Genomic DNA, 288,358 nt, shown 5'->3' with positions numbered 1-288,358 from the left:
TCCTGTTACCCTTGTGAAAATAAAAACTTGGGGGCTAAAAATCTTTTTTGTTGGAAAAAAATATTTTTTTTTATTTTCACTACTCTGCATTATAAATTTCTGTGAAGCACTTGAGCTTTCAAAGTTCTCACCACATATCTAGGTAAGTTCCTTAGGGGGTCTAGTTTCCAAAATTTGGTCACTTGTGGGGGTTTCTACTGTTTAGGTACATTAGGGGTCTGCAAACGCAACATAACGCCCGCAGACAATTCTATCAAAGTCTGCATTCCAAAATGGCGCTCATTCCCTTCCGAGCTCTGCCGTGCGCCCAAACAGTGGTTTACCCCCACATATGGGGTACCAGCATACTCAGGACAAATTGGACAACAACTTTTGGGGTCCAATTTCTCTTGTTACCCTTGTGAAAATAAAAACTTGGGGGCTAAAAAATCTTTATTGTTAAAAAATATATATTTTTTATTTTCACGACTCTGCATTATAAACTTCTGTGATGCACTTGGGCATTCAAAGTTCTCACTACACATCTAGATAAGTTCCATGGGGGGTCTAGTTTCCAAAATGGGGTCACTTTTGGGGGGTTTCTGCTGTTTAGGCACATCAGGGGCTCGCCAAACGTCCGATCTCAATTCCAGTCAATTTTGCATTGAAAAGTCAAATGGCGCTCCTTTGCTTCCGAGCTCAGCCATGCGCCCAAACAGTGGTTTACCCCCACATATGGGGTGTCGGCGTACTCAAGACAAATTGTACAACAGCTTCTGGGGTCCATTTTCTCCTGTTACCCTTGGTAAAATAAAAATTTGGAGGCAAAAAGATCATTTTTGTAGAAAAAATGCGATTTTTTTATTTTCACGGCTCTACGTTATAAACTTCTGTGAAGCACCTTGGGGTTTAAAGTGCTCACCACACATCTAGATAAGTTCCTTAAGGGGTCTAGTTTCCAAAATGGTGTCATATGTGGGGGGTCTCTACTGTTTAGGCACATCAGCGGCTCTCCAAACGTGACATGGCGTCCGATCTCAATTCCAGCCAATTCTACATTGAAAAAGTAAAACGACACTCCTTCCCTTCCAAGCTCTGCGGTGCGCCCAAACAGTGGTTTACCCCCATATATGGGGTATCGACGTACTCAGGAGAAATTGTACAACAACTTTTGTGGTCTAATTTCTCCTGTTACCCTTGTGAAAATAAAAATTTGGGGGCAAAAAGATCATTTTTGTAGAAAAAATGAGATTTTTTATTTTCACGGCTCTACGTTATAAACTTCTGTGAAGCACTTGGGGGTTCAAAGTGCTCACCACACATCTAGATCAGTTCCTTGGGGGGTCTAGTTTCCAAAATGGTGTCACTTGTGGGGGGTTTCCACTGTTTAGGCACATTAGGGGCTCTCCAAACGCGACATGGCGTCCGATCTCAATTCCAGCCAATTCTGCATTGAAACAGTCAAACGGTGCTCCTTCACTTCCAAGCTCTGCGGTGCGCCCAAACAGTGGTTTACCTCCACATATGGGGTATCGGCGTACTCAGGAAAAATTGCACAACAAAATTTGTGGTTAAATTTCTGTTTTTACACTTGTGAAAATTTAAAAAAATGGTTCTGAAGTAAAATGTTTGCAAAAAAAAGTAAAATGTTCATTTTTTTCTTCCACATTGTTTTAGTTCCTGTGAAGTACGTAAAGGGTTAATAAACTTCTTGAATGTGGTTTTGAGCAGCTTGAGGGGTGCAGTTTTTAGAATGGTGTCACACTTGGTTATTTTCTATCATATAGACCCCTCAAAATCACTTCAAAGGTGATGTGGTCCCTAAAAAAAACATGGTGTTGTAAAAATGAGAAATTGCTGGTCAACTTTTAACCCTTATAACTCCCTAACAAAAAAAAAAATTGTTTCCAAAATTGTGCTGATGTAAAGTAGACATGTGAGAAATGTTATTTATTAACTATTTTTTGTGACATATCTCTCTGATTTAAGGGCATAAAAATACAAAGTTTGAAAATTGCAAAATTTTAAAAATTTTCGCCATATTTCCATTTTTTTCATAAATAATCGCAAGTAATATCGAAGAAATGTTACCACTAACTTGAAGTACAACATGTCACGAAAAAACAATCTCAGAATCAGCGGGATCCGATAAAGCGTTCCAGAGTTATAACCTCATAAAGTGACACTGGTCAGAATTGTAAAAATTGGCTCGGTCATTAAGTACCAAATTGGCTCTGTCACTAAGGGGTTAATATCTAAAATAAAAATGTTGTTTTAGTTATTTTGTTGATGGTTTGTGGAGACTCCATTTGTTCTTTTCTGGGTTTCATTCATTTATAGGAGTACTCCACCCATTATCCAAATATGATTTTTTTAAATTATATACGTGGGACTATGTACCTTTGTTCCCAACTTGGATATGTAACAGATGTGTGATGATGAATATTTTGTAGTGATAAGTCCTCTGTGTTATTTACATGTAAGATTAATATGAATAGCTGACAACCAGCTATAACTGACAACCAGCATGGGTCCATGAAGAATAAGTCGTGTCTAACCAACATGTTGGGTTTCTTCGAGGAGGTAAGTGCAAATCTGGATGTTGGTAATGCAAAAGATGGGATATATCTGGATTTTGCAAAGGCATTTGATGCTGTACCACATAACAGCCTTAGGGCTCATTTCCACTTGCGAGGAAAACGGACGAGTGCAATCCGATAAAAAATCGGATTGCACTCGGACCATTGTTATTCAATAGGTGTCTTTTCATTTGCGATTTTTTTTTTTCAGCCGAAATCGGACTGAGAAAAAAATCGCAGTATGTTGCGTATTGCTGCAATTCTCGGAAGAGACTCGCCAATGCAAGTCAATGGGTGCGAGAAAAAAAACGCATAGAATATGGACCATCCGTATTCCCTCCGTTATTTACATAGTTACATAGTTACATAGTTATTAAGGTTGAAGGAAGACTTTAAGTCCATCTAGTTCAACCCATAGCCTAACCTAACATGCCCTAACATGTTGATCCAGGGGAAGGCAAAAAAACCCCATGTGGTAAGAGTAAGCTCCACCATGGGGAAAAAAATTCCTTCCCGACTCCACATACGGCAATCAGACTAGTTCCCTGGATCAACACCCTATCAAGGAATCTAATATATATACCCTGTAATATTATACTTTTCCAGAAAGGCATCCAGTCCCCTCTTAAATTTAAGTAATGACTCACTCATTACAACATCATATGGCAGAGAGTTCCATAGTCTCACTGCTCTTACAGTAAAGAATCCGCGTCTGTTATTATGCTTAAACCTTCTTTCCTCCAGACGTAGAGGATGCCCCCTTGTCCCTGTCTCAGGTCTATGATTAAAAAGATCAGCAGAAAGGTCTTTGTACTGTCCCCTCATATATTTATACATTAAAATAAGATCACCCCTTAGTCTTCGTTTTTCCAAACTAAATAGCCCCAAGTGTAATAACCTATCTTGGTATGGCAGACCCCCCAGTCCTCTAATAACCTTGGTCGCTCTTCTCTGCACCCGCTCTAGTTCAGCTATGTCTTTCTTATACACCGGAGACCAGAACTGTGCACAGTATTCTAAGTGTGGTCGAACTAGTGACTTGTATAGAGGTAAAATTATGTTCTCCTCATGAGCATCTATGCCTCTTTTAATGCATCCCATTATTTTATTTGCCTTTGTAGCAGCTGCCTGACACTGGCCACTGAATATTAGTTTGTCATCCACCCATACACCCAGGTCTTTTTCATTGACGGTTTTGCCCAAAGTTTTAGAATTAAGCACATAGTTATACATCGTATTACGTCTACCCAAGTGCATGACCTCACATTTATCCCCATTAAAGCTCATTTGCCATTTATCAGCCCAAGCTTCTAGTTTGCATAAATCATCCTGTAATATAAAATTGTCCTCCTCTGTATTGATTACCCTGCAGAGTTTAGTGTCATCTGCAAATATTGAAATTCTACTCTGAATGCCCACTACAAGGTCATTAATAAATATGTTAAAAAGAAGAGGGCCCAATACTGACCCCTGTGGTACCCCACTGCTAACCGCGACCCAGTCCGAGTGTGCTCCATTAATAGCCACCCTTTGTTTCCTATCCCTGAGCCAGCTCTCAACCCACTTGCACATATTTTCCCCTATCCCCATTATTCTCATTTTATGTATCAACCTGTTGTGTAGCACCGTATCAAAAGCTTTTGAAAAGTCCATATACACTACATCTACTGGGCTCCCTTGGTCCAGTCCGGAACTTACCTCTTCATAGAAGCTGATCAGATAAGTCTGACATGAACGGTCCCTAGTAAACCCGTGCTGATACTGGGTCATGAGGTTATTCCTCTTCAGATACTCCAGTATAGTATCCCTTAGAATGCCCTCCAGGATTTTACCCACAGTAGAGGTTAAGCTTACTGGCCTATAATTTCCGAGTTCAGTTTTTGTCCCCTTTTTGAATATTGGCACCACATTTGCTATACGCCAGTCCTGTGGTACAGACCCTGTTATTATGGACTCTTTAAAGATTAAAAATAATGGTCTATCAATGACTGTACTTAGTTCCTGCAGTACCCGGGGGTGTATCCCATCCGGGCCCGGAGATTTGTCAATTTTAGTTATTTTTAGACGCCGCTGTACTTCCTGCTGGGATAAGCAGGTGACATTTAATGGGGAATTTTTATCACTAGTCATTTTGTCTGCCATGGGATTTTCTTTTGTAAATACTGATGAAAAAAAGTCATTTAGCATATTGGCTTTTTCCTCATCCCCATCCACCATTTCACCCAGACTATTTTTAAGGGGGCCAACACTATCATTTTTAGTTTCTTACTATTTATGTAGTTAAAGAATATTTTGGGGTTATTTTTGCTCTCTCTGGCAATGAGTCTCTCTGTAAAAAGCAAATCAAGGCAGCAAAGATTGAGACAGACTTTATTTAATTTTCTGTATTTATTTAATGCCTCCTCACTACCTACTTCCTTTAATTCTCTAAATGCTTTCTTTTTTGTCACTTATTGCGCCCCTTACAGCTCTATTTAGCCATATTGGTTTCCTCCTATTTACGGATACCTTACCATTCTGTGGCATAGAACACTGTAAATGGTCCTGTAAATGACTGTATAAAAATAGTTGCAGAGAAAAAAAAACGGATTGCATACGGATGTAAAACGGATGGTGCGATTAAAAAATTGCATTGCACTCACATAACACTCGCATGACAATCGCATACGTTACATCCGTTTTTTCGGTCCAGATTACAGACCGTTTTTTCTCTCGCAAGTGGAAATGAGCCCTTATACTGAAGCTACAGAAGCCGAGACTGGGGAAAACTATATGCAGGTGGGTAAGGAATTGGCTAAATGACAGGAAATAGTCGTAATAGTACATTCTCTAAATGGGCTATAGTCAGCAGTGGGGACCGCAGGGATCTGTACTGGGAGCAGCAGGGAACAGCAGGGATCTGTGCTAGGACCGATTCCTTTTAACCTCTTTATTAATGACCTTGTGGATGGGATTGAGAGTAAAGTGTCAGTCTTTGCTGACAACACCAAACTATGTAGGATATTAAAATCTGTGCTTCACATGATAATATTGCAAAACGATCTGGATAAGATGTCTGAATGGGCAGACACTTGATAAATGTAATCTCATTTATCAACATTAAGAGTAATGCACCTAGGACAGAGTAATCCTATTGCTGCATATACATTAAATGGGAGTATACTTGGGACTACAGAACAGGAGAAGGACTTGGGTATTCTGGTTACACATAAGTTGAGCAGCAGCACTCAATGTCAGGCAGCAGCCGCAAAAGCAAAGAAGATTTTAGGGTGTTTAAAAATAGAGCAAATCCCGTGATCCCAATGTATTATTACCCCTTTATAAATCACTGGTGAGGCCACATCTAGAATATGGGATCCAGTTTTGGGCTCCACATTTAAAAAAGGATATTGGGAAGTTAGAGTCAGTTCAAAGATGGTCAACTAGATTATTAAATGGGATGGGAGGCCTCTCATATGATGAAAAGTTGGGTTTGTTTAGCTTAGGAAAAAGACGTCTCAGAAGAGATCTCATTTACATATATAAATATATGTGTGGCCAGTACAAAACACTGGCACATGATTTATTCCTTTCAAGGACCATACAGAGGACCAGGGGGCACTCATTACAGGTGGAAGAAAGGCGATTCCAGCAGCTATATAGGAAAGGGTTCTTTACAATTAGAGCAGTCAGATTGTGGAATGTCGACCACAAGAGGTGGTAATGGCAGATACTATAAGGGTAAGTGCACACGTACAGGAATTTTTTTTGCGATAAAAACACTATAAAAACACATAAAAATTGCATACATATGCATCCTATCATTTAGAATGCATTCCGCAATTTTTGTGCACATGATGCGTTTTTTTTTCGCGAAAAAAAAACGCATCGCGGTAAAAAAAAAGCAGGCTGTTCATTAATTTTGCGGATTTTTCGCGTTTTTCCCGCTATTTAATGCATCGGGAAAAATCGTGAAAAAAAACGCGCAAAAAACGAGTAAAAACCGAGCAAAAAAACGCATGCGGATTTCTGGTAGAAATGTCAGGTTTTTGTCAGGAAATTTCTGCAAGAAATCCTGACGTGTGCACATACCCTAACAGCTTTTAAAAAAGTGCTGGATGATTTCCTCAGTACACATAACATTGTAGGTTATAGTTGAATTACCGTAGTGACAAAATGAACAATTGGTGGAGAATGGTTGAACTTGATGGACCTAGGTCTTTTTTCAAGCTATACTGCCATTATACTGCAGGGCTTTTGTTCACTTTGTTTTTATCTTAGGTTATGTCCATTGTGGAAACTTGTCCAGATGATTGCAGGGTTAAATCTATGGTGACATCTGCAGCGTGCAGTGACATGCTGGAGATTTTAAATGCTGAGTGCTGCTCAAATTAGGCTGCTGTTTCCCCTGCGGCAAGCGCATTCGATTTTGTGGAATTTCAACCACAGCATTTCTTCTTACTACCATGATATGACTAACTGGTTAGAAAAGATGCCTGGTAAAGAGGAAGCTTTCAGGGTAAAATACACGATGACATCCGCAGCATAGATTGATATGTTGGGGATTTCAATTCTAAGTATGCTGAACAATTTACACTGTTGAAGTCGTAGCAAGAACAAAACAGAGTTGGTCACGTTGCAAATTTAAGACACCAATGTATATTTGCATAACACACAGGCTTAAACTTAGCGCATAGGGTTCACTTATTTTGTGAGCACTTTTTCCGTTGTTTCAAAACTCAGACCAGGTTAATCATTAATTCGTCAAACTTCACACGTAGGAATACAGTCATCCTCTCCTTTTCATCATCCTGTAGAAAATTAACAATGTGCCCAACAGCCCATAATAGTGAAGTACCACAAGATCAAAGGTTCTTTACAAAAAAATTCATTAAAAAAATAGCATTAAAAAATATTAATGGCATCAAGACTGACTCGAGTTTCACCAACATTGGCTTCTTCAGGGGTGTTGCTAACATCTCTTACCACTTCTTATTTATATCAGTAGTATGTAAATCATAAATACATATAAAAAGTGAAAATTTAATACAAAATGAAGTTATTATATTTGTTACAAGTTATTTTTATATCCAAATCACTAAATAGGATAAAAAATTCAATATACATGAAATAAAAAAAGACTGTCGTATTTACCAACACCAGGACATAAAACTAATGCATTACAAGATGGATCAGACCACCCATGAGAAAGGCAGAGGCAGCGCATGTGCAAAATACCGATAAAACAACCACTTACATACAGTGGCATCCAAAAGTATTCACTTCCATTGGCATTTTTCGTGTTTTGCTACCTCACAACTGGAAAGTTCATTGGTTTTTTTTAGGATTGCCTACAACTGGGAACATTTTTTTGTGTGAATCAAACAACAAGTAGGACAAAATAACTGAAAACTTCAGTGTGCATAACTATTCACCTTCCTAAAGTCAGTACTTTGTAGAGCCTCCTTTTGCTTTGAATAAGTCTCTGTCCAGCACTATGCAAGTTCATCCCACATGGGCATGCAGCCAACAATGAAGGACTCAGCTGCACCCTGCAAAAGATGAAGAAATGTGCAACAAAAAATATGAAAAAGATGTAAAACAAAAAACTACATTAGGTATTGACCAATATTTTGACCAAAATACGCAAGCTCGCAAACGCATGTCAATAAACATTACAGGTAGTGTGTGACAGCACAGCAGTGAGAAATAGCTACTATTTGTTAACCAGTAGCTATATATGTTGACGTCATTTTGACTTTAGTAAGGCTGTGTTTGCGTTAAAGAGCATATTATGGGACGGATACAGTCCTAGGAGACCTCAGAGTGTTACACGCATCTTTTCAGGCCATTGGATTACTTGCAATTCGTGGCAAACCAATTTGTCTTAAATAGAATTTTGGAGAAAAATTCTGCAAACCTGGTGAGCATGAATTTCTTTAATAGTGTTAGCACCTCGCCAATATTTATGAACTTTGTCTACTGCTTGGAATATATAAACTTTTTGATGTTTATATTTTGTTTGTTTTTTAATGTGAGCAGATGCTGTGCACTACCAAACCAGTTTTAATATTATAAATATTTTCTAATTCAGATCTTAATTTTTCACATTGTTCTTAAATACTGGAGTTCCATAAGAGAACTCCAGGAAAGGTGGGTTTACACTCTCCGACTTGTAGTTCTGCTACATGCTTGCCAATTGGCAGTCATTTAATAGCCTGTTTAGACTGACAGAACAGCCCTAACCATGCAAACAGAATAATCAGTAATGGTTCTGTGCGCATAAACTGTCATCGTTTACACAAGACTATGTGCTGCCGAGAACAATGGTTTTTACTCCAGTTTAAAAATCAGGTAGCCCAAAGATCGGGCGTTTTGTTCAGTTGTCAGCTGAGTGGAAGCCTGCGATTATCAGGAAATAAATGTTCCTAGGAATTCTCGTTCACGATTATTATAATCAGCCAGTGTGAATGCGCTCTTAGTATATAATATTTGTGGTCTCTCTGAATGTTGAGATCGAAACCTTATAAGTCGCATTGGCTGTATTGGATTTAAATGAATGCATTTTTTTTTTCTAATTTGTGCTCTCCAGAAGGTGCAAGGAGGCATAGTGAGGCCATGAGGGGGTATTGCAGTCACAGGTGTAGCTGTGATTACAATGGTGAAGCAGTGATTGATTAAAAGCCCTGTAGTATAGGGAAGAGGTGTGTCAGTGTTGGTTTTGGAAGCAGACAGAGCAGGAGACTCGTGTAGAGCTCTGTCTGTGTGGAGCAACACAGGGCCAGGCAGAGTCTAAAGCCTGACACCCCACAGTACACGGTGGTATAGTTAGTCTACGGCAACCAGTCCCGGACTGTCGTTTGTTTTCCCGGCTGCGATCTAGAGGATACAGCATGCTGTGCACTGTGTGAGTTTTTGGACATTAAACACGTTTTGTTTTGAACTTGCTTGGGTCACTGCCTCATCACTGCGTAGCGTGGACGCCCCTGCACTACACAACCAACACAATAAACAAGTCTCATAAACCCTTGCCACTGTCCCTTTTTTGCTTTCAAACACACAGCTGCTTACTATAGTGCTACGTCGTAGATTATTACCAGTTTATTCAGGATTAAATGGCCAGTCTTGGGGTCATATTTTAATACATCACAATTGTTTTCAAGTAGCTAGGAAGAATTTCTGCTATAATTCAAGAGAAACGCATACTGGTATTTTCCTTCTTTGCTTTAAGATTTCATCATACTTTTAATATTTTGACTTTGCCCTTCCACTTCCCTAAAATATTTTACTACTTCCTCTTTATTATATTGTTTCTCCAAGAATTGACTTTTTAAAAATTGGGTCTTGGTACTGTCAGTCAGTCATAGAAAAGTATGGACCCAGAGATGTGATGTATTAAAACCTGGCCGAGGTAGGTAGAGAAAGAATACGGTGGCACTCTGTACATGCTAAGATGTATGCAAGCATTAAATATATAGCAGATTGCACCTGCTCACACATGCGTAATTCTGTTCAGAGGTGCTGGTCAGTTTTTGTTTATTTTTGGGGGGATGGGGGTGGAGGGGACTTGCAGGAAGAGAAGGCTTGCAATATATTACATAACCAAAATTAAATATATTGTACCAGAGGTTTGAGTCTACAGTATGTTCTGGCAACTATTACAGAATAAACTAAAAAAGGAAAAACAAGAACGAAGGATATTTCCAAAACAGGAAACACTGTAAGAACTGTGTCAAAGATCAGATCCACTGGAGGGTAGCAGGGTCTTCCTCTCTGCCATTCAAAAGGCCACAGACTGTGCACAAGAGCCAAATCAATATATGTGACCCCTAACTCGGTACCCCACCATCAGCAAGGTCTAACTGGATCAGACAATTACTCAGCGTGAGGCAACTAGTTTTGTGGTTACAGTCTCTCGGTGAGGGCACAATCTTGGGAGTTACACATTACAGGCACAGAGCTTGGCAGTTGCACGTAGGAGTTTAGACACAAAGCTTGGTGATTGACAGAAGCTACAGACTTGATCATCATTTCATAGCACTCTCTCAAACTAGGGCCTCTTGTCTTACCTAATGAAGATTTAGACTGTAGGCTAGAAGTGGAGCGTCTAATATTACCTTTATTAACAGAGCTCTCACTCCAGGTGGTCATACAGTGAGAGCAGGTCTATGGCATAGGCGGCGGTCTCACAACGCTTTTTCAGACTCTGCTTACACATTTCTTTCCCCTTGTTGGCAGTGTGTTGCTGCCTCACCTCTGGTTCTCCAGGAGGTACGAAAAACCTCTCAATGGCCTTTTAGAGAACCAGGTCCAAGGTGGTGCTTTTTGGTTTTTAGTTGTGCAGCTAGGGCCTTTCTAGTCTGTACAGGGACCAGTTGGGTGTAGGTGCAGCATTTGCCTGTTGTGAGTGTGAACACGTTCATAACAGAAGCGCTACAGGGCCAAATTTAGCTGCTAGCAGGAGTGGCTTTGCCTCTGCGACGTGGGAGAAGAGCGCGATAGCATTGAGACTTGTTGGATCAAGCGATCTGACCAGTTTCAAAGCGGCGTCATCAGGCTTTAAAGCATAGAACTAGCGCTCCTTACATAGGTCGCTGACCACCCAGACTTCAGGGAGGCCATTAACCTAGTGAATGAGCTGTAAAGTCTAAAATTAAAAATCCCTCCGTTCTTGAAAATGGAGAGGATTTTTAAGAAGAAGGAAGTTGCAAAGTTTCTTAATTTTCCAAGCACTTTGCAATTTTAACCTATTGAACGTTGATTACTGTGTCCCATGCAAGAGACCCACTGCTAGACATCTCTGGCTGTGACTTAGCTCTTAGAAAGCAAGAGGATAGGCTGTCCAAAATCGTACATGTCAGATCCTTCTGAGTTTTTCTCACGGTGCTAGCGGGGATCTCACTGAGGTCACGGCAGTTCAGCCCGGCTGGGAATGCAGCCTCAGTGACCGGAGGTAACCTCGATGACATCACCGCCGGTCACCGAGTCTGCGCTCACAGCATCTCATTCATCAGTGGTTCTCAGCCTGGACGGTCGCATTTTGGCACCGCCCAGGTTGAAAACTGTTTTTCTCCCAGACATGGATTACAGCTTGGGACAGAACGACGGATAGGTGAGGGATATTGTTGTTTTTTATTTTTGTATTATTAATGGAGAACAATGGCTTCGGTGGAATAGGTGTTTCATGAGTATAACTGTGTTTGTTTTTTTTAAATTAAAATAGTAAAAGAGTGTTTTGTTTTATTTCTGATAAAGGACTATATTCTGGCTGTGTCTTTATTTACCATGTAACTGTAGGGTTAGTAATGGATAGGTGTCTTATAGATGTCTCTCCATTACTAAGCCGTGGGCCTGATGTCAGCTGACAATACAAAGGGGACATCAACTCAACAAATATGAATCCAACTTGCTGCCGCTACAGGGCAAGTGGGAAGAGCTGGGCAAAGTTCCAGAAATGAAGCATCTAATAGATGTGCCTTTTTTGGGCAGCTGCCGGCTGCTATTTTTAGGCTGGGGGGCAATATCCATGGCCCCTTACCAGCCTGATAATACCAGCCCCCCAGCTGTCTGCTTTAGCAAGGCTGGTTGCCAAAAATGGGGGGACTCACGCCGTTTTTCAAATTATTTATTTAATAATTAAAAAACACAGCGTGGGGACCCCTCTATTCATAATAATCAGACTTGCTGAAGCTGACAGCTGAGGGTTGCAGTTCCCAGCTGTGAGTTTTGCCTGGCTGGTTATCAAAAGTACAGGGGGACCCAAATCGGGATTTTTTTTAATTATTTAATTACACACAGGAGCCGGCTAATGAATGTATCCATCAGCCGCTCATTCTCTCGTTGTTATTATCAGCAGCACATGTTGGATGATGGGAGCTGTAGTCCCATCCTCTGACACCAGTGACCGGAGGTAAACTTTATACCTCTGATCACAGCTGAGTGCTCACGCTGTCTTTTGACAGCATGGGAACCGTGGCTCTTTGACCGGCGGGGATGATTTCACTGCTGATCAGAAACAGTGTTTGCCGCGCTGTCATGCAAATGACAGCATGGCAAACACTGGATGTTCGGGCCCCCATTAAAGAAAATGGAGTTCGGGTTCAGGTACTGTTCTTGTACCTGAACCCGAACTTTTTGTAAATGTTCAGCCGAACCCGAACATCCAGGTGTCCGCCCATCTCTAGCCAGGGTCGCAGTTACAGCCGGCGCTCACTATATACTGAGCGGAGAACTTAAACCACAACAGAGCCACCTATGATTGGAAGATGAATGCTTCTGGGAGGAATAACATTAATCTCCTCCCGACAGTGGGGCTCTAAGTGCAGGCACCGGACAGGTTCAGAATGCACAAGGGAAATCATTACCCCACTAGAATTAAGCCTCAAAGGAATCTTACAGGCAGTAATTTATAGCTAAATATTAAAAGGTACAATAAAATGGCATTAAACGCCGACCACATACTTATATGTTTTGCATAGCATGGCTTCACTAGGGGTAACTTATCATAAGGTAGGACCACCAGCTACTTACAAGGCAGTCAACAGTTCAAGGATACATTACGTAAGAAGGGTGTGGACCAGACCCTACGGACACTTCCTTCTTACAGACACTTTGTGATTGACATTAGTGTTCAGGAAGCAGCTGTCAGATAAAAGTCACTTCTTTCCCATCGGAAACCAGAGATACTGTTACCGATCCCTGTTATAGAGGTTAGAGCAGGAAAAGGAATCTTCATGAGATTAGCGTATCAATGCCCACCAAGTATATCCCGTCACACTTTACATGTACGTTGATCATTCTTAGCAACAGTTTCAGAACAAGACAAGTAATTATTATAATACAATAATGCCCAGACCCTACTGAAAACCTGAGCTCAATCACTTTTATCCTGGGCTCCGCAGATAATTCTGCTCATGGACCAAAACTTTCCTCCTTTCTAATGTAATGATTACTCAAAGTTATTTTTGCACTGCTGCTAAATGGGGACGCTACATAGGCGACTGCTGCTTTACTGGGGAAGGAAAGCAGGTAGGATAGCAAGGCAGAATGAATGGAATATTAAAAGGGTTGTCCCATAGAGAACATTTATTACCTGTCCACAGGATTGATGATAAATGAATGACTGCAGGGATTTTGACTGCTGAGATTCCTACTGATCTCGACAGCATCAAATCCCCTGTATGAATTGAGTGGTGATGCACATTGCCGGACTGGAGTGCCAAGGACCCACCAGTAACACTGACTCTTTGGGGGGCCACTGCTCAGCTATATGCAACTAAGTATCACATTACCCTCTTTCACAAGTTTACTTATGTTTCTATATAAAAATAAACAGGATCGTTTATTAAATGAATGATGAGATGCTGCCCTAGTGTGTACATTGTGAAACAAATGTATTGTGCCATTTCTTATATAGGTGGAGTGGGGCCCACCGGAGGATTCCCTTGTTCTCCCGTGGGCCAGTCCGAGCCTGATGATGCACATATGTGACCACCAATCGTATACACACTGAATGAAGCTGATGTCACACACACTCACATCTGCCTCATTCACACAGGGTACTTTGGGACCCCCTTTTTTTTAGATCTGTGGGGGTTCTTGGTGGTCGGACACCAGTTCTTAAATTTATCATGTGGAAATATTGTTTATAAGATAACCGCTATAGCGTATGATAGCATTTCATTTTTTTTCACATGGATTCTTTTGGCTGAAAAATCCACATCAATAAAACTCAATTTATGGTGCATCGTTAATGCACTTTTTGTGTATGGGGTCTTTTATTCTGCTTTAATAATTTTGAATGTCAAATTTGGAATATTCTTTAAGCAGAAATTTCTCAAGAAATTGCTTCTTTTTCCATATGAAAAAAAAGCATGTGCACTATGGGCATGTTTTCCCATAGAAATGCATGGGAAGCTTATACATTGAGGTAATTCATCAAAGCTTTTCGCCCTATTTCTGCTGAAAAAAGCTTTGAAAAGTCGGAATTTTTTTGCAACGTAAGGTTCAGGCCATTTTTGCCCCATCTCCTACAAAGTCAGTGAAGTTAGAGCGGGATAGGAGGCGTGGTGACACCCGCTTGTCAAATTCATGAGGCTGATGCATTAAGAGGCATGTCACTTCCCTCCTCTTAAGGAATCAGGAGCGTCTAGACCAAAACGCCCCCTCAATAAGAATGGTGAGAAAATCACCTGTCTTGATGAATGGAGAACATTGAATATGTGAGGAGTTTCTTTATCTCTATTTTGAAAGAAATTCGTCTCCAAAATCCACATAAAAAGCTCATTGTGAACAGAATGTTAAAGGGATTTAGGGGTTTCAGAAAACCCCGTCTTAAGAAAATCACCTGTCTTGATGAGTCAACCCCATTAAATATTTGAGGCTTTTCTTTATGTGTATTTTGATACAGAATCGGCTTCAAAATCCACATAAAAGGTTCCTTGTGAACAGACCGTTAACGGGGATTGGGGGTTTCAGAAAAACCGACTTTACTCGTGCTCATAATGCTCTGCCAATAGTTCTGTAGCCTATTATTGTCTGCAGCGCTAATGTCACTGAAACGGCGCTGCAGCCATTCAGTGAGCTCACCAGCTTGGATTGGCTCGTGCGATCTGCTCGGGCAGAGCTGCTGAGCGCAGTGATTGGCTGCAGCACTGTCAATGTGACTCCACCTCTGCAAATAATAATAAACATTAGAAACTCAGCGTTGGACCAGGGAAGGATGAGCAAAGCACAGTTTGTATGTTTTGGTTTTTTTTAACAAAGTGCAGCCTAGTGACAAGATTTTGTTTTCTAAAACTGGAAAATCTCTTAAGAATTATGTGGAATATGATTAAGATTTATTACATTTAATTAGAATATTATTCCAAGATCTTTTGATTAAAATAAACATTTCTTCATGGGAAAACCCCTTTAAGCTGCCATCTCCAGCTTTTCCCGACGTCACTCTGGTCCTTCACCGTCATCTTGTGACCTCAACTTCTGACTGATCTGAAGTCAGATGTAACGGACACAAGCTCTCACTGTAAGTCTATGAGTCTCATACATGTACGACACATTGAGTTGTGATTTGCAGATCATACAGCAAACCCTGGAGAGATCCAGCAGGTCACAAAGTGCTGCAGACCAACAGAATTACAATGTAAATTGTTCATTTATTCTATAAACTTCTGACAACATGTCTACGAATTTCCAAACAATACATTTTGTATTTTTTTTCTGAAAAGGAGAAATGGTCAAAATGTAAAAAAAACAAAACCCAGTGCTTTCAGACCTCAAATAATGCAAAAAAAACAAGTTCATAATCATTTAGAAAACACATTACTAATGCTTTAACTCAGGGAGAGTTCAGAAATCAATATTTTGTTGCATAACCATGATTTTTAATCACAGCTTTCATGCATCTTGGCATGCTTTCCACCAGGCTTTCACACTGCTCCTGGCACAAAAATGTAAGCAGTTCTTCTGTGTTTGATGGCTTGTGACTATCCATCATCCTCTTGACTACATTCCAGGGGTTTTCAATGGAGTTCAGGTCTGGAGATTGAGCTGCCCAGGACAGGGTTTTGATTTGGTGGTCTCTCAATTTATATATATATATATATATATATATATATATATATATATATATATATATATATATATATATATACACAGTATATATATATATATATATATATATATACACAGTATATATATATACATACACACACATACACAATAAAGAAATTAAATGTGAAAAAAAATATTACCGCAGAGTGGTGAGCACCCTTTCCTCAGCAGAGATCGCCTTTCTCATCACAGTATCGGAATAGCTCAGCTCTGGGGATGGTATATTCAAAAGACAATCAAGTCCATTTATTGGAGTGCCCCTTCTCACTGTGGTCCATTATAATTGGGTGAATCCACATCTTTTTCTGTCTTCTGGACTGCTCCTATAAGATAAATAATTGGTTGCTGCACACCACAGCAATAAAAAAGAAAAATAGACATGTAAACTATACATATACTTTGCATTACCTTGTTTTGTTTCTGTGATGACACAGTACATCAATTACTTCCACTCTTTTCTAGGTTACAGATGGTAAGGAAGTTTCCAGATAGTAAGGTAGTTGCCAGATGGTAAGGAAGTTGCCAGATGGTGTTGCCAGATGGTAAGGAAGTTGTCACATGGTGTTGGCAGATGGTAAGGAAGTTGTCACATGGTGTTGGCAGATGGTAAGGAAGTTGTCACATGGTGTTGGCAGATGGTAAGGAAGTTGTCACATGGTGTTGGCAGATGGTAAGGAAGTTGTCACATGGTGTTGGCAGATGGTAAGGAAGTTGTCACATGGTGTTGGCAGATGGTAAGGAAGTTGACAGATATTATTGCCTGATGGTAAAGAATTTGCCAGATGGTGTTGCCAGATGGTAATGACGCTAGGAGATGTTGTCTGTCAGAGGTTGATCCGAGTGTCAGTACACTGTGCTCAGATCCTCTCGCATAAGAGACTCACAACACGGGTGCGGAGATGACAGAGAAAGTAGAAAAGTAATTTCTCCATTTCCTCACAGCATGACGAATCAACATGAGAAAATAATTGCAGATCTGAGCTGCCCCATAGAATAACACTGGGCCAAGTGCAGTGTTCTATCTCATAGCACTCGGCAGTATTATACTCTCATATGCGCGAGCCCTAAAGCTAAACCTTGGTTACATCATGAAGAGTATCTGCACATAGAATTTTGGATGATTTTTTAAGCAAACCCTCTCCAAAATCCACTTAAAAATTGCTTCAATTACAGTTCATTCTTATGGGAAATCCACTTTGCTGGTTATATAAGGAGGGGTTTTTTTTTTAAACTTTTTTCTTCCCTAAAGGTTTAGAAAGAACCTGGTGGAAAAAAATAAATAAATTGCATGTCACTTATTTGAAGGGAATCCAAAAGGAAACCGGTGCAAACGTGGTTCTGTCCAATCAGAAGGCAGCAAAGAAATCATCTAGAAAAAAAAAACTGTTCCAAAACCTCTTAAAAATCAGGTATATAAGATGCATGAGCGATAACAATAAATGGCCGCTATCTGTGCAGTGAGATATATACAGTGGTCAGGAATCAGCTCTATTATTAACGTCATCTAGGTATTCTCAGTAATCTCTGCTCTTACCTGGTCTTGGGGGTGTTCTTCTCCTCTTCATTTTCGGTGGTCTCCTCACTACAGTACATGAAACATATATCATATCAGGTAAATGTGCAAGTAACAGTGGGGATTAGGATTTGTAACAGTTTTCAGGAGCAGGACAGACAGTAAATTGCTCAGGATTCGTATAATTGGACCAAAACGGAGAAAATGGTGTAAAAATAATAAAAGAGCCATGGCTCACATGATAAATCCTGTACTGCAGCAATGAAGTTAGTGATGATGACCCATGTGACCGCTGCAGCTAATCACTGCCTTTGTGCCATTTCCCAAATTTGGCCTTTTTTTTATTGGACGACCACATAAATATGACTGCTATGGGTTATGGAAGGGATGAGAAGGAATGATGTTGGCAACTACGTTCCATTTCTCTTATGTGAACACATCTATATCTTCTTATATTAAAGAGGTTGCCCACTACAATGTGTATTGGATAGATCGATATAAACCTTGGAAATAAGGATTTCTTCAAATACCTTGCAATATAATACCTTGCATTTCCAAATCACCAGACATCAGAAGCAGCTGCGGCCGGGGGTCATGTGATGGGGATGAGCGGACGGCAATAGCGCCGCTCACAGGCACATTTGGAAATGCAAGTTATTTGAAGAAAGCCTTATTTCCAAGGTTTATATCCATCTGCCCACTGCATGCTGTAGTAGACAACCTCTTTAACAGTAAATTTCTGCACTTACATAACTAGGATGGTCTCATTTATTCTGTCTTCCTTCTGTATCAGTTCTGCATTTTCCTTCCTATAGTACATGAAACAGATATCATCCTATATGTTAGGCGAGGGTTACACTGAGACTGAATGTAACACTAATGATTGATTTTACCTATATACTGTGCAATACAAACACTATATACTGTATATATGCACACACTATATACTGTATATATATATACATAATATATACATATACACATTATATACTGTATATAGACACACTTTATACTGTATATATATACATAATGTATACATATATGCACACTATATACTCTATACATAAGTACTCTACATATACTGTATACATGTACACACAGTATACTGTTTACATACACACACACGGTATATACTGTATATATACACACTATATATACTGTATACACACACTATATACTATAAACATATCTCTCTCTCTCTCTCTCTCTCTCTATATATATATATATATATACACACACACTCTATATACTGTATACATAAGTACTCTACATATGCTGTATACATATATACACTATATACTTAAAAAAAAAGCCACAGAGAACTAACCGATTAAAAAGTTGGTAAAACTAGTCAGAATGGATGTAATAAACCTTTATTGAACGTACATGGGTGTGGGAGACCTGCAAAATAAAAAGGGGAGCATGTCACAAATATGAAACGGTAAAGTGGTATAAAGTTGATTCAGTTCTTTCATTCACCCCCTACATCCGCTCACTCACTCATGTCTCCTACACCTCAAAAACATCTCTAGTATTTGACCTTTCCTTTCCTTTGACTCTGCAAAAACTCTTAACTGTAGCTCTTATTCATTCTTGTCTGGACTATTAGAATTCTACTAACTGGTCTCCATCTTACCAAATTCTCCCATCTCCAATCCATCCTTAATGCAGCAGCAAGGATCATATTCCTTTCCGACCGCAGCAATTTGAAGAGCACTAGTGAACAAATTCCACCAATTGGCCTCTATCCAAAATACTTTGCCAACATTTTCCATCTACATCAAACAAATTCAGATTTGACATATATATATATATAGTATGTGTAAACAGATTTCATATTCTCTCTACCTGAAAAAAGCACTTACAAAGTTTCCTATATTACGTTCAGCTCTTCCTCCTTTTCTATTCTCTGTTGTATCATTTCTTCGATTACATGGAACATATATCATCATCTCATATGTAAATATCAGCAATTTGGAGTTCATTAATGAATAAATCCCACCCCTTGGCCTCCATTCAAAATACATTGCCAACATTTTCCATCTACATCATACAAATGATACAATTTTGTCTTTGTGGAGCTACCACTAGAGGGCGCTCACTGTATATGGACAGAGGAAAACTAGAAGGCTGTCAGCATAAATAGACCTCATTGTCCATCTGCACGTATAATTTACTTTTGATATATGTCTATACCAGACTTATTTAATGATATAATGACTGTGAAATTTTCAATTTTTGAGCCTCCATGCTTTACTCCCTTTCTTCCAAGAGCCACATCCTTTAACCCATTCCCGACCTGTGATGCAGCGCATGCGTCATGAAAACATGTGCCAATCCGACCTGTGACGCAGCATATGCATCATGGTCGGATCGCGTTAATGCAGGTCGGATGAAAGGTTTAACTGAAATTTCACCTGACGTGCAGGTACAGGAGGAGTTGTACTACACCCGAGGGGGGTGGTTTTGCCCCCTCGTGGCTACGATTGCTCTGATTGGCTGTTGAAAGTGAAACAGTCAATCAGATCAATCATAATATTTCACCAATGAAACTTGTTGAAATATTACAATCCAGCCATGACTGATGCTGCAATAACATCGGCCACAGCTGGAGACTGCGTTCTGTCCCCGCCACGACTGACGGCGGCGGTCTGCCGCCGCCGTCAGTCTTTCCTCCCCTCCATCATGTCCTCCGCTATCCTCCTCTCCCCTCTGTCCTGTCCTCCGCTCCCCCGCAGTCCGATCTCACTTCCCGTACCTCCCGAGTCCCGGTGTCCATCCGTCTTCTCCCATGGGTGTCGCCATCTTCCAAAATGGCGGGCACATGTGCAGTGCACCCGCCGAGTCTGCCGGCTGGCAAATTCATTAATTCGAGGTGCATTTTGATCACTGTGATAGACCCTGATTCCGCAGCGTTTTACACCTGTTCCTCAATAGGAATCCACAGGTGATATCCGCAAAAAAAACCACTGGAAATCCATGGTAAATCCGTAGGTAAAACGCAGTGCGTTTTACCTGTGGATTTTTAAAAAATGGTGCCAAAAAATCGGCACACAAATCTGCAACGTGAGTGCAGCGCCCCAGAGTCCTTGTCGTTGCAGCAATGTCGCTCTGCCGCTAAGGGGAGTGATGTTGCGTCTGATGCCACTGAAGGAGTTCATCTGACCAGGTATCACATACACCAATACATTTCAAAGTCGGGCCTCTAGGGGGAGCTAAGGGTACTATTCATTAGGCCACTCCTCACATACTGGTAAAACTGGGGGTCAGGCAGGAAGTTAGATCAGAAAGCTGACTGGGTTGGAACCAGGCAACACCTTGTGGCAGAGGGTGTTGCGGGGGAAAGATTCAGTAGGGTCTCTGTCAGGTTTGGGACCCTGACGGAGGCCTGGCAACAAGGAAGAATGTCACGGGACCGTGCCTGCTCAGCATAGCGGCGGTGCCCTAAGAAAGGATCAGAAGCGAGATAGATTGTGCTGAGTGAGAAACGAGATCAAAGCAACAAGGAGAATACCAGTAGGAGTCGTGCTGTAAGACCGAGGCAACATCCTACTGAGGCGCATAACCGGTGGCCGGAACGCCGAGGAAGTATCTATACATCTAGCTTCAAGCAATACTTCAAACCAACGGCAGGACAGTCAGTCATAGGCGGGCTGTCTCACACCAATCACCTAAGAAGACATAGCGGGCAACTTGTGGAGAGGGGCGACTCTAGGGTCCAGGAAGAGCTCCGAGCCTACCCGTCATACGGGTGCGTCCCAACCATAACACCGGGAGGGATGGAGGATTAGCAGAACATCATCTAATCGAGTTGTGAGGGAACATCAGAAACAGACACAACAGTTGTGGGGACTTTCCGTAAGCACAGCAGGGAAGGACCACAACACATAGCGCTAGTGGGAAGGCATAGATTTCCACCTGCAAAGAGAACTCTGGAGGTGCCATTGGACCGGCCGGACTTGCGCAGCCTGGTTAACCGGATTCCGGACTGAGGACCCAGAGATCTTCAGTAAAGAGGTAAAGAGACTGCAACCTGGTGTCCTCGTTATTTACTGCGACCGGCACTTCACAACTACACCATCATTCACCACTCTTTCACCGGACGTCCCCCTGACAGGCAGGGCCACAGACCGGGCCTAGCCACCATGACAACCCCCCAGAACAGAGACTCTGAGGCCCGGTACCGGGTACCCCTCGGCCCTGCGGCAGTGGGGGCGCTCCATGGGCACATAGCCTTAGGGTTAGGACTGGAATTAGAGTTAGGGTTGAGATTAGGGTTGGGGTTGGAATTAGGGTTAGGGTTGGAATTAGGGTTAAGATTAGGGTTAGGGGTGTGTTGGGGTTAGGGTTAGACTTGTGGTTAGGGCTATGGTTAGGGTTTGGATTAGGGGTGTGTTGGGGTTAGAGTTGTGGTTAGGGTTGGGATTAGGGTTAGGAATGTGTTGGGGTTATGATTAGGGTTATGGTTAGGGATGTGTTGGGGTTAGAATTGAGGGGTTTCCACTATTTAGGCACATCAGGGGGTCTCCAAACGCGACATGGTGCCACCATTGATTCCAGCCAATCTTGAGTTCAAAAAGTCAAATGGTGCTCCCTCCCTTCTGAACCCCGACATACGCCCAAACAGTGGTTTACCTAAACATATGGGGCATAAGCGTATTCAGGAAAAATTTCACAACAACTTTGGGGGTCTAATTTCTCCTGTTACCCTTGGGAAAACAAAAAATTGGGGGCTAAAAAATTATTTTCGTGGGAAAAAAATTATTTTTTATTTTCACGGCTCTACATTATAAAATTCTGTGAAGCACTTGGGGGTTCAAAGTGCTCATCACACATCTAGATAAGTTCCTTGGGGGTCTAGTTTCCAAAATGGGGTCACTTGTGGGGGGTTTCTAATGATTAGGCACATCAGGGGCTCTCCAAACGTAACATGACGCCCACAGACAATCCATCAAAGTCTGCATTCCAATACGTCACTACTTCCCTTCCGAGCCCCGACGTGTGCCAAAACAGTGGTTTTCCCCCATATATGGGGTATCAGCGTACTCAGGACAAACTGGACACCAACTTTTGGGGTCCAATTTCTTCTGGTACCCTTGTGAAAATAAAAAAAATTGCGGGCTAAAATGTCATTTTTTGAGGAAACAAAATGATTTTTTCTTTTCATGGCTCTGCGTTATAAACTTCTGTGAAGCACTTGCGGGTTCAAAGTGCTCACAACACATCTAGATTAGTTCCTTGGGAGGTCTAGTTTCCAAAAGGGGCTCACTTGTGGGGGGGCTCCAATGTTTAGGCACACAGGGGCTCTCCAAACGCGACATGGTGTCCGCTAACGATCGGAGCTAATTTTTCACTCAAAAAGTCAAATGGGACTCCTTCCCTTCCGAGCCTTACCATGTGCCCAAACAGTGGTTTACCACCACATGTAAGGTATTGGTGTACTCAGGAGAAATTGCCCAACAAATTTTAGGATTCATGTTTTCCTGTTGCCCATGTAAAAATGAAAAAATTGAGGCTAAAAGATTTTTTTTGCGAAAAAAAAAGTACTTTTTCATTTTTATGGATCAATTTATGAAGCACCTGGGGGTTCAAAGTGCTCACTATGCTTCTAGATAAGTTCTTTGGGGAGGTCTAGTTTCCATAATGGGGTCATTTGTGGGGGAGCTCCAATGTTTAGGCACACAGGGGCTCTCCAAACGCGACATGGTGTCCGCTAAAGATTGGAGCAAATTTTTCATTCAAAAAGTCAAATGGCGCTCCTTCCTTTCCGAGCCCTGTCGTGCACCCAAACAGTGGTTCCCCCCACATATGGGGTTTCAGTGTACTCAGAACAAATTGGACAACAACTTTTTACTCTTGGGAAAATAAAAAAATTGTTGCAAAAAGATCATTTTTGTGACTAAAACGTAAAATGTTAATTTCTCCCTTCCATGTTGCTTCTGTGAAACACCTGAAGGGTTAATACACTTCTTGAATGTGGTTTTGAGCACCTTGAGGGGTGCAGTTTTTAGAATGGTGTCACTTTTGGATATTTTCAGCCATATAGACCCCTCAAACTGACTTCAAATGTAAGGTGGTCCCTAAAAAAAATATGGTTTTGTAAATTTTGCTTTAAAAATGAGAAATCACTAGTCAACTTTTAACCCTTATAACTTCCTAGCAAAAAAAAATGTTGTTTCCAAAATTGTGCTGATGTAAAGTAGACATGTAGTAAATGTTATTTATTAACTATTTTGTTTCACACAACTCTCTGGTTTAACAGAATAAAAATTAAAATTGTGAAAATTGCGAAATTTTCAAAATTTTCGCCAAATTTCCGTTTTTTTCACAAAAAACACAAAAATTATCGACCTAAATTTACCACTAACATGAAGCCCAATATGTCACGAAAAAAACATTCTCAGAATCGCTAAGATCTGTTAAAGCGTTCCTGAGTTATTACCTCATAAATGGACACTGGTCAGAATTGCAAAAAACGGCCAGATCATTAAGGTCAAAATAGGCTGGGTCATGAAGGGGTTAATTTCTTGGTCTCTATGGTCATCTGAGGACTTGATTTTTTGCAGATCAAGTTGTGGTTTTGAATTACACCTTTCACTTTACCATATACTGAAAAATGGGGAAAAAAATTCCAAAAGCGGTAAAATGTTGAAAAAAAAAAAACGCAATTCATTATAGCATTCATTATTTCGCAAAAATGGCCTGGCATTATTATTTTGTGGGTCAGTTAAAAGGAAGTATATTCACTATATTACTGGATTAGTATAAACCAAGACTTACAACAAAACTAATATCATAAAAATATAGATTTTATTCCAGATAATTGTGGGTCAGTTATTTTTTTTAGAATTTTTAAATAAAATATTTAGTTTTTGACAACATTTTCTGAGACCTGTAACTGCAGACCTGAGCTTTCATTTTTATGGATACCATTTCGGCGTACATGCGACGTTTCAATTTATTTTTACTACATTTTTTTAAGGGTGGAACAGCAACTGAAAAAATTATATGGCTATAGTTTTCTTATTTCACTTCACCATCAACTATTTAGTGAGATGCATCACACACAAATCAGGCAACAAAAATGTTTAACCCCTTCACGCCCGGAGCTTTTTTTTGGATTTGCGTTTTCGTTTTTCACTCCCCTCCTTCCTAGAGCCATAACGTTTTTATTTTTCCGTCAATATGGCCATGTGAGGGCTTGTTTTTTGCGGGACGAGTTGTACTTTTGAAAGACATCATTGGTTTTACCATGTCGTGTGCTAGAAAAAGGGAATAAAGTTCCAAGTGCGGTGAAATTGCAAAAAAAGAAAATTTTAAAAATGCGCAATTTTCCAATACCCATAGCGTCTCCATATTTAGTGATCTAGGGTTGGTGAGGGTTTATTTTTTGTGTGCTGAGCTGGCGTTTTTAATGATACCATTTTGGTTGAGATATGATTTTTTGATCGCCCGTTATTGTATTTTAATGCAATGTCACGGCAACCAAAAAAATAAAATTTTGGCGTTTTTACTTTTTTCTCGCTACACCGTTTAGCGATCAGATTAATCCTTTTTTTTTTATAGATCGGGCAATTCTGAACAGATTGATACCAAATATGTGTAGGTTTGACTTTAATTTTATTGTTTTATTTTGAATGGGGCGAAAGGGGGTGCTTTGACCTTTTATTATTTTTTTTTTTATATTTTTAAGCACTTTTTTTTTAAACTTTTGCCATGCTTCAATTGTCTTCATTTAAATTCCTCACATATGCGCATGTCATGGTTCCCAATGGCAAGGAAACGTCAGAGAACTTAAACTACAGACTAGCTCCTGGGTGATGGAATCTCGAGCTGACCGTGAGCTAAACCTACCACACAACTAACAGTGGCCGGGTGGCGTACCTACGTTTTATCCCTAGACGCCCAGCGCCAGCCGGAGGACTAACTAACCCTAATAGAGGAAAAGACAGACCTGGCTTACCTCTAGGGAAATTCCCCCAAAAAGGAGACAGAAGCCCCCCACATATATTGACGGTGAGTTCAGAGGAAAAGACATACGCAGTATGAAGGTAGGTTCAGCAAAGCGAGGTCCGCTTACTAGATAGCAAGAAGATACAATAGGGAACTTCACGGTCAGCTGAAAACCCTATTAAAATACCATCCCGAAATTACTTTAAGACTCATGTGTCAACTCATGACACCGGAGTGGCAATTTCGGCCCACAAGAGCTTCCAGCTACAGAAAAATAACATAACTGTGAACTGGAACAAAAATGCAAAACAAACTTAGGACTAAGAGTCCAACTTAGCTGATAGTAGTCTAGAAGCAGGAACATGCAACAGAAAGGCTCTGGTTACATTGATGGCCGGCACTAGAATAACTGAGCAGCAAGGCTAAATAGGATACTCCCATATCCTGATGGAAACAGGTGAACAGGGAAAGTGAAGCACACAAGTCCAGTACCACCAGTGACCACCGGGGGAGCCCAAAAACCAAATTCACAACAGTACCCCCCCCTCAAGGAGGGGGCACCGAACCCTCACAAGAACCACCAGGGCGATCAGGATGAGCCCTATGAAAGGCACGGACCAAATCAGAGGCATGAACATCAGAGGCTGTCACCCAAGAATTATCCTCTTGACCGTAGCCCTTCCACTTGACCAGATACTGAAGTTTCCGTCTGGAAACACGGGAGTCCAAGATCTTCTCCACAACGTACTCCAATTCACCCTCAACCAACACCGGAGCGGGAGGCTCAACGGAAGGCACAACCGGTACCTCATACCTGCGCAATAATGACCGATGGAAGACATTATGGATAGAAAAAGATGCTGGGAGGTCCAATCGAAAGGACACGGGGTTAAGAATCTCCAAAATCTTATACGGGCCGATGAACCGAGGCTTAAACTTAGGAGAAGAAACCCTCATAGGGACAAAACGAGAAGACAACCACACCAAGTCCCCAACACGAAGACGAGGACCAACACAACGACGGCGGTTAGCAAAAAGCCGAGTCTTCTCCTGGGACAACTCCAAATTGTCCACCACCTGTCCCCAAATCCGATGCAACTTATCCACCACAGTATCCACTCCAGGACAATCCGAAGACTCCACCTGACCGGAAGAAAAACAAGGATGAAACCCCGCATTGCAAAAGAAAGGAGAAACCAAAGTGGCAGAACTAGCCCGATTATTGAGGGCAAACTCCGCCAACGGCAAAAAGGCAACCCAGTCATCCTGATCCGCAGACACAAAACACCTCAAATAAGTCTCCAAGGTCTGATTAGTTCGCTCAGTCTGGCCATTAGTCTGAGGATGGAACGCAGACGAAAAAGACAAATCAATGCCCATCCTAGCACAGAACGCCCGCCAAAATCTAGACACGAACTGGGTCCCCCTGTCAGAAACGATATTCTCCGGAATACCATGCAAGCGAACCACATTTTGAAAAAACAGAGGAACCAACTCGGATGAGGAAGGTAACTTAGGCAAGGGCACCAAATGGACCATCTTTGAAAAACGGTCACACACCACCCAGATGACAGACATTTTCTGAGAAACAGGGAGATCAGAAATAAAATCCATAGAGATGTGAGTCCAAGGCCTCCTCGGGAATCCGCTGGCCCGAAAACAACAAGGTTTGGCCCGAGCACAAACATCACAAGACTGCACAAAAACTCGTACATCTCGAGACAGGGAAGGCCACCAGAAGGACCTAGCCACCAAATCCCTGGTACCAAAGATCCCGGGATGACCTGCCAACACAGAAGAATGAACCTCCGAGATGACTCTACTGGTCCAATCATCAGGAACAAACAGTCTACCAGGCGGGCAACGATCAGGTCTATCCGCCTGAAACTCCTGCAAAGCCCGTCGCAGGTCTGGGGAAACAGCAGATAATATCACCCCATCCTTAAGGATACCTGTAGGTTCAGAATCACCAGGGGAATCAGGCTCAAAACTCCTAGAAAGGGCATCCGCCTTCACATTTTTAGAACCTGGTAAGTATGAGACCACAAAATTAAACCGAGAGAAAAACAACGACCAGCGCGCCTGTCTAGGATTCAGGCGCCTGGCAGACTCAAGATAAATCAAATTCTTGTGATCGGTCAATACCACCACTTGATGTCTAGCCCCCTCAAGCCAATGACGCCACTCCTCAAAAGCCCACTTCATAGCCAAAAGCTCCCGATTACTAATATCATAATTTCGCTCGGCGGGCGAAAATTTTCGAGAAAAGAACGCACAAGGTCTCATCACGGAGCAGTCGGAACTTTTCTGCGACAAGACCGCCCCAGCTCCGATCTCGGAAGCATCGACCTCAACCTGAAAAGGAAGAGTAACATCAGGCTGACGCAACACAGGGGCGGAAGAAAAGCGGCGCTTAAGCTCCCGAAAGGCCTCCACAGCAGCAGGGGACCAATCAGCAACATCAGCACCCTTTTTGGTCAAATCAGTCAAAGGTTTAGCAACATCAGAAAAACCAGTTATAAATCGACGATAAAAATTAGCAAAGCCCAAAAATTTCTGAAGGCTCTTAAGAGAAGAAGGTTGCGTCCAATCACAAATAGCCCGAACCTTGACAGGATCCATCTCAATGGAAGAGGGGGAAAAAATGTACCCCAAAAAAGAAATCTTTTGAACCCCAAAAATACACTTAGAACCCTTCACACACAAGGAATTAGCCTGCAAAACCTGAAAAACCCTCCTGACCTGTTGGACATGAGAATCCCAGTCATCCGAAAAAATCAAAATATCATCCAGATACACGATCATAAATTTATCCAAATATTCACGGAAAATGTCATGCATAAAGGACTGAAAGACTGAAGGGGCATTTGAAAGACCAAAAGGCATTACTAAATACTCAAAATGGCCCTCGGGCGTATTAAATGCGGTTTTCCACTCATCCCCCTGCTTAATTCGCACCAAATTATACGCCCCACGGAGATCAATCTTAGAGAACCACTTAGCCCCCTTTATTTCGAGCAAACAAATCAGTCAGCAGTGGCAGAGGATACTGATATTTGACTGTAATTTTATTCAAGAGTCGATAATCAATACACGGCCTCAAAGAGCCATCTTTTTTAGATACAAAGAAAAAACCGGCTCCTAAGGGAGATGAAGAAGGACGAATATGTCCCTTTTCCAGGGACTCCTTAATATATTCTCGCATAGCAGCATGTTCAGGTACAGATAGATTAAATAAACGACCCTTTGGAAATTTACTGCCCGGAATCAGATCTATGGTACAATCGCAATCTCTGTGAGGAGGTAGTGAACCAAGTTTAGGCTCCTCAAAAACATCACGATAATCAGACAAAAATTCCGGAATCTCAGAGGGAATAGATGACGAAATGGAAACCAAAGGTACGTCCCCATGAGCCCCCTGACATCCCCAGCTTAACACAGACATAGCTTTCCAGTCAAGGACTGGGTTATGAGATTGTAACCATGGTAATCCGAGCACCAAAACGTCATGTAGATTGTACAACACAAGGAAGCGAATCATCTCCTGATGGTCTGGATTCATACGCATAGTCACTTGTGTCCAGTATTGTGGTTTATTACTAGCCAATGGTGTAGAGTCAATACCCTTCAGAGGTATAGGAACTTCCAGAGGCTCTAGATCAAACCCAAAGCGCCTGGCAAAGGACCAATCCTAATTAGACTCAAAGCGGCGCCAGAGTCGACATAGGCATCCGCGGTAATTGACGATAATGAACAAATCAAGGTCACAGACAGAATAAACTTAGACTGTAAAGTGCAAATTGAAATAGACTTATCAACCTTTTTTGTACGTTTAGAGCATGCTGATATAACATGAGTTGAATCACCACAATAGAAGCACAACCCATTCTTTCGCCTAAAATTCTGCCGTTCGCTTCTGGACAGAATTCTATCACATTGCATATTTTCTGGAGCCTTCTCAGAAGACACCGCCAAATGGTGCACAGGTTTGCGCTCCCGCAAACGCCGATCAATCCGAATAGCCATTGTCATGGACTCATTCAGACCTGTAGGTGCAGGGAACCCCACCATAACATCTTTAACCCCTTAAGCCCCGAGGGTGGTTTGCACGTTAATGACCAGGCCAATTTTTACAATTCTGACCACTGTCCCTTTATGAGGCTATAACTCTGGAACGCTTCAACGGATCTTGGCGATTCTGACATTGTTTTCTCGTGACATATTGTACTTCATGTTAGTGGTAAAATTTCTTCGATATAACTTGCGTTTATTTGTGAAAAAAATGAATATTTGGCGAAAATTTTGAAATTTCGCAATTTTCCAACTTTGAATTTTTATGCCCTTAAATCACAGACATATGTCACACAAAATACTTAATAAATAACATTTCCCACATGTCTACTTTACATCAGCACAATTTTGGAACCAAAATTTTTTTTTGTGACGGAGTTATAAGGGTTAAAAGTTGACCAGCAATTTCTCATTTTTACAACACCATTTTTTTTTAGGGACCACATCTCATTTGAAGTCATTTTGACGGGTCTATATGATAGAAAATACCCAAGTGTGACACCATTCTAAAAACTGCACCCCTCAAGGTACTCAAAACCACTTTCAAGAAGTTTATTAACCCTTCAGGTGTTTCACAGGAATTTTTGGAATGTTTAAATAAAAATGAACATTTAACTTTTTTTCACACAAAATTTATTTCAGCTCCAATTTGTTTTATTTTACCAAGGGTAACAGGAGAAAATAGACCCCAAAAGTTGTTGTACAATTTGTCCTGAGTACGCTGATACCCCATATGTGGGGGTAAACCACAGTTTGGGCGCATGGCAGAGCTTGGAAGCAAAGGAGCGCCATTTGACTTTTCAATGCAAAATTGACTGGAATTGAGATGGGACGCCATGTTGCATTTGGAGAGCCCCTGATGTGCCTAAACATTGAAACCCCTAACAAGTGACACCATTTTGGAAAGTAGACCCCCTAAGGAACTTATCTAGATGTGTGGTGAGCACTTTGACCCAACAAGTGCTTTACAGAAGTTTATAATGCAGAGCCATAAAAATAAAAAATCATATTTTTTCACAAAAATGATCTTTTCACCCCCAATTTTTTATTTTCCCAAGGGTAAGAGAAGAAATTGGACCCCAAAAATTGTTGTGCAATTTGTCCTGAGTACACTGATACCCCATATGTGGGTGTAAACCATTGTTTGGGCGCAGGGCAGAGCTCAGAAGGGAAGGAGCGCCATTTGACTTTTCAATGCAAAATTGACTGGAATTGAGATGGGACGCCATGTTGCGTTTGGAGAGCCCCTAATGTGCCTAAACATTGAAACCCCCCACGAGTGACACCATTTTGGAAAGTAGACCCCTTAAGGAACTTATCTAGATGTGTGTTGAGCACTTTGACCCAACAAGTGCTTCACAGAAGTTTATAATGCAGAGCCGTAAAAATAAAAAATCATATTTTTTCACAAAAATGATCTTTTCACCCCCATTTTTTTATTTCCCCAAGGGTAAGAGAAGAAATAAGACCACAAAAGTTGTTGTGCAATTTGTCCTGAGTACGACGATACCCCATATGTGGGTGTAAACCATTGTTTGGGCGCAAAGCAGAGCTCAGAAGGGAAGAAGCGCTATTTTACTTTTCAATGCAAAATTGACTGGAATTAAGATGGGATGCCATGTTGCGTTTGGAGAGCCCCTGATGTGCCTAAACATTAAACCCCCCCACAAGTGACACCATTTTGGAAAGTAGACCCCCTAAGGAACTTATCTAGATGTGTTTTGAGAGCTTTGAACCCCCAAGTGTTTCACTACAGTTTATAACGCAGAGCCGTGAAAATAAAAATTATTTTTTTTTCACAAAAATGATTTTTTAGCCCCCAGTTTTGTATTTTCACAAGGGTATCAGGATAAATTGGACCCCAAAAGTTGTTGTCCAATTTGTCTGGAGTACGCTGATACCCCATTTGTGGGGGGGACCACTGTTTGGGCGCATGACAGAGCTCGGAAGGGAAGGAGCGCCATTTGGAATGCAGACTTAAATGGATTGGTCTGCAGGCGTCACGTTGCATTTGCAGAGCCCCTGATGTACCCAAACAGTACAAACCCCCCACAAGTGACCCCATATTGGAAACTAGACCCCCCAAGGAACTTATCTAGATGTGTTGTGAGAACTTTGAACCCCCAAGTGTTTCACTACAGTTTATAACGCAGAGCCGTGAAAATAATTTTTTTTTTTTTTTCACAAAAATGAAATTTAGCCCCCAGTTTTGTATTTTCACAAGGGTATCAGGATAAATTGGACCCTAAAAGTTGTTGTCCAATTTGTTCTGAGTACGCTGATACCCCCTATGTGGGGGGGAACCACTGTTTGGGCGCATGACAGAGCTCGGAAGGGAAGGAGCGCCATTTGGAATGCAGACTTAAATGGATTGGTCTGCAGGCGTCACGTTGCATTTGCAGAGCCCCTGATGTACCCAAACAGTACAAACCCACCACAAGTGACCCCATATTGGAAACTAGACCCCCCAAGGAACTTATCTAGATGTGTTGTGAGAACTTTGAACCCCCAAGTGTTTCACTACAGTTTATAACGCAGAGCCGTGAAAATATATTTTTTTTTTTTCACAAAAATGAAATTTAGCCCCCAGTTTTGTATTTTCACAAGGGTATCAGGATAAATTGGACCCTAAAAGTTGTTGTCCAATTTGTCCTGAGTACGCTGATACCCCCTATGTGGGGGGGAACCACTGTTTGGGCGCATGACAGAGCTCGGAAGGGAAGGAGCGCCATTTGGAATGCAGACTTAAATGGATTGGTCTGCAGGCGTCACGTTGCATTTGCAGAGCCCCTGATGTACCCAAACAGTACAAACCCCCCACAAGTGACCCCATATTGGAAACTAGACCTCCCAAGGAACTTATCTAGATGTGTTGTGAGAACTTTGAACCCCCAAGTGTTTCACTACAGTTTACAACGCAGAGCCGTGAAAATAAAACATATTTTTTTCCCCACAAAAATGATTTTTAGCCCCCCAAATTTTTATTTTCCCAAGGATAACAAGAGAACTTGGACCCCAGAAGTTGTTGTTCAATTTGTCCCTAGTACGCTGATACCCCATATGTTGGGGTAAACCCCTTTTTGGACGCACGGGAGAGCTCGGAAGGGAAGGAGCACTGTTTTACTTTTTCAACGCAGAATTGGCTGGAATTGAGATTGGACGCCATGTCGCGTTTGGAGAGCCCCTGATGTGCCTGAACAGTGGAAACTCCCCAATTCTACCTGAAACCCTACCCCTAACCTCACCCCTAACCGTTTACTGAACATTTTCTGACAGTCATAAGTGCCACGTATATAAGTGCCACGTATATAAGTGCCATGTATTTAAGAGCCACGTATTTAAGTGCCACGTATTTAAGTGCCACGTATTTAAGTGCCACGTATTTAAGTGCCACGATATTTCAGTGCCACGTATTTCAGTGCCACGTATTTCAGTGCCACGTATTTCAGGCACTGAAAAATACGTGGCACGTAAATACTTCAGTGCCACGATATTTCAGTGCCACGATATTTCAGTGCCACGATATTTCAGTGCCACGTATTTCAGGCACTGAAAAATACGTGGCACGTAAATACGTGGCACGTAAATACGTGGCACGTAAATACGTGGCACTGAAATACGTGGCACTTAAATACGTGGCACTTAAATACGTGGCACTTAAATACGTGGCACTTAAATACGTGGCACTTAAATACGTGGCACTTAAATACGTGGCACTTATATACGTGGCACTTATATACGTGGCACTTATATACGTGGCACTTATATACGTGGCCACTGAAATATCGTGGCACTTATATACGTATATACGTATATAAACGTATATTTCAGTGCCACGTATTTCAGTGCCACGTATTTCAGGTTAGGGGTAGGGTTAGGGGTAGGGTTAGGGTTTTTTGTTTTTTTCTTGTGTTTTTCTATAAAAACGCATGCGTTTTACCGCGTTTACATGCATTTTTTCACACATGCGGTTTTTTAAAAAAACGCATGCAGATAAAAACGCAAGTGTGAAACCAGACTAAAAGACGCTTTTTATAGCAAAAAAGTTTTTGCGTCTCCACATTTTGAGACCTATAATTTTTCCACATTTTGGTCCACAGAGTCATGTGAGGTCTTGTTTTTTGCGGGACGAGTTGACGTTTTTATTGGTAACATTTTCGGACACGTGACCATTTTTTATCACTTTTTATTCCGATTTTTTTGTGAGGCAGAATAACCAAAAACCAGCTATTCATGAATTTCTTTTGGGAGAGGCGTTTATACCGTTCTGCGCTTGGTAAAATTGATAAAGCAGTTTTATTCGTCGGGTCAGTACGATTACAGCGATACCTCATTTATATCATTTTTTTATGTTTTGACGCTTTTATACGATAAAAACTATTTTATAGAAAAAATAATTATTTTGGCATCGCTTTATTCTGAGGACTATAACTTTTTTATTTTTTTGCTGATGATGCTGTATGGCGGCTCGTTTTTTGCGGGACAAGATGACGTTTTCAGCGGTAACATGGTTATTTATATCCGTCTTTTTGATCGCGTGTTATTCCACTTTTTGTTCGGCGGTATGGTAATAAAGCATTGTTTTTTGCCTCGTTTTTTTTTTTTTTTTCTTACGGTGTTTACTGAAGGGGTTAACTAGTGGGCCAGTTTTATAGGTTGGGTCGTTACGGACGCGGCGATACTAAATATGTGTACTTTTATTGTTTTTGTTTGGTTTTTTTAGATAAAGAAATGTATTTATGGGAATAATATTTTTTTTTTTATTATTATTTATTTAGGAATTTTTTTTTTTTTTTTTTTTTTTACACATGTGGAAATTTTTTTTTTTACTTTTTTACTTTGTCCCAGGGGGGGACATCACAGATCGCAGATCTGATAGTGTGCACAGCACTCTATCAGATCCGCGATCATACTTTCATCGGAGCAGGCTGCAGCTTTCATCTGCAGCCTGCTCCGACCCGGAAGTGCTCCCTGCAGGACCCGGATACAGCCCCTCGGCCATTTTGGATCCGGGGCCTGCAGGGAGAAGACGTTCGGTACGAGGTGAGTACATCACCTTGTACCGATCGTCTCAGGGAAGCACGCAGGGAGCCCCCTCCCTGCGCGATGCTTCTCTGTACCGCCGGTACACCGCGATCATGTTTGATCGCGGTGTGCCGGGGGTTAATGTGCCGGGGGCGGTCCGTGACCGCTCCTGGCACATAGTGCCGGATGTCAGCTGCGATATGCAGCCGACACCCGGCCGCGATCGGCCGCGCTCCCCCCGTGAGCGCGGCCGATCGCGTATGACGTACTATCCCGTCACCGGGAATTAAGGCCCACCCCACCTCGACGGTATAGTACGTCATACGGGCTTAAGGGGTTAATGGCATCAGAGAGACCCTCTCTGAAATTCGCCGCCAGGGCGCACTCATTCCACTGAGTAAGCACAGACCATTTACGAAATTTTTGGCAGTATACCTCAGCTTCATCTTGCCCTTGAGATAGGGCCATCAAGGCTTTTTCAGCCTGAATCTCTAAGTTAGGTTCCTCATAAAGCAATCCCAAAGCCAGAAAAAACGCATCCACATTGAGCAACGCAGGATTCCCGGGTGCCAATGCAAATGCCCAGTTTTGAGGGTCACCCCGCAGCAAGGAAATTACTATCTTAACCTGCTGTGCGGGATCTCCAGCGGAGCGAGATCTCAGGGAAAGAAATAATTTACAATTATTTTTGAAATTCAGGAAACGAGATCTATCCCCGGAGAAAAATTCTGGTATAGGAATTCTAGGTTCAGATATAGGAGCATGAATAACAAAATCCTGTAAATTTAAAACCTTCATAGCAAGATTATTCAAACCTGTAGCCAAACTCTGAGGATCCATTTTAATCAGGTGAGATCAGAGCCATTCAAGGATTAGGAGAGAGAGAGACAAAGGCTGCAATTAGAGCAGAAATGCAACTGAGTCAACTAAAAAGCAAGCTCAGAAGAAAAAAAAAAAAAAATCTGCAGACTTCTTTTTCTCTCCTTTCTTCTGCCAACGGTTTTAACCCTTGGCCGGCCATACTGTCATGGTTCCCAATGGCAAGGAAACGTCAGAGAACTTAAACTACAGACTAGCTCCTGGGTGATGGAATCTCGAGCTGACCGTGAGCTAAACCTACCACACAACTAACAGTGGCCGGGTGGCGTACCTACGTTTTATCCCTAGACGCCCAGCGCCAGCCGGAGGACTAACTAACCCTAATAGAGAAAAAGACAGACCTGGCTTACCTCTAGGGAAATTCCCCCAAAAAGGAGACAGAAGCCCCCCACATATATTGACGGTGAGTTCAGAGGAAAAGACATACGCAGTATGAAGGTAGGTTCAGCAAAGCGAGGTCCGCTTACTAGATAGCAAGAAGATACAATAGGGAACTTCACGGTCAGCTGAAAACCCTATTAAAATACCATCCCGAAATTACTTTAAGACTCATGTGTCAACTCATGACACCGGAGTGGCAATTTCGGCCCACAAGAGCATCCAGCTACAGAAAAATAACATAACTGTGAACTGGAACAAAAATGCAAAACAAACTTAGGACTAAGAGTCCAACTTAGCTGATAGTAGTCTAGAAGCAGGAACATGCAACAGAAAGGCTCTGGTTACATTGATGGCCGGCACTAGAATAACTGAGCAGCAAGGCTAAATAGGATACTCCCATATCCTGATGGAAACAGGTGAACAGAGAAAGTGAAGCACACAAGTCCAGTACCACCAGTGACCACCGGGGGAGCCCAAAAACCAAATTCACAACATGCGCACTTGCTGCATAATATATATTTTCTTTAAACTATACTTAATAAAAATGTATTTTACTATTTGCGTGAGTGGGGCAGTGAATACCTTGGTATTCCTATGTAGGTTGTTATATGGAGTAATCTACTCCTGATTTTCTTAAAAAAAAATATTGGAGAGACGGATAGCGACATGTCTCCATCCTTATATAAACATATATGTTCTTTGAATATTTACATGATCACGTAGTTGCTAAGGTGGGGCAATCTGATAAGTCACTCTAAAGTCTGTAAGGCTACGTTCACATTTGCGGTGTGCGCCGCAGCGTCGCCGCCGCAACAAAACGCATGTGTTGTGCGGCCCTATCTTTAACATTGGCGCCGCATAGGGCCGCATGTACATGCGTTGTCATGCGTTGTGGTGCGTTGTACGCCGCATGCGGCGTTAGGGCGCACCTGTCAGGGCACGGCAAACGCAACATGTTGCATTTTTCGGGCGGCGCCGACCTTTTAAAAAACGCATGCGTCGTGTTTGCGTCGTGTTTGCGTCGTCGATGCGCCTTTTTCCCCATTGAATTGTATTGACAACGCAGACGACGCAAGTACTTGCGTTGTGGTGCGTTGTACGACGCATGCGTTTTCCAATAAAAAATGCAAAACATTGTCTAGACACTAAAAAAACCCTATATATACAGTGGGGCAAAAGTATTTAGTCAGTCAGCAATAGTGCAAGTTCCACCACTTAAAAAGATGAGAGGCGTCTGTAATTTACATCATAGGTAGACCTCAACTATGGGAGACAAACTGAGAAAAAAAAATCCAGAAAATCACATTGTCTGTTTTTTTATCATTTTATTTGCATTTTATGGTGGAAAATAAGTATTTGGTCAAAAACAAACAATGAAGATTTCTGGCTCTCACAGACCTGTAACTTCTTCTTTAAGAGTCTCCTCTTTCCTCCACTCATTACCTGTAGTAATGGCACCTGTTTAAACTTGTTATCAGTATAAAAAGACACCTGTGCACACCCTCAAACAGTCTGACTCCAAACTCCACTATGGTGAAGACCAAAGAGCTGTCAAAGGACACCAGAAACAAAATTGTAGCCCTGCACCAGGCTGGGAAGACTGAATCTGCAATAGCCAACCAGCTTGGAGTGAAGAAATCAACAGTGGGAGCAATAATTAGAAAATGGAAGACATACAAGACCACTGATAATCTCCCTCGATCTGGGGCTCCACGGAAAATCCCACCCCGTGGGGTCAGAATGATCACAAGAACGGTGAGCAAAAATCCCAGAACCACGCGGGGGGACCTAGTGAATGAACTGCAGAGAGCTGGGACCAATGTAACAAGGCCTACCATAAGTAACACACTACGCCACCATGGACTCAGATCCTGCAGTGCCAGACGTGTCCCACTGCTTAAGCCAGTACATGTCCGGGCCCGTCTGAAGCTTGCTAGAGAGCATTTGGATGATCCAGAGGAGTTTTGGGAGAATGTCCTATGGTCTGATGAAACCAAACTGGAACTGTTTGGTAGAAACACAACTTGTCGTGTTTGGAGGAAAAAGAATACTGAGTTGCATCCATCAAACACCATACCTACTGTAAAGCATGGTGGTGGAAACATCATGCTTTGGGGCTGTTTCTCTGCAAAGGGGCCAGGACGACTGATCCGGGTACATGAAAGAATGAATGGGGCCATGTTTCGTGAGATTTTGAGTGCAAACCTCCTTCCATCAGCAAGGGCATTGAAGATGAAACGTGGCTGGGTCTTTCAACATGACAATGATCCAAAGCACACCGCCAGGGCAACGAAGGAGTGGCTTCGTAAGAAGCATTTCAAGGTCATGGAGTGGCCTAGCCAGTCTCCAGATCTCAACCCTATAGAAAACCTTTGGAGGGAGTTGAAAGTCCGTGTTGCCAAGCGAAAAGCCAAAAACATCACTGCTCTAGAGGAGATCTGCATGGAGGAATGGGCCAACATACCAACAACAGTGTGTGGCAACCTTGTGAAGACTTACAGAAAACGTTTGACCTCTGTCATTGCCAACAAAGGATAGATTACATAGTATTGAGATGAAATTTTGTTTCTGACCAAATACTTATTTTCCACCATAAAATACAAATAAAATGATAAAAAAACAGACAATGTGATTTTCTGGATTTTTTTTTCTCAGTTTGTCTCCCATAGTTGAGGTCTACCTATGATGTAAATTACAGACGCCTCTCATCTTTTTAAGTGGTGGAACTTGCACTATTGCTGACTGACTAAATACTTTTTTGCCCCACTGTATATCTAAAAAAAAGGGGGGTTGCCATTGTCTTTCACAAGGCTACAGAGAGAGGATCAGAGAAGACAGAGAGAGAATCAATCTGCTTTCAAAAACTGTAAGTATATTAATTTCTCTTTCTTTTTTTTTTTATTCTGTGTTTTATTTCTTGATTTTGATTAATTTGTGCAATGTTTGGTCTGTGCTATTGTACGGTTATGGCACTGTGGGTTGTTATTGAAAAATTGTGTTTTTATCTGGTTCTGATGTACTTGTGGCGTTATATGCTGGTGTTTCTTGTCTTCGGCCTTGCTTGGTTTTGGATTGCTTTTGGGTTGTTCTGGTGTCATGCGGTTGTTCAATGTCTTTTTTTTGGCTGATTTTTTCTTGTTAAATTTCTGGTGCATGTCTTTTTCTGGTTTCTATTGTTGGGGGTAACCGTATGGCGTTTTCTTGGCTCATGTCTTGCTGTGTTTTATTATGCTGTTGGCATTTTTTTTTCTTTCCTTGAGTGTCTTTTCTTGCTGGTGGGGGGGCTACATTTATGATGTTTCATTTGTATTGTATTGTTCCGTGCGGCTATATGCCATTCTATTTTCAATTGTATTTTCGATTTTTTTTATTTTTTTTATCTCTGATGGTTTTTTACGTCGTTTTCCGTATGGCATATATCTCCTTCCTTGACTGTTTGCATTGCCAAGTAATGGTTTTTGTTTTTTTTTTTTGGTGGGGCCCTTTTTTTTCTTTGAAGTTCATGTGTTTTATTTTCTATTTTATGGTTTATCTTTTGGGTTGCTGTATTTTGTAACAGCGGTTGTCCCGTAATGTTTATTGCTTATTATCTAGAATGGTATTTATCGCCTTTTTCAGATGTATTTCTGTGGTAGATGTCACCAGATGGTGTTGTTTTGGATCATGTCTTGTTGCAATTGTAAAGTATGGTGTGCATTAGTTTGCTATTTCATTGTGCCTTTTTTTTTACCTGTAAGGTTTTTTTTTTTGTAAGTTTTTATATTTAAAATTTGGACATAGGTGTCTATTTTTGCTTAATTTTTTTTGGGTCTATTCTTGTATTGTTTCTTCTATTGTATTCTCTTGCAATGTATGGCGTTGTGGTGTCGCTTTTTGAGTTTGCATAATCCTATCACTCAGTCAATTGTGGTTGTTTTAATTTTTTGTGCCTATTTTATTGTATGTGGCATTGTTAGCTTTGGATGTGATTTTTTGCTCATTTTTTCATTACAGAGCAAACTTGCAAGAATGCCAAGTTCATCAGCATATGGCCAATCGGCGCGGGGGAGTGCAGTGAGTAATTATGTCCAGTTGCTTACTATTCGCTGCCATTTGTAGCATTGACAATAATTTTTGTATACAATTTTTACAGGCTTCTTCAAGTGAGGGGGAAGGCACACAGCGGGAGCAGAGAGATCGGTGCCAAGGTGTGGCGTCAGGACGGCCAGTGAGTATTTTTTTTTTTTTTTAATCTTTTTTTTTGAGTAGCATCCTGCTGTGAGGAACATTACATTTGAGTAGCATCCTGGTTTCACTAGGGATGTTTACTAAGCTTAATTACATTATAGCTTTTCAGGGCAGCAAGTATTGGGGGAAGGTAACATAAAGTTGAACTCCCTGCACACAAACATTCCAAAATACAGGTGTAGAAAACATCAATATACATACATCAAATGGCAAAGGATAGGGCAAAGGTACCTATCATGCCAGGTGCTGGTGGTTGTTAATATTTGCATATTTGTAACCGTTTTGTTTTCTAATTTTTCTAGGTTTCACAACGGGACCAAGGAGACACTGGAATCGATGTGGACCTCCTGATCTCCAGCATCCAGGAGCGTGGCCCGTTGTGGGACAGCCATGACCCCCGGCACATGGACCAGGTGGTGTTGAGGCATTTGTGGGCAGAGGTGGCAAAGTCGCTGTGGGATGGCTTTGACAGTGCCTCAGCGAAGGACAAAGGCAACTTTCGTGAGTATTGCTGATACGCTGCTATGACCCATCTTGCCAGGATAAACACAACCGTGTGTGATGCGATCAACGCCTAAACTTTGCATCGCACACGGTTGTTTTATCCTTTTAAAATGCTAAATATGTAACCTTTTTTTTTTCTTTACATTCACAGTTAAAAAGTTGAGGACCAGAAGGACCGTTTCAATAAGGGGCTCAGGAATGAGGAGCAATCTCGTAGCGGTGCTGCTGCGGCCAAGTCGGTGCCCTACAAGTACCACAGGGCATTACAGTTCTTAAGACCGGTCCTTGGCCGCCGACAGTAAGTATTTTGTCCACATACCATATTGCACAGCCACATTGTACATTGCCCAGACAAATAGCATATTGCACAGCCACATAGTACATTGCCCAGACACATAGCATATTGCACAGCCACATAGTACATTGCCCAGCCACGTACATTGCGCATACACATAGTATATTGCCAGGCCACTATATCGCAGCCACATAGTACACGTTCTAGCCACGTATCCACATAGTATATTTCCCAGGAACATAGTGTATTGGCCATCCATGCAGTCAGCGTAGCATAATGGCCATCCTTTTTCCCTAGTGGAATGGTATATAGCCCATTAGTAATTTTTTTGGTTAAGAGTGAGTCCTTGTAGTCCATGACAGGTTACGTTCTGAGTCAGGGTAGTTCTGATCGCAGGAATAATGATGACGTCTCGATCACATGATCCTAACGTCATGGCAGTTCCTGCGATCAGATCAGCAAAGTCACTGTGTTTATTTATTTATTTTTTTTAAATGTTTTCTTGACTTTAAATTTTATACTATTTTTGCGGCATAGGCAGCATCAAGAAAGATTTTTTGACAAAAAATTTTTTTTAAAACGATGACAGAGGTATGCATTGGCTTTGGCAGCGGGAAGGAACAGTCATTTTCTGCCGTAGGTATGTCCATGATTGTTATCGTCAGATGTAATGGTCAGCTGGCGATAACAATCAGCAATTTATTATAGGCCACACAGACTGAGAGACAGGGGATTGTAATGTATTGATGTGTCATGTAATGTTAATTTTATTACAGGAGTTGGCGTATGTGATAGGTTATTAATTGAAGACTAATTTTTTCCTTATCTTTTCACAGGACACACAGCAGCACCCTTGAGCGAGCTCGCCCCTCTGAAGCGGACCTTCATGAATCGCCATCTGACCCGTCACAGCCCTCCCACAGCGACAGCAGGCTTGCACCACCATCTGGAGAACCGGCAGCCGGTCCATCAGGTGTTCCCCTGCCCGAGGCCTCTGGCGCACCTTCGTTCGGGAATTCCCGACAGCGCCAGCGGGCCTCGGACAGGCCAGCCATGCCTGAATTTATGCATTTGAGCACGGTTTTCCAGAACTGTTTCAAGGCGTTCAACGATAAAATGGACACTCGTCTGTCCAATATCGACCGGCGCCTTGAAAATCTGGAAGCCGAGCTCTCGAATCCGGCCAAACATTTTTTAAGTACTATTACTAATTATAGCAACGGTTTTTGTAGAAGTAACTGGGACCTCATTCATGATGAACCCGAACATCCACAGGTTCGCTGATCACTAAGTTCTGACAGATTTTTTAAATATGGTAGCCTGGTTAAGGACCCATACTTGACACCTGACGCCGATCCGCATAGAAGTCAGTCAGCAACTTCATTGCTGTAAAATGACTGTAAAATGGTCGCAGTAAGGGCTAGGGGGGGCTGCAAAAGGAAGAAAAATGGGGGTAAGAACAGGACAATTTGCCTGCAAACAAATGTGGATAGGAAAATGACTCAAAAGGGTAATTTAATCATAGCAATCATGGTAAAATAGGAAGTATATGAATAACACACAAATGTTAACAATGCCCCCATAGAGACTGAGGCTTGCTACTGCTAGACCAGTTAAGAATTTCGCCCACACAGAATGGAGGAGAGTATTCCCACAGAAGCAGCTTACAAACTTCACCCCAGATCATGGACTTGGGGTCCTGGGTTGAAATCAAACCAAGGACAACATCTGCAAGGAGTTTTTATCTTCTCCCCGTGTTTGCGTGGGATTCCTCCATGTAATCTGATTTCCTCCCACACTCCAAATAAATATTGATAGGGAATTTAGATTGAGCGCCAATGGGGACAGTGAAGATTATGTCTGTAAAGCGCTGGGGAATTAAGGGCGCTATATAACTGAAGACACTAAATAAAAATTCAAGGGAGGAGTAATCCAACATTGTTTTTTGGTATTTATTTACGTTTTTCAGACTTTTTAAATTTTTTTTTTTGCTTTTTATTTTTGTTGTGGAACTGACTTAAAACAACCTACAATTTACAAAACTAAACTAGTTGTTATCTAAAAGCCCAAGGCGTAGGTCAAGTGGAGGAGATAAATGTGTCGGTATGGGTGAAAAACTGGATGAAGTAAAAATGGACCAGTCATATGGAGCGCAAGCGACACAGTTCAGCTGGTATTAAAAAGTCTCCATTTAATATTTCCACAACGCGTTTCAACGGAATAGTTCCGTCTTCTTCAGGTGGCAGTATGGGTGAAAAAGGCATGAGAGGAGTAATCCAACATTTTTTACTTTGTTTTTTCATGATTTATTTATTTATTATGTAATTCACTGAAAACAACCTAGAATTTACAAAACTAAAACTAGCTATCTAGAACCACAGGGCGTAGGTCCAAGTGAAAGAAGACATGCATGTGGGTGTGTGGGTGGAAGAGGCAAAAGGGAAGTAATCCAATACGGTTTGGTTTATTTTTATTTTTAGGGAACAGACTTCAAAGTACATGGAATGAACCCAAAACAAACTAACAAGCTACAACCAGTGGGTGGAGGTCCAACTGGAGGAGGTGGACGTGCTGTGTAGGTATAAGAGGAGGAAATAGCCAACACAGTGTTTTGGGTTTTTTATTTGGGGAAGAGGCACCCACATTAAACCTAATGCAAATAGAGTTAAACACTAGCTGGGTGCCGCTGTTATAGTTGTCTAGTCATCCAAAGGTACGGCCAAGTCCTGTGGGAGCCACGCCTGGTTCATTTTATAGAATGTTAGGTTCCCATGTTGCATTTGGACAGGTGGATGTGCCTGTCTGTGATCACACACGTTCCGATATGACACCTGCTGCAGGGCAAGTCAGCACCTCTAAGGCATAAAGAGCAAGCTCAGGCCATGTGTCCAATTTGGAGACCCAGAAGTTAAATGGGGCAGATCCATCTGTTAGTATGTGGAGACATGTGGACGCGTACTCTTCCACTATGTTGTTGTAATGATGGCTCCTAGTAATACTGTGAAGGGACAAATTAAGAAAGATTCTCCATTTTGTGCTTTTCGACTCCATTTTGTTGTTTTGATATAAATTTTGTTAGTAGGCTAAAGTTTACAGCTGTTATGAGACCTTGATGAGACCTTGATTGTTGCAACCTGGGCAGAACATGAGACTGAGGGTGCATTGTTCTACGAGACTTTGACGTCCAGACCGTTCCTGTATTCTTATAGGTTAAGAACTGTGAATGTGTTCTTATGCTGATTGGTTGAAGTATAATTTCTATGACTATGAAAAGTCATACAGAATAAACGGGGGCCAGAGAGATCAGCTTGATCCCCCCCAAACAGAGACATACGTCTCCGTCTGGTCATTTTCAGTTGCCGGCAACGAGGACAACAAGACAAAGGACCCTCGAACCGGACACAGGCACTGGAAAATTGGGACTGATCATCCCCCACAACAACCACGGTAAGTTGGCAGTTATACTGTTCAGACTGACCGTTTGGTGTGGTTTTCCTGTGTTTGTGCTGCAAAGAGGATCTGAGGTTTGTCCCCGATGGTGGGGTGATTCTTGGGTGGAATCATATAGAGGTGTAGTTCCGTTGGGAGCCCAGTGCTCAAACCGTACCTCATAAGGGACGGACACCCCGGATTGACCAGTGATGTAATTCTCTTTATAGTCAAAATATCCTGAATTCCTGATCACTGTTAGAATCAGGCGCGGTGAGGTGATCGAAGATTGGGTAGGATGCGTAACTCAGGAATATATAAATATACAGTATATATTTCCAGAGGTGTCCGGAGGGAAAGTCTCAGACGTCCTCCTCCTTTCGCTGAGTACCGCAATTTTGGGTTGTCCCAGCGGGGGACAGGTAAACCTAGTGGAATAGACTATACGGCCGCTCTAGTACTATGCACGACAAAGTAAGGATATTTAGCTCTAAAGGAGAATCAGTTTCCGTGGAAGAAGAAGAAGACTTTGAATTTGTGTGATGAATCTGATATTGTTAGCCCAAAGACGGGGAAAATATTCTCAATTATTGGTTTTTCTAAGGTGTTCTGGCACATGAATTGTGTGATGTAGTTTTTGTAGAAATTAATTAAGTCTGAGAACTGCTGTATTCCGTTTCTGTGTGAAATCTTTAAGATACCAGATGGGAGGGGTCAAACAGCTGCGCTATTGCTTTCTTCTTTCTGTGCTGAGGAATGCTGCAATTTTCTTATTTCTGTGTCCCTGGAATGGAGGGCGCACATAGCTGCGTTCTCTCTGTATTTTCTTAGTGTAATATGTGCTGGAAGATTTGTGTTTTGTTTAAAGCACCTGCTTCAAGTTGAGTGGTTGATATATAGCAAATTGAGGATCAACAGAGGATGTGAATTCTGATTGTTTTTGGGACGTTGAAAAAGGAAAGTTGTCTATCACTATGACAAAAAAAACTGGATGTTTTGTGGTACTAGAAGGAACCGAGAAAGTGACTGAGATTAATGTGTCAGGAAAGCAAACAATTAAAAATTTGGGACAGGGGTGTCTCCCTGCTAGATAATGTGGTCCCTCCCCAGGAAATTAAGCCTCTACTCTCGACTGTAAGCCCTATGCCCCTTAACCCCAAAGCACCAATATATCCTGGGCTGCCGAGAAGTTCTATGGGCGTCTTATGGTAGTCTTTAAAGATCTGGGATTCTCATTGTAACAAAAAGCCCATTCACAACTTTTTGTAGTAGCTTTAATGTCCGGCCTTAAATCTGAATTGAAAGAGGCAATAATGTCAGCCAGACCCGATATTGAGACTTCTACTCCGGATGATGCATTAAAAGTAGTAAAAAAATTAAAAAAAAGGTTTTGAGAACTTAGCCCATTCTGCATCAGCAGGGAAATTAAAGGTTAAACCAGTAGCCACAGCAATTCCCGCTCCAAACACAGCCCCCCCCCTCACAGCTGTAAGGACACAGCTCCGTTCCTTATCAGTGGCCCACTAACAGACTTCAGCTCCTGCCCTCCTCCCATACACGAATTCAGTTCTCCAATATCCTTTTTAACCCTGTCAATTCTCAGATCAAGAGCTTGTTTTAATTAGAGTAGATGACAGACCCAATAAATATACTCTTACAAAACCCATTGGGACCCTTCCCTGAAGTTACTGCTCAGTTCGTAATCTCTCCTATATGTCCGGTAAATTTACTGGGGGGAGATTTATTATCACAGTTCCGCTCCAGCATACAATTCCAAGATGATGGTCAGATGTTCCTTACGTTATATAACCCCTATGCAGATGAATATAATGAGATGTGTATCTTACATGCCCTTCCTACGGTTATGATGGTCCTGATAGACCCAGATCCATTTCCAATAATGCCTGTAGAACCAGTAAAAGTGTTTCTCAAACCTGGTGCCCCTTTTTTCCAAAGTCTATCAATACCCTTTGAAACATGATCAGGAGTAGTGCCTCAAGGGGCAAATACAAATGTTACTCGATAATGATACCGTGTTTCCCCATGTAACTCGCCCTTGTTTCCCGTTAAGAAAAGCCCCCACTCGGCCAACCCCCTGTGTACCGGCTGGTACAAGATCTATGGGCAGTTGATGCAGCTACTGTTCTGGAAACTCCGGTGCCTAATCCACATACTCTTTTGTCCCAGATATCTCAGGATGCTGCTTGGTTCACAGTCATTGACCTTGTCAATGCCTTCTTCAGCATTCCATTACACCCAGATTGCCAGTTTCTGTTTGCATTCACTTATCAGGGACGACAATTGACATGGACAGTTATGCCACAAGGGGCCCAAAATAGTCCCAATCAGTTAGCAAAAAATATGGGCGAGTGTCTTTTACCCTGGCAGTTAGAACACCCCTATGTCACGCTGCTTCAGTATGCGGATGATCTTTTGTTGTGTGCACGAACAGAGCAGGAAGCCATTGTTGCCACTCTTAGCCTCCTCAAGTATCTGGCAGATCTGAATTGTCGGGTTTCGGCCTCGAAACTTCGGTTCTGCCTTGGTCAAGTGATATTTTTGGGTCACTGTCTCCTTCAGGGTGTCAGACACCTCTCAAAAGAAAGAAAAATAGCCGTCAGCTCCCTTCCTTTTCCAAAAGATGAGACTGAACTCCGGCTTTTCTTGGATTATGTACTTATTGTCGTCAGTGGATATCGGACGCATTCCGCATAATGCAACCTTTCTACAATGCCCTGAAAGACGGTTCAAGATATGCTGATGATTTGGGCAGGTTCCACACTGGATACGGTGTAGTGCACGCAGCTGCCCTCCCTCCCTCACTGTCAGCACAAGAAGTAGAACTTCAGGCTCTGTCTACTGCATATGTTCTGGTCAAAGACAGGCGGGCTAATATATACACGGACTCACAGTATGCATTTGGTATTGCTCATGATTTCGGAGCCCTATGGGCCAATCGAGTTTATTACTACTGCCGGGACTCCAGTGAAGAATGCTGAAGCTGTTAAAACCCTCATGGACTCAATCAAATTACCTACCCAGGTGGCCATTATCAAAGTTAAGGCGCACGGTCCTAGGAACAGTCCACAGACTGTTGGTAACATCTTTGCGGATATGCAAGCAAAAGCTGCTGCTCTCCTACCCATTGACCTGACCATACCAGCTATGGTGACCACACGCTCTCAGCGTAAACAGTTACAAGAAACACTGACTCTACAGGAAGCTGATGATCCACGCCAGACTGAGGTTTTCTGTCGGACCCCGCGAGACCGCTTAATGACGATGCAGAGAATGTCCCCAAAGGAAAAGGTGAAGCAGTGGAAGGCTGATGGAGCATGTATGGACAATGGTCTCTGGAAAAAGAACCAGCTTGTGTGTCTCCCTAAGCGGATGTACCCTGCTATTGCCACGTGGACACATGGGCCCACACATCGAGGAAAAAAACAGGCCCTAGCCCTGGTACAAAAATTCTACTGGGCTCCAGGCTCCAGGTGGACCATATCACGTTGCCTAAGTCTGGAAGGTATGAATATTGTCTGGTGGTTGTCGACATGTTCTCCAGTTGGCCAGAAGCATTCCCTGTGACCAACATGACTGCAAAGACTACAGCAAAGAAACTGGTGATGGAAGTTATATGCAGATATAGTGTTTCAGAAGTCGTTGAAAGTAACCAAGTTCCGGCCTTTTCTTCTCATGTGTATCAGGAGGTTTTGATAATGCTTGGATCCACTGTAGCCCTCTATACTCTGTACTATCCACAATCCAGTGGGAAAGTTGAGAGGCTGAACGGCACACTGAAGGGACAATTGACCAAAATGATGCAGGAGACTACGGCTCCATGGCCAGAGCTCCTACCCATTGTACTGTACCACATTCGTACTACCCCTAAGGCAAAACATGGCCTGTCCCCATATGAGATATTGTTTGGTGCTAGGCCACCAGTTGCAAATTTCCAGTCTCAGTAGTTGTCAGAGGAAACTGACCGTGCTGTTCAATATGTAATTCAGCTTAGTAAAAATCTTGCTAACACCTATGTTTTAGTTTCTTCTTCCCTTCCAGATTCAGCAGAAACCGACATTTGTTACAACTTAAAGTCTGGTGGTTTTGTGGTCGTGAAAAGCCATGTCAGAAAACACGGACTAGAACCCTTGTATGACGGTCCCTACCAAGTCCTCATTACTCCTATGTCAGTAAAGCTGGAAGGAAGGCCAACATGGATCCACGTATCGCACTGCAAGCTGGTCAAACAGACTAGTAGCAAATAAGGGAACATAATGTTTTGGTTTTTCGTATTTCCATATAATAATATTGGTAACCGCATGGGACAGCCTAAATTCCCCAACTTTTTTGAATAATAAGTTTGTACAATATCATGAAAGATTAGTACAGATGGGTATAGCCAATAAAATTGTCAGTTCTATTTTTATTTACCCTATGATTACACAAATGTGGGATAAATTGCTTAGGGCCACAGATTATCTAGATGATCACATTTGGGATACATTGGATATACTTAATACTACTGTCATTGTCCAAAGCCAACTTATCATAGTCACTAATTAATACACTGTAGTACTGAATTACTTAACGGCAGCACAGGGTGGTATGTGTCAGGTTATTGGACCCACATGCTGTCATTATACAGATCCCAATAGCACTATGAAGTTTAAGTTAAAGTAGGAGGACATTCAAAGACTCAGAGATTAATATAATAAAGACAATGCCCGTAATAAGGACAGTTGGTGGGCAGACACCTTCTCCTTTTTTAATCCAGCCAATTGGTTTGAGGGGCTTGAGGGCTGGATAGCTGGAATCTTGCAAAGTTTGTTACACATTGCTGCCTTTATCCTTGTTATGTATGTAATACTAAAACTTGTTCTTTGGTGTATTTCTGTATGCATTAGGAAATTCTGCACTAAGACAACTAATGATGAAACCAAGAGCGTTGCCACTCCTGCTCTTCTCTACACCGATTTCACAAAGTTACCTGATGAAGATGTTGAAGCCAAGCGCATGGCTATCTTCAAAAGATCCCCACTACTGTTATTAATAATTGTTATTCGTAAATTCTAGTATACAGGGGGGAAGGGTACGCTGCAACAGCCATGGCTGGTAATGAGGCACCAGCCATGTGAAGACCAGTACCCCTCAAGCTTATAGCTTGGGATAGTACCTCTGATGCTGGACATTAATTAACAAAATTTATCTAGGGGGGAATGTGAAGGGACAAATTAAGAAAGATTCTCCATTTTGTGCTTTTCGACTCCATTTTGTTGTTTTGATATAAATTTTGTTAGTAGGCTAAAGTTTACAGCTGTAATGAGACCTTGATGAGAGCTTGATTGCTGCAACCTGGGCAGAACATGAGACTGAGGGTGCATTGTTCTACGAGACTTTGACGTCCAGACCGTTTCTGTATTCTTATAGGTTAAGAACTGTGAATGTGTTCTTATGCTGATTGGTTGAAGTATAATTTCTATGACTATGAAAAGTCATACAGAATAAATGGGGGCCAGAGAGATCAGCTTGATCCCCCCCAAACAGAGACACACGTCTCCGTCTGGTCATTTTCAGTTGCCGACAACGCCTTGTAGATTAATTTGGAAATCACTGAGTTAACCGTGAAGGATCACTTTAGATCCTCCCTCAACAATACGGACCCTATTACATGGTGGTGTTGTAAGCTGTTGTGTGCTCATAAAGTTTTGCCACAATTTGGCCATGCTAACCCTGTCTTCTGAGGTACTTGCGGTGCCTCTTCTGCGTTGATGACTTCCTCCTCTGCCTTGTTGTTCCACTGAGCTCCACTGTCAGGTGGGAAAGTCATTAATAGTTTTTCTACCAGTGAGTGCTTGTATTCATGCATTTTGTAATCCCTTTCCAGTGACGAGTAATGATGGTATGTTACCCTTGTAGTGGGGATCCAGCAGGGTGGTCACCCAGTAATCTGCACTAGTAACACGGGCAACTCGGTGGTTGTTGTGCAGACACTGCAGCATGTATTGGCTCATGTGTGCCAGGCTGTCCAGAGGCAACAACAAGCTGTCCTTGGTGGGAGGTATATCATCTATGTCCTCACTATCCCTCCAGCCATGCTCCAGTGATGCCCGTAAGCTGATCTGAGTGCCGATATGATGTGAACACGATTGATCCTCCTCACCCATCTCTTCCTCCTCATTATCATCCTTTCAAACTGTCCCCTAGCTGTACAGTTGGGTACCTGGTCAAAGTTGGGACAGTAACCCAACCTCTGAGACCTGCATGTATGACAGGCCTGATAACAGTTTAAATTGGGATTGTTCTTCCTCCTGCTCCTCTCCTTCCTGTGCCACCACCTCATTCATCATGGCCTGAAGTGTTTTTTTCCATCAAGCATATGTGGTATAATAATGCTGATGATGGCATCATCAGCGCTGGCCATATTGGTGGAATACTCAAACCAACTCAACACGGCACACACATACCGCCTGGAGACCCACTCAACGGTGATGAAGTGGTGTTATACTGCAGAGCGACTCGTGCGTGCGTGCTTCAGCTGAAACTCCACTATTGCCTGCTTCTGCTAGCAGTCTCTCCAGTTTATGCAAGGTGGAGTTCCACCTTGTTGGTACCTTGTATATCTGCTGGTGAACATGAAGGCAGAAGTGATGCTACATGCTGACAGGCGAGCAGCAGCAGGCATGAGAATGATGAAAATGTGTACACACTACCTACATATTCAGTAGCAGCTCCGACATGGGGCAGGGATGGTCCGCCAGGAAAAGTAGAGGCGGTTGGGAACAACATACTGCAGGACAGCCACCGCCATCAGTTATTTATTTTTTTAAACATTCCGTTTCCACCAGTCGGAATAGCAGCATTTCAAAGGCCAGTAATTTGGAAATGCTGTCATTCAGGATCATGGCTCATGGGTGGCTAAGGGAGTGGAGCGCCCCCCACCCGCCGCAGGGCCGAGGGGTACCCGGTACCGGGCCTCTGAGTCTTGGTTCTGGGGTTGTCACGGTGGCTAGACCCGGTCCGTGGCCCTGCCTGCGCGGGGCGTCCAGGGAAAGGGTGTTGTATAGTGGTGATGTTGCGGTGCAGTGTAGGCCGCAGTAAATAACGAGGACACCAGGTTGCAGTCTCTTTACCTCTTTACTGATGAATTCAGGGTCCTCAGTCCGGAATACGGTTAACCAGGCTGCGCAAGTCCGGCCGGTCCGATGGCACCTCCAGAGTTCCCTTTGCAGGTGGAAATCTGTGCCTTCCTGCTAGCGCTATGTGTTGTGGTCCTTCCCTGCTGTGCTTACGGGATAGTCCCCACAACTGTTGTGTCTGTTTCTCGTGTTCCCTCACAACTCGATCGGATGATGTTCTTCTCCTCCGTCCCTCCCTGATGTTCTGGTTAGGACGCACCCGTATGACGGGTAGGCTCGGAGCTCTTCCGGGACCCTAGAGTCGCCTCTCTCCTAGTGTGCCCCCTATGTCTTCATAGGTGGTTTAGGTGAGACAGCCTGCCTGTAACTGACTGTCCTGCCGTTGGTTGGAAGTATTGCCTGGAGCTCTATACTTCCTCAGCGTTCCGGCCGCCGGCTGTGCGCCTCAGTAGGATGTTGCCTCGGTCTAACAGCACGACTCCCACTGGTATTCTCCTTCTTGCTTTGATCTCGTTTCTCACTCAGCACAATAAATCTCGCTTCTGATCCTTTCTTTGGGCACCGCCGCTATACTGAGCAGGCACGGTCCCGTAACGTTCTCTCTCGTTGCCAGGCCTCTGTCAGGATCCCACCCCTGACAGGGACCCTACCGAATCTTACCCCACAACACCCTCTGCCACAAGGTGTTGCCTGGTTCCAACCCAGTCAGCTTTCTCTGATCTAACTTCCTGCCTGACCCCCAGTTTTACCAGACTGTGAGGAGTGGCCTAATGAATAGAACCCTTAGCTCCCCCTGGAGGCCCGACTGTGAAATGTATTGGTGTATGTGATACCTGGTCAGATGAACTCCTTCAGTGCCATCAGACGTACCATAGCCCCCCTTAGCGGCAGAGCATCAGTACTGCAACGACCAGGACTCTGGGGCGCTGCAGGAGTATCTCCACTTTTTATTGAGGATTTGGGAATGGAAAGCTGAATGGGATGATGTGGAGATGCTCGGTGATACTCGTAGTGGTGATGGCGATGCTGTCCCACCCTCTCTTTGTGGTGATGCAGGTAGCCCTGTTGATCATCAGAGTAAGGAAGAGGCCAAGACCGCAACAGAAGTGAGAGCAGGAGGAGACTCGGATCTGCCATGCTTTTTAAGAGACATACTCCACTGCACGTCGTGCTTGGAATTTAGATGCCTCATCTTGCAGGTGGTGCTCAGATTCAGAACATTTATGCCTCGCTTCATGATCTGATGGCACAGAGTGTAAACCGCTTATTGCTTTTCGGCAGTACAGTCCCTGAAGAAGTGCCATGCAAGGGAGCTCTTTTGAGCTGTCTATGGTGTGCTGATTTTAGCGGCATGGTGGGCAGAAGGAGCTGATGTACTAGCTAGGGGCTGCCTGCTGTGCCTTTGCACCCTGCTCGCTCTTTTGCTGTGCTGCTGTGGCAGTGTACCCACTTCCTCTTTATGCAGTGGTCGGGTGGAAGGCACTCTCAGCTATCCAATCTAACACCTTTTTAACATCTTGTGGCCTTACCATTCATGCAGCGGTATTCGAGCCTACAAAAGGATGCATAACGTCCTGTCATCTGCATACCCAAGAGAAAGGTGTTGTGTTTGAGCACGTAGCTTGTACAGAACGACCACGTTGGTTTCCCTGCATCAGCTACATTACCACGACCATAAGCACCTACACCAGCACCACCACTGCCACGTCCCCTATTGGATGCTCCCCTCATTTTGGGAAGTGGTTTTTCTAAACACTACTCGCAAAGACATTGCGAGAGTAGATTGATTTATTTGCTACAGTATTAGAAAACACACAGTGTTAAGCCCCCGTCTCACTAAGCGAGATCGCTAGCGAGATCGCTGCTGAGTCACAAGTTTTGTGACGCAACAGCGACCTCAGTTGCGATCTCGCTATGTGTGACACGTAGCAGCGACCAGGCCCCTGCTGTGAGATCGCTGGTCGTGTCGGAATGGCCTGGACCTTTTTTTGATCGTTGAGGTCCCGCTGGGTAGCACACATCGCTGTGTTTGACACCTTACCAACGACCTCGTTGACGACTCAGACACTGAATCGTCATAATAGCTCCCATGTGACATCGTTGTACAGATCGCTACTGGTCGCTGGTGAGATGTCAAACAGTGAGATCGCAACAGCGATCGTTGGGAAGATCTCACTGTTTGACATCTCACCAGCGACCCATAGCGACGCAGCAACGATCCCTGAAGGTCGTATCGTTGTCGGGATCGCTTTAGCGTCGCTAAGTGAGACGGGGCCTTTACTGAAAAATACTTTTTTGTTTCTAGAGATGGCAATAAGATAATTAATGCCAATTATTTATTTCCAGACTACAAAAAAAAACACACTAGTCCTAAAAAAAATATTTTTTGGGCCTAGAAATGGCAACGAGACTGTTGATGCCAATTATTTATTTACCAGACTACTAAAAAACACACGCTAGTCCAGAAAAAATATTTTTTGTGCCTAGAAAAGGCAACGGGATAGTTGATGATGTCAATTATTCATTTCTCAGACTACTAAAAACAGACACTAATCCAGAAAAAAATATTTTTGGAGCCTAGAAATGCCAACTAGACAGCTGATGCAATTATTTATTTAACTGCCTACTAAAAAACACACTCTAGTCCAGAAAAATATTTTTTGGGGTGACAAAATCTTGAAATGACAAGATGGTTGATGCCAATTATGCATTTCCCAGATTACTATAAAACACACACTAGTCCAAAAAAATTAATTTGGGATCCTAGAAATGGCAACAAGACGGTTCATGGCAATTATTTATTTCTCGGACTACTAAAAAACATGCACTAGTCCAGAAAAAAAATGTTGGAGCCTAGAAATTCAAACTAGACAGCTGATGCCAATTATTTATTTACCAGCCTACTAAAAAACACACACTAGTCCAGAAAAAAAAATTTGGGTGCAGAAATGGCAAGAAGACGGTTGATGCCAATTATGTAATTCCCAAACTACTACAAAACACACACTAGTCCCGAAAAATTAATTTTGGACCCTAGAAATGGCAACGAGACGGTTTATGTAAATTATTTATTTACCAGACTACTAAAAAGCGCACACTAGTCCAGAAAACTATTTTTGAGGCCTAGAGATAGCAACAAGATAGTTGATGCCAATTTGTTATTTCCCGAACTACTAAAAAATACACACTACTCCAGAAAAATTATTTTTGGGTCCTAGAAAAGGCAACCAGACAGTTGAAGCCAATTATTTATTTTCCAGACTACTAAAAAACACACACTAGTCCAGAAAAATTGCCATTTCTTGGCCCCAAAAACAATGAGATGGTTGATATTAATTATTTATTTCCCAGATTTAAAAAAAAAAAAAACACAATAGTTCAGAAAAATTATTTTTTGGGCCTACAAATGGCATGGCAACTACATGACTGATGCCAATTATTTATTTCCCATACTACTAAAAACACACTAGTCCAGAAAAAATATTTTTGAGGCCTAGAAATGGCAACAAGATGGTGGATGCCAATTATTATTTTCCAAGACTACTAAAAACACACACTAGTCCAGCAAAAAAATATTTTGGGGGCCTAGAAATGGCACTGAGATGGATTATGCCAATTATTTATTTCTTAGACTAATAAAAACACACATTAGTCCAGAAAGAAATATTATTTTGTGCCTAGAAAAGGCAACCAGACTAATAGGCTTTGGCATTTTTTTTTAATCAAAAAACATGTTAACTAAGTACCTTGTATTACCTTATATTATTTTCATGCACTATTGCTGTTTATTTATTTACTGCAGGGTACTCGATCAATATGTTTCTGTCTTTGTTTTTTTTTTTTGTTCATTGGCCAGCTTGGTTTTCACATGCGAGACACGGACGTGTTTCTCGCAAATGGAAACGAGCCCTTAGAGTTAAGAATGTCCCAATTAGGGTCACTGTGAAGTGGTGGTATGGCTTTTGCATATTTTTTTTAATAAAAAACATGTTAACTAAGTACCCTATATTATTTTTAGGCACTATTCCTGTATATTTATTTACTGTAGGGTATCTTTATGTCTTTGTTTGTTTTAATAAAAAACACAAGCTAGTCCAGAAAAATTATTTTTGGGGGGCTTATAAATGGCAACAAGATGGTTGATGCCAATTATTTATTTCCCAGACTACTAAAAAACACACACTAGTCCATACAATTTATTTTTTGGGTCTAGAAATGGCAAGGAGATGGTTGATGCCAATTATGTAGTTCCCAGACTACTATAAAACACACACTAGTCCAAAATTTATTTTGTTTATTTTTATTTTTTTTTATTTTTTTTTGGGGAGGGGCTAGAAATGGCAACTAGATGGCTGGGGCCAATTACTTATTTACCAGGCTACTAAAAATCACACACTAGTCCAGAAAAATAATTTTGGGGGCCTGGAAATGGCAGCCAGATTGTTGATGCCAATTATTTATTTCCCAGCTGCTAAACATCACACACTAGTCCAGAACATTTTTGGGGGGGTCTTAAAATGGCAACGAGATGGTTGATGTCAATTATGCAATTCCCAGACTACTATAAAACACACACTAGTTCATAGAAATGTATTTTGGATCCTAGAAATTACAGTGAGACGGTTGATGACAATTATTTATTTCCTAGACTACTAAACAACATACACTAGTTCAGAAAAATATATTTTGAGGCCTAAAAATGGCAACTAGACAGCTGATGCCAATAATTTATGTCCCAGACTACTAAAAAACACACTAGTCAAAATTTATTTTTTTTAGCCTAGAAATGGCAACGAGATGGTTAATGCCAATTATTTACTTCCCACACTACTAAAACAAACACTTGTCCAGTAACAATATTTTTTTGTGCCTAGAAATGGCAACTAGATGAAAACAGATTAGTCCAGAATATTTTTGGGGGCCTAGAAATGGCCACGAGAGAGTTGAACTAAATTGTTTACTTCTCAGACTACTAAAAAACACACAATAGTCCAGAAAAAAATATTTTTTTCAGCCTAGAAATGGCAACTAGACAGCTGGTGCTAATTATGTATTTCCCACACTATGAAAAAAACACTACATTAGTCCAGAAAAATTATTTTTGGAGTCTAGAAATGGCAACAAGACATTTGGTGCCAATTACTTATTTACCAGACTAAAAAACACATACTAGTCTAGAAAAAATATTTTTGAGGCCTAGAAATGGCAGCGAGATAATTAATGACAATTATTTATTTCCCAGACTAATTAAAAACACAAGCTAGTCCGGAAAAAAAAAAATTTTGGGCCTAGAATTGGCAATGAGATGGTGGATACCAATTATTTATTTCCCAGACTAATATAAAACATACACTTGTCCAGTAACAATATTTTTGTGCCAAGAAATGGCAACTAGATGGTAATGCCAATAATTTATTTCCCAGACTACTAAAAAACATACACTATTCAAGAAAATTATTTTTTTTTAGCCTAGAAATGGCAACGAGACAGTTGATGCCAATTATTTAATTCCCAGACTGCTAAAACATACAAACTGGTACAGAAAAATTATTTTTGGGGCCTAGAAATGGCAACGAGATGGTTAATGCCAATTATTTATTTTCCAGACTACTAAAAAACACACACTAGTCCAGAAAATAATATTTTTTGGTCCCTTAATTGGCAACTAGATGGCTGATGGCAATTATTTATTTTCCAGACTACTAAAAAACAAAGACTAGTCAAGAAAAAATATTTTTTTTGTGCCTAGAAATGGCAATGAGATGACTGATGGCAATTATTTATTTACCAGACTGCTAAAAAAACACACACTAGTCCAGAAAAATTACTTTTTGTGCCTAGAAATGGCCACAAGATGGTTGATTACAATTATTTATTTCTCAGAGTACTAGAAAACACACAGCAGCTTTTAACAACAGTACTCCCACAGGCGGGGGGGGGGGGGTGCAGAGTACACATAGCAGGTAAAGGGACAGTACTCCTACAGGCGGGGGGTGCAGAGTGCACAAAGCAGGTTAGGGGACAGTACTCTCACAGGCGGAAGGGTGCAGAGTACATATAGCAGGTTAAGGGACAGTACTCCCACAGGCGGAGGGGTGTATAGTAGACATAGCAGGTTAGCGGACAGTACTCCCACTGGTGGAGGGGTGCAGAGTACACATAGGAGGTTAAGGGACAGTACTCCCACAGGTGGAGGGGTGCAGAGTACACATAGCAGGTTAAGGGACAGTACTCCCACAGGCAGAGAGGTGTATAGTAGACATAGCAGGTTAGCGGACAGTACTCCCACTGGTGGAGGGGTGCAGAGTACACATAGGAGGTTAAGGGACAGTACTCCCACAGGTGGAGGGGTGCAGAGTACACATAGCAGGTTAAGGGACAGTACTCCCACAGGTGGAGGGGTGTATAGTACACATAGCAGGTTAAAGGGCAGTACTCCCACAGGTGGGGTGTGCAGAGTACAGACAGAAGGTTAAGGGACAGTACTCCCACAAGCGGGGGGAAGTGCAGAGTACACATGGCAGGCTAAGAGACAGCACTCCCATAGGCAGAGGATGCAGAGTACACACAGCGGGGTTTTTTTGTAGAGTGCATAATAACAATCTGTCCCTCACTCCAGCTGCACCCTATCCCTACACTAATGAAAGCACAATGGTGGCAGCACTCCTTATCCGGCCTTTATAGTATTATACATGCCAGGTCACAGCCATGCCAATACTTGTCACGGCTGTGATGGCTCCGGAAGAGTCCGCAGTCTCAAAGCATATTGATTGATTGTGTTGCAGTCTTTCAACAAGCTTTATATGACTGCCGAAAACCGAACAGAAAACCGGACACACAGTGAAATGTCCGTGTTCGGAGTGCGGTAACAGACACTAGGTGTCAGGTACGGACCTCGAACGTTCCCGTTTGGGTTTACTCATCCCTACTCATTTATGATAATTGCCTCACAGTAAGCCTATAGCAACCAGAGTGCAGCTTTCAGCATTGAAGCTGCTGAGGTAAAGTGAAAGCTGAGCTCTGATTGGTTGCTATGGACAACTAGAACAGTCTGACTGCAAGGAGTCAGACATTTTCTGCTGCTTTACAGATATACATTCACCTATTAGATCTCTGATCAGTGTGAGGAGATTACTAGGGGTCATAATACTAAGGACTGTTAAAAAAATAAAAAATAAAGGATTAAAACCATATCATATAGTGGATCAGAGGACATACTTAGCCCAATGCAGACCTCTCATACAAGTGCCCTAATGCACGCTTCTCCCATCTTCTAAATAAAGTAAAAAAAATAAGTTTGTTGAATTTTTGCTATGAAAAGAAGGAATCTAACCGGTCTAATGGCAAACCTTCTAATATTCAGCATTTATCGAAACTAGAGCAAAGGAAGTGTGAAATAGCCTATAGTAACCGACTCATTCATGTCACTTATCAAAGGGCATTAGAGAAAAGAAAACTGTGATTACACAAGTTTCAATTAGCATTTTTTTTTCTTTATAAAATATTCACTGACATTCAATTTTGGCCCCTGAGAGTCAACGTCAGGGGCCAGGACGGCCTCTAGCTCAGAAAGAACCATTTGAACTCATGTCACTATATGTACTGAAGTTACACCTGCTGTACAATACACTACCTCCGGCCTGTACAGACTTGTTTCAGGTCCATCTGAAAGGGGTTATCTGGAAATATAAGAAAGTTGCCTAAGAGCTGGAAATGGTGCAATAAAAAACCCCAATGAATAATCTCCATATTTACTAATTTAATTTAATTCAAGGCTGCATTCACACGTTGCGCCCATGGTGCTGTTTTTCTCTGCAATCGCTGCTGTGAATTTCCAAAAATCGCAGCAAAAATATTGCAATTCTATCTAGATCGTGGTAAAAAAGGCACTGTGTGAACGTAGCTTAGGACCCATTCAGAAATCTGTTTTTTTTTGTGCACGAATGCTGTCCATGTTTTTCATGGGTAGCACTCGTACCTAGAATAGTAAATGGGGTCATTCACAAGTCCGTGATTTTTCACAGACCGAGCAGTCCGCACAAAATCACAGAGGCATGTCCGATTTAGGCTACGTTCACATTTGCGTTGTGCGGCGCAGCGTCGGCGACGCAACGCACAACGCATGTAAAACGCATGCAAAACGCAGCTTTTTGTGACGCATGCGTCCAATTTTGGCATGATTTTCGGCGCAAAAGAAATGCATCATGCAGCGTCCTGTGCGCCCTGACGCTTGCGCCAAAAATGACGCATGCGTCACAAAACGCAAGACAACGCATGTCCATGTGCCCACATGTTAAATATAGGGGCGCATGATGCATGCGCCGCTATGCGTCGCCGAACCTGCGCCCGACGCAACGCAAATGTGAACGTAGCCTTAGAGCTGAATGTTGGATCAAAATCAGCAATGCAAATCTATGGGTCAATTAAAAAATCGGATAGCACCCTGATGCCTTCTGAGTGCGATCTGATTTTCACAAACTATTAGATAGGAGAAACTGAAGAAACTTTTTTTCTCCACGTAAGGAAAACACTGATGACGCTCGGACCAAACTCTGATTAAACTGACCAAAATGACTGTTGAAGCTCGGTCGGTTTTTCTCGTATGTGAAAAAAACCTGATGTGTGAATGAGGTGTATAATTACTATACTTAAAGAAAATACGGCTGAAAAGTATGCAGTATGCAAAGGCTACACGTCCACTATGAGTGAGTCATCATTAGAACTACAATTCTACATCACTGCACAATCACTGGCAGGGGGGAAAGAATGGAGCAGCTGGGTCAAAATTTGAAGAGGGGGATGACTCATGCAAGGAAAAGAGATTTCCTGTTTCTACATAGAGCTTAGAAAGACTCAGCTAGTCAGTTTTTAATCACATAATGTCAGGGTGCACCAAAATCCCTTCATTTGAAGTAAAAGTTATTTTCTCAGGCACTGAACCACTATAATGTACTGTGCTAGTAGAATTTTATAGGGGATCAGTCCCCAGTATAACTAGTGTAATATGCATTTTGGGAGTGATTGACTTCCTTGAAATTATATAAACCACACAATTACCAGAAGTAGAACAGTACATGTGGGATACAGGGTTTGTCCCATTTTGGGACATTTATGGCAAAGAATTTGTCACATAAAATATGTCTGATAAATACAGCTTCCAGAAAAAGAGAGATGGCTGCTTATGTGCAGCTCGCTCCATTCATTTCTAATAGGAACCTGGCAGGACCTGTATGTATGAAACAACACCGATGATATATCCCATCAATAAGCCATAAATGTCCCACATAGGACAAATCCTTTAATAAGGACACACATATACTTGTACTTTTAATCAGGGATAAGTGTACACCATCATAACCCATTCTCAACATTCACAAACTCACAAACTCCATATCTTGCTGATACCCCAATGCTGACCGTTGCTGCCATATGTGCCCCTATTACTGCACCTGCTGTATGGTACTGTGTGTCTTCTAGATGGTAAAACAAACCTCTAGAATATATTAATGACCAGTGCAAGTGCCATAGAAAACAGTGCCCACATTTTCCCCCCTAGGAAGTAATAATGCCCTCTGTGTGCCCCTTTGACAGTCACAATAATCTGAGTTCCCCTATAGCAATAAGTGCCCACTTATTATTTAATAATGTCCCGAATCTCCCCGTGTACAGCTCCCCTTTAAACACAATGTTGATGCTCTCCTATATACAGTATAATGATCCCCGAACTATATACCGTAGTACCCCCTCCACAGTATACTGACCGCTTAGTAGCCCCAAACTGTTTGATGGCCCCAACACTGTATGGTGGCCCCCCACTGTAATCCCCACACTATATAAAGGCCCCCTAAATAGCCTACAGATAGTATAATGCACTCCCCATAGACCTCCATACGTTATTATACACTCACTATAGGCCTTCATACAGTATAATGTACTCACCCTTTGGACATTCATGTAGTATAATTCACTACCCATAGTCCTCCATATAGTATAATGCACTCCTCATAGGCCTCCATACAGTTTAATGCACACCCATAGGTCTCCATACAGTATAATGCACTCCCCATAGGCCTCCACACAGTATAATGCACTCAGCATAGTCCATTATACTGTATAATACACTCACCATAGGCCTCCATAGAGTATAATGCACTCCCCATAGTCCTCTATATAGTACAATGCACCCCCATAGTCCTCCATACAGTATAATGCACTCCCCTAAGGCCTCTATATAGTATAATGCTCTCCTATAGGCCTCCATATAGTATAATGCACCCCTCATAGGCCTCTATATAGTATAATGCACTTCCCATATGCCTCTATATAGTACAATGCACCCCCATAGTCCTCCATATTGTATAATGAACTCCCCATAGGTCTAAATATAGTAAAATGGACTCACCATAGGCCTCCATATGGTATAATGCACTCCCATATGCATCTATATAGGATAATGCACCCCATATAGTATAATCCACTCCTCATAGGTCTAAATATAGTATAAAGCACTCCATATAGGCCTCTATATAGTATGATGCACTCCTCATAGTCCTCTATATAGTATAAGGAACTCCATATATCCCTCTATATAGTATTATGCACTTCCCATAGGCCTCTATTGTTCTTATTTATTATTATTATTATAGCAACATTTACTCCATGGCACTTTACATGTGGGGAGGGGTATACATAATAATAAATAAGCACAATAATCATGAACAATACAAGTCACCGACTGGTACAAGAGGAGAGAGGAATCTGCCCGTGACGGCTCACAGTCTGCAAGGGATGGGTGAGGATACAGTAGATGAGGGTAGAGCTGCTTGTGCAACGGATTGGTGGAACGAGGAGTACTGCAGGGTGTAAGCTTGTCGGAAGAGGTGGGTCTTTAGGTTCCTTTTGAAGGTTTCCACGATAGGCGAGAGTCTGATGTGTTGGGGTAGAGAGTTCCAGAGTATGGAGGAAGCACGGGAGAAATCTTGTATGCGATTGTGAGAAGAGGAACTAAATGGGGAGTAGAGAAGGAGATCTTGTGAGGATCGGAGGTTATGTGCAGGAAAGTACCGGGAGACGAGGTCACAGATGTATGGAGGAGACAGGGTGTGGATGGCTTTGTCCTCCTCCACCAAACTTTACAGCTGCCACAATGGAGTCAGGCAGGTAATGTTCTCCTGCCATTCGCCAAACCTAGAGTTATCCATCAGATGCCAGCTAGAGGAGCGCGATCCGTGACTGCACAGGACACGTTTCTACTGCTCTGCAGTATGACAGACTTAAAAGTGATAATACGCAAAAGACATTTTAAGACAGATGGAGAGCGGAAAATCTGGGTATTCAAGCTGATAAGGACATTCATGTCTTTGACAAAGGACTCAATCTATCCCCTGAATTTATTACTCACTACATGGACCATGTCACACCTCCACCAGACTGACTCCAGATCTCTAAACTCCTAAGTCATCATTATTTTATGTTAAATTAATGGTGTATTCCCCTCTCCAAGATCCTACCGAAAGCTGTAGAAGGAGTAATAATAATAATAATATTAGCAAATACCTCCAATTAGAAATGGAGTATAGTTCTTCTGATTATTATTGCAATAGTTTAGGTATCCATGGTTAGAATCACGCATGTAGTGACAGTTAGTTAGCTGTTGGTGGTTGTAACCATGGTTAAATATGCTATGGCAATGCCCTGCACATGGGGTAGGATATAGCGAATCAGAAGAACTCTATTACATTTCTAATTGGAGGTATTTGCTAATATTATTATTATTACACCTACTACATATTGGGATAGGATTTGGGGGATGGGAATAACACGTTAAGGCTTGTAATATTTTGTATAAGCCAATGTGATGCCTGGTTGGTGGCCATCATCTGAGTCAAAGCTGGTGTTGAGCTTGGTCATCAAAGGGTGTTGTGCAGGAATCAGTAATCAAACCCCTATTGATTGAGCGGTCATATGCTAGTCATAGGAATAAGTTGATAAAGGAGGGAAAAACTGGAATAAAACTTTATTACATTATTATGCATTGCCAAAAAAGAGAAATACCTATATATATAGTTTGGGAGTAGTTGAGATATTTTGAGAGTGTGTTATGAGCTGTTAATAAGCACCAAAGATAACTGCATTGCAGCAGGATCTGAATCACTGCAGATTTATTTTCTACCAGCAGATGGCGCTCAGTGACCTCAGCTTTTGGAAAAACTGCAGCTCTGGCTCACTGGTCCTTATGGGGATGAGTCATGAACAAGTCATTCTATTGACTACATGTGAATTGTTAATCAGGACAGACCTAATATATTGCAGAGCATCGGGGAGAGTATATACATGAAGAGCTGCAGCGCGGGATTTGTTATTGGTGTTGCAACTAGTTAGGGCAGATTTGTTGTAGAACGTTAAAACTCTCATACAGCTGAATGGAGCAGTTTTGTATGGATTTCTGCAAACCCCATACAGATAAGGCTATGTGCACACGTAGAATGGTCCACGGCGGATGTTTCCGCTGTGGATTTGATAAATCCGCAGGGCAAAAACGCAGCGTTTTTCCTGCTGATTTATCTCGGATTTACCGCGGTTTTTGTGCGGATTCCACCTGACTTTTTTATTATGGAGCAGGAGTGAAACCGTTGCAAATTCCGCAGAAAGAATTGACATGCTGCGGAATGTAAACCCCCCACTGCCCTTCCCCAAAATACCCCCCACACACTGACCTTCTCCCAATTACCCCCACACACACACTGCCCTTCTCCAAAATACCCATCGCACACTGCCCCTTTCCAAGTCCCCCCCACTTCCCCTCGCTATACTATGCCCTCTTTCACAATCCCCCTAATTGTCCCAAATTGCCACATTATGTGCCCTTGAAATCATACAACCCTCCCCTCCCCCGTCCGCCCTTATCTAAAATAACAAGACATATAATCTAAAGCTCCTCCTGGAGCACTTACCTGTGCCCGACATCTCTCTGCCTGTGCGGCCCAGTGTGTTGACGTTAGCAGCATGCTAGAACAGCAAAAGTTTATATGGGGTCAATCAGAATCACTGTAAATGATGGCGGCCGTGTACTGAATACTATGTAGCATGAGCTTAAATGTGAGTGTGGATGTTCTCAGAATAAGGCTGGTTTCACACTTGCGTTTTTAAAAAAAACGCATGTGTGAAAAAACGCATGTAAACGCGGTAAAACGCATGCGTTTTTTAGACGCATGCGTTTTTATAGAAAAACACAAGAAAACAAGAAAAAAAACAAAAAACCCTAACCCTAACCCTACCCCTACCCCTAACCCTACCCCTAACCCTACCCCTATCCCTAACCTGAAATACGTGGCACTATGACTGTCAGAAAATGTTCATTAAACGGTTAGGGGTGAGGTTAGAGTTAGGGTTAGGGTTTGGATCCCTTTATCACCTTGATGGTGGTGGGTGACTTTTCAGTGTGTTTTCTGTTTTTTTCTATAAAAACGCATGTGTTTTTAACGCAAACAAACGCATGTGTTTAAAAACGCATGCGTTTACATAGACAGCAATGCATTTTTTTGCCGCAAAAAAACGCAGCTAGAAATTACTACAGGTTGCATTTCTGCAAATGAACGCACGCGTCCAAAAACGCATGCGTTGCTGAAAACACGTCAAAACGCATGCGAAAAAACGCATGCGTTTTTTAATGTTAAGTATAGGGGAAAAACGCATGCGTTTTTTAGCGCTAAAACGCATGCGTTTTTTAGCGCTAAAACGCAGCGTCCAAAAGCGCAAGTGTGAAACCACCCTTAGCCACTTACAAGGGGATGTTTACACTTATGCAACTGCATTATTTTAGTTTTGCTGCTTTTATCCCCCCTCCTCACCCTCAACATGATTTCATTTTGTTTCTCAATGGGTTTGTACAGATTATGGGTGACATTAAAAGTGGAAAAAGTTTTGACATTCTTTTTAGTATGATTCTTTACATGACAAAAAAAAAAACTTGCCTTTTATCAGGAGTGTGTAGACGTTTCTATCCACTGTATCTGTCATTCTGTCCTACATGGGCATCACTAGAATTCAGAGGGACTTAGCAATAGAGAATGGGCATGCACCTCCTGATGGCAGAAAACTAAAACACAGAGCCATAATGAAAAGTTTTGCAATAAGTTAAAGTTTAAAAACACGGCATTCTTGGGGTATTCAAGCAAAGCGTGCGGAAGTGACATTAAGGAAGTATTGCTTGTATTTAATAGATTAAAAAATATCATTTTCTGTAATTATGTTCTTCAGATGACTTTCTGACAATATATACATTACCATATATATTAACCAAAGATATTCTTATGCCTGAAAACAAAGCCACGTGCATCATTTCATGGTCTGCCATTATTTATTATATGGAAAATTGAATGCTTAAGAAAGCCCCGGTAGCCTTGTGAGTCTACACCACCTTGTAAAAAAAAAAAAACAACAACAACATATAATATATACATTTCTCATTTAATGCTGCAACAAGTCCATTTTATAAGTAATACAATATTACAAAATATCATATATCACTCTAATGTTACTGAACAAGATCTACTATAACTAGACCAGTATTACCGATAATATCACATACAATAGCAAATTAATGCTGCCATAGCGCGACCATATATTGCAAGCATACACAGTGGTGACCACTATAATACCACTATACTGATCACTAACAAGAACCACCTGTAACTAATACAAATATTATCCCCATATAATGACCATATAGTGGTAGATAGCAGTTATACACAAGAGCTCTGCAGACCATGATATACGGTATGTGTATACTATATATTAAGGTAATTCATCTTCGGCTATTCTTCCTGCCATAATTCGCATCTGCAGAATGCAAAACAGAGACAACTATGTCTGATCACTTCTATAGCTCCCTCCCCACTTTCCACCTCACTTCTACCTAAGCTCCACAGTGCTCTACAGAATACCAGTATTTCATTTTTCACCCAAAATAAAAGTATCATCAAAAGTAAATCCGCATAAATTAAATAACATTCCCCATACAAACATTTCAGAAACTAAGCTGAAACTCTCCAAAACCTGGAATTTCTGCCCAATTTCTGCTCCGAAAACTGAATAAGACAACACCATGTTCGCATAGCCAGGAAGCAGAAACTCCAAGTTTTTGAGTTTTGAGGAGGATCTACAGAGTTTCCACTCCAAAAATGTTGTGCTCTTAGCCTTAGAGCCCCTCTTAAAGTCTGTGGCATTTCTGCAAGGTAATAAACAAGCTAACATTTTGCAAATCCACGGTGTATCCTTTTTACAAGTTCATTTTTTTTTTTTTTGCTAATGGTGGACAATGTTAGGAAAAACATATCCACGTATATTGTACTGTTATTTACTCCCAATTTACAGTGTGGAGTTCTTCCTACCCATCCATAGAAATTAAAGGGGTATTCTTGTGATGCTAGTCACTACTCATGGACCAGCTGTGAGGCTGGATAGTCAAGAAGTCCAAGGTCAAAAGCCAGGAGGGTACATCATAGACAGAGGAAGGAGACAAAGGCGTAGTCAGGTAACAGTCCAAGGTCAGAATTCCATGAAGGTAGTGGATCAAGACAAAAGGGCTAGGCAAGAGGACGGTCAAGGAAAATCCAAGGTCTAGCAGCAAAGATCAGAATACAAGACTAGGAACACAGAGCAAACACACACCTCTTGAGAAAAGCTACAATTGGCAATCTAACGGAGCGGAGTAGCACATGATTCATTCACATGCGGCTCTTCAAAGCCACAGTTCTCAAGATCAATGGGATCAAGGGATTAATTTTATACTTGAAAATACCCCTTTTAGAGGTATATGAATAGGCATTTTGGCATTTTACTGACACCTAGGAATGGCCAGGTGAAATAAGGCACAAGTGTCCATGACAAATACACAAATATATTAATACAATCTCCACTTAGTAAGTATAACTGTGGTAGGAGAGATCATTAGTAGCGATGAGCAAACTTGCTTAGATAAGGTGTTATCCGGGCATGCTTGAGTGCTAACCGAGTGTCTTCGGCGTGCTCGAAAAATATGTTTGAATCCCCGCGGCTGTATGTCTCGCCACTGTTTGAGAGCCGCAACACATGCAGCCGCGAGGACTCGAACATATTATTCAAGCACGCCAAAGTCACTCGGTTAGGACCAGAGCATGCTCATATAACACCTTATCCCAGCCCGTTTGCTCATCACTAGTTATTAGTACCAGCAGGTAGGTTGGGGCAATCTTAAAATCTAGGGTATACACAATAAATACAGTACTTCATCTTCCTGACAACTCCTGGATAAATTGTACGACATATATGACCAATGGTTCATCATCAGCTACTTGTCAAAGGCCATTTAGAAAACGTACAAATGAGGCGCGGAGCACAGAATAGTATAGTTACTGTATGATTCAACCTAATGAGAGGAAAGTGCCTATAGGTAACTGTTTCCCGCTTTGTTCCCTTTCCCGTTGTGGATAATGGATTTCGTCTTTAGGGTGTTCATTAAATGTAAATGTAATAAATGACTAAATGTCAGCCCATTGTAACATATTCAATGGAGAGCAAACTGCGTCGCGTTCTCTTGAAAGTGTAGAGCGTGACACGTCTGCCTGCCATCAGGTATAAATGCCTCTGATTGACACCTTACAGCTCACATCCTACATCACTGGTATTTAATACGGATGAGGCATTTCTCTCCCCGCAGCTCTCGAGTCCTCAGGATCAACCTTTTACATTTAACAGTAAAAACAATGATAGTGTGCCATGGTGACATGTCCAGACGTAATTGTTCTGCACAGCAGATTTTGACTTGTACCTCTATGGAACAGATATGCGTGTCTGATCTCTACGTTTACCACTGATAGTTTTATGTAAGACAAAAAGACCATGATTTGGGGCGTTATGGTGGCTCAAGATGCGCAAAGGAGAGAAAAGTTGCAGACAGGGTCCCTCGAAACAATAGCCACATCATCCTATACTGATAACGCGTTTCCAGAGTCTACCAATATATTTGTGTGTTATTGTGTCAGCCAGTTAAAGGGGTTGTTGAATGTAGATAATCCATGTCAAAGGCCCAATTAGGGTGTATGGCCATCATGCAGGGTGATTTCCCTGAGCGTCTCAATTCACATGTTTCACAGATAAAAGAAAGGCATTTGGAGAACAGGGGAGGTGAGTATTTTTTTTTTTTTATTAGTCCGTACTTGAATAGGGCAGTGGGGCCTCTATATTGGTCATCATACTGAATGGTCAGGCTTTGGGGGCTATCATACTTTGTGAGATGTAATCATAATGTCTATGGGGGCAGTCATACTATATAAGTCTGTCTGTCACTGTGGGCCCTCATGCTGTGTGCGGGGACTGTGGGGCCATGTTTTTGTGTGTCTGAACGGTGGGGCCATGTTTTTGTGTGTGGGGACTGTGGGGCCATCATACTGTGCGTGGGGACTGTGGGGCCATCATACTGTGTGTGGGGACTGTGGGGCCATCATACTGTGTGTGGGAACTGTGGGGCCATCATACTGTGCGTGGGGACTGTGGGGCCATCATACTGTGTGTGGGGACTGTGGGGCCATCATACTGTGCGTGGGGACTGTGGGACCATCATACTGTATGCGGAGACATCATACTGTGTGTAGGGACTGTGGTGCCATCATACTTTGCTGGGGGCATTATGTGGTCATCACACTGTGCATTTGTGTGGTGGAGATACAGTGGCAGTTATTCACTGTGTGGGTATCATACTGTGTGTATGGGGGGCATCATAACAGGTATTGCAGTGGGTGAGAACACTAAGGGCACACGTTGCGGATTGGGGTGCAGAATTTTCTGTACAAAATCCGCATCTCCTGGCAGAAAAAGCAGGTGCGGATTTGACGCGTTTTTTATGCGGATTTTCTGCTTTTTTGTTGCAGATTTGATGCAAATTTTGTGCGGATTTTCTGAGTTTTTTACCCCTGTGGATTTCTATAATGGAAGGGGTCAGAAAGCTGCAATTCCACACAAAAGTAGCATGCTACTTCTTTTGATCCGCAGCGGTTTCCATGCGGATTTTTCCGCACCATTAGCACAGCCTTTTTTTCTATTGATTTACATTGCACTGTAAATCACTCTGCGGAACTGCAGCTTTTCTATGCGGAAAAATCAGCTGTGGATCCGCACTAAATCCGCATTGTGTGCACACAGCCTAAGGGGCTTTGCAGCGCTCCAGAGTCCTGGTCGTTGCAGTACTGATGCTCCGCCGCTAAGGGGAGTGATGGTACGTCTGATGGCACTGAAGGAGTTCACCTGACCAGGTATCACAGACACCAATACACTTCATAGTCTGGCCTCCAGGGGGAGCTAAGGGCGCTATGTATTAGGCCACTCCTCACAATCTGGTAAAACTGGGGGTTAGATAGAAAGTTAGAGAGAAAGCTGACTGGGTTGGAACCAAGCAACATCCTGTGGCAGAGGGTGTTGCAGAGGAAGATTCAGGGGGGTCCCTGTCAGGGGTGGGATCCTGACAGAGGCCTAGCTAACAGGAAAGAACGTTAAGGAACCGCGCCTGCACTACATCGTGGCGGTATCTCAAGAAAGGAGAAGAAGCGAGGTTTATTGTGGAGAGTGAGAAACGAGATCAAAGCAAAAAGGAGATAACACCAGTAGGAGTCGTGCTGTAAGATCGAGGCAACATTCTATTGAGGCGCGTAGCCGGTGGCCGGAACGCCGAGGAAGTATCAGGCTCCAAGCCTTACTTCAAACAGAGGCAGGACAGTTAATTTTAGGTTGGCTGTCTCACCAAAATCACCTAAGAAGACATAGGGGGCAACTGTGGGAGAGGGGCATCACTAGGGTCCCGGAAGAACTCCAGGCCTACCGTCATACGGGTGCGTCCTATCCATATCATCTGGGGGACGGAGAAGAACATCAGAATAGACTTAAGTTGTGAGAAAGAACATCAGGAACAGACACAACAGTTGTGAGGACTATCCCGTGGTGCTCAGCAGGGAAGTACTACAACACACAGGCGCTAGAAGGAAGGCACAGATTTCCACCTGCAAAGGGAACTCTGGATGTGCCATTGGACTGGCCGGTCTCAGACAGCCCTGTTAACCGTACTCTGGATTGAGGACCTTGAAGCCTTCAGTAAAGAGGTAAAGAGACTGCAACCCTGTGTCCTCGTCATTTATTGCTACCTGCACCGCACACCACCATCTACACCTTTCATTGGACGCCCCTTAGCAGGGTCACGGACCGGGTCTAGCCACCGTGACAACCCCAGAACTGAGATAGAGAAGCCCGGTACCGGGTACCCCGTGGCCCTGCGTCTGGGGGCGCTCCAGCTTCATTAGGGGGAAAATTACTGTGTAAGTATCTAATGGGTAACGTTTCTCCATGTGGAGAATGACAATCCAGGGTTGGGCCTTTATCCTAAGTCAAATGGCAATATTGACTTTTAGGTTACATTCCTATGATGAACGATGAGCTTTTGTTAAGTTTTTTGATGCAGCGTATTTTTACTGCATCAAAAACGCAGCATCTTACAGTTACGGCAAAGTGGATGGGATTTATAGAAATCTCCTTCCCACTGTGCCTCTTTTTAAAGTTGCGTAAACTCATTTGTGGTGCGTGTTTTAAATCTGCAATATGTCAATTTCTCTTGCGGTTATGCTGAATTTTCTGTGTGGTTTTTCCCCATAGACTTGCATTAGGTGCGGAAAATCCACAGAAAAAAAACTTCACGTGTTTTTCGTGCGTTTCTGTGTTGGAAACGCATCAAAAACGCATGTAATCTGCACCTAAGTGTGTCAATAAAGTTTTACCAAAGCAAAAAAAACAAAGCAAAGTGTTTTGGTTTTTTTTACACTTTGTTTTTTAGGTTGTGCTAGAGTTCATATCCCCTTCCATCAAAAAAGAAAAAAAGTGAGCAAATGTTTGAAAATCAGAAGGGAGAGAAATAAGCAAAATAAGACTGGATTGTACATACTGTGTAATATTCAGCGAGACAGCGCCATCGGCTGTGCGTGATATATTGCAGCTCACCAACAAATCCCGGCACAATCTGTATCAGTTACAAACGATTTTGTCATGGATTTTGCCTCATGCAATGCATAGGGTTAAATCCACAGGGAAAATCTACAGGGCAAGTCTGACTTAAGTTCATAGTTTGAGCATTTGGTGTAAAGTGGATAAGACCGTAACATGTCTCAGCTATACGTTGCTGAATATTTCGGTGCACCACTTGACACAAGATATGGAGTTTTGATTTTTGATTTGGAATTCGGTGCAGATTTCACCCTATGTGACGGAAATGGTAAAGTCAGCAGCAAAATGTGCATCGAACATATACGCAACGTATGAACTTGGTCAGTTTCCAAATGGATTTTTTTTTTTACTTATCAAGCTCAGGAAATTTTGGTAAATTTTTTACCTACAGTGCTATCACTGTAACAAGCTGGGGATTTTCCCCATGGCAAATTCGAGTGGAAAATCTGCACCAGAGAAAATATTCACACTTACGTCTGCCATTTTAGTGGTACATGAACAGGCTGTGTCTGACAGAGCAAGAGGCACTGTTCAGGAACTACTCTCTATTTTCCGGGACTATTTTATTAATTCTTTTTTTTTTTACAATGGGTTTAAGATGTGACTGGTAGATAGGCGGTTTTTTTTTTCCGCAGCAAAACCTGATCTCTGGGCAGGTAGAAAGCAGCATAAAAAAAGCAGGTTTTCCTTGTTTTTTCTTGCTGCAGTTTGGGCATGCTAGATTTGTCTCTTGTGCATGCTGATATAGTTTAGTGTTGAAAAGAAAAGTCCTATTCCATAGAATCAGGTTTTGGCACAAAAACAAAAAAAAAGCAGCAAAACATGATATCTGCGTTTTTTCACTACCCATTCAAGTCAATGGGTGAAAAATGCTAAAAGAAGGGACATGCTCTATGTCCAAAACCATGCAAAGCACAAAATCTTGATGACAAAAAAAAAAAAATGTGTGCATGAGATTTCTGAAATCTTATAGACATAGCTGGTATTGTAAAACGCCGCAGAAAATTAGCATTAAAAATCTTTTGGATCTTTTGCATCTTTTGGACAGTCCTAGTTTTGGGTCGATGACTATCTGATTCATCATGAGCTTTTCTTTTCCACCTGGCATTTTTCAAAAACTCTTCAGGATGAGATAACAAAACTCTCAATAAAAAAAACTCCTTATATGAACAGCAAAGTGAATTTTCCATAGAACTAGGTACGTTTTGAAGTTTTCAAAGAGGATTTCGGAGCGGAATTTTTCCAGAAAAATACATGTGAACATAGCCTAATGCTTAACTACCATGGAAAAGTTTTATCTCCAAATTAGCCCCAAACATCACATGATTCCTTCCTGACCAGAGGCTCAGCTCACCTGCGTATAATAAGGTGTGTAACCTGCTGGAAAGTTGTGTCATTCATTCATTATTTTACCAGAGCAAGAGAGGTGTAAACTGTAAATCTCCGAGCTAGAACAGTAAGTTTCCTTCAATATCCGGCAGTGTTGTGTAATCCTATAACTCATATAGCAAGTACAAAAACTATAGAAGGCGAATTGCCACAATGTATCACCTGTGGATAGGACGGAGCGCTGATGATACACAAGGGGTGCACTGCGGTGGGGCAATAGGACAGCTTTGGATCACAGGACAGGCTCACATGGATCCCTGTGTAAATTCTGTGCAGAAACGATACTGCCCAGTATATGACTATTTTATAACGGGACCCCCCCCCCATTTTGACTCTTCCCCCCCCCCCCCCATTGATCACAAGAATTTGTGTTCTGTCTGTTTTTTAATGCTCCATTTAGGGTATGTTCACACGCTGCGGTTTTTGCTGCGGATCCGCAGCGGATTTGGCACTGCGGATCCGCAGCTTTTTTCCATGTAGGTTACAGTACAATGTAACCCAATGGAAAACAAAACCCGCTGTGCCGACGATCCTTTTTTCCCCAGGCAAATCCGCAGCGGTTTTGCCTGCAGAAAAAAGAAGTACCTGTCAATTCTTTCTGCGGATTCTGCTGCGGGTTTCCAGCAGCCCCAATAGGAAACTGCAGTTGGAAACCCGCAGTGGAATCCGCAGAAGAAAAAGGATCAAAAACCGCAGCTAAAAATCAGTGCGGATTTTAGCTGCGGTTTTTCAAAACAGGACCTGAAAAAAAAAGGACGGAAAAAAGGATCGTGTGAACGTAGCCTTGAAAGCCTAGAAATTAGTAACGGCCCATGGAACTGAACATATCCTGAGTCTAAACTCACATGAGCTTCTACGAAAAAGTACGTCCAGAAAACTCGATTGTCCTCTGAGTGACCTCCATTTTTATACATCACTATTTACGTATGTTCAACATATGTTACGTATGTTCATGATCAAATACAGTTTCGTAAGTTAATATTGACAATGTATCCATAAAAATCGGGTGCTGTATAGTGATCCTTATGCGACCCAATTTTTGTTTTTTGTGCACCCATAGACTTGAATAGATGAGACTTATCTGACAGAAGAAACGAACGCCTGCTGCAATTTTTCATTTTTTTTTTTTTCCAATATTCGCAGATTTGGTTCGTGAATTAAAAAAAAGAAAAAAAAAAAAACTTTTCTGAAAAGACCACCTGAATAACGTAAGCGCCGTTCGAGTGAGGTCAGTTGTTTTAGAGACAGAAATCGGACTGAAAATACAATCATGAGAAATTAGCCAAACCTGAGTTTTTGATGTTGCAGATTTTCTGCACCCATTAAGTAAACAGGTTACTTGTAGTTTTTTTTTTTTTTTTCCTCGAAAATACGCAGCATAAAAAAACTCATTGTGGGCACCTAGTCTTAGCTATCTCAATCGGTTGTACTATAAGGTTTAGTTCACATGTTGCGTTTTTGCTGCTTTTTTTATGCAAATTTTAAGCTGTGTTTTACAGTACAAGCAAAATCTGAGATTTCAGAATCCGGATTGTTGCAAAGTGGATGGATCTGATGTCCACTGTGCTTCTTAAGGGTATGTGCACACGTTGTGAATTCAGTAGAATCCGCAGGTAAAATGACCTGCGTTTTACCTGTGGATTCCCTGCGGATTTTCTACAGATTTTATACGGATTTCACCTGCGTTTTTATACCTGCGGATTCCTATTAAGGAACAGGTGTAAAACGCTGCGGAATCCGCACAAAGAATTGACACACTGCGGAAAATAATCCGCAATGTTTCCGTGTGGCATTTTCCGCAGCATGTGCACTGCGGATTTTGTTTTCCATAGGTTAACATGCTACTGTACAACGCATGGAAAATTCGCAACGTGTGCACATACCCTTATAATGATGCGTAATCTGACCTGCGGTGTGTCAAATCCTCAGCACGTCAATTTCTGTTGCGGTTACTCTTGAGTTTTCTGTGCGAATTTTCCCCATACACTTGCATTAGGTGCAATAAAAAGAGACAAAAACCAAAGTGTCAAAAACGCATGTTAAAGAAACGCACACAATGAGGCTTAGTTCCCACGATGAGCTTTTGGTGATTTTTTTTTTTGTTGCAAATTTTTTGCACTTATTGTCTAAATTAGGTTACTTGCGTTTTTTCATTTTGTCTGTTTGGTGTGTCATGGTTTAAATAAAGCTGCTTTGTTTTTGATACTACTTTGTTCTTTGCTTTGACAAAGCTTTATTGCTATACTTAAATGTGGATTGCATGTGTTTTTTATGTTTTCGTGGCAGAAACGCACTAAAAATGCATGTGAGTTTATTTGCTACAGATTTTCCGCATCTAATGTAAGGCTAGTTTCACACTAGCGTTTGGCAGGGCTGCAGACTTCCTCCGTGAAGCCCCGCTCACTGCTGCGCCTCTTCATTCAGCTCCGCCTATGGCTGCATGCGTCCTATGTACCCTATCTTTAACATTGGGTTCGCAGGCCATGCGGGTGTATGCGGATGCCTCCGCATCCGTCCTTTTCACGCTGCGCCAAACGCAATATGTTGCAATTTGTTGCTGTCGGCGCAGCGTGAAAACGACGCATGCAGTTGTGGCAGAGCACAGAGTTGCTGGCTCTGTCACCTACCCCAGCAGGCTGTGGGCATCCCTACTGTCTGCGGCCTGCTGGAGGCCAGCACCAAGCAAGGGACATCGTCAGTGCAGTGACATCACTGCATCGTGCCGCCAGCATCCACTGCAAGAATGGATAGAAGAGAAGACAGATGCTGCGGAGAATGAGGAATCTCAATTAGGCAAGTATAGGGACTTGTTTATTTTTGGGGAGCTCTGGGATACCATCACAATATATATAGGGTGCTGTGAGTTGAAGTGTCCTTTTATATAAGGGGATATGGGGTGGATCACCATAATATATAGTGTACTGTTGGGGGGCCATCATACTACATAGGGGGCTGTTGGGGGGGACTTCGTACTACATACCTCCCAACTTTTGAAGAAGGGAAAGAGGGACAAAGTTTGCGGAGCGCGCAGAGCACCACGGCAAACTTTAGGCAACACCTCTGACCACACCCATTTTACAACTAGTCACACCCGTATCCACGCCCCAACCACACCCACTTAGCACTGGTGATCACACTGTTTCATAAACAATAATTATAAACAAAAATAATAATGGCCACAGAGTGCTCCATACTGTATAATGGCCACAGAGTGCTCCATACTGTATAATGGCCACAGAGTGCTCCATACTGTATAATGACTACACATAGTGTTCCATACTGTATAATGACCACACATAGTGCTCCATACTGTGTAATGGCCACACATGATGCTCCATACTGTGTAATGGCCACACATGATACTCCATACTGTGTAATGGCCACACATGATACTCCATACTGTGTAATGGCCACACATGATACTCCATACTGTGTAATGGCCACACATGATACTCCATATTGTGTAATGGCCACACATGATGCTCCATACTGTGTAATGGCCACACATGATGCTCCATACTGTGTAATGGCCACACATGATGCTCCATACTGTGTAATGGCCCCACACATGATGCTCCATACTGTGTAATGGCCACACACATGATGCTCCATACTGTGTAATGGCCTCACACATATGATGCTCCATACTGTATAATGGCCTCACACATGATGCTCCATACTGTATAATGGCCTCACATGATGCTGGGTACAGTATAATGGCCACACATGATTACCCCACCCCCATCATTGCCTTCTACCATCACTACACCTCGTACACACGCGGCTCCACTACATCCACACTGTAAACACCTCCTGATTAGTGATGAGCGAGTATACTCCTTGCTCGGGTTGTCTCCGAGTATTTGACTGCTCAGAGATTTAGTTTTCCTTGCCGCAGCTGGATGATTTACGGCTGCTAGCCAGCCTGAGTACATGTGGGGCTTGCCTGGTTGCTAGGGAATCCCCACATGTAATCAAGCTGTCTAACCGTTGCAAATCATCCAGCTGAGGCAAGGAAAACTAAATCTCTGAGCAGTCACAAATACTCGGAGATCACCCAATCGTGCTCGGGAAAACCCGAGCAACATAGTAACATAGTTATTAAGGTTGAAGGAAGACATTAAGTCCATCTAGTTCAACCCATAGTCTAACCTAACATGCCCCAACATGTTGATCCAGAGGAAGGCAAAAAAAAAAACCCATGTGGCAAACAGTAAGCCCCACATTGGGGGAAAAAAATTCCTTCCCGTCTCTACATACGGCAATCAGACTAGTTCCCTGGATCAATGCCCTATCAAGGAATCTAGTGTGTGTGTGTGTGTGTGTGTGTGTGTGTGTGTGTATATATATATATATATATATATATATATATATATATATATATATATATATATATATATACACCCTGTAACATTATACTTTTCAAGAAAGGCATCCAGTCCCCTCTTAAATTTAAGTAATGAATCACTCATTACAACATCATACGGCAGAGAGTTCCATAGTCTCACTGCTCTTACAGTAAAGAACCCGAGTCTGTTATTATGCTTAAACCTTCTTTTCTCCAGACGTAGAGGATGCCCCCTTGTCCCTGTCTCATGTCTATGATTAAAAAGATCATCAGAAAGGTCGTTATACTGTCACCTCATATATTTATACATTAAAATAAGATCACCCCTTAGTCTTCGTTTTTCCAAACTAAATAGCCCCAAGTGTAATAACCTATCTTGGTATTGCAGACCCCCCAGTCCTCTAATGACCTTGGTCGCTCTTCTCTGCACCCGCTCTAGTTCAGCTATGTCTTTCTTATTAACCGGACACCAGAACTGTGCACAGTATTCTAAGTGTGGTCGAACTAGTGCCTTGTATAAAATTATGTTCTCCTCATGAGCATCTATGCCTCTTTTAATGCATCCCATTATTTTATTTGCCTTTGTAGCAGCTGCCTGACCCTGGCCACTAAATGTGAGTTTGTCATCCACCCATACTCCCTGGTCTTTTTTATTGACTTCTACCCGAGTGCATGACCTTATATTTATCCCCATTAAAGCCCATTTGCCGTTTATCAGCCCAAGCTTCTAGTTTACATAAATCATCCTGTAATATAAAATTGTGCTCCTCTGTATTGATTACCCTGCAGAGTTTAGTGTCATCTGCAAATATTGAAATTCTGCTCTGAATGCCCCCTACAAGGTCATTAATAAATATGTTAAAAAGAAGAGGGCCCAATACTGACCCCTGTGGTACCCCACTGCTAACCGCGACCCAGTCCGAGTGTGCTCCATTAATAACCTCCCTGTTTCCTATCCCTGAGCCAGCTCTTAACCCACTTACACATATTTTCCCCTATCCCCATTATTCTCATTTTATGTATCAACCTTTTGTGTGGCACCGTATCAAAAGCTTTTGAAAAGTCCATAAGCACTACGTCCACTGGGTTCCCTTGGTCCAGTCCGGAACTTACCTGTTCATAGAACAGTATGCTCGCTCATCATTACTCCTGACCCCACACATAAACTTACCCTCATCCAGCACCATGACAACCAGCAGAGTCCTGCATACATACACGGAGGTCCCGGTCATGTGACCCCTGACTCCTCCCCTTCTATGACCTCATCACAGGTCCTGTGCGCACAGAGCAGCCATTTATGTGGTGTGCTGCTCTGCGGGTGGAGGGATGAGGCTGAGGCTGACATTGCAGTGTGGGAAAACTAATGTCCCGCCTGTGACAGCGGGGGAGACTGAAAATCGGGACAGCCCCACTGGATCCGGGATGGTTGGGAGGTGTGGTACTATATTATGGCTATGAGGTGAACTATCATACTATATGGGAGCTGTTGGAGGTACCTGTAGCGCCCTCACTGTCGCAGGGCCGAGGGGTACCCGGTACCGGGCCTCTAAGTCTCTGTTCTGGGGTTGTCATGGTGGCTAGACCCGGTCCGTGACCCTGCTGAGGGGCGTACAATGATAGGTGTGCGTGATGGTGATGATGTTGTGGTGGTGCGGTGCAGGTTGCAGTAAATGACGAGGACACCAGATTGCAGTCTCTTTACCTCTTTACTGAAGGCTTCAGGATCCTCAATCCGGAATACGGTTAACCGGGCTGCGCAAGCCTGGCCGGTCCGATGGCACATCCAGAGCTCCCTTTGCAGGTGGAAATCTGTGCCTACCTTCTAGCGCTTGTGTGTTGTAGTCCTTCCCTGCTAAGCACCACGGGATAGTCCTCACAACTGTTGTGTCTGTTTCTCGTGTTCCCTCACAACTCGATTCCAATGTTCTTCCACGTCCCCCAGATCTTATGGTTAGGACGCACCCGTATGACGGGGAGGCTCGGAGCTCTTCCGGGACTCTAGCGTCTCCCCACTCCTGTTGTTACCCCCCTGTGTCTTCCTAGGTCAATTGGGTGAGACAGCCCGCCTATAACTGACTGTCCTGCCGTAGGTTTGAAGTTTGGCCTGGAGCTATATACTTCCTCGGCGTTCCGGCCACCGGTTACGCGCCTCAGTAGGATGTTGCCTCGTCTTACAGCACGACTCCTACTGGTATTCTCCTTGTTGCGTTGATCTCGTTTCTCACTCAGCACAATAAACCTCGCTTCTTGTCCTTTCTTGGGGTACCGCCGCCATATCGTGCAGGCGCGGTCCCGTAACGTTCTCTCTGGTTGCTAGGCCTCTGTCAGGATCCCACCCCTGACAGGGACCCCTCTGAATCTTCCCCTACAACACCCTCTGCCACAAGGTGTTGCCTGGTTCCAACCCAGTCAGCTTTCTCAACTAACTTCCTGCCTAACCCCCAGTTTTACCAGACTGTGAGGAGTGGCCTAATACATAGCACCCTTAGCTCCCCCTGGAGGCCAGACTGTGAAGTGTATTGGTGTCTGTGATACCTGGTCAGATGAACTCCTTCAGTGCCATCAGACGTACCATAGCCCCCCTTAGCGGCGGAGCACCAGTACTGCAACGACCAGGACTCTGGGGCGCTGCATACCATCATACTATATAGGGTCAGTGAGGTGTACCATCATAATATATAATGAACTTATGGGGTGGACCATCATACTATATGGGGGGCCATTGTACTATATAGGGTTCTGATGGAGGGATCATCATAGTATATATGGGGCTGTGGGAGGCCATCATACAGTATTTGGGCTATGGAGTCTATCATACTGTGTGGGGTACATTATACCATGTTCGGAGCTGTGGTTACCATCATAGTGTATGGGATGGTTATGGAGGTCATCATACTGTACGGGGGGGCTTTGGTGGACATCACACTTCAGGGGCCTGTGGTGGACAATACTGTGTGGGGGGTCTATGGTGCCTCTCATACTGTATACTGGAGGCTGTTGTGGATATCATACTGTATGGGAGGCTGTGGTGACAATCTTACTGTGTGGGGTGTCATACTTTGTGTAAAGTTTGTGGGGAAATCATACTGTGTGGTGGCATGAAAGGGGTATCAAAGTGAGTGAGTCCACTTAGGGGCTTCAGTAAGGACACAATAACTGTCTAAGTGCTGCAATACATTTCCTTCTCCGTATCTTAAAATGTTGGGAGATATGCTCTGTGACGTGATGGGACTTTTTCTATGGGGCGCCTTTTATTTTTCTTTTATACGTCTCTGCTCAGGGGCATTATTACAGTAAAGAGTCACTGAGGTTCATTATTATAAGGAGGCACAAAGGGGAGACTGTTATGATTTTTTTTAGGGGAAGCAATGAGTCATTATTATATAAGAAAGCACAGGGGATCATTTTATTATTATAAGAGGTCATGGGGCATTATTAAAGGAGGCAGAGGGGAATTACAAGGTATAATAAGCTGTAGTAACGCCCCTGATCATGTTACCGCAAGTATGAGATTTGCATACATGTGCTCACATACTGACTAGGCGAGCACAGCCTTCCTCAATACAAGTGAAATCAGCAAAGCCGAGTACAATCAGTAGGAATGTGGCCGGAGGTGTATGAATCCCACACTTGTGGTCACATGACGGCCATCCCAATGACAGCACCGTATCAGTATGGTGGTATTATTAATATTGTGTATGCTGGTAATATTTGGTGATGGTTTGTTGGTATTTGTCTGTAATATTGCAATCTTATCATTTTAATATTATAGTTATTTAATGCTATATTGCAATATTATTGGTATTACCATATTTTTCGGACTATAAGACACACCGGGCCATAAGCCGCACCCCAAATTTTGGGGTGGAAAATAGGAGAAAAAAGATTTTTATAAGATGGGGGTCCGTCTTATTGTCCGAATTTAAGGTATCTTACCTGAGGGCCGACAGTGGTACAGCGGGGTCACAGAAGGCATAGTCCCTTCCTCAGGAAGCTGGCAGCGGCAGAAGTGGGGCAATGCTGCGGGTCCAATTTCGGTGGAGAGGAGCTGGAGCAGGGTCCCTTCTTCAGGATGCCGGCAGGAGAAATGTGGTGAGCAGAGCCAAGTGCAGCACCGGTTTCCCTGCGGCCATCTTCCTGAAGCCGTGGGCCAGAGGCTTCAGGAAAATGGCCGCCAGAGGCTGCTTGTGCGCAGATTGAGATCTCGGCGGCCATTTTCCTGAAGTCGAGTGCCGCTGAGATTTCATTCTGCGCACGCGCGGCCTCCGGCGGCCATTTTCCTGAAGCCTCCGGCGGTCCATGGCTTCAGGAAGATGGCTGCAGGGAAACAGGTGATGCACTTTTCTCTCCGCTCTGCCACAGCTGCAGCATCGGAACACCTCTGCCCCAACCCCCCGGTAAACCTGCGTTCACACTATAAGATGCACCATCCATTTTCCTCCCAAATCTTTTGTGGGAAAAGTGCGTTTTATAGTCCGAAAAATACAATATTAGAAATATTGATCTTGTAGTAAATATTGATTTCCTCTAGACATGGTAATATATCCCCATCTGGTGCTCGGGGGTGGAGTCATCACGGACCTGTGTGATTTCAAATGCCAGGACTGAATTTCAGTCCCAGTTCATCCCTGGTACGCAAAATCAAAATTTACATGCTGTAGATTTGAAACCCACACCGCACGTCAATTTGCACAGCGTTAAAAACAAGCACAGTGAGCAGTAGATTTCTATAAATCCCATCCGTTCTGCTGGAACTGTAAGATGCTGCGTTTTTTATGCAGCGTCAAAAATGCACCAAACGCTCATGGTAGGAACGCCATCTTGGGCGACGTTACCACAATGGAGTTTTTTACTCTGCATATTTTTTTAAAAATGGATGTAATCAATTTTACATAATGAGTGCAAAAAATCCGCAGTGGCAAAAACTGCAGAAAATCCGCACAAAATCTGCGGCAAATCCGCGGCTGCGGATTCTGCCAGGAGATGCAGATTTTTTCTGCACCTCTTTTCCTATGTGTGCACATAGCCTTAATGTTCTTTCAAAAGAACATTTGTTTTATATATAAACATTCTATTGACAAAAGGTAAATAAAAAAAAAAGTTACATATTTGGGTCTTGCTGCATGAACTGTCTGGATAAATATTTTAATATTATTTCATACAGCGAACCCTAAAAACAAGAAATTAAATAAAAATGTCAGAATTGCTTTTTTTTGTCACTCCTAATGATTCCAAAATGGTATAAAGAACCCAAAATGAATGAAATACCCCAAAATGGTGTGTGTGTGTGTATATGTGTATATATATATATATATATATATATATATATATATATATATATATATATATATATATATATATATATGAGAGAGAGAGATATCAAAATGGAATAAGACCCCAAAATGCAATAAAAAATGGAGTAAAGAAACAAACTATAAAAAATTTCCGCAGCATGTCAATTCTTTGTGCGGATTCCGCAGCGCTTTACACCTGTCCCATAATTGGAATCCGCAGGTCTAAAAACGCAGGTGAAATCCGCACAAAAATTGCTGTAAATCGCAGGGCAAAACGCAGGAAAAATCTGCAATGGAATCTGCAACGTGAGCATATACCCTAAAGATCAAAAAATGGAACAAAGACCCCAAAATGGTATAACAAAAGGAGTAAAAAAAAGTGTGTGTAAATATAATATGACATAAATAAATATAATGACATACATAAATATAATATGACATAAAGAGTTATAGCTCTTGGAAGTTAAAGATGAAAAGCCTCAACTGATTTCTTGTCCTGGACCATGCCCCATAAAGTATATTGACAAATAATCATCACTTTAGGTCGCATTGGTCAGAAGATCATTTGGTCTGTGGTCAACACATCTGACCGACCTCATCAGACATTCGATCCTTCTGCTTTCTGATGGAGACAGGGTCAGGGTTGTGATGTGGGCGCAGATGCCGGCTCAGTGGGGTTCCGGGCCAGCAGTGCAGTGTGCTGCTTTCTGATGGAGGCAGGGTCAGGGTTGTGATGTGCCCGCAGATGCCGGCTCAGTGAGGTCCTGGGTAGGTGCAGTGTGCTGCTTTCTGATGGAGGCAGGGTCAGGGTTGTGATGTGGGCACAGATGCCGGCTCAGTGAGGTCCCGGGCTGGCAGTGCAGTGTGCTGCTTTCTGATGGAGGCAGGGTCAGGGATGTGATGTGGGCACAGAATGCCGGCTCAGTGAGGTCCCGGGCCGGTGCAGTGTGCTGCTTTCTGATGGGGGCAGGGTCAGGGATGTGATGTGGGCACAGATGCCGGCTCAGTGAGGTCCCGGGCCGGTGCAGTGTGCTGCTTTCTGATGGAGGCAGGGTCAGGGTTGTGATGTGGGCACAGATGCCGGCTCAGTGAGGTCCCGGCCGGTGCAGTGTGCTGCTTTCTGATGGAGGCAGGGTCAGGGATGTGATGTGGGCACAGATGCCGGCTCAGTGAGGTCCCGGGCCGGTGCAGTGTGCTGCTTTCTGATGGAGGCAGGGTCAGGGATGTGATGTGGGCACAGATGCCGGCTCAGTGAGGTCCCGGGCCGGTGCAGTGTGCTGCTTTCTGATGGAGGCAGGGTCAGGGTTGTGATGTGCCCGCCGATGCCGGCTCAGTGAGGTCCTGGGCCAGTGGTGCAGTGTGTTGCTTTCTGATGGAGGCAGGGTCAAGGTTGTGATGTGGGCACAGATGCCGGCTCAGTGAGGTCCCGGGCCGGTGCAGTGTGCTGCTTTCTGATGGAGGCAGGGTCAGGGATGTGATGTGGGCACAGATGCTGGCTCAGTGAGGTCCCGGGCCGGTGCAGTGTGCTGCTTTCTGATGGAGGCAGGGTCAGGGATGTGATGTGGGCACAGATGCTGGCTCAGTGAGGTCCCGGGCCGGTGCAGTGTGCTGCTTTCTGATGGAGGCAGGGTCAGGGTTGTGATGTGGGCACAGATGCCGGCTCAGTGAGGTCCCGGGCCGCTGCAGTGTGCTGCTTTCTGATGGAGGCAGGGTCAGGGTTGTGATGTGGGCACAGATGCCGGCTCAGTGAGGTCCCGGGCCGGCGGTGCAGTGTGCTGCTCTCTGATGGAGGCAGGGTCAGGGTTGTGATGTGGGCACAGATGCCGGCTCAGTGAGGTCCCGGGCCGGCGGTGCAGTGTGCTGCTCTCTGATGGAGGCAGGGTCAGGGTTGTGATGTGGGCACAGATGCCGGCTCAGTGAGGATCCAGGACAGTGCAGTGTGCTGCTCCAGAGCCGGCTTCTGTCATCATCATCAGGGAGGTGCTGAGCTCGGAGATGCCGGATCCTTCTTGGTCCATGGCCGGTGAATCCCTCCTCTCTCCCCCGCCTCTCCTCCTCCTCCTTCTCCTCCTCCCCGCATTGCCCACCTAGGCATCCCCTTGTCCGGCTTGCTCTATGGAGGTGTCATTACAGGGCAGAGGAGGGAGAGCCCGGGGGGACGTGTCGGGCGCGGACTGAGCCTGTACACATCAGCCATGCCCTGGGGGCGCTGGGCACCTTCCCTCCTGTGACCAGGGTGGGTATACAGAGACAGCAGGGCATGGTGGGGTGGGGTCCGCATGAGCCAGGGCTGGGGGGCTGGGCTGGGGAGGTCATTGTGTAAAGTTCTGCCTTTGTAATGTGAATGCTTAGGTTTTGGTGAAGAAGTCCCCTTGGGATCCATGTGAGTATTGTTTGCCTTTCCCCACCCTTTGCATTCATGTGCTCCTTCTTGGTACCCAGCCTCTTTTGTACATCTCTCTGGTGTCAGCCAGCAGTGCAGGGGTTAATCATGTTGCATGGATGGCCCCCCACACATATGCAGGACCCCCTGGCTGCACTTTGTCGCATTCAGACCATAGACTATCATGACTGATTACATCTGTAGCCTGGCAGTGGAGAGGGTGGCAGGCCTGGCACCCACGCTGTAGGGTTTACATGCCACACCTGACAGCAAGGTCTATGATTTTTTTTTTTTTTTTTTTTGGAGGGTGTGCTTAATAACTGACTGCTAGGCCTGGTACTTGTATCATCTTGTGTGATCCTGTGCCCACCTACTCTTTGTTTGACTGATGGTGCCAGGGCCTTGTTGCCAACTTCTCCCCCTAATGATGGGCATCCCTGTCCCACCGGTTTCCAGGATGTGAATTTACTCCACCAGTCTTTATTGTTATCACATCCACGTCCTGACCCTTTGTAAGATGCATACGCCCTTATGACCCATGCTAGTCACATCTTGCATCATAGTCTCATTCTTAAGCCTTCAGGGGCTATAGCCCACTTTTCCCACGTGTCTTTCATGACCCCTGTGGATGGGAGGTGGTGCTGGACAGCTCCGGAGGCAGATGGGGAGTGGAGTGGGTCCATGCTGTGTGTGCATCTAATGATTTGTCTCATTCCTGCAGGCTCCTGTGGTTTTTCCTGACAAGATCTGGACTGGCGGTGCTGACAGAGGATCTGCAGTGATCTGGGGGGGCAGACTTTTCTAACCTTTCCATGGGAGCTTCAGGAAGGGCTGCTGCAACCGCATCTGTCTGCGTCACAGCCTCCTGCAGGGAAATCTGTTGAGTTTCTTTTTTTTTTCTTCTTAAACTGATATGTACCATGATTCCACCAGACCTGGGACACAGGGCTCTCATCTTACAACCAGAAATCTAGTGGAAAGCGGGGTTCATTGCAAAAAAGATCCAGATCTGCCGAAAGAGTGTCCTGCAGAATCCAATGACTGTGCGGGGAAACCTATAAATATTCATGGGATGAACACTGGTGTGGATATCATGGACACTGCAATGCTCAACTCGGGGAGAGGAGCCCAGCTTGTGCCAGCTGCTAAAGACTCTAAAACGGTCAAGCGGAGGTTCTTAAGAAGAACTGTGGTAGAGTCAGATCAGGAAGAACCTCCAGTTTTGGACTTGGGTGACTCTCAACACCATAACAAGGTCATTCCTATTTCTAGAGCCAGGAGAGCCATTGCCAAGAGAGCACACGGGGCTAGTGACCAGGCTTTGACCAAAGAAGCCCCCGAACCCAAGTCTAAGACCTCTAGGGAAAGCGAAGTAGATGGTCTACCAGACCAGGTTGAACAAGAGAAAAAAGATGAACCTGAAACTTCTAAAGAGGTACCAAAGTCCAAGAAAGAAGAGGAAGAGGACGACGAAGAGGATTCGGACATTAAAGCTGTTTCTACCTCCCCTGATGGCAGGTTTTTAAAGTTTGATATTGAAATTGGAAGAGGCTCCTTCAAGACTGTTTACAAGGGACTGGATACGGAAACATGGGTGGAGGTTGCATGGTGTGAACTGCAGGTAAGATTTCACTTGTCAAAAAGATTGTGATTACGAATCTCTGGAGACCTTTATGAGTTATCTGTATATGTTGTGTGTCCAGAATTTGTGAAATGTCTTCACAATTGGAGATCCCACACATAGTGCAGGACATTTCACCTATAGGTTATCTGATTGCTAATTCTGCACAAGTGTGTTTGCACCAATCATGCCTGGAAAATTGCAGTGTTATATATTGATTTCAGCTTTATGCTGCTGTTGGATAATATTGTGCCTTAGTCATATATGAGAAATCTAATTTCTCCCTGGAAATGAACGAATCTCTTTATATAATCACGCAGATGACGTGTTGCCCAAAGGTCTTCATGGTTATGTAACAATTATCCGCGCTACTAGTCCCTGTGAACATTCACATACGTCATGTACTCACTAAACCATAGGCGCGAGTCAGGGGTGTCTCCAATTAGGACTGCAATGGTGGAAACGATCGAAATCCCCCTTTCTGATGATGCAGGGGTTAAAAAAAAAAAATGACTTGAGGGAACGGGTTGAGCTATGGTTTGGACAGTATGAGATTTTTCAGGGTATGAATGATACATATTGTGAAAATGTAACTTCTTCCTGTAAATATTGTATCTAGATTGAAATTCTGTTTCTATCCTAAGGTTCTGTTCTCGCAGCCTTCAGGGACCATGACGTCAGCTTTACGCTGATTTTTGATGGCCTGAATAGCGCAGTCATGGCTCACGCATGAACCGAACTTATAGATGTAAGAACTCTGCTTCCATGAAAGATAATTTCGCAGGAACAGTCTATGGCTATTGAGCCGCGTATCTAGTGAGAGGCTTGTAAGTCATAGGATGCACAAATGTTTCATCATGCGGAGGTTTCCAGAGAATGGTTGTCAATGAGAGCTAATGTTCACTTCTGGTCTGATGGAGAAAAAGTGGTGGTTTCAGCTTAATGACACATTCCAGATTTCTCAGGAAAGTATCTTTTACTGTATATGCTGCTGGCGTTCATCAGATCTCCGTTATTATATACGGTAGTTGATTATTTCCGAATATAAAGCGACTATAAACAAAACTGAAGATTCTTTTAGTTTGTGGGTTTTTTGTTTTTAATAGCTTTCTTATATGTTGGGTTCTAATGCCATTAGGCTATGTTCACAAATTGCGTTTTTGCTGCATCTTTCTTGTTTCTTGCGCAGGTTGTTAAAGTTTAATGCCCCCCCCCAAAAAAAAAAAAAAAATTCACAATGCAACTTCCTTAAGGTTTTTGCCCCATAAACGCAGCAACACCTGATTCCTGCATTTTTTGCTGCGTTTTTGCACTTATTCATTGCTTTTTATTCATAAAAAACGCTGAAAAAAAGTGACATGCTGCAGTTTTCCAAATCGGTCAGGAAAAGAAAACCCAATGTGTGAGCGAGATTTCTGAAATCTCATAGTGTTTATGGGACTGTAAACTGTGGCTTAAAATGTGCATTAAAAAAACACAGCAAAAATGCAATGTGTGAACATAGCCTTACACCTACCTGGGGTCCTATGATGACATGCTTGGCCTCTTTCCTAGAAATCTTGACAATCTCGGGGCTGTGTAAGCTGCCTTATCCTCTTTGTCATGTTTAATACTCTCTCTATTAGATATTATAGGGTTTGGCCTCATGAAGACTTGTATTTATTCACGTACGTGTACCCATTATAGTCTATGGGGTTGTTCAAATATTCTTTGTAGAATGTGGCCTCGATTTATCATTGCATTTTTGCCTGTTTTTCATTTGCACCTCTTACGTTTATTTTATGTGTTTCTTTTTTTTTTTTTCTTCTTATGTTCACCATAGTGGCCTGAATTTCAGGCTTTCAAGATGCTTTTGCCTGATTCATCAGTTGGGACTTTCTGGAAAGTTGCAAAATTTGTTGCAAATATATTTGTTTCCCCCATAGAGTAATTTTAAGTATACCAGATATTTTTGTGCTAGAAAAAGTCACAAAATGGGTCAGATAAACATATGGGACCAATCTTGACCATGTACAAAATTTATGACCCGCGTGCGCCATTTTGAAGAACTTGACGCAGAAATATCAGAGTGCCAAAAGACAAAAAAGAAAAGTGACTTAATAAAAAACAATAAAAACAAAACACAATCTGTAAAAAAAAAAAACAACCAAACAGAGATGTGTGTGTTTTTTGGCTTCTGGATCAGAAATTGCCCATAGAAGTCTATGGGCCCATGAAAATCATGGCTAGTGCACGGATTCCATCCTTGTGCGAAAATGTTACAATTGTTTTTTGACCACTTATATAATCCCAATGCATTGGGCTGGTGAATAATGAGACATTGTTTCTTTATTATTTTGTATTAAAACAAATCTGGATGAGGCCTTGAAAAGAGAATTTTTATCCAGAGAACAATGGAAAGGTTTCTTTTGCTGGAATAGATTTCTGGTCCAATGATAGTAATAGTATTACTTTGTCTCTCTAACCTTCCCAGTATTGGGCATATAGCTGTAATGTGGCACCGGGCAGTAGCCGTGGGCAAGCTACTCTTTTCTTACGCCCCTAAACATTACAGGACATTGGGGGTCCTGGCTGGGTGTCTGGACTTGTGCTGTGAGGGCATTACGTTCATGCAGGCCGCACGTAACCGATGTTGCTGGTTTGCCAGGACCAGATGTTTCACAGTTCAATGATGGAGAACCACAATCCAAAAATAAACTCTTTACTGAACGGGAACTTGGTAGGGAATATATACAGGAGACAGTAGGTACACAGTCTTGTGAACGTTTCCTTTACAACGTGAAGCATTGTCCACACAGTTGCCGTATTTTCCGGCGTATAAGACGACCCCCAACTTTTCTATTTAAAATACAGAGTTTGGGGTATGCTCACCGTATAAGTCGGGGTTCATCTTATTTGCCGGGTGTCGTCTTATACGCCTTTTGCGGAACTCATATGGTGTGGGGAGCGGTCCCGATGACGAGGTGCCTCACCGGGAAGGTGTAAGTGAATCAAGCTCACCCTTGTTATGTATTACCTCCTTCTTTCACCCGTCTGGCCCGCCCTTCTCTGCCTCTCAAATCTCGCGAGAATGGACGTGTAGCAGCACTTGCGCGCCTGCGCCGCTTCACCTCCATCCCCGCGAGATTTGAGCAGCAGAGAAGGGCGGGCCAGACGGGTGAAACAAGGAGGTAATACGTAACAAGGGTGGGCTTGATTCACTTACACCTTCCCGGTGAGGCACCTCGTCATCGGGACCGCTCCCGGCACCATATGCGGCGACCGCAGAGCTCCTCACCTGCCGTATAAGACAACACCAGGGATATAAGACGACCCCCGACTTTTGAGAAGATTTTCATGGATTAAAAAGTCCTCTTATACACTGGAAAACACGGTACCTTCCTTCTTTTCTATATTTTCACCTTTCCTCTTTGCTCTCTCTACTTGTCCTCTGTTCCCACTGTTTCTCACTACTTCATCATAACCAGCTCGACACTACAGTCCTGTTTAGCCAGAGTCCTTTACTCGACCTGCAGTTCTGCGTCTTATTTCCCCCAGGGTGCTAGTATGGCCCTTTACCTTCAAGAGTTATAAACTCCTGGGCCTTTTCTGCCAGGCATCCTCTCCCAGGACCCGTCTCCGATCAGTCATCCTGTCTGTCACCTCTGCTTCAGATCATGCTATCTCTTTCCTTCCGTCTCCGATCAGTCATCCTGTCTGTCACCTCTGCTTCAGATGATGCTATCTCTTTCCTTCTGTCTCCTCTCACTTTAGGGTCACCTCAGAATGCAGCGATTCTCACAATTCACCTTGGGTCCTTTCACTATGCACTACATGCCCTATCTGCCACTCAAGCAGGAAACCGCCACTTTCCCTTCAACTTATCCCTTCCCACTCTGGGCTAGTCCCAAACACGAACTCTCGCTATCCCTACTGTCAAACTACACACATTATCACCATTACTAACCTCTATAACACAGATCACAAAAACCGACCGTAAGGTGCAAAATCAAGCTAATGATAGAGAGACTCCTGAGGAAGTCTCGACGAAATGTGCGTTGGGGCGGCGGGGACCTCTTGTTGCCAGCACCAAGCTAGCCTACACCTAGTGAGTAAATTTTGTCTCTCTATCATTAGCTTGATTTTGCACCTTACGGTCGTTTTTGACCTTGATGCACTATGCACTTTATTAGTATATATGTAAATTCATAGCTAGATGTATATTTGCACATTTGGACGTATATTGTCCATTTTCTATTTGAAATGAGATATGAGAGTCATTAACTCATGGTTATTCAATAGCAGTGGCAAATTGGGCTGGTCACAGTGTGTCCTTTGTTATTGGTTTCCAGTGGTTCTCTTTTTTATTGTGGTTACTTAAAAGAAATTTCTTTGAATCTTGTATATTTAATAAACACCAACTGAAGGTTTATACTCTTTTGTGGTCTTTTAGATAGCTTTATTTTGTTGTGTATAAATTATGGATCTAGACCAGATCCACTGCATCACTACCCATTGTATTTTGTTGTGTATACATATTTTTGAGTTTTATGCCCTCTTTTTGCCTAGTTTTGGGACATTTATATTTATATATGTGTATTCGTGTGTGTGTGTGTATATATATATATGTATGTATGTATATATATATATATATATATATATATATATATATATATATATATATATATATATATATACTCATACACACACACACACACACACGTTAGACGTATGCACATTAGTAAACTGTCTGTTGGGTTCTCTAGCACAGAATGTTTAGGACATTGTCCATTTTCATCCATTCTCTTTTCACACACGTGGACCAAACACTGCTGAAAAATCTGATCCAAGACATTGAAGTCAATAATTTTTCACGTATAGGAGAAAAAAAAACTGATGGCAGCATTATTTTTTTATTCTTCTAAAATTAGTTCAGTGAGTTTTTGTCATGCGATCAACTCTATTAATAGTGATGTCCATGTCTTGTGTTCAGTGGAAGAAAAAAAAAGAAACCCAAATGCCGAACTGCTGAGTTTACGATATTCCTCTAACTGCAGCGTGACTTGCTGGGGTCTGCAGCAAATCATTAGTTATCCAACATCCCACAGTGCCGGCCTAGACGGACAGCGCTGCGATGCCTCCATAGAAGTCTTGTGACTGATTATATATGTCACCATTCAATACCACTAAGTGGGATCTCGAGCAGATAATGGCTGTTTGTGATCAGCCGCACGAGGGGTTGTAAAGGATTTTCATATGGGCTTTGATTTTTTTGATGCGACCGCTCATTAAATTTATAGTCGCAAAACCTTCCTGAAAGATGTGCCTGTTATTGTGGAGTATTTCTGTACACGTTAGACCAATATATCCAGTTGTCCTAGATTGTCATTGAGGAAAAAAGCTGTGAAAGTCTCCATCTAATCAGCAACATATCAAGCAAGCAACGTCTGTACAGCATCGGGGAACGGTACTATATATAGGCCTCGTTATATAATCTGCTGCATCACTCGTAGCCTGTAGACTGCACGAAAAAGGGTTAGTTCTCCTTCCCCCCCACCTCCTACAAAAAGCTAAACATACCCATAGGATAGGGAATAACTTGCTGATCACTAGGAGTCCAACTACTGAGACCCCCAGTAACCTTCAGATGGGAGCTTAGGGTTTCAGAGCTACCCCCATCCATCTGAGAGATTCAGTGCCACACCTCCATCTCAGAGATTCAGCCCTCCTCCATCTGAGATTCAGCCCTCCTCCATCTCAGAGATTCAGCCCCCCCCTCCATCTCAGAGATTCATCCCCCATCTGAGATTCAGCCCCCCCTCCATCTCAGAGATTGACCCACCCCCTCCATTTCAGCGACTTGGCGCCACCCCTCCATCTCGGCGCCACCCCTCCATCTCGGCGCCACCCCTCCATCTCGGCGCCACCCCCCTCCATCTCAGTGCCACCCCCCTCTGTCTCAGCGCCACGGCGCCACCCCCTTCCGTCTCAGCGCCACCCGCTCCGTCTCAGCGACTCGGCGCCAACCCTCCATCTCAGCGCCACGGCGCCACCCCCTCCATCTCGGCGCCACTGCGCCACCCCCTCCAACTCAGCACCACTGCACCACCCGCTCCGTCTCAGTGCCACTGCGCCACCCGCTCCGTCTCAGCGCCACCCGCTCCGTCTCAGCGACTCGGCACCACCCGCTCCGTCTCAGCAACTCGGCGCCACCCGCTCCGTCTCAGCGACTCGGCACCACCCGCTCCGTCTCAGCGACTCGGCACCACCTGCTCCGTCTCAGCGACTCGGCGCCACCCGCTCCGTCTCAGCGACTCGGCGCCGAATCTCAAGGTTTCAGAGATTCCCCTCACATTTTAGAATTTCATAGCCCCCCGCATCTGAGGGTTCTGGAGATGAGCGCCTTGCGGCCTCTACCTGAGTGGGGGTGCGCATGTTCTCTGCAGTTTCATACCACAATTCATGGCGCTGAGGCTGAGAATGTGAACATCCTTCTAGATTCAGGACTGTGTACTGCAGGGCCCAATTTCGGAATAGCTTGGTGACCCCAAATATAGCCTGTTTTTTTTGGGGAATAATCCTGTTAACATGAAACTTGGGATGGTTTCAAACGTCTGACATTCACATCCAAGTATCGGCCCGGAATTTCCAGCCTGGCCATGGGTGTGAGGCTGTTGTGTTTGGGTCGAAAGACCCACGACTGGTTCAGATATCGCGGTCTGCACCCAGACAATGAATCTTGGATGTGTGAAACTGACCGTAGACTGGGGGAACAAGGATCATACACGTTGTTGTTAGAGACGCATATATACAGCTCTTGTATGTGTAATTCTGCACTCCATTATATGACCGTCCCATAGACAAAGCCTATGCCATGACTGTTACTGTAGAAAGCGGGGACCTAGGTTTCACACTGCCATTAAAAAAAAAAATAAATGCCTAGCTCATCCATTTTCTGTTATATTTGGGAGTTGATGGTGGACTTTTTGCCCAGTGAATTGTTCTCTAGTTCATTTAATTTATGCATGCTTCATGAATTTTTAGCTATAGCGCCACCACTACTCATTGAATCTTAATTACTTTAGTCCTATGCTCCGCACACTATATAATTGGCCTATATACACTGTGGGCTCAATTAACCATTTTAAATTTCTTTTTTTTTTTTTTAATTAAAAATTAACCCAGATTTGATGTGTCTATTGGAATTTTTAAAGGGAACCTGTCACTAGATTTTTGCTATGTAATCTGAAAGCATTGTGATGTAAGGGCAGAGACCATGATTCCAGTGATGTATAACTTACTGGTCTGCATGCTGTCAGTTTTCTGTGCTGCAGAGCTCATGATGCTGAGCCCTGTATAACCCTGCCCACACCACTGACTGACAGTTTTCTGTGTACATAGTACATAGAAATCTGGTAATCCATGGTTTAGGCGGGGTTATACAGAGGAGGAGGACTACATGGCACAAGACTACTAGTCCTGTAATAATAACACAGGTCAACAAAAAAATTTTTTTTTTCTGGTGTCCAAAATATTTTAATGAATTTGGGGTATTTTTTGGGGTGCTGATTCTGAATATGCTATCAGTTTTGCCAGATTGGCTCAAGTTTTTGAGATTTTTGGTATCTTATTTATAGCACTTGTTGGTAAATGCGACGCATCATCTCATTAATTTCTTTGGATTAGTACTTGAACTGAGCAGTTCTCAATATAGTTTTGTGTTAATTAGTGTTCTAAAAGTTTGTTCATAGCTTGATTTTTGCACTAACTTTATGTTGTTGTCTGTTTTCCAGTGAAAAGCATGAACTCATCAAGAAGAAGTTGTCTTAACGATCCAGACTCATTCTGTTACATTTGTGGTGAATACACACTGCCAAAACATAGAAGAAACATAACAGACTTCGTAAAAAAAGTGTATTTTGCCTATTTTGGGGTTATGCTTGGGGACCAAGACAAGTTTTGGGCACCACACATAGTGTGCAAAGCATGTATCGAATTATTACGAAAATGGAGCAAAGGACAAAGAAAAAGCTTCAAATTTGGTGTTCCAATGGTGTGGAGAGAGCCAAAAAATCATCATGATGACTGTTATTTCTGTGCAGTGCAAGTGCAAGGATTCAATAAGCATAAGAAACGAAAATGGGAGTAACATGGAATCTGGAAGAAGGCCTGTCCCTCATTGTGAAGATGTGCCTGTACCTGTGTTTACCATAAATAACAGTCATCATGATGATTTTTTGGCTCTCTCCACACCATTGGAACACCAAATTTGAAGCTTTTTCTTTGTCCTTTGCTCCATTTTCGTAATAATTCGATACATGCTTTGCACACTATGTGTGGTGCCCAAAACTTGTCTTGGTCCCCAAGCATAACCCCAAAATAGGCAAAATACACTTTTTTTACGAAGTCTGTTATGTTTCTTCTATGTTTTGGCAGTGTGTATTCACCACAAATGTAACAGAATGAGTCTGGATCGTTAAGACAACTTCTTCTTGATGAGTTCATGCTTTTCACTGGAAAACAGACAACAACATAAAGTTAGTGCAAAAATCAAGCTATGAACAAACTTTTAGAACACTAATTAACACAAAACTATATTGAGAACTGCTCAGTTCAAGTACTAATCCAAAGAAATTAATGAGATGATGCGTCGCATTTACCAACAAGTGCTATAAATAAGATACCAAAAATGTCAAAAACTTGAGCCAATCTGGCAAAACTGATGACATATTCAGAATCAGCACCCCAAAAATACCCTAAATTCGATGAAATATCTTTGGCACCAAAAATGCTGTTGACCAGTGTAATCATTATTTTTATATAGCGCTAACATATTCCGCAGCGCTTTACAGTTTGCACACATTATCATCGCTGTCCCCAATGGGGCTCACAATCTAAATTCCCTATTAGTATGTCTTTGGAATGTGGGAGGAATCCGGAGTATCGGGAGGAAACCCACGCAAACACGGAGAGAACATACAGACTCCTTGCAGATATTGTCATTGGTGCAGTTTGAACCCAGGTCCCCAGCTTTGCATTGCTAACCACTGAGCCACTGTGCTGCCCTGTAGTACTGTAGTGATAATCTGCTGATAAAATGTTAATTAGATTGAAACAACAAAACAAAGCCCAGTAAGTGACACATCACTAGAATTAGGCAGGCCCGGCGTTTGGCACAGGCAGACACCTGGGGCCCCCACCTAAAAAGGGGGCCCCCTTCCTCTGCAGCCCCTGTATGAAGTGCCAAGAGGGTGTACAGCAGTGGTGTCTCTCCCAAACCCCCCTTGAGACCCCCTCAGTGCTGTGATTTGCTCATGTGGTCAGGAGCTCTGTGCTGATTGCTGTAGGATCAGGTTTCACAGTCACATACAGCAGGGATCAGCATAGGCTCTGACCACAGTCACTGTTTGTAATCTGACAGGGCGACCTGCTGTCACTACTGTCTGGATGACACAAGACAGGAATATTGTCTGCTGAATCAGGGCATTTATTATATAGAAATAAATGAATTCCCACGTGAAACAATAAGGGTAAACTATACACATATATAGTACAGGCGTGCATAGGAATCAGCTTTTTTGGTGCATTTTTTTTTTGCAGCCAAAGCCTGCTCTCTTGGCAGTAAAAACACTGCTTTCAAAGCCCCCATTTTTTAGGGTATGTGCAGAGGATCCGGAAATGGCAGCCCTTTGGAAGCAGCGGACATGTGCTGCGTCCAAAGTGCTGCCATGTTTTGAACACAGGTGATTCCGCATGTGTTCATTGATCTGTGCGGAATCACCGCGTCCTATACATTGCACGGGTGAGATTTCTCTGGTGGAGACTCGCATCTACGCCATATAAATTGACATGCTGGGGTCTGGAGAGACGCACCGCATGTCCGTCTCTGCGGGTGAGGTGCCGGTGTCAGTGCACACATAGTAGAGATGGAATTTCTTGAAATCCCATGCACCATACTGTAACATCTGGCCGCTGCGGGTTGGACGCTGCACAAGTACACAGCAGCCGACCCGCAGCGTTTACTGATTGTGGACACACACCCTTAGAGCTTTTGCGGTTTTGTTTTTTACAGTATGCATTTTGTCTACAGTACATGTTTAATAAAGTTAGTGTTAGTCACAAAAAACGCAGCGAAAAACAACGTTGCAGCATTTTTTAAACTTTTTCATTGCTTTCTACATTGCTTTCTACAGGTGAAAAAAATTGCTGAAAGAAGTGACACGCTGTAGATTTAAAAAAGGCTGCAGTTGTGAAATGCAGTCAGGAGAAAATAAAAGGGTGCGCAGGAGATTTCTGAAAATCTCAGTTTTTGCTTGTGCTGTAAAATGCTGCAAACTTCTTATTTGCAGAAGAAAAAGCTGCAAAACTTCTGCATATGAACATGGCGAAAAGCTGCTTTTCAAAGTGCCAGCAAAACATAGGAGATTTCCGAAATCTCCTGCAGGCGCTTGTTTTTTTTTCTGACTGGATTTCAGAACTGTAGCGCTTTTTAAATCCCCTCAGTTTTACCGGCAGATTTACCGCAGATTTATCGTGGAATTACCGCGGTTTTTGTGCGGTTTTCAACAGCGTTTTTACACCTGCGGATTCCTATTATGGAGCAGGTGTAAAACGCTGCGGAATCTACACAAAGAATTGACATACTGCAGAAAATACAACGCAGCGTTTCCGCGCAGTATTGTCCGCAGCATGTGTACGGCGGATTTTGTTTTCCATCCGTTTACATGGTGCTGTACAACGCATGGAAAACTGCTGCAGATCCACAGCAAAATCCGCAACGTGTTCACATACCCTGAGAAACCCGTCACCACTTCTGTATGTCTCACCCTCCTGGTTTTGGCTTACACATACTGATGTGAAATACTGACTAAACATTCTCACTCCAAAAAAAAAGCTGAAAAAAGTGTGAAGAACACCACAAAACAAGCTGAAAAACAGGGGTTTTGAACGCAACATTTTTACTGCTAATAGAAAAGGTTTTGGCTACTGAAAAAAAATGCTGCATGTGAACATAGACATAGCGTTTCAGACTAAGACTATCTGTGGTGTTACATAGGACTGCAGGTGACATCTACTACATTATCTGTTCTTAGAGAGTTAGCACTGTTTTATCTGAAGAGTTAGGCTGCCGTCACACTAGCAGTATTTGGTCAGTATTTTACGTCCGTATTTGTAAGCCAAAACCAGGAGTGGGTGATAAATGCAGAAGTGGAGCATATGTTTCTATTATACTTTTCCTCTGATTGTTCCACTCCTGGTTTTGGCTTACAAATACTGATGTAAAATACTGACCAAATACTGATAGTGTGACGGCAGCCTTAACCCCTTCCTGACATCGGACGTACTATCCCGTCGAGGTAGGGTGGGCCTCCATGACCACGGACGGGATAGTACGTCCAGCGCGATCGGCGGCGCTCACGGGGGGAGCGCGGCCGATCGCGGCCGGGTGTCAGCTGCCTATCGCAGCTGACATCCGGCACTATGTGCCAGGAGCGGTCACGGACCGCTCCCGGCACATTAACCCCCGGCACACCGCGATCAAACATGATCGCGATGTGCCGGCGGTGCAGGGAAGCATCGCGCAGGGAGGGGGCTCCCTGCGGGCTTCCCTGAGCCCCCCGCAGCAACGCGATGTGATCGCGTTGCTGTGAGGGTCTTACCTCCCTCCCTGCCTGCTCCAGACCCGGATCCAAGATGGCCGCAAATCCGGGTCCTGCAGGGAGGGAGGTGGCTTCACAGAAGCCTGCTCAGAGCAGGCACTGTGAAGCAGCCTGCACTTCTCTCAGATCGGTGATCTGTCAGAGTGCTATGCAAACTGGCAGATCACCGATCTGTATTGTCCCCCCCTGGGGCAAAGTAAAAAAGTAAAAAAAAATTTTTCCAAATGTGTAAAAAAAAAAAAAAAAAAAATTCCAAAATAATGAAAAAAAAAATAAAATATTATTCCCATAAATACATTTCTTTATCTAAATAAAATAAAAAAAACAATAAAAGTACACATATTTAGTATGGCCGCGTCCGTAACGACCCGACCTATAAAACTGGCCCACTAGTTAACCCCTTCAGTAAACACCGTAAGAAAAAAAAAAAAAGAGGCAAAAAACAACGCTTTATTATCATACCGCCGAACAAAAAGTGGAATAACACGCGATCAAAAAGACAGATATAAATAACCATGGTACCACTGAAAGCGTCATCTTGTCCCGCAAATAACGAGCCACCATACAGCATGATCAGCAAAAAAATAAAAAAGTTATACTCCTGAGAATAAAGCGATGCAAAAAAAATTATTTTTTCCATAAAATAGTTTTTATCATATAAAAGCGCCAAAACATAAAAAAATAATATAAATGAGGTATCACTGTAATCGTACTGACCCGACGAATAAAACTGCTTTATCAATTTTACCAAACGCGGAACGGTATAAACGCCTCCCCCAAAAGAAATTCATGAATAGCTGGTTTTTGGTCATTCTGCCTCACAAAAATCGGAATAAAAAGCGATCAAAAACTGTCACATGTCCGAAAATGTTACCAATAAAAACGTCAACTCGTCCCGCAAAAAACAAGACCTCACATGACTCTGTGGACCAAAATATGGAAGATTTATAGCTCTCAAAATGTGGTAACGCAAAAAATATTTTTTGCAATGAAAAGCGTCTTTCAGTGTGTGACGGCTGCCAATCAAAAAAATCCGCTAAAAAACTCGCTATAAAAGTAAATCAAACCCCCCTTCATCACCCCCTTAGTTAGGGGAAAAAAAAATGTATTTATTTCCATTTTCCCATTAGGGCTAGGGTTGGAGCTAGGGTTAAGGCTACAGTTAGGGTTGGGGCTAAAGTTAGGGTTAGGGTTGGGGCTAAAGTTACGGTTAGGGTTTAGATTACATTTACGGTTGGGAATAGGGTTGGGATTAGGGTTAGGGGTGTGTCAGGGTTAGAGGTGTGGTTAGGGTTACTGTTGGGATTAGGGTTAGGGGTGTGTTTGGATTAGGGTTTCAGTTATAATTGGGGGGTTTCCACTGTTTCGGCACATCAGGGGCTCTCCAAACGCGACATGGCGTCCGATCTCAATTCCAGCCAATTCTGCGTTGAAAAAGTAAAACAGTGCTCCTTCCCTTCCGAGCTTTCCCGTGTGCCCAAACAGGGGTTTACCCCAACATATGGGGTAGCAGCGTACTCGGGACAAATAGGACAACAACCTTTGGGGTCCAATTTCTCCTGTTACCCCTGGGAAAATACAAAACTGGGGGCTAAAAAATAATTTTTGTGGGAAAAAAAAATATTTTTTATTTTTACGGCTCTGCATTATAAACTTCTGTGAAGCCCTTGGTGGGTCAAAGTGCTCACCACACATCTAGATAAGTTCCTTAGGGGGTCTACTTTCCAACATGGTGTCACTTGTGGGGGGTTTCTACTGTTTAGGTACATTAGGGGCTCTGCAAACGCAATGTGACGCCTGCAGACCATTCCATCTAAGCCTGCATTCCAAATGGCACTACTTCCTTTCCGAGCCCTCCCATGCGCCCAAACAGTGGTTCTCCCCACATATGGTGTATCATCGCACTCAGGACAACTTGGACAACAAATTTTGGGGTCCAATTTCTCCTGCTACCCTCGGGAAAATACAAAACTGGGGGCTAAAAAAATAATTTTTGTGGGAAAAAATGTTTGTTTTATTTTTACGGCTCTGCATTATTAACTTCTGTGAAGCCCTTGGTGGGTCAAAGCGCTCAAAACACATCTAGATAAGTTCCTTAGGGGGTCTACTTTACAAAATGGTGTCACTTGTGGGGGGTTTCAATGTTTAGGCACATCAGTGGCTCTCCAAACGCAACATGACGTCCCATCTCAATTCCTGTCAATTTTGCATTGAAAAGTCAAACGGCGCTCCTTCCCTTCCGAGGTCTCCCATGCGCCCAAATAGTGGTTTATCCCCACATATGGGGTATCAGCGTACTCAGGACGAATTGTACAACAACTTTTGGGGTCCAATTTCTTCTCTTACTCTTGGGAAAATAAAAAATTGGGGGCGAAAAATAATTTTTGTGAAAAAATGTGATTTTTTTATTTTTACGGTTCTGCATTATAAACTTCTGTGAAGCACTTGGTGGGTCAAAGTGCTCACCACACCTCTAGATAAGTTCCTTAGGGGGTCTACTTTCCAAAATGGTGTCACTTGTGGGGGGTTTCAATGTTTAGGCACATCAGGGGCTCCCCAAACGCAACATGGCGTCCCATCTCAATTCCAGTCAATTTTGCATGGCGCTCCTTCGCTTCCGAGCTCGGTCATGCGCACAAACAGTGGTTTACCCCCACATATGGGGTATCGGCGTACTCAGGACAATTGTACAACAACTTTTGGGGTCCATTTTCTCCTGTTACCCTTGGTAAAATAAAACAAATTGGAGCTGAAGTAAATTTGTTGTGAAAAAAAGTTAAATGTTCATTTTTATTTAAACATTCCAAAAATTCCTGTGAAGCACCAGAAGGGTTAATAAACTTCTTGAATATGGTTTTGAGCACCTTGAGGGGTGCAGTTTTTAGAATGGTGTCACACTTGGGTATTTTCTATCATATCGACCCCTCAAAATGACTTCAAATGAGATGTGGTCCCTAAAAAAAAATGGTGGTGTAAAAATGAGAAATTGCTGGTCAACTTTTAACCCTTATAACTCCCTAACAAAAAAAAAATTTTGGTTCCAAAATTGTGCTGATGTAAAGTAGACATGTGGGAAATGTTACTTATTAAGTATTTTGTGTGACATATCTCTGTGATTTAAGGGCATAAAAATTCAAAGTTGGAAAATTGCAAAATTTTCAAAATTTTCGCCAAATTTCCATTTTTTTTGCAAATAAACACAGGTAATATCAAAGAAATTTTACCACTATCATGAAGTACAATATGTCACGAGAAAACAATGTCAGAATCGCCAAGATCCGTTGAAGCGTTCCAGAGTTATAACCTCATAAAGGGACAGTGGTCAGAATTGTAAAAATTGGCCTGGTCATTAACGTGCAAACCACCCTTGGGGGTGAAGGGGTTAAAAAAAAAAATTTAAAAGGGGGTTGGGGGCTACTCTTTGTCTTGGGCCCCCAATCTTTTCTGACCCTAGCAACGCCCCTGCGTACAGCTAATAGTGGCAGACCCGTTGGCCGATATAAGGCCCCTAAATATGGGGGCCACAGTGCAATGTTATCATTTGGGGCCCCCACTTTAAATTTTTGCCTAGGGCCCCACTTTGTCTAAAACCGGCCCTGGAATTAGGCTCTCAAGTCTTACATCAGGCCCTTGGATTACATAGTGTATTACCTTTTTTATCACTTTTGCTACAGTATTCTGACTGATAAAGCTTTGCTGATATTTTTGTAGCCTTCACCTTTTTTATAAAAAAAAAAAAATGAACGTCTTATGACATTTCTCTTCCATGTGGTGCCATTGCTTGCAACATTATTTATTATATCATCTTTTATTCCATGGTGCTTCACATGGGAAGAGGGCTATACATGATAAAAAAACAAGTACAATAATCATGAACAATACAAGTCACCGACTGGTACAGAAAGGGAGAGGACCCTGTTCGCGAGGGCTCAGTCTGCAAGAAATGGGAAGGGATTTTTTTTTATTAACACCCTTTTTATAGTTGCCCATCTGCTGGACACCTGTTTTAATGCATTTGACTTGCCTGAGGTTGAATTTTTTTTAGTTAGAATTTTGTAGTCTAAACTTAAGCTTTGCGTCTAAGGCCGGTTTCACATTAGCGTTTGGAGGAGCTGCGGAGGGCTGCGGACTTCCTCCGTGAAGCCCCGTCCCTCGGCCGCACCTCCGCCTCTAGCTCCGCATCTCTGTAAGATGCGCCTATTCTGGCACTTGGCCTCTCTCTTCCCACTCCCGTGTAGAGGTGGGATATGGGGTAATGAAGGGTTAATGTCACCTTGCTATTGTAAGGTGACATTGACCCAGGTTAATAATGGAGAGGCGTCAATTATGACACCTATCCATTATTAATCCAATAGAATGAAATGGTTAATAAAACACACACACACATTATTAAAAAGTATTTTAATGAAATAAAGACACATGGTGTTTTAATATTTTATTATACTCTTAATCCACCTGAAGACCCTTGTCACCTGAAATAAAGGTAAACAAAACAAACAACAATATTCCATACCTTCCGTCGTTCAGTCTTGTCCCACGCTGTAATTCCATCTGAAGGGGTTAAATCATTTTACACCCAGGAGCTCTGATAATGCAGCTGTGCTCCTGCCTGTAAAATTTGGTGAATGAATGGAATGCAGGGGAATGTACTGTAGTTCCCTCGAGTCGCGGTGATGCGCCCTCTGCTGGATGAACTCATATGAACTCGAGCCTGGGAACTTTTCAGAATATTTTCCCAGGCTCGAGTTCATATGAGTTCACCCAGTAGTGGGCACATGTGACCGCCGCGGCAGCTGCAGGAAGCCGGCAGCTGCGACTTCTTTACCCGCTAAAAGAGAAATGAATATTCACTGCCATTGCAGTGAATATTCATTTCTCTTTAGCAGCGGTACAATTTTAGCCACAGCCGCTCCCCCACTGCTGCTCCCCCTCCGTCTTCTTTGGACCCTCACTCGAGTATAAGCCAAGGTGTTTTTTTTTGTCAGCAAAAAATTTTTTTCTGAAGAACTCTGCTTATACTCGAGTATGTACTGCACCTTTAAGATTAGCGTTTTTTTTCCCCTAATTTTTGTATTTATATCTGTTTTAAATGTAATAAAAGGTACATTTTAACCTTTTTTTTTTTTTTTTTCTTGCAAGCCATTTTGGGCTAATAATCACTTTTGCAATTAGGTTTTTATTACATTTTAATTTTTTTTTTTTTTTTTTTTATTAGGCTCTTTTGTTTTCTGCATGTTCAACTTTGATGTGGCTATAAATCAGCTGTAAGCACCTTGGAAAAACACACCAAAAAAAGTTACAAACTCTCCCGTCATTCAATATTAATGAGCTCACTGACAGATTCTCAGATCGCTCATTCTGCAGCCAGCAATGAACAGTCCAATACAGCGGTTATAAAAGGCAAACTGTCAAAAATTTTAAATGAAACCCCATTGTAGAAAATATTTTAGCCCCAAATACATATATTTAATTAGCAAATATAAATAAATTTGTCCCATCCGCTTAAAAATGAATATAAAATCCAGCGCTTACAAACTATTTTTGCATGCAAACCGGTTAAATAATGCAAATATCCTTGAACCCCGTCAGCCTGCTGGCTTCTAGGGCACATATTTAGGCTCTGCGCTGAATGCCTCCTCCTCCCGGGGTCACTTTAATCAATTTTCTCTTGTGCCGCGCACGGTGAAACCATTCACAGGTCGAGAAGTCGCACATTGTGACTCCCGTTTGTGTCACGTCCATGATAATTGCTGAATGCTTTAGACAGAAACAGTCGTCCCCCATTTGTACTTTAATGTGTCGTGTAATTATTTTACTTGGTATTAGATCTACTCGATGGAGGAGATTTCCGAAATTGTCTCAAAAGATAAACTGTCTCTTGATGATCCTGCGTTTCTTATTCTGAGCTTGAAAATCAAAAGCTGCGCTGCGATTGGATGCAACAAAGACCGTTTCTTTAAGATGATTTTTAAATTTGCCATTATATATTTACAATATCTAAAAACAAGAAAAAGAAGCGCACATAGAGTAATACCTTCAGGTATCGCAATCACGTGGACCCCCACAAAACAGACTCACCTGGTCTGGTTGTGACAGGTCACAACTCCCTTGGATAAGCACGTATGGTCGCAGCAGGCTCCCGGCAAACAGTATGGATCCACATGGAGAAAAAAGAAGAACCGGAGGATAAAAGCCGCGCAGACCACAATGAAGATAACAGAGTTACACACACACTCTGTTTATTAGCCTACGCGTTTCGTGGCAGACAAGCCACTTCATCAGGGCAATGAAGTGGCTTCATCCCTGATGAAGTGGCTTGTCTGCCACGAAACGCGTAGGCTAATAAACAGAGTGTGTGTGTAACTCTGTTATCTTCATTGTGGTCTGCGCGGCTTTTATCCTCCGGTTCTTCTTTTTTCTCCATGTGGATATTTACAATATAAAATAGAAAATGGTGCTGAGTGAACATGCTGAGATAAGGTGTTATCTGAGCATGCTCGAGTCTTAACCGAGTATCTTTGATGTGCTTGAATATGTTCGAGTCCGCGCGGCTGTTCGACAGGCGCAACACATGCAGTGATTGTCTAATAAACAGGGAAATCCCTACATGTGTCGAACAGACGCGAGACATGCAACTGCGGGGACTTGAACATAGCATTCAAGCACTCTTAAGACACACGGTTGGGACCCCAGCATGCTCAGATAACACCTTATTCCAGCACGTTCGCTCATCACTAGTAGAAAAGTTCCAACTTTGTGGGATCAGTTTGGGGGAAATCTCTTTTCTGTTCCGCATAACTGTGGCCAGAGCACAAGTCCATAAATACATGGTTGGGAGAGTTTAGTGGAAGAATATGAGCTGAAGCACGGAGTCGGGACGTCAACCCCATCCAACTCCTTTGAAATTGAACCAGAATGGACATTGAGTCCGATCCTCTCCTCCAACATCAGTGTCTGACCTCACAAATGCTCTTTTGGATGAAGAGGCAAAAATTCCAACAGACGCCTCCAACATCTGTAGAATACCTTCCGCGAAGAGTGGAACCCACTTCATATTAATGCCTGTCTTTGGAATGGGAGGTCAGAAAATCAATGTTTTGTCCCCCCACGTTGGAGAAGGTGCAATAAATTAGACCATTTTTTTGCTTCCCGCTAAGGCCCCTTTCACACATCAGTTTTTTGCTACCAGTCGCAATCCGTTGAATTTTGAAAAAAACTCATCTCATCGACTTGTATTAGTGACAGATGGCCTCATGTTTCATCCGTCGTTCATCGGATCCGTCGAAAATTATTTGTCCGGCGCCCTAGACAACGGACAAAGTAACGTTCTTTGTGTACGTCGAAAAATCGGACAGCGATGGATCGTTTGCTCGAATGGAAGCCTATGGCTCCGGATCTGTCAAATGATGGAATTCAGCAACTGATTCCATTTTTTTTTAACTGAGTATGCTCCAATTTATTTAGGATCCAAAAAATTCATGGTGTAATCACAAATATGAAAACTGCAATAAGTTTGGTACTTCAAAATACATTATATCAAAAGACAAAGATATCAAACCATCTCATCCTGCCATTCTACTCTTCCTTGAGGTGATGTAAAGTATTCTGCAAATTTGTCATTTCTACGGATGAGGTCTCCAACACGTGCAACCAAAATATCAAAGTTTTCCGCTTTCATCCGAACATAGTTAAAAGAACTTCTTGAGGTTTCCTCTCAACTCCATATATAACGTAGCATACACCCCACGTGTCATTCTCAGTGTAGTGATTGGGTGGATCCAAAAACCACGCCGGCGCAGACGCATGATGCACTGTCTTTCTCGCTCCTTTTCAAGAACGATCGCTTCCGCACGATTCGCCTCAAAAGTAAAATCCACAAAGATCTTCGCAATGTTCGCAATCACACCTTCCATTTTTTGCCACTTGCTCTACAACCTGTCAAAGATGGGCTGTAGGAACACTGTATGTATAGGTTTTCATTAGCCAATAACGTTTGGGAGCCTCCCATTGGGCGTTTAAAAAAAAACGGATCCATCGAAAAACTGATGAAAAAACTGATGCGACTGATCTGTTTTTTTTCGCCGAATCCGTCGCATCAGTTTTTCACAATCTGCGACGGATCCGTCAAGCCAACGGATTGTGACTGACTGCAAAAAACTGATGTGTGAAAGGGGCCTAAGCTGCAAAACTAGGGGTACTGACCATTCTTCTTATGAACACAGTCGTAAGGGCTTGTAGAAACCCCTGTTTAGTTCCCCTTTTACGCGGATGAGAGATTCATCTCTGGGTACCTATTGGAACGTTGACTCCCAGGCACATTTGGATGTTTCGCCCATCTACTTAGGACTGGAGATGAGTTGCTTTGATTTTATTGTATTGGGAGTCGTATTTCTTTGGTGTGTGAACGTGTTTGCGGAGCACTGGACTTATCTTGGGTTATATATGAAAGGATTGTGTGGAGCATCGTGTACAGAGCTGATAAATGAGGGTTCTTTGTCAGGCGGAAATGAGTCACTCGCCTGAATGTCTCACGGCACCTCTAGGATCTGAGCATCTCATTGTATCCAACATGCGGTATCTTACAGGCAGGATGGGCACATAGGAGCCTGGTCTATACATCTGAGATTTTGGGTCTAATTATATTGGATTATGAGGGTGCTTAGTTCAGTGCTTGAAGCACAGATGGGAAATCTTAAACAGCTGATGAGCACTTTGATATGTTATTACCAAAAACTCGTTAAAGGGCGATATATCTAGGGAGAGGGCACAGATATATCAACCATCCCTTCATATTAATGGGCACGTAAAGGGGATCTGTCACCAGATATTGCTACCTAATTTGAAAGCAGACAGAGACCCCGATTCCAGCAATGTGTCACTTACTGGCCTGATTAGTGTAATATTTATAAAACCACTATGTTATCGGCTCTACAGGACTAGTTGTCCTGTGCCTCCTGGTCCAACAACACCCCTACCACTAATTAGCACTTCGGTGTGCTCAAAAAATATGTTCGAGTCTCCGCGGCTAACAAAGAATACCAGCATGTGTTGCTGCTGTCGAACAGCCACAAGACATGCAGGGCTGGGGACTCTAACATATTTTTCGAGCACGCCGAAGTCACTCGGTTAGCACCCGAGCGTGCTCAGATAACACCTTATCCCAGCACGTTCGATCATCATTAGTGCTAATCTATACAGGGGGTGTTGTTGGACCAGGAAGCACAGGACAACTAGTCTAGTAGAGATAATACCTTATCCCAGCACATTCGACGATCATTAGTGCTAATCCGTACAGGGGGTGTTGTTGGACCAGGAGGCACAGGACAACTAGTCTTGTAGAGATAACACCTTATCCTAGCAAATTCGACCATCATTAGCGCTAATCAGTACAGGGGGCATTGTTGGACCAGGAGACACAGGACAACTAGTCTTGTAGAGATAACGCCTTATCCCAGCACATTCGCTCATCACTACACCCTATTAAACCATGACTACACTATTTTTTAGGGCTGTGGAGTCGGTAAGCCAAACCTCCGGCTCCTCAATTTCCATGACACCGACCACGACTACACCAATATGGTCTCCGACTCCGACTCCACAGCCCTGCTATTTTTCCCTGCACATCTTCTAAGGGCCCGCCTGTGTTTGCAGCCTGTGCGGACACTCAGGCCACCACCTTATTTCAAACAATTAACTTCTGCTCTCACTTTATAGGCAAATCTTATAATGTGCCTCCATTAGATAAACCTGTCTTTTGCAGGAAATTTTTCTTGATTTTTCTTCTCTGGCTTCTCTTGATATTTTTCTTTTTCAATCCTGATCTTTACAAAGTAATGCGTCAGATACTATGAACCGTGTTTCTCAGAAATGCTGTCAAAGTGACATTGGAAGTAATTTTGTGCTGCTGCTTCTCCACGCTTCATAGTGGGATCAAGGCTTTCATGAAATAACAGAATAAATGTATTCCGGAGCCCAGTGTTATATGGGGGTGTTTAATTGCTAGGATGCACTAAGCAAATTTGTCATCGACAGTGTGACTCATCCACGTAGTTTGAGTAAAGTTTGTGATGCAAATAACACATATTAAATGCATCTCAACAAATACCGGTAGTAAAACTTTTTTAGATGTACTTTGGCAGAGGACGTTACCGTCGTAATTGTGTACTTTTAGGATCGTATTTTAGTCACCTGCCTCCTATTAATATTGCACGGATTCTTAACTCCACTCCCTTCCTTCATGCCCCAATGTGTTAAGCTACCCATACTCATACAATGGCTGACAAACCAATCACCTACCTGCTCCTCCATACACGTGAGTGTTCAGATCGGCTAAACGATCATGTGTTTTCAAGGGAGAGCAGAAAAAGCAGCTGCCGGAGGCCCTGGCGTTGGCTTACACCTGAAGAGCAACAGGGTCAGGTGTTAAAATGTAAACTGTCTGACCCTTATTCCCTTACCCTCCCACCAACATCATCTGTCAGGAAGCCTCCCTCCATTCACATGAGACTGATATTGACTGATTCAGCTGACTTTAATGTGAATTGGGGCCTTAGACTAATAGTTTTTCAAATATTTTTATCCAGTGGAGAGTTGTGGAACTGTGGCATTTTATTAAAGGATTTTTCTTCGTTTCAGTAAAAAAATTAATGTAAGTGACTAAACTGCTCACTGTGAAGCCTGGAGAGGGCTTCCTGCCACATTCCGACTAGACGTGTCCGGCCTTGCTCAATACACTTGTATTGAGCGAGGCAGTTCCCAACTAGTCGGCACGTGACTGCATGTATGAAAATGGCATAATTTCGGTCACGTGTTCGCCAGCTCCTGGCACCAAAGAAGTCTCACAGCACGCAGGAGCCACAAAGTGACTGCATACTTGTACCCTAAGGCCGGACAACCCCTTTAAGTTTAGTCTGATATTTACATAGTTCTTCCTCTGTGTTTTGGTGTTGGAGCACTAGGTAAGGGGATTCTTGCATGACTTAAGAGTAGCTCCAGAAGAAACTGCGTCCTGAAAGTTCCAACTTTCTGTGAGATATCAATTTCTATCAAAGCCTAAAAAATATATTGCCAAGGAGAAATATACTGGAAGATGCCGTGGTTTGTTAAATTCTATTCACCTCTTCCTGTTCCTTTGGTACTTCCTTATTTCAGCGCCCCCACTGGCTCCTGTTTTAGGGTGTTACCTGCAGCTATGCACTGGAATAAAGAGGAGTATGCAATATTTTTTTTTTTTATTTGGTCTTTTTTTTTTATTGGTGTACACATAACGGAGATTTGAGACTGTGCTGACACTGGGGAAAAATTGGCTCTGTCAATCAACATTGAAGAAGAGACTGGCATGCTAAATAATTGGGTAGAACGATGCACCAAGGCGCTTCGCCGCAGCAAGGCATTTTGCCACACCAAGGGTGCTCTGAGAATTTTCATATTGCAGCAAAGTTGTCTTTGGGGGAATGGATTTGACTCCCTTTTTAAAGGGAATGGCCACTTTTCTTATTAACAAATGTATTTGTGACACTGACATAGAAGTATTACAGGTTCTCTTCCTTTCCCAACGCATTGGACAACTCTTCTGGCCACTAATGGAGGAGCATGTGACCAAACCTGTCCAATTGAAAAGCAGCTTTCCAATATAGTATTTTTCTATTGGAGGAGGCTGGTGGGCAGGTCTGATCACATGCTCCACCCTCCGTCAGCAGCCAGTTTGGTAAAAGCAGATAGGACATCTTTATATTATCCCTGGACAACCCCTTTAATAGTAAAAAGACTCCCATTTGTTGCTTAGAAATGGCATCACTGACCACATATTCCTGTATTCACACCAGTTTTCTGCAGCCTCGTGATATTCTGTGTGGTTTTGTCCAAACCGCTGATTATTTCCCACTTTAATATTGACTTCAAATGAGCACTTGGTGTGAAACTGCAGATTCTGTGAATTCATTATTTCGCACTTTCGTTCCTAGATCTGTGAGCTTTCCGAGCGGTTATAAATGAATCCTTATTCGTAATTATGCTCATTAGTCTATATTGCCCAGATTCCAGTAGCCAGAGGTATCTCTGGATATTTCTAATTGCTGTTTTGTAATAATTGAAATTAATATTAACCCCCTATAGCCATTTTTAACTTTTTTTTTTTTTTTTTTTTACAAGGGTCAGGACTTGCAACTCTGATGTGGTGTTTCAAAGAAATCTGTGGCTGAAACTCAGATTTCCAAGCCGATGAGATGCATTGAAGTTGAAAAGAGCTAATCCTCAGCTTTTCATTGTGTAATCTGTGTGAATAATGATCGTGATGTGGATGATAAAACTTGTGTGGTCTTTATTCTCCACAGAATTTGCTTCAGACAAAGTTTTGTTAGGGGCACAGTTTACTGTCGGTGTATACGCATAGGAGGTATACACTTGACCAGAAGGTATACCCTTATTCCAGCCATAGGAACCCAAGGCAAAAACTAAAAATGTGTGTGTGTGTATATGTATGTGTATATATATGTGTGTATGTACAGTATGTATGTATGTTGTATGTGTGTGTGTGTGTGTATATATATATATATATATATATATATATATATATATATATATATATATATATACTCACCGGCCACTTTATTAGGTACACCATGCTAGTAACAGGTTGGACCCCCTTTTGCCTTCAGAACTGCCTCAATTCTTCGTGGCATAGATTCAACAAGGTGCTGGAAGCATTCCTCAGAGATTTTGGTCCATATTGACATGATGGCATCACACAGTTGCCGCAGATTTGTCGGCTGCACATCCCAAAGATGCTCCATACAAGGCAGGATGGATCCATGCTTTCATGTTGTTTACGCCAAATTCTGACCCTACCATCCGAATGTCGCAGCAGAAATCGAGACTCATCAGACCAAGCAACGTTTTTCCAATCTTCTACTGTCCAATTTCGATGAGCTTGTACAAATTGTAGCCTCAGTTTCCTGTTCTTAGCTGAAAGGAGTGGTACCCGGTGTGGTCTTCTGCTGCTGTAGCCCATCTGCCTCAAAGTTCGACGCACTGTGCGTTCAGAGATGCTCTTAGGCCTACCTTGGTTGTAACGGGTGGCGATTTGAGTCACTGTTGCCTTTCTATCAGCTCGAACCAGTCTGCCCATTCTCCTCTGGCATCAACAAGGCATTTCCGCCCACAGAACTGCCGCTCACTGGATTTTTTTTCTTTTTCGGACCATTCTCTGTAAACCCTAGAGATGGTTGTGCGTGAAAATCCCAGTAGATCAGCAGTTTCTGAAATACTCAGACCAGCCCTTCTGGCACCAACAACCATGCCACGTTCAAAGGCACTCAAATCACCTTTCTTCCCCATACTGATGCTCGGTTTGAACTGCAGGAGATTGTCTTGACCATGTCTACATGCCTAAATGCACTGAGTTGCCGCCATGTGATTGGCTGATTAGAAATTAAGTGTTAACAAGAAGTTGGACAGGTGTACCTAATAAAGTGGCCAGTGAGTGTATATCATGTACAGTGTATGTGTATAATATATTTTCTTTGTGGTGCCCCTCTGTATAGAAAAGTGCCGTTAATTGGGCCTCGAAATGAAGAATTTGTTGATTGCTGAGGGTCCAATCTCTGGGACCCCCAAGATCAGGGCTGTGGAACCCTGAGAAAGGGTCTTTGTAGCCACATGCTAAATTGAGTGGAGCTCTCCTCCATTCCTTCTTAATGGGGTTGCCGTTGAAAGAGTGCAATGCTCGGCTCAACTTTTTGTCTCGAGGAACACAAGAGAATGCCGAGGTCAAGCTTATGCACCTCTGCTTTGTTCAAGAGGGAGCTGCAGAGCCCAATTCTTACGGTTCCAGAGCCCCAATCTTGGAATCGTTGGCTTTCTCCAAAGTCACCCCTCAAGCAGTCAACCAATATCTTATGGATTGGGAAACATCTTTTTTTTTAAGTAAATAACCCTTTTAAAGCTTTAAACTGTCCATACACAGTAGATAATAATTGGTGGGTTTGGCAAACTTTAGTGTATCTGAGCCTTGCTACTGTACTGAAGATTTGGGGTTACAAAGTCACTACGTATTGTGAATCGCAGATCTTCCATTTAAGCCAATGTGTTTGTGTTTCATATTAAATGCATTGTTTTCTTCAGTGCTGAAGAGGTTAAAAACCCTTTCTATGCTGGTTAGAAACTTGCACTCCATCTCACAGCTGTTCCTTACCTGGTCATTTCCTCTCCCTATGAAACCTGGTCAGACTTTCTCTTCCTTGCCAGTGAAAGCTTTACTTCCTAGCTCCTTGGAGACACTGTGCTTAATTGGAGACCGTTGTTGCTACTGGAGATTGTTGCGTGCTGTTTTTGGGTGTATGTTTTCCTCACTGTTCTATTTCCATTTCGTTGGTACAGTCCTACCCCTCCCTTAGATACCTCTCTACCTTTTGGTGTGTGTTTTTGTATGTATGTTTTTTTTCTGTTATCCCTATCTGTCTTGTGTGTTAATACACTAGCATTTCACTCCCCCCACCCAAAACTATTTATATGTGCTTGTAGCTTTTTCAAAGACAAGTCCAGCAATACTTTTACATGGCCAGTCTGTTCCTCCATTACTGAGAAATCAGCCTTTGAGGTTATATGCAAAAGAAGCTGAAGAGCTATTGTAGATCTGAAGCCTCCGTCACTCTAGCTCTATTCTCCGCTCAGTGTCACCTCCTTCTCTTTGAGTGATAGTCTTCATGCTGTGTGATTTCAGGTAAAGGAGTCTTCAGTCACGCAGGAAGACGCGGCGCTGAGGGAGGAATAGAGCTGGAGTGACAGAGGCTTCAGATCTACCATAGCTCTTCAGACTCATTTGCATATCAATTCAAGCTCTAATTTGTCAGTAACCTGAGCCATGTAAATATATTGCTGGACTTTTCTTTGAAAGAGCTGCATGCACATATAAATGGTTTGGGGTGTGAAATCCTGTTGACCGATTCCGTTTTTAAAGGTGGCCATAAAAATTAGACTCGTCAGTTTTGGTGCCTCTTGCCTTAATTGGCTTCAACCTGTATATTTTTGGTTAATTTTTTTTCTGCGTGTGGTGGGATTATCAGGATCAGGCACTCCTTCTGTGTGACATTGCTTACCAAAGCCTTGACTAATGAGGTCCGTCAACATGGTTCCAGCCTAAAGTCTAAATCTCACTTCCTCCAGAATGAAACGATAAAACTGAAAGTCAAGTGGAGGCCACACAGGTGGAGGACATGTGTCGTGTCCTACTGTAGGGAGATTATAATGTCATTTATGTATGCTTAATTTGTTTGAGGAAGCACAAGTCATTGCAGTCCATGTCCTTAATCCACCTCCATAGAGGACAGAGTTGCCAGCATTTTAAATTATTATCCAGGGACACGTTGTTGCTGAGCCGGTGCAGGAAAAGTGGCATATGGACAACCGTGTAGTGTTAGTCGTACAGAATTATAAGGTTTCTAACTCTGTGCATCGGTACAGATGGGGAAAAATACATGGACTTTATTGTATGGAATAATGGGAGTAATTGTGAATACTGTGGTGGTTTAGACCAATTCTCATAGGAACAGTCACTACAAACTACACTTGCTTGGGGAAATGTGGCAATATTGACACCCCCTCTGAAAGTACTATGTCACCTCTCTGTGCTGTACTTCCAATTAGGCTTTGCCAGTGTTATATAAGGTATTATTGCCATGTGCTGTGCCAGGTAGAACGGTAGGAGTTGTATCAACCATCTGTTCTCCACTTCCCGGGGACTCGGAAGTTCACAATCCGGCATAGGTATCTTTATGGCCGTATTGTCTCATTTCATTATTTTACCTGAATTGTAAGACTATCCCTGGGTGCTCCAGCACACTTTTTTTTCACTGTGTTGTTAAGCCATTAAATAAAAAAAATCCCTGGAAGATCACGTTTTTATTAAAATGTATCACCAAGCTGGAGATCTGTGGTGCATTGAAACATTTCGGAAGCATTCCTACTATCATCTGTCTTTTACAGATCCCTAAGTCTGATGCTCCAAAAAACCTCGGACTAGGACCTACCGTGAGTCTCACAACGTTAACATTTGGATTTGTGATTTTTTTAGTTTTTTTTTTTTTTTTATGGAGTCATAAATTCAAGTCTATGGATCCATAAATTCAAGTCTATGGATCCATATTACATCCAATACGGATGCGTGAATTCATCGTTTCGGGAATTCATTATTCACCATAATGTGGCAATTTATTAATTTTATTTTTTTTTAATCTGAAATCTGCCTTCAAATGATATTGGAAACTTATGGAGGTACAGCATGACCCCCCAAAGACTTCTGTGGATGTTGCTTTCCGACGTTGCCTGCCTGCTGATTACCAAACACTATTGTTGTAAGACAGAGTCACACAACCATTTATCCCCCATCCGAGACAAACTCTCCGACTATTCTGATCAGACTTTGATCAGTGGAATCAATTTTTCTTGGATGTTGAGAAGAAGGGGAAAAAAAAGTGTGTGAAAATTGGAGCGAGCTCGGTTGTTATCTGAGTGTGGTCCGATGTTTTTGACTTCCCTCTAACTTGCGTTGCCAATTCTGATTCGACTCTCTGATCAAAATCGGACATGTATCCTATTTTTATTTTTATTTTTTCAAATCATTCTGTCCGAGGAAAAAAAACAGCCCCATAGGATATTCTATGTACAAGTGTTATCCATGAAAACCTTGGATAGCACTCGTCCTAGAAAATCGGTCGTGTGCACGAGCCCTAGCCAGTGGTCTTCCTTATCTAGGGGCGTTTGTTAATCACACCAAACAAATTCCAGGTCGTAAAACTTTATCACATTTTTGGACTTGACTTGTTCCAACAAAGATCAAGTACTGATAAACTTATATGCTAAATTATAAATCCCTGATTAATATTTGGTCACTTCATAGAAGTAGCTCAGAGGAGGAAAGTCCTTTTTTTCTCAGTCAACAAACACAAGTTTTCTTTAATTAGTAAATGTTCCAGAATCGGAAATGCCCGTAGAGGTTACAGAGCAGTTTTATAACTTCTGTGGAGCTCCGCTTTCCGATTTAATGACTATTTAATTGGGCATTGGTCAGTGTAAAATGCTGCAAGTAATTTCAGAAATAATTGATCTGATCTAGTTAGTCGGATTTTTAAATATTGGCATTGTGTAACGCTGGTTGACGTGGACCCGCTGCGGCACGGGCCGGGTTTACCCTGGAGGAGGAGCAGGTCTAAATGTTTACCGGGTATTCACTAAAACCTCTGATGGTGAGGATATGCTGGGCCTCCATGATGGAGACCAGGTACCACTATCGATGAGCTGGATGATGAGGTTTCTCTTTTCTTGGCTATATGTGTAGGTATAATAAACAACATACACATGTATATTATATACACACAATTGCAGAAATATATAAAATTTCATTCATATTTTATTCATTCAATATCTCGGTGTCATTGACTTCACAGCTTATCATGACATAAGGTCACTTCTTTACCTATATAATCAATGTTTTTTTGCCGTACGAGTTGGGGAGAAAATACATTTTCATCCCTGATTGTAAGATGCTTATTGATATTGTTTTGGTTCTTATCTGTCGTCTCAATTGACCATGTAAATTAAGCACATAGCGTTGTAAGGAATATAGCCTTTATAGAGATCGCTCTTCGTTATTGTTCTAGTTTTTGTTTTGGTACTAACCATATCTACAAGGATATGTGATTTATTTATACTGGTAGTTTGAGATATCAAACCCCCTTTAATATTATCAAGAACAAATCTGGGTGTTCGTTTGTAGTTTATAAATGTAATAATGGCTGAGTCTCTTGGAAACATTGGTACAGACTCGGGTCTTCTAGTTTCTAGCTCCTGGACACATTCTATGTGCTTACAATGGAGACTTGCTGTATGTTACTGACCGGTCTTTATAAGCCGGTGTCATGTATGTAGGCTCCTTTACGTAGTGAATGTAAGGTTTCATTATAAAATATTATTTAGCTGAGACGTTGCATTGGGACACACAGGCTTCAATGCAACGTTATGCCACCGATTTCTTGATTCTTTTTGCCGGCTGTGTGAATTTAGAATTATACCCGCTGCACGTAACTGACCCCAGATATCTGTAATCACCATGGGGGGTTTGGTGATTTATGACTTATAAGATCTGGTTGTCATTAGAAATGTGTGGAACGTTTGTGGAAAATTCTTCTGCATGCCCTTGGACAATGACTAGAAATGCCATGCGTGCCCTTTACACATGAACCACGATGAGATGATGAAACCTAGCCTAATCCATATTAGAAGCCTTCACGTGAGAACACTAGCACTTCCATAACCTCTAAACCATTTATAACCGGCATGAAGTAACCGTATCATTAGTTTGTGGCCACCGAATGAAAACCTCCATCTATCTGCTTGCAGGGTGGATAAAAATCAATGTTTTTTTAAAAAAATCAAAAAAATCGGATTTTTTTGATTTAAATCGGATTTTTTTGATTTAAATCGGATTTTTTTCAATAAACTGCTTTTTGAGGAAAATATTTTACCATCCAAAGGTTCTTCCATCATGAGATAAAGCTGAGTTGTTTAACTCAGTAGAATAAAGGCTGTATATGTGTAACATTCACAATGCCATGCTCTTCCAGAGGTTTCTGTAGGATGCTGACTATCCAACAAGTTTGGGCATGTCAACTGAATGGAAAAAGAAACTAAACCAAAAGTGAAACCAAGCTAGAAGTGTGGAATTAAAGGGGCAGTATGAACAAAATGTGGAGGCTATTAATAGTTTATACAATTAAGACATGCTGCTTTTAAACACCTACCTATTGCCATATAGTAAAACAAAAAAGATTTTTACTTACTTTGGGGTCCCCCCCTCACCCTGGCGTTAGATCGTTGCCCCTAGTTTCGTCCGTGTAACTATGGACGCACATGCGCACTGCTCTCACTTCTCATTTTAATCGTGATTTATATTAAAAAAAACCTTTTGATTTAAATCAGTGATTTAAATCATGATTAAAATCATGATTTAAATCGATCCGATTTAAATAGAAAAAAATCTTTTGATTTAAATCGTGATTTAAATCATGATTTAAATCGGAGTGATTTAAATCAATCCACCCTGTCTGCTTGCACCCTCAGTGCTTCTTCTGATTAGTATGTCCAGTGCAACGTTGTGCGTGCAACGATGTCATGCCGGGCCTAAAAATTAAGAGGTGCTATGATTCCAATATTTCTCTTTTTTTCAATAATAATTCAACAGCACTGCTGTCAATCACTGATCTCAGCAACTTGTGCAGACTACTTCAGCAGAGCCTCAAAGATCAGTAATTGCCTGCAGTCGTGGTGTCCTGTTGACCCCGTCACAAACAGAGACCAGGGCAGTGATGTAGACTGACTGCTGGACCCAGGGATGACAAGTGAAGCTCTACAGAGCCAACAGCAGAAGATTGTTTAAGAATGACAAAGCCTTTAAGTTTGGAATTGTTCAGATTCAAGCCTTTGATGACGAGCTTCCTTAATGGGCTGTAGCACTTGTGTAAGCTCTGCAGCTTCTTAATTGTTTGCAGTCGATTTGATGCCTGGTTCCTACTTTCCTGTATTATCCTTTTTGGGAAGGGCGACACATGGTGTTGAAGCTATGTCCTATACAAGTTGTGTTGAGGCTTTTTCAAAGTACAGTCCGGTATAGACAAAACAAACCAGCTGAAGGCCAAAAATCTAAGCGCACAAGCGCCAATACCTTTTAAAAAAGTTAATCAGTGTGGATGCTCAGAGATGGATGCCACCGATCTAATATTAATGGTGCAGTTTCCAGCAGATTTTTACTTCACTTGGGCAAGAATTCTGTTTGCTGTCCTTGCCCAGTATCTGGATAATTTGGCTAAAGCAAAGGGGCTTCTTGGTTCCCCTGGCATCCAAAACATGAGCGCGCACTCTGCCAGCCCCCCACATGTAGCTGTACCCCTGACATTGCTTATGCCAGGTAAGTGCCATTTATGTCCCTAAAGGACTGCCCTGCTGCTGAAGAATCTTCCATGTCTGAACACCTTGGCTGACAGGGATCTGCTGCTGATATTTTAGGGGTCCTCCACCTTAATATACTGCTCAAAAAAATAAAAGGAACACTTAAATAGCACAAAGTAACTCCAAGTCAGTCACACTCCTGTGAAACCAACCTGTCCAGTAATGAAGCAACTCTTGATTGTGAATCAATTTCTCCTACTGTTGTGCAAATGGAACAGACAACAGGTAGAAATGATAGGCAATAAGCAAGACAACCGCAATAAAGGAGTGGTTCTGCAGGGGGTGACCACAGACCATTTCTCTGTTCTCATCTTTTTTGGCTGTTGTTTTGGCTAAGGCTACTTTCACACTAGCGTTAACTGCAATACGTCGCAAATGCGTCGTTTTGCCGAAAATACGCATCCAGCAAAAGTTCTTGCTGGATACGTTTTTTCGTCATAGACTAACATTAGCGACGCATTGCCAAACGTTGCGTCCGTTTTGCGACGCTTGGGCGTGTGGTAGCGGACCGTCGGGAGAAAAAAACGTTACATGTAACGTTTTTTGCTCACGACGGTCCGCCTTTTCCGACCGCGCATGCGCGGCCGGAACTCCGCCCCCACCTCCCCGCACTTCCCCACACCTCACAATGGGGCAGCGGATGCGTTGGAAAAATACATCCGCTGCCCCCGTTGTGCGGCGGAGACCAGGCTAGCGTCGGGAACGTCGGCCCGACGCACAGCGACGGGTCTTTCCTGACGCTAGTGTGAAAGTAGCCTAACTTTACATTTTGTTATGTCTCGCCCCAAGAGGTACAGTAACATGAGGCGGTGTCTACTGTACAATCCACAGAAGTTGCCGAGGTAGTGCAGCTCATCCAGGATGGCACATCAATGTGTGCTGTAGCAAGAAGGGTAGCTGTGTCCATCAGCACAGTGTCCATAGCATGGAGCAGATACCAAGAGACAGGCCAGTACACCAGGAGACATGGAGGGGGCTGTAGAAGGGCAACAACCCAGCAGCAGGACCGCTACCTGTTGTTTTGTTCAAATGAGCAGTGCCAGAGCCCTGCAAAATGACCTCCAGCACGTCACTAACATGCATGAAGGTGGTGTGAGGGCCCGACGACCACAAGTGGATGTTGTGTTTACAGCCCAACACCGTGCAGGGATATTGGCGTTTGCAAGAGAATATCAAGATTGGCAGATTCGACATTGGCGTCCTGTGCTCTTCACAGATGAAAGCAGGTTCACCCCAAGCACATGTGACAGACGTGGCAGAGTCTGGAGATGCCGTGGAGGCCTGCTGCTTGCAACATCCTCCACCATGAACAGTTTAGCAGTGGGTCAGTAATGCTGTGGGGAGGCATTTCTTTGGAGGGCTGCACAGCCCTCCATGTGCGAACGAGAGGTATATGACTGCCATGATGAGATCATCAGACCCATTGTGAGACCATATACAGGTGCAGTGGACCCTGGATTCCTGCTGATGCATAACAATGTTAGGCCTTATTTGGCTGAAGTGTGTCAGCAGTTGCTGCATGATGAAGACATTGATGCTATGGACTGGGCCGCCCGTTCTCCAGACCTGAATCCAATCGAACACATCTGGGACATGATGTCTCATTCCATCCACCAATGCCACATTGCACTGCACCACACGTCTGTATATACACTGCATCATGCTACTGTACCTCTAGGGGCGAGAGATTTATATAGTTGTCCAGAAGTTGACTGATGCTTTAATCCAGGTCTGGGAGGAGATCCCTCAGGAGAACATCCACCGCCTCATCATGACCACGTCCAAGCATTGTAGGGAGGTCATACAGGTACGTGGAGGCCACGCACACTTCCGAGCATCATTTCCTTGTCTTGAGGCTTTTCCACTGAAGTTTGATCAGCCTGTAATTTGATTTTCCACATTGTTTTTGAGTATCATTCCTAATCCAGACCTCAATGGCATGTTAACTTTAATTTACATTGATCATTTTTATGCTTTATTGTTTTCAACGCATTCCAGTATGTAATGAATAAAGATTTTCTACTGGAATACTTGATTCAGTGATATCTAGGATGTGGGATTTTAGTGTTTCCTTGCCCTTCCATGCCCAGTACAGTAACACTCCACCACGGCACTGATAGTTTCTAGCTGGGCAGCCTATCGATTTCCTTCCTGCAGATGGACGTTTACATGGATTTTATCTCTATATGGACAAATGTTGTTAAATTACCTGCAATGATTTCACTTTATTACAACGTGACTAATTACATTACTGAATACAAATATATGGATGTAATAAAGTAGAAATTATAGGTCTGTGTTTTTCAGTGATGTTCAGTCTCCCAAAGCACAAGTAGTAATTAGCTTCATTCAGACGTCCATGTTTTACGGCTGTGTTCTATCGATGTTGATCATATATGGAGCACACATCCATTATTATCTATGGAGCTGTTCACATGTTCGTGATTTGAAAAAAACAAAACATACAGATGTGTTTTGTTTTTGATAATTTTTGTCATGGACCAAAATTACCCATATAAGTCTATGGGCCTGTGAAAATCAAATGACCACACACAGATGAGGTCTGTGACTAACATTATGAAAGGTAGAAGCTTTCGAGTTTTCGGGTTGTTTTTTTTGTCTTTTTTTTTTCTGGTCTGTGATAAATGTAAATACTGATAAAATGCTGATTACAGAAACTGACACTGTCCAAACACTGATGAAAGTCTGATCCAAATCTCTGATTAATAAGTTTGTGGTTTTATGTACGTGAAAAATCAGACATCTCAATGAGCCTTAAAGGGGTTGTCCGGTCTCAGAGGAAAAGTCTGCAGTCGCTGTATCTGTTCAGTATGCACAGTGTCACAATTCTGCTACATTCACACACTTGTGTTTTCTGTCCAAGTTCAGTTCGTGGAAAAAACGGACGTCGTAGGGACTGGGCTGTTCAGATCACTTAGACGGACTGTCCTTGTACCAAATATCTTGGAATGTACTAGTCTCTTCAATAGAAATATCCTCAGTGAGGAAGAGGACTTGATTTCTAATGCCACCTATTGGATGTTGCAATCTTAAAAGTCAACATCGGCCTTTTAACGAGCCTTGCCACATACGGTAACCTAGGACAAGAGGCCAAACCAGAAACTCCATTTGCAGTCTATGTTTCAGGGTGTTTTCCCCTCCTCAGTGCACAGAAGAAAGTATTATTTGGCTAGGCCTCTGACTGATGGTCTAAGGGGGAATGTTTCTCCTTGTGAAGAATGCCGAGCCGATGTAAGGAGACTTATAGTTCATGCAGTGCTTCTCTGAAGAAGCCATTGGCATATTTAAATTCTCAAAGAGGATGAGGACTGGAACTCTAGTACCTACTATTGAATGTAGCAATCTCTCCTCAAGGAGAGACATTCCACCTTGTATCCCCACTCAGAGGCCTCTTCCCTAGCCAAATTTTGCACTGAGGAGGGGCAAACACCCCAAAACACATGTCTGCAAATGGAGTTTTTGGTTTGGCTTCTCATCTTTAAGTCGTGGCAAGGCTTGTTAAATGATCGATATTGATTTCTACATTGATTGCTACATCCAATAGGTGAGCGCTAGAGATCTCTTCCTCTTTAAAGAGGCTATTTGCATATTGAAATTCGCAGAGTAGCATTGCATTGCCTATAAGTCTCTTTACTCTGAATTGATACTCTCCACAAGAAGAAACGTTGCCCCTTAGATCCCTAATCACTTTTGTATTTTCATTGAAAGTCGACTTCAAGGGTGGTTTGGGTGCTCGAAAAAGCATTTGATTCCATACGGATCATCCACATATCGGCCAATTTTTTGCAGAAACTGAATTTTGTCTTGTAAATGTAATTCACTGCTGATGTATAAAAATGTATGCTCTACAGATAACCATGCAGATGAAAAATTATAATTTTTTCCGTATGAGTAAACACAAGGAGAATACAGGAGAATCACGATTGTGAGCACATTACGCACTGACACAATGCGGCGGCCTGCAAACTTTTCTTCTGAGACCACTTTAGGACCTCTGCTCTTAAGATCACTGTCTGTCTTCATGTAAACTCTCCTTCATCTTCCAGCCAAATCAATGTTAACAATGCAAAAAACATTAATTGCCGTACACCTTGGAACTGCAGTAATGACTCTTCAGCTTCTGTGACTGTTATGTAGAATTGCTGATGTTCTCGTCAGGACGTTGGTGCGTTGGGGACGAGCACAAGATTCAGTTCATATCTTTGTTGGAGGAATTTGAGGATGAGTTTTTGGAAGGAGATCCCGCTGCTTGATTGGTGTGGTTTTACCTGGGGCTGAGTAACTGAAATGGCACCTCGGCATCTCTCGCCAACAGCAGAATGCTTCATCTGGAGATGACTCAGAAAACTTGCGTTATGAATCATCTTGGCGTGACTCTGGTCCCAATATTACCTGCTGATTGACATATCATAAACTGTTTTACAAATGTGTTTTCAGTACAGATGGTGGGGAGAAACATGTTCTGTTTGTGACAAGTTTATTTTTTATATATTTTGCCACTAGATTACTTTTGCAATATTTATGTATTATTATATGTTGTTTTGATATTTATATGTTAAAGTAGTTGTCCACTACTTGGACACTTCTTGTCATACCCCTCGTTTGGCCTCCATAAAATAATAAAGCCTATACTCGCCTCCCGTCCAGGCGCCGTTCCTGTGGAGTCTGCCCGGGCTCCCATGTTGTTTTGACGCTGGTGACCAATCACCGCTGGTGTCAATGTCCCCACCTCCTGTCGAATTGAGCAGGAAGAGGAAGTCCGAGATCAGCTGCAGACCAGACTTCCTCTTCGTGTTCGATTTGTCCGAAGGCGGAGACAACGATGCCGGTTCTGATCAGATCGCCTATATGTAGCAGAATTGCTGACTTGCTATGAGCGCCGCCCACCGGGTGGCACTCATAGCAATCCAGCAGTGACAGCCATAGAGGCCTGCTGGAGACCTCTGGTTGTCAAGTCAACCCATTGGCGACCCGCGGTCATGTGACATGGGAGCCGATGGGTGGGATTTCCGGTGTGCTTGCCGAAAGCGCGTGTTAAATACCGCTGTCAGTGTGACAGCGATATTTAACGGGTTAACAGCCGCGAGTGGATCGCAATTCCACCCGTAGCTGTTACGGGCACATGTCGGCTGTTCAAAATATTCTGATATGTGCCGATAAAAAAGATGTGGGCTCAGCTCTGGAGCGCACATCAAAGGGAGGGTGTCCGACATCGGCGTACCATTACCCTCGATGTTGGAAAGGGGTTAAATGCACTTGAACATGGTTTTTGTTCAGCAATGAAGTCTTGCATGGTGAGCGTCCATACAGGCCATGGAGGCTGAGTGCATTAGTTAATTTTGTTTTAATCAATTATACCTGCTGATTCCTGGTCATTCTATAGCTCTCCATAGGTGGTGGCCTTTGGCTCTTGGACAACTCTTCTGATAATTATTTTCACTCCTTTGTCTGAAATCTTGCAAGGAGCACCTGTTCATGGCCGGTTGCTAGATAAATAATGTTCTTTCCACTTTCGAATTATGGCCACAACTGTGCTCACTAGAATCTTCAGTAGTTTAGAAACTCTAATATAACCAATGCCATCAGTGTGTTGTGCAAAAATAAGGTTGTGAAGGTCTTGAGACAGCTCACTGGTTTAACACATTTTTATAGGCCACCAGTTGAACCAGCTGATATTATTTGTCACTAAGTGGCAGGATTCTTTTCTAATTACTGATAGATTTCAGCTGGTGTCAGGACTTTCCGTGGCTTTTTGCACCTTTCTTAATGTGTTCAATACTTTTTCTCTGTGTCAGTTCTCATTGTTACTCATAACTTCATTTACGGTCTATGGTTTGATTTCTTTGCCTGTGTGGGTTGGGATGGGTTGTTACCAACATCTGGTGAGAATTTCATGTCAATAGCACCTTTTAGAAATATATGTGCTTAGAAAATTGGTGACTTATTTAATACTTATATCACACACTGTGTGTATTATAATATTTACGCACAATATATTGTATATTTTAAACTTGTATAGGTTACATTGTATGCCTTCTGAAGGTGTCCTGATGTGTGGCACCAACAGGGCCGGCATCAGCACCTGGGCAAGTGCCGGGGCCCTGAGCAGGCAGGGGGGCCCACTTACCGTCGGGAACACCGACACGCTATGGGGGCCTGGTGCCTGTGCTCCGGAACTTGCGATACTTACCTCTCCCTGCTCCACCGCTGCAGTGTCTTCCATGTCCTCTGACTGTGACGTTCATGTCAAAGGGCACGATGACATCACATCTGTGCACCCTCTTCCTGAGCAGACACAGTGCAGAGAGCCGGAATACGGTGACGCTGAGGAGTCCGGAGTAGAGCAGTGGCCAGCGCGAGGAGGGGTGTTTTTTATTTTTTAAAAATGTTTGGAGTATCTTATGTGGTCAATTACATATGGAGCAGTATATGGGGCCCATTATATATGGAGCATCTTATGGGGCCAATTACATGTGATATGTTATGGAGCCTCCTAAGGGATCCAGTTACATATGGGGCCAATTACATATGGAGCATCTTATTGGGCTAGTTACATATGGAGCATCTTATCGGGACAATTACATATAGAGCAGTATATGGCGCCCATTACACATGGAGCATCTTATGGGGCCAATTATATATGGAGCATCAAGGGGCCAATTCTGAATGGAGAATTATATGGGGCCCATTCTGTATGAAGCAATGTATGGTTCCCATCCTATACTGTATGGAGCAATACATGGGGCTCATAATACTGTGTGCAGCATTATAAGGCGCTCATTAAGCTATATGAAGCAATATATGGGGCTCATTATTCTGTATGGAGCTTTATATAGGACCCATTACACTGTATAGAGCATTATATGAGGCTCATTATTTTGTATAGAGCACTATTTGGTGCCCATAATACTGTTTGGAACATTATGTTGGGCCCATTATTCTGTATGGAGCCCTATGTGGTGACCATATTACTGTATGGAGGACTATACTGTCCGGTTTCTGAGCTATTGTTATTGTAGACGTTACAATAGATATATCTCATGTAATGTAAGAAGTGAAATCTTTGGCATTGTACTATACCTATATTTCTCTGCCGCATCTGTGCATGATGAATTGTGGTTTGTGTTAAAGGGGCCCACTGAGACTTTTTCGCCCGGGGCCCACGAAAACCTGGAGCCGGCCTGGGCACCAAGATATTACCATTTTTACCTGGTGTTCTGTATATGATTTTATATTCTTTGTTTCTGCCCTTCTCCATTCCTCAGATTTGTCCCCTTCTGCTCTGTTTGTAGATGTCTATTTAGCCAAAAGGATGTGGTGCTGAAGACTCCTATAGAGATTTTAGGACCATGCCCACTCAACGCTTTCCTTTCTTTCTTTCTTTCTTTCTTTCTTTCTTTCTTTCTTTCTTTCGTTCTTTCTTTCTTTCTTTCTTTCTTTCTTTCTTTCTTTCTTTCTTTCTTTCTTTCTTTCTTTCTTTCTTTCTTCCTTCCTTCCTTCCTTCCTTCCTTCCTTCCTTCCTTCCTTTCTTTCTTTTTCTTTCTTTCTTTCTTTCTTTCTTTCTTTCTTTCTTTCTTTCTTTCTTTCTTTCTTTCTTTCTTTCTTTCTTTCTTTCTTTCTTTCTTTCTTTCTTTCTTTCTTTCTTTCTTTCTTTCTTTCTTCCTTTCTTTCTTTCTTTCTTTCTTTCTTCCTTCCTTCCTTCCTTCCTTCCTTCCTTCCTTCCTTCCTTCCTTCCTTTCTTCCTTCCTTTCTTTCTTTCTTTCTTTCTTTCTTTCTTTCTTTCTTTCTTTCTTTCTTTCTTTCTTCCCATATGACCTTTCTTTTTTTTTTCCTCCCAAATTGTGGCAATGCCTCAAAAAAGATTGTGACACACTGGGCATGAATGAATAGACAACAAACACTAAGGTACTGTATCTTTATCCAGTGCAAGCTATGTTATTTTATGTTCTCTTGGGGTGCATCACTTATGCCCTTCATCCCCTGTAAAGGACAATAGTAAAAATCTTGCAACCACTGACCGCAGCGAACTTCCTGGAGTTTAATGTATTAGATCACAGCAGTCTGTGTCTTTCATGATTTCAAACCTATTGGCTTCCATTCCCCTTTATGGAGGACAGAAAACATAATGATGCATATTGGATTAGTTATGTCAATCAATACCAGTAAATTACCATTTAGTGTTGTAACAGTCATGTCCCAGTTCAGTCTTCTAGTCTAAATGAGTTTATAGTTCTGTTTTTGGAATTAAAGAATTACACAGCCTGTCCATTCCTTGTTAGTTTTTTTTTTTTGACCAGCTTGTACTGAGCAGTGTGAGAACTCAGCAGGATGGAGGGACACTGAGGAAGAGATAAACTTTTCATGAAAGAACATTCAGCCATTTCTGATATATGGATTTTCCCCGTAAATACTGCTTCCTTATCGAGTCTAAGATCTATTTAATAATGTACGCAGTTTGTATTGTGAAATCTGGTGACAGATCCGCTTTAAGCTCCGCTACGACTGTATATTAGAAAAGGAATCTTTAACCCTTTTGGTGCTTTTGCAGTGTAATGATACACTACTGAATTAAGATGCTTTAGAACATGGTTCATAAATAGAAAACATGTCATTCCCACCTCAGGCAGGGGAAAAAAATAGCCCCTTCTATCAAAATTTCCTTGTATTTTAAGCTGTAGATTTGTTTGGCTATCCTTGCGGATAGAGGAGAAATATCTGCAGTCTCACATCTTGTAGCTGCTGGCATCGTTCCCAGCCTGAGAGGTTCCATGAGCTTCTAAATATTTGATGAGTTTATCTAGATAGCAGGCAAACATTTTATTACTTGGGAGGGGAGGAGGACGATGGGGCTGAGCGCATTGTGTAGATACGGAGGCAGGGTGACCTGTATCCAGGCCCAGATCGGTTTAATTCATCGCGCCTGTTCAGCATGCCGGGCTTTTTTTTTTAATAGGCGTACAATAATGAGGAGAGTTTTTTTTTAAATAATAATCTGCTGGACTCTGCTATACTATATAAATAACTTTTATAGAAGGTTTGTGGGCAATTAAATAAAAAACCCACAAGTAAATGGACCATAATTGGAACATTTTAGACCATGATTTTGTTTTCTTGTTTTTTTTAACTTGCATTTATCTGCTCAAACCCATTGATGGGAAGATACCTGGTCTCCAGACCCCCAATTTTCACATATTGTCTATTAAGAAGTTTGTAACACCCCAGGTAACTGGTTGTTACAGTGGTATTGCCTTCCTTACAGGGAGGGTGATGCTATGCTTGGAAGCGAGGAGGATCCCTTTAACAGGTAATAAGTACATACAACACTGTTCTGACTCCAGACCAGAAGGGGGAGCTCTGATCCAGTTTTTGGGTGGCTTCCCTAGATATAGTCTGGCTGGAGGGGGAGTTAGTGAGATTGTGAGAGGAGAGTGAGGAGTGGAAAGCTGGGGCCGTGCAGACAAGTGGTTCTGCAGCTCCTGGAAAAGAAGAAGAGAGAGACAGAGCAGTCTGTAGAAGACTGACAGAGAAGAGAAGCAAAGGGAGTGAAGAGCTGGAGGGGAGCTGCGACTGAGCTCCCTCCACGCTGAAGCGCAAGTAACCGGTGGCTGGAAGACCGAGGTTGTGGGGGTAACTGTATGCCCCACAGCAGAAATCGGCGGGCAGGAGATTTCAAGCAATACATAGAGCCCAGAGTCATCACGAGGGACACCTGTAAAAATCCCCAGAGAACCCCTTTAAGCAGCGTCGGTCATCCCTGACCGAATACCACAGGTGGTGTCACGAACACTCTTTATTTAAATAACCCCTTTAAAGACCTTTCCTTTAATTTGGATGCCCAGGGCCATGGACCAGGTCGCTGCCACCGTGACCACCCCTTTAATGACCATCAGACCCGGTACCGAGTAGTCCCTAGGCCCTGGCGGGCACTCCAAGTTTGTTGTTTTTTTTAGCAGGACGGAAAAGTTGTGCTGACACAATTTTTTTTTGGTCCAGTTAAGACTACATTCACATGATCCGTTATTATGGATCCAGCAGAAATCCGTTGACCACTTTCTTTTGTCTGTGTTTTTTTCTTTTTTTTTACTTTTTTCAGCTGGATCCGTTTTTTTTTCCTTTGAATTCTATGGAAAATGGATCAGTTAAATAGCCATTCGCTTTCTTCCATTTGAAACTGATCATGCAAGCAAAAAACAACAACATTCTGTTCAATTAAAAGCTACTTAACGGATCTATTTTCCTTAGACTTCAATGCTAAAAAAAACAAAAAAAAAAACGTATCCAGCTGAAATGCGTTTTATAAAAACAGACAAAAAGTTGGGTCTGATGAATAAAAAATATTTTTATCCAAACACTCTTGTGCCTTGCACACAACTTTTTTGTAGGTTTTTGTTTCGATTTGTGTGCATTTTTTTACCTATTTATTTTCTGCTCACCATATATGAATATATGGAAATATATATGTAGGTTGATTACTGCATATGTGAACATAGCCTAACTGATTGCAACTGGATCTGTTTTTTTTGTTTTGTTTTGGTTTTTTTTAACATTGAAGTATATGAAAAATGGATCTGCTAATTAGCCCTCCGCTTTTGTTTTATTTGAAACTATTTTTTTTCTTTCCTGATCTGTTTCCAATGGATGATTACTTTGCTGTTCATTTGTCCAGTAGTGATCAGTGTGAAACTGGTCCAATAAGTAAAAAACGGATCTGTTTCAAACGGAAGAAAAATGGACGGTTATTCCACAGATCCATTTTCCATAGACTACATAGAATAAAGACACATATTTTCTGTCCGGCTAAAAGTGTGTATGTATGTGTGTGTATATATATATATATATATATATATATATATATATATATATATATATATATATATACATATATATATATATATATATATATATATATATATATATATATACATACATACATACATACATACATACATACATACATACATACATACATACATACATACATATTTATACACATACTGTACATACACACATATACAGTGGGGCAAAAGAGTATTTAGTCAGTCAGCAATAGTGCAAGTTCCACCACTTAAAAAGATGAGAGGCGACTGTAATTTACATCATAGGTAGACCTCAACTATGGGAGACAAACTGAGACAAAAAAATCCAGAAAATCACATTGTCTGTTTTTTTTATCATTTTATTTGCATATTCTGGTGGAAAATAAGTATTTGGTCAGAAACAAAATTTCATCTCAATACTTTGTAATATATCCTTTGTTGGCAATGACAGAGGTCAAACGTTTTCTGTAAGTCTTCACAAGGTTGCCACACACTGTTGTTGGTATGTTGGCCCATTCCTCCATGCAGATCTCCTCTAGAGCAGTGATGTTTTTGGCTTTTCGCTTGGCAACACGGACTTTCAACTCCCTCCAAAGGTTTTCTATAGGGTTGAGATCTGGAGACTGGCTAGGCCACTCCAGGACCTTGAAATGCTTCTTACGAAGCCACTCCTTCGTTGCCCTGGCGGTGTGCTTTGGATCATTGTCATGTTGAAAGACCCAGCCACGTTTCATCTTCAATGCCCTTGCTGATGGAAGGAGGTTTGCACTCAAAATCTCACGATACATGGCCCCATTCATTCTTTCATGTACCCGGATCAGTCATCCTGGCCCCTTTGCAGAGAAACAGCCCCAAAGCATGATGTTTCCACCACCATGCTTTACAGTAGGTATGTTGTTTGATGGATGCAACTCAGTATTCTTTTTCCTCCAAACATGACAAGTTGTGTTTCTACCAAACAGTTCCAGTTTGGTTTCATCAGACCATAGGACATTCTCCCAAAACTCCTCTGGATCATCCAAATGCTCTCTAGCAAACTTCAGACGGGCCCGGACATGTACTGGCTTAAGCAGTGGGACACGTCTGGCACTGCAGGATCTGAGTCCATGGTGGCGTAGTGTGTTACTTATGGTAGGCCTTGTTACATTGGTCCCAGCTCTCTGCAGTTCATTCACTAGGTCCCCCCGCGTGGTTCTGGGATTTTTGCTCACCGTTCTTGTGATCATTCTGACCCCACGGGGTGGGATTTTGCGTGGAGCCCCAGATCGAGGGAGATTATCAGTGGTCTTGAATGTCTTCCATTTTCTAATTATTGCTCCCACTGTTGATTTCTTCACTCCAAGCTGGTTGGCTATTGCAGATTCAGTCTTCCCAGCCTGGTGCAGGGCTACAATTTTGTTTCTGGTGTCCTTTGACAGCTCTTTGGTCTTCACCATAGTGGAGTTTGGAGTCAGACTGTTTGAGGGTGTGCACAGGTGTCTTTTTATACTGATAACAAGTTTAAACAGGTGTCATTACTACAGGTAATGAGTGGAGGACAGAGGAGACTCTTAAAGAAGAAGTTACAGGTCTGTGAGAGCCAGAAATCTTGATTGTTTGTTTCTGACCAAATACTTATTTTCCACCATAATATGCAAATAAAATGATAAAAAAACAGACAATGTGATTTTCTGGATTTTTTTTTCTCAGTTTGTCTCCCATAGTTGAGGTCTACCTATGATGTAAATTACAGACGCCTCTCATCTTTTTAAGTGGTGGAACTTGCACTATTGCTGAATGACTAAATACTTTTTTGCCCCACTGTGTGTGTATGTATGTATGTATGTATGTGTATATATATATATATATATATGTATATATATATAATTTTTTTTTTTTTTAAACATTCAAGACTATGGAAAGCGGTTCTGCTAAATAGCCGTCGTTATTTCTTACCTGTGAAAGGATCAGTGTCAAATGGAATAGAATGGATGGCTATTTAATAGTGCTGGGATAAGGTGTTATCTGAGCATGCTTGGGTCCTAACCGAGTGACTAAGGCATGCTCGAATAATATGTTCGAGTCCCTGCGGCTGCATGTCTCCGGCTGTTAGACAGCCACAACACATGCAGAGATTGCCTGTTTGTTAGACAATTCCTGCATGTGTTGCTGCTCTCTAACAGCTACGAGAAGATTTTTGATAAAAACTATATCTTTTAACCATTTTTTTTCAATTTTCCAACTTAAAGGGAATCTGTCACAAGGTTTTTGCTAACCCCCACCTGAGTGCCCCTGATTCCAGCGATCTGTCACTTACTGGGCTGCTTCCTTTCATATTGGTATAATCGCTGAATAATTTGCTGCTGATCTAGCAGTTCTCTGAATGCTGAGCTCTGTTTAACCCCGCCCACGCCTCTGATTGGCAGCTTTCTGTGCATAGAAAGAAAGCTGCCAATTGGTGTTGGGGGCGGGATTATACAGAGCTCATGAATATGCTTGACTACCTAGCAGCAGGGGTACTAGTCCCCTAATGATCTCCTACTGATAAAACTGTGATTTTTATCAAAACTACAGCAAGCAGCCCAGTAAGTGACACATCACTGGAATCAAGGTCAATTAAAGCAATATAATGTAAAGATAAATTAGGTGGCAAAAACTTGATGAATATTCCCCTTAAAGAATTGAGACATCCCCTTTTTAAGAAGACAAATGGTGGCCATCACCGTATACAGTATTTTGAAGCCACATTGGGACAGTTTCTCAGTCACCGATTACAAGGATCCATCTTTTGTCCGCCATAACAAAGCTGCTGGGGGTCCTAACAGACCCAGGTCACAGGTTAGTTCTGTCCCGCAGACACCCCAGGAAAAAGTAAAAGGATTGCCAGAAACCTTTTTATATGAGCTTTTTTTTTTTTGTCCTGATCCTAAAATATCTGCAAAAAAACGACTAAAAAAATCCAATTAGTCATGAAAATATATTTTGTTACATAACGTACATATAATAATCACATTAATGGAGAATTAATTCAATAGATCATTTAATGTAACACATGAAGAGTTAAAAAAAAAAACAAAAAAACCCCTCAGTGTTTCATTTTTTTTGTGTGTGCAAAATTACACTGATTAATATGCGTCCCAAAACGGACTAGAAATGTGATGAAAGGAATAAAGGTATGGCCTCTGATAAATACTGAAAAAATGAGTGGTCATTAAAGGGTGAAATGATGTGTCGGTAAGTTTCAGAAAATAGAATTGGTTTATATGTATAACCGCCTTGCCGTACATACTGCCGCAGCCCGGGATTGAATACTAGGTTAGTTTGTAGTTAGATGGCGGCATGTTATATGGCTGGGCCTATAATGTATTAATGTCCCTTTAGTTTATAGGGTACCCTTCGCGGGAAGGGCGTATTACGAGGTTGGCATTTAGATGGCTCTTTTTCGCAAAGTTATCAAATTGATTTGCGGCCTTCCTCGGGCGGTGTGACCTTTTTATGGTTGGCTTTAAGGTTTGCTCCCATTTCCAATGTTAAATACGTTTTCTGCGTTTGGGGAGTGACAATTCACCCTTGGAAAAGTATTTATTGCTCCTTTTTTAACTGATTCTAGAATCAATTCTAACTTCCATTTTTCTCTTCCTTCTGCTTCATTTCCCTGTGTAATTGGTTTGTTGTTTATGGGACGGGTGTCGGAGCGGAATTGTTTAGATCTCCGCTATAATGGAAGCTGGGAACATGCTTTATGTGTCACACAAACGCCACAGACGCAGCGTGTGATATAAAGGCTATAAGATGAAGTCCAAGCTGCTGATCTTGGAGTCCTGATGGGCGGAGGGAGCATCGTTTCCATACATTACTCCATCTGACAGGATACATGTAGACCTTTTTTTTGGCTTTTTATGGCCAGGTTTGCATAAACAAGTCTTACCCAACATTCCCTAACTTCATCTATGACCCTTTTTAGGTTTGTACTATGACGGAGGCTTAAAGGGGATTAAAAAAACAGTCCCTATAATGTAAAATGGCAAACCCAGTGCCCACCATAGCTCCAGCTCCCCAACATTTCACCCGTGTCTCTATATTGGCAGCATCCACCCCAACTGGTCATCTCATCACTGAGCTCAATGGCTCGTCTCGTGTACATCGGCAGAGCCGCTGAGTGCAATGATTGACTGCAGCACCGTCAACGGCAGACAGAAATCGGAGCAGCTGCACCTCATTGGACTCATGGATGGCAAGTAATGATCCAAGGATTTTTTTTTTTTTTTTTAGCACAACCCATATTTAGTTCCCTAATGATTTACAGTTATATGAAAAAGTTTGGGCACCCCTATTAATCTTAAGCTTAATGTTTTATAAAAATTGTTTTTTTTTTTTGCAACCGCTATTTCAGTTTCATATATCTAATAACTGTTGGACACAGTAATGTTTCTGCCTTGAAATGAGGTTTATTGTACTAACAGAAACTGTGCAATCTGCATTCAAACAAAATTTGACAGGTGCATAAGTATGGGCACCTCACCAGAAAAGTGACATTAATATTTAGTAGATCCTCCTTTTGCAAAAATAACAGCCTCTAGTCACTTCCTGTAGCTTTTAATGAGTTTCTGGATCCTGGATGAAGGTATTTTTGACCATTCCTCTTTACAAAACAATTCCAGTTCAGTTAAGTTTGATGGACGCCGAGCATGGATAGCCCTCTTCAAATGATCCCACAGATGTTCAATGATATTCAGGTCTGGGGGCTGGGATGGCCATTCCAGAACAGTGTAATTATTCCTCTGCATGAATGCCTGAGTAGATTTGGAGCGGTGTTTTGGATCATTGTCTTGCTGAAAGATCCATCCCCTGCGTAACTTCAACTTTGTCACTGATTCATGAACATTATTGTCAAGAATCTGTTCTAGGACCCTGTTGTGAATTCCGTTCTCTGGCTCCCTCCTGTGGTCGTGAATGGTACTTTGGTGAGTTCTGTCCTTGGACACCCTCTGGTGGCTTTCAGTGGAACTGCTGATCTTTGAGCTTGGCTTTCTCAGCTGCCCTCGTTATTGCTGCTGCTGGCTTCCCTATTTAACTCTGCTCAGGTCGTTAGTTCATGCCAGCTGTCAATGTCTCAGTACTGGTTCAGATCTCTCTTGGATTTCTCAGATGACCTGTCTACTCCAGCAGAAGCTAAGTCCTCGCTAGTTCATTTGCTGTTCATTGGTTTTTGAATATATTTCTCAGTACATGTTATGTTTCCAGTCCAGCTTGCTATTATGATATTTCCTTGCTAGCTGGAAGCTCTGAGGGTGCAGAGCTGCACCTCCACACCGTGAGTCGGTGTGGAGGTCTTTTTGCACACTCTGCGTGGTTTTTGTAGTTTTTAATACTGACCGCATAGTTCCCTTTCCTATCCTCTGTCTTTCTAGAGAAGATTCGGCCTTCTTTGCTAAAATCTGTTTCATTCCTGTGTTTGTTACTTTCCTTTTAACTCACAGTCAATATTTGTGGGGGGCTACCTTACTTTGGGGAATTTCTCTGAGGCAAGGTTGGCTGCTATTTCTATCTTTAGGGGTAGTTAGCTCTTAGGCTGTGAAGAGGCGTCTCGGGAGAGTTAGGTATGCTCCACGGCTATTTCTAGTGTGTGTGATAGGATTAGGGATTGCGGTCAGTAGAGTTACCACTTCCTCAGAGCTTGTCCCAGGTTTTCCATTTTAACAATCAGGTAATTTCGGGTGCTCCTAACCACCAGGTCCATAACAGTACAGCTGGCCCACAAAGTGTTAATGCATCTCAAAAGAGGGAAAAGAGAAGTTCTGAGTCAATTTTTTTTTCTTTGCTGCTTGTTTTGTCTTTCTTTTCCCCTTAACCCCTGGGTGGTTCAGGACTCAGGTGTAGATATGGATATTCAGGGTTTGTCCTCTTGTGTGGATCAACTCGCTGTCAGGGTACAGAGTATTCAAGATTATGTAGTTCAGAATCCGATGTTAGAGCCTAGAATTCCAATTCCTGATTTGTTTTCTGAGGATAGATCTAAATTTTTGAATTTCAAAAATAATTGCAGACTGTTTCTTGCTCTGAGACCCCGCTCCTCTGGTGACCCCATTCAGCAAGTAAAGATAGTTATTTCTTTGTTGCGTGGTGACCCGCAAGACTGGGCTTTCTCCCTTGAGCCAGGAAATCCTGCATTGCTTAATGTAGATGCATTTTTTCTGGCGCTTGGATTGCTTTATGATGAACCTAATTTTGTGGATCAGGCAGAAAAGATCTTGCTGACTCTATGTCAGGGTCAGGATGAGGCAGAAGTATATTGTCAGAAGTTTAGAAAGTGGTCTGTGTTTACACAATGGAATGAGTGTGCCCTGGCAGCAATTTTCAGAAAGGGTCTTTCTGAAGCCCTTAAAGATGTTATGGTGGGGTTCCCCACGCCTGCTGGTCTGAATGAGTCAATGTCTTTGGCCATTCAGATTGATCGGCGTTTGCGCGAGCGCAAAGTTGTGCACCATTTGGCGGTGTCCTCTGAGCAGAGGCCTGAGCCTATGCAATGTGATAGGACTTTGACCAGAGCTGAACGGCAAGAACACAGACGTCAGAATGGGCTGTGTTTTTACTGTGGTGACTCCACTCATGCTATCTCTGATTGTCCTAAGCGCACTAAGCGGTTCGCTAGGTCTGTCACCATTAGTACGGTACAGCCTAAATTTCTCTTATCTGTTACTCTGATTTGCTCATTGTCGTCCTACTCTGTTATGGCATTTGTGGATTCGGGCGCTGCTCTGAATTTGATGGACTTGGAGTTTGCCAGGCGCTGTGGTTTTTTCTTGGAGCCTTTGCAGATTCCTATTCCCTTAAGGGGGATTGACGCTACGCCATTGGCCAAGAATAAACCTCAGTACTGGACTCAGCTGACCATGTGCATGGCCCCCGCACATCAGGAAAATATTCGCTTTTTGGTGTTGCATAATTTGCATGATGTTGTCGTGTTGGGTTTGCCATGGTTACAGGTTCATAATCCAGTACTGGATTGGAAATCAATGTCTGTGTCTAGTTGGGGTTGTCAAGGGATACATAGTGATGTTCCTTTAATGTCAATTTCTTCTTCCACTCCTTCTGAAGTTCCTGAGTTTTTGTCGGAGTACCAGGATGTATTTGATGAGCCCAAGTCCAGTGCCCTACCTCCTCATAGGGACTGTGATTGCGCTATTAATGTGATTCCTGGTAGTAAGTTCCCTAAGGGCCGACTGTTTAATTTATCTGTGCCAGAACATGCCGCTATGCGGAGTTATGTAAAGGAGTCCTTGGAGAAAGGACATATTCGCCCGTCGTCGTCACCGTTGGGAGCAGGGTTCTTTTTTGTGGCCAAGAAGGATGGCTCTCTGAGACCCTGTATAGATTACCGCCTTCTCAATAAAATCACGGTCAAATTTCTGTACCCTTTGCCTCTGTTGTCTGATTTGTTTGCTCGGATTAAGGGGGCTAGTTGGTTTACCAAGATTGACCTTCGAGGGGTGTATAATCTTGTGCGTATTAAACAGGGCGATGAATGGAAAACAGCATTTAATACGCCCGAGGGCCATTTTGAGTACCTGGTGATGCCATTCGGGCTTTCTAATGCCCCATCCGTGTTTAAGTCCTTTATGCACGACATCTTCCGGAAGTATCTGGATAGGTTCATGATTGTATATTTGGATGATATTTTGGTCTTTTCGGATGATTGGGAGTCCCATGTGAGGCAGGTCAGGATGGTGTTCCAGGTCCTTCGTGCTAATGCGTTGTTTGTGAAGGGGTCTAAATGCCTCTTTGGAGTTCAGAAGGTTTCCTTTTTGGGCTTCATTTTTTCTCCTTCTACTATCGAGATGGACCCTGTTAAAGTTCAGGCCATTTATGATTGGACTCAACCTGCATCTGTGAAGAGTCTTCAGAAGTTCCTGGGCTTTGCTAATTTTTACCGTCGCTTCATCGCTAATTTTTCTAGTGTGGTTAAGCCTTTGACTGATTTGACGAAGAAAGGCGCTGATGTGGTGAACTGGTCCCCTGCGGCCGTTGAGGCTTTTCAGGAGCTTAAACGTCGTTTTACTTCGGCCCCTGTGCTGCGTCAGCCAGATGTTTTGCTCCCTTTTCAGGTCGAGGTTGATGCTTCTGAGATTGGGGCAGGGGCTGTTTTGTCTCAGAAGTTCTGATGGCTCTTTGATGAAGCCGTGTGCTTTCTTTTCTAGAAAGTTTTCGCCTGCTGAGCGTAATTATGATGTCGGCAATCGGGAGGAGTTGGCTATGAAGTGGGCATTCGAGGAGTGGCGACATTGGCTTGAGGGAGCCAAACATCGCGTGGTGGTCCTGACTGATCACAAGAATCTGACTTACCTCGAGTCCGCCAAGCGGTTGAATCCTAGACAGGCTCGATGGTCACTGTTTTTCTCCCGTTTCGATTTTGTGGTCTCATACCTTCCGGGATCTAAGAATGTGAAGGCTGATGCCCTTTCTAGGAGTTTTTTGCCTGATTCTCCGGGAGTCTCTGAGCCGGCTGGTATTCTCAAAGAGGGGGTGATTTTGTCTGTCATCTCCCCTGATTTGCGGCGGGTGCTGCAGGAGTTTCAGGCTGATAGACCTGACCGCTGTCCAGTGGAGAAACTGTTTGTCCCTGATAGATGGACTAGTAGGGTTATTTCTGAGGTTCATTGTTCAGTATTGGCTGGTCATCCTGGGATTTTTGGTACCAGAGATTTGGTTGCTAGGTCCTTTTGGTCGCCTTCCTTGTCACGGGATGTGCGTTCTTTTGTGCAGTCCTGTGGGACTTGTGCTCGGGCCAAACCTGCTGTTCTCGTGCCAGTGGGTTGCTTTTGCCTTTGCCTGTCCCGAAGAGGCCCTGGACACATAGTTCCATGGATTTTATTTCTGATCTTCCTGTCTCTCAAAGGATGTCTGTCATCTGGGTGGTTTGTGATCGGTTTTCTAAGATGGTCCATTTGGTATCCTTGCCTAAATTGCCTTCCTCCTCTGATTTGGTTCCATTATTTTTTCAGCATGTGGTTCGTTTGCATGGCATTCCGGAGAACATTGTGTCGGACAGAGGTTCCCAGTTTGTTTCTAGGTTTTGGCGGTCCTTTTGTGCTAAGATGGGCATTGATTTGTGTTTTTCTTCAGCGTTCCATCCTCAGACAAATGGCCAAACCGAACGAACTAATCAGACCTTGGAGACCTATCTGAGATGCTTTGTCTCTGCTGATCAGGATGATTGGGTGACCTTCTTGCCATTGGCCAAGTTCGCCCTTAATAATCGGGCTAGTTCTGCTACTTTGGTTTTGCCTTTTTTTTGTAATTCTGGTTTTCATCCTCGTTTTTCTTCAGGGCAGGTTGAGCCTTCTGATTGTCCTGGTGTGGATTCTGTAGTGGACAGGTTGCAGCAAATTTGGACTCACGTGGTGGACAATTTAACGTTGTCTCAGGAGAAGGCGCAACGTTTTGCTAACCGCCGTCGCTGTGTTGGTCCCCGACTTCGTGTTGGGGATTTGGTTTGGTTGTCTTCTCGTTATGTTCCTATGAAGGTTTCTTCTCCTAAGTTCAAGCCTCGTTTCATTGGTCCTTATAAGATTTCTGAAATTATCAATCCTGTGTTGTTTCGTTTGGCCCTTCCAGCTTCTTTTGCCATCCATAATGTGTTCCATAGGTCGTTGTAGCGGAGATATGTGGCGCCTATGGTTCCTTCCGTTGACCCTCCTGCTCCGGTGTTGGTTGAGGGGGAGTTGGAGTATGTGGTGGAGAAGATTTTAGATTCTCTTATTTCGAGACGCTTCAGTACCTGGTTAAATGGAAGGGCTATGGTCAGGAGGATAATTCCTGGGTTGTTGCCTCCGATGTCCATGCTGCCGATTTGGTTCGTGCCTTTCATTTGGCTCGTCCTGATCGGCCGGGGGGCTCTGGTGAGGGTTCGGTGACCCCTCCTCAAGGGGGGGGGTACTGTTGTGAATTCCGTTCTCGGGCTCCCTCCTGTGGTCGTGAATGGTACTTTGGTGAGTTCTGTCCTTGGACACCCTCTGGTGGCTTTCAGTGGAACTGCTGATCTTTGAGCTTGGCTTTCTCAGCTGCCCTCGTTATTGCTGCTGCTGGCTTCCCTATTTAACTCTGCCCAGGTCGTTAGTTCATGCCAGCTGTCAATGTCTCAGTACTGGTTCAGATCTCTCTTGGATTTCTCAGATGACCTGTCTACTCCAGCAGAAGCTAAGTCCTCGCTAGTTCATTTGCTGTTCATTGGTTTTTGAATATATTTCTCAGTACATGTTATGTTTCCAGTCCAGCTTGCTATTATGATATTTCCTTGCTAGCTGGAAGCTCTGAGGGTGCAGAGCTGCACCTCCACACCGTGAGTCAGTGTGGAGGTCTTTTTGCACACTCTGCGTGATTTTTGTAGTTTTTAATACTGACCGCATAGTTCCCTTTCCTATCCTCTGTCTTTCTAGAGAAGATTTGGCCTCCTTTGCTAAAATCTGTTTCATTCCTGTGTTTGTTACTTTCCTCTTAACTCACAGTCAATATTTGTGGGGGGCTACCTTACTTTGGGGAATTTCTCTGAGGCAAGGTTGGCTGCTATTTCTATCTTTAGGGGTAGTTAGCTCTTAGGCTGTGAAGAGGCGTCTAGGGAGAGTTAGGTATGCTCCACGGCTATTTCTAGTGTGTGTGATAGGATTAGGGATTGCGGTCAGTAGAGTTACCACTTCCTCAGAGCTTGTCCCAGGTTTTCCATTTTAACCATCAGGTCATTTCGGGTGCTCCTAACCACCAGGTCCATAACAGGACCCCTACTCTTCTCAATCTATACACTTGGCCTGGGACAACTCATAAAGTCCCATGGATTCCAGTACCATCTTTATGCTGATGACACTCAGATCTACCTCTCTGGCCCAGACGTCACCTCTCTGCTAAAAGAAAGAACCTGGCACTCAACTTAATGCTTGTGAGATTTTAATCGTAGTAGCCAAAACGTTTCGGTCCTATATCTGGACCTTCATCAGTTACGTACTATGATGAAAAAAGTAAATGACTGTAGTGTCATATAAGGCACAGCATGGTCTGCGTCTGGTATTTGCGCAGATAGGTTTAGGCACACAGAATGGACTTATTCACGCTGATAGGTGCTGTGCTTGTGTCCAGACACGGAATCCCCGCTTGTCTCAACCTATCTGCGCAAATACCAGACGCAGACCATGCTGTGCCTTATATGACACTACAGTCATTTACTTTTTTCATCATAGTACGTAACTGATGAAGGTCCAGATATAGGACCGAAACGTTTTGGCTACTACGATTAAAATCTCACAAGCATTAAGTTGAGTGCCAGGTTCTTTCTTTTAGTATCACATGGTGTGGGAACCTACCTGGGCACCACCAGTAGTAGTGCACACGGCTTTATCTTTGAAGTCACCTCTCTGCTGTCCTGAATCTCAGAGTGTCTATCAGCCATATCCTCCTTCTCCTCTCGCTTCCTCAAACTCAATGTGGACAAATCTGAACTCATCATCTTTCCTCCATCTCATAGATCTTCCTTACCTGACCTATCTATCACAATTAACGACATCACACTTTCCCTCGTACAGGAAGTCCGCTGCCTCGGAGTAACCCTTGACTCTGCCCTGTCCTTCAAACCGCATATCCAAGCTCTTTCCACCTCCTGTCGCCTCCAGCTCAAAAATATCTCCAGAATCCATCCTTTCCTCAACCATCAATCTACTAAAATGCTTGTGCATGCCCTCATCATCTCCCACCTCGACTACTGAAACCTCCTTCAGGAAAGCCTACAGCCACTGACCCCGATGCCTCCTCACTACTACCGAAGCTACCGCCTCACCAACACCGGAGCTCCTGCAACCCTCAAACTATTGTCTCCTTCCCCACCATCCTGTAGAATGTAAGCCCGCAAGGGCAGGGTCCTCGCCCCTCTGTATCAGTCTGTCATTGTTAGTTTGCTTACTGTAAGTGATATCTGTAATTTGTATGTAACCTCTTCTCATGTACAGCACCATGGAATCAATGGTGCTAAAATAATAATATAAAAAAAAGCTTTTTCTTTTTTTTCTCTTTCTTTTGAGCTTGTAAGCACTGTTTTAAAGTTGACCAGGATCGTTGGAGCGAGCTATTACCTCCTTATTCTCTGCCAGCTTCAGTGCAATACCTGCAAGCTGGATAACAGCGGTGGTCGGTCGCCTAAGTAACGAACTGAAAAGTGTTAATATCTCAAGAACAGCTAAAATTTTTAATAAGCAGTAAATTGAAAAATTCCTTGTTTTTACAAGTTCTATCCAATAATATCCATCTTTGAAGATGGGAATAAACCTTTTCATCTTGATCAAGAACAGGTGAAACAAAGCCTTGGTTCTGTCTGCCCAGTTGCGTTGCATGGAGTTTTCTTGAGATTTTATTGGAAATTTGGGCATTTTACTTGGTTTATAAACACGAAGAGTTCAATTTAAACAAATGAGAAATGTTTTTATTAAACCTTTTACTACTTGTGGCTGTGCAGCATCATATAATAGGTTTATCGTGCAATAACGACTGTAAATTAGTTTTCAAGGACAATCTGGTTGAAAGTCCATTTTTTTTAATATAGTTTTATTTTATAATTTACATTATTTTATGTATAAGCATTTCCAACATGAGTCTATTGTGGATGTTCTCATACAAAGCATCAAAGCTGAACAAGCAGAGCTGCAGTGTAAAGCAGGTAGGAGGCTCAGGATGCCTCCAGTATTGTCTGCAAGCAAGCAGAATGCATTTTTATCTCGTGTCCGTGTAGGTGTTGCACCTATGCTATATAAAGATAAAATGTGGCTGTTGATATCAGATTGGTGGGTATCTGACACCTGACAACCCCCATTGCTTAGCACTGGAAGTACAAAGTGTTCTTTGCCGATACACAGCAGCGCAATGTACCATATAGTGGCCGTTCTTGGGTACTGCAGCTCAGTTATTTAAGTCAATAGGAGCTGACCTGCAGTACCTAATAATGGCCACTACACAACGCATGGCGCTGTGGTACTAATGGCAGCCGCGTGACCTGCTAACAGCCAATCAGTGGGGGGCGCTGTGTGTCATAAGCGGCAGCGGAGAGAAGGCGTTGCATTGGGATCAGGCAAGTTATCAGAATTCATGTAAAATAATTATTATGGGGCCACTTTTGAAAAATGGAAAATTCCTTTTAATTGAAGTTTGTTGGTCTCAAGTTGCACTTTATATGGCCTTTTAAAACAGGCATAATATCACAAAAAAGAAATATATATATATATAAAAGGTTACCTCCATTAGCTTTAGCTGCTGGTAATGCGCAATGAAAGGTTTAAGAAATGCCCAGTTCTGTAATCTGGAACATCTGCTCGGCACATCTGTCCTCGCCTCTGACATCGGACCCATCTCCATCGTCACAACACCATCTTCCCCGCAGCATATGATCGCCATCAGCTCGTATTAGGACAGTCCGGCTAATTTGCTGATCTGGACTTCTTTAGTCTGGCCTAATTATACTAAATTGACAGATAGACAACTTAAAAAAAAAAAAAAAATAGAATGATGGACACATTGGAAAAACGTAATTAAGGTTGAAGTTTATATCCCTTTTAGTGCATTACCAGGGTTGTCCACAGGGGAACTTGCAGCAGAATGTGTGTAGCTCCTCCCCTCTCCATTGAGTTTTAAAAACACCAACTGTCACCTCAGTAATGTGACACAGAAGACACTCAGTTAGGACCCGAGCATGCTTAGATAACACCTTATCCGAGGACGTTCGCTCATCACTACACCTGAACCTACACTTGGTGTTTAGTTTGGCCATAATTTCCTACTTTCCTTGTACACTGGGTCCTGACCCACAGCTCCAGGGACCAATCGTTGGATAAATTAAAATATTGGTATAATATAGTTTTCTTTTTCCTAAGGGATGGACTTTATTTCTTGCCAGATCAATACTTCTGACGCTTCTGGATGCTTTTTGTATATTTGCTTGTCAGCGCCGGATCTTTCTTCATGGAGCCGATCCTTGTTTGGATGCGCATTAGTTGATTTGTTGGAAGAAGATCAAGATTCCTGTTAGTGTTCAGAAATTGATAACACTTCAGGAACAAAGTGACTGCTTTGGGCCATTAGTGCCCTGAATGCATTATGCCCACAGTGCCATGTTGGCAGGTGATGGATGTGATGCAATTTTCTGCCAGAATATCATTTCCAGCCTTCAAATTATCCTTGAATCCAGTAGACCACACGATTCTTTTAAATAAAAATGAATCATTTTTATAATATACATATTTTTATATTCCAAAAAATGTTCTCAATCTATATTGTCATTCCTCTATGCCTCTATATATGTCTTTTATTTAAAAAGTGGCGCATTTAATGTGATGTGCCCAGTGGCGTAACTACAAAGTTATGGGCCCCGGTGCGAACTTCCAACTTCAAATTATCCTTGAATCCAGTAGACCACACGATTCTTTTAAATAAAAATGAATCATTTTTATAATATACATATTTTTATATTCCAAAAAATGTTCTCAATCTATATTGTCATTCCTCTATGCCTCTATATATGTCTTTTATTTAAAAAGTGGCGCATTTAATGTGATGTGCCCAGTGGCGTAACTACAAAGTTATGGGCCCCGGTGCGAACTTCCAAATGGGGCCCCCCCCTACCCCCCCCCCCTACCCCACCCCCTACCCCCCCCTACCCCCCCCCACCTTCCCCCGCCCCCACAACCCCCCCACCTTCCCCCGCCCCGCTTCCCCTAGATACGCCTCGGACTGTTGCAGGAATCTCCTGCACTGCAACATGGTGTTGGGTGCCAGCACAGCCCACACAGTGGTATATCCAGCACAGCCCGCACAGTGGTATATACAGCACAGCCCGCACAGTGGTATATCCAGCACAGCCCGCACAGTGGTATATCCAGCACAGACCGCACAGTGGTATATCCAGCACAGACCGCACAGTGGTATATCCAGCACAGACCGCACAGTGGTATATCCAGCACAGCCCGCACAGTGGTATATACAGCACAGCCCGCACAGTGGTATATACAGCAGAGCCCGCACAGTGGTATATACAGCACAGCCCGCACAGTGGTATATAGAGCACAGCCCGCAGTGGTATATAGAGCACAGCCCGCACAGTGGTATATAGAGCACAGCCCGCACAGTGGTATATAGAGCACAGCCCGCACAGTGGTATATACAGCAGAGCCCGCACAGGGATATATACAGCAGAGCCTGCACAGTGGTATATAGAGCACAGCCCGCACAGTGGTATATACAGCAGAGCCCGCACAGGGATATATAGAGCACAGCCCGCACAGTGGTATATCCAGCAGAGCCCGCACAGTGGTATATACAGCACAGCCCGCACAGTGGTATATACAGCACAGCCCGCACAGTGGTATATACAGCACAGCCCGCACAGTGGTATATACAGCAGAGCCCGCACAGTGGTATATACAGCACAGACCGCACAGTGGTATATAGAGCACAGCCCGCACAGTGGTATATAGAGCACAGCCCGCACAGTGGTATATACAGCAGAGCCCGCACAGGGATATATACAGCAGAGCCTGCACAGTGGTATATAGAGCACAGCCCGCACAGTGGTATATACAGCACAGCCCGCACAGGGATATATAGAGCACAGCCCGCACAGTGGTATATCCAGCAGAGCCCGCACAGTGGTATATACAGCACAGCCCGCACAGTGGTATATACAGCACAGCCCGCACAGTGGTATATACAGCACAGCCCGCACAGTGGTATATACAGCAGAGCCCGCACAGTGGTATATACAGCACAGACCGCACAGTGGTATATAGAGCACAGCCCGCAGTGGTATATAGAGCACAGCCCGCACAGTGGTATATAGAGCACAGCCCGCACAGTGGTATATAGAGCACAGCCCGCACAGTGGTATATAGAGCACAGCCCGCACAGTGTTATATACAGCAGAGCCTGCACAGTGGTATATAGAGCACAGCCCGCACAGTGGTATATACAGCACAGCCCGCACAGTGGTATATAGAGCACAGCCCGCACAGTGGTATATAGAGCACAGCCCGCACAGTGTTATATACAGCAGAGCCCGCACAGTGGTATATACAGCACAGCCCGCACAGGGATATATACAGCAGAGCCCGCACAGGGATATATACAGCAGAGTCCCCACAGGGGTATATACAGCAGAGCCCGCACAGGGATATATAGAGCACAGCCCACATCTCATCTCATCCCCCCCCCCCCCCCCCCCCGATAATGGCCCCACAGTCCGGTTAAAAAGAAAAAAAAAAAAAAAACTCTCCTCACCTTTCCTTTTGCCCGCGCTGCTCCTGGCGGCTGCAGTCTGCCCAGGACACTGCAGGTGCGCGATGATATGACGTCATCGCGCACCCGCAGTGTACTGTCAGAGGCAGAGCGGGGAATGATGGGAGAGGAAGCGTCAGGTGACGCTCTCTCCTCCCATCATTGCATTGAACTATACCGGTGTCATAGACGCCGGTATAGTTAAATGCGGCGGCGGCGGCGGCACTGGGGGGGGTTCCGGGGGAGGAACAGTGCAGCGGCCCACTACTGGCATCGGCTCTTCTGGCATTTGCCAGAAGTGCCCGATGGCCAGCCTGGCCCTGCTCAGACCTGCCGGCCCGGGGCCCCTGACCTGCGGGGCCCGGTCGCAATGGCGACCGCTGCGACCGCGGTAGTTACGCCCCTGGATGTGCCACTTCTGGGGGCGGCTGCTGGCTGCTATTTTTAGGCTGGAGTAGGCTCAATAACCAAGGACCTTCCCAGCCTGATGATATCAGCCCACAGCTGTCTGCTTTACCTTGGCTGGTTATCAAAAATAGGGTGGACCCTATTTCATTTAAAAGAAAAAAAAATGATTGTATGTATTTATTAGGTAAAACAAGGCTAAAAACAAATGCGTAAACGCACTAGCAACACATATTACTATTCCCGATCATGGGCATACATCCTAAGGAAAAAGTAATCCGTGTGCATAAGACTTCATAAATTTAGTTCACCTTTGCTGGAACTGTAAAACACTACGTTTTTGCTTAATTTTTTTTACAAAAGTAAAACTCAATGTGTCAATAATGCAGCATGAGAACATGGCCTCGTACTCCTGTACTAAGCGCTCATTCCATTATCAGTATTTTTCACATATGAAAAAAACAGACCGATGAGTTTGATTAGTTTTTCTCGTATGTGGAGAGAAAAAGAAAAGTTTTCCACCCTCTCCTTTTTGACACTCTGAAAATCGGACTGCACTCAGATGTCATCCGAGTGCAGTCTATTTTTTTTTTCTTGGACCCCTAGACTTACACTGTTGATTTTGATCCAATGCTCATTCTGAAGATATAAATCAGAATGTGCACAGCTGGATAACACTCATATGAGACATGGGAACAAGCCCTTACTTGGTCTCGTCAATGAAAGCTAGTACCCCCCGGAAAGCTACAGTAATGTTATTGTCCCATTTCTTTTGTATTGTTTTGTTTTTGCAAGACTTTAAGCTGGGCTGTAAAAGTGATAAACTTTGCTGCAGGATAATGAGGATTGTTTTCTAGAAAGTCCCACACTCCGCAGTGTCGTCATCATCTGAGAGACCCCTCTGACATTGGATTTGTGGATGTAATATTCTCCCTTTTGTAAGACTTTTGTATGAATTGTGTACACCAGCATAGTGTGTAGTGTGGTGGGAGGAGATTGATGACGTGATCCCCTGGATTTAGATCTGGATCTTGGTGCATCTTCCTGCCAAGATCTTAATTTACAAATGACTGAATAGTTGTAGAAGGTGAGAATTGATGGGGGGAGTTTCTCTGTAATTCAGCACGGGGACGTGATGGAAGAATAATGGGGTTTTGCAGGGTGTGGACGTGGTGGAAGAATAATGGGGTTTGCAGCATGTGGACGTGGTGGAAGAATAATGGGGTTTTGCACTGAACAATGACAATACCTATGGCGAAGTATAAATGGAATTGATCGGAGTTGTTTTGCTGCATTGACTTAATGATATAAGTGATATAATTGCCTGATTTCCAATTATATATAAGTAACCATCTACTCTAAATTTGAGCCATTCTGTAGGGCCGGTTTCACCCTTTGTTTTTTTTGTGCTGGCCTTATTTTTGGTGCTTGCATCAGTTTTTACAATTCTTGTTCCATTGGCAAGTTTGATTGGCAACATTGGCAATCAATTTATCAAAGGTTTATTGATTTGTCATGGCCCCGTGATCTATCATTAAGGATAACGAACAGCACATGTGCCAAAAAAAAAATCTGATGTATGAAACCAACTTAAGGTTATGCGCACACGGCGTCTTCTTCAGGTGGTTTTCACCTGGAAAACCCCTGAAAAAGCCACATAAAAGTGCCAGTTAAAAGGACTATGTCAGCACAGAATGTGACTGTCCAAACCAAGTACAGGTGCTCGGTGCATCATGGTGGGGCCAAAGATTTTAAGTGCATTTATATTTTTGCTTTATCTCGACGCCACGTTCTCGTTATTGAAATAGGAGATGACAGTTGGTGCTCATAAGATTCTATGTAGACAGGAGGAGCTCTGCCTGTAGCTAATCCCTCCTTCCATCTACAGTACATAGCGTTTTCCTGCAGCTTTGCCTTGGAAAACTCAGCTGCTGCGCCTGAATCTAAGTGATGCCATGTGTATATACTTTTGTCTTTGACTGACTGAGCAAAACATTGCATCCTGACACCATACCACATCCACTAATAATGCCATATCACCACAACACATCACCAGCGTATGAGTTGAATGAGTTACTCTATAATATCTTCTATAGTTTTTACATGTCCCGTCTGTATTGTACAGTACTGCGGAATATGTTGGCGCTATAGAAATAGAATCATTATAGACCATTGTTTGACGTTTTTGAATAAAAAGTAGCCATTTACTTTGAAAATCCATGTCTGGTGGACAGTATTATCCTTGTAGAAAGTTTCTCAATCTCCACCCAGCCTGAAAGCTGCAGCTTGTACTGAACAGTGTGAGTTCTCAGCAGGGAGAAGGGACACTAAGGAGCTATAAGGCTTAGTGGGTAGAGAGAAACAGATTGTTTATACTAAAATCCTAGTCAGATGAGCTGTATAATCCTTTTTAAGTTTCTCAATCTCCACCCACCTAACCTGATTGATCTTTCTCAGTGTCCCTCCTTCCTGCTGAGATCTCGCACTGCTCAGCACAAGCTGCAGTTTTCAATGAGACTGGGTGAGTGGGGTCTGAATACACTTGGACTCGTGAGCGCTCCTCACTTTTTAGGTAGAATCGTAAAATGTTCATTTTGACATTCAGGATTTTACAGCTATTGACATAGATCCAATTATGCTTCTGTACATGCTTATATATATTATGGTAATATATATACTAGTTGGCCCGTGCAAAATTTTCGCACATTGGTTGTCGGGGGCACAGGCAATTTAAGGAAAATCAAGCTGGTCAAATGTAAATGTATTTAATGAGATGATGAACACAGAGAGGTATTTATATATGTAGATTGGTAATACAATAAATTGGTTTGATAAGTAGAGGCTAAAAAATGTCTTGAGGTTGTGTTGCCACGTGCAAGTTATTGTTTTTTCTGCAGGTTTCTGAAAATGAATGTTTAAACTGTATTTATTGATCAAATCATGAATGTGTTGGTTGTGTCTTTTCTTGCTGAAAGGGGCAAGTTTACCTTTTAAATGGTGTATTATTTGTGTGTGTGGGGAGAAGTAATCACTGAAAAAGCAGTGCATGTTTACAAATGTGTTTGCATATGTGTCTCACCTGCAATGAAGTGTGCAATCCTCGAATTTGCCTGAAATAGGCTGGGCTGGGCTTCAGCAAGCTGGAAAGACCCCAATGTAAATGCCACCTTCAGGTAAATTGACCTTTGATATGGTGTATCATTTTTGTGTGTTGGTGGAGTATAAACAGAGCAAGTGTGCAATTGAATAGGCAGTGCATGTTTACAACTGTTTGCATATGTGTATGTGACTCACCTGCAGTAAAGTGTGCAATCCTCCAATGTGCCTGAAATCGGCTGTGCAAGGAGTCCGGCAAGTTGGAAAGCCCCCAAGGCAAATGTTAGGATTTGTTTGTGATGTCTGTAAGCAGCTTTGTGGTAGTGCTTTGGGGTACTGTGGTGCCACCTGCAGGTCATTTTTCCTTACTGCAGGTATATGAAAATTAATGTTTAAACTGTATTTTGTGACCACATCGTGGATGTGTGGTTTGTTTAGCTATTTTCTTGCAGAAGGGGGCATGTTTACCTTTCAAATGGGGTATCATTTGTGTGTGTGGGTGCAGCATGAACGGAGATACAAAGTAATCACCGAAAAAGAGTGTTTAGGAATAATATGTAAGGATTACAGTATATATACAGTGTATGTGTGTGTGTGTGTGTGTGTGTATGTATATGTGTATATATGTGTATATATGTGTGTATATATATATATATATATATATATATATATATATATATATATATATATATATATTTATTTTTTATGTATTTTTTTAATTATTAACAATGCAAAGTGAAGAACATGAGTTCATTACTACAAAAGTGTGGTCTGTACGTTCTTAGTAATGGGTTCTGTATTTTGTGACCCCTTTTAGCGCTAGCAGGATTATTTATTGGCCTGCCACTTACCAATCCGGGAGGTCCATAGAGAGATGCGCAGACGTTTAGACCTATAGTTACAATGTGATAACGCCACCAAATTGAATGCAAGGCATAGAAAGTCATCTCTTGGCACTAAGGTGACCGCATTACATTCGTACTGATGATGCCAGGCTCAAGAGCCCTTTGGATCCACAAGTTTTAAGACTATGGGAAGGATATCAAATTTTGGGAGAAACCTATGTGCAAATATTAGCACCTACATTGCACACTTGGTTTTCTATAAGAGATTATTCCTTGTAGCGATATATATTTTTCCTTGTTTCTCGTTACTAATACCAGCGACTAAGATTTCATTTATCATCTTCTGTCTCTGCAGAGTTCAGGCAGAAGATAATAAACAGCCTGGTTCTCCACCATTCTCATCCTGCTCCAGCATAGTACTGCTATTCTACTGTTCTATAAAACCCAACATCTATAAATATACCACTGGCATTGTGTAATCAACGAACTCTTTAAAAAAAAAAATATATATATATATGTATATACGGTATATGTCATTGCTTTGCGCTAGATGCAAGTGCTGCATTTCTGCTGGAGCGCATTTATAAAAAGTGTTGTATTTTTGTCACTTGATATATTTATAAATGGTAATGGTGCCCAGAATGATATATATTGATATACCATTAGAAAAAAAAAAACACTGAGAACATATATCTCTTGGTTATTTGTGGAAATGCCCAATAGGACCATAAAGGTTTGCATAAACCTTCATCAGCTGTTACTGCCAGGTTTCCTTACAAGTAAGTGCTCAATTTCCTTGTTGCGCCACAACAACAACAAAAAAACTAAAATTAAGTTGACGTCCAGCCTCATCAGAAACTTTACAGGCATCATGGCTGGCTTGAAAATAACATACTCGCCTGGTATGAACCTTGTGAAGCTGGCTCAGGCTGCTCCGATGGTCTTCGAAGACCAGGACGTCATTGCTTCCTGTTGCCGCCGTCATCTAAGGTGGAGCGGTGATGTTCCATCTTTGGTTTTTAGCTTGGTCAGTGGTCCTGATAAGTCGCCCACTCTGTTGCAGAAGATGGCTCTTATATAATGGGTTTCCAATATAGAGACATGCAGGGATTTGGTTAATAAACTTTTCAGGATTGCTTTTCTAGTCTATTCTATTTATAACTAATCTTGATTTGTGGTCTCTTGGTGACCACACAATATAATGACCGCTGCCATCCGACTATATTTTTGGGGTCTTCATTGTTGTTGCATCTCATTCCTTGGATGACCAGGATATGGGGATCCTTCCTGTTAAGTCCCAACTTCTTTGCTAGGGTCCCTGGTGACACAGGGGAGAATCCTTTTGACTCTGCATCCCACATTAGTCAGTGCCCTTATAATACCAGTGTAAGGTTCCACTATTCAGGGTATGTCTGCCGAACACATAGTATACAGTCCGACAAGCTATGGATTCTGTGAGATATAAAAAGCCAGCTCCAGGCATCAAAATGCTATAGGTGTCTTTTTGTTTGTGACACTTTACATCTTCCCCAAACCTTTTCCTCATTATTGACCGTGTGCTAAAGTCTACAAAGACATTTTCTCACTGTGATTCCGATCAGTCGCCATTGCTAACATGATATTGTTTTTGCTTCTAAGAGCACCGCTGGCTACAGATCATTTTGTAGCTTTTCAAGAGACCTTTTGCCTGTTTTCCACTTGTGTGTTCCCAAGAGGAAACTGTGGCTCTTTAATTTGCTGGAGAAATCTCCACACATCTGTCCATCGGGGCCTCGGTGCTTGAACAGTGTGGATTAAATGAATAAATCACTTTGTAACCTCTGATGATTTCCAAGATACTGTGGTCCTAGGAAACCGTTCAACTTCTAATACCGATACTTTGCATTCTGCAAGCAAGACATGGCTTTTCTTTTAGAAAGTATATTATTAATAGCCATCTACTCTACTGTATAGATTTTGGCAGACAGGGTATCAAACCTGTCACGTGGGTGTCAGATCCCCCTGGAAGATCTGGAGTTAGACAGTCACATCGGATAATGAATCACAGGTCTTATTTAGAGATGGTGTGATTTGTGTCCCATATTAAATTGTTTCCTCTGGTGCTGAAGAGATTAACGACACTTTCTATGCTGGTCAGAAACATGCAGCTCAATTTCAGCTGCTTCTGATCTGGTCATTACCTCTACCTATGAAAACTGGTCAGACCTTCTTCCTGCCGGTGAAAGATTTATCTTCCTGTGCTGTGTGCTAAACCTAAGTAGCTGGAGTAGAGTTGTTGTTGTAGTGTTCTTGCTGTTGCTGTTTGCTTATCCTCCTCCCTATATTTGCATTTGTATGCTATAGGTTTTCTGTTATCCCTGTTTGTGTCTTGTTTACCTTACATTTCTGTCCTGTGCCTCATGGAGTGGGGGAGGAGACAGATCAGGGTCTAACAGGAGCATTATAAGGTTGGAGCCTCTGGCCTCTCTACCTTCAGGAGTACCCACGTGACAGGGATAGTTAGGGTTCCAGGGACAGTTTGAGTCCAACCTTCCTTACCGAAGACCATGACAAAAGCCACTTTTCCAACTGCAGCTTTGAAAGTCCTGGAGGCCATAATGTTATGTAGATGGTCTCAAGTCATGGGCACTTGTTTTTCAAACGCAATTGTCAAATTTTGATTGCATAGTGTAGGTGAAGCCTAAACATGTGCAACATTAGTAGCCCATTGATTAGTGCACCAGTGATTGTCTTACCGCTGTCTCTAACATCATGTCCTCCCTCTATCTGAAACTGAACCTGTCAAAAACTGAACTCCTCGTGTTCTCTCCCTCTACTAACCTATCTTTGCCTGACATTGCCATCTCCGTGTGCGGTTCCATCATTACTCCAAAGCAACATGCCCGCTGCCTTGGTGTCATCCTTGATTCCGAGCTTTCATTCACCCCCCACATCCGATCATTGGCTCGCTCTTCTTATCTGCATCTCAAAAACATTTCTAGAATTCGCCCTTTTCTTACTTTCGACTCTGCAAAAACTCTTACTGTCTCACTTATTCATTCCCGTCTGGACTATTGTAACTCTCTACTAATCGGCCTCCCTCTTACCAAACTCTCCCCGCTCCAATCTGTCCTGAATGCTGCTGCCAGGATCATATTCCTCACCAACCGTTACACCGATGCCTCTATCTTGTGCCAGTCATTACACTGGCTACCCATCCACTCCAGAATCCAGTACAAAACTACTACCCTCATCTACAAAGCACTCCATGGCTCAGCACCACCCTACATCTCCTCTCTGGTCTCAGTCTACCACCCTACCCGTGCCCTCCGCTCCGCTAATGACCTCAGGTTAGCATCCTCAATAATCAGAACCTCCCACTCCCGTCTCCAAGACTTTACATGTGCTGCGCCGATTCTTTGGAATGCATTACCCACGTTAATACGATTATTCCCCAATCCCCACAGGTTTAAGCGTGCCCTAAAAACGCATTTGTTCAGACTGGCCTACCGCCTCAACGCATTAACCTAACTATCCCTGTGTGGCCCATTTAAAAAAAAAACAAAAAAAAAACACATAATCAGGTTCCTCGCATCGTGTTCTCATACACTTTCTGCAGTTAATAGCTGCAGTGCTCAATTCATTCTGCTAGATAATGAAGGTCCTAGCTTTGGAGTATACCCCCCCAAAAAAATACTTAAATGGCAAATCGGCCCAGTTATGTAGTAACATATTTACTGGTTAATATTTAATTGCTAGGTTGAAATATTCTTAAAATAACCTTTTAAATATCCATAAGTATGTGTCCTATATTTACCCAAGCATAATGCCTGCCGGATCGGAGGATTAAAGTATGTGGAGAGCCCTAGGCAAAACCCGTGAGCATTATCTATTCCTCCATCTCCTATTCGTGGAAGGAAGATAAAGCAGAACAAATGGTGAAAAGGCCTACTATAAACGATGAATATTGTATTTTTTCAATTTATCATAGACGTCAAACAGAAGCACAATTGCAGGAATGTTACTACATATCATGTACAAATGACAACGCCATTAAATGTTCAAGAAAAAGTTACACAAGTTTTTGACCACTCTGTTGAAGTAAGACTCTAAATGATCCAAGACTTGTTCCATCTCAGATTTGGACCCCTCTTTATATGGGAATATGGGAGCTAATTATTTTTTTTTCCATCTGAAGCGATAGTCATTATGCCATTCCCACATTGAAAATTCTAGTGTTAAATGGCAAATAGTGCATGTAGATGAAAAGCTGGCGAAGTAGTTTATTGATGGCTCAAACTACTGTTCTAGATTCTGGTTTGGGCTTGACATGGCATGGCTTCCAGTGATGGCGCGTGACCAGCGATGGGGGCTGACAGGTTCATGTCAGTACAATATTGCGCTTCATTAATGGGGATCTCCCCAACAGTTATTAATTTCACCAATTGGTAAGTTGGAAATGTTAATGTAAGAAATCATACACACCTCCGATTTTCACATACGAGTGTCATGTGCGCTTTTCACTGATAACATTCATACTTGAGGCCATTCACATGTTTCTGATTTTTTTCGGTCCGTGGAAAATCGCGGAGACATGTCCAATCTTGGTCCAAGGGTCAGATCAAAATCGTCAATGTTTTCATTAAAAAATTAGTCTCTGAGCGCAGTCTACTTTCCATGGACTGTAGGACTGGAGAAGGTCGAGGAATTGTTTTTTTTCTATTTCTCTAGGTACGAGAAAACCTCAAAACCGGAATAATATGTTAATTTTTCTCGTATATGGAAATATCGTAGGTGTTAATGAACCCTAAGGTTGTCATTATTGTCAATACACTTTTGTCACACTTCCAAAAATGTTTTGTTTTCTTTCTCTATCAAGCAACGTCTCAACCTTACTTATAACAAGAGACCTATCGGGTGGTGATTCTTGGTTCCGACATTGCAGAATACTTCTTGTGTGTTGCCGCTCCTTGCACACTGAGCTTCCATTTATTCTTTCTAGTTTGCGGAATATTACGTATTACCGGAGACCAATCTGATAAGGCAAATTCAGGGGAAAAAAGAGAATATCGGCAAATCAAAAGTATGCATAAATTATTGAGTCTCCTTCCACCAGACCGTCTACATTTGGGATCAGTCCCATAGACAATATTAGATATTAAGTGAGAGAGGAGTCCATTTTCCAACAATGAGAGGGGACTTTTTAACCTTAGAAATAGAAAGGTGTGTGGCTTTCTCCTTAAAGGAAAACACATCCTCGAAAATCCTTGTGAGTTGTAAAATGGACTCCGCAAATTAACTACGTAGGCATGTAAAAAAATTATTATTATTTCCATGCAATAATTTGGGTGGTTTTTTTTTTCATTGTTTGAAGGAGCAGGGTTTGCATAGCTTAATACCATTGAGGTTCACTCCAAATATTGGTGTGTGGTGTGTGTAATGGAGGGGATTGATTTTTGTTAATAAGTATTCTGTAAGATTGTCTTTAGGATTCCCTGGGCAGTAATTACTTTAGGGGTATTGGGCATTAGCTCAGCTGCCTCGTAAAGGCTTCCGTTATTCACTGCATAGAATGTAGATGCCATTTTGCTGAGGTCACCGCTTTTTGCGGAAACTTTTATAGCTCTTGTAAATGACAAGCTGGTAATAAACTGGTTCCAAAATGTATCTGCTGCATTTCTCAAGACAGGAATAATCTCTGGATTGTGTAGTTCTTGTTATTATGAATTGATGTAGTCTGTAAAGGACGTGGGTTCAGGGATTTAATCTTTTCTATAATCCTATTGCTTAAAATATTCAGTTAATAATAATAATAATAATAATAATCTACCTTTTCACCAAAAATTTAGGCAAACTTGTCACATTGAACAAGTATTCTAATCTGCCAGCATCATGTATGAGGCAGGAGGAGCTACGAAAATTGATATATAATTTTGTACATGAGGATTAATTGTATTTTGTGACCTTTTTGATGGATATCCCTGCTCATTCTGAGTTTAGGAGTCCAGTGGGCGACACTAATGTCAGAAAGATAACAATTACTGGACTCCCAAGTCTAGAATGAGCAGGGATTTTTCCATCAAAAAGTCACAAGATACATCAATTCCTTATCCGCAAAACTATTGATCAATCTACTTGGCTCTTCTACTTCTTACAGTGTTGCCCATGGGTTGGACAGAATTTTCATGATGAGAGGTTCCCTGGATGGCTAGTGGACTAGGCAGGATGAAAAGGACTTTTTATTTTGTGGTGGCTTCCGAAGAAGAAAAGTTATATTTAATACAATTTAGTTGGGACAAACCGATATTGGAAAAGTTAGTGATAAACTCTCGTGCTCGCCACCTGCATGAGCATCTTGGGTGCTCGGATACGCATCAAGTATTGCTGATGCTCGAGCGCCATGCTCGAGTTCCCACCCCACAAGTTTCACAGCTGTTAGACAGCCAATAATCATGCAGGGATTGCCCTTGTATGGCCATCTGTATTATGGTTTAACAGGTGTTCACCTTTATTCCCATTTGGAGACCTTATTGTTGAATCCACCAAACTTTGTGTTTCTTTTTTGTATTTTTTGTAAGTCTGTATGTAGCTTAGCATCTACTATACTATGAGTTAAAAAGATCATCAAAAGCTACAAACAAAATAAAACCATTATCTTTGTCTACTTCACGTTGCCAGGCCGGTTCCATTCAAGTGATTTCTTGATTGAGAACAGGTGTGGCAGTAATCAGGCCTGGGTGTGGCTAGGGAATGTGAACTCGGCTTCCCAAAGATATGATAAATTAACTTTGGTTTATGTTTTAGGGGGGAGGCAATCACTTTTTCACACAGGGCCCTGTAGGTTTGGATTTCTTTTTTTCTTAATAATAAAGACCTTCATTTATAAACTGCATTTTTTGTTTACTTGTGTTGCTTTGTCTAATATGTACAATTGTTTGGTGATCTGAAACATTTACGTGTGTCAAACATGCAAAAGAATAGGAAATCAGGAAGGGGGCAAACACTTTTTCACACAACTGTATATCTCTATAGTTTCAGTGCTGCCCTTCAATATGCAGTATGTAACATTCTTATATCTGTTTGTCTTTAGGATCGTAAACTAACAAAACTGGAGAGACAGAGATTTAAAGAAGAAGCTGAGATGCTGAAAGGTTTACAACACCCCAACATCGTCAGGTTTTACGACTTCTGGGAATCCTGTCTGAAGGGGAAGAAGTGCATTGTTCTGGTTACCGAACTCATGACATCAGGGACTCTAAAGACGTGAGTGAACGTAGTGCGGAAGTATATGAAACGATAAGCCTGACTTATGTATGACTGACTAAGACCAGGTCTTCCAAGTGGTCAAAGTACCAAATATTGTTACAATCCTATAATGAAGAAGATACCAACCCTAGTTGCACGTATATTTTGCTATATCATCTCCCGCCATTGCAAGTGGGCCCAACCTAGTTCCATAGTATACTGTGTGATGGCGCCCCCACCCTTCCCTTACTTCAGCTAATTCTGAGCCCATCTACTTGTCTGCTCTCTGAGCTGGAGGTCAGCAGGACACCCATTGATTTTTGTGGACGCCCATTGATGGCAAAGAAGTATGATCAAAGTATGGCAAAGTATGATTGTTATGATTAAACAAATTGGGGGGAATTAATTAAAATGATTGTGCGGAGTCGCTCACTCCAGCACCGATAGGTGAGCAGTTCCGATGACCTTGCACTTGCCGATCATACGTCCTTCCCGGCAGAAAAGGTACACCACGCCATTGGCACCACTCACTTCCTGATGTAGAAGTTAGCGGCACCAGACAACCCTTTTTTAAGATCTGTACTGCAGTTTTGGTTTTGTAGAATTTTTCTTTGCAAGCCACATTGGTCCCAAAAGTGCTGCAACATTTTGTTCTTTTCCCACCACTACTACAACCAGTTGCCAAGGTTTAGCATTAGGAAACGGGGTCATTGTAGCCTAAGAGATTTACTACAAAGTATGGCAGAAATAGAATGGAATTCTAGCATGTCTCTTCTCCGTGTCTTTCCTGTCACCTGGACAAAGATGAACAAAACTTGTCACATCTTACTACGACTGATTGCATGACTGCTATATGAATGGCCAATCTTGTCAAATTTCTCTACAGCATTAAAACAAGTTAAAAATAGGTTGTCTTATCACAACCCCTAAAAAAGCAATAAAAAAAAGCAAAAAAAAAATGAAAACAGTGACCCGATCAGTGTTTGCTTCCAATCATGTTTTCGTTCTTCAACTTCTAAATTAAAAGAACCTAAAATTAACAAATTGATGTTATGGATTTTTTAAAATGTTGGTTAATTGTTTGCGTTTGTGTTCATTTTATTCAGAAAGTTGAATATGCGACTTCTTAAAGGGAACCCTGACACTAGGCACACGCAGTCCCATCAACTGGCTGCATGATTTTAGGGTCTGAGCCGGTGTTTTGCTGCTTATGGTTAAGTTGCTGCTGATAGGAGCATGAGTCTAGCAGGGGGCCTAGTGTAAAAATGCCAAAATTTGCTGTGCTTTTTTCATCTTAATACAGCTGATTATGTGGAAAATTTAAAAATTATTAAACGCTACAAAATTTAAGGTTTTTTTTTTTTGTTGCTTAAATTATGAAATGTTCTCATTAATTTTAAGGTAAAGTATTATTGAGGTTTGTCCCTTTTCAATTTAGACCATTGTATCAGATTTAGTTCTAGGATAAGGTGTTATCTGATCATGCTCAGGTTCTATCCGAGTGTCTTCGGCGTGCTCGAATACTATGTTCGAGTCCCCGTTGCTGCATGTTTCCTGGCTGTTCGACAGGCGCAACATGTGCAGAGATTGACTAACAAACAGACATCCATCCCTGCATGTGTTACGGCTGTCAAACAGCAACAGCCATGAGACATGCAGTCGTGGGGACTTGAACGTAGTATTCGAGCACGCCGAAGACACTTGGCTAGCACCCGAGCATGCTCGAATACACCTTATCCTCATCACTAATCAGATTCTATGCACTTAGCTATTCTGTAGGGTGATCTGGACTTTACACCTTAACTTGAGTTTTCTTTCTATTATTTTTTTCAGTTACTTGAAGAGATTTAAAGTGATGAAACCAAAGGTTTTGCGCAGTTGGTGCCGACAGATACTGAAAGGATTGCACTTTCTCCATACGCGGGCGCCACCCATCATCCATCGGGACTTAAAATGTGACAACATCTTCATTACAGGGCCGACTGGCTCCGTGAAAATTGGGGATCTTGGGCTGGCGACGCTTAAACGAGCTTCTTTTGCTAAAAGTGTCATAGGTAAAGCTGCTTCTAATTGTTCTATTAAGATTGTGACTATTTTGTTCAAGATCAATCGGTATGAGGAAAATGTTTTTGAGAGTCAAATCAATTTAGAAGTGTAAGGAAAAAGTCTCCATACACACTGCCATCAGAAGCTCCCTTCATCTGTGATGTGAAGTGTAAGAAAAAAGTCTCCATACACAATGTATTCAGAGGCTCCTGTCATTTCTGATGTGATGCGCTGCCTTGTTGGTTACCATTGTCTGACAGATAAAACAATAGGATTCCTATGTAAATGGTTAGTCAGTTTATATCTTTTTGGTTTTTTTTTTCTTCTTCAGTATGTTTCTTGTCGTTTAGTTTCGGGAACCCTCAGCTGACTCGCACTGCCTGAACCACAGCCATCATGAATCAGAGATCAGTTCATGCATTACAAATTGGTGTTATACTCTGAAAGGCTAGGGTCTAAGGAGTAAAGTTTCTACTTGCGAAGAGTGACCAGCCTAGTCTACATGTCAGCGTGAGGAGACTTATAAACCATGCATAGTTCTCTGGGAAATTATATATGCGAATTGGCTCTTCAGAGAGGAAGAGGACTAGAACTCTATCGCCACCTATTAGAAGCAGCAATCCTAAAAGTCAATATCGACTCTTTTTTAATGAGCCTTGCAATATGACCCGGGATAAAGGCCAAACCAGAATCTAAATTGCAGACAGTGTTTTGGGGGTGCTGCCCCTCGTCAGCGCAAAGCTTGAGATCTGATTTGGCTTTGTGAGAGGCTCTGGACTGGGGTTTAAAGGGATAATGTTTATCCTTGTAAAGAGTGGCAAGCCAAGCCTGGAATGCCAGAGTGAGGAGACGTCTAAGCCATGCATGCTCTGTGATGTTTCAAAGAACGGCATCATTGACAGCGCAGCTGGAGATTGTGACTAATCCAAGAGGCAGGTCCTCGACAGCTTCAAGTGCCTAATCCCCTAGGCTAACGGGTCTCTCCACACCAATAATGAGACCCGTAAAACTAGCTGAGAAGACAAAGGGAAGCAGGTGGAGGATTTGCCTTTTGGGCTAGTCACCTAGGACAATGGCACAGTGTGGTTGGGGCAGAGAGGAGCAGCTGATGGTGGAAGGAGAAGGGAGAAAGGCATGGGGTTGGTTTCGGTAGGCTGAGGTCAGCCATTCCTTAGTCAAGATATTATTCAAAATCTTAACTGGCAAACTTTTGGTTTTTGTGTAGAGATTCTCTGGCATTGTACTCTCTCCCTTCAGGGACTCCGGAGTTCATGGCACCTGAAATGTACGAAGAACATTATGATGAGTCCGTGGATGTCTATGCTTTTGGAATGTGCATGTTAGAAATGGCTACCTCAGAATATCCGTACTCGGAATGCCAGAACGCTGCCCAGATATACCGGAAAGTAACCAGCGTAAGTACACATTATTTATAATATACGGTAACTTTGCAATTAGGTGGACTTTTTTCTTTTTTGGTTTTCCTAATTCTACCCAAAAGTATATGTTAAATATAGAAATTAATGGAGAAATGATTTAAATCCTCCTTGTTCTGCAGTTTGCCTTATATTTATAGTAGATGGGTCTATAACCGGCATCTACTGTATGTCAGCACCTTCTGCCCAAGTGCGTAAATGCTTCTTATAATAGAAGACACCGATGATGGCATTATTCATGCAGTGCACAAAACGTCTGTCCAGTTTGGCCATAAAAGGTGGTCATATCTGCAAATGAATCAGTGCTGATTTTTAGGAATGGTTCCTTTTTCTTAAGTTTTAGGTTGACGGCGCAAATTGCAAATCAGACATGTAATTACTATACCAAAATCCAAGACTGATCTCTTGATTTATGATATGGAATGGCCTACATGTCTTCTGGCATAGATCTTGCATCACTCCTGGAGGGTCGCAGATGCATCAAGAATTTTTGAGTGAGGCATTCGGATGCATTCTCTTTCCCTTGATAATATTCTGACCTGCGGGGTCATTGGTAATGGATTTGGCCATATGGTGCCTGCATTTAGTCCCTTGATAGATGATAATGGTTCTCATGATATTCATCCCTTGGGAAAATCCAGGTTCCATCAGTTTTGAGTTCTCTTCTATCATATGTACAATGCTGTCAATAATTCCTGGCTTTTTTATTTGACTGCTTTCTGGTCCCGTACATGAGTCAATGTGACATTGACATGATATTATCTGCTAGATTGAGACATCCCAATCATTTTGAGAAGTCCCCATATTAATCACTGGTAACGTATGGTGTGTGCTCCCTCTGACTCCGGCTAATGATTACATTCAACTGTTGAACAAATAAAGATCAATCTGCAGATGATCAGTGGCGCTGATGTATCTGAGCCTTGTGCTGATCAAGGTCAATTTGCAGCTTGATGAAGCATGAAGAGTTTCCGTTGCTGATGTACAGGACTTTCCACTGAGTCGCTGGCAATTGCCTCGAGAGTCAAAAGGGAATTTGGGATCTAGCTGAAATAATCTGATTTACTGTATATACTGCACAATAGATTTACCGGTAATCACCCATTTTCAGGGAATTTTTAATCGCCTTCTCTTTTGAAAAAAATATTGAGTATAAAACCAGCCAGTTGCACCGAGTTGTCTACTTATTACATATGAGATATGATGTTAAAATAGTAATGTGTCTGGAGCGCATTATAACCCAAACGGCATCCTTGTGTATTGGAAGCATCCATTTGGCGTTGAAAAGGCAGTGTTTTCCTTGGCGCCTTGGGACATGGGGAGTTGCTAATACCCTTTATGAGGTCAAGGGTAGTAATGTACCGAGCTGGCCCTAGCCTCTCAATTAATTAATTGACACCGGGGCATTGGATATGCATCGAACTTAGGAACCTCGTTCAGCTTCCTATAGTTATTGCAAAACCTTCATTATCCGGTTTCGGTACTAAAACTATTGGACTGGACCAGCCACTCTTGGATTCCTTGATGACTCCCAAGCTCAGCATCCACTTCACCTCTTTGAAATCACCTCTGGGTGGTCTTCGGGAATCCGGTATGGCTTCACGTTGACCCGGACATGAGGCTCCGTCAGAACCTCATGCTCTATAACCAATGTACAACCTGGCAGTTCTGAGAACTGGTTTGTGTTCCGCTGTAGAAAATCTCAGCATTGTTACTTTTGGGCATGTGGCAGCGTCTCTGCCACCTTTAACTTCTTCTGTGTCAGCTTCAGGCTTGGACACCAAACATGGAGCTTCCACGGGCTCCCTATCTCGCCATTGCTTAATCAAGTTGACGTGATATACCTGGTAGGGCTTCCTTCTCCCTGGTTGGTGGACTTTATACTTGACATCTCCAACTTTTTCAAATATATCGTAGGGGCCCTGCCACTTGGCCAGGAATTTGCTCTCCACCCTAGGTACCAAAACCAGTACTTGATCTCCAGGACTGAAGAGTATAACCTTTGCTGACCTATTGTACACCCTCGACTGTGCCTCTAGTGCTTTGAGGAGGTGTTCTATCACAATGGGCATCACCTCAGCAATTCTCTCTTGCATCTGGGCCACATGTTCGATTACACTCCTATAGGGTGTAGACTCAAGAGCTCAAAAGGGGAGATTCCAGGAGAGGCTTGTGGGACTTCTCTGATGGAGAACAGCAGCTACAGCAGTAGACAGTCCCAGTCTCGGCCATTCTTCTCCACGACCTTCCTCAACATGGCCTTAAAGGTTTTATTGAACCTTTTCACCAAGCTATCCGTGTGTGGATGGTAGACTGAGGTCCGGAGTTGTGTTATTTGCAGGGTTTTGCACAACTCCTTCTTCACCTTTGACTTAAACGTGGTCCCTTGGTCTGTTAGGATCTCTTTAGGTAACCCTCTCCTACAAAAGATATGGACCAAGTCCCGTGCTATACACTTGGCGGAGGAGTTTCGTAGTGGTATGGCCTCTGGGTACCGGGTACATTATGCAGGACCACCAATATATATTGATGTCCTCTTGTGGACTTTACCAGGGGTCCCACTAAATCCATCGCTATGTGCTCAAATGGAACCTCGATGATGGGCAACGGTGCCAGAGGACTGCGGAAGGTCAGCTGGCATGTGGGGCAGGAATGACAGTAGTTGAAAATCTCTCTGTAACACCCAGGCCAGTAGAATCTTTGCTCTATCACCTCACCTCTTTGCTTGGTTACCCTATAAAGCATTTGTCATCTCAAAATGAGGGAATCTATTGTTGGCCCCCGACTCCTGAGGCACACTGTTATGATCTGGTGACCTTGGAGCCGCATGAAACTTTCTCTGGAGTCGGTGGAACCTGTACTAACCGCAAATTCTGAACTAACACCGCAACTAGAAGTAGCCGTGGGGTGTGCCTAACAAACCCTAGACACCTCGACACAGCCAGAGGACTAAATACCCCTATAGATGGAAATAGAAATGCTACCTTGCCTCAGAGCAGACCCCCAAAGGATAGGCAGCCCCCCACGAATAATGACTGTGAGTAGGAGAAGAATAGACACACGCAGGTAGAAAACAGGATTTAGCAAAAGAGGCCACTCTAGCTAAATAGGAAAGGATAGGACAGATTACTAGGCGGTCAGTATTAAAACCCTTCCAAAAATATCCACAGCAGATAATACAAAAAGTTCCGCAATCTAACTAAAGACATGGAATGTATATCTGCCACTCAAGAGAATCCAACAAGACTGAGAAAATACTGACACAATCTAAGCTGGACAAGAAAACACAAAGAATAGCACTGAATTGTGAAGCACACAGCATGTGTGCCACAGGAAAAAAAAACCAGACACTTATCTTTGCTGATTTGGCAGAAAGGCAGGAGAAACCAGGCAGAGGTCAAACACCTCCCAACAACAATTGACAACTGGCAAGGACTAATGAATCCTGCACACCTAAATACCCCAGTCAGAACTGCAATCAGCGCCTGGTTGAGGGACAGCACTGCAGGTGGGTTATTCAAAATACGAGCAGCATCGTCTTCTGTTGCAGTCCATTAGCTCGGTGGTCATGGGGCAACAGGCAGCTATGTGACCTGGAATATGACACCTCCAACAAATTGCACTCTTGGATGGGGCCTTTGGCAATAACTCAGACGCCTCTTGGGCTCTTGGACGCTCCCCATATGTGGCTCTACCCCCCCTCTTTTGAGTGTCAGCTGCGGTTTGAGGTAGGCATAGGAAGCGGTTTCATAAGAAAATGTCCGGTCATGTTTATTAACTTCATAAACCTGTTTAAGCACAAGCAAACAAAAGCTAGCCTTCTCCGGCACAAAATGAAAACAAGCTCTGAGGTCCGCCCGCTCAGGTCAGTGTCTTTATCAAACAACACCTGCCACAGACAGTGAATGAGACTCTCGGCCTCTATTTTATCTGCGAAACCATACTTCTGGGGTTGGGATAAGTGAGCAGTTATTCCCACCCATCTCTTATGACTGCTTGTAAAACCTGGCCCTGGAATGGGATATATATGGATCCCATTCCAGGTCCGGGCTTTACATGTGGGTCCTGGGTAAATCTGGACACCGTGATAGTACAGAAACTTTTCAGCAGTTAGGAGGATCTTTACTTGGGGAAGAAGAAAACTACTATTCTATCTTTACATTTACCGAATTGGCAAGTAAAATTCTCTAAATGTCGCTATTCATATTTTTATATAGTGTGTGTGTATATATATGATATATTATATTCAAAAAAGGAGGCAGTACTCCTCCATTCCTTCAGTGAAAAATGTGGAAGGTTTAATCAACCCACATGTCTGGGCGACGTTTCGGCTCCATATGAGCCTTTCTCAAGGCTTGAGAAAGGCTCATATGGAGCCGAAACGTTACCCAGACATGTGGGTTGATTAAACATTTCACATTTTTCACTGAAGGAATGGAGTGCTGCTTCTTTTTTTGAATTTCTACTAATTTGGCTAATCGCTGGACAGATTGCCTGGAGGCCTCGCACCCGAGGATAAGTAAGCTGTTGTGCTGTTCCTTTATCTAATATATAAAGCTGAATGTGTGTGTGTGTGTATGTATGTATGTATGTATGTATGTCCGGGATTGGCATCTGAACCGTAGCAGCTACAGCCACAAAATTTTGCACAGTCACACGTCTGGACCCCGAGAGCGTCATAGGCTATGTTGTGAGGTGAAATTTTAACCCCGCGCTTTCCAATTCACCAAACAATTTTGCCCCTATCTACATAATGGGGAAAAAGTGAAAGGAAAAGTGTTGGAGGCGTCGCAGCTACAGGCACAAAATTTTGCACAGTCACACGTCTGGACCCTGAGAGCGTCAAAGCTATATTGTGAGGTGAAATTTTAACCCCGCGCTTTCCAAGTCACCAAACAATTTTGCCCCTATCTACATAATGGGGAAAAAATGAAAGGAAAAGTGTTGGAGGCAAATTAACAGCTGCCAGATGTGAACAAGGGGGACTTAAAGAATGACAGCGATGGCACCAAAGAGTATATACTGTACAGTTGCTAAGGTGGGGCCCCAACATGGGATAATCACACCACCACGGGGATATGAACACACACACAAAATGCGCCACACACTACCACGTGCTCGAACACATATACCACCCTCAGTGCACATTTCACCACACATACACCAACCTCGCCACATAAAAGTAGAAACACAAAAGTCGCCGCTCAAAACTCGCCACGCGCAAAACTCTCCACATGCAAAACTCGCCACACGTGCAAAACTCGCCACACGCAAAACTTGCACACGCAGAAAAATTGCCACACGCAGAAAAATTGCCACATGCACAAAAGTTGCAACACATGCAAAAGTTGCCTCACACAAAACTTGCACATACTCAAAAGGCACCACACATAAAACTCGCCACGCGCAAAACTCGCCATGCGCAAAACTTGCTGCACACAACTTGCTACACTAACCTGTCACATGCAACTCGACACACAAAAAGTTGCTACACGCATGTCGCCACACAAAACTCATCTCACAAAAGTCCCTACATGCATGTCGCCACACGCAACTCAACACACACAACTTGACACACGAAACTCGCCCTAAAACACACACAAGTCTGGTATCCTTCAAAAATAAAAATCTGATTAATAAGCAGACAAACTACAAGAGCAACAAATGTACCATATAGGAATCCGGCAGCTGTCAGTCACATGACCAGTCTATTATGTGTATGTGTGAGCTAATATATACTGCCAGGGGGTGGGCTTACTGTTGGCTGGGGATTTATCAGGCTGCCATTTTAGCTTACAAATACTGAGGTAAAAATACTGACCAAATAACGTGTGAACGAGGGCTAATACAGGAGGAGATGGCATACAGCTATATACTATATACAGGAGATGACACACAGGTATATACTATTTACAGGGGAGATGACACACAGGTATATACTATATACAGGAGGAGATGACACACAGATATATACTATATACAGGAGAGATGACACACAGGTATATACTATATAGAGGAGGAGATGACATACAGGTACATACTACATACAGGAGGAGATGACATACAGGTATATACTATATACAGGAGGAGATGACACACAGGTATATACTATATACAGGAGCAGATTACCTACAGGTATATAGTATATACAGGAGGAGATGACACAGGTATATGCTATGTATAGGAGGAGATGACATACAGGTATATACTATATACAGGAGATGACACACAGATATATACTATATATAGGTGAGATGACACACAGGTATATACTATATACAGGAGATTACATACAGGTATATCTAATATATAAAGCTGAATGTGTGTATGTATGTATGTGTGTATGTCCGGGATTGGCATCTGTACCGTCGCAGCTACAGCCACAAAATTTTGCACAGTCACACGTCTGGACCCCGAGAGCGTCATAGGCTATGTTGTGAGGTGAAATTTTAACCCCGCGCGTTCCAATTCACCAAACAATTTTGCTCCTATCTACATAATGGGGAAAAAGTGAAGGGAAAAGTGTTGGAGGAAAATTGACAGCTGCCAGATGTGAACAATGAGGACTTAAAGAATGAGAGCGATGGCGACAAAGAGTATATACCGTACAGTTGCTAAGGTGGGGCCCCGACATGGGATACTCACCACACACGGGGATATGAACACAAACACAAAATGCGCCACACACTACCACGTGCTTGAACACATATACCACCCTCAGCACACATTTCACCACACACACACACCAACCTCGCCACATAAAAGTCGAAACACAAAAGTCACCACTCAAAACTCGCTACATGCAAAACTCGCCATATGCAAAACTAGGCTCACGCAAAACTCGCCACACGTGCAAAACTCACCTCATGGAAAACTCACCTCATGCAAAACTTGCACACACAGAAAAATTGCCACATGTACAAAAGTTGCACCACATGCAAAAGTTGCCTCACACAAAACTTGCACATACTCAAAATGCACCACACATAAAACTCGCCACGCGCAAAACTCGCCATGCACAAATCTTGCTGCACACAACTTGCTACACTAACCTGTCACATGCAACTCAACACACAAAATGTTGCTACACGCATGTCGCCACACAAAACTCATCTCACAAAAGTCGCTACATGCATGTCGCCACACGCAACTCAACACACACAACTTGACACATAAAACTCGCCCTAAAACACACACAAGTCTGGTATTGTCCTTCAAAAATAAAAATCTGATTAATAAGCAAACTACAAGAGCAACAAATGTACCATATAGGAAATACGGCAGCTGTCAGTCACATGACCTGTCTATTATGTGTATGTGTGAGCTAATATATACTGCCAGGGGGGAGGGCTTCCTGTTGGCTGGGGATTTATCAGGCTGCCAATAGCAACCAATCACAGCTCAGCTTCTATTTTGCTACAGTTAATTAACCTGAGCTCTGATTGGTTAATATAGGCAACAAAGACATTCTCAGTATAACAAAGCTAATATATGTTGTGAAATGCTTCTATTTGCTTAGTTTTTGCCTTTTAATAATTACATTTCTATCTATTTGTTTTGTGGTTTTTGTGTGCAGAATAAATTTTTGGTAACACATTCTATTTTGCTAACAGCAGTCATTAACCCGGGCGAAGCCGGGTAGTACAGCTAGTTATGTAATAAATATATATATATATATATATATATATATATATATATATATATATATATATATATATATATATATATATATATATATATAATATTTATTTGAGTATCCTATGTTTTATGTTCTTGAGAATGTAAAGCCATTTCGGCTTTCTTCTATTCTGTGAAATGTTTGTCTATGACAGCCTCATCAACTAGTCCCACAGCAAAGGTGAATTGTCTAATGTGTCCAATTTAATAATCCAGAGTTTAACGAGAAGCCTGTAATGAACGTGCAGAAAGTCATGTGTAAATTGTCCTGAGCGTATGTCATGCAAGTCTATAGACATTTAGCTAAATGTAGCATGTGCAGTCTTGTATTGAAGATTAATGATGATTAATGAAAAGCTCCAACAGTTATTTTTGCATTTAAAGAATAGTTCCCATAGGCATACCAGCTTATGTCCGCATGCAGGCACCAGTTTACATATATAATAGATCTCCTAGACATCTAGCATAATCATTTTCTCTGTTTTTTTAACCATATGGTTTGCAGTATAAATCGAGGACAAGGATGGTATCCGTGATGGGGGTTTTCCAGCGTCTTTGATTTTACAAAACACGTCACTGATCTGTGCGATCAACAAAGCACAGATCAATAAGACACTGCCCTTATTGGGAAAAATATGTAATCCTGTAGCTGCATTTTAGAAAGAGTAATATATAAATCTGTGGGGAAATGAATAACCGGTAGTGTACTTATTTGAATGCCATAATCCCATCTTAGTCCATAATCTTTAAAGATCCCTGCTCTGTATGGTTCCAGAGAATCCTGATGACTGAAAAATAAACTATTCTGCTTATTTTTCCAGTCCAGTAACTGCAAAATGACTTGCAGAAAATTTTTACCCTTGAAACACTATCTACAGGTTTAATAAGTCAAAAATTCTGGGCTAATTAAAGAGAATATGTCCTTCCTAATCTGATGACTGCAGAAAATAGAGGCAGAGACCCTCATTCCCGTGATGTATCACTTACTGGGCTTCTTTCTGTAGGTTTAATAACATCACTGTTTAACTGCTGCAGCTCCTCTAGTACTCGCAGTGATGAGCTTAACATAACCCTACCCCCATCCATGGATTGACATTCTTCTGCCTACACTGTACACAGGTAGAAAACTACCAATCCGTAGTTAGGGGAGAGGAGGGGATAGCTTGATCTTAAAAATATCAAGGGCTACATGGCAGGAGTTCATCACTTAGAAGACTAGCAGAGCTGCAGTAGGAAAAAAAAGTTATTTTCAAAACTACAGCAAGAAGCTTAGTAAGAGATATATCATAAGAATTAGAGTTTTTGTGTCTACTTTATAGGCATCCTATGGCATACTGTTTAAACATTAAACCTCCTAATGTAGTGTATGTTGTAAGCTCTCCCTAGTGCTAGCAAAATGTTATAATTTCACTGTAGTTAGGCTAGTTTCGTACATCTGACAGTCTGCGTATGGAGCACAACATACAGCCCAGCCTTGGTACTCCTGACCTGAATTCTGCAGCTTCATAGCCATATATGAGGCTTTTAAGAGGGGTTAAGACCTACAGCCGCCCCGGACATTGTGGTCTGTACTGACAGTGAAACCGACCTTATGCATAAGATTTGGGGCTCTGTATGGGACAATTGGAGTAATAACCACCTATTAAGGATTAAATCAGGACAGAATCTTGGATGAAAAACCAATGTGGTATTAAAAGGGGACAATTTCCTTTACATTCTGAGTTTTAAGTGGTTATTACTTTGAGAACCTACTTAAAACAGATGCCTCTACCCTGTGCCAGTCATTGCACTGGTTGTCCATCTGATACAGAGATCAATATACTCTCTCTCACCCACAAAGCGCTCCATGATTCAGCACCGCCCTACATCTCCTCCCTCGTCTGTCCACCACCCACCCTAATGACTTAAAACTAAAATCCTCAATTATCTGAATCCCCCACTACTGTCTCCAAGACTTCTCTCGTGCTGCCCCAATTCTCTGGAATGCACTACCCAGGATACTTCTATTAATCCCCTATACCCACAGTTTTAAGCATGGCCTAAAAACATAATTCTTTAGACTGGTCTATCACCTCATCACATTTGCCTAACTAACCACGTTTTGCCCACACAAAACTTTCATCAAAACCAGGACCCTCATTTCATCTGTTTACACTCCCCCCATGCACTTAATAGCCCTCTATGTCTGTACTGTACACATAATGGCTGGAGACCGGTTCATGCAGCATTACGTGCAGACCCTATTTATTATATTATGGCTGGACTGTACAATATAAGAACATTTTTTTCATTTCCCTTTTGTGTCTCCCCTATTTCCTCATAAATCGAAGTTTGCGAGCAGCAGGACCCTCACTACCTGTGTATCTGAGTTATGTTTATAATTTTAGAAAGGACCTTGTGTAGACAAAGACATTACAGAATAAAGTGCTGCGGAATATGTTGGCGCTATAGAAATAAAAATTATTATTACACATTATATGCATTGCTAACCACTGAGCCAGCACGGTGGCTCAGTGGTTAACACTGCAGCACTGGAGTACTGGGTTCAAATCCTGCCAAGAACAACACCTGCAAGTAGTTTGTATGTTCTCCCCGTGATTGCGTGGGATTCCTCCGGGTTCTTCAAAGACGTACTGATAGGGGATGTAGATTGTGAGCCCAAATGGGGACAGTAACAATGATGTCTGTGAAGTGCTGTGGCATTAATGGGGCTATATAAGTGAGTAATTTATTTATTTATTTTTTTCGTTTTCTACACAGGGTGTGAAGCCAGCAAGCTTTGAAAAAGTGTCAGATCCCGAAATCAAAGAGATAATCGGGGAGTGCATCTGCAAGAACAAGGCGGAGAGGTGAGGGGGATTCTGTCTGCATTATCGGTGTAATAATGTAAATGTCAGTCTGATGAGTACAGTTCACGCCTGCTGTCAGGTTATTTGCCCATGAAGTGCGGCCTCCGCAGTGCATAGCCCCCGGATCACAATAGAGAGATTCTCCTATCGACCCGTCACCACATTTATACAGCTCCGGTCCCGACAATTTATTTTCGGAGAGTCAGCTAAACAGCGAACAGCCCTGGTAAATGGAGAATTGTTGGTTAAATGGCTTTTTATATAGAAAACAAACAACCTTTCAAGAAAAGAAAATGCTGAACCTTGGAACAGATTTCTATTTTACGAGCTGAAGTGACGCTTGTTCCTGTAGACAATGTGCTATTATGGCTGATCGAGCAGCGCGGCGATGCAGAAATAACAAGGCGCCTATGGAAATGTGGGTAGTTTTGAAAAAAATAAATTAGTTTATCCAATATCCAGTATTGTATATCGGTGATGTGTTTGACGAGATTTTTTATTTTAGATGTTTTTTTAAACCTGCACTATTTATGGAATACGGAACACTCTCCAGAAATTGCTCCTTTTATCTGGAGTTTTGGAACCCTGAAGGCCTTTTTTTTTTTTTTTTTCATTTTATTTTTATTTTTCTTTATTTATATTTTTTTATTATTGTTTCATGAAGGTTTTTTATTTTTTTTTCCCCCTTGATGTAGCATTTTCTTAGTGTTTAATCCACACTCTTTGGGCATCTTTTTGCAGTCATTAACTGTGCAAAAACAATGTGAAAACTCTCCAAGAGATGCTCGCGGGTCTTCTAAAGGTCTTTCAAATTGACTTCTGTTGTAAAGTATGGAAATGGAAAATGCCTGAAAAATGGTCAGGTCACTTCTTTTCTTTTCTTGGCTTTTTGGAAACCGGAAGTGGCTAAAAAAGCTCAAAAGGCTGAGCATGTGATCCGTGAGTTCCTTTTACATAGAAAGGAGTAAGTTCATTCTGTTGTGCACTTTTTCAGGCTGTTTTCATAGCGGAGCAGTGAAAATGTAAAATATATAGTACAGCGGGTGACAAAAGTAATGAACATGTCACCAATTTTCTAAGTAAATATATTCCTAAAGGTGCTATTGACAGGCATAATAATATAGATTTTCAAAGTAAGTACACCAGACTTATCAGGTTGAAGAGATTTGTTTAGTAATGCTTACAACTTGTTGTGAAACCTGGCGACAGAACAACTTTACATTTGAAAAACAAAAATAAAATATATACCATATTTCTCTCATTATAAGACACATTCTCCCCCCAAAAAAATGTTGGGGTAAAAAGGGGTGGTGCGTCTTATAATCCGAATTGTTGCTTTGTGGAGCTTACCGGCCACATGGTCTGGGTCCCAAGGGCGCTGTTGCCGGACGCTTCTTGTGGCGACGGAGGCAGGAGTCGAGTGATGGCTGCTTGCCCCATTGCACCATTTTATAAAGAAAAACAAACAAAAAAAAAAATTTTGTTACTATTTTCCTCCCCAAAATTTCATTGGGTGGAGGGTGGTTGGTGTCTTATAATCCACAAAATACGGTATTTATTTATTTGTGGGTGAAATAAGTTTTGAACTCATCACCAATTTTTTGAGTAGATATATTTCTAGAGGAGTGCTATTTACATGAAATTCTCACCAGGTGTCGGTAACAACCCATCCAATCCACACAGGCAAAAAAGTCAAGCTATCAATGTACATATTAAGTTATGTGTAATACTGAGAAATGACACAAGGAAAAAGTATTGAACACGCTTACTGAAATGTATTTAATGCTTCGTACACAAGCCTTCGTTGGTGATGACCTCTTCAAGACGTCTCTTGTATGGAGAAAGTAGTCGCAGGCATTGCTCAGGTGCAATTGTAGTACATTCTTCCACACAAACACTCTTCAGATCCTGAAGGTCCCGTGAGCTCCTTCTATGAACTCTGAGCTTTAGTTCCTTCCATACATTTCCTATTGGATTCGGGTCCGATGATTGGCTCGGCCATTCTAGCAGATTTATTTTCTTTCTCTGAAACCAATTGAGAGTTTCCTTGGCTGTGTGGTTGGGATCATTGTTTTGCTGAAATGTCCACCCTGGTTTCTTCTTCATCATCTTGGTAGGTGGCAACAGATTTTTAACAAGAATATCTTTCTACACTTTCATCCTTCCTTCAATCATATGAAGTTTGCCAGTGCCGCTTTCTGAAAAATAGCCCCACACCATGATGTTCCCACCTCCAAACTTCAATGTTGATATGGTGTTTTTGGGGTGATGTGCAGTACTTTTTGTCTCCAAACATGGTGCATATTAGAGTTCAATTTTTCTCTCATCTGACCAGACTATATTCTCCCATTATTTCACAGGCTTGTCTAAATGTTGTTAAGCAAACTGTAAATGCGCTTGAACACGTTTTTCCAGGTCATCCACCTGACAGCACCATGGAGGTTGTCTTCTTATCCACAGTGGGACAGGAAACCACGAGCATAAAAGGACCCTCCCCTTACCAATCATCAGTGTTTTTCCTGTCCCACTTTGGATAGGAACTACGAGGATTCCGGCAGCTCCGTTTGGGGGAGTGTGGATCGGGGGGTCTCGGCCCTTATTACCCTTCCCACTACAAGTCCCCGTAAGCCGAAACCCGACACAGGGTCCCTCAGCTCACCCGGTGCAGCGCTGCTCCTGGGATTGCCGGTCGTTTCCTCCTGGAGAGGCTCTCGACCGAGCACGCCGCCGAGCGTTTCCGGGTCTGCCTTTGGAACAGAGCAGACAGCCTGGACGCTCACCGCAGCTCTGTCTCCCTGGAACGCCGCACGCTGAGCCCGGCATAGCACTTCCGGGTCGCGGTCGACAGGGGGCGGGGGCGGCGTCCCCATCTCTCTATGGGGAAGATGCAGCACTTCCGGGGCATGCCGGCGAGCGCGAACGCTCCAACGCCAGGAGGACAAGCATATAAGGTAAAAGCCGTAGTTAGACCTCTATCCTGCAATATCCGAGATGGAGGATTCCGCCAGGATAGAGGGTGATAGCCAGGCTCACGTAAGTCCCCTTGCAGAGGGCAACTGTTAAATGCCTACCTCCCGGGTGTTTCTACCTCCTTCTAAAACAGGGCCACTTCTATTATTATAGGTAGCCTCCACCGCCGCAGCTAAGAAAGGGAGATGTAAGAAGTGCCCGTTATGCTCCGCTAAACTAAAGGACACATGGCAGAAACCCCTGTGTGAGCCCTGCACTAACCGCATACTGGGCGAAGAGCAGGCCTCTCTCATGTCTAACATGCGGACTATGATCAGGGAGGAGGTACAGGCATCAGTCTCGGGCTTAATGACCCCTCAACCCTCACAGCCAGATAAGAAGAGAATGAGGGATTCGGACTCTTCATCTGAAGGGGCCTTGTCCGATTCAGAGCTGGAGAACGAGGAGTTTAAAGACCCTCCCGGCAGGTGAGGGGGCTCCGCACTGTGCACGGCCGGTGTCCGGCGGGATTGACACTTATGTCTGCTGTTTTTCCACAGGGGGAAAAAATACTTATTTTCCTCTGCGGACACCGACGAGCTCCTGGGCGCAGTAAGGCACACCATGCAAATTGAAGAGCCGCCAGCCTCTTGTTCAATCCAAGATGAAATGTTTGGCGGATTACGAGCCCAGACCTCAAAAGTCTTCCCCGTCAACGCTCATATTCGTGGAATGATTCTGGAGGAATGGGAGGAGGCGGAAAAACGCCTAATCATTCCTAAAGACTTTAAGCTACGCCTCCCTTTTGATCCAGCGGAGGTCAAAGACTGGGAGGATGTCCCTAAAATAGACGTTCCCTTAGCCAGAGTCTCCAAAAGAACTGCAATACCCTTTGAGGACTCATCTAATTTAAAGGAGGCTATGGATAGGAAGGCAGACAGTCTCCTAAAACGAGCCTGGGAGAGCTCAGCAGCTGTAATGCGTGCGAACATAGCAGCAACTTCAGTAGCACGGTCTATGCACCTATGGGTGGACGACCTAGCGGACCAGCTTTCCTCTAAAACCCCTAGAGAAACAATATTAAAATCCCTTCCCCTCCTTAAAATGGGTACAGATTTCTTAGCAGATGCGTCGGCGGAAACAGTAAGGTTTACGGCTAGGAATCAATCCCTATCAAACGCGGCCAGAAGAGCCATCTGGCTCAAGAACTGGTCCGGGGACGTTCATTCCAAAAATAAGCTCTGCGCCATACCATTTTCAGGGGGAAGAGTATTCGGTCCGGTACTAGATGACATCTTAGAGAAAGCGTCAGATGATAAAAAGGGGTTCCCAGAGGACAAACGTAAAAAATTTCAGCCCTTTCGGAGACCACGTTATAATCAAAAAAGTGATTATAGGGGGAAAGGGAAACAAGGCAGGTGGAGTTACCCAAAGGGCGGAGAATCCAGAACCAAGAATAAGGAATCCACCTTTTCAGGTTCAACACCGAGCTACCATAGAAAATGACGCCACCAGAGTGGGGGGGCGTTTAACCAGATTTTCAGGAGGCTGGCAAAAGATCACTACAAGCCCATGGGTGTTACAACTAGTTGCTCAGGGCTACAGAATCGAGTTCTCTTCTCCTCCCCCACAAAAATTCCTGATCTCCAGCCCCCATCTCACCACAACATCGCCCATGTGGGTAGATATTCAGGATCTGCTAAAAACAGCTGCGATTGTCCCGGTACCTCCCCAAGAGATAGGACAGGGATTTTACTCAAGCCTATTCTCTATAATAAAACCTTCGGGAGAGTCAAGAACTATCATAAATCTCAAACACCTAAATTCTTGGGTAGTATACAAACAACGTGGTTTTCAGAGACCTGTGTCGTCATTGGGGGTATCCGGAGATAGACCTCTTTGCAACCAGACAGAACGCAAAGACCAGCATCTTCTATTCACTAAACCCTCAGGAAAACCCAGCTGGAGTCGATGCCTTCTCCCAATCATGGGACAGAGGCCTGTTGTACGCGTTCCCACCGCTTGCCCTAATCCCAAGAACTCTCAGGAAGATCGCAGAAGATGGAGCCAAAGTCCTTCTTGTAGTACCGTACTGGCCGAAGAGGAGTTGGTTTACCTTACTGAACAAGATGTCAAAGGGGAAACCAGTTATTCTTCCACAAAGAAGGGATCTCCTCTTTCAAGGTCCCGTTCTACACCAGAATCCGGAATCCCTCCGTCTATCAGCCTGGATCCTGAGCGGCAAGTCCTAAGAGCAAAGGGTTTATCGGACGAGGTGATCTCTACGTTAAAAGCAAGCAGGAAGCCAGTAACCTCTTCTATCTACTTAAAAATCTGGAAAAAATTCTGCAGCCACTGTGGAGAAACTGCAGTCGATACTGACCGGCCTAATGTTCCCAAAATCCTTGATTTTCTCCAGGCAGGGTTTAATGCAGGTCTCAGACCCAGTACCTTACGGGTACAAATCGCGGCCCTTAGTGTTTTCTATGACTGTACTTTATCAGCTCACCCATGGATAAGTCGATTTTCCAGAGCAGTTGCAAGACTAAAACCTCTATTAAGGAAGACTATCCCACCATGGGATTTAAATCTGGTTCTTAACGAATTATGTAAAATTCAGTTTAATTTGGACGATAACCCAGACATAGGTAAATTGTCCCTAAAAACGGCCTTCCTTGTAGCCATTACTTCCGCTAAGAGACTGGGAGAGCTTCAGGCCCTCTCTATTCAAGATCCGTACTTACAGATTTTTCATGACAGGCTGGTTCTGAGACTGGACCCAGCTTTCCTTCCGAAGGTGGTCTCCGATTCAAATATTAATCAGGAAGTCATACTCCCTTCTTTCTTTCAGTCTCCCAGAAATCAAAAAGAGTCTCTTTATCATAGTCTGGACGTTAAAGAATCGGTTCTTAAATACCTAGAAATTACAGCACCCTGGAGGGTAGATAATAACCTTTTTGTTCAATTTAGAGGCCCGAATAAGGGTAAGAAGGCATCTAAATCCACAATTGCGAGATGGATTAGATCCGCAATAATCTCGGCCTATAAAGCCCGGGGGAGGGATCCACCGGGTTATATCAGAGCACATTCGTCTAGGTCAATGGCAGCCTCATGGGCAGAAAAAGGGGGGGCTTCAGCAGATCAAATTTGTAACGCCGCTTCCTGGTCTAACCTTAGTACTTTTTCCAAACATTACAAACTAGACGTGATGTCAACACAATTAAGTTTTGGCAGGAGGGTACTCCAGGCAGTATTCCCACCCTAGGAAGTAGTCTGCTTTGGTACTTCTCCATGGTGCTGTCAGGTGGATGACCTGGAAAACGGTAATTAGTCTTACCGGTAATAGTATTTCCAGGAATCCATCCTGACAGCACTGCTAGTTTCCCTTCCCATGCTAATTTACTAAGATCTGATGTGACGTAAACATTTGTATCTTGTTTGTGTTTAAATAAAATATTCTTTTTTGGCATCCATCCAGATGTGGTACTTTGAAAATCACTGATGATTGGTAAGGGGAGGGTCCTTTTATGCTCGTGGTTTCCTGTCCCACTGTGGATAAGAAGACAACCTCCATGGTGCTGTCAGGATGGATTCCTGGAAATACTATTACCGGTAAGACTAATTACCGTTTTTGTTCAGCTATGAAGTTTTACAAGGAGAGCGTGCATACAGGCCATGGAGATTGAGTGTATTACTTATAGTTTTCTTTTAAAGAATTCTACCTGCAGATTCCAGGTCATTATATAGCTATTCATAGGTGGTACTTGGCTCTTGGACAACTCTTCTGATAATTCTTTTCACTCCTCTGTCTGAAATCTTGCAGGAAGCACCTTGTCATGGTCGGTTTATGGGGAAAGGATGTTCTTTCCACTTCTGGATTATGGCCCTCACAGTGCTCACTGCAACCTTCAGCTGTTTAGAGATTCTTCTGTAACGAATGCCATAAGTATGTTTTGCAACAATAATGTTGTGAAGGTCTTGAGGCAACTCGCTGGTTTACCCATCATAAGAGGTTTCTTGTGTGGCAACTTGGTAATGAGACACCTTTTTATAGGTCATCAGTTGAACCAGCTGATATTCTTTTTCACTATGGCATGATTGCTTTATAATTACTGATAGATTTCAGCTGGTGGGATGACTTTACATGGCTTTTGCATTTCTCTTTCTTCATGTGTTAAATACTTTTTCCCTTTCTCATTTCTCATTATTACACATAACTTAATTTATGTTAATTTGTGGACATCTATGGTTTGATTTTTTTAGCCTGTGTGGATTGGATGGGTTGTTACTGACATCTGGTGAGAATTTCATGTAAATGGCAACTTTAGAAGTATACTTAGAAAGTTGGTGACATGTTCAATACTTATTTCACTCCCTGTATATATCTAGTGTGTGTGTGTATGTGTATGTGTATATATATATATATATATATATATATATATATATATATATATATATATATATATATATATATATATATATATATATATGTGTGTTTGTGTTTTTTGTATGTATGGGTAGATAGAGATAGGTAGATGATAAATAGATAGATATATGGATATATGCGTGTATGTGTATATATGTCATCTCTATGCTGATATATTGTTGAACCTTAGGGTATGTGTGCACGTTGAGTATTTGCAGCAGATTTTTTCCTAAAGATTTCCACTGTATTAGGCGCCCACATTTTTTGCCGCGTTATTGCATTCTTTTTTTCCCCCCATTTATTGGAATGGGTGAAAAATATTGTAACAACTGACATGTTGCAGACAGCTTGAAAAAAATAAGCAGCATGTGCATGAGATTTTCCGGAATCTCATTTACTTGGCTTGTGGGGTACACTGCCATTTTCAGAGTGTGAACAAGCCCTTAGTGTAACCATCTTCACAGCGCTGCCTTTCCTCGAGATATGTTATTCTATGCTTTTTGACGTTGCGTTGGGGCACTGTGTCCTCTATGCCTTTTGTGTGTTAGTATTCTCCTTCTCATGACCATATAATGGAGGGATGTTACCATGGAGATTCATCAAATTTGATGCTAGGGATTAGATTAGGGCACGTTGATGATACAAATAATGTTGAAATTCGAACAAGGAGAGTTCATGGTAATGTCATTGTTGACGTGCTAACACGTACTGACTGCATTTCTTACAGATTTGTGGCTTTCCACTACGGTTGCTGCTTAGGTTTACAATGATAACTACTTTTGTCACCACCCGAAAAACCTTGTGTGAGCCGAACGGTGGTCTAGCATGTGCTAGGCTTCATTGACCGAATGTGGGACTTCCGAAGATGGCCATATGCTGCACCTCCTGTCCCCAGCAGTCCCATAGTATGTGCTCGACCAATGCTCCGTTCATACACAGGATTCGGGGTTCCCTGTTCTTGTGATTGTTGGGTGTCCAGTGGTGGGACTTCTACCAATCGAATACCAGATTCACATGTCAGGTTTTGGTTTTTTTTAAGTGTTACATGTTATTTTTGCATTTCCTTTTTTTGTGGACCAATAATCTGTGGAGAAATAGACTTGCCCTACTTTTGATCCATGTTACGAATCAGTCACCAATACAAGTTAAAAAGCAGGTTGTAAGAACTAAGGTTTTTTCTTTTTTTTTTCTTTTCATACAAGTAAGAAAGGTAATATGGCTTCAAAAAACTGAGACGCCTACCTGAAATATGGTCCAGAATTCCAGATCCATTTTTAGTCTAAGAAAAAAAGAAAGGATGTGTGAATCAGGCCTTACAATTATCACTAATGATGGTCATCCAGCTACCAGTTCAGTTATTCATGGCTGCTGGATATGGATGAGTTGACCTGTGGATGGTCGGGTTCGACCTAACTTTAGTGTAAAGTTTGGTTCGGATACCAGAACTGTATCCAAACTTGACCCCTGATCCTATAGAAGTCAAAGGGGACCTGAACTTTGGTACTATAAAAAGGGCTCTCCATCACCCTCAAAATGGACTTCCGGGAGAAGTCCGTGTTCAGAGTTCCGCTCCGGACACTAGGTATCTGGTACGAACCCCAAACTTTACAGTTCGGGTTCGCTCATCTCTACTGCTAGTCATGACCCCTGTGGTCCTCATCCTGCCTGCTGGCATTTCCAGGCTGGCAAAACAGCATGAGATTGTCACACTACAATGATGACGTTGCATAAGCCAACAAGTATCTGGAGATGCCAGCAGGTAGGAGGAAGTTCGGAGGGCTCCTGTCCAGCGGCATGGAATACTGACCTGGCTGCTGCACCATAGTCCAGCAAACTTGTTTGCTTATCTCATATTTATAATATTTTTTTGTGGAGTGAAACCAAAACTGAAGAAAAGCATATTTATAAATTCATGCATAGCCGATTTTTTGCAGAAATTTCCACAACTGTTCTACTCATTTCAAATGGGATTTGAAGAAACTACCCCTTCAGATGCTGAAAACTGATTTTCAGTCCCAGAAATATAAGAGATATATCTTCGGGTCAAGAATAGTTTTGGAACAATATTTACGAGGAATGCACCACATTACTGGTCTGTTCCTTTTGAGAAAACGTGAATATGGCTCAGAAAATGACTGTAGACCAGTGTATTTCCTTTTATTTTTTACTATGTGCATTGCTTTTATGTTGAAGGGTTGAAAATTTAAGCCTGTAATAAGGTGTTAGTCCCAACGTTAAAAGTGGGTTCGTAAGGTCTGATCACGAGAATAGGACTTTGAACTTCCCTTGCCGAAATGTAACGGTGATCACCCATTGCCAATTCCGGTAGTCTCAGATCGAATGTATAAAGTGGTGGTGCACATATCTGAGACCTTTTGGTGCCTGTTCTTGGTATTGTTGGTGGTCCCAGCTGGTCTGCAAGTTATCACCTATTCCAAAGATAGTTGATGGCTTTTAATGTTAGGAATAACCCTTTAATGGTGGGTGCCGTAGCCATGTTCTTCTATTTTGACGATTCTAATCTATAGTCTTTGAAATAGTTGTTACCCTTGAGTAACAAACCTACATCGTATTACTTTACTACTGTTTTCCATGTTTCAGATATGAAATTAAAGATTTATTAGGCCATGCGTTCTTTGCTGAAGACACTGGGGTGAGGGTGGAACTTGCAGAAGAAGACCACGGAAGGAAGTCTGCGATTGCCTTAAGATTGTGGGTGGAAGACCCGAAGAAGTTGAAAGGAAAGCCAAAAGATAATGGGGCCATTGAGTTTACTTTTGACGTGGAGAAGGAAACGCCTGAAGATGTAGCACAAGAAATGGTAAAAGCTCTGATTATTTATAGGACAACCTCTATTTTACAATGAAGCTCGTGGTCTGAGCCACTTAAAACAATGTGCTGACGGGTTTGTCCATTAAGCATTTATCACCTATCTCTTCCCTCAGTTGAATTCTATAATTTCTCATATTTTCTCTCCACGCACACTGACAAGGGGGCTTTTTCAAATCAATTTTCTCCTTAGTGATCCCATTCTCAGAATTATTGGGTGAATAACTGCAGCCGCATCCCCCTCCTCCCGGTTTAGTTTACACTAGATATACTTTGATAGGCTTGAGGAAGTTTCAGAAAATGTTAAAGGGAGCCTGAAGTCAGGAGAAGCTTCAATCTGCTAAAAGGTAAAGTAATTACTGGTTTCCCCTAACAAGGTATATGACAACATTTTATGTATTTGCAAAAATGGCACTTCGAGCATTCATTCATTCAGCCATGGCGTAGGGTACTTATAGGAGGATCCTCCCAAATACAGTAATAACCTATTCTCCAGCGCTTTTTGCTATTTCCTCTTCAATTAGCACCTTTTTAAAACCATATGACTCTTATGGTTTGACACACAGTTATCTAATGATGTGCAAGGATCATTCCTTAGACATTCTGTCTGTATGAGTTATTCTTCATGTTCGATCCATGAGTTTGATAAATGCGGACCCCAACTCTGCGATCTGGTCTTATGTGACAGGAGTCTCGTAACAATCAACCTGCTGGATCGTGCAGCCGCTACATACAGGAGGGACAATAATGGAGAGGTGGCGGCGCCGGCGAGTGTTCCGTTCTTCCCAAACCTGAGATCCGCATCTATCAGACATTGTATGGAATATCCTGTGGATATAACCTTAATGGAAGAGTCAGATGGCCGTATAACTCGGATGAGTATCACAACACAATTCTTGGACTGTCCATCAGCTCTTCTTACCCGAGCGTGACAGCCCCATAGAAATACATCCTTTCACACTCGAGTGAGGTGAGCTGACGGCCAGTCCGAGCATTGCGTTGTGCTCCTCGTTGGCGTTTACAAGGCCGTCTGACTCTTCCCAAAGGCTGAAATACTGACTAGGCTTTGAGACAGCTTCAGTATGATAAATAGACAACTTGCAAATCACTTGCACGAGGGGTCCGAATCATTATTTTTGAATTTTTCTTTTTAAGCTTTTTTTTTTTTGTCTTGCAGTAATCTTGGTTATTTTTTGCACGATGTCCAATAAAAAAATATATTGTGGTACAGTGTTAGCCAGAAAATTCTCTGTAAATACTTTTATGCCCAAAAATGACAAAAGTATTCTCGGAGTGATACCTTTCTTGACTACCGTATATACTTGAGTATAAGCCGAGACCCCTGATTTTCCTAAAGTGGGAAAACTTAATGACTTAGTATAAGCCTAGGGTGGGAAATTCAGCAGCTACTGGTAAATTTCCAAATTAAAAATAGATAACAATAAAAGTAAAATTAATTGAGACATCAGTAGTTTAAATGTTTTTGAATATCCATATTGAATCAGGAGTCCCATATAATGCTCCATACAGTTCATGATGGGCCCCATAAGATGCTCCATAGATCATGCCCCATAAGATGCTCCACAGATCATGCCCCATAAGGTGCTCCATAGATTATGCCCCATATACTGCGATTAAAGTAAAAAAATTACATACTCGTCGCTCAGGCCCCGGGCACTTGCGATATCCACCTTCCCCGTTCCACTGCTGCGCGCCGCGCTGCTCCGTCTTCCGGCTCTCTGACTGTTTAGGCAGAGGGCGGCGCACACACTAAACACGTCATCGCGCCCTCTGACCTGAACAGTCACAGCTAGCTGGAGGACGCGGAAGATGGAGCAGCGCTAAGCGGTGGAATGGGGTCAGGTGAATATCGCGCAATGCTTGCCCTCCCCCGTTATACTCACCTGCTCCCGGTGTGGTCCCTGGCAGCTTCTCACTGTCAGATGGTGTCCGGGAGTCGGCAGCTTCTTCCTATGTTCAGCGGTCACGTACCGCTCATTAAAGTAATGAATATACGTCCATATTCATTACATTAATGAGCGGTACCACGTGACCGCTGAACACAGGAAAAGCTGCCCGGAGACCATCGGACATGCAGGGACTGCGCCAGGAGCAGGTGAGTATGTGACAGCCGCCGCTCCCCCTGGGACAACAACTCGAGTATAAGCCGAGAGGGGCACTTTCAGCCTAATAAAATGGGCTGAAAATCTCGGCCTATACTCAAGTATATGCGGTAACCAGAAAAAAAAATATTTGCACGCTTTCAGAGCACAGGGCCTCCTTCTTCAGGTAGGTCTATAAATGAATTAATAAGACAAGAGCACAACATTTAAGAGATATTACAGCAGGACATTTGTTTATTAGGTGGAAGGGGTGATGCCTCCTAAACATAAGCCAAGGAAATCAAATTAGGGGTTTTTTAATAAATGGAGAGGTGGTGGGAATGTTCCCTTAGGTATCTGGAGTCTGTCTGGTGGAGTTTGAACTGTATCCATGTAGTGAGTACTAAATCCAGGTGTTAAATTGAGTCCTATTGTCAAAGAATTCTTTATCAGTTTGAATTCTCAAATTCTTCTGTCATCCTTAAAATGACCTTTTAATATTAAGACTTTTTTATTTATCTTTTTAAAATCTGTCATATAGTATCCAGGTCCAGAGAGCGGTTTTCCCACAGGCTTGTCCAGTTCATTCTTGATTGTATGTCCGTGTAGATTCATCCTTGTTTGTGGTTTTTGTATGGTTAAAAATGCCTTAAATCATTCTCTCTCATTATTCTGGCATTAGGCAAATATTAATAATTATGGTAATCCTAATTGACCCAAAATGGGAAAGGTTTATTCTGATTTCATGTCAGATATTGAGAAAAACATGCAGATGTGTCTTTTTATATAGTGTATGTAAAATTCTGTTTTCAACTGTATATTTATAGATAAATATATAGTTTAAAAAAAGGCGAACCCATAGGAAAGACTTTAAAAGTAGCGCCAATTAAGAGTAGAAAGCAAATGAAAAACAGGCGAAAAACAACAAATACTAGACAAAAAGGGAAGCACAAATGGAATATTGAATTGATCTTCAAATGTCTCCCTTCTGACTAACGTCCTGTCCAATGACTGTTGTCAAGTGCAATCAGGCTCAACCAGCAAAGATGAGACTGAGTACAGGAAATTGGGACAAGGCTTTTTCTGTCTGCTCCTCTCTAACTGCTTACAAGCATAACTGATAGGGGGCTTTCAGCTCAGGGCAGGCCAGCTCAGTACATGCTAGGAAATGCGTAGGGAGGATGTTCATGCTCCTATAGTTCTGGCAGAATGTCGATGATTTGACAGCATTTGCCCACTCAAACAGTGGAAGTCAAGACAATTTCTTGACATACAAAACTGGTACGTGCACATTGGCAGCAAGTCCTTGCTCTTCTACAGGTTTTTGTAAACACTGGTATTCTTTAGATGGGGAACATCCCTTTAAGCAGACTTTGTTCACAGTATTTACAAGATCAAGTATTAGATGCCAACGAAATAGTTTAACAACAAGGGAAGAAAATAGCTTTTTCTAATTGGATCAATACCATCTTTGTATTCTAAGAAGCTGACATCAATACTTGGATCAATCATCCTTCTGATCACGCGGAGGATGACGTTCTTCAGAGGGATAATGCAGGCGCAGCACAAGCGGCCGGCGGTGCTGGAATAGTCGCCATCTTAGTGATGGGGCTCACGTTGACCCTGCGTAGGGAAATCAATGATCATGCAGAAAGAGCAGGGAGTGAGACATGTTTGAGCTTTTTTTCTTCTTTTTTTCCCAAAGATTGTTGGAATAAGAATTGCGAAGGTTCTAAAGTAATCATGGGCTGTAAGGTGTGACTGTAATACCTGATCATATTAGATGTAATCCAAATTTTGGGGTCACACAAGATGTAAAATTTTGGCAAATGCTGGATATACGTTGCGTTGCATTCATTGATTTGTGTTCTGCTAAGTCAATAGTACAAGTCGATGAGAAGATCAATTTGGGGTATAAATCATGTTAAAACTGTCTCTCTTAAGGTGGAATCTGGATTTTTCCATGAGAACGATGTGAAAATTGTCGGAAAGTCAATACGGGATCGAGTGGCGTTAATCCAATGGAGACGGGCAAGAATTCGAGAAGAAAACTCTAATCCTGAGGGTCTGGAACAATCGAACGTGCCTCAGACACCACTAGCGCCATTGGCACATTCTTCCCACATCGGTCAGCATACGTTAAATGAAGCCGATGAACTCGAGGCTGACCAGCATTCGTTTTTGCCCAAACTCCCTGCCAGCATTACTTCAGTAGCATGTAAGTATTTGTCTTTGCCCAAAAAAAAAATCAGATTGAATTGATTGGTGGTGCTCATTAAGGAATGGAAAAAAAAATTGCGCCATACCTGTTTACTGGTTGGGAGTGGTATTGCAACTTGGCTCAATTCTTTTCGATGAAGCTAGGCTGCAATGCTGGACTATAGCCCATGGACCAGTGTGGGGCTGGCCGTTGGCAAAAAGCAGAGGCATGTACTACCCCTTTAACTATAGGAAATGCCCATTTAAAGTGACACTGAACATGTGTTTTTTCTCGTCTACGAATATATTGGCAAACGATTGTTTTGAACTTGTCATCAGAAAATCACCTGCTGTTTAATGCATTTATTTTTAATTTTTATTTTTCATAATACGATCTGTGCTTAGGTGTCTATGGTTACAACCGCCAACAACCAACTGTCACTATACGAGTGGTCGTCATAACCATAGATACCAAAGCTACTGCAATGCCTTGCACATGGGGGTAAGTGATATAGCAAATCAGAAAAACTATACTACATTTCTACTTGGAGATATTTGATGATATTATTCTTATTGCACCTACTACATATTGGGTTCTGATCTTGGAGATGGGAATACCTATTTAACTGTTGTATTGATGCTGCTAATGAGCATGTGCAAACGGCATTGTGGGCAGGGTCAGCTGTGATTAGTATATTTTTTATCATCCGTCATTGTAATTATGCCTATGATGATAATGAGGCTTCTGAAAACCTCTTCCTACTTTGTTCTGCCACCGCAAATAGCCTAAGTGGCCAGTGTGAAAATTTGGAAGATATCTAATATTTTTAGTTTTAATACAGATTGTCACATGGGGGAAAAAAAATATGAATTGTTTATTTTTTGGTGATATATTTTTTTAAAACTTTTCCAAACACTAAAGTGAGATAAAAAAAAATGTAATCGCCTGTTGATATATTCTTTCTACCTTTAACAAAAGTACCTCCCCTCTGCAGCAGATACTTTCAGCATGGTCTAATATTTAGTAAGTTACCTATATAAAAATAAAAGTGCAGAGTTTAAAAAAAATAAAAATAAAAATATATATATATATATATATATATATATATATATATATATATATATATATATATATATATATATATATATATATATATATATATATGTGTGTGTGTGTATATATATATATATATATATATATATATATATATATATATATATATGTATATATATATATATATATATATATATATATATATATATATATATATTGCATACGTTTGATTAAAACATAATTAAGACAATGTAATAAACATACAATGTCCGACACACAGATAATGGAGTGAGCAATAAAATTATCATGTCAGAAAATATTTCATATTAAATGTGCTTTTATAGGTAGTCCTTGATTATATTCTGCATATAGCTTCTTGGATTTAATCTTCGGATACCGATATATAGGTTTATTATACTAATAAATAATGCCAAGTGTTAGCGATCTAAAGAATTGCACCAGGGCTATGAATATACACTGTGCCCCACTTGTTGAAACCACAGGCCGAGACTGCGAGTATCCTCTAGAAACATGGTCCTGTACTGTACCCCCTGGGTAACATGTAGCACAGGTTAAGAACCTGATATACAATTGTATGTATGTTATTTTGTTTTTAATTTAATAGTGATTGCAACTAATTTTTTGAATCACCTTTCCCTCGTGGCTGTCATTCCTGACGTTGACTCCCACACTAACACTAACACTGTAGAGGGATCATCCTTATTCTAATTTTCACATGGACACACGAGAAGCAATGGAATGAAACTGAAAGGGAGAAGATACAGAATAGATATTAGTAAAAAAACTTTTTGACGGTGAGGGTGATCAATGAGTGGAACGGGCTGCCATGAGATGTGGTGAGTTCTCCTTCAATGGAAGTCTTCAAACAGAGGCTGGACAGACATCTGTCTGAGATGGTTTAGTGAATCCTGCATTGAGCCGGGGGTTGGACACGATAAACCTGGAGGTCCCTTCCATATATAACATTCCTTGGGTCTATGACACAGCATGGTTGCTGTTCGCGGCTCTATACCATACAGAGTGAATAATGGACATGTTGTACAGAGTTTTCATTACTGAGAATCTGTCAAATTTGAGGCATGAAGAGGTATGGTAGATATCTGTCACACCTCTACAACGTTGTACAACACCGAGCCATAATATGGCTACGTGCATTGGCTATTTGAAGGGTATTTCCATCTCCTTAATGTCGTCATATCGTTAGGATATACCATCCCTTGACGATTCTCTGAATGAGAAGGGTCTACGGGGCCGTTTCAGCACGGGGTACTCTTTACAGTTTTCCCTCTGCACAGGAACATTCTTAAAACTGGGCTTCGTTCAAGCATGTTGTACTGTCTAAAATCTTCTGCACAGCCAAGCTTCATGTGCAGGGAAAGGGCTCACTCACACATCCAATTTTTTTTTTTACCTCAAACTGACCACCTTCTCCATTCTAACAATCCGTGAAAATCAGATCGAAGTTGGATGTCATTTCAGTGCAATCGAATTGTTTATTTTTTATTTTTTTCATGGACCCATTAAATTCCATTGCCGATTTTGATCCAACCGTCGTCTCAAAATCGGTCGTGTCTCCTACATTTTCCACGGAACCACTTGGGTCCAAGGAAAAGAAAAATCAGACTTGCACATCTCCATAGAATATGATAGGTTCAAATCAGAAACGGAAGTCAGGTGAAAATCTGACGAGGTCAAAAACTGTGAATGGCTCAGAGTTTGTAATCGACACCGTGGCTCCTTTTTTCAGAATTGTTGGAGGTCCCAGAGGTCAGAGTGATCGCTAAAGACTGACATGTCTCTTAGTAAGCGCAGAAAATCCTTTCGAAATTTGCTCACCTGACAATAAACTCTTAACGTTTGCGTGACCCAAACCATTCAGCCATGGTGACGGCATCACGGAGTTCATGATCAGATTGATATATGATTACAGATTGTACATGACAGGCCTACACCATTAGTTGACATTAACGCTTCGCGCACAAGTAGATATCTGCAAACAATTTTTCTTCGTGTTCTGTACTTTCAGATTGGTTTCCACTTCCATCTGAGATTCTTGCATATATGATGGTGGAAGCGCGAGTCAGCGGAAGCACTGCAGGTGCATGTACTCCTGTTCTGTATTTTCTGCGCTACCCAACAAGTTAATTATGCATATATAGTCCGTACATTAATGCTGACACGTCTAAATAATCTAACGGTAATAGGGCAGAACATGTCTATTACTTTGGAGTAAATGCAAGATGTATTTACAGTACAGGGGAAATAACACTCATTAACCTTGGACATATTTTGAAGGATGTTTGAGGAAGACGGACAAATTTCTTTAACAACCTTCTAGAAGGAAGCAAATTCCTTTCTTACATACACTCAGATCTTAATAAGATGGCAAATCTAATTTAAAAAGTGATGAGCGAACGTGCTGGGATAAGGTGTTATCCGCGCATGCTCAGGTGCTAACCGAGTGACTTCGGCGTGCTCGAAAAATATGTTCGAGTCCCCGCAGCTGTATGTCTGTTCAACAGTCGCAACACATGCAGGGATTGTGTGTTTGTTAGACAAGTGGATTGTCCCCGGAAAAAAATATATTTTAATCTATAGATCTTGGAATAATAGTAATTTCCACAATTGGATGTTTTAAATAAAATGTTCCTGTGCTGAGCTAATCTTATAAATGTGCCCCTACTGTGTATTGTGTAATGGCCGTGTCTGATTGTATAGGAGCATGGTCTGATCATACCACATCTCCTGGGCAGGATAGGACCCAAAAGAGTATACAGACATTACAGCAACTGTTTTTTTTTCTGTGAGGTAAACCATTTCCCTGCCTGTTTAAAAAACGTGTTTTGCCTCACAGAAAACACAGGATCACAGCTGGTTCTTTCTGTGAGGTAAAACATTTCCCCTGCCTGTTTAAAAACAAATTTTTTACCTCAAAGTATACACGGGATCACAGCGGATTCTTTCTGTGAGGTAAAATATCTTTTTATATAGGCAGGGAAATGTTTTACCTCACAGAAATCAGCAGCTGCGATCCTATGCTTTAATGGCTGTATACTGTTTTCCACATTTATGAGAGTATCTCAGCACAGGAACTATATTTTTCTTTTATAACACATCCAATTGTGGAACTTATTTTAATGTCTAAGTAAGGTAAAGGATCCAGCTTCCAATATATATATAAACACATCAAATTTTATTTAATCCATTAAAAAAAGTAAAAAAATAAACTTTTTGCAAAGTATGTATAAGTGAATACCCTACTTAAAAAAACAACGCTTTTTGAGCACTGTAGTGTTCTTAGTCCTGATACCTGGTTTAAAACGCGTTTTTTTAAAAATTTTTTTATGAAGGGTATTACTATGGAAACTACCGTATGTATTTTTTTTTTAAACTTTTTTTTAATGGATGAAAAAAATGTGGTGATTTTGTAGATTTACTGGAAGCTGGATTCTTTACCTTTCTTGGACATATATATCTAAAACGCCATGCAGTGGCATGTTTAACAGGCTTCCCCCGTGATTGAATGAAGATCTATTTAATTGAAATCTTGCTCATGGGACAACCCCTTTAAGTGCTCATATTCTTGCTAATTATTTCTCATGATGTATTACATATATCATTGGTAGCGAAACAGATGATGTCTAGTATTGGGGGTTGGGAGGGTTTAACCTATCTTCCACAAAAACCACACCACTCTGTTTTTCCATAGCCTGTGTCTGGTATATCAACTCATCGTAAAATTTATGTAAGTGTAAAATTTAAACATTTCCGTAACGTAAAATTATGGAAAAAAAAAATAATTTGTTTTTAAATTCTGGACAATCTCTTTAGAGGGAATCTTTTACTTTACTTTGCCTGAAACGTGGGCGGCATTAATCAGAGCCTGGCTGCGTGATTGGAAATTCTATGGTGTTTCACAAAAAACATAGTTTGAAAAGTGCACCATTGGGAGAGACCGGGATATTTTGATGACGCTCCTTGCCGACGTCTCCACACACCGCTCCAGCTGATTGACAGGTCTTTCCCTAACTACACAAACGACAGAGACCTGACAATCAAATGGAGCGATGTGGGGAGAAGTCAGATCAGAGCTTCACTGACTTGTGAGACTCCTCTCTGTAGTCACCGGGCGGCTTTTCAAGCTAAATCTTAAATGCCGCAGTATTTGTTTGATCCCTTAGGTTAAAGTTCCTTCAATGAGTTTTTGGTGCGTTTTCAATGCAAAAAAAAGAATAAAGCCGCATTTGACCATTCTTGCAAAATGGATGGGATTTATAAACCTCTCATGAACCCGTCACCTAATGATGTCTCTTAAAGAAGCACTCCTCCTCCCATCCAAGTTTTTATCCTCTTAATATATTGCAATATTATTTAGCACTGTGTACTTTCTACCCAGTTAATTATTTTCTTCTCCATTAGGTCTATAACATCTCATGATTAAAAACTGACTAGCTGGATCTTTCTTAGCTCTGTGTAGAAACAGGAGGTCAATTTTCCCTGTTCGAGTCATCAATCACTACAAAAGTCCCTGTGCGGGGGAGGGAGCATATGGGTCAGGAGATTAAGAGGGGGATGATTTTTGAAGGGGAAAGAGAATTCCTGTTTCTACATAGAGCACAAAAAAGAGAAGAATTAGCTGGGTAGAAAGGACAAATTAGCAATTGTAAGTACACAGTGTTGTATAAAATAATGATTGCAATATAATATGATTGCAATATATTAAGAGGATAAAAGCTTTGATGAGAGTGCTTCTTTAATTTCCACTGTAGTATGAAGAAAGAAAAATAAAAACAACCAATAATGATGACAACTAAGGTGATTATCATCACAACACGGTTGGTCGAAGACGACCACCATCATTCCCTTTTTATGTTTTTGCGTTCTTTCATGTTATCTTTATCTACAAAGGACTTTCAAGTTTTCCGGATCCTGACTAATTTTGGTGGATTATTCTTCCTTGTTAATTAAATTTAGTGGCTTGATTGGCTTAACAATGGCAAGCTTTAGGTGACTTGTGCAATTTTTATTTGAGTCATGTGTTCTTCACTGGATATTATTGATGTGAAGTTAGTCTTGAATCCTTAAAATTATGTTGTATATGTAATTGAGGGATAAAAAAAACTACAGTAAACTTATATTATCTCTGTTGTTAATGCACTGCGATCTCGGATTGCATTTGATTTCATTACAGAGCAATTAATTGTATTGCTCGTTCTACATCTTGAGCTGGGGGAAGTATCTGCCAGTAGGGAAACCATTAACCTCTAGAATTGCTTAGAACTTTGTAATCTATTTATGATTACACAAATACAAAGCTTAACCAGGAAATATGATCCCTTTTAAACATTTACTGGAAACGCTAAAAAAATAAATTAAAATTAAATATATATATTAGTGCCCATAATCCTCATATTTTTAGGGCAATGGTAGGAGACTAGCGGCCTTGAGTGGCCACCCTGTGGACCATCAGTTTGTGACTCTACATAGTCTCTGCTTTCAGCAGTAAACATTTAACCACATATCTGCGCCAACGTCTCCCCTTCATCCGAGACACTCAGGACTTTGAAGGCTGTCCCAAGGTTTTGCTATAATTCAATGACCACATCGGTAGCCCTCCTATTATAAAATATTGGCTACCACAGATTTAAGGAGGATCATTCGCTGGATTTTTTAATTTTTAAATTGAGTACCTCCTCCAATTGTTGTGATTCTGGAACAACTTTTCTTTTTCTTCAGTGCCCCCTCCATTCCAAAGCTATGGCCCCTAGTAATGAAGATGCAAATTTTCCCTTCAACCAACTGGGCGTGTACCACAGACAAACTTTGTGAGCGTTGGCTTTTTCTCCTCTGACACTGGCCAATCAAAACACAGCTGCGGAATCAGAAGTTTGGAGGTCTACGTCCAGTTGGTTAAAGGGAAAACTTTCATCTTTATTACTTGGTTAGAGGGGGTGGGGACGTTCATTTTGGAACACAAGGGCACAGAAGAAAGAAACTGCTCCAGAATTGGTGAAGCAACACTTGGTAAAATAAATCTAATAGACTGTCCTCTTTGGATGGACATAGAACATGTGCTTTGAAATAGAAACCTTCTAAATATCATGCTTTGTGAGACTCTAGATAAATTATGTGAACCTCTGGTTGACATAAGCAAATGTTCACTGTTTTGATGGTCTTTGTATGAATCTATATATATATATATATATTTATATATTGTCATAGTAAAAAAAAATTCTACATGTGCCTTATTTGCTGATTTATTTATTTTCTTCTATTTTATTTTATTTTTGTTTTATTTTGTGCTCTGGCTTTGCTTTGGCAGCTGACAGCACATTTGACAGTGGTCAGGGGTCTACAGTATATTCGGATTCACAAAGCAGTCAGCAAAGTGTAATTTACTCCTCTCTGCCAGACACTCTTCCGCCTGCGGTGCAGCGAGTATACAGCCCACCTATCATCGAGGGCCAGGCTCTTTCACAGAGTCCTCAACATCAGTTGGGGCAATACCAGCAACAGCAAGCTGCAGCAGTAAGTAGGACTTTTTTTTATTATTTGGAGAATATTAAAATGGTTTACTCTAGCCAAAAGCATGTATTAGTTCTCCATTTGAAATTTTACCGATGGGACACTTGCCGATTTTCTAGAACAGAGGATCCTGATTCCTCAATATTCCATAGCCACGCAACCTTTTAGCTGCATTCCAATGGACAGGTGATTAATGCTATTGGCAGGAATATACGGTACCTTTAAGATGGATTTGACATTTGCATTGATATTGATTTCCAATTGCAATTCTGTGTTTTATTCTTATCTACTGGAAATTCATCGAAATGTTATAGTCCTATCTTTTTTGTTTATAGATCTTTATGGCTCACAAGTCTCCAAGACAACTTCTTAAAAGATTGGTTTAGTAAGACCTATAAGGGTTACAGTTACTTGTGAGAGCAGATGTAGTACTTCAGTTGTTAGAACCCGCCAGTGTCTGACGTCTCACTTGTCCTAATTTAGTGAGGAGCGAACGTGCTGAGATTAGGTCTTATCGGAGCACGCTCGGGTGCTAACGGAGTGTCTTTGGCGTGCTCGAAAAATATGTTCGAGTTCACGCGGCTGCATGTCTCGTGGCTTTTAGTCAGCAGAGATTGCCTGTTTGTTAGGCAATTCCTGCATGTGTTGCGGCTGTCGAACAGTCTCGGGGACTCAAACTTATTTTTCGAGCATGCCGAAGACACTCGGTTAGCACCCAAGCATGCTCGGATAACACCTAATCTGAGCACGTCCACTCCTCCCTAGTCTTAATGATGGCCATTCCCGTCAAAGTTTTTATTTCCTTAATATCTTGCAATCATCATATTATATAGCACTGTGTACTTACAATTGCTCATTTTGCTTTTCTACCCGGCTAAGTCTTCTCTTTTCTCTGCGCTATGTAAAACCAGAAAGTCTCTTGACCCCGCATTTATCATTCCTCCTTTCAACTCATGACCCAGCTGCTCCCTCTTACCCCCTGCCAGGGACTTTTGCAGAGTCATGCAGGGAAAATTGGCCTCCTGTTTCTACATATAGCTTAGAAGGATTCAGCTTCTAATGGATGGAAAAGAGAAGAATTAGAAAAGAGAAGAATTATCTGGGTAGAAAGGCAAAATGAGCAATTGTAAGTACACAGTGCAATATAATATGATGGCAGCAAAATACTAAGAGGATAAAAACTTTGATGGAAGGAGGAGGGCTTCTTTAACAAATCATTAGAAAAACTCCATTCTTAGTATGCAAAGAATCTTTTGACTAGTCGATGGGGCGTTTGTTTTCCCAGCCTAGTCGTCCCACTTAGCATGAGATCATGCCCCTGTGGGTGTAATAACTTAATTTGCAAGAGCTGGCTTTCTGCAATTTTTGTGCATACTTGCAACTCTTTCCCACAGGTTATTGCACCTCCGAAGCCGGGTGCACGCTTTCTAGCTTCAGAACTGTGCTGCGGATTTCCGGAAGCAAATAAGAAGCCTGATGTCCACAGAGGAGCAGAAGATCAAGCTTCTTCTTTGCTTCCGGATATGCGCAGTCCACCTCTGAAGCTAGAAAGTGTACACCCCGCTTTGGAGGTGCAATAACCTGGGGGAAAGAAAGTCGTGCAAAATTTGCAAAGAGTAGGCGATGACGTCGGCTCTTGGAAATCATGTTATACGCCCCATTAATTAGTCAAAAGGTTATTTGCATACTAAAAACGGACTTTAAAAATACTTTGTGTGAAATTGTTAGGCAGGGTATTTATAGAGGAATATACAAATGCTGGTGGTTTTGCGGGGCATTAGGAACCTGTTGGGTTCCCTTTCAGGTAAAATGAAAAAAAATTGTTGTCCTCAATATTGAACAACTCGATTTAATTTATTCTGTGACTTTTGTTTGTTCCTAAAAGACCTGATTTGTTTAAAAATGAGAAAAAAATGATCATTCAGTGCCATCCATAGCTAGTGTAATAGTAAAGCTGCATCTGATTACACATTCAGTTCTGCCCCTCTCATTCCTTCTCTGCATGAAGCAATAACCTAGCTGGTTTGATTGAGAGCAGTAATTAAAAAATGCGCACGTTCAGCAAAAACAGGCGAGCAATAAATTAGGCATTGAAATGCGGTCTCTCGGACAGAAACCACTTTCCCGAACCTTTTAGATCAGCCAATATTTTCTCCCTGTGATTGCAGCCTGGTAGGCATTTCCTGCCCTTTTGCAGAGAGCGAAAGGAACACATATTATATGCATTAAAATGCCGATGGTTGCTCGCTGCTCGTTTTTGAGTTGTTTAATTAGCTAATTTACTGAACATTTTTTTGTTTTTATCACATTTGGCCATTTGCAGTCATCTCCTGTCTCCAGAAGTCTGTCCTAAAAATATATTCAATTATTCAAATCATATGCCTCTGGATATTTAGTATCCATCAGATGGGATTGCCCTGTCTGCCCATGCATGTGTTTGTCCCGCAATCTATTTTTAAGCTGTTGATACAGAACGTTCTCCAAGAGGCGGAAATTAACCTCGGCTCCTGCCGATTCTCCATCTGAAGGTTGCTGTGCCAAGCCATCAAGCTTCCCCGATCTGCCACTTTGATTGAAAATGTTTAAAGAGACAAAAATGGAAGAAAGTTAACATGCACAGTTGTGTAAAGGCGCAAAGACTTAAACTGGAATGTCGGAATGTCGTGGGTTGTCTTGGATTTTTACAAAATATAGAACGTGGAAAAATGCAGTTTCAGATTTTTATTTATTTATTTTTTCAAATGAAAATTTACACCCCAAAGTTAATTTTTATTTTTTCTCATTTTGACTTTTGGAAACCATGACTTTAAACTGGAGGTTTGCATTCTCAAGTCTTGGCTGCGCAACTCCTATAGTGTAAAGCCGGGGCCCACATTCCGGTAGAGGTGACACATTGCTTAACAGACTTCAGGACATTTAGAAAGAGACGGAAGAACACTCCATAAATAATAGGTTTTCATCAACATATCTTTATTTTGCTTTCCTGATCCCAAAAGACATTGGTGAATACACTTGTAGGTGCAACGTTTCGCATCTTAGACCCTTCATCAAGGTAGAGCGATTTTCTGGATACATCGGAAGATAATGGTGGTCACAGTGAGACCACAGAAGTCTGACCATATAGAAAGGTAGTTTTTTGTAGTCTGAGACCTAGTGTGATGACATAATGGGTAGTGTCACTTTTAAGACCACCATGATCTTCCGATGGATCCAGCTATTCGATTCTTGCCTGACGAAGGGTCTAAGCCCCGGAACGTTGCACCTACAAGAAAATATATTCACAAATGCAATTTGTCTATTTAGGCCAAGAAAATGAACAGGGGAAAAAAATATTTTGCGGAAAACTTACTAATCATAGAGTGCCGTTTTGTCTCTTTCTTAATGTTTTTTAAATGGAAAGATTTGCCAAATAATCTAAATTTTGTATTGTTAAAGGGAACCTGTTGTGTTATATGTGTTGTCCGATATTGCTGATGTTAGAGCAGGAGTTGATGACCAGACTGATGTATAGATTTGTGGGAGATTATTTAGTATAACTTGTGATTTATTCACTCTAGGCTTAGGAGTCCGGTGGGCTGTCTTATTAGTGATATACAACAATGGCTATCTAACTGTGCGGTCAGTCACTGATTAGGACTGCCCACTGGACTCCTAAACATAGGTTTCTAGGAAAAGTCAGTGTAATGTGCCATATTTTCATTTGAACTTTTCTTATGTCAATCTTCTCACCTTCTCTTGCTCTATAACTGGCTGCCGGCAGATTGGGATACACATACAAGATGGTAGTAGTTCTTTTGGACGTTCTTTGAAAGGAAATTGGCTATACCATTAGTACACTTTTAACTATACGGACAGGATCAGAACGGACCACCGTATTATGGTGGGCGCATGTTCTTACTCGGGAAAAGGTTACAGAGATCCAACCGAAGACAATATTACTTGACGTTGACGTGAAATAAATATTTCCGGCTAAGAACCGTTCTGTAAAAAAATTTTCTGAATAAACTCATTAGGGTTTATTAGTGAAGCGACCTGTTTCCATAATTGATCTGTTGATTATTGTAGTACGTTTCTCCTACTGCAAAACTGGAAAGTTACTTGTAATGTGAGAAGGAAGGACGGTAACATCTGTGCTCCTAGAACCACTCATGTTCTTCACCATTTTACTCCGACGTTCGTTATGGTTTTTAGTATTCTGCTTGCACCTACTGTATGAAAAGCAATATGAGTGGTAAATCCCATTGTGTATTATTTCCGTTTGCTTTTTAGCATGGGGTTTCTAGCGCCTCTACATTGCACTCTGGACTGCTACAGCATCATTACCAAGATCCAAGCACATCTTACTCAGTTGTACAACCAACCCCTGCTCAGTTTGGGTCTGCCACTCCTGTATTGTCCAGCCAGGTAAGAAAATAAGCTGCATTTTTACTTTATTTTACAGCTTAAGGCATCATGTCATTACCAATTCCGCATATTGCAAAAAAGGATTTTCTGACTTTAATGAAAAAAAAAGTAAGGGTCCTCACTACTCGCTAGATTAAAAAACCGCTATATATAGTGTTTTGCTCGCATTGGAGGGCATGCTAAAACTAGATGGTGCGAATTGGTCCAGCGTCCAGGGCAGTAATGTTTATCCACTGGGTCTCGCCTCCTACTTTCCAATATCTGTGACTCTTCTTTTCCTAAGCCAACCTAGCGCAATGTCACACGTTCATCACGCCACAACGATGGTGTCGCCAATCAAAAGAGGAGCCGGGGGTACCGGCAGGTAAAGGTGGTTTTCAGGACAGTCACACATTACTGAACCGGCTGCTGGACCAAGTCCTTAATATCGATTCACAAAACATCAAGTGTATTTTTTTTATAATGATTTAAGATCTTTTCTAACTTTTTTCATGTTTTTAATGGCAGCCAATTCAACACCATACCATTATACAGCAAATTCCAGCGGGGCAGACGGTGTGTCCAATGCAGCCTACCTCCCATCCATACCAACAGTACCAGCCCCCGCACTCTCCAGCACCGCTGAAACCTCTCCAGATCTCCACGGTACCACTGCAGCAGCACCAGGTACCTGCATCCCAGGTACAGCCATCTATAGTGTTACCATGATATATACGTCAAACTACATTATCTACTTCATATAGAAGCATGGAAGCGGCTCCTTTTATGATGCACAAACCTTTTTTTTTTTTTCTCCCTACAATGTAAAGTTTATTAATTTATAATACAGGAAAGATATATATCTTGGTACCGTGTTAGCCAGTGGATAGAAAAATGTTTAGAATTGAGAGTCCTCAGTGGTTGATGCCTTTTAATGGCTAACTGAAAAGATGATAACAAATTGCAAGCTTTCGAGACTCTACAGGTCTCTTCTGTCTATGCCTGATGAAGAGACCTGAGTAGTCTCGACAGCTTGCAATTTCTTACCATCTTTTCAGTTAGCCATTAAAAGGTATCAACCACTGAGGACTCTCAATTCTAAATATTAATTTATAATAGAAACTTTCAATAGCCATTAAATAGGTCTAGGCAAATCAATATATTGCTCCCATTTTGGCACATTTCCAGTAAGTGTGTGTCCTCCCATATTTGTTACTTATAGAATTAACCAACTTCATTTCATCATCTCAAACTATTTAGTGCTGATGAATCACATACAAATCAGATTACAAAAATATTTAAGAACAGGTTGTAATGTAACAAAATGGGTAAAAAGCCAAGAGGGGTCAATACTTTTGCAAGCCACTGTACATTTTTATAAAAAGAAAAGTTGATTTCTCTGGAATAATATATCGGATCACAGATATCAAAGTGTCAGTTTAGTCATCTTTCTATGACCTGCATGCCCATATAGACGACTCAGGAGGGTTAATACTTTAGAGTGATTCCCTTTAAGTAGAAAAAAGTTTCCCCAGAGGTGCACAACCTCCTCAATAATACAGTATCGTATTTTATTTATTTTTTTTTTTTTTAATGCTTGTGTTTTGTAAATTTAATTTTGCATTTTCAAGTAGCATTTATTCGCTGAGCCTGCCTTGGCTATAAATGAATCACACACACAAATCAGATTACAAAAATATTTAAGCACAGGTTGTAATGTAACAAAATAGGTAAAAAGCCAAAGAGGTGAATACTTTTGCAAGCCACTGTACATATTTATTAAAAAAAAAGTTGATTTCTCTGGGATAAGACATCAGATCAGAGATATCAACGTCTCCGTTTAGTCATCTTTCTATGACCTGCATGCCCATATAGACGACTTAGGAGGGTTAATACTTTAGAGTGATTCCTTGTTAAGTAGAAAAAAGCTTCCCCAGAGGTGCACAACCTCCTTAATACAGTATCATATTTTTTATTTATTTTTTAATGCTTGTATTTTCTAAAATTTAATTTAGCATTTTCAAGTAGCATTTATCCGCTGAGCCTGCCTTGGCTATAAATGAATCACACAGTTTTCATTGCAGTTATGTTATGATGGATTATGTGCAATAATTGTGTTTTTTTGTTTGTTTTGTGCATTGTTTTTCAGCTTCCTCCGTATCCTCTCATTCCAGCAGTTACTCCTCTCACAGGATTCGAGAGCCTCCCTGCCAATCTCTCTGACTTACCTGCTGTCTGTATCACTCCCCTGCCTGCTCCCTGTCAGTATTTCCCTCCAGGTGTGGTTATGTCCAACCTTCCTGTGACTCTCGCAGGGCCGCCGACAGGGCAAATAGTCAATCCGCAGTTGGTGATACCTTACGAGACAAATCTTATGCAAAATATACAGGTGGCTCCTGTCCCTTTATTAGCTGTGGTTCCCCCTGGTGGGCCTGGATTGCCTATCCCACATCCGCTGCCAATGAATCCCCAAACGCAGGCGTACCAGGCTTCCTTTCAACAGATCATTCACAGTGATGTCCTTTCGGTTCATCACTCACCAAGTGTTCCGCCCGTGTCACAGCAAACCCATCCACTTCCTCCTCAGTCACATCATCCGAGCATAACCCATCCTCCCGATCAGACTACATCTGGGGCTGGGAACCAGGTAATACTTTGTGAAATCCCTATAATTTCTGTTAAGTGTCAACTAAAAGAAACAATAAAAGAAGCCTAACTCTTTTCGAATACAAGGGCATGGGCAAGGACACAATCGGTAGGTCCGAGAGATCACAGTACAGCAGAGGAAAACGGTGTCATACACATAGGATGCCCTTTTTTTCCAGAAAGGGCATGCTGGCATGTTTAGTTGTTGGAACATGGCAGTCATATGTGTTACATGCTTACATTACATGGGGATGTGGATACAAGCATCAGTATGGATCGGAGTGGCTCATTTTGTCTCTAGTCTCAACTGACCACTTTTTGTCTCTTTTGTTTTTCCTGCTTTTTAGATTTTTTTCTTTTTCTTTTTTGGGTTGCACATTTATTTTCTTCCCTTCACACAGTCCAGATTTAGGCATATAGCCCAGAAGTGTTCACTTTTTTAGGGGCTTTTGCCTTTTTGTGGCCACTAGAACTCCCATTCCTTGGTCTCACTGGCTTACCACTTGGCATTGGATATGGTATTTAGACACAATGTAAAACATTTGGGCAACATATTTAGTCCAAAATTTTATTAAAGCGCAAAAAAAATAAATAGGTAGCAGCTACTTAACTGACGCATTTTGACCCCCTATGAGTTCTTAATTATAGGTGATTAAAAACCACGGGAGGTTGGACATGTGTGAGAGGTGAGCAGGGTAGAAATTAAAAATCTATCTTTCCCGAAGTCCTCTACGCTGATACACCTTAGGAATTTACTTTAGGTGGAAGTGATGGCAGTTAGTATTTTGGGATATTTTATAGTTCTTTTTGTTTTGGAGGAGGTGCGATCGTCTGTTATGCACCCATAGCGCCTCTTATGTTTTGAGGACCTCCGAGCTTCCCAAACCCTTTTTCCCAGACCTTGAATGACCTGATTAATCCCTCTTCTAAAGTTTACTAATTACTGATACAAAATGTACCACTACTTTACATACTGTACATGGCAGACCCTTTACTGAAAGGTGCGTGCCAGGAATGGATCATCCCTTTTTAATTACAAAAGATACATATGCTGATACGTGGCATGTGTGATCTTTTTTTTTTTTTTACCTTTTTTGTTTTGGTATCTTTCTTACTTCCATTACACATCATCATCATTTTAAAGATCTGTTAATTTACCAAATGATTGTATTTAGGAGTTTTAATTTTGGGATTGGTGCAAATGGTCAGTGAGGTATGGACTTAGTGTAATTCCTTACAGACGTTACTTTTGTATTTTTATCTTATGATGTTATTTCATTTTTCATGGTCTTAAATCTGCTACTAATATTAGTTTAGCAGGCTGTGTTTCTGGATGTATAGTGACATAATATAAATATGTGCCCCCTATGTTGTCCAGGTCATTGGTCTTCCGCAGTATTCGGTGGACCTGGTCACTCCCATAACAATGATGCCGGTTGCATCGGTGGTGTCGCCACCTGTTCATCTCCCAAATGAGACTCCACCTCCTATGCAAGGGCAAGATCCACATGCGCAAGTATCGTACCCACATGCCGTAACGGAGGCGACTTTTGCTGAACATCCGAGTTCAGCCATCCGGCAGTACACAGATCCCAGTCAAGAGGTGCTTATTTTTTCATTTCTTCATTGTAAGTTATTTATTTTATAGTGTCACAATTTTTATAATTTTTTTAATCCCTTTTTTATTATTTTACTTTAGGATACGATTTTACAAGATAATCTTCTGGCCTCAAATCAAAGCTATGACAAGTGAGTGTGAGAAAGGAGCAATTGGCTCACCTGTCCGGGTGCACGGCAACATACTCCAGTAATACCAGCAGTCCAAACAGCCGGCACTGGCATCTTCTTAAAATAATTGCTTTATTGATCCAGTAGTATAAAAAGGTACAAAAAATGGTTGAACACAACAGCACAAAAATTAAAAAGGCAGAAAAGAAATATTCGCTGTGCTCCCAGGCAACATGTTTCAGACCTACATTGTCCTTTGTCATTGTATTATAAGCCTTTTAAGCCAGAATCTCAATTTGCAGACACTGCACTGATGAGGGGCAGTACCCTGAAACACAAAGTGGAGATCTGGTTTGGCTGTGTGAGAGCATATTTCTCAGGAGCATTGCAGCTTTAAGTCTCCTCATCTCGGCATGCTTAGCATGTCGATATCTGCAAGGAGAAACGATACTTCATGGATATCGGTTGGACGCCTCTCACATAGCCAAACCAGATCTCCACTTTGCACTGACGAGGGGCAGTACCCCGAAACACAGTGTCTGCAAATTGAGATTCTGGTTTGGCTTTTATCCTAAGTCATGTGACCAGGCTCGTTAAAGGGTCAACATTGACTTGTAGGATTACTACCGTCCAATAGGTGGCACTAGAGTTCTAGTTCTCTTCCCCTCTCAAGAGACAATTTGCATAATTAGCATATTTCCCAGAGGAGCGTTGCGGTTTTAAGTCTCCTCATTTCGGCATGCCTAGCATGTCAATCTCTACAAGGAGAAATGATACTTCATGGATAGGATACTGATGAGCTATTGGATTGCAAAGACCCCATATATTGGCCTTCTTCTGTCGGTGTCTGATCCTTCACTTACGATAAACAAGGGCTTTTTAGATTATCTCCTTGCTTAAAAAAAAAACTAAAATAAAAAGATAATAAAAATAAAAAATATAATAAAAAAATGTATCAACCCAGGGAGTTGGTCACTTTTATTGGAGATCAAAGGTCTCTTTTTCATACAAAGTAAGATGGCAGTAGCTAAATGATTTATACACACGGCCACTTGTTGGGGCAACGCTAGTCACCGCCAGGCATTCTGACAACATGAGTTGACAGTGCACTCTCCTGCCGGCTCGTTACATCTGCTCTGAGCCAGCGAGAGAGCGCACTGTCATTGTGCACATCACGCAGAGACTAGCCAGTGAAATGAAGTTCATTCCTTGTTTCAGGGAGGTCGCAGAGCCTGCAGAAGTGACCTCAGCCTCTATCCCCTGGTGACGCTTCACTTGCGTGCACTGGGATTCTCAAAAGAAGCTTCATAAAAAAGAAAAGCAGTTAGTGTAGTTAGGGGGAGGATATAATTTTTTTTTATTAAATTATATTTGAAAATAGTTTAAATTATGGCATTAAATAAAGATTTAGCATGAATATTAATTTGTATTTTGGACCACCCTTTTTAAGTGCTTCCTTCTTCTCAGTAATTGAATTACATGGCTTCACATTCTCTGAAGAGGTCACCATCTCAGTGACCAGAATTTCCTGTATGATGAGGCTGCATGGACTATACCAGTGAAGTTCCCAACATTGGGAACAGAAATTCCTATCACCATTACTGATGATGATTAGACAGCTCATGTCAAGACTATAATGCAGCGGATCAGTTTAGCCTCCTGAATGCTTATTTAAAATATATTACCTCATTTAAGACAAAGTGAGGGGAGAGATGTTCACAGTGCTACTACAGCTGGCATAGATGGTACTGGCACGAGCGAGTCATGTGGTGCTGTGCAGATACAACATAAGATTTATAGCACTGCATAGAGGAATAAAATGTAAGGTGAAATCTGCGAATCAAAATGGAGGTTGACAAAAAAATCAGGGGTGTCAACTGTAGGGAATTCAGTATATGTATAAGAGGGGTGCAAAGTGTGATGGACAATCAGGTGGTGGGTGCATTGGGGGAAAAATAACTGGACTGCTTCTTGAAATGCTAAATGTATTACATTTTGTTTGGAATTTTAGCTGAGGGATGTGCAGGTAAGCACGCACCCTTTTATGTCTCCTCTTAAAGCTTTATAGGTTCTGATGCGGCATCTGGTAAAGAAATGAGTGATGGATATGAGGGCATCCATGGTAGCGGTAAGCAAGATGGAAAACCAACAAGGAAACATCACCGGAGGTCGTCTCGCACTCGCTCCCGGCAGGAAAAGACCAATAAACCCAAACTGACCATTCTCAATGTAAGACCAAGTCCACTCTAATGAAATGATAACCAGTATGACCGAGTGTAAATTGTGAGTGTTATGTGTGAAATGGTCTCGTGAATTTCTGTACTTTGTAGATTGATGCCTTTTCTTTCATGTGTTTTTTTATTTTTATCTATTTTCTTGATATTTTTGATAGGTGTCGAACACTGGAGACAAAATGGTAGAATGTCAGCTAGAAACACACAACCATAAAATGGTAACCTTTAAATTTGACTTGGATGGTGACGCACCAGAGGAGATTGCTACATACATGGTAAATCTAATGGGGGATATTGCAATGGTTATATTATGGCTAAAAGTTTGAAAAATTGTTATGCACTACGCAGAGACTGGCACCAAACTAGAAAAGGCGCAGCCACAGACGCACTTGGGGAAACTGCCCAGCTAGGCGAGCCCTTGAGGGCTGGGAGTACTTTTCATCCAGCTCCCAGAGATGGAAGGGGTTTTTGTCAGAGCCCTTCCCAGGCCCACTGTCGCCTCCCAGCTGCGTCTGATGCCTAACCAAGAACTAGGTGGCTACATCTGCAAGAACCCCTGGGAGTGTAGCACAAAGATACCAGGAGAAGAACCACAAGGAAAACCCTGAAAAGATAGCTAAAAATATTGCCAGCACCACTCGCCTCCAAAACACATAGGAGCTGCAATAAATAGCCCCCCTGATGATGAAGGAACTGATCAGGTGTAGACTACCACCTAATCATCCCCAGATAGCCACTCCCTGCTAACTTGCACAGCAGAATGGGCACAATCCCACCACTGCCTAGTACCAGACACAGCAGCGTCCTGCTTTGCCTGGCAACCGGGGAACACCGCTTCCCATGTTCCCCAGGCAGTGAAATCTGACATCTGTAGAATGGGAAGAATAGAACTAGGCATCCGCACGTGTGAAAAACACTTGGGTATACTAATAGATTACATACTGCACATGAATCAACAGTGTGATGCAGCATCAAAAAAGGCAAACACCGTTCTCCAATGTATTAAGAGAAGCAAAAAGTCTAGATCACGTGAAGTAATTATCCCTCTCTACTCCTCCTTGGTCAGGCCTTTTCTGGAATACTGTGTCCTGTTCTGGGCATCACATTTTAAAAAAAGACCTTGAAAAACTGGAGCAAGTTCAGAGAAGAGCTACCAGGATGGTGAGCGGACTGCAAAGTATGTCGTACGAAGAACGGTTAAAGGATCTGGGAATGTTTAGCTTGCAAAAAGAAGCCTAAGAGGAGACTTAATAGGTGTATGCAAATATCTGGGATAAGGGATGTCACAGTGTAGAGGGATCATCATTTTTCTCATTTGCACATGTAAATATGAGGACCAATGGAATGAAGATGAAGGGAGAAGATGCAGATTAGATATTAGAAAAAACTGTTTGACAGTGAGGGTGATCAATGAATGGAACAGGCTGCCACAAGAGGTGGTGAGTTCTCCTTCAATGGAAGTCTTCAAACAGAGGCTGGACAGACGTCTGTCTGAGAACGTTTAGTGAATCCTGCATTGAGCAGGGGGTTGGACACGATGACCCAGGAGGTCCCTTCCAACACTAACATTCTATGATTCTATGAAATCTGTTGGAGATAGTGTCCCGCATCCCCACACATCCTTTTACTCCAGAACGCAATGCTCCGAGAGATTGGAATGGTTTCCCTGTGCGCGTGGTAGCTCTGCCTCCAGGGTCAGGACAATGGCGGTTCTTGTGACCAGATCAGCTTTCACTGGACCCGAACCATTCCCAAGTGGTTGCACAGAACCACAATTCCTAACAAAAATTTAAGTTGTAGCTAAACTTTTTACAAATCTTTTGGTGGAAGGGGGCTAGAAATGCTTGGCTCATCAGCTAAAAAGTGTTCAGGCCATGGGCATGCTCACAATAGTAGACTCTAGACCGGTATAGGATAGCAGGCTGTGTAGACCGGTATAGAAATGCAGGCTGTGTAGACCGGTATAGAATGGCAGGCTGTGTAGACCGGTATAGAATGGCAGGCTGTGTAGACCGGTATAGAATGGCAGGCTGTGTAGACCGGTATAGAATAGCAGGCTGTGTAGACAGGTATAGAATAGCAGGCTGTGTAGACAGGTATAGAATAGCAGGCTGTGTAGTCCGGTATAGAATAGCAGGCTGTGTAGACCGGTATAGAAATGCAGGCTGTGTAGACCGGTATAGAAATGCAGGCTGTGTAGACCGGTATAGAAATGCAGGCTGTGTAGACCGGTATAGAATAGCAGGCTGTGTAGACCGGTATAGAATAGCAGGCTGTGTAGACCGGTATAGAATAGCAGGCTGTGTAGACCGGTATAGAATAGCAGGCTGTGTAGACCGGTATAGAATAGCAGGGGCTGTGTAGACCGGTATAGGATAGCAGACTGTGTAGACCGGTATAGAATAGCAGGCTGTGTAGACCGGTATAGAATAGCAGGCTGTGTAGACCGGTATAGAATAGCAGGCTGTGTAGACCGGTATAGAATAGCAGGCTGTGTAGACCGGTATAGAATAGCAGGCTGTGTAGACCGGTATAGAATAGCAGGCTGTGTAGACCGGTATAGAATAGCAGGCTGTGTAGACCGGTATAGAATAGCAGGCTGTGTAGACCGGTATAGAATAGCAGGCTGTGTAGACCGGTATAGAATAGCAGGCTGTGTAGACCGGTATAGAATAGCAGGGGCTGTGTAGACCGGTATAGGATAGCAGGCTGTGTAGACCGGTATAGAATGGCAGGCTGTGTAGACCGGTATAGAATAGCAGGCTGTGTAGACCGGTATAGAATAGCAGGCTGTGTAGACCGGTATAGAATAGCAGGCTGTGTAGACCGGTATAGAATAGCAGGCTGTGTAGACCGGTATAGAATAGCAGGCTGTGTAGACCGGAATAGTATAGTAGACTGTAGACTTCTGTAATACCTGTACACCATTACGTGCTCACTCATATACATCAGCTGAGTGTTTCTGACCTGTGGTTTGAGTGATCAATGTTTTTAGGAGAGCAAAAAAAAATTAGAAAAAAAGTTAAAGTTTAGTTGCACTTTTTACAAGTTTAATATAAGGTTCTATTAACATTTGTGCTGTGCCTTCAGCAATGTGGCCTTACATCCCAATAAGTTGACCTTTTCGGTCTCCTATGCAAGTGACAACCAAAATCGATCACTGTCTTAATTGCTTAACTCATGGTTGAGTGACGCTAATTAATGCTGGTAGGACCTAGTCTTGCAAACTAAAGGGGAATGGAATACATTTGACTACGACCTTATAACTGAGTGGGTGTGAAGATCTTCTAAATTCACCATTTTTAATCCAACAATTAGATTTCTGCTGAATCTATAAATGCCGCCGTAGATAAAACCTGGTCAGAACGCAGTGCATGGACTGGCCAAGCGGCTCTCTGGACCAGAGCGTGACGGCTTCATACATTTGTATCCAGGTGGCACTGCGTTCCAATCTCGTTCCGATTTATACAGCCCTCTGACTTCTCCCTAACCCAAATGTACATGTTTATTGGATGGAGGGGTGGTCGGCCAAATAAGCTTGATGGCCGGCTGATGGCCATAAATATACATGCGTGGCCAAAGAGTGTTTATTGCATTGGGGAGAAGGGATCATCTTCTTTTTTTTTTTATTTGAGAAGCTTGATCTTCTAGGGAAAGAGATCTAGCAGAGGACCAGAAATGGACACCTGTGGACCACCATAGAGAAGTGTCTGCATCTTTTTTGCACACCTCAGTGCCCACATCATAATTTTGACAACCGTTACTTATTGCTTTTTCTATTTGTTCGTTCTTTATCCACGACTGAGCTGTAAACTTAAACTGCCGCATTGTTTTTAGGGGATAGAATGTGCCTTAGCTTTTCCATTTTGCCAGCGGATGGTCCTGCTGGGGTGCACAGATAATAGACATTTTAGCACATGTAGTGTTGTAGGATTGCAGCATTTTGTGTTATCTCTTTCCTTCAGATTTCTAAGCTTTGTAACTATGGCTTTCTATTCTAAAGGCGCTTCCCTCTGCATTAATATTTCCGTATGTTTCCAGGTGGAAAATGAATTCATACTGCAGTCCGAGAAAGAGATTTTCATTGAGCAGATGAAGGATGTGATCGACAAGGCGGAGGACATGTTGAGTGAGGATGCAGAAGGGGAGAGAAGCTCCGATCAAGGGGCAAGTCCTCAGCAAACAGACTCCTTCAGGGTGGAAATGAGGGAGGTACAGTGCACTTTTTTTTTTTTTTTTTGTTTGGTGCATTCAGTCATGGATTAGTAGAGACATGTCTATGACATGACAGCTATCCCTGGGAAGAAATTGACTGCTGTCCACCCCCGGCTGTCAGCACCTGCTGCTCTCAGCCGCATAAATTACAGATTTATTGCAAAGTAATTTATTGGAAGTCTGGCCATAAAGGAACAAGGATGTGCAATGCATAATTCTCATGGTCTTCCTAAATGTCCACTACAGATTTTTCTTATTTTATTAGACATTTAATCTTTTCTACAGAATTATATGTTGGTGCCATTTGATGTGTTGTAAACCTGCCAAGCTTGGCGCGTGTATAAAAACACAATGAATCGCAGAACAATTGCTGCCTGGCCTTACACTTTTATGCTTGGATGATGATAGGAAACAAATGTATAAAACTGTTGATGTTCTAGTGAAAACACTAATTGGCTTCTACTGCTCCCATTCGTTCAGTGGAGATTGAACAAGAAGTTTTGACAACATCAAAACTGAAAACGAGTAACGGAGGCCACCCAGTATTTGGAAATTTGGGTGTGACAGCCGAGACCTGCTTGGCCTGACATAGAGGTCTGCCGTAGGGGAGGTCCCTTTACAGCGGGTCATGCCGTACCAGAAATTAAAGATTGAAGTTTGTTCTTGAGGCCACCTGAGATGGTAGCCCACTTTTTAGACTATTGAAGCCCTAAGATTGCTTTCGAAAAAATGAACAGTTCTAACAAATTCTGAACTGTCCGTAACATTGGCCTTACGCATTATGCAAAAGTTGTGTATGGGAGACTTAACATGATTACTTTTTGTTTGTTCCCCAAAATATTTGCTTCTGCAAAGGTTTTCTGGTATCCACTACCACCCTATTTGTTGATCAAACATGACTCCTCCTCTGGAACAAGGCCGTTGGCAAACCGCAGTCCTGTGTGTAAGGGCAGCATAAAGGATTATTCAACACCTCTCATGCCAACTATGGGAGGTGAGAGACGTTGCTGATGGCCTCGGTTCACGTCCATCAGGTCCTATTAATTAGACATATTTTCAGTCCTAGTGTGGTCCGACAAAACATCGGATCGCCCTCGGACCAATGTTGGTCTACGTGACTGTGCAAATTTCCAATTTTTTATATTTTTTCCCTTGAACAACATGCCCGAGTTTGATCTGATCTTTGGATCGCACTCGACAATGCAAATCAGTGAGTCAATGGAAAACATCGGACAGCTCTCGGATGGCATCGTAGTGTAGTCTGATGTCATCAGACTGACAGAATGGAGAAGATGGAGACTTTTTTTTCTAAATCTTCTCCTTATTCAAGGGAATTAGATCACACTATGTTCATACTCCGATCAGAGTGTTTTGCATAATTGGCCCAATTGTCTCAGATGAGGAGAATATATGCTTGTGTGACCCCGGCCATACCATGTAGAATCGGATGGTTGCACAAGACCTGACAAGACCGTCCACGCAATGTCAACGGCACCTTTCACCCCAGATATGGAAAAGAAGGGTGCTGGTTAACCCCATTACTGTTCTAAAAAAATAAGCAACCTTAAGAAGAGGTATTTTAAAATGGACAAGATTCATCAGTTCTGAACTGTATTGGGAAGTAAAACAGCTTGAAATGGTTTAAAAACTTGGCCTTTTTACTCCAGTCCAAGTAAGCCGGAGGTGGCACGGGCGACAAATTCATCTTAATTTAGGCAACAAAAAAAAAGAAAAAAGTGGCGTAATTTAGCGTTTCTTGCAGTGGTGCACCAAATTTATTAAAAGGCGCTGGCCTCTTAGTTTGGCACATGTTACGCTTCATCAAGACAGGTATGAAAAAAGGCAATCTTGATGAATCGGGGACCATATCTGCCTGGGCAGATTTTTATTTGGTTCTGTTTTTAAGTGTAGTGGACACTTTTTAATTTATTTACCCTTTTTTCCCTCCAAGGAAAATCCACTCAATCCTGCAAAAACACCAGTATATCAGCAGAACGGTATGACGTTTACAGCAGTTTTATTTTTATTTTTTTGCCTTAGAGGTTTCTGAAATGGACAGTCTGGAAATGATCATCTTTTTCTTTCCTTCAGTTTTGCATACGGGAAAGAGGTGGTTCATCATCTGTCCCGTGAAGGAATGTCCGAGTCCTGCCGAAGTGTCATCCATTAATGGTAACCAGGAAATTCAGAATAATCTCGCAGGTAAATCTTTTTTTTTTTTTTTTTTTACTATTATGGGTAATGCGCTTGTCTGAAAGTATGCTCAGGTCATACGGATATGCAAGGTTGAATAGTGTAAAAGTATTATACCCGGACCACTTTTTACTGGGGAAAGGCATTAAAATGAGGAATTAGACTCATTTTGAGTGTTCTAGCTGGTGACTATTTTTGAGGCTCGCGTCTTTCATACATGGTAACTTTTCAGCGGTGCATAAATGAATATATTTTAATATACATGGAAGGATCTCCTCTCATCTGCATGTTCCTCTTCAGAGATGAATGAGAAGGGAATGACGGATCGGAACCTGCAGGGCAGTCAGCCGACGTTCTCCAATATTTTCCTGCATAATAAGTCGCCGTTTTTAGATTGGATTTTTCTAAAGTCAAACATTTTTTATGTTTTTTCTATCAAGTTCTCATTTTAATTCTGATGGAAGAACATGTAGATTTACACACTGACAATTGGATAAACGGAGGTCTCCTTAATAGAGCTAGGCCTCCATTTACTGTTTACTGACCACGGTCTAATTCCACAATTCTGGGGGTTTTTTTTGTCTTTTTTTGGCATACTCCATTTTAGGTTGCCTTGCTAATACATAGAATTAGTCTTCATTCATTTGATACATTTGACCATCGATATTGCGAGCCTTTCACAGTTCTACTCCACCAGGCTCTGATTTCTATGGGCACCCATGGTCTACTTTCAACACTTACATTACTGTTGTAAAACTGGGCCTCACTATTTTTCTACTACATTGACCTGAATCGATCACTTAAATACAAACTGCATACATTATTTCATTGATGTTAGACCTGATGAAGCCAGTGTACTTACTTTGATAATCTATTTCAGCATGGCTATATAATCCTATGTAAAACTCAACCTCCGCTCACCTGGCCTGATTGTCAGCTCCTCTGTGTCCCTCCACTCTGCTGCCGAGATGGCTGGATCTGACACGGCGTTTCAAAGTAAATAGATCTACTAGATTTGTAATGTAAATACAACTAGCTTCATCAGGTCTAACAGATCTTGAAAAGTGTCTCAATCTTCTCCCACCTAGCCTGATTGATAGATCTCCAGTCGAGAGGAGGCATACCGGGAAGCTGCCACTGCTCAGTACAAGCTGCAGTTGTCAGGCTGCGTGGCTGGGGATTGACACTGACTGTCTAGGTACTCTGGTCCGGCCATACTGACGAGAGAGGATACATCCTGCACAATTACATCCTGTACTCTCCATCACTGCCTGGGTGAAACAGAACTCACAATTACACCTTGTGACCATGAACCCGATCCACCTGAAAAACACAAAAGAGTAATGGTTAGCGCCTAATTTAGTGACTAAGACCGGTCCGAGACAGACCTTGCCTCCAACTGACACTACACAAAACAGGAAGCCTGAGGCTGGCAGGCGAGGTATAGTCTGCTGGGGAGGAGCCAATTTTCATATAGGATGTAATAGTGTCAGCCACCAGGTGGCAGCAGACTATCCCATGGTTCTCTGTGTCACCCAATGAAGACTATCGAGAAACAGATTTTACAGTGAGTATCAAAAATCTTAAATTTTAATGAACAGCTAATAGGACATGAATTTTCAAAGGAAGTACTCTTGCCTCATCAGGGCTAAGAGGTCTGCTAAATAACTAATGCATCTTGTGTTGTGAAATCTGGTGACATATTCGTTTTAACGAATGTATGAAATCAATCTTGAAGACAATTGGTAACCCCCGACGTGTCCACCTTTGCCTATCCGCAAACTTCCAAAAGGAATTCAATTCCTAGCATTAAACGTAAAATAGGTTAATCGTGACCTGCTAGCAGGCTGCAGTTCACATTACGCCCACTGGGTGGCCACATGTAGCATAAATATCTCCCGACAGAGTATTGCAATTTTTTTTTTGTTTTGTTTTTCAACACTGGTCATTTAGTGCCACTCATATCGAGATGCGCTGAGCCAAGAACCTATAGGTTCCATATTTCTGCAATGTACAGCTACATTTATAGGGAGCACAGTCTTGTTGTGTAATTATGTAACATTACTTCCTATGAGATAAATTGATTTCCTTGCTTAGCAATTTTAAGTTATGGTTACTCCTAGATTATCAGCGTCGGTGCTGAATAGTCTGATTATTTAGAGTGCTGTTAATACAAGAAAAGCCCTTTTATATTACATAGGTTCAATATCTGACTGCATCCAGCTAGCTGAAGAACATATAGTTCTGCCGTGTGGGCGGCATGTTAGCTCGATGGTTATTACTGCTGCCTTGTAGTTTCAATCCAGCTGGGTTTCCTCCCACACTCATAAAACCTATTGATAAGAAATAGGCTTCCTAAAATAAGTGACCCTGGAATGCTGGTGTGTACATAATGGGATGGTTGGACTGTTTGCAAACTTTTCCTCTTTTTTCTGCACTGCCGTTTTCTCCCAGTTGACGGCACTTCAGTCCACGGCATCTTTGTGCTCGGCTTTAACGTTCCCATAGGCCACCATTTATTAGACCAAAGCTAAAAGTGTGTCTATTTGGCCTCTCTTTTTTGGTCTGATATGCATCCAGAGACTGGTTAAAGGGGTTGTCCGGTTCTTGTGTTGTGTGACACCAGGTAGCCACAATGAACAGCTGTTCCCGATGCCGGCTACAGAGCGGAAAAGCACGGATCTATTAACTCTATAGTAGCACAGCGGATGTGCAGTACCTGGCTGTGGCCACTAAAAGGTTGGTGGCGCTGTACAGTTCTGCTCCACAACTAAGCACATCCGGCCCCTGCGGTACCAGGAACACCTGTTTGGTGAGGATGCATACCCGGTACTGATGACCTATGCTTAGGATAGATGATCAATATTAAAGGACAGCCCCTTTAATTGAGTTGTGATTTCCTATGCAGAGGACCACCCTGATATTTTAGACAGTGTATGATTTTTGTAGTAGGACTCTATGCTGCAATGATCCCGCCTGACTTAGACCACCGTCAGATGTCAGCCCCATGAGGGCTTGTACGCAACGGGCTTAGAAACCGCAGTGTGCCCTTAGCGTAACAGTTGTTTTTTTAGTGGGGTACGCTATGTTCTTCTGCTAGCAGGCCTGAAATCAACTCCGCTGCCTGCAAAAATGGCTGAAACCCCCCCCCCACACACACACTACCAGTTGCCCCTTTAATGCATTACTGTTCTATTACATCCCGATCCGTTGCCTTCATTGGTCAGGTAAGGGGGGGCTTTGCTATCATTAAGTATATTTTTGGCACCGGTTACCTTTTAACAGCTGTTCAATTCGACTGAATGACTGTACAAGCAGCAAATGTAGAAAAAAAAACACAAAACTTTCAGAGCGTAAGGTATAAAATGGAGGAGGTCGTCTGAAAAATTAACATTTTCTAAATAGATAGTGAATCAAAGTAGAAGTGTGGGGGATTAAAAAGCAACATGTAGTCTTTCTAGGCCAAATTCATCTGGACGCAGTACGGCCGGAAATGAATGTCTAATATATGATCCGAGTTATACCGTTAGATCCCTTTGATACCCTAGAGCCCTACATACCTTCCATTGAGGGCGGGATCTATGCCCTTCATATGGGAGTAAAATTCAACTTTTATTACACTCCTTTAAAACTATCCTTTAAAGGTTGCTCCAGGTTTGAGATGAGTCTGCCATCATGCTTTCCTGAGAATGTGCTGTAAGGATACTCCATTGCTGGTGGCGAGAGCAGGTGGTCACATGACTGCAAGTGATTTGCATACATGCGGTCACATGCCGACTTGACATGTGGGCCTCACTCATGTTGAGTGAGACTGCATGTCTAGTCGGAATGTGGCCAGGAGTATGCAAATCGCACACTTAGTTACCTGACTGCCCTCTTTTGGTACTGGAGAATCCTGACAGCATGCGGTGGGCGCACTGAGGATTTGGGAGTCTCCAATTACAGAGTGACTGCAGACTTTTATATCAAGAGTGGACAACTCTTTAAGGGGCTGCCTCACTGGTGTTGATGGTCACACTAATTAAACCCGTGTTTGCTAGGCATACGTTTATGGCATATCTAACAAGTCTTTCAGATGCGGGCCCCACCTCTGGGACCTGCATCTAGAATGGGGGTCCCATTTTCTGCCGCTGTAAGTGAGCAAGGTGGGCATGGGGCTCTCACCATTCACTTCTGTGGGGGTTCCAAAATTGTGTGGCTGGAAGTGAATGGAAAGCTGCAAATGTGCCACTGGCTCTTAATTTACAGAGGCGTAGGATGGGGCTCAGTTTTTAGGCAGTTTTGGGATGTCCTATAGATATGCCATGAAGGTCTGATATGGCAATACCCCTTAAAAGAGGACCAATCACCAGGTCAAAAGTGGATCTTATTGCTCTTATTTTATTCTCGCTGCTCCCCAGAGTATTTTGTTTTTTCTCTTAATTTTGCAATATGGTTCTATAGATATGCACCCTTTTTTATTTGGAATACATTTTTGTGGTCTCTACCAAGGGGATGTGTCTCACAGGGTAATAATACAGAGCAGCCTAAAGACACGCCCCAGAGGATCCAGAGTCATGACCTGTTGGAAAGTCCACAAAAATTTGCACTAAATAAAAAGGCCCATATCTCGGGAACTGTGTGGTGGATTTAAAATTAAAAAAATGTCACACTCAGGGGAGCAGTGGAAAGAATTCAAGAGCAATAAGGTTCTCTATAAAAGTAGCGGTGAGGATTACACAGCCATGCAAAGGTTGGATACGTTTTGCTTGCTAAACTATTGTTAGATGTAGGTTCCCCCAACAATAATGGCAGATCTCTAGTGGTTATAGAGCAATGATCGAATGTTTATTTGGCCAATTTCTGTTTAAACCATGGTCGTCTTTGTGAAACACAAGGGTGATCCAGCTCCGCGCTCTCATATATTCTGCATAAGTTGGTGAAGGAGGCCGGTGACGGTCACGTAAGGATTATATATCAGGTGGTGAGCAGGGCCGGTGACGGTCACTGATAGCTCCTGGCTCACGAGCACAAGCGTCCGTTATTGTGCACCTGTCGTGTTTGGCAGTTGTTAGATGTGACACCACCAGCCCAGCACATAACTTAATGACTGCAAAATCAAAATATTAGCCACTTTCTAATATACTTTGGCCCTGTTTCATTAAGACTGGCATTGTACACACCAGTCTTAATAATGGGGTGTGCTGGAGTAAGAGACACCCGATTCATCTAGGAGCCTTACTAGATCTTTTACTCCAGTTACAATTGAAGTAAGGTTTCTGGCCTTAACTACCCCACATATGGTCATGAATTGGACTGGCGGGTGTTGCCATGTCCCCCTTTCCCCCCATGTTTTCATGTTCCGCCTACTTTGACAGAGCTGGCTAGGACTGGTGTGAAAACGCCAAAAGTTGCAAAAGTTTTGCGTAACGTCAAGTTATGTGCAAATGCAAATTTTGTGGCTCTTCAAACTGTTTTACCTTTTTGTGTTTTATATACCAACCTTTTGTTTTGCAAGTTTTCTTTTTATATAGCGGTCACCTGATGGAAACATCTTGATGGTTAAAACCTGAAACGAGCTAGTCCTGTGTTGATCTAACTGTTAAGGGCTTGTGCATAAAAAATTGTACGATGAGTCTAATCAAAATCATTGGTCCATTTTTTTTTTTTCACATATGGAAAATTCAGACGTGTGAATGAGCCCTAACAGTTAAACACCAAACTACCTCTTTTCAGGTTTTAACCTAAACATCCTAGTCCTGCTCACAACAGGTTCTCAGTTGTGAACAGGAATAGGATTGTACTTTTTCAGCCACTTTGTTCCATTGATTGGTGGGATAACAAAACAGTGGACCCCCAACACATTGGTGTTTGATGAGGTTTTTGGGTAATCTTTTATAATTTTCTTACAGATGAAAAGAACTCTGAAGATAACAACCATCACGAGTGTACCACAAATGAGGAGAAGATGAATCCAGCTTTGGGTCAGTCCATTTTAACAGATTCATGTGACCAATCTACGGGAATGCCTGCTTCCATGACCCATTCCTCTTCAACAATCTCCTCCTCTGATCTTCAAACCCTTCCAGAATCCCTTTCCTTCCTCCAAGGAGATACTGTAACTCTTGGTTCATCTGCTGTTTTACATCCCGTGATAGAAGCACAGCCTGACTCTGTAGGTTCTGATGGACTAGTGCTAAAAGAGGTGCCAGTAGCACCTGTGGTACCTCAACCAGGGCACACTTCATGCGTGTTACCGTCTGGTCAGACTTGCAATTTGATGACCACAAATGAAACTCTTCAATCGGAGATTGTAAATTGTGGCAATGGTCATGCTCAGCAAGTTCCTCAGGAAAAAGTTCTTGATCTTAAACCAGAGCGGCAGGTGTTTTATGAACCAGATACTGGTTCTCCTATTTTAGTCCAGGTAAAGTCAGATACTGGTTCGAATGGTCAAGGAATGGCAAGAACTGATCAATTACATGTCATTCCTGAAGGGTTGCCACCTGTCTTACAGGCACAGGCTCAAGGTTTAACTTTGCCGGTGGTGAACCCCAATCTTCAGCAGTCGGGCATAGAGTCTGATGGAGAAGGTCCACCTAGAGTAGAGTTTGCTGACAACACAATGAAAACATTAGACGAGAAACTCCGTACTTTACTATACCAGGAGTATACTCCGGCTAACATGTCCGCTGGAACACCGGAGAACTGCGTCATGATAGAAAATGCTCCAGAAGTTATCAACTCCCAGCCACTAAACCAGGACATGGATGGAGAAGCTGTAAACTTGTGTAAGACTCGCTCTGCTCTACAGCTAGAAAATGGTGGTGATGGTTATGATTTACCAAATCTGTGGGTAAGTTTTATATGGAAATCTTGCTCTTCGATAATGTTTCTCTATCTTTTGTGTGGCACATACATACGTAGCATTTGTAGACCGATATTCTCACAGTTCCTTGTATATGTGGAAGGGTTGTCCAGTATTACAAGGGGACAGTAGTTTTGCATTACAGCGAGGATGAGCTGTAATATTGAAGACCATTAGCAAATGTGGTGCTGTTTTTGGAAAAGCAAAAAATCCAGAGCATATCCCAGCATGGATGTGCAGATTTCCTCCTCCAATGAATTCAGTGGGGAAGAAGTCTGCATTGAAGTGGGGTCATTCCATATCAAGTGATCCAAATATGAATATTTTTTTTACCTTACGTCTTTAGATTTTTTTTATTTTTTGTTTTTATGAAGTACAACTTTAGTTAATTACAAATTAAAAGTTTAGAATTTTTTTCTTCATCAGTTAATTTTTTACAGATTTTTAAAGTTTTGAAAAAGCATGGATTTTGGCCTGGTATGGCTTTACATTTTGTATCATATCTCGGGCTAGAATTAAGATATACAGGTCCTTCTCAAAAAATTAGCATATAGTGTTAAATTTCATTATTTACCATAATGTAATGATTACAATTAAACTTTCATATATTATAGATTCATTATCCACCAACTGAAATTTGTCAGGTCTTTTATTGTTTTAATACTGATGATTTTGGCCTACAACTCCTGATAACCCAAAAAACCTGTCTCAATAAATTAGCATATTTCACCCGTCCAATCAAATAAAAGTGTTTTTTAATAACAAACAAAAAAAACATCAAATAATAATGTTCAGTTATGCACTCAATACTTGGTCGGGAATCCTTTGGCAGTAATGACTGCTTCAATGCGGCGTGGCATGGAGGCAATCAGCCTGTGACACTGCTGAGATGTTATGGAGGCCCAGGATGCTTCAATAGCGGCCTTAAGCTCATCCAGAGTGTTGGGTCTTGCGTCTCTCAACTTTCTCTTCACAATATCCCACAGATTCTCTATGGGGTTCAGGTCAGGAGAGTTGGCAGGCCAATTGAGCACAGTAATACCATGGTCAGTAAACCATTTACCAGTGGTTTTGGCTCTGTGAGCAGGTGCCAGGTCGTGCTGAAAAATGAAATCTTCATCTCCATAAAGCATTTCAGCCGATGGAAGCATGAAGTGCTCCAAAATCTCCTGATAGCTAGCTGCATTGACCCTGCCCTTGATGAAACACAGTGGACCAACACCAGCAGCTGACATGGCACCCCACACCATCACTGACTGGGTACTTGACACTGGACTTCAGGCATTTTGGCATTTCCTTCTCCCCAGTCTTCCTCCAGACTCTGGCACCTTGATTTCCGAATGACATGCAAAATTTGCTTTCATCAGAAAAAAGTACTTGGGACCACTTAGCAACAGTCCAGTGCTGCTTCTCTGTAGCCCAGGTCAGGCGCTTCTGCCGCTGTTTATGGTTCAAAAGTGGCTTTACCTGGGGAATGCGGCACCTGTAGCCCATTTCCTGCACACGCCTGTGCACGGTGGCTCTGGATGTTTCCACACCAGACTCAGTCCACTGCTTCCTCAGGTTCCCCAAGGTCTGGAATCGGTCCTTCTCCACAATCTTCCTCAGGGTCCGGTCACCTCTTCTCGTTGTACAGCGTTTTCTGCCACATTGTTTCCTTCCAACAGACTTACCATTGAGGTGCCTTGATACAGCACTCTGGGAACAGCCTATTTGTTGAGAAATTTCTTTCTGGGTCTTACCCTCTTGCTTGAGGGTATCAATGATGGCCTTCTTGACATCTGTCAGGTCGCTAGTCTTACCCATGATGGGGGTTTTGAGTAATGAACCAGGCAGGGAGTTTTTAAAAGCCTCAGATATCTTTTGCATGTGTTTAGAGTTAATTAGTTGATTCAGAAGATTAGGGTAATAGGTCGTTTAGAGAACCTTTTCTTGATATGCTAATTTATTGAGACAGGTTTTTTGGGTTATCAGGAGTTGTAGGCCAAAATCATCAGTATTAAAACAATAAAAGACCTGACAAATTTCAGTTGGTGGATAATGAATCTATAATATATGAAAGTTTAATTGTAATCATTACATTATGGTAAATAATGAAATTTAACACTATATGCTAATTTTTTGAGAAGGACCTGTAGAGGTGGGAGAGGCATCATTTTTCTCTTTCATTTGATATGCCACAAGACTATGTTTCTTTATATTTTGTTTTGGAGAAATCAAATTAAAAATTTTGATGCGCAATTCTGAAAAAAACGTATGTTTTAAAATTGTGAAAACATGCATGTGTGTTACTTGTGTCCTTGTTTACATTTGTACAGGGATTCAACTTGGGATCTATCACATTTGTATTTTTTTTTAAGCCTTGAATCATCTGATTTTATGTTTGTGTGAGTTTCTTCCTTTTTTCTTTTCAAATTACAACTTACTGCATTCAACATTTATATGTAACAATAAAGAAACACAAAAAACAAAGTGCCAGAATAAATGCATCTTAGGCTACTTTAACACTAGCATCGTACTCGGCCCGTCGCAGTGCGTCGGGCCGACGTACCGACGCTAGCGTTGTTTGCGCTGCACAACGGGTGCAGCGGATGCAGATTTTCAGCGCATCCGCTGCCCCATTGTGAGGTGCGGGGAGGAGGGGGCGGAGTTCCGGCCGCGCATGCGCGGTCGGAAAAGACGTTCCCGACGTACCAAAAAACGTTGCAAGCAACGTTTTTTGCTGCCGACGGTCCGCCACAACACGACGCAACCGTCGCACGACGGTTGCGACGTGTCAATGCGTCGCCAATGTTAGTCTATGGAGAAAAAACGCATCCTGCAAGCACTTTTGCAGGATGCGTTTTTTGACCAAAACGACGCATTGCGACGGAGGACAAAAAACGCCAGTCATCATAACTACTTGCTCAGCATTTTCAACCTGAATTCATTGAACAAGCCAAAAGATAAAAGGTGATCACATCCTCAAGTGTGGTTTTCTAAATACAGTCTGATCCTAATTATATGTTAAAAACAAGATTAAAAGAGCCGATATTTCTACCACCTATTTATACATGGAACATTTTTTTTTTCTACTATATCACTAAACATGTCATTTCTGATGTGTTTAAGAAGAATAGTCCAGTAGTTAAATCCTCGTTCTATAAAATATGAACTAATCAAACAATTAATAGTAGGTGTTTACACTGGCCTTCTATCATCAATGTGTCCCTTCTAGTGTGAAATGTCATCTTGCCCATCAGCGCTAACTAGCAATGGCCGTCTCCTTCTGTGTCGGAGTATGTGCGGCTGTCATGGTGCTCGGCTCCACCTGAGTTATATCTGTTTTTTGTTCACTTTTACAATGTCTGATTTTCTTGGATACACAAAGGACGGCGCTGGACCGGAAGGTGCAGAAAAGTCACTTCTACGTCTTCATTTTCACTATCTTTGGAGAGTCCAGTAGCCGCCACCAGCGCCCATCATATTCACAGGTCACATCGCCAGTTGTCATCCATGGCCGATCTTGTGCCGCCTTCTACCACGTCATGGACGTCACGGTCTTTATTTCCACTACATGGGATGACAGTCCGGTATTGCTGAGTCCCTGTGATGGGTTCTGCTTCCTGTAACCGATATAACAAACTCTCCTCCTCTTTGTAGTCCTGGTTTGTACAATACATGAACTGGATGTTCAGAATATTTTTCTCCCTCCATTTGAGGAGTTGCCTGGGTGTTCAGATTTGGTGTGAATACGGCCCGAGCTGCCGGCCTGTCATCTGCTCTGTAGTCACCGTCTACCCCTGGTCATTCTCAGCCCTAACAAAGCTTCTCCTCTGTCCTCTCCTGCTTCTAATACTCTGTAACATAATAAATAATACAGTAATATCTAGCAATCATGGATTATTTGGTAAATATAGACCTCACACTGTTAGACCACAAGCTGAGCAGATCTGAAATCAAGATTTTTGAACTGACACTGTAATAGTTTTATTTTTTAAAATATGATCCCATCACGATCCCAGCTTGTATTTTGGTACAGATGTGAATAGGAGCATAGCAGGCACATGTGCAGTTTTTGAAATTTTTAAATTAAACGTTTTTTTTCGGAAATGCGTTTTAAAGTTTTGCGCTTGCGTTCGCATAGGTAAAATATTATCAAAGATACTCTTGTGACATATCTGGTGAAAGCCTGTACAATTCTGAGTAGAATGGTGTTTATTTTGTTTCTCTATCTCTTTTCTAGCCTGAGTTATGGGGAGAAATGTAAAGGCAGGCAACACCGAAATTCGCACTTTTTCCGAACTTTGAAAATCAATAAAAAATAAAAAAAAAATCTAGAATTTTTTTCTTCTTCACATTTTGCATTCTCTGACAAACTATTACCAAATAACAAAATCTCAAAAGAATTAAAAATATAGTGGTAAAAATCATTGGTTCACTTGACATGGAATGACCCAGTGATGCAACTTTTGCTGCAAATTACCTGAGGATCTGCTGCAAAATCCCATCCCCTGGTCAGTCTCCTATTTTCATGACTTGTTTGTGCTACAAAATGGTTAGCATTGTTATATTTGACGACACGTTATTGTGAAGATTGGGATGCCGTTGACCAGGCGAGCATCGGCACATAAAATGACTACCGGTATACTGTTTTTTTTGGGGGGAGGGGGTATTTTCCTGCAATAGGGCAATCCAGAGCAGATTTGTACAATGTGATTTACAGTAATTGTATTTGATATGGAAAAAATCTTCACTGCATATATACAGTGGGGCAAAAAAGTATTTAGTCATTCAGCAATAGTGCAAGTTCCACCACTTAAAAAGAGGAGAGGCGTCTGTAATTTACATCATAGGTAGACCTCAACTATGGGAGACAAACTGAGAAAAAAAAATCCAGAAAATCACATTGTCTGTTTTTTTATCATTTTATTTGCATATTATGGTGGAAAATAAGTATTTGGTCAGAAACAAAATTTCATCTCAATACTTTGTAATATATCCTTTGTTGGCAATGACAGAGGTCAAACGTTTTCTGTAAGTCTTCACAAGGTTGCCACACACTGTTGTTGGTATGTTGGCCCATTCCTCCATGCAGATCTCCTCTAGAGCAGTGATGTTTTTGGCTTTTCGCTTGGCAACACGGACTTTCAACTCCCTCCAAAGGTTTTCTATAGGGTTGAGATCTGGAGACTGGCTAGGCCACTCCAGGACCTTGAAATGCCCTGGCGGTGTGCTTTGGATCATTGTCATGTTGAAAGACCCAGCCACGTTTCATCTTCAATGCCCTTGCTGATGGAAGGAGGTTTGCACTCAAAATCTCACGATACATGGCCCCATTCATTCTTTCATGTACCCGGATCAGTCATCCTGGCCCCTTTGCAGAGAAACAGCCCCAAAGCATGATGTTTCCACCACCATGCTTTACAGTAGGTATGTTGTTTGATGGATGCAACTCAGTATTCTTTTTCCTCCAAACATGACAAGTTGTGTTTCTACCAAACAGTTCCAGTTTGGTTTCATCAGACCATAGGACATTCTCCCAAAACTCCTCTGGATCATCCAAATGCTCTCTAGCAAACTTCAGACGGGCCCGGACATGTACTGGCTTAAGCAGTGGGACACGTCTGGCACTGCAGGATCTGAGTCCATGGTGGCGTAGTGTGTTACTTATGGTAGGCCTTGTTACATTGGTCCCAGCTCTCTGCAGTTCATTCACTAGGTCCCCCCGCGTGGTTCTGGGATTTTTGCTCACCGTTCTTGTGATCATTCTGACCCCACGGGGTGGGATTTTGCGTGGAGCCCCAGATCGAGGGAGATTATCAGTGGTCTTGAATGTCTTCCATTTTCTAATTATTGCTCCCACTGTTGATTTCTTCACTCCAAGCTGGTTGGCTATTGCAGATTCAGTCTTCCCAGCCTGGTGCAGGGCTACAATTTTGTTTCTGGTGTCCTTTCACAGCTCTTTGGTCTTCACCATAGTGGAGTTTGGAGTCAGACTGTTTGAGGGTGTGCACAGGTGTCTTTTTATACTGATAACAAGTTTAAACAGGTGCCATTACTACAGGTAATGAGTGGAGGAAAGAGGAGACTCTTAAAGAAGAAGTTACAGGTCTGTGAGAGCCAGAAATCTTGATTGTTTGTTTCTGACCAAATACTTATTTTCCACCATAATATGCAAATAAAATGATAAAAAAACAGACAATGTGATTTTCTGGATTTTTTTGTCTCAGTTTGGCTCCCATAGTTGAGGTCTACCTATGATGTAAATTACAGACGCCTCTCATCTTTTTAAGTGGTGGAACTTGCACTATTGCTGAATGACTAAATACTTTTTTGCCCCACTGTAAATGTGAACTTACCCTTTTAATAACCAGTGGACAGCCCATTATCTGGTAGACATGCTCACTGATCACGATGAAATCTTGTGAAAACTCAAGAAGGCGACCAGAGTTTTTGGTTAAGACCTAAATAAGCTTTGAGTGATTATTTGATGGCAATGTCTTCAGATCTCCAGCCTTCATCAACCATGTATTTTAATTTTTTTATGGTAGCACATGACAAAAACATGAACACCCTCAATATACCTTGTTTTAACAACATGTTATAATGTCATATTGGAATTAGGATCTTATTACCGGTATGTTTGACCTTTGAAAACTACAATATCTACACAATCAGTTGCCGTCTGTAATGTTAGTAAACCTAGTCAAACCCATTAGATTGTAATCTTTCCCGAATGATCTCCACCTGTGGCACCAGCTTATATCACAAAACATGCCTGATATTTCTTTCTCTGACATTTGCTAGTAATTGAATGCCTGCAGACTGCCATATACAGTGTATGAAAATCATCGATCTTGGCGGCACATAGTTCTGTGTAAACAGGACTCACTTAGAACTATGTTGGCCAATGTGCACTGAGCAATCTGGTATTGTTTTCTTTTATCTGCCTGTGTAAACAGGCATTTAAACGACAGCTGATCAGTAAAAGTGCCACCGTTTGGTTTATGCAAATTGACCCTAATATTATTGTGCCTCCTCCTATCCACCGTCAACGCTAACACCTGGTTAATTCATGTTTCCAGTCATTCCTCTTCTTCCTCTATTTTCTGCTAAAGCCTTCACTGTCCACTAGAGTTGAGCGACTATGTACGGAATCGGTCGCCGAATCTGAATTTGCCATATTTGTGCCATATTGGTACCCTATTCATGATGAGTTTATGTTTGATGATCAGCTCCAATCATATTTGGTAATTTCTACTCCCATTGACATACGGCGAATATTGCAAAAACAATGATCACCGCCTGTCATAATTCGCTCAACTCTACTGTCCACACTTTGCCCAGTGAATTCAATTCCAAACACTAAAAAATGACTTAAGTCTGTTCATACCCCATCTCCTCCATATATCTCTGACCTAATCTCCCACTAGTTCCCCACACAAAATCTCTGGGTCTCCACTTTTCTCTCTTGTCTCTTTACACAACAATCTCCAAGATTTCACTAGTGCATCCCTAAAATTCTGAAACCCTCTACCCCAACTGGCCAGACATTCCCTTACGTTTGAAACCTTCAAAAGCCACATGTTTGTACTGGAAACGGTTTTCACCTTTCCCATATGTCCAGCACCCTGGAATCAAAGGCACATGAAAATAAATAATAATTCCCTTTAGACCCAGGTCAGCCCACATTGCCTTCTTCCAGTCATACACATTTGATCAATTACAGTTGCAATGCGTTGTACGAGACATTTTTATTTTTGTTTCGGAACATTGGTCATGTCCAGTAGGCAAGAAAGAGAAACGTTCTTCCCTTTTGGATCTGATACTGGTTTTTAAAAGGGTTTGTTAACATTTAGGGTCATGTAATCACAACTTCTGTTGCCAAATGCCATTGTATGGGAAATCAAATTCCTCACTGCAATTTGTTTAAAGTGGTCGTCCGCAACTGGAACATTAATGGCTTATCCTTAGGATAGATCATCAATATCTGATCAGATGGGATGTGACTCTCGGTACTTCCGCAGATCATCTATGTTCGGTGTTGCGGGATGAGACAATAGCTCAGTTGTGGAGCTGAACAGTGTCGATGGAATAATGGCCATGGCCAGGTCCTGCACATTTGCCCCCTATTGATTTGAACAGGTAGCTGATGTGCAATAGTCGGCCGCGAGCATCATACAGACATTGGTAAAAGTTGATCGGCTAGGGTGTCGGGAGTCTCACCCCTACCAATCAAATATTGTTGACCAATCTAAAGGCTACGCAATCCTCTTTAAAGGTTTGATGATTGATGGGAGTCAACCCCCAAATGATCTGAAAAAATACCTTCTTGCCCGTCCGCTACCATTGGTTGTCTGTGCGACTGCCAATCCCTGACATTCCTATAGACAATGGATGAAGAGGAGGCACACTGAAAGTTTGGGATGAATTGAAATGTTAGAGAATATATTATAATGCCCCAAACCATCCTTGCCATTTACAGCAGCCTGGCTTATGTGATTTTTGCTCTATTTCTATACAAACTACTATAAACATTCTTCGTATTCTTCTTATATCCTCTGTGGTGAAGCGAATTTTCCCTTGCGCTGCCCTGATGGATTACTGGCAACTGTGGCAATGGCAATTAAGAACATCATGCTAAAAAACACTTATTTTAATGGCTTCACCATGTCCATATAGCCCTTAACAATGACCGCTTCTAGTTTTGTATACCAGAATATAAGCCTTTTTTTGTCATATCGGATATTAGAAATTAAATTGTATTCTGCAGGCCCACGCTAACAGCAATGAGGTCAGGACATATTGTTTTCATTATCGTGCAGAATTCCTCGGAGATCCATTTTTGCAGAAAGCGCAGTGCTGAAGGACATAGTGCTGCAATAGATTACACCACCTTGAATGGGTTTGTAGTTCAGCTCCTCATGACGACAGGATTGGAAAGCAATTTAGCTTCACCGCTTGGATCCAGGCAGATAATATAACGGCTCATAATAATGTGAGACGCATTTCTAATCAAACAGATGACAGACTTTCATTAAAAAAACGTGTCTTCTCCAAATGCATCCGAAGCAAACGACGTCCTACATTGGGATCACTGCAGTACTTGCATTTGCTATCATTTAGATTAGCGAACTGGTAATTTCAGGGGTTTTCCTCGAAGAACGGTCATTCTTTGGAAATAAACCTCAGATTCTCTTAGCTGCAATTAAACGTCCCTTGTGTGATTGCTAAGCGTTGCGGTGATGTCGAACATCTGTGTTGTCAGCACCAAGTTCATGGTTCAGGAGGCCACGTTACCGTTGCTGACATTAAGGTTTTGACAGGCTGTCAGATGTCATTTTCTCACTCCTTGTAGAAGGATTTACATTAATGATATTAAGGACATTGCAGTTGGGGAGAAATTAGTAGATCAGAATAATATTTAGATTTATAATACTTGGATACAGTAGATCTAAACGTTAAAGGAGCCACCATTTACAATAGGTGGTGGTAACAGCTCTCGTCCTCCTCCTTCACTGCACAATGACCTCTGCACAGATCACAGAGCATTCATACAAAAATTGCAACCCGCTATGAAAAATCCCCCTTCGAAGCCACAGTCAGCACCAGTGTATTGCTTCCTATGACAACCATAAAGAAGGAAGCCAGCTCACCAATGCAACAAGGAATCCTCCAGAGCCTGGCACATAACCACTGCCAAGGACATCAAACATATGAAGTTGGAAAGTAGGATCCAGCTTGAACGGACTAAAATTCCAAACTTGTTCAAGTGGATTTAAAAGATTATGATTGCATCAGAATATAAAAAAGCACCAAAGATCAACATACAAGACAACACTTACGCATTTCTGGTACGTCTAGCACCTTTAGTCATGGTTCACTTACGCATTTCTGGTACATATAGCATCTTTAGTCATGGTTCACTTACGCATTTCTGGTACATATAGCATCTTTAGTCATGGTTCACTTTCGCACTTCTGATGCATATAGCACCTTTAGTCATGGTTCACTTACGCATTTCTGGTACATATAACACCTTTAGTCATGGTTCACTTTCGCACTTCTGGTACATATAGCACCTTTAGTCATGGTTCACTTACGCATTTCTGGTACATATAGCACCTTTAGTCATGGTTCACTTACGCATTTCTGGTACATATTGCATCTTTAGTCATGGTTCACTTACGTATTTCTGGTACATATAGCACCTTTAGTCATGGTTCACTTTCGCACTTCTGGTACATATAGCACCTTTAGTCATGGTTCACTTACGCATTTCTGGTACATATAGCATCTTTAGTCATGGTTCACTTACGCATTTCTGGTACATATAGCATCTTTAGTCATGGTTCACTTACGTATTTCTGGTACATATAGCACCTTTAGTCATGGTTCACTTTCGCACTTCTGGTACATATAACACCTTTAGTCATGGTTCACTTTCGCACTTCTGGTACATATAACACCTTTAGTCATGGTTCACTTACGCATTTCTGGTACATATAGCACCTTTAGTCATGGTTCACTTTCGCACTTCTGGTACATATAACACCTTTAGTCATGGTTCACTTTCGCACTTCTGGTACATATAGCACCTTTAGTCATGGTTCACTTACGCATTTCTGGTACATATAGCATCTTTAGTCATGGTTCACTTACGTATTTCTGGTACATATAGCACCTTTAGTCATGGTTCACTTTCGCACTTCTGGTACATATAACACCTTTAGTCATGGTTCACTTTCGCACTTCTGGTACATATAGCACCTTTAGTCATGGTTCACTTACGCATTTCTGGTACATATAGCATCTTTAGTCATGGTTCACTTACGTATTTCTGGTACATATAGCACCTTTAGTCATGGTTCACTTTCGCACTTCTGGTACATATAGCACCTTTAGTCATGGTTCACTTACGCATTTCTGGTACATATAGCATCTTTAGTCATGGTTCACTTACGCATTTCTGGTACATATAGCATCTTTAGTCATGGTTCACTTACGTATTTCTGGTACATATAGCACCTTTAGTCATGGTTCACTTTCGCACTTCTGGTACATATAACACCTTTAGTCATGGTTCACTTTCGCACTTCTGGTACATATAACACCTTTAGTCATGGTTCACTTACGCATTTCTGGTACATATAGCACCTTTAGTCATGGTTCACTTTCGCACTTCTGGTACATATAACACCTTTAGTCATGGTTCACTTTCGCACTTCTGGTACATATAGCACCTTTAGTCATGGTTCACTTACGCATTTCTGGTACATATAGCACCTTTAGTCATGGTTCACTTACGCATTTCTGGTACATATAGCATCTTTAGTCATGGTTCACTTACGCATTTCTGGTACATATAGCATCTTTAGTCATGGTTCACTTTTGCATTTCTGGTACATATAGCACCTTTAGTCATGGTTCACTTTTGCACTTCTGATGCATATAGCGCCTTTAGTCATGGTTCACTTACGCATTTCTGGTACATATAGCACCTTTAGTCATGGTTCACTTTTGCACTTCTGATGCATATAGCGCCTTTAGTCATGGTTCACTTACGCATTTCTGGTACATATAGCATCTTTAGTCATGGTTCACTTACGCATTTCTGGTACATATAGCACCTTTAGTCATGGTTCACTTTTGCACTTCTGATGCATATAGCACCTTTAGTCATGGTTCACTTACGCATTTCTGGTACATATAGCATCTTTAGTCATGGTTCACTTACGCATTTCTGGTACATATAGCACCTTTAGTCATGGTTCACTTTTGCACTTCTGATGCATATAGCGCCTTTAGTCATGGTTCACTTACGCATTTCTGGTGCATATAGCACCTTTAGTCATGGTTCACTTACGCATTTGTGGTTCATCTAGCACCTTTGGTCATAGTACATTTACACATTTTTGGAGTGTATAGCACCCTTAGTCATGGTGAGCAATGATTAAGGGTAGTATATGCACCGAAACGTGTAGATGTTTGTATGCTCGTCTTTAGTACATTTTTCTGATGTCCTCATGATTTTTTTTTAAACAAACTTGATTAAAGTTTTGAATTTTACTCTGTTCAAGCTGGATTCAACCTTACACCTTTATACATTTTATTGCTTCCTATGGTCCATGGGGCTGCTGTAAAGCACCTCTCTAAATGAGGTTAATAGCAGCTAAGGCAAAATGTCCATTTTCATAATCTCGTACAGAAAATAAATGAAGAAAAAAATATATAATTGTTTTAATTAGTTAAAAATTCCGATGATATTTTTACCACCTGTCTTTGTCAGCACAGGATGACTGTTCAAATGAAGACTTGCCACTCGGCAACCAATAATTGTTTGGGGGGGACAGTTTTCACTCTAAGGAAACTGCCGGTATCCACTCATGTCAATGTTCAGTTATTCCCTCAATCTAGATAACCCGACTCCTCTACAGATCATCCATGGTGTTCTAAGAGCCTAAAGACCCCTTCTGTAGTGAGCATCTACTGATGGTACATGGTGTCCTGCGCTAGATTTTGTTTAGAGGTTTGGATTCAATTGATCCTTTCTAGAACTGTAGCTAGACAGTCAGCCAAATGTATTCTGGCAACTTTCCCACTTACTGTGATTTTCCATACAATAGAGACTAGGATGGTATCTATGAAGTTCATTGTATATTTCCTTTTATATTGGATGCCATAATCCTCCAAAAAGAAGGAGTTGCTCTTACAAGTGAAAGACTGAGGCACCGTCCAAGACTGAGCATGGCACCTCGTCTGTAGAACAGGGCACTAAACTGAAGAAATGATGGATGTAATGATAGCTGCCTGCACAATGTTTCAACCTCCGCTTTTGTTGAGTTCTGTGTCAACTTTCATTATTTCTGAAATACTTTGAACAAACCACTTTGATCTCTTCTTTGTTTCTTTTGATAGGGTCAAGCACGAAGACGTAACTCCGGAGACCAGAAATCAAAAGAGGAAAGTGCCATAGATAAATCTCCCAAAAGGAGATCACATCATGCTGACAAGTCTAAAACTATTGGAAGGTTTTCCGTGATGAGTACAGAAGACGACGTGACCATAACGTCTCCAAGTTACATGAGATTTTCTGCGCCACCAGATGTTTATCTGGATCAGCTTCCATCACAACCAGTCAGGACCTCAGTACCGCGTGCTCACACCTCCTCACCTATAAACTCTCTATTCTGTGGACATGTGTCTAGTGATTCAGGGGATGAAATCCCTCCACCAAAACCCAAAGATACCCCCTCAACCCCAAGCAAAGGGGTCACTAATGACTTCATGAAGAAAGCTGCTGCTTTTTTGCATCGCAAGGCCAGTATGCAAAGTCCAGATTCTCCTAATGGTCAGGCCATGAAAATCCCCTCAATAAATGTAACGTCTTTTCATTCGCAGTCTTCCTATATGAGCAGCGATAATGATTCTGAGTTTGAAGATGCCGACATGAAAAAGGAGCTACAAAATCTCAGAGAAAAGTAGGTATCACAATTGGTAGAGGTAATGCGGTTTACCTTCAAGTCAGTTGACCTAGAATTCCTTTGCACCATTTTTGGTTTTCTCCTTGGAGTCAATCTTGAGATTTGTAGGGATTGCTCATTCGAAAGCATTATTTTCGGAACTAGTTTCTAGATGCATAGAAGTCTACCTGACTTCTCTCCTGGGCACTCTACGGGATTGGCAGCCGGGAGCCTGACTTTTTTTGGCGGATTGCTTGGCGTAAACCTGTGCCGGTAATATACAATGGTGCAGTTTTAAGGACTAGGACAGCCTGTGGTCATACAGATTAGATGGCTATGCATGCTTCTGACTCCCTCACAAACCTGCATACTTGGGTTGAACAAGTGTACATGGTTAATTTCAATAAGATTTCTGGCAACAAAGAGCTGTTGGACATGCTGAAATCCAACATGCTTAATACTTTGATCAGATAGGAGAACATCATACACATTAGGTTGAGGCTGGTGGTATCTGCTGAACGTTGCCAGCTTTGGATAGCAAAAATTAGCGCAATGTAATTCTGGTTTCACCCAACTGACTTTCATGGTCCGAGTACAGACTGTGATAACCGGACCGGCCATGTACCTCCTGCGTCAAACTCAGCAGTCTCAATAATGCCTATGGGGCTATTGAGCTTGGGTCAGGAGACACATGACCAGTCCATTCATCGCAGTCCCTAAATGGACTGTGGAAACTGAACACGGGAAACCAGCCAAAGGCTTTATTCAGACGTGAGTGATTTTTCTTCTATGCAAAAATACGGCCCAATTTTCATTAGCGTTTTGAATCACATTTTCATCAGTATTTGATCAATGAATCAGTTTTTACCCTTGACATTTCACCAGTTTTTCTCATATGCAAAAAAATAAAAATTGTAGTTTCTCACGCTTTTACCATCTTTTCCAACCAAGTAATATCCAGTTTATTAATTTATTTATATATTTTTTTCACGGACCCATAGACTAGTGGAGCGCCCCCACCGCCGCAGGGCCAAGGGGTACCCGGTACCGGGCCTCTGAGTCTCTGCTCTGGGGTTGTCACGGTGGCTAGACCCGGTCCGTGGCCCTGCCTGCGCGGGGACGTCCGGTGAAAGAGTGATGGTCAATGGTGATGGTGTTATTGTGGTGCGGTGCGGTAAATAACGAGGACACCAGGTTGCAGTCTCTTTACCTCTTTACTGAAGATCTCTGAGTCCTCAATCCGGAATACGGTTAACCAGGCTGCGCAAGTCCGGCCGGTCCAATGGCACCTCCAGAGTTCTCTTTACAGGTGGAAACCTGTGCCTTCCTGCTAGCGCTATGTGTTGTGGTCCTCCCCTGCTGTGCTTACGGAAAGTCCCCACAACTGTTGTGTCTGTTTCTCGTGTTCCCTCACAACTCGATTAGATGATGTTCTGCTAATCCTCCGTCCCTCCCGATGTTATGGTTGGGACGCACCCGTATGACGGGTAGGCTCGGAGCTCTTCTGGGACCCTAGAGTCGCCCCTCTCCACAGGTTGCCCCCTATGTCTTCTTAGGTGATTTAGGTGAGACAGCCCGCCTATGACTGACTGTCCTGCCGTTGGTTTGAAGTATCGCCTGAAGCTATATATAGAAATACTTCCTCGGCGTTCCGGCCGCCGGCTGTGCGCCTCAGTAGGATGTTGCCTCGATCTTACAGCACAACTCCTACTGGTATTCTCCTTCTTGCTTTGATCTCGTTTCTCACTCAGCACAATATATCTCGCTTCTGATCCTTTCTTTGGGCACCGCCGCTATGCTGAGCAGGCACGGTCCCGTGACGTTCTTCCTTGTTGCCAGGCCTCTGTCAGGGTCCCAAACCTGACAGGGACCCTACCGGATCTTTCCCCCACAACACCTCCTGCCACAAGGTGTTGCCTGGTTCCAACCCAGTCAGCTTTCTGAACTAACTTCCTGCCTGACCCCCAGTTTACCCACACGGTGAGGAGTGGCCTAATAAATAGCACCCTTAGCTCCCCCTGGAGGCCCGACTGTGAAATGTATTGGTGTATGTGATACCTGGTCAGATGAACTCCTTCAGTGCCATCAGACGTACCATAGCTCCCCTTAGTGGCAGAGCTTCAGTACTGCAATGACCAGGACTCTGGGGCGCTGCACTCCCCCCCGGTTAAATCCAGTACTCCTGGACTGGGAAGAAAACAACAATACAGTTTAGCAAAAAGACATACAATTTGAAAATGCAATAACAATAAGCAAGTTTGAACAAGGCTTCCCTTTATGGGAGGTGAGGACACTTGAACGTTACAAAACATGGTTAAATATTATAGCAACATGCTATAAATAACTTTCTTTTACCCAACCGGGTATTCTACTTAGTGCAAACTTTTAAATGATAAGTTAACATTGCCTTTAAGGACGTATACTCCCTATCCACTAAAGACTTACTTATAAAACATTATGAACTGACTTCTCCTTTAAGGGTGTACAGGCTAAACCCACTAAAGAATTATTCCGAACGTTATAATATTAATTAACTTTTCTCTTTTATTCTCCTACATTAAGTCTGCAGGACCGCCTGTCCTAACTGCTCCAGACCTATTGCCTCTCCTTTCTTTACAGGACCACCCCTTTCAGCCCGGGCCTACTGCCTTTTCAACTACTATACACAGTATAGAACATAACATTTACTTTCAGTTTGAAATCACTGAGCCATCCCTGTATGGCTCCTAAGAGGACTCGCCGACTAACCCCGTACGGGTTCACTTTCTATCCTCAGTCTTCTATCATCATTGTCAACATTTCTTTACAATAAACTAGTTTTCTACATTTAACTTTACATGTAAGCATTATCATCACTTTCTTTTTTTAAGACATCATTGCTATCTAACGGTCTTAAAGCAATACCATTCTTTAAGTGCAACAAGTGAACATCCCCTTTAAGAGGGGACCAAGTTTCTATGAGGTAGCACATCTTCTCAAGCTACCAGTCCATACTCAGCAAAGGCTCCGGTGCGGTATCTTCGCAAAGAGTCCTTCTTTAAGTAAAACCAGTAGAGAGCACCTTTAAGAAGGTGCAAACTATTTACAAGGAGTTTGTATCATGCACTGTTCATGATTCCAGCAGTTTTTGGGAACTTGTGCAAAAATTAGAAAACAAACCAAAGAGCAATAGGGATCCCGGGTCAACAAAGGGATCCCCTTAAGAGTTAACCCTGGACGGGTTTAGCAGCAACATAGCAGAAAACAAACAGTTTGAGGAACTATTTACATGTTATGAATCAGTAGAGTCTTACTCTGATGCTGGCGGTGCAGGGGATGGCCTCTGGTCCCCGGCCGATGCAATATCAGTGCCGGTGGTTGGTCCCTCAGGTGCTGTCAGATCACCCGGTGTCTGGATTTGAAGGCTAACCCTGCTTGCAAGTTCAGTAGCCGCTACAAGGCGTACGGTGGTGATAGTAACAAGATCTGGCAAATCTGGATCAGTCATGATCGGGGCAACAGGTGGCGCTCCCTCAGGCTCACACCGTCGGACGTTCCGGGCGCACCATCCTTGTGCATTCCGATGATGGGTGTAGGTCACCTGATCCCCTTTTTGCAATGGATCCCCATCCCGGCTGCAGCAGGGAGTTCTCACGTTGTAACTAGTAACAAAGACATCAGTTGGTAGTCCCGGTTCCTGTATGGAGCCCCATCCCCTCTTCGGGTGGTAGGCCAGCACAGTTCCCCGCTTTACCACGTCTTTCCTGCCGTGCGTAGACTTTCTACGTTGTGTATCATGTTGTTCGGTCTCGTCTCGGTTTTTCCAGTGTTGGATTAAACATTGCTTATACTGTTCCCAGGTAAGTACCGCAAGGGTGAGGCCGTCCCCCGGAGCCCCATCCGGCTCAATCCAGGGGGTGTCCCACCGGAGGATCACCCCGTCTGGGCCCACATCTATGGGTTCTCCCATCTTAGTCGGCAGTGGCGGTACCAGCTTTCCCATTAGGTTGGGGGTGAGGACCACCCGCTCAACCGTGAATAGGCGGTTACGGTTGGGGTGAGGGTCGGTCGCGGGAGCGGGATCGAGCAGGGGAGCAGGGGCGCCTTCCATACCTGTGCCTGATGTAATTCCACCGATGTCGATCCGGTCCGTTGACGAGGACGCTGGAGTCGGCTGCAGCCCGGACCGCGGCTCCTCCAATGCGGTCTCCGGATGCGGCTCCGCTCTCCACACTTCCTCCTCCGCTGGCTCCGAGGTCGGGATGGGTAGGCTCAGCTCCGCTGCCGGCTCCAAGGAATTCAGGTCCTCCCGCTGCGGTGGACGTGGGTCCGCCTCTGGTGGGTGAGGGCAAGCCGGGATTGCTCCTTCCTCGTTCAGGCACTTGCTGTTCATCATCGCTGTCTGATAGTCGGTGGCAGTGCATGCACCTGGCTCCGCCATTTCTCCGGGGTCGAGCTCCTTCTTCACCTCTTTCCCGCCGTTGCAAATCAGGGGGCAGTTCTCCTCCACTGCTGGTCAGGTCGTCATCTCGCAGCAGGAGCCGGAGGGGGCGGTCGCTGCTTTTGGCGCCGCTTTGGTAATCTCCTCCCATGGCACGCCCTCCTTCTTCCTCTGCGCTCCCCGTGGCGCTGCAATGGCGGCGGTTTTGGCGGGAACTTCTGGCGGCAAGCAGTAGTACACAGTCCTTGCAATAAAGCACAGTCCAAGCACGATAAATCACAGTTCCAAGGCACACATGACCTGATTCCTCAGGCTTAAGTAGATCCTGTTCGTGACGCCAAGTTGGAGCGCCCCCACCGCCGCAGGGCCAAGGGGTACCCGGTACCGGGCCTCTGAGTCTCTGCTCTGGGGTTGTCACGGTGGCTAGACCCGGTCCGTGGCCCTGCCTGCGCGGGGACGTCCGGTGAAAGAGTGATGGTCAATGGTGATGGTGTTATTGTGGTGCGGTGCGGTAAATAACGAGTACACCAGGTTGCAGTCTCTTTACCTCTTTACTGAAGATCTGAGTCCTCAATCCGGAATACGGTTAACCAGGCTGCGCAAGTCCGGCCGGTCCAATGGCACCTCCAGAGTTCTCTTTACAGGTGGAAATCTGTGCCTTCCTGCTAGCGCTATGTGTTGTGGTCCTCCCCTGCTGTGCTTACGGAAAGTCCCCACAACTGTTGTGTCTGTTTCTCGTGTTCCCTCACAACTCGATTAGATGATGTTCTGCTAATCCTCCGTCCCTCCCGATGTTATGGTTGGAACGCACCCGTATGACAGGTAGGCTCGGAGCTCTTCCGGGACCCTAGAGTCGCTCCTCTCCACAGGTTGCCCCCTATGTCTTCTTAGGTGATTTAGGTGAGACAGCCCGCCTATGACTGACTGTCCTGCCGTTGGTTTGAAGTATCGCCTGAAGCTATATATAGAAATACTTCCTCGGCGTTCCGGCCGCCGGTTGTGCGCCTCAGTAGGATGTTGCCTCGATCTTACAGCACGACTCCTACTGGTATTCTCCTTCTTGCTTTGATGTCGTTTCTCACTCAGCACAATATATCTCGCTTCTGATCCTTTCTTTGGGCACCGCCGCTATGCTGAGCAGGCACGGTCCCGTGACGTTCTTCCTTGTTGCCAGGCCTCTGTCAGGGTCCCAAACCTGACAGGGACCCTACCGGATCTTTCCCCCACAACACCTCCTGCCACAAGGTGTTGCTTGGTTCCAACCCAGTCAGCTTTCTGAACTAACTTCCTGCCTGACCCCCAGTTTACCCACACGGTGAGGAGTGGCCTAATAAATAGCACCCTTAGCTCCCCCTGGAGGCCCGACTGTGAAATGTATTGGTGTATGTGATACCTGGTCAGATGAACTCCTTCAGTGCCATCAGACGTACCATAGCCCCCCCTTAGTGGCAGAGCTTCAGTACTGCAACGACCAGGACTCTGGGGCGCTGCACTAGTGATGTTTGATCCATGACTGTGATAAAAATCAAACAGATCTCCGTCCTGGATTTGGTGAGGATCACTTGGTCCACAACTATACACCGACACGTGAACAGGCTCATAGACTATAAAAGATGCTTGTACTATCCACAAAAAATGGACGAATGAATGAGCCCCAAGTCCGACCATACCCCATGTATTCTTTGTCTTATGTTCATTGTTTTATTACTTTTTGGTTTTGGCTACATCTTCCAATTCTGCATTTTCCCATCCTTGTTCCTAGCTGCTGCGCCAAATTCTTTTTATCCATGTGTATTAATTAATGATCCCCTTTGTTATAACCCTAAGCTTTCCATGGTACCCAAAAGTAGATTAACTCCTCTCTTGCAAATGCTTTTATATATTCTGACAGTGTAATAGTTTCATTTTTTCGTTAGAACATAGACACTTCGCTAAAGTTCCATAGTTCTTGACAATGTAGGATAATGGGATATGACTCAGAGCGTCTCTTCCGCCTGCGTTAGTCATTATCAAACAATTTTCAGAATTCCGCTTAAATGACAGTGAATGAGGCTTTTTTTGTAGTTTTTCTTTTTAGTGGTATTTTTTGAAGATTTAAAGGGTTGAGTTTCCTTTATTTCTAAATCTCCCATTACAAAATGTGAATGTCCTAACCAGGATTGCATTGCGTTAACGTTATTAGTACATTTCATTTTGTGTCATGTTGCACTACAGTTTTTTTTGGGGGGGGTTTATATCGTTTTCTTAAACCATCTATAATTCAGACCTTGGGTATTTGAAAAGAACAAGTTTTGTTAAGGATTCCCTAATGATATCAATCGCCCATGGGGAAACTAGAAAATAATGATGCATTACAGGGCGTCCGGGTAATTGCTGTCCGTGCTTAGTTCTCCAGGGAGGAGGATGATCTTTGTAGCCACCTTCTACTCTAGGTGATTGATGGAGACCATGGCTAAGAAACTTCCGATTTACTAAAAATGTCCTAAACCGTTATATGATTTGTTTTAATGCAAATGTAATGTGTCGCGGGGCAGTAGCCGTGGGTGTGGTACTCGTCTGATGCTCCCCGCCACATATAACCTAAAAGTGGAGGTCCTGGCTGGGTGTGTGGACTTGTGCTGTGAGGGCGCTACCCCAGTGCAGGCCGCATGTAACCGATGTTGCTGGTTTGCCAGGACCAGATGGTTCACAGTTCAATGATGGAGAACCACCATCCAAAAATAAACTTTTTACTGAGCTGGGATTCACTAGGGAATATATACAAGGGATAGTATGTACAAAGTCTTATGAACGTTCCCTTTACAACCTGAAGTATTTTCCACAGTTTTCTTCCTTAGAAGTTTACTTCAGAGCTCTCTGTCCACAGTTTTTTCCTACTACACCTTAACCAGCTTTAACGCTACAGTCCTGATTAACAAGTCTCCTTTACTTCTTCTGCATCCTCTTATCCCTTTAAAGTGTCAGTAATGCTGACGCTTTGGAACTCCTGCCCAGGACATTATACTTGTCCCATTGACCCAGTCCTGTTCATGCTTGTTACCTTCCAGCGTTATAGGCTCAGGGTCTCGTGGCACGGTGTCCTCTCCTAGAACTCGTTTCTGGAAGGTCACGGTCTTTGTCACTTATGTTCTCGATCTTGCTATCCCTTCACTTCGGTCTCCTCTCACTTGGGGACACCCCAGATTGCAGCACCTCTCACCTTGGACCTTTTGATCCACTCACGATGCACTCCAAGACTTAGCGGACTTTCTGATAGGAAATTATCACTTTCCCTATAACTCTTCCCTGCGACACTGCTGACCTTGGACATTTTGGTCCACTCACTATGCGCTCCAAGACTTATCGGACTTCCTGATAGGAAATTATCACTTTCCCTATAACTATTCCCCTCCCACTCTGGGCTAGTCCCAAATATTAACTGTTGCTATAGTTAAACTACACATATTACCAACGTATCCAACGCATATCACAATTCACATTACATATCACAATAACGCATGACATTATACACAATACACTAAAACTTGTTGTCTTCAAGAGGGGAACGTGGGCAGCATGTCCATATCCGTACACAAACATCACAGGCTTTTAACTTGGGATATTGAGCAATATTGTTACCTGCTCATTTATATTAGGGCGTGCTCTATGTGCAACTAAGTGCTCCCATGTCACCGGGCTAATGCCGGGTTGCAGTTGCTATCAATATTGAGGTTATTGCATCACTAATTCCCCAACATGGAGATAATTATACCTGTATATGAAGACACAGACACTGTGTACAAGTATGAGCAATCCGCTGACTTTGGTTAAACAGCAGTGTTGTCCTCTGTATTCTCAGAATCTCATCTCCTTAAAATGTAAATGTACCTGTCCTTTAACACCGACCTGTAAAAACTACTTTGGGTGCACATACGTTTGTTTCCAGGAACTTATCTGATTCTCATTCTCTGTAACTTTTCTTCTTTTGATGGATCGTTCTTCATTAGTGTTCTTCCAGCACCATAGGTACAGGAACTTCCTTTCTTTCAATGCTCTTACCATTAGCACTGCTGTGCTCGCCCTGAAATATAAGCCCACCTCTCAGTTATACCTCTATTATATATGGAAGTCAGACACCTTGTGAGCAGCACAGTGGTGTAACTCAAAGCTTGTGGGTCCCAATGCAAAATCTCCAACCAGGTCCCCAACGATCACTGGACGTTAATAGTATTGGGTTTCTCATATGGTCCAAAGGAACCTTTTGGGCCCCTGGGGCTCCAGAGTGCAACTGCTACCTCTGCACCCGCTGTAGTTACTCCCCTGGACTAGCAATTTGGAGAGATTTTCAAGGGTAATAAACACTTTTTACATAAAGTGACTTTTATTGCCTACTTGGGTTAATAATTTCTGATCCAGATCAATGCTGTTAACAGCACATGTGAATGAATTGTATTTCATTTTTACCAACGTTTCGGGTCAATCAACACCCTTCATCAGACCGTGTATAAACACAAAGCAATATTTTACCAAATGTGAAAAATGGTGCAAAGAAGTGTGGAAAATGGCATTATACGGATATAACTGTATAGTATCTTGAGGAATAATATCCGGGACGGTCATGACTTATTGGAAACAAATGAGATAATTGCAATCAGGGCAAGTTATCCAAATATAGGGGATAACTTACTGTATAGACGACATCTGAAAGTACAGGGGTCATTTATGATTCATCTGGGATCAAGGATCCTCTGTAGAACCAAATCCGATATCTGCACCTGTCAGGGGGCCAAAGTTGAGCTTCAAAAATGTAATGTCTTTTACTAAAATATCAACTTATGCCCTATCCAACTTTCTGGACGTCCTACCGCCCGAACCCCCGGTGATCCTGAAAATGGGGCTGAACCTCTGCTCCATTATGGGACTGTTAGGGAAAGCAGAACACAGCCCTCCGGTATATCCAACAGTCCCATTGACAATGAGGCCAAGCATGCGCACCTCCATTCCAAGGCTTGCTTTTCACAATCTTGTCTGGAGATAAAAAGGGGGAATATCTTGCAACTCCTGTACTGTGTGAATTAAGACAGTAGTGTTTACTATTACTCACACAATTAAGCCTTTGTAGCATTTCCTTATTGATTGCTGTCTTCGTTTTGTCTTTTAGGGAGGGATGAGGGATTCCATAATGTGCCTCGTTGCATTTGATTGCATCACAAACTCTATTGATCTGGGTCATAAATGTCGTACAAAATTCTCCCCCAGTTCCCCTCAATTTAACTTAATGAAGTGAGAGCCATTTATCTAGTCATAACATTGGCCCCCTGACTTTATTTATGACTTTCACATCACATTTACACCAATGACGAACACGGCCGGCTCCATCCTTTACCAGCTTCCTTTCCTGGAACTAATAATATGAGCTGAGCACATGATGTATTGTGCGCTCGCATTATTATTATGTTCAATTTCTTTCTGCGGCTATAAATGGGTTGTGTGGAGTTCATTTGTGTGTAATCAATATTGTGCGATTCCTATTTGGTGCTTTTTTTTTTTTTGTACATTTTAGGTCCTGGAAGGAGTAGTATAAAATGTAAAAAATTACTGTGTAAGCAGTGACTTTGCACACTGTCAGAATTCTCCAGTACCGGTGCATACATGTGCAAGCAATGCTAGCAAATTGAGCAAAGCTGGACACATATAGTCGGAATGTGGCCCGAAGTATGTCATTTGCATACTTGCAGTCACATTCCGACTAGACGTGTCCGGCCTCGCTCAATGCAAGTGAATTAAATGAGATCGGACACGCCGAGTCGGAATGCGGCTGGAAGTATGCAAATTGCATGCTTGCGGCACATTCCGACTAGATTTGTCAGACACGTCTAGTCAGAATGTGTCCGGAAGTATGACATTTTCCATACTTGCGGTCACATTCCAACTAGACGTGTCCGGCTTTGCTCAATGCAAGTGAATTGAATGAGACCAGACATGTCTAGTCGGAATGAGGCTGGAAGTGTGCAAATTGCATACTTGCCGTCACATGATCGCCCCCTCTCGGTGCTGACATCGGAGAATCGGCACAGCGAGCCATGCAATCACTTTGAGGATTTATAAGTTTGTGGTCACATAGAGTGACTATAGACTTGTACACCAAGACCGGACTGCCCCTTTAACTGTTGGGTAAAAAAACCCTGCTCTACTACATTCAGCTGTCTCACTGAGAAGCATGTACATCAGAAATCTGGCATAAAAGTAAGGGTATGTGCACATGTCACGATTTTATGCAGAAATTTCCTAAACAAAACCGGAGATTTGATGCATAAAATCCGCACACGCGTTTTTCTTGCGGTTTTGTTTCTTTTTTTTGCGCGGATTTTTCGCGTTTTTTTCCGGAGCTTGCCAATGCATTAAATAGCGGGAAATCTGCGATAAATCCGCAAAAATAATGAATATGCTGCGTGTTTTTCCGCAATGCGTTTTTATCACAGAAAAATACACAGCATGTGCACAAAAATTGCGCAATGCATTCAAACTGATGGGATGCTTAATGCATGCGTTTTTTGTGTTTTTGCTGCGGAAAACCGCTGAAAAAACGCGCAAAAAAAGCGAAAAATCCAGAACGTGTGCACATACCCTAAAAGTTTTGTTCAAGTCACATTTCCACAAAAATGTTAAACTTTTTCTTTAATGTTGGACTTGATACATTTCTTAAAGAGGACCTATCACTTGCTTAAAAAATATATTTAAATGAGCTCTGATTCTACGACTTTTTTCCCCATTTTTTCTCTGTCAATCCGTTGTAACAATATTTACTTTTTTACTATTTTATTTGTTGGTTTTGGAGCGCAGTATGTGAAATCTCTGCTTATAGTGCAACAAAGCATTTTTTCAGAGCTTTCTTTGGGGCTGATGCTTTCTCCCCTCCCTCCAAGACGCTGATCTAGAAGTCTCCGTTTCAGACACTGCCGAACAGTGATTGGCAGCTTCTGTGAGGTAGGGTGAAAGCGGATGCCTTCAGAATAGACTCTGAAGAAATGCCCAGTTGTACCACAAGCAGAGATTTCACATACTGCGCTCCAAAAGAATCAAATGTGAATATTTCAGCAATGCAGCACAAAACGGAAAGAGTGTTTTATTCCTGTGCCTCTCTGTTCTTGAGATAGGACCCCATCTTCCCTGTACATAAATCTAGTCTTTTGAGCCAACTGGGAGTGGTAATAGAGGAGACTCCCGCAGAGATGTGATGACCACTCCCACTTGTCCAAAGCAAGGCTAGATCTTTATGTTGGGAAGAATGGAGCATATCTTGTGAACGGAGAGGCACAGAAACAAAAGAAGAACAACGCCGGATTCAGGAGAACAGCGGCGTTCACACCAGGGAGATAGAAATACGTATTTATGTCACTGACAGCAAGCAGAGATCTTTTAAATGGTGGGTATTTGAAACACCATTATTTCACAATTGTGACATTGCAGTAATTTACTGAATTAAATCCTTATCACAAATGCAGATGTAAATCTTCAAACCATAATTCTTCTCTGTACTGTCTCACAATTACCGACCACCTACTCTACAGAGACGTGTTACTTTGATTATCGTGTCTTAAAGGGTTTTTTTTGTGTTTTTTTCCCATAAGGCACATGAAAGAAATCTCTGAATTGCAAGTGCAGCAGAGGAAAGAGATAGAAGCCCTTTATGTGCGGCTGGGGAAACCTCTCCCCCCTAATGTGGGATTCCTTCATGCAGCGCCACCAAGTGGCCGCCGACGGAGAATCAGCAAAAACAAAGTAAAAAGTGGGAAGCTGCTTAATCCTTTGGTCCAGCAACTAAAAAATGGTACAAGTATGTTACGCTGTTTTCTTTTCTACATCGCGCCTACCTGCATGCGGTTGTTTAAACGCTTTTTAGGCTGTATCCACACCACCATTGCCAACCGTCAACAAATTTACTGACAATTGAAAAAAATAATTGAAAAAAAATTAATCTCAAACTAAAGAATTTCTCGGACTGAGAATTGAATTTCATACTTTTATTAGATTCTAGTTTTTTATGTATTTTTCATTGATGAAGGCGCTTTGTCAGTAAATTTTTGTAAATGCTAGTCTACTAGGTTGGCAACCTTGGTGTTTTCTTTCTGTTTTTATTTCTGTTGCAGGTGATATAACTACAGATTGTAATGGATTTCCTTCCAAGGATCCATTGAAGCCTCACCTGGACCCAAAGACCTCCCTGACGGCATCTCCGGGTCGGGCCGTTCAGACACAGCAGCCTTGTTCAGTGAAAGTTACGGTGTCCTCAGATAATATCTGTTCTGGGGTTGTCCGAGATGGTGTTGATATGCATGGCAGCGGCGGACAAGGTGATCTATCATTGAGGGATGTTCCTCTTTGTGCTAGTTTAATTGCCGCTGCAGAGTGAGGCAACACGGGACGGAGTTGCTTTCAGACTGCACGTGGCTTTGCTGCTGTACTGCACAAGACAGACACTGTGAAAATGATCATCCATCTTCATCCTCTGTATGTCAAATTTTATTCAGGTACATTTCCGTGCCCCTAGCGGTGATCTAGGCACCATTTCTGCTTAGGAAGACACTAAATTCTACATTAATACCCTGTATGTGGGGAGTGACCGCAAGATGGTTTTTGCTTTGCTAGCACTAGATAAATATTAGATATATTTTTGGTAATGTAGGGATGAGAAGATGGTAGAAGCTTATTTCTTTTTTTTTTTTTTTTTTTTTTATTTCAGACCCCCCCACCCATAAGTTGTCATGGTCATATCTGCTTTATGAGCTTATCCTTTTAAAAATGCAAATATCTTCATATTTTATGTAACAAGGATTATTGGAATACTGACCTATACTATTGGACTATGGGGAGAAATATTAGCGGAGGATAAAAGAACACATGGCGCTTCACCCACAGTTATCGCAGTCCCCGGGGAGCTCATGCCAGGACCTTTGACCACATTGATACTGGGTGTAATAGATACCCTTAAAGGATGTTTTTTATACTCTTTAAAATCTCGTCTCTTTCTGTATTTTTCAGTCAAGAACACTGTTCTAATCGTGGTAAAAATGTACTTATTTTTTCGGACTACAGGATGCAGCTCTGCCGGAGGCGCCCCTGCTGGCGGTTCTGCCAGAGGCGCCCCCGCTGGCATCTCTGCCGGAGGAGCATCCGCTGGCGGCTCTGCCGGAGGAGCATCCGCTGGCATCTCTGCCGGAGGCGCCCCCGCTGGCATCTCTGCCGGAGGCGCCCCCGCTGGCATCTCTGCCGGAGGCGCCCCCGCTGGCATCTCTGCCGGAGGCGCCCCCGCTGGCATCTCTGCCGGAGGCGCCCCCGCTGGCATCTCTGCCGGAGGCGCTCCCGCTGGCGGCTCTGCCGGAGGAGCATCCGCTGGTGGCTCTGCCGGAGGCGCCCCCGCTGGCAGCTCTGCCGGAGGAGCATCCTCTTGTGGCTCTTCCGGAGGCGCCCCCCGCTGGCGGATCTGCCAGAGGAGCATCCTCTGGTGGCTCTGCCAGAGGCGCCCCCGCTGGCGGCTCTGCCGGAGGAGCATCTGCTGGTGGCTCTGCCGGAGGCGCCCCCGCTGGCATCTCTGTGCAGATTTAGTGATGTGTCATTACTGGTAGCTTTTTCTTCTGCCCTGCACCAATCCGACTAATACGTTATCAGGCAGGAGGAGAGAGCAGTTCTTCCTCATTGATCTGGAAAGATGCGGTGTCAGTGTTCTCAATCAGAAGAAGCTGCCTTAGGGATATAAAATGCCCACACTGTTTTTTTTGGGGGGGGGTTGCAAGATTTTTTTTCATGCTTAAAAAAAATTAATCTTAATATCTTTATAAAATACCTGACTATGAAAAAGTAGTGATACTTACACTCGCGTGTCTCACACAGTTCCCATTCCAGCCCTCAGGCTTGACACACCAGAAACTGCTGTAAACAGCCAGTTGGCCAATCACTGACTGCAGCGGTGATCCGCCCCGGTTAGTGATTGGATGGGCAGGCATTTTCCATTGTCTATAGACAAGTTCTGTACGTAGAGACCAGCAGTGACCGGTTAAGGGTCAACCGGAATCACTGACGATAACTTTTTCTGATCTTTTTATATCAGTCTGACCCATATTACAAATACATTTCATCCCCCTGGACAACCCCTTTAAGGTTATCGTTTACACCAAGTAGTGGTCTCACCTCAGTTGCAAGACAGGTCATATAAACAAGTGCAGCAACAGCGTGTTGGCATGTGGGAAAGTACAGGCATCAAAGGGGCACTGAGCATATCTGCAGTCAGGGAATGGTTGAAAAACAAAGTGCCTAAACTGATTTCCTAAGTTTTAGATCCATAAATCTGGAAACCCCCTCTATAGCAAACCTGTAACATGGAAAATGTTACGCGGCCAGCATGTTTTATATTCATTGAAATCCTTGGTCATTCTGTATTATTCAGTCAAGTAGGCGATCCTAATCTATGATTGACTGCTCTCTCCAGTGCACACTTACATAGAGAAAGATGTCAATTACTGTCTAGCACCGCCCACTGGACCTCTGAGTGGACTTCAAAAGTATTGTGTCCCCTCCACATTACACCTTCCAATCTCCCATTCTAAAACCATAGACCTTTCATAGGGTGTTAGTCCCCACTTTGCAGCTATAAATGCTTCCATTCTTCTGGGAAGAATTTCTACAAAAGTTTGGAGATACCTGTGGGAATTTTTGCCCTTTTTCCATAAAAGACAATTTGTGAGGTCAGATACTGATGTTGGATAAGAGGCCGGGCTCATAATCTCCGTTCTAGATCAGCCCAAAGATTTTGGATGGGGCTGAGGTCCAGCATGTTCTTCCACGCACAACTTCACGTCTTCATGGACCTTGGGCTCTGATCATTATAAACATAAAAGGCCCTTCACCAAACTGTTCCCACAAGGCTGAAAGCTACAGTTATCCGAAATGTATTGATATGGTAAAGTCTTAAAATTTCCATCACTGAAACAAAGGGTTCTTGGCCAACCCTGAAGCCCCACAGCATTGTCCTTCCTTCACCAAACTTTACAGCTGGGACAATGTATCAGGCAGGTAACGTTCTCTTACCATTCACCAAAAACAGACTCGTCCATCAGATGCCAGATAGAGATGTGTGATCTGTCACTGCACAGAACACGTTTCCTCTAGAGTCCAGTGTTGGCTTTACACCACTGCTTCCAAAGCTCAGCATTGTGCTTGGTGATGTAAGACTGCATACAGCTGCTCTGCCATGAAGCTCACAGTAGGGTGCAGTATTTGTGCTGATGTTAATAACAGAGGAGGTCTGGACCTTGCAGTTTTAGGGTCAGAAGAGCAGTGGTCACTTTTCTGCTTTCTTTTCTTCTCAGCACTTGGTGACCCCGCTCTATAACATTACGGGGTCTCCACTTTGTGACTGAGTTGCTGCGGTTACTTCCACTTCTCAATAATTGTTACGGTACTGTAGAAGGAGTTTTCTGGGCAATGGGCTCCTTCCCTGTCCAACAAGCTATGAGGAGCCTAGGATATCCCTGTTCACCAGATTACCTCTGATGATGGAGATGCTGGGGTCTCATACCTTGCTATGCTCCTATATGCACGCTTGTCTATTCCTTCCCCCAACCAGGGAGGTATGAGACTCGATTGTATAGGGTAACACAAACCTGACAGGGATAAAAGAAATCCATGGTCGTACAAATTCACACACAAAATGACTGAGTGGGAATCAATAGAGGAGTTAGAGGGACAAACCAAATGGAAAGGGGATAAGAATAAACACTGAAACCAAATCCACACAGAAATCTCCTGAAAACATCACCAACCAACTTCTACTAATTCTGAATTCTCCTTCAACTCCAAACCAGGAAGTAAAAGCTATCACTGGCAACTCCCATGTGGTGAGCATATATACCAGAGAGGAGTGGCCAACACAGAACAGCTGAGACAATTCAGGACCAGAGCTCCAGGAGATCAGCTGAACTGAACTTGACATAACAGAGCAAGGAAAACTTGCACTACTAAAAGGAAGATGAAGCTGTTCTAATCAGTTCAGGGGTTTGTGTAACAGATGCCGCGATCTTCTGGTCCTTTTCTGTCGTGTTTTCCCCTTGACAATAATATCACCTATAGGTGATGGGGGAAGATTTAATAGGAAGAAATGTCATGAGCGGACTTGTTTCCCCAGTGGATACTATTACAGAACCGTGCTGGGATCTGTGAGCTTTGCAACACCAGCCGTTCTGTCACATGTTAGTAAAGGCAGGCTAGAGGCCGGATGTCTTACACCTGGGGCAATGGGACTGAATAAAAAACCTGAAGTCAGGTTAGGTGAACCATTCTTCATACCTAAATACCCCTGTGAGTACCTGCCATGTGGCTGTTCAGACTTGCTCACACTGAAATGCTCCTGACGGATGAGCTGAAAATGTCCATAAGGTCCTATGGACCTGACATTCCAGAGGGAGCCTTTGGCACTGGTTCATTAGTGCTGTTTCTCCAGTTTTCTTGACAAATTTGATAATTTTTAGTGGCTTTAATATTTGCACCTTATTTTCCATGTTTTGTGCTATTTAAACTCTTTAAATCTTTTTTTTTTTTTTTCTCTTCGCCAACTTTGCTTTTCTATTTTTTTTAGACCAATTCATGAAATACAACTTCTACCGAATATCGCCTTTCTTTGGGGGGGGGAGGCAACTCACTCCAGTCTCTAAATGGCTTAAAGTCTCTGGATGATTTTTCAAAATAATGGCTTTTATTTTTTGACAAACGTGCGACTTTTAAAAGGGTATTCAAATTTTAGCTCTAAAAAGTTGCAAAAACCGATTTAAGACCCCCAATTTTTTTTTATTTTTGCATGAAATTCCTGAAATGCGTGCACCATTTTGAAAGATTCTGCACTAAAAACCATCAGCGAAAACCACAAAACAAACAAAAAATTAAAAAGGAAAGGGACTGAAAAAAAAAATTGCAAATGAGGAATCGGGTCCATTATGTTATAATGCAGGCTAAAATATGTTTCTAGAACTTTTGTGACACTGGATAGAAAAGTGCAGTCTATTACATCACAAAAAAATGAAAACATTCCATGCAATGGCAGCCTGTGGACACTAAATAGAGCAGTATGGTGTGAAGGCGTCTTCAGTCGTGTCAGTGAGGAGCATTTTGTAACTTATGGAAACCATAGACGCATTGTGAATAGATTATTTTTAAAGGTATCAGCTAAATACATATGGGATGGGAGGAATACAACTAAGCATCAGCATGTGTGAAAAAGATTTGGGTATATTAATAGATCACAGACTCACATGAGTCAACAGTGTGATGCAGCAGCAAAAAAAAGGCAAAAGCAGTTCTAGGATGTATTTAAGAGAAGCATTGAGTCTAGATCACGTGAAGAAATTATCTCCCTCTACTCCTCCTTGGTCAGGCCTCATCTGGAATACTGTGTCCACTTCTGGGCACCACATTTTTAAAAAGACATTGAAAAACTGGAGCAGGTTCAGAGAAGAGCTGCCAGGATGGTGAGCAGACTGCAAAGTATGTCCTACGAGGAACCGTTAAAGGATCTGGAAATCTCTTTAGCTTGCAAAAAGAAGGCTAAGAGGAGACTTAATAGCTGTCTACAAATATCTGAAGGGCTGTCACAGTGTCGAAGGATCATCATTATTTTCATTTGCACATGGAAACACGAAAAGCAATGGAATGAAACTGAAAGGAAGAAGATACAGATTTGATATTAGAAAAAACATTTTGACAGTGAGGTTGGGCAATGAGTGGAACAGGCATGAGAGGTGACGAGTTCTCCTTCAATGGAAGTCTTCGAACAGAGGCTGGACAGACATCTGTCTGAGATGGTTTAGTGAATCCTGCATTGAGCCGGGGGTTGGACACGATGAACCAGGAGGTCCCTTCCAAATGTACCATTCTATGATACTATGATATCGATAGCACCCATTAAATAACCATGCAGAGGAGGCTGGATGCACTTTTAGAAGGACAGCTCTTAAAGTAGAAATGACCCATCCAAATCCTTGTACCCAAACTTCATAACACATTATGTTTTTTTTCTTTTTTGTAAAGATGCAGCCACCAATCCCTTGTTTGGTAGTTAAGAGCTTATCTTGTATGACAAAGCTGCTTTGATTTCTGGCCGTGCGTCCCATCGCTAATCATAGTTTACCAGTGTCTCTGTTTTCTTCCCTCTATATTCATTTACAGGCTGGACGGTTTACCACCAAACGTCTGAGAGCGTGACCTATAAGTCTAGTAGCAAACCTCGTACCAGATTCCTCAGTGGACCTGTGTCTTTATCCATCTGTTTGTATTTGTTCTTTTCTATTTAATGCGCCTCATCTCTTCCCCGTCCCCGACTTCTTCTTTTCTTTTATATGTCATCCGCTTTGTCACCTTTCCTCTTGACATCTCATCCATTCTTCTGGATGTGATACCCAACCTTTGTCCAGAGTAAAAAAAAAAGTGTAGGGTTTTTTTTTCTTAAAGAATATTGTGCTTTTTTGTGTGTGAAATATTTAAGTTTTTAAGAAACGCTATGGAAGCCGTTGCAAAATTAGGAAATTAATTTGGCTTCGGACTTTGTGCCATAGGTTGAGTATCACTGTCCAAAACTGGCATCATCTTTTCCTTTTCTGACCATGTGTTATTTGGATGCTTTTGTGTGCGCAGCTTTTACCAAATGTCTGAGCAGCAAAAGCAAGTGGGCAGGTTCTTGTAGTCTGCGCAGCCAGACACCAACGTGTACACCCCTGTGTTTGGTATCTTTTTTTCTTACCTTATTCTTCACCTGGTTTTTGATGTAGTGCTTTGAGATTTTCCGTGTTTTGAGGCGCCATGAACGACCCACCTCTGAGTAGAAGAATGGTCTTTGCGAGTCTAGGGGCTGAGGATCTATACCAGCCGTGCAGAAGGACAGATAATTGGGTTGATATGAACATTTGCATTTGTTCATGCTTATCATATTCTTTACATGACATTTTAATGCTTTTATATGCAACATTACTAATATATAGATATTTTGCTCTGTCATTTTTTTTTGTTGCTATAATCCGCTTTAGCATTAGCGGTCATGTTTATAAAACTTGGAAGTCCAGTGACCAACTAAAAAAGTAAACTTCAATTTCAATATCTAACAGTGGTTTATAAAATGGTGTAGATACAACTCGCCCTCTCCAACGTGTTTATTCTGGCATATGGGCAATCCACTCTTCTGTGCACACATAAGGCTATTGAGGCATCTGATTTAAAGTCATAACAAAAAGTTTATCCAAGCCAGCATTAGCTAAAAATACAGTACAGACCAAAAGGACACACCTTCTCATTTAAATTTTTTTCTGTATTTTCATGACTTTGAAAATTGTAAATTCACACTGAAGGCATCACAACAATGAATTAACACATGTGGAATTATATACTTAACAAAAAAGTGTGAAACAACTGAAAATATGTCTTATATTCTAGGTTCTTCAAAGTAGCCACCTTTTGCTTTGATGACTGCTTTGCACACTCTTGGCATTCTCTTGATGAGCTTCAAAAGGTAGTCACCGGAAATGGTCTTCCAACAATCTTGAAGGAGTTCCCAGAGATGCTTAGCACTTGTTGGCCCTTTTGCCTTCACTCTGCGGTCCAGCTCACCCCAAACCATCTTGATTTGGTTCAGGTCTGGTGACTGTGGAGGCCAGGTCATCTGGCGTAGCACCCAATCACTCTCCTTCTTGGTCAAATAGCCCTTACACAGCCTGGAGGTGTGTTTGGGGTCATTGTCCTGTTGAAAAATAAATGATGGTCCAACTAAACGCAAACCGGATGGAATAGCATGCCGCTGCAAGATGCTGTGGTAGCCATGCTGGTTCAGTGTGCCTTCAATTTTTAATAAATCCCCAACTGTCAACAGCAAAGCACCATCACACCTCCTCCTCCATGCTTCACGGTGGGAACCAGGCATGTAGAGTCCATCCGTTCACCTTTTCTGCGTCGCACAAAGACAAGGTGGTTGGAACCAAAGATCTCAAATTTGGACTCATCAGACCAAAGCACAGATTTCCACTGGTCTAATGTCCATTCCTTGTGTTCTTTAGCCCAAACAAGTCTCTTCTGCTTGTTGCCTGTCCTTAGCAGTGGTTTCCTAGCAGCTATTTTACCATGAAGGCCTGCTGCACAAAGTCTCCTCTTAACAGTTGTTGTGTAGATGTCTGCTGCTAGAACTCTGTGTGGCATTGACCTGGTCTCTAATCTGGGCTGCTGTTAACCTGCGATTTCTGAGGCTGGGACTTGGATAAACTTATCCTCAGAAGCAGAGGTGACTCTTGGTCTTCCTTTCCTGGGGTGGTCCTCATGTGAGCCAGTTTCTTTGTAGCGCTTGATGGTTTTTGCCAGTGCACTTGGGGACACTTTCAAAGTTTTCCTGATTTTTCTGACTGACCTTCATTTCTTAAAGTAATGATGGCCACTCGTTTTTCTTTACTTAGCTGCTTTTTTCTTGAAATAATACAAATTCTAACAGTCTATTCAGTAGGACTATCAGCTGTGTATCCACCAGACTTCTGCACAACACAACTGATGGTCCCAACCCCATTTTAGGCAAGAAATCCCACTTATTAAACCTGACAGGGCACACCTGTGAAGTGAAAACCATTCCCGGTGACTACCTCTTGAAGCTCATCAAGAGAATGCCAAGAGTGTGCAAAGCAGTCATCAAAGCAAAGGGTGGCTACTTTGAAGAACCAAGAATATAATACATATTTTCAGTTGTTTAACACTTTTCTGTTAAGTATATAATTCCACATGTGTTAATTCATAGTTGTGATGCCTTCAGTATGAATGTACAATTTTCATAGTCATGAAAATACAGAAAAATCTCTAAATGAGAAGGTGTATCCAAACTTTTGGTCTGTACTGTGTGTGTGTGTATACAGTGCCTACAAGTAGTATTCAACCCCCTGCAGATTTAGCAGGTTTAATAAGATGCAAATAAGTTAGAGCCTTCAAACTTCAAACAAGAGCAGGATTTATTAACAGATGCATAAATCTTACAAACCAAAAAGTTTTGTTGCTCAGTTAAATTTTTATAAATTTTAAACATAAAAGTGTGGGTCAATTATTATTCAACCCCTAGGTTTAATATTTTGTGGAATAACCTTTGTTTGCAATTACAGCTAATAATCGTCTTTTATAAGACCTGATCAGGCCGGCACAGGTCTCTGGAGTTATCTTGGCCCACTCCTCCATGCAGATCTTCTCCAAGTTATCTAGGTTCTTTGGGTGTCTCATGTGGACTTTAATCTTGAGCTCCTTCCACAAGTTTTCAATTGGGTTAAGGTCAGGAGACTGACTAGGCCACTGCAACACCTTGATTTTTTGCCTCTTGAACCAGGCCTTGGTTTTCTTGGCTGTGTGCTTTGGGTCGTTGTCTTGTTGGAAGATGAAATGACGACCCATCTTAAGATCCTTGATGGAGGAGCGGAGGTTCTTGGCCAAAATCTCCAGGTAGGCCGTGCTATCCATCTTCCCATGGATGCGGACCAGATGGCCAGGCCCCTTGGCTGAGAAACAGCCCCACAGCATGATGCTGCCACCACCATGCTTGACTGTAGGGATGGTATTCTTGGGGTCGTATGCAGTGCCATCCAGTCTCCAAACGTCACGTGTGTGGTTGGCACCAAAGATCTCGATCTTGGTCTCATCAGACCAGAGAACCTTGAACCAGTCAGTCTCAGAGTCCTCCAAGTGATCATGAGCAAACTGTAGACGAGCCTTGACATGACACTTTGAAAGTAAAGGTACCTTACGGGCTCGTCTGGAACGGAGACCATTGCGGTGGAGTACGTTACTTATGGTATTGACTGAAACCAATGTCCCCACTTCCATGAGATCTTCCCGGAGCTCCTTCCTTGTTGTCCTTGGGTTAGCCTTGACTCTTCGGACAAGCCTGGCCTCGGCACGGGAGGAAACTTTCAAAGGCTGTCCAGGCCGTGGAAGGCTAACAGTAGTTCCATAAGCCTTCCACTTCCAGATGATGCTCCCAACAGTGGAGACAGGTAGGCCCAACTCCTTGGAAAGGGTTTTGTACCCCTTGCCAGCCTTGTGACCCTCCACGATCTTGTCTCTGATGGCCTTGGAATGCTCCTTTGTCTTTCCCATGTTGACCATGTTTGAGTGCTGTTCACAAGTTTGGGGAGGGTCTTAAATAGTCAGAAAAGGCTGGAAAAAGAGATAATTAATCCAAACATGTGAAGCTCATTGTTCTTTGTGCCTGAACTACTTCTTAATACTTTAGGGGAACCAAACAGAATTCTGGTGGGTTGAGGGGTTGAATAATAAATGACCCTCTGAAAAGACTTTTCCCAATTTAAAAAAAAAATAAACAAAGAAATAACATTCTTTTTTGCTGCAGTGCATTTCACACTTCCAGGCTGATCTACAGTCCAAATGTCACAATGCCAAGTTAATTCCAAATGTGTAAACCTGCTAAATCTGCAGGGGGTTGAATACTACTTGTAGGCACTGTATATATATATGTGTGTGTGTGTGTATGTATGTATATATATATATATATATATATATATATATATATATATATATATATATATATATATATATATATATATATATATACACACTCACTGGCCACTTTATTAGGTACACCTGTCCAACTTCTTGTTAACACTTAATTTCTAATCAGCCAATCACATGGCGGCAACTCAGTGCATTTAGGCATGTAGACATGGTCAAGACAATCTCCTGCAGTTCAAACTGAGCATCAGTATGGGGAAGAAAGGTGATTTGAGTGCCTTTGAACGTGGCATGGTTGTTGGTGCCAGAAGGGCTGGTCTGAGTATTTCAGAAACTGCTGATCTACTGGGATTTTCACGCACAACCATCTCTAGGGTTTACAGAGAATGGTCCGAAAAAGAAAAAAAATCCAGTGAGCGGCAGTTCTGTGGGCGGAAATGCCTTGTTGATGCCAGAGGTCAGAGGAGAATGGGCAGACTGGTTCGAGCTGATAGAAAGGCAACAGTGACTCAAATCGCCACCCGTTACAACCAAGGTAGGCCTAAGAGCATCTCTGAACGCACAGTGCGTCGAACTTTGAGGCAGATGGACTACAGCAGCAGAAGACCACACCGGGTACCACTCCTTTCAGCTAAGAACAGGAAACTGAGGCTACAATTTGCACAAGCTCATCGAAATTGGACAGTAGAAGATTGGAAAAACGTTGCTTGGTCTGATGAGTCTCGATTTCTGCTGCGACATTCGGATGGTAGGGTCAGAATTTGGCGTAAACAACATGAAATCTTTGGGATGTGGTGGAACGGGAGATTCGCATCAGGGATGTGCAGCCGACAAATCTGCGGCAACTGTGTGATGCCATCATGTCAATATGGACCAAAATCTCTGAGGAATGCTTCCAGCACCTTGTTGAATCTATGCCACGAAGAATTGAGGCAGTTCTGAAGGCAAAAGGGGTCCAACCCGTTACTAGCATGGTGTACCTAATAAAGTGGCCGGTGAGTGTATATAGCCTATTTTAAACATTTTTAACACTAGTGATAAGGAACAATAATACACCACTGTGTATCATAGTAAGCAACAGCGCACAGGTTGCATAAAAATACAAGAATCATGTTCAACATAATGACGTGAAAATGGTAAAAATAGAAATTAACAACGATGCTGGAAGCCATTCATACAGTTATCTACACATACTCAATAACACACTTCGACCCACAAACATAATAGAATGAGAAACTTCAGAACCCCTATTTGCCAGTTGCTCAAAGCACCTACATGCAGAAAAAATCTGTTTGCCCCTTGTTAAAGAATAACAATTATACTCCCCTCCGGTGCCAGTGATTTTGGCACTGGTTCTCCCTGGGATCGCGTGACATTGTCATGTTATCCCTGCGGCCAATCAGCGGTGGTCTCACAATCATGTGATCCCTGCGACCAATCAGCGGTGGTGAGAGTCGCATGATCCCCTGGAGAGCCAATGCCAACACCCCTGGAATGGCACCAGAGGTGAGTATAGGTGTTATTATTTTTCAAAAGGGAAACATACGAATTCAGAAGATGTTGTCTGAGTAGTGTACAACCCCTTTAAGCCACTGAGACAGGGTAGGGGTGTTGGGAGACTTCCAAGCCATTATCACAATTTTTCAAGCACAAATGTGCACAAATCTTTAAAAAAGAATTCTCTTCTGTGCATTTAACAATGGTGTTTAATACAGCAAGCAAACAAAGGACCAAAACAGGAGGATCCTATTACAGGGACCACACAGGAGAATGGTACCTTGTTCAGAAAGCACCAAATTACTGAATGCACCAAAGGCACGAGCCCTTACTAGATATAACAAATTTAATATGATGGATTAATGTCTGTTGAATCGTGGAGTCTCCAGCACTAATCATTGAATTGAAAAAAAATGATCTGTTAAATCCACCCAGTCATCATCGGAGATATCCAGAATTGCGTCCTTCCACTTCTGGTGTGCCTGTAGCTTCTCTGCTTGGAGCAGGGCCAACAATCTGTAAGGCCACGTTCATACATTCAGTATTTGGTCAGTATTTTACCTCAGTATTTGTAAGCCAAAACCAGGAGTGGGAGAAAAATACAGAAGTGGTGACTTGTTTCTATTACACTTTTCCTCAGATTTTTCCACTCCTGGCTGTGGCTTACAAATACTGAGGTTAAAAACTGACCAAATACTGTACCCGTGAACGGGGCATAAATGAGAGTATATCAGTATCAACAAATCTGAGGCACAAAGCAGGGACTTGAGAGAAGATTATTCTTACTGGACCTCCAAAGAATCGAATTCTTCCCGGATGACGTGCCTAAGTTGTAAACATTGGAAGAAGGAGGATTTCGGCCTATGATATTAGTCTTGCATTTTTTGGGAAGAGGCAAACCTAGATTGACTGGGATACAATTGATTAAGATATTTCATTCCAAATGGGTTCCAAGAAGACATGCCATCAGTTATACAAGAGTTGAAGCTTTTGGTCAATCTATAGTGGAGTTTTAGGGGATGTTGAAGCTGACCCACTGCTCAATTTGAAATAGACTGATTTCCAGGCCATTGTCTCAACGTAAAATAAAAAAATCTTTATTGCAACTTCATTAAAATATGTGATGTAGATATACAGAAAAGTATATTATTTTGATAGGGTTTTTTTTTAGATCTACATCACCTTTTAATGAATTTGCATATAGTTTTTTCATTTTTATCTTGTGCTGGATCGGACAAACTTTTTGTTATGACTTTATTCACAATGTACTATCTGACTAATATGTGTGAACACTTTCCTCGAAGGGTCACAAGAGGCGACTGGGGCAGGTAATGTCATGTCTACTACTCCCGGGATGCATGCATCATCGGCAGGAATTGTTCACCTGTTACGTTAGAATGGGGAAAGTAAGGGTGCGCTCCCACCCTTTAAATACCATTTTGTTTTTTTGGGAATACCTAAATAGATTTATATATTTTATCTATATGCGGTATATAGTTTACAGTTCTGTTTTTTTGTTTTTTTTTTGTTACAACTCTCCAAATCCATGGCATAGACATAGATGGGAACTGTGCCTACAGCATCACTTAGGGTTGGTGACCACTTCATTTATGCAGTCATCCACACCCGGACACCAGCACTAGAAAACTCTGATCACAGATGTTTAATCACGTAAATGCCAGTCTGCACTGGTCCCCTACATCCATCTAAATGGTTAAACCAAAGACTACCCCATTGGCACCCTCACAATGAGATCATGGAGAAGGGGAGGGTAACAAAGGTTACGACCGGCCATAGCCCACTCTCCCACCTCGTCTATAAAAAAAACAAACCAAGCAATGCTTATAAACCCCAAAGTAGGCTTAAAAACACAGCTCCTAGTACAGGTGATGAAGGTGCAAGTAGACTTCCTAGATGGCCCAGTTATAATGGGGAAACTTCACATTGTTCTTAGGATCTTTACCAAGAAAAAGTCCCTGGGTTTGATAGGCTACAATTTGAGGTTTATGCTAAATATAAGGGATATTTTCAGAAAAGTTTTTGGATCTGGAACTTCTCATAGGACGTGGAGTATTCCCAGATTTAGTGATGCAAGCATTAATCTTAAAAACTGAGAAGGATCTAACCTGGATGGACTCTTAGGGTATGTTTACACTAGGCCTTTTTCCTGTGTTTTTCTGACCAACACCTCTTAATAAAAAAAAAAATGGCAGACAAATTGCTCACCAAACACTCAAAAGAATCTTTCCATTAATTTCTATAGAAAAATGGCTTGCTGTTCTTATGTTTAGGTTTTTGAGCATGTCTTAAGTACCTCAGGCTTTCGAAAACGCCTGGATGGAGAAAGTAAGTTGGATATCACTTCTTTTGAAGCATCTCCTGTCGGAAAACATTCCAAAATTGGCCTCGCTCTATTAAAAAGCTGCAAAAAAAAAAAAAAAAATTGAGAAAAAAAAACACAGCAAAAATACTTGTAAAACGCTTAAAAACTGCTGCAGGAAACACAGACTACTTCCAAAAATGCCCCTTATGAAGGAGAATTTGTGACGGGTTTCCGTGGTTCTTGATGGTTAGAAAAAAAATTGAACAAATATCAGATTACCTTGCAAAAATCTTAGAACTGAGATTTAACCTTAGGGAAAATTTTGTAAGTCTTTCTAAGCCTACAGTTGACATCTTCTGAAAAGAGTAGCCGTGGCATTCAGAGCTGTCTAGACCTGTTTTTGAAGCCTGGAGTGGAGTATTTTTTGTAAGACACAATGGGGAGGATAGGGTTTGGGAATGTATTTATAGATTGGGTTAAAATCTGCAATCAACCTTTGTCTCGATGACTTATCAATAATCAGGTCTTCACTGCACAGTGCCAGGGTTGTCTTCTTCATGCTGTTTGATGGCGTGTTGGAATATAGAGCAGAGGAAGCTGAAGAGTTTGAGGTCTAGTTTTGTGGGAAAAGACCAATGGCAGACAATACAAATTACACTGAATACATTTATTGATGTAAGGCATCTACCTAAAAGGGTTGCTCCACTACTTTTCTATTGATGACCTATAGTGGAGATAGGTTATCAATATCCGATCAGTGGGGGTCCAACACCTAGCACCCCCACTGATCAGCGGTTCTTGGTGCCTTACGTATATTAGCAGTTGAGGAGCTGAAGAGAACAGATCCATCAACTGTGTAGTGTTTGCCGCCGGGTACTGTGGTTCCTTCCCAACTTGAATAGGACTGAATCTGCAGCACCGAGCAGTGGCCATCACAAAGCACTTAGAGTTGAAGAGCGCAGCTCCGTCGACTAACATCTGCACGGCCCTGAGAACAGCTGATCAGTGGAGGTGCCGGGTGTCTGACCCCCACCTATTTAATATTGATCCATAGTATACTTCATTAGTATAATGACTGTGGGGCAACCCTTTAATCAGGAGATATCTCCTGTGGTTTTATTAATTTTTACCAAATTCCCGCAGTTTTTCAAGCTATATGGACCATGCTATGGTATTCTGGACAGACCTGGTGGAGGAAGCTCAGACCATTGCTTTGTGGTGCAACCAGACCACGCATTTTGATAAAGTGATTACAATTCCTGAACTTTTGTCAAACTTTTACATTTTTTCGTAATTTTTTTATTTTTGGGTGAAATTATCATTATTATAATCCATAATCCATTCACTGATGATCTTCAGAATCGGCACTTCGTGAAAAATTAGGCATCTTCTGATAATCTCTCCTTTTAAATAATTTAGCATTTCGAAAGAAGTTTAAGGCTACAAAAATGATCACTTACGTAAATTTTAGCCAATTTCTTCTTCCGTTACCTGGATGGAGTGCCTTGTCTGCTGCTGACCATTTTTTGTATGCGATGCTTTACAATGGCTGCACAGGGGCTGGCTGCACAGATGGTTTTGTCTTATTGCATTCTTTATGTTGTGACTTGCTGTTTTGTGTTTTGCCTGCCTCTCCTCTGCCCTACAAAAATAAAAATGCATACAATCCGTCTTATCTTCCCAACCTGTTGCCTATTTAGTTGTGCCTAACCGTCTGCCTTGTACTGTTTTTTTGCCTTGTAGGGTCCACTCTGAAACGGCTATGTCTAGGCAAAGATCACAGCAGTAGTAACTATTCGGCTTTTATTTTTCTTGTTTCTTGGCATCATCCTTCATAGCATGGAAACTTTTTATTCTTGTTGCTAGCTTGTTCACTTACTGCAGGGGAAAAGGTTTTTTTTTTTTCCTGAGCTTTGTGCCATAGACTTTAAATCAGGTATTTCTCGGATAATCCACGCACCCCCGCTGTGCACTCTGGTGTGATTATCTGCATGCTGTGCCCACATTTTGTTTGCACTCTTCTTGTTATGCCCTGTGATCAGTTTCTTGAACATATTGTTGGGTTGCTGTATTCTCATTCAGGTTGAACTGAGCATTTTCATAGTTGCTATTTCTTTTTATTTTGAACTGAGGATTTTCATAGTTGCTATTTCTTTTTATTTTGAACTGAGCATTTTCATAGCTGCTATTTCTTTTTATTTCGAACTGAGCATTTTCATAGTTGCTATTTCTTTTTATTTCGAACTGAGCATTTTCTTAGTTGCTATTTCTTTTTATTTCGAACTGAGCATTTTCATAGTTGCTGTTTCTTTTTATTTCGAACTGAGCATTTTCATAGTTGCTAGTTCTTTTTATTTCGAACTGAGCATTTTCATAGTTGCTAGTTCTTTTTATTTCGAACTGAGCATTTTCATAGTTGCTATTTCTTTTTATTTCGAACTGAGCATTTTCATAGTTGCTATTTCTTTTTATTTCGAACTGAGCATTTTCATAGTTTCTATTTTTTCATTCCTATGGGAAACTAAAAATACGGTAGAATTAAAAAATTACATATAATATAATATTGGGCTAAACCACAACACTTAGAATCTATGGCTTTGTCTATGTTTTTGATAGACTAAGTATAACCTAAAGACAATTCCAGATTTCTTTGGTTACACCTAGATTTGCCACTTATACCTACCATCCAATGAATGTTTTGTTTGGCAGTATAAAAATGGTGGTTCATTCTTCAGGTTACAATGAACCAGCCAGTGCCATCTTTTGGAACTGTAGGCCTTATAAATAAAGCAGAGCCATGTAAACTGATCCTGTACGGCAGCACATGGAAGTTATGCTGTTCCATAGTACGGGGCACCATGGATCCTACCTACTAGAGGTGGGACATTCTGTACATACGTCATCATTACTCGTTGGTCGTATGTTAGTACGTAATCCATCTCTACTAGTGGCATGTTACAGAGCCTTGGGCTGGTTTTACACTTGCCGTGTTGTTTCGGCCCGTTTTTTGCGGCCCCAATGCATTTCTATGGGGCCGCAAAAATTCATCAGAGCGCCGTGAAAAAATATCGAGCTTGCCCGATATATTTCACGGCTTACGGACACAGGCCCCATTGAAAATCGATGGGGCCGCAAAAACAACGGAAGCTTGTTTCTGCGGTGCACCGTGAAGACCGTATTTGCGGACCGCCGGGTCTTTTTTTTTCAAGACTTTTTCCCTAGTATTCGAAACCAGAAAAACAGCGATCCGCAAGATTTTTGCAGCCCGTTTTTGCGGCAGACCACGAAAATTACAGCAACACGGCTCGCAAAAAACACGGCAAGTGTAAAAGAAGCCTTAAAGAGGGAGGCTGTTGGCACAATATGACCAACAAAGAACAGGTGCTTAGTGCACCCTTGGTGTGACCAAACTGTTTAGTGTACCTCCCACCTACTTGTTTTCCATCTATCTCCACCATTGTGATTTCTACCAGCCAGAGCTGTCAATCAAGGAAGAGGAGTGTGGTGATGGATGGAAAACAAGTATATGGAAAGGTGCACTTATCTGCTTAGTCACGGGTGCACTGAGCTCCTGTTCTTGGTTTGAACAGTCATCCTGTGGTGACCGACTCCCGTCCATATGGCCATGTGCATGAGCCCTCAATGGCGACAATTACCATGGCCTTATATAAGTAAGCGCTCACCTTATTTATTTCCCCATAGTAACTGTTTTTTTTTCTTATTTCTTTTTATGATACTGTCTGTTCATTAATAATGCCAGAATGGTTTTTGGGCCTTGGTATGCATAGGGCAGCAGATGTTCATACCCCTATAGTATCTTCCAGTTGTAGATTTGGAGTCGTAACCGAATGAGAATACACATAACTGAACAGAAATGGTGAAGGGAATCTGTCACCAGATTTTTGCTATGTAATCTGAGATCAGCGTGAGTCCTAATTCCAGCGATGTGTCACTTATTGGGCTGCTTGCTGCAGTTTTGATAAACTAACTGTTATCTGCTGAATATCTAGCAGTTCTCCAAATTTTGAGCCTTACGTAACCCCACCCACATTACTGATTGACAGCTTTCTGCCTATGCACAGTGTTCACAGAAAACTGCCAATCAATGGTGGGGGTTAGGATTATAACGCTCATGAATATGAATAACTATATGGCAGCAGGTTTGCTAGTCTTACAGTGATGATAATCTGCTGATAAAGCACTGATTTTTATCAAAACTACAGCAAGTGGTCCAATATGTGACACATCACTGGAATCAGCGTCTCTACCCCTACATCATGCTGCTCTCTGATTACATAGCAAAAACCCGCTGACGGATTCCCTTTTAAAAGGAACCTTGTAAGAAGACTGTAGTGATTGAGTCTTTCTGAATTTGTCCAGGATCCTCCACGAGCAGCCTCGCTGTGGGCCCCGAGCAGACGTCCGGCCCAGCTGTGACCACCCCACAGATCCAAGCTCAGTCTAACAATAGTAACAACAAAAAAGGGACGTTCACCGAGGACCTTCACAAGCTCGTGGATGAGTGGGCAAGCAAAACTGTAGGAGCAGCACAATTTAAACCATCCTTAAATCAACTGAAGCAGTACCAGCAACGGCTGGACCTCGAGCACAAGCCCATATCCAGCACTGATGACTTACCCTCAGTAAGTTACTTTTCTGATATTAACACTTTTCCAAGCTATTTTATACTCAAAAGGTCCCTTTTTAATGAAGTCTTTGGGGTTAACGGAGAGTGACAAGCCAAGCCTGGCATATCAGAGTAAGGAGACTTATTGGCCATGCATGCTCCTCTTGGAAATGAAATATGCAATTTGTCTCTTCAGAGAGGAAGAGGATTAGAGCTCTAGCACCACCTATCTGAAGCATCATTTTTTTTTCCCCCCGGGACTGATCTTTCATTCTCAATATTCTCAATTCTAGGGTAACATATGTATTCAGTGAATGCAGACTTTCCCATTCCTGAGATAGGCGATGACTGTTGGTGCTTATAAAGTTCTATGGGAAGGGAGGGGAAGGAGCTAGAGGTAAACAGATATTCTACTGTGAGTTCTCATATGACGACAGATACACTTAAAGGGGCTATGTTAACATGGAGTTTTTTTGTGGATCCTCTAAAAAAAAATCCTCCTCAAAAAATGGTTCATAAACGTTTGGAAAACTGTTCCAATTCATTTCTACGGTATTCTATGGTATGGTAATCGACACTTGCTATTCATATGAAGAGTTTTTGAGACTTTTTTTTTTCGTGAAAAGGTGTTGGATGGAAGAAAAAGTGACTTCTTTGAAGCAGATCCTGAAGCAAACCTCTCCAAAGTAGATACTGCCTAATCAGAAGACTACAAAGAATTTCAGGGGAAAAAAAATCTTTTCCAAAACCAGTTTTTTTTTGGGGGGGGGAAAAACTTTTCCCCCTAAAACTACCCCCAAAAAGAAGGATCCTGAAGCGGTTTCAGTTTTAAAAATGTATTGTTTTTCAACTCCTCAAAAAAAACCTCTTTGTCCCTGATTCATCATGGTGTTTACCCCAGAAATCTGGAGTAAAACCATTTGAAAAGTCTCCACGTTTTTTTGCGTAGTGTGAGATTGTGAAAAAAAAAATTGTGATTTTATTTTGCATTTTCATAAATGATTTGGCCAACTCTACCAAAATGGGCAGGGTGGGTGGTTGTGGGTTTGATGACACCCGCTCATCTATTTTAATGAAGAGCCGTGGCGAGCATGAAGACGAACGGCGGTGCGCCCAACTTTTACGATGCTCTCTATTCATTAAGAAGCATATGACGGCAACACCCCCCCTCATCAAGACTGGCACAAGCGATGCTGGTCTTGATGAATTTGTGTCCATGTGCACATAGCTTGAGAATATATCCTAAAAGGACCTCATTTACCGTGGTGTAGCAGGGAGACCCATGGATGGAACTTTCTCATCTGAATTTTTCTTGAATATCATTGTGCAGTGAAATATAGGATGGAAAATGTATTAACATTACTGATGAGCGAACATGCTGGGATAAGGCGTTATTTGGTCCTAACCGAGTGTGCTCGAATACCATGTTCTGGTCCCCGCGGCTGCATGTCTCGTGAGCACATTCGATCATCTCTAATTAAATTCTAAGGTGTTACCTCTATTATAGTTCTTTAATCATGAAATATTCCTACTCTCTCCTCAGGAAAGTCAAGGTATATCAGAAAAAACAAGAAATTCCAAAACTCCGCTGACTTGTCCTGCCCCCATGGGACTGATGTCCTCCTCCATTCCAGCAGCGCTATCCGGAGCATCGCAGTCTGGTATATTACCACCTTACATGATGCCCCTGTATCAGTATGCAGGAGTTTTCCAGGCACCGATTTATGGAGTGCAGTGGGCTGGAGCTGCGATGCCCACCATGGCAGGAAGCCAGCTGATTACTCAGTCCGCCAGCATGCAAATATTCCCAGTGCCCTTGCCACAACCTACCATTAAGCAGTCTCATTCCAACATGAGGATCACGTAGCTGTAAGGCCTTCCTTTGTAGGAAAAATCCATATTCTAATTGTCTGAGCCTGCCCACGCCTAGTGTGTCCTCATGTCCCGCCCCAGCGGAGCTGGGCAAAGTTGTATGATTAGTAGCCGCCCTCTTCAGCACCAAAAGATGGAAGAAGAGTAGGGTACGAGTACAAGTCCTGGCCAAACCCACAGCTACCTACACACAACCATACAATCACTGTGAAGGTCATTCGCGTAGGTTCTCAAAACCCTTACTGCTTGGTCTACTTCTCTGTGTCATAATTTTACACATTCTGAATTGTATAGTACTTGAACAAAAAATTAAGGGAGGTTTAGTGCCTTGAGTAATTTCCAGTTTACCTGGGAAACCCTGTGTGTCTAAAGAAAAAAAAAAACGGAAAGAACAAAGCTGGCAACCTTCTTTTTTTTCCATTTCATCCACTGTTTCAGTTAACACCATTTTTTATATCAGACCTTCACACCATACATACAGCACTTTTTTTTTTTTTCCTTTTCGCCTTAACTGTGTAAGATGGAGGTTGTATTTTTTTATATATATATGTATATCGGTCCACTTTTCCCAACTTCATAAATTTAAAATATATATAGATTTTTATTTTTAATTTAAACCTGTAAAAAGCATAGATGAATACTAACTTTTGTTTTATTTTATCCTACAAAATGAATAAATTACTTGACACCTACAAAAATAAAAATTGATTCCAGGTACAAACAGAGCTACATTTGTTATCGGAAGGATGCATCTGATATCATCATTTTTATGTATTATTTTGGGGTATTTTTATTTTTCACATGCTTTTTATTTATTTTTTTATGGGTGGGGAGCAAATTCTCAAGGTTTGGTGAATAAAATATAATTTCAATGCATGAATCCGTCCATCCATTTTTTTTTCTATAATTATTTTGTGACCCAAGTTGCTGTTCAGATGAACACAATTGATTAACTTACTGGAACTCAAAAATGAATATGCTTCATATTATTGGCTAATTGAGGCTACTAGTGTCTAGAATTAACTCCGAGATCGGTCTTTGTAGTGCAATACCTTATTACCAATGACTTTCTACAGCAACTGCCTACTAGAGTGGAATAAAATGATTTATAGAACATCGGTCCAGCAGCCACGGCTGTAGTCTATGGCTGCCGGACTGGACCTCCTCCTTCCTGCTGGTATTCCGACACCTCTTCTGATTGGTAAGCCCAACATGACATCATGCATGCATTGTAGCACAATGATGATGTCACGCCCAACCTGCCAATAAGAACAGGAGCCATTGATCCCAGTCGGTAAGGGGAAGTTCAAAGAAATCTAGCCTGACTGTCCGGACTACCCATGGTTGCTCGTCTAAGGTCCTGTGAACCATTTTGCTCAACGTTGATGCCTACTTGTCTGAGTTTGACTTCCACTATTATATCACCCAAAAAAAACCTTGCAAATTTGCCCAACAATTTTTTTTTATATATTTTTTTTTTTGTAACCGTTATTAACTTTGCACTTTATTCATTGCACATGCCCACAATCTTCTCAGTATTGGCACCCATTAAGCTGCTGCTTCTTTTTTGACCCCCTTTTGGTATTGCTATTGCGTTATGTTCTTTCCATATGTACAAGTAGAGAATTTTACTTTATTTTTCAAAGCAAAACGAATGCAGTCTTTGATCTTTTTGGTAATGCACATCACTGTTCCGTACTATTCACTTTTCACTATAAATACTTTAAGTTTTAGAAGATTGAGATCCATATTTACCAAGGTCACTATGTTTTTACTTTTTGAGTCTAGGCCACTTGGAAAAAAAATCTCCGAGATCTATTTGTCTGGCGTTAATAAGGTCCCTTTCGTTTTGATTTTTCTTTTTCTATTTTTTTTTTTTTGTCTTCTTCAGATTCACACCATATGGCATCAGCAATACTTAATTAAACAGATCCTCTACAGTTGCTCTAGTGAATAATCTATATTTATGCAGCTTACATTGATTAGCTATGAGAACTAATGTTAGGTCTAGCCTTGAAGATGAACCCTTCGTTCTGTTTTAAGATGGGGCAAGGGTGGCTGTTGACACCAGTACTACTTTAGTTTCACCAGGAAAGTTCTGTGTAGACTAGGAATGTACTTGGTGGATCTCCTACCGGTTGTTGTACACAACTTCTTGGTATCACTGCAACCTACCGGTTGTTGTACATGACTTCTTGGTATCACTGCGACCTGCTCATGCATTGTGAGTGGTTGATCCTCGAATCCTTACACAGGTAGTCAGACAGGATAACCGGATACATTTCTCCTTCGTGATATTTTGGATTCTCCACCGAAGGCCTTGAAGCCTCATTCAGTCAAGCTGTGAAATGTATCTCCTCAAGTCTTCAAACCATTGTAAATGTCTCCATTTTGTTGGTAATCCCTGACTGTAAACTCATCAATTCTGTTGGAATTGAATTTTATATGGTCCATTCTGCAGGGCGAAAACTCTTTTAAGATATCGAGAGATTTCTGTTCTCTTCGACATCTTGAATTCGTTTTTAGATTCATGTCCGTGCTTCGTGAGCAAACATGGGAACTATGTACTGCACTCTATTCCCTATGCTTGCACTGAATCTTACCTTCCAAGTCGCTCTTGCCTGAATAATTGTATAAACTGCCCTCCCCTCCTGTATGCTGACACAGTCAGTGGCACCAATGCCTCAATATTGTATAATAATATAAAATAAACATTTTGTGCTTGAAAACATTCCGAATCTGTCAACGTGTTTTCTTTTGTCCAACTTACCGTAGTCCTCAACCGAACAATCTGTCTGTTTGGCAACCATAACTCAGAAGCACAAAGTCAGAGTGTGATCATCGTTCAGATTTTTGATTATCATGTTCAAAAATTTTTTATAACAGCATATATAGAGTTAGAATTCTGCCTTGTGGTCTTACTGAAAGCCCAGCTACCGGGAGGAAGTGAACTTGTATCCTCCCTCTCCATGCACCGCCCCTATGACTAAAGGCGAGCGGCTGCCGGGAGGACATGAATGAGCATTGGTCACACTTCATCGGGTCACTGGTTCACCTGCTGTCCTTCCATTGGACTACTTTGGTAGGTACTAGCCACAGCATACTGGACTCATCCCACAAGACCTGCTGTTTTGGAGATGCTCTGACCCAGTCATTTAACCATCAGAACTTGGCCCCTTGTCAAAGTCAATCAAATCCTAACACTTGTCTATTACTTCCGCTGCCGATACAGCAACTTCAAGAACTGAGTGTTCACTTTATCGAATATATCCCACCCCTGAATAGGATCCTTTATCACAAGATAAAAAATTTTTTTTCACTTGACTTGTCAATGCTTTTAATGTTACGGCTGATCCACGTATATCCCTAGAAATGTACCTGTCTCCAGGGCCATTATCTGTAAAGATATATCAGTCTTGTACATTATCTAAGTACCTGCTCACTATTAATAGATCAATACTTTGTACAAATCAAATGCATAAATCAAGAAATTACCATAATCCTGGAGGTTGGAGGTTGGCGGTGGACCCTCTGGAGGAGCAGAGCGTCCTTTTAGGTGTGATTTTATTGACAAATACATTAAAGAAAAAAATAGGAATTGGTTCCCTAAGTGTGTTGTTAATCTAGTGGCCTTCATTAAATAAATGACTTTGCAGAATAATTTTTATAGCATTAATGACCTACAGTATAGAATGTCCTACCGGAATACTGTTCCTACATAGGATATTTAGTTGGCAATGACTGATGGGATTTACGGAATGTCAATATAAGTACATTAGGTAAGCCACTTAAGTATGTTGTAGTAATAAAGCGCTATACTGTATGTAGCGCCAACATATTCCATAGAGTTTATAATTGGAAAGTAAGAAATTAAAAATAAGCTTTTCTCATCTTTGCATTTGAGTTACACCCGCAAATATACATACTTCAGCCTGGGCACTGATCTAACTACCTACATTTACAGTCTAGAATAGCATAGCATCTAACTGGAATGTGATAAGAGACACAATTGGTACATAATGCCTTTTTTGTACAAAAAGGGAGTCTCTCCATAAAGAATGATTGTTCAAACCACACGAAGGAGCTTGGTACACCCTTGGAGTGGCCAAACAGGTCAGTGCATCTTGTGACCTAGTTGTTTTGCATCCATTTCCATCCCCACCCCCTCGTTGATTGACAGCCCTGGCTTTACAATTGCCAAATAAAGGGCAGAGCTGTCAATCAAGTAAGAGTGGACTGAGATGGAGGCAGAAGAAGTAGATGGGAAGGTGCACCGAACTGCCTGGCCACAGTCTAAGGGTGGGCAGAGTGCTTGTGCTTTGTTTGATCAGTCATTTTTTTTCCTGACTAACCCTTTTGGCTATGAGAAAAGCATAAAAAGTGAAAAAAATATAAAATTAATAAATTTAAGTTGCGGGGTCCCAGTAATAAAAGGCCCACCATTGCCTGGAGTCTAATAATTTATTCTCCAAATTCGCCATATTTGTATTGCACAAGACTGGATGTGTTGTTTTGGAGCACAACAGCCCTAGGCCACCTCCATACAAATTTTGTATCTGTTATTTTACACCGCAGACACCTGCAGTTAACTGCTTCAATTGGCGCTACCTCTTCTTGTAGCATTTTATCCCCTTAGTCTATCTTGTTGTAAACCACAGCATCTAAGTGGTCAGACCATGTGTGGGGAATCTTTTTTTTTTTTTTTTTTCTGCCAAGGTCATTTTGGATATTTATACCATTATTCTTGGGCCGTACACAATGATCAATTTTAAATGTTTGACCAAATACAGTAGGATAATTTTGAATTACCTCAAATTACCTCCAAATGTGATGGCTGGTAGTAATGATGTTACTACTCACAACTGCTTTTCCAGGTTTGCTCTGGGTTGGAGCATAGTTGACTTTTTCAATAAGTTTTGCAAAAAATTAGCAGCAGTAATTTGTTCAGAACTCAGCTGTACATTACACTGCAGGTCTCCTCACAGTGGGAAATTCATCACTGCTTACGTAGCGTTTAGATAATTCAAGCAATGAGAGGTCTGGAGAATACATCACATAGAAAATACTAACTGCTGTGTATATATTACACAGGAGACGTCGAGACTGCTGTATATACAGCACATAGGAGAAATGGGTGCTGGAACATATACATCACATAGGAAACACCGACTGCTGTATATACATCACATAGGAGACACCGACTGCTGTTTATACAGGAGCTCCTCACAATATTATCAAAAACTTAATTTATTTCAGTTCTTCAGTACAAAAAGTGAAACTCATATTATATAAAATCATTACACAGTGATCTATTTGAAGTTTTTATTTCTGTTAATGTTGATGATTATGGCTTACAGCAAATGAAAACCCAAAAAGTCATTATCTCAGTAAATTAAAATACTTTATAACACCAGCTTGAAAAATTATATTAAAATCCGAAATGTTGGCCTACTGAAATGTATGTTCAGTAAATGCACTCAATACTTGGTCGGGGCTCCTTTGGCATCAATTATGGCATCAATACAGCGTGGCATCGAGGCGGTCAGCCTGTGGCACTGCTGAGGTGTTATAGAAGCCCAGGTTGCTTTGATAGCAGCCTTCAGCTCGTCTGCATTATTGGGTCTGGTGTCTCATCTTCCTCCAACCCTATAGATTTTCTATGGGGTTAAGGTCAAGCGAGTTTGCTGCCAATCAAGCACAGTGATACTGTTGTGTGTAAACCAGGTATTGGTACTTTTGGCAGTGTGGACAGGGAACAAGTCCTGCTGGAGAATGACATTTCCATCTTCAAAAAGCTTGTCGGCAGAGGGAAGCATGAAGCGCTCTTTCCTGGTAGACGGCTGCACTGACTTTGTTCTTGATAAAACACAGTGGACCTACCCCAGCAGAAACATGGCTCCCAAACCATCACTGATTGTAGAAACTTCACACTAGACCTCCAGCAGCTTGGATTGTGGCCTCTCCACTCTTCCTCCAGACTCTGAGACCTTGAATTCCAAATTAAATGCAAAATTTGCTTTCATCTGAAAACAACACCTTGGACCACTGAGCAACAGTCCAGTTCTTTTTCTCCTTGGCCCAGGTAAGACGCTTCTGGTGTTTATTGGTTCTGAGTGGCTTGACACAAGGAATGTGACACTTGTAGCCCATGTCCTGGATACATCTGGGTGTGGTGGCTCATGAAGCAATGACTCCAGCAGCAGTCCACTCCTTGTGAATCTCCCTCAAATTTTTGAATGGCCTTTTCTTAACAATCCTTTCAAGGCTGCGGTTATCCCGGTCGCTTGTGCACCTTATTCAGTCGTCATGACAGCACTAACGAGAGAGGGGATCCGCCCTTCAGGGACAGGAAACCTACAGAGATAAAAGGGCGGCACCTCTCTCCCGCATCAGTTGGTTTCCTGTCCCTGACAGGGGACCCTGCAGAGGCCTTTTGAAGAAAGGCGAAGAAATTGGGACCCAGGTCCGACTCACCGATTCTGGAGGCGGGATGGCCCCTTCCCCGGTGTTGATTGTGACGCTGGAAGTGCCACACCACAGAGGGCTGTGGGGGTAGGCAACAGCACGGCAGGAGCAGCCTTCAGGGGGAGTGCTGGCTCGAGTGGTGTCCCATCGCCAGGTGCAGGTAAGTATTGTGTGGGAGGCCCTCCGATACCCATCTGGTGGCACACATCGCAGCGGCGGTACTTTTGCGGCCGGCACTGTGCGCTGGAGCGTCCCCTCTGCACGGGCGTATTAAGCGGTGCATCACAGCGGCGGTTTCCTGGGTGCCGGCGTCGGGGCTAGAGCCTCCCCTCTGCACCGGCGTACTAAGGGGCACGGGCACATTTTTCCGCTGGTAGTGCACATCGCAGCAGCGGTTCCCTGGCTGCCGGCGCTGGGGCTGGAGCTTCCCCTCTACACCGGCATTCTAAGCAGCACGGGCGCTGCGCTCAGCGTCCCGGAAGCGGCGCACCGGAGGTGACGCGCATAAGGGGGCGGTGCTTAGTCCGGCAAGAAGCAATGACGCTCGGCGCATGCGCAGTGCGTCTATGGAAGGAAAACATGGCGGCGCCCAGCGTTCTTCCCTGGAAAATCGGCGTGGGGGCGTTTTCGGTGAAAACTTGCGGCGGTACTTCCGGACTAAAGTTGTGAGTACCATTGGAGGGGTCTTGGGGAAAGGGAGGGGCCTCCCACACACTGGCTGGCACCAGGCAGTTCACCGGGATTGGCCTGCTGTCCCCCATCAGGGGGAGGTACCTTTAGGGGGCCGGCTACTTAAAGATTCATCGATGGCTGCCTCATGCTTCGTATCCATTGTTACAATGGAGTCTCAGGAGCAGGAGCAGTTGCCTTCTGAGCAGCAGCAACCCCTGGAGAAGCCCCATGCAGCAAACACCCAGCGACGTTCTAGTGGCAGTAGTCGTCCTGGAGGTAAAGCTGTTCAATCTGTTAAAGCCGGAAAGTCCTCGAGCCGGATGGATATTGCTTCGGTGGAGAGGGTCCCCCCGCAATCTTCGGTACCACTCGGACACTGTAGGGGTAAGTGATCATCGTGAAAGTTCACTTAGTGATTGGTGTCCCTCCTTATTCCCTTTTTTACACCAGGGAAGAAAGCGGTCCTCTAAATCCAAGCACAAGGAATGTGCAGAATGTGGTATTCCTCTACCTGACGAATACGTTAAAAGACTATGTGGTCCGTGTATCCAACGTCTAATAGCGGAAGAAACACCAGATTTCGCTTCTAGTCTGAGACAGATGGTGAGACAAGAGATTAGGAGCTCTACTAGATCTCAATCTCATAATAGGGGGTCTAAAATAATAGACTCTGGTTCCCCAAGTTCACACGAAAGTGACTTAGGAGATCTGAAGTCAGAAGCCTCTCTCTCATCAGTGTCCTCCTCGGGTTCTGAATATGAACATTCCTGTTTTTCTTTTGACCGCATAGACCGCCTCGTTAAAGCGGTAAATAATACAATCGGTATTGAGCAGACGCCGCCAGAGAAATCCATGCAGGATGTCATGTTCAGAGGTCTGGACCGTAAATCCCGCCGATGCTTTCCGGTGGTGGAGAAAGTCAGCGCCCTAATTTCCAGAGAATGGAAAAAACCGGAAAGAAAAGGTTCTCTCCCTCCATCCTTCAAACGGAAGTATCCGTTCGAGGAATCTGCTTCGGCCACGTGGGATAAAGCCCCGAAGCTTGATGCGGCTGTAGCCAAGGCTTCTAAAAAGTCCTCTCTACCGTTTGAAGATCTGGGGACTTTAAAGGACCCGCTGGACAGGAGGGCAGATGTGTTTCTCAAAGGAGCCTGGGAAACTTCAGCAGGGGCTCTCAGACCATCAATCGCTGCCACCTGCACGGCACGCTCCATGATGGTGTGGCTGGATAGCCTGGAGAGTCAGCTGAAGAACAAAACCCCGAGAGATGAAATATTATCCTCCCTCTCTATGATTCAGGGGGCTGCGGCTTACCTTGCTGACGCTTCAGCGGACTCAGTTAAATTGGCGGCTAGGTCGGCCGCGCTCTCTAATTCAGCCCGTAGAGCAATCTGGCTGAAATGTTGGCAAGGAGACATGCAGGCCAGATCTAAATTGTGCAACATCCCGTGCGTGGGAGAACACTTATTCGGTCCGGTTCTGGACGAATTATTAGAGAAAGCGGGAGACAGTAAGAAACGGTTTCCCTACCTGGGTAGGCCTACTTACAGAAGAGGCACTAATAGGAGATGGTTTGATCGAACAAGACCAAATAGAGAAAGATCCAGATACGATGCCAACAAAAAGAAAGGTAGAGGCTACATGTTTAGCTCCTTTAGAGACAACAGGAAGCCACAATGACTGGCGGACCGGGTAGGAGGCAGGCTTCTAGCCTTCTATCCGGCATGGCGTACTATATCCAATAGCCCGTGGGTCTTGAACATTGTGGAGTCTGGTTTAAAGTTTGACTTTCGTTTCACTCCTGACGACAAGTTTCTGGTAACACCATTGCGTTCTTCCTCCACAGAACAGCTGGCGTTAGAGACTGAGGTCCAGGAACTCCAACAAAAAGGCGTTTTGGTGGAGGTTCCTGAAGCACAGAGGGGTAAAGGATTCTATTCTCCCCTCTTCTTGATTAAAAAGCCAGATAACACTTTTTCGCACAATTATAAACCTGAAAGGCCTAAATAGATTTTTGTGGATCCCGTCATTTAAAATGGAGTCGGTCAAGTCCGCAATAAAGTTATTGTTTGGCGGGTGCTTTATGGTCGTCTTGGATCTGAAAGACGCGTATTATCACGTCCCCATACACGTAGACCACCAGCGTTATCTAAGAGTTGCAGTCCTCTTAGGAGAATCAATAAGACACTTCCAATACAGGGCACTCCCCTTTGGTGTTGCGGTGGCCCCTCGGGTATTCACTAAAATAATGGTGGAGGTTATGGCGCATCTTCATGAGCAGGATATTCTCATAGTCCCATATCTCGATGACCTATTAATAATAGGAAACTCCGAATCACACTGCACGTCCCAACTACACAAAGTAATCGCAGCCTTGCAAAGGTTGGGGTGGATAATCAATTTTAAAAAGTCACGGTTGCAGCCTCTAGAGATTCAAGAGTTCTTGGGTCTCATATTGGACTCAAGGTTACAAGAATGCCGTCTACCTGACGTTAAGTTGGAAAAGATCCAACGACAGATTCTTGGAGTGATTGCTAATCCAGTTATAACATTGAGGGGAGCAATGTCACTGTTAGGCTCACTCACGTCGTGCATCCCGGCAGTACGATGGGCCCAGTACCACACCAGGGTCCTACAGTGGGAGGTTCTGTACAACACTCGTCGGTTAGAAGGTCACTTGGACAGTTTTCTTTCCTTGTCAATTGCCACTATTCAGTCCTTACGTTGGTGGTTACACGCTCCAAACCTTCGTAAGGGGGTACCCTGGATAAACCACATATCACGAGTATTAACCACAGACGCTAGCCCCACGGGATGGGGGGCACATATGGACGAGATGTGGGTCCAGGGGGTTTGGTCACCCTCCGAACAGAGTTTGTCATCTAACCTCAAAGAGTTGTTGGCCGTAGAACGAGCTCTGAGATATTTCCTTATATCCTTACAGGACCATCACGTCAGAATATTCTCAGACAATCAGGTAACGGTAGCTTACGTTAACCACCAAGGGGGAACCCGATCCAGGTCCTTAATGGAGGTATCGGGTCGTATCTTACAGATAGCCGAGAATCATCTACGGTCACTAACATCACTGCACATAAAGGGGAAGCACAACGTTGTAGCCGACTTTCTAAGTCGCAGAAAGCTCGGGCAAGGAGAGTGGGTGCTCAATCAGACCATCTTCGATCAGATCACCCATCGTTGGGGATACCCACAAATAGACCTCTTCGCCAACAAAGAAAACAAAAAATGTCGTCGGTTTTGTTCCCTAAATCCCAGAGACAATCCGGTGGCGGTGGACGCTCTCCTGATTCCTTGGCACTTCGAAACAGCCTATGCCTTTCCCCCGTTGAACTTGATCCCGATAGTCCTCAGAAAGATTCGGGAGGACAGAGCTCATGTGATTCTGATAGCGCCATTCTGGCCCAAGAGGCCATGGTTTCCTTGGTTGAGGAAAATGTCCATTTCTCAACCATGGATTCTCCCAGAACTCCCAGACCTCCTCTCACAGGGTCCGATCTTCCATCCACGAGTGGCCAGTTTACATCTGACGGCGTGGGATTTGAAGGGTCATTATTAAGAAAAAAGGGATTTTCTGACGGACTTATTAATACCCTATTAAAAAGCAGAAAAAACTCCACTACAAATATTTATGTAAGAATCTGGAAAAAATTCCTTTCAGTCTCAGGATCGGTTATCGGTCAGAATGCTAGTATTCCAAAGATCTTGGAGTTCCTGCAGAAAGGTCTCGAAATGGGGCTAGCTACAAGCACCCTCAGAGTCCAAGTTTCAGCCTTGGGGGCACTGTATAACTGTGGGTTAGCTAAAAATTATTGGATTGCTCGGTTTATTAAAGCGGCCGCTAGATCAAGACCCATCGTTAAGAATAAACTAGCCCCGTGGGACTTAAACTTAGTCCTCTCGGCGTTAACGGAACCCCCCTTTGAGCCTTTAGAATTTGCGTCTATAAAGATCCTGTCCTTAAAAACTGCTCTTTTGATTGCTCTTACGTCTGCTAGGAGAGTTAGTGATTTGCAGGCCCTCTCTAGACTAACTCCTTATATGCAGATTAGAGAAGATAGAGTAGTATTAAGAACGGATCCCCTCTATCTCCCAAAAGTAGCATCTAGGTTCCACAGACTCCAGGAGATAAATCTCCCTACCTTTTGTCCTAATCCTAAAAACCCAAAGGAACTCAGACTCCATACATTAGATGTCAAAAGATGCCTTCTTAAATATATTTCTTTAACAGATCCCTGGAAAAAAGACAATTCCCTGTTTATATCCTATCAGGGAGTCAAAAAAGGGTGTAGAGTGTCCAAAAACACCTTGAGTAGATGGATTAGGGAGGCAATTTCTCTGGCTTATTCAGCAGGTGGCCTAGAAGTCCCGGAAGGCGTAAAGGCTCATTCCACTCGTGCCATGGCATCTTCCTGGGCAGAGAGATCGGAGGTGTCAATTGAGGACATATGTAAGGCGGCCACATGGTCATCTCCGTCTACTTTCTTGAATCATTATAGATTAGATCTTGGTAGCTCCAACGATCTCACATTTGGTAGAAGGGTGCTGGAAGCAGTAATCCCACCCTAATACTCTTTTCTCTGTAATTCTCTCGTTAGTGCTGTCATGACGACTGAATAAATACTCAAGCTACTTACCAGGTAGCGGTGTTTTTCAGGAGTCCATGACAGCACTCCTATATTCCCTCCCTTTCTACTGGTATGGGTTTCATCACGATAAGTATATTCTAATGTAGGTTAATTTTCTACAAAATTTAGTCACAAGGTGAAATGTGTTAAGATATTTATGTGTTACTAATCAATGGAGGTCCTCTCATGCTCTGTAATCCAACTGATGCGGGAGAGAGGTGCCGCCCTTTTATCTCTGTAGGTTTCCTGTCCCTGAAGGGCGGATCCCCTCTCTCGTTAGTGCTGTCATGGACTCCTGAAAAACACCGCTACCTGGTTAGTAGCTTGAGTATTTTTTCTACCACATTTTCATTCCATTCAACTTTCCAATTATATGCTTGGATAAAGCATTCTAAGAACAGCCAGCTTCTTTAGCAATGACCTTTTGTGACTTCCCCTCCTTGTGGAGTGTGTCAATGACTGCCTTCTGGACATCTGTCAAGTCAGCAGTCTTCCCCATGATTGTGGAGCTACTGAAACAAACTAAGGGACCTTTTCAAAAGCTTAAGAAGCCTTTGCAGGTGTTTTTTGTGAATTATTCTAATTTACTGAGAGACTTTTTGGTTTTCATTGGCTGTAAGCCATAATCATCAACATTAACAGAAATAAACACTTGAAATAGATCACTCTGTTTGTAAAGACTATATATAATATACGAGTTTCACTTTTTGTATTGAAGAACTGAAATAAATTAATTTTTTGATATTCTAATTTTGTGAGAATACAATCACATAGGAGATACCGAGACTGCTGTATATGTATAGCACATAGACACTATATATATATCCGTATGAGACACTGGGGATGTTGTATATGTATTTTTGCTCCCATTTTTTAAGATTCTGATTAGACAGCACGATTATTGCGCAGGTGTGCCTTAGGCTGGCTACAATATAAGTCCACTTTAAACTGTGCAGTTTTACAATTTGGGGGGGCAGAAAACCAGTCAGTATCTGGTGTAACCATCATTTGCTTCACGCAGTGCAACACATCTCCTTCCCATAGAGTTGATCAGGTTGTTGATTATCCTGGACATGCAAGACCTGGGGTATTTTCAGTTTCCAGTAATTGGTGATGGTTATGGATCAATGGACTTCAGGATCTCATCACGGTATCTCTGTGCATTCGAAATGGCATAATGTTCCTGGAAGCTGAAAACATCCCAGGTCTTGCTTGGCCAGCATACTCACCAGACATGTCACCTAATGAGCATCCCAAACATGCTCATTGGGTGACATGTCTGGCGAGTATATATTTATAATCATATAAGAGACAATGAGACTGCTATATATGTAAAGCACATAGGAGAGAGTGGCGCTGGTATACATACAGCACATGGGAGACACTGCGGCTGCTGTATATACATCACAAAGGATACACAGGCTGCTGTATGGAGGCACGGCGACTGCTGCCTTCATCATCAAGATGGGAGCGCAGCGCATGTGAATTCCGCCCCCACACCGAATGTCCTGATGTTGGCATTTTGCTGCCAGTTTGGATGCACTTGTGAGTGAATTCAACATATGTGTTTCTATTTTGGCAAATATATGAGTCTAAACTTGACCTCCTATTGATAAATGTTATTTATCAGCCATGTAATTAAATGTTCTTATGTACCAGGTGTCCCACATAAGAGGAAGATACAGCTGCTTTTAACAGGATAATCTGCTAAACAAGGAATTGGCTTCCTGTATCGTGTAAATTTGTCTCACTATATACAGTACACGGACAGCCACAAAAGACTAAAGCGAAGGCTGTGACAGGATTTACCTCAGTAGCTGTATCTAGCCTCCTTCAGCAATCCACACTTCATAACTTTTCACATAACTACATCCAGCTTGAAGATCACGTCTCAGATCTGCCCTGTGTTTACATGCTGCACATTCCTAGTCTCTGCCCACACGGGTATTTCCAAACTCAAAAGCAGGAAGTCTCACACAGCTGTCAAATAGTGAGACAAGCAGAGAGCTCTACTTAAAGAAGCACTCCCATCAACATTTTCATGACCTGAGAAAATGAATTTCACAGAATGGATGCAGCCTCTGAGAAGTCTGGAGTGAAGGAACGTTGTAGTGGTCAAGTGACAACAGTAAAATCCAGCCTTATTGGTTGTCAATCACTATTAAATTAGCCTTTCAAACCAAACCCTGTATCACTTTTTTCACTGTTTCCATCAGCCATGATGTAATTAATATTTGTCGAGCAACTAATGGAAATGTGACGGCCAATATGGCATCACTATCTGGTGTCACTTTAGGAATAATGGTAAGAAGAGAATGGTGGGCACTCGGGTCTAGAACATGAGGTGCAGGTGGAACGGACTACGACAGCCCCAAAACTAGTAGTAAAGATTCACCACACACTCTCTTGGATAGTTTGCAAGCGTGTTCACAAAATGTATTCCAAAAATAAGTTCAAAAGAAGTTCAAAGTAAAGGCCACGAACGATGAAGTAGTATAATATGATTCAAACCCAACGTTTTGACCCTCCTGGGTCTTACTAATGGGGTTACTTGGTTTCAGGTGCAAGAGTAACAAGGAGTAGAGGATGAAGAGTATATAGATACCCTTGATGTATAGAATCCAGATGCTGTTTGTGGCATGAGGTTGTAGCTGTTAAGCCGCACTCCCTGCTTGGTGTACATGCCCAGCATGAGACATTATCTGTAGTAGTTCAGATACAAATTACTATGGAGGGTATGAAAACAGATGATAGAAAGGGCCAGATTCTGAGGAAAAGTTAGGGAAGGAGAACAAGAAATAGTTTAGTGAGGTGAAGCAATAGACTAGTCTAAATAAATTTGTCTTTAGAGATTGCTTATAACTGTGGATACTGGGAATAAACTGAACTGTCTGGGGTAGTGCATTCTAAGGAACTGGTGCAGCACAAAAGAAGTATTGAAGACAGAAGAGTGAGGTTAGGATTATAGAGGTTGTTAGTCTTAGATCATTAGCACAACAGAGAGTTTAACTTTGGAACATAAATAAAACCTTATTACTTTTGAACAACCCCTTAATTTTACTATACCACTTGTGTAGAGTTTTGTGGAAGTACAAAGTATTAATTTTTGCCTTAATTTTATTAAAAGGAACTTGTCCTGTTCGATAACCCTATTAACCTGAAGACATTTGGTTATTTTGCTGGTTAATAGCGATCTAAAGGTACTCGGCTCCTGTACTAAAAGTGCGGCACCAGAGAGGAAATTAACTTCAATGCTCTTGGTAGCCACCAGCTTTCAGTCATGGAAGCATGCCGGAGGGCAGTTATAGTGACCGTCAATGACCGTTGTATACCCCCTAATACTTTGACGGTCAGTTGGTTAAGCAATGCATCATTGCAGAGCCAGCTGTCAGTCAATGTTCCAGGTAGGCAGGGTGCTACCAGCGATACCTGCAGATGCACCGACACATCTGCATGACTGAAAGCCAGTGGCTCCTGGAAGAACTAAGTTCATTTTCTCCCAGGTGCCGCACTTTCAAAACAGAGGCCTGGCACCTTCATAACACTAAGATTAACCCTATTGTCATGATCTCCATGGCCAGAGAACTAGCATAAGCCTCAATAGGAACAAGCTCTTGGAAGATGTAACTGTACTGACCATAAACTAAACCTACCGCATCATCTAGAAGTAGCCAGGTAGCATGTCCTACTTTTTATCCCTATATGCCCAGCGCCGGCCGGAGAACTAAATAATGCTAGCAAAGGGAAATATAAGACCTGGCTCACCTCTAGAGAAATGCCCGAAAAGGAGACAGAAGCCCCCCACATATATTGGCGGTGATATGAGATGAAACAACAAACGCAGCAGGAAAATAGTTTTAGCAAATTTGAGGTCCGCTTTCTAGATAGCAGAAGACAGAAAGCATACTTTCATGGTCAGTAGAAAACCCTAACAAAACACATCCAGAAATTACTTTAGGACTCTGGCATTAACTCATAATACCAGAGTGGCAATTCCTGATCAACAAGAGCTTTCCAGACACAGTAACGAAACTGCAGCTGTGAACTGGAACCAAAATACAAAAACAAAACATGGACGAATGTCCAACTTATCTAGTAGATGTCTGGGAGCAGGAACAAGCACAGAGAGGCTTCTGATAACATTGGTGACCGGCAAGCATCTAACAGAGAAGCCAGGTTATATAGCGACACCCAGATCTAATCAGAACAGGTGAACAGGGAAGATGATGTCACAAGGTCAATTCCACCAGTAGCCACCGGGGGAGCCCAGAATCCAAATTCACAACAGTACCCCCCCCTCAAGGAGGGGGCACCGAACCCTCACCAGAACCACCAGGGCGATCAGGATGGACCCTATGAAAGGCACGAACCAGATCAGAGGCATGAACATCAGATGCAGTGACCCAAGAATTATCCTCCTGGCTGTATCCCTTCCACTTGACCAGATACTGGAGTCTCCGTCTGGAAACACGGGAGTCTAGGATTTTTTCCACAACGTACTCCAACTCACCCTCAACCAACACCGGAGCAGGAGGCTCAACGGAAGGCACAACCGGTGCCTCATACCTGCGCAATAACGACCGATGAAAAACGTTATGAATAGAAAAGGATGCAGGGAGGTCCAAACGGAAGGAAACAGGGTTAAGAATCTCCAATATTTTATACGGACCGATGAACCGAGGCTTAAACTTAGGAGATGAGACCCTCATAGGGACAAAACGAGAAGACAACCACACCAAATCTCCAACACAAAGCCGAGGACCAACACGACGGTGACGGTTGGCAAAAAGCTGAGTCTTCTCCTGGGACAGCTTTAAATTGTCCATCACCTGCCCCCAGATATGATGCAATCTCTCCACCACCGCATCCACTCCAGGACAATCCGAGGATTCCATCTGACCGGAGGAAAATCGAGGGTGGAACCCCGAATTACAGAAAAACGGGGACACCAAAGTGGCAGAGCTGGCCCGATTATTGAGGGCGAACTCCGCCAATGGCAAAAAAGCAACCCAATCATCCTGGTCAGCAGACACAAAACACCTCAGATATGTCTCCAGGGTCTGATTAGTCCGCTCGGTCTGGCCATTAGTCTGAGGGTGAAAAGCAGACGAAAAAGACAAATCTATGCCCATCCTAGCACAGAATGCCCGCCAAAATCTAGACACAAATTGGGTTCCTCTGTCAGAAACGATATTCTCAGGAATACCATGCAAACGAACAACATTTTGAAAAAACAGGGGCACCAACTCGGAAGAAGAAGGCAATTTGGGCAGGGGAACCAAATGGACCATCTTAGAAAAACGGTCACACACCACCCAGATGACAGACATCTTCTGAGAAACAGGCAGATCTGAAATAAAATCCATCGAGATGTGTGTCCAAGGCCTCTTAGGAATAGGCAAGGGCAACAATAATCCACTAGCCCGAGAACAACAAGGCTTGGCCCGAGCACAAACGTCACAAGACTGCACAAAGCCTCGCACATCTCGTGACAGGGAAGGCCACCAGAAGGATCTTGCCACCAAATCCCTGGTACCAAAAATTCCAGGATGACCTGCCAATGCAGAAGAATGTACCTCAGAGATGACTCTACTGGTCCAATCATCAGGAACAAACAACCTATCAGGCGGACAACGATCCGGTCTATCCGCCTGAAACTCCTGCAAGGCCCGCCGCAGGTCTGGAGAAACGGCTGACAAGATAACTCCCTCCTTAAGAATACCTGTGGGGTCAGAGTTGCCGGGTGAATCAGGCTCAAAACTCCTAGAAAGGGCATCCGCCTTAACATTCTTAGAACCCGGTAGGTACGATACCACAAAATCAAACCGAGAGAAAAATAATGACCAGCGCGCCTGTCTAGGATTCAGGCGCCTGGCGGTCTCAAGATAGATCAAATTTTTGTGGTCAGTCAATACCACCACCTGATGTCTGGCCCCCTCGAGCCAATGGCGCCACTCCTCAAACGCCCACTTCATGGCCAAAAGCTCCCGATTCCCAACATCATAATTCCGCTCAGCGGGCGAAAATTTACGGGAAAAGAAGGCACAAGGCCTCATCACGGCGCAGTCAGAACTTTTCTGCGACAACACTGCCCCAGCCCCGATCTCAGAAGCGTCGACCTCAACCTGAAAAGGAAGAGTCACATCAGGCTGACGCAACACAGGGGCAGAAGAAAAACGGCGCTTAAGCTCCTGAAAGGCCTCCACAGCATCAGGGGACCAATTAGCAACATCAGCACCCTGTCTAGTCAAATCGGTCAATGGCTTAACGACATCCGAAAAACCAGAAATAAATCGACGATAAAAGTTGGCAAAGCCCAAAAATTTCTGAAGACTTTTAAGAGAAGAGGGCTGCGTCCAATCACAAATAGCTTGAACCTTGACAGGATCCATCTCAATGGAAGAGGGAGAAAAAATATATCCCAAAAAGGAAATTCTCTGAACCCCAAAAACGCACTTAGAACCCTTGACACACAGAGAATTAGACCGCAAAACCTGAAAAACCCTCTTAACTTGCCGGACATGAGAGTCCCAATCATCCGAAAAAATCAGAATATCATCCAGATACACTATCATAAATTTATCCAAAAAATCGCGGAAAATATCATGCATAAAGGACTGGAAGACTGAAGGGGCATTAGAAAGACCAAAAGGCATCACCAAATACTCAAAGTGGCCCTCGGGCGTATTAAATGCGGTTTTCCACTCATCCCCCTGCCTGATCCGCACCAAATTATACGCCCCACGGAGATCAATCTTAGAGAACCACTTGGCCCCCTTTATACGAGCAAACAAATCAGTCAGCAACGGCAATGGGTATTGATATTTAACCGTGATTTTATTCAAAAGCCGATAATCAATACATGGTCTCAAAGAGCCGTCTTTTTTTGACACAAAGAAAAAACCGGCTCCTAAGGGAGATGACGATGGACGAATATGTCCCTTTTCCAAGGACTCCTTTATATATTCTCGCATAGCAGTATGTTCAGGCACAGACAGATTAAATAAACGACCCTTTGGGTATTTACTACCCGGAATTAAATCTATAGCACAATCGCACTCACGGTGCGGAGGTAGTGAACCCAGCTTGGGTTCTTCAAAGACGTCACGATAATCAGACAGGAACTCAGGGATTTCAGAGGGAATAGATGATGAAATGGACACCAAAGGTACGTCCCCATGAGTCCCCTTACATCCCCAGCTCAACACAGACATAGCTCTCCAGTCAAGGACTGGGTTGTGAGACTGCAGCCATGGCAATCCCAGCACCAAATCATCATGTAGATTATACAGCACCAGAAAACGAATAGTCTCCTGGTGATCCGGATTAATACACATAGTCACTTGTGTCCAGTATTGTGGTTTATTATTAGCCAATGGGGTGGAGTCAATCCCCTTCAGAGGAATAAGAGTCTCCAAAGGCTCTAAATCATACCCACAACGATTGGCAAAGGACCAATCCATAAGACTCAAAGCGGCGCCAGAGTCGATATAGGCGTCCGTAGTAATAGATGACAAAGAGCAAATCAGGGTCACAGACAAAATAAATTTAGACTGTAAAGTGCCAATGGGAACGGATTTATCAAGCTTTTTAGTACGCTTAAAGCATGCTGATATAACATGAGTAGAATCCCCACAATAGAAACACAACCCATTTTTCCGTCTAAAATTCTGCCGCTCGCTTCTGGACAGAATTCTATCACACTGCATGTTTTCTGGCGTCTTCTCAGTGGACACCGCCAGATGGTGCACTGGTTTGCGCTCCCGCAGACGCCTATCGATCTGAATGGCCATTGTCATGGACTCATTCAGACTTGCAGGCACAGGGAACCCCACCATAACATCCTTAATGGCATCAGAAAGACCCTCTCTGAAAGTAGCCGCCAAGGCACACTCATTCCACTGAGTAAGCACAGACCATTTACGGAATTTTTGGCAGTAAATTTCAGCTTCATCTTGCCCCTGCGATAGGGACATCAAAGTTTTTTCTGCCTGAAGTTCCAAATGAGGTTCCTCATACAGCAAGCCCAAGGCCAGAAAAAACGCATCCACATTGCGCAACGCAGGATCCCCTGGTGCCAATGCAAAAGCCCAATCTTGAGGGTCGCCGCGGAGCAAGGAAATCACAATCCCAACCTGCTGTGCAGGGTCTCCAGCAGAACGAGATTTCAGGGACAAAAATAACTTACAATTATTTCTAAAATTCTGAAAGCTAGATCTATTCCCTGAGAAGAATTCCGGCAAAGGAATTCTCGGCTCTGATACCGGAGCATGAACAACAAAATCTTGCAAACTTTGTACTTTCGTGGCGAGATTATTCAAACCTGCAGTTACACTCTGTAGATCCATTATAGACAGGTGAACATAGAGCCATTCAAAGATTAGAAGGAGAGAGAAAAAAAAGAAAGACTGCAGCATAGACAGACTGGCAAGTGATCCAATTAAGAGCACACTAACTACTAGAGAAAAAAAAAAAAAAAAAAAAAAATTTTCAGCAGACTTCTTATTTCTCTCCTTTCTCAGCCAAGGATTTTAACCCTTTAGTGGGCCGGTCAAACTGTCATGATCTCCATGGCCAGAGAACTAGCATAAGCCTCAATAGGAACAAGCTCTTGGAAGATGTAACTGTACTGACCATAAACTAAACCTACCGCATCATCTAGAAGTAGCCAGGTAGCATGTCCTACTTTTTATCCCTATATGCCCAGCGCCGGCCGGAGAACTAAATAATGCTAGCAAAGGGAAATATAAGACCTGGCTCACCTCTAGAGAAATGCCCGAAAAGGAGACAGAAGCCCCCCACATATATTGGCGGTGATATGAGATGAAACAACAAACGCAGCAGGAAAATAGTTTTAGCAAATTTGAGGTCCGCTTTCTAGATAGCAGAAGACAGAAAGCATACTTTCATGGTCAGTAGAAAACCCTAACAAAACACATCCAGAAATTACTTTAGGACTCTGGCATTAACTCATAATACCAGAGTGGCAATTCCTGATCAACAAGAGCTTTCCAGACACAGTAACGAAACTGCAGCTGTGAACTGGAACCAAAATACAAAAACAAAACATGGACGAATGTCCAACTTATCTAGTAGATGTCTGGGAGCAGGAACAAGCACAGAGAGGCTTCTGATAACATTGGTGACCGGCAAGCATCTAACAGAGAAGCCAGGTTATATAGCGACACCCAGATCTAATCAGAACAGGTGAACAGGGAAGATGATGTCACAAGGTCAATTCCACCAGTAGCCACCGGGGGAGCCCAGAATCCAAATTCACAACACCCTATGTCTTCAAGTTGATGATGTTATTGGGCATGATAGGTTCCCTTTAAGGCTAGAGTTACACAACGACATGCATCAGCCATGAAGATTGGGCAACATTACAGCTAATGGTTGTCAATGTGGTTGAGTTGGGACCTACAACCAACTTCTAACTTCACAAAAAAATCCAACCATTATGTTTTTTAAGATCACATGTGCCTGTGTCAACCACAGAGTACTCTCAATTCTAAATATTTTTCTATCTACTGGCTAACACGGTACCAAGATATATATCTTTCCTGTATGTGCCATCATAGACATTAATTTACGGTAAGTTGCATGCAACTTGTGGCTCACATGTGACCCATCTGTTTTTCTATAGATCTAAAATAGTTTCGTCACCGTTGCAGAAATGTTTTTAATTATCCAACTTTGTCTAAAAATTGCTGTCCAAAATCACCATGTAGCCATAGGCCCCGATTCATCATTTGTGGGATTTTTAGGACACTTTCCTCTTTTTGGCTTGTGGTGTTACTTGCCATTTTTGGAGCCAAATTCATCAAAATGGCGCATGCAATTCATGAATTTTGTGCAAAGTAAAAAAAAATAAAAAATTATTGTCTTGAATCGAAAGGTGCAAAATTGTGCCAAATTGATGATGAACTCATAAATACACCAGGAGGGGACTGGTCTGAAGTCAGGGAAAATTGTGCAACTTTTTAAAATCTCTCAATTAATGAGTCGGGCAAAAACATGTGTAATGGCTAAACTCCATCCACAGAGCAGAAAACAAAAAAGATGTGCGCAAATATAAAATATACTTTAAAAAGGTGCAAATAAAATAGGGAATTAGATGCAAACAAAAAAAAAGGAACAAAACTAGACAAAAAACAGCCGCAAATGGAATGATGAATCGAGGCTGGAGTGGAATATTGAAGGCATAGAGAGGAACAGCAGAGGTGCTGAGTGCATGAGCCCTTGGGGGTAGCACTCATACGCAATTGCTATATGAGAATACACACTAGGCTATGTGCGCACTGAGTTTTTCAAGGAGTCTTTGGAGCAGAAATTGAGCGGTTAACTCTCAAAATTGTACAAAACCTTTGAGCTTACGCTCAGTTTTTGCTCAAAAATTCAGCAAAAAGACTCAACTACAATGTGCACATAGTTTTTTTTTTTTTTTTAAGGCGATTGAAAATATTTTTTTTTCTAGTGGAAGCTGCTTCAAAGACACAATAATTCTTTGAGGAGTTTTTGGCAGAGATTTTTGTGTACTGAAGTCGTTTTGAAGAGTTGTGAGAAGTCTAGAATTTCCTGGTTGTTTCTTTTCATCCCCACTTGAGGAAAAGAAACAGTGGAGAGATGGGGTTCATTGCGCTGCTGAAGATATCAGTAGATGAACCAAGGAGACCAAGGATACTTCTGTGTGGTTTGTCATCGTCTTTCAAAGATAACCAACGTCTTCTTCAAGCTTGTCCTGATTAAGAAGTTTGTTAACTTCGAAACGCGTGAACAATGAACCACACAACAATATCGTTGGTCTCCAGGTTTTATCTACTGGTATTTCCTGGTTTCATCGACTGGTACCTTCAGCATCGCAGTGAACCCTATGTCTCTTCTCGGATTAACTTGCGGGTCTGCAGGGACCAAAATTTTCAAGCTGTTTTGAATTGTTGTGTTTCACACAACTTCATCAGGTGTGCAATTCCCAGCATCTCCCTTATACACCAGATAAGTCTATTGTTTTTCCAGCTTTTCTTCCCTTTTTTTTCCCCACTTGGGGTTTTTCAAAACAAATTAGAAACAAAAATACATGTATTAAAATTAAATTGGTTTTCCAATAAAAATGAACTAGAAGAGTCTTTCAAGCAGACCCAGTTCTAAAGAAAACCCCTCTGTGTGCACATACGCTTAGATGCCACAGGTTCAGACCAATCTTATCATAAACCAACTGGATTGAAACCGATGCGTGAAGCTACGTCCTCTCTACAGGTTTGGATGGAATTACTCAGTGGCACTTGTACATGGTAACATTGAACTGAAATAAATGTATATTTATTATTTATCAATCTAATGTAATGACCCTGTACGAAGTAATACTGCAGATAATTATGATACCTGCAGTGATCTTCGGAATTGAGCCTGCGGTGAACTCTGCTCCTACATTATTGCTCGTACATGAAATAAATGGATCCGGCATCTTTATTGAATGATCAGTGTAATAAATTGCTATACTTAATTTTTTTTTTTTACAAGCATTTGCAGATGAGAATCAAGATTAAATCTCAAGAAAGGTGAAGGTTTCTCATATGCACTTTACTTCGAGATTATAATTCCTAAGAACTCCAGCAAAGAAGTCGTCTGATAATGATATATTACTTGGGAAGTGACTCACGAGATGTGACTGATTTGTAGGAAACACTCCGACACACTAATGTCTAGTTTGGTGCAATTCTTCCATTGTGGGCAAATATATTATTCTGATATTAAAGGTGTATAAAATATCATTCTCCACAATCTATTATTATAGCGGAATGTGGGGGGCAATAATATTACACCTAACACAATGGCAATCTGAACATTGTGTGATAATGTGTGATTATATGTTCAATAAATAATACTTTAAAAGGTTGTCAACTACTCTTTATTATTTTTAGAGATGGAGCCATGGGGGTCTTAAAATAAAACTGGAGGGGAGCACAGCGTGATATTCACCTGCTCCTCGTTCTGGCGCAGCTCCGTCTTCAGCAGTGACGCTGAGGTCAGAGGGCGCGGTTACGCAGTTAGTGCGTGCCCTCTGCCTGAATGTCAGTGCTGAAGATGGAGCTGTGGCTGGAACGAGGAGCAGGTGAATATTGAAAGTGCCGGGGGCCTGAGCGACGAGAGGTGAGTATGTGATTTTTTTTTTTTTATTGCAGCAACAGCAAATGGGGCAAGTGGGGCAAGTGCAAATATCTTTATGGAGCATCCTATGGGGCCATAATCAACATTTCTGCAGCACTATACGGGGCAAATGTGTCCATGGAGCATCTTATGGGGCCATTATTAACCTTTATGCAGGATTATATGGGGCTCCTGATTCAATATGGATATTCAAAAACACTTAACCTACTGATGTCTCAGTTGATTTTACTTTTATTGGTATCTATTTTAACATTATGGGGATTCAGGAATGTACCTTGGCTTGGTCATACAGTTTCAATAGAGTTAAGGTTAAAATGGGGGAGGTTTGGGGGGGGAGCGCCAAACTGATCCTTTGCCCCTGGTGCAGGAAAGGCTGGATACACCTCTGCGTATGACCGCCGATGGGATAGTACGTCTAACGCGAC

At 42.5% G+C, this 288,358-nt stretch overlaps 2 protein-coding genes and 1 long non-coding RNA gene across 14 annotated transcripts; 2 read left to right on the top strand and 1 right to left on the bottom strand.

Moving 5' to 3' along the window:
* Positions 1 to 17,700: 17,700 nt before the first annotated feature.
* LOC143788478 (uncharacterized) lies at positions 17,701 to 19,124 on the bottom strand. Its single transcript, XR_013218643.1, has 3 exons — positions 18,989 to 19,124; positions 18,411 to 18,470; positions 17,701 to 17,730 (listed from the first exon to the last, which is right to left on the bottom strand). It is a non-coding gene; the product is annotated as an uncharacterized LOC143788478 (long non-coding RNA).
* Positions 19,125 to 72,948: 53,824 nt separating this feature from the next.
* Positions 72,949 to 266,716, top strand: WNK2 (WNK lysine deficient protein kinase 2). Of its 12 annotated transcripts, XM_077278257.1 has the most exons (28): positions 84,568 to 84,850; positions 85,719 to 86,618; positions 156,784 to 156,956; positions 158,772 to 158,992; positions 160,242 to 160,399; positions 170,858 to 170,946; positions 180,923 to 181,142; positions 185,197 to 185,470; positions 192,849 to 193,054; positions 197,321 to 197,455; positions 197,963 to 198,136; positions 199,584 to 200,081; positions 201,459 to 201,683; positions 201,780 to 201,829; positions 203,869 to 204,037; positions 204,201 to 204,317; positions 208,084 to 208,254; positions 210,209 to 210,254; positions 210,349 to 210,459; positions 216,342 to 217,285; positions 230,198 to 230,599; positions 230,681 to 230,760; positions 242,773 to 242,978; positions 243,292 to 243,495; positions 249,356 to 249,454; positions 259,227 to 259,271; positions 261,864 to 262,126; positions 263,654 to 266,716. In XM_077278257.1, the coding sequence occupies exons 2-28, from the start codon at positions 85,911 to 85,913 to the stop codon at positions 263,975 to 263,977; spliced, it is 6,312 nt and encodes a 2,103-aa protein (XP_077134372.1). In that variant the 5' UTR covers positions 84,568 to 84,850; positions 85,719 to 85,910; the 3' UTR covers positions 263,978 to 266,716. The 12 variants fall into 12 exon arrangements, with proteins under 12 accessions (XP_077134368.1, XP_077134377.1, XP_077134370.1 ...); XM_077278253.1 differs by lacking the exon at positions 84,568 to 84,850 and adding an exon at positions 72,949 to 73,039 and having other exon boundaries at positions 230,198 to 230,760; XM_077278255.1 differs by lacking the exon at positions 84,568 to 84,850 and adding an exon at positions 73,798 to 73,835 and having other exon boundaries at positions 230,198 to 230,760.
* LOC143788409 (lamina-associated polypeptide 2, isoforms alpha/zeta-like) lies at positions 173,444 to 175,733 on the top strand. Its single transcript, XM_077278080.1, has 2 exons — positions 173,444 to 174,383; positions 174,456 to 175,733. Exons 1-2 carry the CDS (start codon positions 174,208 to 174,210, stop codon positions 175,399 to 175,401), a joined length of 1,122 nt encoding a protein of 373 aa, XP_077134195.1. The 5' UTR covers positions 173,444 to 174,207; the 3' UTR covers positions 175,402 to 175,733.
* Positions 266,717 to 288,358: the final 21,642 nt, after the last annotated feature.

This window comes from Ranitomeya variabilis, chromosome 8 (assembly GCF_051348905.1).
Source record: "Ranitomeya variabilis isolate aRanVar5 chromosome 8, aRanVar5.hap1, whole genome shotgun sequence".
NCBI classification, from domain to species: Eukaryota; Metazoa; Chordata; class Amphibia; order Anura; family Dendrobatidae; genus Ranitomeya; species Ranitomeya variabilis.
This window is presented reverse-complemented; position numbering and strand designations above follow the sequence as displayed.

Bases quoted from the DNA above. Each gene is read 5' to 3' on its own strand.
- WNK2 (XM_077278253.1), top strand. From the start codon at position 85,911: ATGTACCATGATTCCACCAGACCTGGGACACAGGGCTCTCATCTTACA. The intron at 170,947-180,922 runs GTGAGGGGGATT...TCCATGTTTCAG, and splicing joins TGCAAGAACAAGGCGGAGAG to ATATGAAATTAAAGATTTAT. The intron at 210,255-210,348 runs GTATGACGTTTA...TCTTTCCTTCAG, and splicing joins ACCAGTATATCAGCAGAACG to TTTTGCATACGGGAAAGAGG.
- LOC143788409 (XM_077278080.1), top strand. From the start codon at position 174,208: ATGTCTAACATGCGGACTATGATCAGGGAGGAGGTACAGGCATCAGTC. The intron at 174,384-174,455 runs GTGAGGGGGCTC...GTTTTTCCACAG, and splicing joins TTTAAAGACCCTCCCGGCAG to GGGGAAAAAATACTTATTTT.